Source organism: Platichthys flesus, chromosome 2 (genome assembly GCF_949316205.1).
Source record: "Platichthys flesus chromosome 2, fPlaFle2.1, whole genome shotgun sequence".
Lineage (NCBI taxonomy): Eukaryota > Metazoa > Chordata > Actinopteri > Pleuronectiformes > Pleuronectidae > Platichthys > Platichthys flesus.
The window spans coordinates 17,385,191-17,656,824 of NC_084946.1; the positions used below are offsets into that span (position 1 = coordinate 17,385,191).

General features: G+C 40.9%; 8 protein-coding genes across 19 annotated transcripts; 3 read left to right on the forward strand and 5 right to left on the reverse strand.

Moving 5' to 3' along the window:
• Positions 1-42,491: 42,491 nt before the first annotated feature.
• ca16b (carbonic anhydrase XVI b) lies at positions 42,492-142,483 on the forward strand. Its single transcript, XM_062402833.1, has 29 exons — positions 42,492-43,250; positions 62,424-62,528; positions 97,015-97,194; positions 103,729-103,877; positions 110,567-110,662; positions 113,641-113,707; positions 116,578-116,735; positions 117,843-118,035; positions 122,304-122,488; positions 124,562-124,670; positions 124,765-124,814; positions 124,903-125,653; positions 126,113-126,251; positions 129,156-129,247; positions 131,140-131,231; positions 132,623-132,719; positions 132,836-132,918; positions 133,317-133,451; positions 133,540-133,674; positions 134,022-134,194; positions 134,331-134,466; positions 135,598-135,744; positions 136,225-136,318; positions 136,865-136,941; positions 137,063-137,191; positions 137,351-137,497; positions 137,613-137,755; positions 138,676-138,811; positions 139,370-142,483. Exons 1-29 carry the CDS (start codon positions 43,166-43,168, stop codon positions 139,514-139,516), a joined length of 4,230 nt encoding a protein of 1,409 aa, XP_062258817.1. The 5' UTR covers positions 42,492-43,165; the 3' UTR covers positions 139,517-142,483.
• Positions 142,484-143,071: 588 nt separating this feature from the next.
• Positions 143,072-203,599, reverse strand: cadpsb (Ca2+-dependent activator protein for secretion b). Of its 10 annotated transcripts, XM_062402921.1 has the most exons (31): positions 203,014-203,599; positions 189,486-189,599; positions 187,074-187,406; positions 178,638-178,718; positions 178,122-178,355; positions 176,746-176,867; positions 173,411-173,522; positions 172,387-172,526; positions 171,952-172,018; positions 171,226-171,334; positions 170,914-171,126; positions 164,721-164,857; positions 164,414-164,601; positions 163,218-163,376; positions 162,922-163,023; positions 162,757-162,820; positions 162,545-162,668; positions 161,148-161,216; positions 157,623-157,729; positions 155,805-155,834; positions 152,436-152,592; positions 152,178-152,319; positions 151,205-151,366; positions 149,685-149,840; positions 149,387-149,534; positions 149,184-149,258; positions 148,989-149,072; positions 148,842-148,874; positions 148,591-148,698; positions 144,426-144,530; positions 143,072-144,331 (listed from the first exon to the last, which is right to left on the reverse strand). In XM_062402921.1, exons 1-31 carry the CDS (start codon positions 203,347-203,349, stop codon positions 144,155-144,157), a joined length of 4,188 nt encoding a protein of 1,395 aa, XP_062258905.1. In that variant the 5' UTR covers positions 203,350-203,599; the 3' UTR covers positions 143,072-144,154. The 10 variants fall into 10 exon arrangements, with proteins under 10 accessions (XP_062258905.1, XP_062258843.1, XP_062258829.1 ...); XM_062402859.1 differs by lacking the exons at positions 161,148-161,216; positions 163,218-163,376 and adding an exon at positions 160,230-160,262 and having other exon boundaries at positions 203,014-203,598; XM_062402845.1 differs by lacking the exon at positions 163,218-163,376 and having other exon boundaries at positions 203,014-203,598.
• Positions 203,600-213,467: 9,868 nt separating this feature from the next.
• Positions 213,468-217,964, forward strand: synprb (synaptoporin b). Its single transcript, XM_062411533.1, has 5 exons — positions 213,468-213,592; positions 214,215-214,339; positions 215,764-215,962; positions 216,072-216,263; positions 216,353-217,964. Exons 1-5 carry the CDS (start codon positions 213,569-213,571, stop codon positions 216,725-216,727), a joined length of 915 nt encoding a protein of 304 aa, XP_062267517.1. The 5' UTR covers positions 213,468-213,568; the 3' UTR covers positions 216,728-217,964.
• Positions 217,965-221,404: 3,440 nt separating this feature from the next.
• On the reverse strand, positions 221,405-223,294 carry LOC133967472 (green-sensitive opsin-like). The gene is made up of 5 exons (XM_062402947.1): positions 222,910-223,294; positions 222,626-222,794; positions 222,365-222,530; positions 222,003-222,242; positions 221,405-221,908 (listed from the first exon to the last, which is right to left on the reverse strand). The coding sequence occupies exons 1-5, from the start codon at positions 223,292-223,294 to the stop codon at positions 221,810-221,812; spliced, it is 1,059 nt and encodes a 352-aa protein (XP_062258931.1). The 3' UTR covers positions 221,405-221,809.
• A 7,686-nt stretch (positions 223,295-230,980) lies between these two features.
• LOC133967464 (green-sensitive opsin-like) lies at positions 230,981-233,064 on the forward strand. Its single transcript, XM_062402934.1, has 5 exons — positions 230,981-231,418; positions 231,507-231,675; positions 231,803-231,968; positions 232,109-232,348; positions 232,460-233,064. Exons 1-5 carry the CDS (start codon positions 231,034-231,036, stop codon positions 232,556-232,558), a joined length of 1,059 nt encoding a protein of 352 aa, XP_062258918.1. The 5' UTR covers positions 230,981-231,033; the 3' UTR covers positions 232,559-233,064.
• A 1,677-nt stretch (positions 233,065-234,741) lies between these two features.
• Positions 234,742-241,520, reverse strand: LOC133967480 (green-sensitive opsin-like). 3 transcript variants are annotated; one of them, XM_062402965.1, is made up of 6 exons: positions 241,148-241,511; positions 240,832-241,000; positions 240,328-240,493; positions 239,501-239,740; positions 239,086-239,122; positions 234,742-234,952 (listed from the first exon to the last, which is right to left on the reverse strand). In XM_062402965.1, the coding sequence occupies exons 1-6, from the start codon at positions 241,509-241,511 to the stop codon at positions 234,939-234,941; spliced, it is 990 nt and encodes a 329-aa protein (XP_062258949.1). In that variant the 3' UTR covers positions 234,742-234,938. The 3 variants fall into 3 exon arrangements, with proteins under 3 accessions (XP_062258949.1, XP_062258940.1, XP_062258959.1); XM_062402956.1 differs by lacking the exon at positions 234,742-234,952 and adding an exon at positions 235,314-235,319 and having other exon boundaries at positions 239,033-239,122; XM_062402975.1 differs by lacking the exon at positions 234,742-234,952 and having other exon boundaries at positions 239,024-239,122; positions 241,148-241,520.
• Positions 241,521-244,719: 3,199 nt separating this feature from the next.
• On the reverse strand, positions 244,720-248,986 carry LOC133967495 (green-sensitive opsin). The gene is made up of 5 exons (XM_062402987.1): positions 248,101-248,986; positions 247,824-247,992; positions 246,112-246,277; positions 245,700-245,939; positions 244,720-245,238 (listed from the first exon to the last, which is right to left on the reverse strand). Exons 1-5 carry the CDS (start codon positions 248,462-248,464, stop codon positions 245,140-245,142), a joined length of 1,038 nt encoding a protein of 345 aa, XP_062258971.1. The 5' UTR covers positions 248,465-248,986; the 3' UTR covers positions 244,720-245,139.
• Positions 248,987-261,303: 12,317 nt separating this feature from the next.
• Positions 261,304-266,997, reverse strand: slc6a22.2 (solute carrier family 6 member 22, tandem duplicate 2). The gene is made up of 15 exons (XM_062396788.1): positions 266,985-266,997; positions 265,905-266,027; positions 265,344-265,478; positions 264,955-265,095; positions 264,791-264,875; positions 264,558-264,690; positions 264,342-264,476; positions 264,144-264,247; positions 263,908-264,032; positions 263,710-263,822; positions 263,065-263,202; positions 262,786-262,888; positions 262,213-262,313; positions 261,874-262,044; positions 261,304-261,468 (listed from the first exon to the last, which is right to left on the reverse strand). The coding sequence occupies exons 1-15, from the start codon at positions 266,995-266,997 to the stop codon at positions 261,304-261,306; spliced, it is 1,785 nt and encodes a 594-aa protein (XP_062252772.1).
• Positions 266,998-271,634: the final 4,637 nt, after the last annotated feature.

A 271,634-nucleotide genomic window follows, 5' to 3' on the forward strand; every position in this document is an offset into this window, starting at 1 on the left:
GAAGATGAAAACACACAGAATAACTCACAGAGTGGCAATGCACGCACAGTTCCCCCACATCCCACTGAGACCAGGCCTACAGGCTGTTCTAATATGATATTTCTGAACGCCAATTTTTAATTACTACCACAAATTGAAATCCCTTGGCAAACTCGACTGACATTCAGTGGTGTGCATACCCCCAACAAGCCCACCAGTCCCCTTATTAAACCACATCTAGATTCGCTACATTGGGATTTTTCTGGGGCACAGCGCCAAATTGCACACTCCTTACTTACATGCCTTTTTTTTAACCAAGGTCCATGAATTATTTCTATGAAAAAAATTTTGCTTTGAAAAAAAGTGTAAGGACCTCTCCCTGAACCGGATCCACACCAGATTTTAAGCGATTCTTCCCGAACCCAAACAACATCCGGCCACCAACTTTCTTCTGTCCTGAAGTTTATGCATGGTCACGCTCTACAAATCACCAAACAAATTGAGAGGGGGTGAAATCACAGCCGCCTTGGCCGAGGTAAATATGTCTTAAATATTAGCACCAATCCCATCTTCCCTCACAAATCTCCTCATCACGAATGAGGGAAGAGCAGAACAGGACTGTCAGTACTTGTGAGTCTGACTTGACTTCCTTTGGGACGTTACTGGATCTGACATTGAAAAAGTTTATTCTCACCCTCTCCCTCTGCTCCCTAAACACACTTCAAATGTCAAAAGCAAGAGTTAAGATCTGAAAAACTCACATTACATGATCACCATGTTGGAGTGGGGACCTTTCTAGGGACCCTTGATGGATAAGCGGTCTGAGTAATGGATGGTTGGATCCCATGTTATATGATTAAAAATATGGTAACACATGAATTAAAATGCATGGTTACAGTATTTGGGTTTTTAATCTGATATAAAAGTAAATGATGTTCAGTTTTTTTTTACACTTGCAAATCCGAATACAGCAGCTGTTGGACCTGCTCACTGAAAAACTCTGCTTAACATGACTGAAAACAATGTAACCTGTCTCATCTCATTTAGATTTATATATAAAAAGGTGATTTTTGCAGGAGATTTTCTATGGCACCAGCTGAAAAACCACATGACAAAAGCGATGAAAAAACCTGTATTATCACTTTGTCCAGGTTCTATTCACAGGGCTGACAAATTGCTAGGCAGATAAATAGGGGTATTTTTCTATGGAGTCAAATCAGGGTCATTAACATATGATTTTGTGAATTGTGCCTGTAGGTCCAGCGTTACATGCACAGAAGACAATGCCGTTTCCAAAATAGCACTGTGGCCATATGCACACGACAGGCAGCTTTGAACGAGGATATGAAAAGGGATATTTTATTAATTGTATAAGTCAGACAAACGGTACTTGATACACTGTAAGTACGAGGCGGCTTTGTGTTCATCGAGTAAGATGTGTATTGCTTTTGGACAGTCAAAACAACTGAGCAGCAGCAGAGGGAAGACCAATTTCTCTAACCAGCGCAGGTCTTTTCATGGTGCTAGACAGCTGTGAATAGATTGGTTCATAGGACCCTCCTTTTTCAAAAATTACAGCTTCCTAGCCGTTTGTGTTTTCAGCGTGTGTGCGTGTGTTTGTGTTTTCAGTGTGTGTGTGTGTGTGTGAGAGAGAGAGAGAGAGAGAGAGAGAGAGAGAGAGAGAGAGAGAGAGAGAGACACCGAGACACACAATTGGCTATTTTCTGGGGTAGTTACTGGCATAGCTTCATTGAGAGCTCAGTGGTGGTTTTGTTTAACCCCGATATGGCTCAGCGGTGCCGACAGCTGCACATCAGTGGCTACCCAGCATACACCTACGCCACCTGCCAGTAAAGACTGCACTGTCATTTTGTAATTTTCCTATGAACACAGTTTTAACTTCGCCCGGCCATTTATTGTATTTGGACTATAAATAGTTTCAGGTTTTATCTGCAAATCGACTCGTCTTTATCTGGAGAGGGTCTCATGAACTTGATTGCTCGCAGATGCCGGTTTGTGTGTCTTTCTACCTGTGGACGTGGGCTTGGCACTGTGCTACTGCTTTGGTTGTTAGCAGCTTCCTGCAGGTGGAGATAGCGCACATGAAGAGAAAAACAAGAAAATCATACATCTGCATTGCACGCAGTTCGCTGCTTTGACTGCTTTGTTGTTGTTAATTACCCCTAATGATATGGTGCCAAATTAGTTTGGGAAAAAACATATAATCACGACAAAAACATGATTATTTATTTAATTTTCTAACATAAGGTAGGCATTATCATTGAATCATCAATCTGCTTGGGGTGTGCGTGTTGAATTAACCTTTATTCAATGTAAAGCATTCAAGCCCTTTTCAGGGGCAAATCCTGTATAAAATTGAACTGTTATTACATATAATAACAGCCACAGTCACACTGGTTAGTACCAATTTTCCCTGCATGGGATCAATGAGACGTGTGTTTCAAGCTACACCGCGTCAAATTGTTCAGCAGCTTTGGTGCATTTTAATTCATTATTTCACTCCAATTGTAATAAAATGTCATCATCGGGAAAAATCAAATCAAAACAACCGTTGCGTCTGCAGCCCTTTTTTCGCAGCATAACCCACTTCTCTGTTTTCACTCATGTGCTGAAAATGTCACAAACTGTCAACATGGCTACACACACAGCTCAGAGTTTCTGTTTGATTAGGCTATATAAATCCTGAGCAATGCCTTGTGAGTAGTATTTTTATTTTAAGAGTCTTACCCTTAAAACAATAGCTCCTAGCTGCAAACAACATTCAAGATGAGATATATAAGTTAGGGGAGAGACACATTTTATCACACATTTTCTGCATTAGCAAATAACAGTTACATAAAATAACAAAATAGGCCATAAAAAAATGTCTGCATAGCAACAGCCTTGGTAAAGGTTTTGGACGGCATTAGAATCAAAACTTTTATACAAAACTTTCAATCTTAGTTCTTCTTGAGCTGAGACCACAATAGACAGGCTACATAACTATCTCAATGAAGACTCCATGAAGAATTTGTATTGCACTTATCCAAACAAGGTTACAAAGTGCGTCATTAAATTTATGTCAAAAAAGATGAAGAAACTAAAATAAAATGTATTCAATCAAGACCTTAACAATTACAGAGAATAACAATGAGCAGCCCTTTTGGGACAGTGGAGAGAAATAACTCCCTCATTAACTGAAAGGAACCTGGAGCAGAATCAGACTCATCTGAGAAAATGGGGAGATAACAGAGAGGAGGGTCCGGGGAGAGAGACCAGGAAGAGTTGTGTAACATCCCATTTGATCTCTGTTTGATTGTTATTATGAAAGTAATAGTAATCATTTTTTATTTTACGTTGGCGTCCTCAGGTGTTTCAGCCTTTTAATTGCAATTATGTTAAAAGCCAAACCCGGGGGTACCCTGAGTTTGGTCATATTTGTTGCACCACAAGGCTCCTTATGAGGTCCCATTCTTTTCAGCCTACATGCTTCACAATGGCGGTAGCAGCAAGAGAGATGAAATCATGTTTCAGAGTTAAAGTGAGGATATGCCTGCCCTTATGTTGCTATCGCTCAGCCCCATTGATGATGCTCACAAGTGGATTTCTCTGTAATCTATTTTTCATCATTGGAACAGAGGAACAGAGAGAGATTTTGACCTCTTAATTTAGTCGTGGGCACTGGGTCCAAGACTCCATGCTACGACCGAGCGTCATCACAAGTTTTGATCCCCACATCTGGTCTGGAATGTTTTACATGAATTTATTTGTTTAATTTATTTAAACATTTTAATTAGTTTTTTTAATGTCTATTTAAATTGATCTATTTAAACAACCTTTTAACCCCTGAATTAAAGCACAAGTGTTGTCATGTTTTTATGATCCGTGTCACTGAATGCAAATTAAATGTTAATCAAAATCAGACACATGCTCTATTCTCATTAGTGCTACCATCAGATTTATTTTAACTTGGCTCATACTATTCTGTAATCCCTATTGGTCATTTTAATTTAATTAGCTACTGAGCATGAGGCCTCTGCTGAAGCAAGGTATATCGTGCACATGCCTACACATAATAATGTCCAGTCCACTGGGGAAATTTATTCACCCAATGTGCTTGCATTGCCACAAGCTAAGATTGTCTAAAGTAATGTAGTTATTCCTAAGTGGTAATAATAAGAATAATCTTTGACGCACAACACAATCAGGTTTTACGGATTTATTTAAAATATGAACAATAACATTTTACATCTTATTGTTGAAGAAGTGGACTGATCGTTTGGTTTATGAAGCAAAAGTTAAAAATGTTTCTGCATGGTTACAGAGCTACAGGCTTTTCAAAGCATATAAATAAGAACAGTAATTAAAGTTACTTCAAAACATTTTTCACAACCAAGGAAAGGTTAGGCTAGGTAACACTAGGTCGGATTTTTGAAATCTACAAATACAAGCACGCAAATTGAAAGTGAAAAGAATAATGCAGTGTGAGTAGTAGCCTGGTTTCAATACATAACAACCCAGGCGTAGATCGAGTGTGGGACACAGTGGCTCCATTGTTGGCATTGTGTAGTGGTGTCTGTTTAACATTAAAGGGCATATTGGCATCATTAAATCCATGAGCCCTGTTCTCTGTCTCGAACACGCACACAGTGAGGGACAGAGGTTTTTACCATGTTTTCATTGATTCAGAGCCTAATGTTCTGCAGAGCTCACTTCTTGGATGTGTTTCCCTGGCAGAGCTCAAAGAATCTTCTCATTGTGTGTTGTGCCTCTCGGGTTGAGCATTGCTTATTCTTTCATTTTTGGTTTATATCTTATTCATCTTTAATATGTACATCTATAGCATATACATACCTACTCAAACCAGGCAACAAGAACTCATTTGCAAAGAGACAGCTATTTGCTGTAATTTCACTGTGTCTGAAGTTGAGTTGATCCATTGAATATTTGCAATGATTTATTTAATACACTCCAGAATTCAGACAGTATATCAATGTGTTAATATAATAAATGTGTCTATGTGTATATATTGAAAGTAGTAAATAATATTGATAGTTCTTAATAAGTATTTTTGTGACAGTCTCTGTCCTCAATGCAATATAGAGAAAATATTGTCCCTGCCTGGAACCATGGTATTGTTCAAATTCTCAATATAGTAATTTTCTCGGTAGATGACTATTCAGAGGACCAATAATGAAGTAGGAAAATTGAATAATGCAAATATTCACCTTAAACGGGTGAAAATTGGGAATTTAAAACACGCCTCTCATTTCTATAAAGAAAAACTGGAGACTGAAGCTGGATTTAATTAGACCATCATTGGAACAGCTTCCTAAGTGTCGAGTCATTTCCATGAAACATTCGTGAGTAATCCTCTGTCTGCATATGTGGCACCTTTGACCGCAGACAGCCAACCCCCTTTCATCATTAACCTTTACCACACTTTCAAATTACTGTATAATGGAGTAAGGTAATCTTTGGCTCTGCTTAAAGGAGACCTTATGAACCACATTTAGTTCATCGGTTTCTACGGTCTTCTTAAGATAGAGAAAAAAAGTAATTTCTAATACCCAAAAAGATAAGACCCTACAGAAACTCTTTCATTTTCTGCCGTTGAAATTAAGACAGAATCTTTATTCCACTATCTGCGGGGGTAGAGATTACTATTCCCTGAATTTAGCTAGTGCCCCTGTTGGTTTGTCTCGAGTTCATTGTGGAGCTCTGCCTCACGCCAGGTGTTAAAGCACAACTGCAATAATTCAATGTCTTGTTTTCTGAGTGAATGTGCAGTTTAATAATAAATACTAATTTGCTGTCATTTCATATATTAGTGAGGAAGTAGCTCTCCAGGTTTAAGACCACATGGTAGACAATTCTCCCGCCCCTGCAGCCATAACCGTATCCTCAGATCCGCCTCAAAGTGACTCATCAGCCCGTGGGCCCTTCAGCGCGCCTCATCCGAAAGCAGGTCGGCCTGTGCCAAAGTCTCTTCTGAGGATGAAGATTTCTCCCGAGCCCCAGAGCATCACGGTTATTTCACACCGAGGATGTTTTCTTTGAAGCAAGGTAAGGTCATCGCTTTGTCTGCTGTGGGCGCACAATACACCTTGTGCTCATGCACCATTTTAAGTGATCCCATGGGCTGCTCGACACTTTACCACGTACACACAGTGCAGTCGGGTGTTGTTAGTGCCGGTAAAGACAATCTGAAGTGGAACCTGAAATATCTGGGAAGTACTTACCGAAAATACCACTTAGTCCGAGGGATGTGGGTGGCTACTTATTCGTGGGTTCATTTTATTCTTATGATAATATAATGATAAAAGAATAACAAATAGGAAGTGGTGCTCTAGTAGGAGATTCATCCTTAATGTACTCAGGACAATGAAGTTTAATGGTTGTTCGCATGACTGAATAAAGGTGTCATCAGGAAAAGAAACTGCATAGCAACAAGTGTATTATACAGCTATAAGTGTTCTGTCTCTGGCCGTAGAGAATCGTTTCATCTGAAAACACACTAAGGTGAGACCAATTCAATCGGCTAGATAAGCTCTAAACCCTCTGATTAACACTTCATGTCTCATTTGTTTAATTGATATAAAAACACAGTGTGAACATCGCCTCACTGTGGTTTTACAGGAGGGTTGGGTGAGTTGTGTGGTTTCCTTGGACTGCGGACATGCAAGATAAGATCATTTAAAGACAACATTTTATTTTCAATTCATATCACTTTATTATCTGCTATGTATTGATTTGTTAATAATATTCCGCTCAACAGCTGGGATCAATCTCAGTTGCACTTCCCATCACTCTCATACATGTTAGTGGACATTTTTTCAAGTGGCACGCTTGGCATTAAAAGTTACAAAAGCATTTTAAAACTGTGTCTATACATTTCTCTACATTTATTGAAAAGCAAACAGATGAACCAAGCCAAAGCATCTCCTCGGCTGAGGTCCAAATAAAAAAGCTAAAATCGACGTGTTGCTGTTGTACTGATTGTGATTCTGTTAAAACAGACGAAACAGAACAAAAGAACTTAAAGAAACAAATTAAAAGCGGTGATGTGAACAAGTGAATGACTGTTCTCATCCTGTGTGATGATATGATAGTGATGTGATAGTTCAGAACAGACTTGTTTGTGGAAAAAGACGACGTGCTTCTCAACAACAGAGTTGAACATCTTTTGCTTCACAGCTGAATATATTTTCTCCAACTCAGGGTAATCGAATGTCAATGATGTATCTGTGAGTCAAGTATAAAGGGAAGAACATTATCATACAAACTCCTTTGCTCTGATTCTTTTAAAAAGCCAATGGCGTTTGGGCTGGAATGTGTTTCTGCTTAAGCCCATTGAAGAGACCGTGATAGTACTCTCCCTATGTTCAGCTAAAGGCATTCGAGCATCACACAGTCACTTCTGAAAGACCCCCTTCTCTGATGAATGTTCTCAATGCCTCATTGCAACAAAGAATGACTGAATGTGTGAAAGGAACTTTTCCACCATATAAATGGGTCATAGAGGTTGAGACGTTACATAAAAGATACATTTTAAGCACCTAACTTTATTTATCTGTCATCTGTGTGAAACTAGACGAGAAACAACCAGACAAATATAAGTTTCTGAAGATTCTTACTGCTCATCGCTGGGTCTGTAAAGATCCAGCCCACCTTTCATATGTCCCAGGTGAAGCCAGGGCTGGGTAATAAACTGATGTTGCAATATAATTTCCGTCAATAGCAATATAGCAAAAGTTCAATCTATATCGGCATAAGGCTTATACATTGTGCAAAAACGGTGCAAAGGTATAACACAGATTTTATGTCGTCATTCTCTGCCCATGAAGAAGGGTCAGGAGTCTTCAAACATGAAAGCAACAATAATGTGACATTTATCGTGAGGGTTTTTTACCACATCACCAGGCCATTGTTGAAACCAGTGACCTATCTGTGGTCTCTGGATCTAAACCCTGAACTGATGCTTCACCTGCCTGCCCTGCCAATCCACCTACCTCAGTCCTCAGTCCACCAGCCTGCTCAGCTTACCTCCTGAATCCCAGCCACCTTTTTACATAAACTTATTATATAAACCTCTTCTGTCTCAGTGTTTGCATTAACTTGAACTTTCCACATGCTGTGCGCACGCTATGAATATGACAAAACCTGTTCTATTTATTTTTCGGGGGGATGCAACTTTTATCAGATATTCACGGGAAGCAATAGAACTGTGCCAACGTCTTGGTTGGTTTGAATAATGAACATGACCTGATAAGGCGCTGAGTTAACTTTAACTTTGTACGTCTTTACCCTTGAGGTTAGGCACTATAATATTTCTCATATGATTTAATATATATATATAATTATATATATATATATATATATATATATTATAGGCTACAACAACAGAGAAAAAAGTGTGACATTATAAATAGACCTCATTGTTGTAATGAAACATATTACTTCAAATAAAAACGGATTCTTACAACTATTTTGTTTCAAAGCCCAAATGAGAAAACTACACAATGAGTCTGTATTTTCGTACAACCATCCACTGGTCTGGATGGTTCTGCAGTGAATCCATTTAAAAACAACACCAGGAACTAAAATACAAACGTTTCACTAGATGTTCTCAGTTGAGCACATTTGTGTGTGTGGAGACATAATCACTGTAAGGAACAGAGTATTATGGCAGCTATGTGCAAGCACTCTTTACTCAGCTGTTAACACAGCATGTGTACAAACAGCTCAATTGAGTCACTGATCACTCCAATCAAACAATGCCTTAAACAACACTCATTCACAACAGTGACCAAGACCCCCCCCCCACACACACACACACACACACACAAACACACACACATCTCGCAGAGCACCGAGGAGCAAGGGCATGGTAATTCAGTTGGTGCAATTGGAGCAGATTCCCCAGAACAGTGCACTTTCATTCTTCTCATGTCTGGAATCAGCATCAACCCTGCCAGAGCAATGATTTGTCAATGAATCCACTAAAGGATCTATCTATCTATCTATCTATCTATCTATCTAGCTATCTATCTAGCTATCTATTTATCTATGCAGGAGTCTGACTTGTGTTAACCGTACCAGCTTTACTATGTTGTACATTTAACTGATATTGCTTTCAAAATAGGAAATGTCTTAGGTCTAAAATAATTTCCAAATCATAGACCTTGAGGGTCAAACCAAATTAAATAAAAGCAGAATATCACATTTTAGGTCTGCACTGATGCAAGTCCTTGAAATATGCTACAGCTAATTCATTAAATCAACTTGAGGCTGGAAATAGCCGAGCGTTTACAAAAAATTCATGGAAATGGGAGGTGACTTGCTCCTGCCGTCAGAATTATACAATACCCCATGGATGACACATGTCACATTACTAAGAGGTTATATACTTTCCCTCTTGAAGAAGACTACTAGCACATAAATTATCTTCAGCCAATCTAAATGTGATTATTCAGAATAATTGTTAATGTCTACAGGAATCCCGATATTAAACAAACTTATGTTGATGGCTTGATCTTCATATTTTTTTTTGGGGGGGGGGGGGGGGGGGGGCTCATCCTTTTATGTTGTTGTTTCCTGAGAAACCTTTAAATAAATATTAATAAGCATTTTCATTTAAAGTGTTTTAACTAAATCCCTCTCCCATGTCATGTTCAAATGGGAGGGGAGGAAGCAGAGTTTTAATGAATGAATCAGATTAGATGGTCTTCTCCTTCCTGTTTTGCTGTAAGGACCCTCTGCACACTCCCCGTGGACCCTGCCTGTCTAAATGTAGACCCTCGCTCTTGATTAAAGTGTCAGGTCGTACTTTGCCTTCACGCCACCGCTCCGCTGCCGCCTGCCTGGGGGCCTCCGGGGGGGCCTCCCGGGGTTTCGGTTCCCTGACAGCTTCTTGACTTGATCTCTGACTGTTTTTTACACACACGAGCAAAACATTAGCAGTCATACCTTAAGATTAAAGACCGTGTCTCATCTGCAGCTCCAGTTGGTAGAGTAGAGGGGGAATCCAGCTAAAGATCCACAGTGGGGTTTCACATTTACCTTTACCAGCGCATGAAGTCTACTGGAAATTAAAAGAAGAAGAATAAATCAAACAAAAGCACAGATTTCCTTTCTGGAGAAACTTCCACTTGCTCAACTAGGGGTCCCTCATAAGGTAGTCAAAAATGAATGCAAGCCTATATGGAGCTGTTTATGAGGTAATTTCTTTTCTTTATATATTTGAATCATGGAGTCGAAATTTGAATCGCAATAAAATAATATTTAATATTTGTGATGTCACACAAGACAATGGAACACAAGATTATTTGTGGTATTTTGGTTACACCATAGCATTGAATATGGTAATTACAACCCTGACTGAACATGACAATCCTCCTGCTCCCCCCGCACATGGTCACTGGGCTTCATTCACTTTCCTTAGACAGGATTGCCAACAAGGAAGAGAGTCATGTCACGTTAAATATTAAGTTAAGCAATCAAAATGCAGAATGTTAGCATGGGTAAAATACCCTCTCTGTAAGGAAATTAAAGAAAAATAAATATTCATTTTAAATTCTGACTAAATTCATTCCTCAGCACATTCACGATGATTGTTGGACTTTGTAATTTGTGTCTAAGGGCTTTTCAGATTTGTGAGAAGCTTTAAGTGTGTACTTGGTCTCATGCAGAAAAAGTGTGTTGATTGAGAAAGTCCTTCGGTGCAATGTTTGTCCCACTGCTCCGAGATTGTGGCCACATGCAGCCTATAGACCACCTCTAAGTGGGGCCTGAATGGTCCTACTAATTGTGTCCTTCCAGATGAGGTGACTCACCGCTGAACTCAGATCTGTCCACTTCACCAGATCACACTAAGGACACATGCTCATGCCAAGGATGGACAGGGCCAGAGACTCTTGTCCACACAGGTTGGTCCTAAGTCGTGTACAGAATCAGTTTTGTGCAGAGTTGTTCACAGTTTGAATTGCCATGAAGGTTTTTTGAAAGCTTTAATGTTGAAGATGATCCAAAAATTGCAATTCCTGCAGCTGTACATGCTCCACTGACTTTACCCTTCTCCTAAACAGATGCTTCTCACGTTTGTCATCACAGCCGGCAAAGAGCTTTGATGCCTGTGCTCGTTTCCTCAGTCGGCCCAGCAGTAACTCTCCCAAGGACTGCCTGTCTTTTTATTGGACCACAGGAGTGCTGCTTGTGATTATTAAATGCATTCGTTTACTATGCTGTAACAAAAGCTGATTAGTGTATATTCATATCTGTGGCCACCGTCCCTCGGCGGAATCTGTCGATCGCGACTGTCACAGGCTGATTTAATTTCCACAGGCTCGTTCAAAGGGGCTCTGGGAAAAGTCAGCGCCCAGCGCTCTCTCTTCATTTAACTCCCAGTGCACATTCCCTTCATTTCTACAGACAATCCATCTGCCGTTCTAAACCCTGTTTTGTCAAGAGTTGTTAGCCGCTTGGCCCCAGGGATGAGAACCGCAGGCTATTATTAATCTTGTTTGTTTCCTGTTCCTCTGTCTCTGTGCAATAGCAGGATTTAATGCCCGGTGGACTTTCTCTTCCACAGACATAATCAATGATGTAAGTAAGTGCAGATTATCATTGAGTCTTTTGAAGGAGGGCTGCCTCTGAGGGCCACAAGTGTCACCTTGTGAATAATCACATATTTGTACAGAAGCTGTTTCGCTGTTGTCGCTTTAAGTTTCTCCTAAATTAAATGAAGAAGGGAAGCACCAGTGAAAGAATTAGAAAAAAAGAGATTTATATTCGCAGTTAGATTGTGTGTGCCTAAAGAGTTAAGACTTTTATGTATTGTTTTATAAAAAATGTGGTTACTGTGGTTATAGGCTAACTGCTTTGTGAATTTAATATCACGGGAATGCTCCTGATAATGATGTCTTAGCTATTAATTAAACACCTTCAGCAAGTGTGACTTTCTGTAAACTTGTGTTGACCAGTCGTTAATAGTGTGAAGAGCCAGATCCCTGATAAGTCACGATCTTGTCGAAGGAGGATGGGACCCGAGGAGAAGGACACTGCTGCGTCTGACTCCAGCAGCTGTAGTTAATCTAGCCAGAGGCGTTGAGGAGCACTCATAATCAATACATTTACACCCATGTGTATCATGAAAGGGAGATTTGATCTGGAATCAATCTACATTTGCGACTCCGATGTTTTGCTGACCTCATCTTTTTTTTTCATCACATTAGCATTGAAGAAATGAGGCGTCTCCCCCCACGCTGCCTCACAGTTCTGCAAACTCCGATATTTCCAATTCAGCTTCAGTTGTTAATCTGTTGTTTCGACAAAAGCGAGTTTCTGAAACAACAATATATAAAAAAAAATGAAAATAAGTTGAAGAAATAAGTTTGAAATCACATTTTTGTCATTCGAGAAACAATATGTAACTACGGTATTTTCTAATAATCTAGGAGTTGATCTTACTACGTGAAGAGCCTTAGGATAACGTTTGTTTGGATTTGGCACCATGCAAAAAAGATTAATTGAATATTAATTATGAGACAAAATAGAAAATAAAAAAAACTCTCAGTACAAGAAATACACTTCAAAGGCCGTCAAAAGACATCACTTCTCTAAAATGTTAGTTATTTCAGGGTTGTTGTGTTAGAGTAACTTATTTTAGCTCAGCGTATCTAATAAACTGACAAATGGGTCTTTTTATATCAACCGCTATGAAGCGATTGTGTTTGTTTGACACTTTGGGGCTTCCGCTCTTTTTCTTGGTAAATAGACATCTGTTCCCACACATTTAATTCATAGGCTTTATTGATCCCTTGAAGTCACACGTCGCCGGCAAAACTACCTGCAAATTGTATCAGTTTCTATAATTATTAAATTATACAAACTAATAAACTGATTGTGTTTTGTGTTGATTAGCAAATGTCAGCATGCAAATTAGCCAATCAAAAATGGCGAACGAGGGAATTGATCCCTGCAAAACCTCCACAGGTCATCTGCTCTGAGGCTGTAAACACAGGATCTAAACACAGCCTCACAATACTGGGAGCATGGCCACGGACTCTGTCATGTTGAAATACAACAGTTGGTTGAAAGAACGCTACATTTACAGTGATAGTTCCAGCGACTGTGTTCAAATTTTCATCCTTTATCGGATTGATTGGTTTCCATTTCCTCATTAACAGTTTAGTCCAAAGGTTTTCCTCAGTTTTTCTCAGATAATATTCGCCTGTAAGATGTCGGTCAAGGTGTTTATGTTGTTAGCCACTTGCTGCGTGGCGCCTCATGTCGGTGTGAGTGTGAATGTTTTGGTGCTTTCTTGGTGAACAGCTGCTTGTTAATTAATTGTATGGACTGACATTTACTGAAGCGCTGATCTATAATTATGTCCATTACATGAGAAGAGCATCAAGCAGCTTGTGTCAACTCAACAGATACCTGACTGAATGTGCCAAGATACTCCACAGTCCTATGGCAACTACACACGGTGAAATGCTGTTGAGAGTGAGGCCATTTGGTCATTTAGATAGTTTCATTAATTGCTTCCATAATAACATTGAAACCACCAGTTGAACAATGTGCAAGATCGTACATCAGAGTCAAGGTTAAAATCATGGGTTTTTTAAAGAACTCATGAAGGACATGATGAACTGAAACACACGTTCGCTCTGCTGCATGTTTATTCCCTCTATTTTATTTCATTGACTGCTCTGGTGCCCAGTCATCGGTGACCTCATCAAAGGGTTGTGATTGCCAACATAAAAACATGTGCATTACCTCCTTATCTTTTGATGTTTTTAAGCTTTAATAGTTCTGTTTGTGCATTATATTGGACCTATTGTGACACATCAACTATGATCATCTTTGTTATATTACCATAATTGTAGATTCTTGCATCAAAGACCTTGCTTTGGGTTCAGCTAATCAAAATTTTTTTTTTTTCACATTTTGTCGCACACAGTGTCTGTTCAGAGGTGCACAGCATCCTGATGCACACAGCATGTGATGAGCCACATTTGTAAACCATGTACAGTACCTGTGTATATAACCTGAGGCGAGGTTTTAATGAGCTTTAAAAAAAAGCAAAAAAAAACATTGAATATCAAATGGGAAGATAATGCCCCTCAAGGAATGAATTAATTGTTTTAAAGTGTTTGACGGTTAAAGATCACAATCAGCAGTAAGGAAAAACACACACAAGTTATTTTTAAAGACCATGTTACCCCCTCAGATTAATAGTGTATATATTAATCACTTTTCAGTTTAAAATAAACTAATCATCTGCATTTTACTGCATGCAGCATTCGAATGGCCGCAGGACTTTTCCCAATGAGAATTTAGACTTTTTATACACAAGTTAAGACAAATATAAGATATGCCTCTCCCCACTAGATAAGGTAAACTGAATATAAAAGACATAGAGTGTAAAGGATACTGTTAATGTTAACCAGCAGACATAGTGGCCATTAAAGGGAATACAATCAAAAGTCTTTATTACATAGAAGAGTGTATAGACCATTGAGTTAAGTTCACTCAAAAAACATGGGACACATCAAATAAAAATTGGACCCTAATCCAACATAATTTCATTATCGGGCTAATGCACTAATTTTATTTAATTCAAACCGGGAACAACTTTTTAAACAGTGGTGGATTTCTTTTCTTTTTTGATGCAGCTAAAATGGAATTAAACCTTTCTCTAAATGATGCCCAAGGACCATCAACAGATGAAAGTAGAACCCTTCTCCTTGTCCTAATGCAACTTAAAAGATATATGTTTGGGGGGGACTTTGAACATTCCTCCTCTTCTTCTATCCATCCATTATCTATTCTACTCGTCCTTTTGGGTCCCCAGAGCCAATAACAGCTGACATTAAGTGAGACGTGGGGTAAACCCTGGACAGGTCTGCAACCTATTACAGGGCACTCCTATAAACAACCATTCACACTCGCACCTACAATTTAGAGTCTCTAATTAACCTAAGCTGCATGTCTTTGTACTGTGGGAAGAAGCTAGAGTTCATCCTCTTCTTGAGGTTTTCTATTGCTGAGTTTGTTGTGGAGCTTCCAGAGGACACCACTGACAGGGGCCAAAGGCCAAATGGTACCCAATTATCCAATGTGGTGTCAACAGCGGTTGGTCAGGCAGTGCTATTATGTGGATGAAGATTCTTCTCTGTGTGTGAGCTGTTCAGCTGTTGTGTTATACTAACTTCCACGACGTCAACGCTCAGCCTGTGGATCCCTCATCATGGAGATATTAAACCTGTAGAGTTGTCAGACTCCGCAGCAGTGAGCTCTACGGTTTGTGCCTCAGCATTTCAATAATACACTTGGTTTTACACAAATAAAGAGAAGATCTTGAACTTAAATTATATAACATATTATAAATTAGATATTTTACCTGGTTTGTGTGATGCAGAAGTAAGTATCAAACTAAAAAACATTATCCATTTGCAGTTACTGCCTACTATTCAATCAGGAGAGACTCCACAAGTAAACAAAAGCTTTATTTAGGAAAGTGAACCATAAATAGCAGCTAATCAAAGATCCTGAAGCCACAAACGGGTCTTTACACAGGTGACGGTGGGTTGGTGACACACCCACACTGACCAGAAAGGAGGAATATCTGATGATCGCTGGAAGATCAATGGGAACACCTGCAAAAACAAGACTTCACAAACTGAAGGAAAGCTTCATGAGAAAAACCACAATAGAATGACATATAATCATGTCACATCTTGGTATCTTGTAAACACAAAAATATATATTTACTAGAGTCAGTCAAATCACAGAATCTGTCGGGGATATATTTCGCTATCAAAACTGAAAACTGAGCTCCTAGCATTTGAAAGGACCAGTCTCCCCCCCCCCCACCCCCCCCATCATGTATGACTCATTTGATTTCTGCCCTCAGGGATGCCTTTAGCAAAACAGATCATTTTTATATTTCTAACTGCAAAACATTAAACTTGCTATGATTAGTAATATTCTATTAGACTGCATCTGAACTATGCACGTATTTTTTTTTTCTAAGATGCTTATGAACAATACTTAGGTTGTATGTGGAACATTCAATAGTTTGATGGATCCATTTCTGTTGCATCGGAGGTTCAGATTCTGATAAGAATGAAAAGATTAATGGACAGAAGATGAATCAGTGACTGTTTTGATATTTCATTCATCTTTTCAGTTGTTTCTCAAGTCAAACATGACAGTTGTCAGATGTGAAGATTTGAGGCTTTTCTTTGACACATACGATAGCAAATTTATTTTGGATTTTTCCACATAAGCCGTAAAATTTAAATGTGAGTGCTGTTTAGATTTGCCAATTTCACTGCCAGTGATTCATTATACATGCAATGAGATATGTGATTACCATTTTGAGTATAAGCCCTCCCTTAACTATCCACCCACATCCCAACCCACACGGACACACACGGAAGGACACACACACACACACCCACACACACACAAATACACACAAACACACACACACAGAGTGAGAGAGATAGAGAAAGAGAGAGAGAGAGAATGAGAGAGAGAGAGAGAGAGAGAGGGAGAGATGCAAATTGAAGGTCAGTTGTAAAGGACAGGTATGTAGTTTCATTTTTTTTTTAAACAGAGGAGGAAAAGAGCTTTTACAGAATCTGTGTTTTATCATTTTACTGTGAAGATCATCTTTCTGACTCAGTGCAGCACTGGCACCTGTTTGGGGTTAAAAACCATGGTAATGGGCATGAAGCCAGGATGGAATTATCAAAATCTCGGTGTTGCTGAAAATTGCTGCACAGAGTTTCTGCTAACAGTGACGGAGATGGAAACAGTCAGAAAAAATATAATCTCTGACATTAAGAGATGTTTTTTATTTTTTCAAATCTTTTTTACTGAGCTCCGTGGACTTTAAACTCCATCTGTCAACTCACCTGTCAGCATCTGGGACTGTGCCTGCTCGGCAATTATTGTTATTATGGCATTATTCTCATCAGCCTAAAGAGAAGTGGCATTTTAAAGGAATCATTTTGTGACATGATATGACAGGGCGATCAAGAGAAACAAGCCGGCTGGCTCTCTTTAAATCTGTCACTCCCCGACTGTATTTCTGTCTTTAATCTCATTGTGTCTCCACATCAAAGTAACGCTCCATTTTCCTCGGACTAAGCCGGACTCGGGGACGAGCTCCTCTCTCTCATGTCTCCGTCACGTCTCGTGTCTCCGTAAGCAGCTGAAACAGTACATCACGCTGCTCTTCTTCCCCTCCACTTAACGTCTCTCCCTTCCATCCCTCACATTTCACGTTCCTGCGTCTGCAGAGGAAATAACTCAGATGGAAGAAGGGACCTGTCAGCTGACAGGTCCCTTGTCGTCATCACAGTCTGTTTGTGGCCACTGTACGCAGTGGGTGAGTCAGCAACAACCCTCGGTATCAGAGTGCAGCCTGTGCCGGGACTCGGAGGATGACTGAGGGGGCATTCCTGGACTTCAGGAAAGTGGAAAGCTGTGGTGCTTTTGGCACGCTGTCAGACATCCTGCCTGCCTGCCTGCCTGCCACCTCTGACCCGGCCCGGCGTGGCTGGAATGCTAATGAGAGCAGAGTGAGAGCATTGTCATTGGAGTACGCTCTAAAATGTCATTAGCGAGGGGGCCAACCTATGCTAATCGCTAACATCTTGAAAAGGCTGATTGTGACATTGGTGCAGGGCCTGAATGAGCTGCACCGGCTCATGATTGTTATCTGCTCGCAGCGGTGACGTGCCCCCCCCCACCCCGTCACACTGCACCTGTAAATGCACTGTGACAGAAAGCCCAGTCTCACATCCTGCAAAGAGGATTGATAATGCAGCCAAGGGTAAAAAAAAACAAGAGAACATTGGTAGCAAGTTGGCATTTTCTCATTGAATGGTCATATTTGGTATCAGGCAAAGCCGTTTATATGATGATGGTGAATAAGAGATTTGTCGCAGAAAATCCTGCTGATCCAGGCTGGCTTATTCACTAAAGAGTTATATAACTTCTATAAACCCCTCCCTGCATCTCACATAGAATTATGTTTGCAAATGAGTGTTACATTTTTTTATTCCAAACCAGACACCTATGCAACAGACCAAACAACGTCCTGATGTTGTGCACAGGCCCTTCCTTTCGTTCTCATACCAAAGTACACATGCATACTGAGTAAATGTTTGCTAATTAGCATTTGAGAAACAGAGGAGAATACACGAGATGCGCATCGTGTGTGTGTGTGTGTTTCAGAACGATTTGTCATATGGCTCATTCTTTACCCAACAAACAGTGTCAGGGTTCGAAAACCTGGCTCGAGGGTGAGAGGACTGCAGTTATACAGAAGTCTCAGGATTCTCAAAGGGCTTTACAATGTATGTATCTTATTCCCCTGTTCACACAATCACAACAGGTTCTGCGTCTTGCTCAAAGACACTTCAATACACCCTTGAGGAGCTGACCCAGAAACCCTCTTGATCAGTAGATGTCCTTGTCCTTATCAAGCAAGGGGTCACAGTACAAAGTGTTGGTTTGTCCGTCTGTCAGTAGGAATCATTCAAAAACTACTAAACTGATTTCCATGACTTTTTGCATCAACATGCATGTACATGTTGATGCAGGACATTTAAAAACCTTTTTCTAACATGATAAGATAGGGCGTTAGCCATTGCAGAGGTACACGCCCACCGACAACCCCTCTAGTTATATTCCTCTCCTTTTAATATACTCATACGCAGCTCACATACCAACTGATTGTTTATACAAATACTAGAGCGTATAACACAGCTTGACTCCACTGCAACCTTCACCTAAGCACAGGCTGCCCTGGTGCATGTTAAAGGTTGGGTAAAGATCATCAACAAGCTATGGTTAGGCTTTAGGTTTGATAGGTTGATAAATCTGAGGAAAGATGGTGGTCACAGTTAATATGTTGATTGAACGTGTCTGACAGGATTCAAGCTCACGTTTACTCCAGTAACACCAGACCCGTACCTGCCGTCGGCCGCCGCCAACACTATCGACACGTATAATCAAAGACTGGGTTGTAGCTTCTTTCATTATTTCACAACTCCCAGTTCACATTGAATGCCAAGGCTCAGTGCCAACAAACGTGGTCTTACCTGCTGGGACTCAGGCGCGAATCATGTTCACAAATTAAGGTTTTATTCACATTGTGCAGCAAACACAATTAATACGTGTGAAATATTATAAGTGGAAGGAAAACAGAGTTGATTGACAAACTAGCTAAGTCGCTAAGCGGCCAATGATGTTTTATCCTTGGTCGTGTTTGCCCTGGTAGTTATATCAATTAAAAGGCCTCAAATAAAATTGAGAATTTATCTGTTTTTTTTAACATAGTTGGAAACATCTTGGATAATGTAAAGATACAATTCACCATGATATCTTACAGAGGGCTAGTTGTTTTTAGAAATAAATTGATACATATATCTCTAACCACATAATAACCACATAGTTCCTTTTCGCAGATAAAGAAGAAACTGGGAATCTGAAAAACGAAAAAATATTGCCATTGCTGTCAGGTGAGAAAGTGCTGTGCTTTTAAAAATAAACAATTAGGACGCTCGACGCACGAAACGTGTTTAAATTCTTCATTATGCCGATGACAAGCAGTAGCCTGCTGCGGTGAAGGTGCATGGGAGGAACACGAAATATACTTAACTCACCAGTGAAGGTCGAAGTCATTACTGTAGCAAACAATTAATGCTAAGGTGAAGAAGAGGATACTGGCACGCCCTTATTTTATGCATATCAATCAGGTGGTGATGGGAGGCCCGTGGTGCCCTTTCACTCAAGCAGAACATTGCTTGCGGTGTTAAATTGTTTCTCATACTGGTTCCCGTTGATATATAAATGGAGTGTTTGCCTCTTTAATTGAGACACGGATTGGCTGCCATTTTTAGACGGAGCTAAAAACAGTGACCTGTCGTGGTGAGTCCCGAACACTCAATCAAATGCGGCACCTTGATATGTGTGATATGTATCAGCCTCTCTGAGCTCATTGAATTCATCTAGCCTCAGCACCTCGCCTCGTTAGGATAAATACGGATAATTGATTGTAATGAAAATGCATTGAGCTACAGAATGTCTTTCACTCCAGAAAGAAAACCAGAAAAAAGAAAACATGTCTACCACCACTAATGTATAATAAACTTTCTTACTTATGTATTTTCCAGCAGACCGCAGCGATTATCAACTTCCACATTTACACTGATGGTCCATTATTGTGCAATTAGCACTGCAGCATCAAGCCATAACTTCGTGTAATGATCTAAATCTGGCCAGCTGCACTTACAGCTCCTCTGCTATGACTCATTGTACTGGGGAGCGGGTTTTAATGCTCAAACCAGCTGATAAAAGCCGACATGTTTGTATGAAACGGGCTCAAAACAGGCTCCTCCAAGTCTCCGCGTCCTCGCCGTCGTCTGTGTAATCGCGCTCGCATATGACACGGCACACTCGCAGAAAAACAATCTCCATCTGCTGTGGCAGCAAAGGGATACAAGCTGTTTTCAGCTCAACACATCTAACTCAAACACCTGTTACTGGTGGAGAGACTTAGGATCCTCTCGGCAGTCTTCACAATATTATAAATTAGCTTCCTACTTCCTCCACTAAATATAATGGTCCGCATCAACTTCACCAAGGAAAGCTGTTCTACTTCTTCATGCTACTGTGATTCTGAGTAATTGTGACCTTTACAGGGAATAACTTTTATTTTTCACAGCCACACACTTTTCTCACATTTCCTCCGGTCGTGTTCCCACAGACACAAAAAGGGAGTGTGCGCTTTTACTTTTAGCTCAGTGAGTGAGAATTTATGAGGACATTTTGACATTATTACCATGTGTGAAGGCTGTTTAGGCACTTAAATCACTTCTACCTCAAATGACTCCACATTATCTCATCAAAAAATGTTATCTGCACATCCATCAGCTTTATCTCACCGGGAAAAAAAACAGCCACCGTGCTGCAACTGTTTTTCTGCTGCTGCGTCACATCGTCTGTTACAAATAAACCTCAATAAGGGACTCTATATCAAATCTCACCCTAGGTGCTGTCACATCTGAAGTTCGGTTAATTTGTTCTGGACAAGGGAAGAAATGAGAGTGACAGGTTTTGCCACAAAGTGTGTTTCAAAAGAAAACTAATTTATGTTCAAGATAAATATTTAAGTGTTTCCATTTTGAAGGGGCGGGAAACGTTGCCATTTGGTCGGATCATCAGGTTGAGTACAGTGATCTGCCAAAAGATAACAAAATAAACAGCACCTCTAAAGCTGATCAATGAACATATTTTGCCAACTAAAGTGAACACACAAATAAGCGTATTTCCCAAAATACCACTTTTACCACAATATAACTATAATTCAGTATTGCACACAGGCCGAGGCCAGCAGTACCTTAAGGCGTTTACACACCAGAAAGTCTGGACCAAGGTCTAAAATCAGTTTCATATCTTTGTTACATTGTTTAAGGAGGATAAAATAATACTTTCTTTGTCCCACAGCTTTTGTTCCAGTTAGTTTGAGGTTTTTTTTTTCAAAATGTGGAGCGGACTGAAGACTTTGGGTCGGACATTTGTTCGTCCTGTAGTCATCACACACGGTGTTAGGCTTTCACAGAGCAAGGACCCAATCACAGACCAGGATGCAAAAATACTTCTTTATTTCAAAAGAAGGAAAACCAAGGATCCAAAAAAGGCAAAAAACTTACAAGAGCAAAAAACAGAAAATCCAATTCAATAATTTGGCAAAACAGAGTTCCAAAAAGGGAAAAACAAAGAGGCTCCAAAACCAGGGAGTCAAAAATCATACAGATAATAAAGCTCCAAAAGCTGCAGTATCCTTTGCATAGATTCTTCGCAGTGAAAAAATGATACAATCTGACAGGGGACAACAGAAAGACTGGGCTTAAATAGAAGGGCTAACAAAGACAAGACACAGGTGAACAAATCAGGCAAACACTCAGGGTGACGATAGGGAACAGGTGAGGGAGAAAAAGAGCGGGAAGCAGTAGAGGGCGGAGTCTCAGGACAATAACAAAACACACATGGCCTGACAACATAAACACAACAAGCACATAACATAAAAAACACAAGCAGGAAGCACAAGGGGAAATGTCTTAAATCACGGGGTCTTAACACACGGGCTGCATCAAGCTGTGCTTTAAATGGATTTATCCGTCGAAGGGCATGATGGGTAATAGTCTTTACGTTTAATTTCTTTGCCAATATGATATCATTATGGTTTAACTACCAGCATCACTAAATCCAGGCACAGTACTCGACACTTCAGTTCAAAAGCACTCAATGAAAACCTTGTCGTTCAAACATTTAATCTTTGGCGTCGAAGACTACGAGCAATCCTCCGAGCCTGAGGAACTCAGTTTCTTTTTCTTCTTCTATTAATTTATGTCGTTTAACTTCCTGCATGGGTTCGAAAGTCAAAACTATCCAAAAAAGTGTTTTCATGCTGCAGATGAACCGAACCATTGTTCAGTTTGATCCCTGGAGGCAGAGACCGCCTCTTTAGCCGGACTAAATTTGAGGTCCCTTAGTCCAGACTGCTGGCCGAGGCACCTTTCACACCTGTTACTTTTGGTTGAATGGGACCTTTCTTGGCCCATGTCTCATCTTCCTCCTTCAAGTCTTTTTTTGGTTTATGGTGTCAAATGAGCAAACAAACAAATGGACAGGGTTGAAAACAGAGCATGCTTTGCAGTAGAAACAGCAAGTGAATGACGGGACCATTTACAATTTAGCCCAGGCAGGATTTAATCACATTTTGGAATTACAGCTTGTAAGCAAAACTCTGAGTGAGCTAGAGATTTTCTGTAGCAAATGTAAAAGCTTTAGAAAAATACCAATTAACACTTAGAAAAAGAGATTACATCCCACATCAATTGTTTTGTTTCTGTTGTTGTTTTCAGTTTTTTAATTCCAGCACAGTGAATAGGCTTTGCATCTACCTGTTGTCCTCAGTGATTGACATGATTACACAACAGTGGCTTTGCCAGATATGAACTCAGGTCAGCTTTGATTTAGACAAATTATCCTTTTAATGTGAAACTTCACATGTTGGCGCTGATGTCTGACAATAACTGTGCAGCACCTGTTTTAATGTTGTTTCCATGTAAACAACTTGTCCACTTCTTTGTTTGTGTCGTGTAAAGAAAAGTTTAATGCTTAAAACATTTAAACATATTTCGAGGTTGGTCTGGGTCCATGATGTATGTTCTTTGAAGCGGTTCAGCTTTCATTTGTATTTGCCACAACATGATTCAGAAGTTTGATAATGAGCACTTTCTCTTACTTTCCAACCTTTTTTTCGTGCAGATTCAGATTCCTGCTATATTTAGTCCATGGACACAAACCACCAAACCTTAACCTCATCTCTGTTGTTGCCTCAAACAATGGACTCATTAATTTTTAATAATCATGTTTAATTTTCCACAAAGGCGCTTCGCTTATCCTTTTAAAAGTCAATAAAATAAGTTTCTTCGGAGAAACCTTTTATCATCAGGCCAATTCCTCAGCTTTGATGTGAGATAAAGCAATCGAGAATCACATTAATACCCAAACATGGCCGGGAAGATTTATCTCAACCAGCTAATGAGCCTGGGAATGTTTCCAGCATGCATAATCAAATGCAGAGGAAAAAATACAATACATTATTAGCATATAACAAATAAATGCTAAAACAAATCCACTGCTGCAAGTACAAAGGAGCAGGTAGACTGTGACAGAACTGGAAAGATTACAGAGGATTTACCTGTGCACTAAAGACACACGCACGTTACTCATCAATATTTATCATTGTCTTCTTAAAAAGCAAAAGAAAGCCAAACTCGCACAGGAATAAACAACTTGGCATTCACTGCAGCAGGTATTTGTATATAATTGTCTTACATTTGTTTCTTTCTACAGTTTGGTTTGAGATATTCGTAAGGAATGGGAAACGAATGATTCAACATATATTGAAGAGAATGAAAAACTGACATTTTTAATGACTACTTGCCTTTATAACTGTGTGTAGCCCCATTTGTGCCCATTAACCTCATATTATCTGTGGCTCCACACTTCCTGGTGCAAAAAAAACTGACAGAGTTAGTCTTGTACCTGTTTGAACTGGAGGCAGTTTTCAATCACAAATGTCTTTAGGTCCAATATTTCCACACAAACAAACAACTTGGCTCCATCATTCTGCTCATCACTGTACAGGCTGCTTAATCCGCTGTCCCAGGATGTGTATTGCGACTTTCTTGGCCTAATGTTTCTTTGTTTTTTTTTATGTACAACACAAATAATTTTCCCTCAAAAGATTTCTATTTATTATCTCCGGCAAGGGGGTTATGTTTTCACCCCTGTCTGTTTGTTTGTAGGTTTGTTTGTTTGTTTGTTTGTTTTTTTGCAGGCTAGATTATGCAAAAAGACCTGACTTCATTGGGCCATTGGGGAGTTTTGGCATGTCCAAGGTTTAGAATGAATCGATCAATAGAACTATAAAATGTCAGCGTCGGTCTTGTCGAAGAGGCAGGTCTTTTTTCACTTTCTTCAACATTGCGTGAATGCAATTTTCGTACATTAGCATGCAAAATTTGAATTTAGTTAATTTAAATAAAAAAATTTAAAGGAGACTGTTGGGCCTTCGGGGAGGTATCTCTACTGAGTGCCATTCTAGTTACAAGTTGTGTCTTAAAGAGTAATATGGAAATTATGGAGGATCTAAGTTGAACCAAGAAATCAGCCTGTTATTCCACACAGATGTATACAGCAGACCAACTACTAAACTACTTTTTACTGTTGACTTTCATTTTCTTTTCCAATCAATTTGGTTTATGCCCTGTATGATCATCAGACCCCTTTAGTTCCTTTCACTGTTAGACCTCTTTTAAGAGATATTAATACCTTCACAGATCTGAGTAATTAACTCAAGTTCAAGGCTCAATGTTAGTTATGAAATTAAGAATAAAACTTCCAAAAATCCAAGCTGTGAATAACGGCATAGGAAGCATCCACTGAAAAGGAATCAGTCTGCCTTCTCTGATGACTCTTTATTTGAGCTTTATAGATACACAGAGATCAATATGTTGATAATCATAACAAGGCAAATCTTGTAGCCCTTTGGTTCTTGTAATCATTTCCTCAGGATCCCACCAAACGGAAGAACTCATGCACCCTCGCTCATTAATCATCGGCACAATTAGTTGCTCACACGCGTCACACACTGCTGTCACAGCAGAGGCTTTAATGTGGGCTGTCAGATCTCAGCTAACTGGCCGTTAAAGTGAGAAAACACTCCCAAGATATAGCAATGATTAGATTAGTAGCCAACCAAATTACAGGGAAAATGTGACTTTCCGCCTGGCATCAGAAAGATGCAGTGAAAATATTCAGAATAGCAGACGACACTGACAAAGCTAATTAAGCGGTGGGTGTTGCGCGGTGCTAAATGAGCTGGCTAAAGGGTCTAAATGTAAGGTTGCTGCAACGCTACTCTCATCTTTGCACAGTGTGTGATTATATGGAGCCGAGGATAACAAGTTTAAGTGTTTGAGCCTGTGCTGTTTGAACCAACCTGCGACAGAGTATCACTGCATAATTTATCTAGAATGGGAGCATGAGCAGACGGTTGGATCCTTTGTTAATCTTCATACTTCTCTCGTTGATTAAAAGAATGGACGTTTGATTAATCGAAAGTATTACCCCTGTGATTTATATCCCTGTGTTCCTCCACATTATCGATGCACAATTTGTGTATGGGACAGGGACAAGATGAACGACCGTTGACGGTGAAATATGAAATGATCCGGATGCAAACACACTGTGTGGCTGTGGCTGCTCTTTGTAATTCAATTCAAGGGCAGAAATTAGACTTGTAAAACTTCACCCATACACGGGAAAATTACATCGAGACGAAGCCTTGCCGTCAGTGCCAAACAACAGGGAAATAAAACATGCACCGAAGAGAGGGGACCATCAATCTAACGGGATTCTACTGTATATTTGCCTGCATTTCAGTGCTATTGCCATCTCTCATAGGGGGATTGTCAACAGTGGAATTGCTTTCAGACTCTTCAGCACACACGCAGAAGGAGCTCTCCAGATCCCACGCAACAATTATTGTTACATGTACTGTACCATGAATCTCATTTTGAATTTTTCTATAGAAAGGAACGACAGCATGGAGTGGAGTGGTGGGATCCAACAAAAACTTGAATGTATAGCTTCATTGCATACGGTAATAGCATCACTTTGGTGATCACAGCCAGTGAGGCAACCAACAACTCTGCTCATTACGGAGATCTGAGCCTCACTGCGATCAACACGCGCCTGCATGAGGTGAACGGTACGTTATGACTTATCTTTAATGATACGTCTGCAACACACACTCCCTTTTTTTCACATGAAACATCATGATGTGGAGAAGATGTTTTTGCTTAAGGATTAGAAATACTGTCATAACGATAAAGCCCCTGTTCCACTGATCAAAAAAATCCTCCGACACCCACTAACATGGATAGATACATTCAGCGTTCACTCACAAATTACCCTACAGAGAACACAGGTTTCTATCGGCTCCGGCAATGATGGAAACATGTCAAGAGGGGGAATCTCTTCATTTTGTCTTCTGCCACATTACCTTGCCGTCTAGACACTGATGCCTCACCTTTTCCATGAAGTATGATTATAAATAGCCACGGACGTTTGGTGTTTTTTACCAAATAATGTTCCACAACAACGATTTTTAATTTGTGTTGTGCAAGGTGCAACATCATCAGGACAGCAAGGTTCCTGATGCATTGGTTTCTGATGCATCCGTGACGTTGAACATGACTCCCTGGGGAAATAAACAAAAAGGCAAAATAAATTAATCTCCTTTTTTCTATTTAAAAAAAACCTGTGAATAACTGCTGGTATTGGTGTAAAGGAGATTTAGGGAACACAAAGTATGACAAACTTTCCTGATTTTTTGACAGTTCAAAACGAAGACACACGGCACAAAGACCAGATTATGCGAATTACTATGTGCTGGAAAAGAAAGAAAGTGAAGGGTTGGATGACAACTTTGGAGGAAGGATTGTGATTACATAGACACAGGCAGCATCACTTGTCACTTCTGTAAAGCCTCAGAATACAGGCATCATTTTCCAAACTCCCACCTCCTCACAACTAGTGCGGCATGGAGGAGAATGGATAAGAGCTGCTTTCACATAATGACAGATCGTAATATATGAGGTGCCGTTTGACCTTCTTACTCCTCCATTGCAACGGCTCAGTGCAGTCATGTCACGTCACGCAAGATGAAAGTCCAATAACCTTTGCATCATTCTTGTTTTCAGCTACGGAGAGACATCCTGAGAATGAAATATCTGGGGAGAAGTGTGGGTAGATGAGGGGAGAAAAATTAATTCCCCCCAGTACTTGTGTACTGGAAACATCTGTTGGAACGAGTGAGGAACATCAGGGGGAACATCCGGAAGAACATCAGGAGGCTGCAGGGCTGCAGATCTGGAACTGAACTTCTAGCTACTGAGAGTGTTTTTCTCTACTGTTATTGTCACTACTTGTGTGTTCTCCTTCTTTCTGTTTGGCTCGCTGGCAGTGGCTTGAGAATGAACTCACAGACTCAGGTGTATTTCTGTAAGATGACGTATCAATTGGTCAACATGATGAGAGACAACAGTCCTATCCTGGCATTTCACTGAGAGAAAGCACGTTTAAAGAAGAACAAATATCGTTTTAGATGGTCATGAGCTGCTTACTGATGCCACAGTATGCCCCAGATAAGTCATTTAAAATACAGCCTTCCCTTTCTTTTGTTTTGTCATTAATCTTTTTTTATCCATTCTTAAAACATTGACGGGGCAATAAACTAGATTTTGTTTATGCTTAGAAAAAGCATCACTTTCCCCATTCTGTGCTGCAGCTCCTCTTTTCAGTCTCTGAGTTAAACACTTGGTTTTAGCTCCTGTCTCTTTAAGGCCCACCCTACCGATAGAGTCGTCTCTTGCATACACTGAAAAAACATAGACAATAGAGTGAAGCCAAAGGGTCTTGATCGCCCCCTTTTGACTAGCTACAGTTTAGGTCATAAATCCCACCTCCTCCATGTTAACGGAGGTGATATAGATCAGACTAGAAAGTCAAAGGACTTGTGAAATAAATGTTTTCCAAAGATTTTTATTTTATTTTGCGTGCTTAATTTTCTGGTAAATATGGTTTGAATATTTAAATATGGTTTGAATATTTATATTTAAATTTCGATATTATAAAAAGTGCTTCAAAAGAAAAGTCATGATTGACAGCTGAGACTGACTCGAACCTTGGTTTATGGCTCGATCCCCTGATCGACTTCGCTCCAAATGACACCATCAGCGCAAGAGGGCAACATTTGTGTCTGGGATATTTGGGCTTAATTTCTGATTAGTCGGAGGAAGATAAAGACATTTTCCTTGAAGAGAACCAGAAGAATATTGTTCCGCCTTGTAAGTGCAGTGACTCTTTTTAAACACCATTTACTGTAAGTCAAGCCTCATGGCAGAATAATCTCTTGAAGCTGCGTCCGTGTTACTTCACAATGCATATCATCATGTCTGAATGTAAGTGTGACTGCCGTGATGATTCTCAGTGGAGTACTGATCTAACACGTGAGATGAAAAATTAACTGTGAGTTTATATATTGTGTCTAAAGTTAGATTATAGATTCAAGTATGCCCATGAACTTGTTCACAGTTTACGTAGTTTTATAGTTTTCAATCAAAATTAACATCCAAGCTTTTTTCTCTCTACTGTTTGAGCAGCGACTTCCTTTCAGCTTCGGCTTCATTACTAGGACTCCTTGTCCGGCATTGAACTCAAACTGTTGTTCTCCACTGTCACCGCCCACAGTATCAAGGTAATTTGACAGTGGTAAAAAGACAGAACATGAGTGGAACTGTGCCGAAAACATTTATGCTCAAAATTCACATCTAATGAAAAGAGCTTTGGAACACGGAGCGGAAAATACAATCAGCCGTCCTTTCATTGTGTATCTGCCACACGGATACAGTTTGTATGGATTTCCATTCAAGATGCTCAGATACAGCAGAGATTTTATCAGACATTCAGTCAAATTACAGTATGTCAGTGAAGTTTTCCCTCAGAAATTATATATTTTTTACATTTAAAGTGTTCATTGCTATCCTCAAATGGGTAAACTAATTCTTGATTAAATAAGATGTGTATGTCATTCGATTTGTGTTGCAGCTCCACACCAGTTGATTAGTCCTTGTTTTGCAAATTAAAGCTTCTTCTTCCGCAATTTTTGAAACATCTTTTCAAGGAGAAGGTCAAATTGTTTTCAATGCATTTTAAAGCAGGCTCATCTTCTTGAGCCGAAGCTTGACAGCCCTTTGTTTCCCCCATTTCCTGAATAAAACTGAACTTTTAAATCTCAGCACTAGATTGAACAACAAGTGAAATAGTATTTTATGTTTAACTTCATTTCTTTGCTTAAACATTTTGGAAGACTTGTAACATGTTTATTACACAATACTATTCACACTAAACAGCAAATGAAAAAGGTAACGTAAGTTAACAAAGTCCCAGATCAGTATGCAGCGCTGTGTGCTGTTAAATGAATGAATGAATGAGTCAAATGAAAAGACCCTTAACTGATTTAGGATCGAAATTTCCCGAAAATACTCATCATTTACATGCTTGCCATTATAGTTGAGCTGAGTATATACACTCTCGTGAGGAAATTGACACTGACTTTCTGTTGTGCTACTTATTAATAGCTATCTAACACCGCAATTATTTCTTCTTTACTGTATAATTTCCTTGTTGGAGGTTATGCTGTGATGAACCCATGTAGGTGTGAGTTTCATGTCTTTATATTAAAATAGAAAGTTATCTGAATTATCCAGATTACAAAAAAAACTGCCCCTTCTGCGATGGAAGGACTAAAAATGTATATTTAAAAACATTCAGGAATCAAAATTAAAAGTTGTCATTGTAGTAAACTGTATTAAGGAGTCATAGAAAGAGAGAATTATTTAATTATTAACTAATATAACAATTACAATGTTATAAATGTATTAATAAATAAACTAATTTACAATATTTTCAATGCACAATAAAAGAGGAACTATGGGAATATGTTATAAATCAAATTTAAATCATCAAGACATTTTTAAAATCTAAAATCTGTTAAAGAAATTCATTAAAGAAACATTTATAATAAAAAATGTGCAATTAATTAAGTATATATATATATATGCAAAATAAATGTTGACTTTTGTATACAACTAATATTTTTACAAGGGCATGTTATGAGTGTCTTTATACGTTTTTGGATTTAATTCCTGTCATGTAAAGAATGTTATTTTGGGAAAGGTCTTAATTGCAATCTGCTGATAGATTATAGTCTATTAAAAACAACGTATTCAGTGTAAATAAATTCCATAAACAGCTCCTCCCACCTGTGAGGTGTCACCCACTCACTGTTTATGGTGTGGAGTGACTGTCTTTGGCACCGTCGCCTGGAAAACACAATCGGTGCAACCTGTGTCAGATCCCTTTGTCCATTTGTCAATATCACTTGCCATCTTTGCTTTCAAGGGACCGTAAATGAAAGGTGGAGCACAGACATTGAGCCTGATTATGCTGATGGTTGTAGAAGTCTGAAAGTCGTGGGTCATTAGCTCTCATAAAGGTCTACATCCCGTCCCCTGAGTGACGTTCTGCTGAGGACAGGGAGACGCGTCTGATGCATTTTTATTATTGACTCCACTGTGACTGCAGGGGGAGGCCGGTCGATGAAACAAAGGCTCGGGGAGCATCAGGAGTGAATTGTTTTTTCAACTGTCAGGTCTGCCATCACACAGTTATACTAAGTCTGTGTTCTGCATGCAGGCCGGTTTGCAAGCCTGCAGAGGAAGGCTCTATTATTGGTCCAGCAGCATGTGCATGTCTTCTTTTTTTTTTCTCTGAAAGAAGCTTAGATTAAATATGTTTGTCTGACTTCCTTTTCACTTGTAAATATTTCTACTTCAAGTTTTCCAGAGAGCGACTTTACTAGGACAACACATCAGGACAGTAGTATTTAGAGAAACGTGCCTCCCTTTTCTGCCATTGAAAACAGCAGCACTTGAGCGTGCCGCTTTTGATTTAAAATTCTTGTGCATGTTTTGAGATGACTGTTCTCCCACAGGATGTGTATCCAGCTCCTCCACACAATAAAGCTTGATTTGGTTTCAGTCTGTACCTCGTGCATTCAATAATGTAGTTTAACCTGATTCTCTGTGGAATGCTGGCATGCAGCTAGAGAAGGGCTCTATTTGTCTGCTCTTGGATTTGCATCCATCTTCTTCTCTGGGACCTAAAACAAAGCGTGTGCTGGATGTGAGCCACTCCATAGAAGAGTAGCTCCGAAATGATCTTCTGCGTGTATGAATCCAGCAGAGATTCAGGTGGGAAGACTGAATGGCGCTCGTCTCTGCAGAGCTCGCAATGCAAAACTAACAAATTAAGGCGTCTGGATAGACGCTGGGGGCGAAGCATAGGAGGGAAAACAGGTCATGATTAAAAGATATATGCATGTGCTACATATTTTAAACATGACGAATGCCAGTGTGGAACTGTTGCATTGAGTTTAGTAAGCATTGGACAAATTATTTAGTATAAAACTTTGCACATTTAGATTTTAATTAGTTTCACCAATACAAGCAGACCACTGAAAAAACTAGCCTTTCATCACGTTTTCAATTCAATAATGAAAACATGGGGCTGTGCTGACAGTAAAATAGATTTATTTTCTTCCAAGTGATATGATATCTCTTATCTCAAAACTAATAATCTCACACTTGGCTGTGTGACGATATTGTGTCATCCTTCACCTATGTAGAGTGAAATACCTGCAGGATGCCTTGAATCCAGGTAACATCTGAAAGATGACTCCACAGGAGACCGCATGTGAGCAAAAATGAGCTGGAAAAGAAAACTTGTCAGAGGCGTCCCATTTTAAGAAAACAATATATCAACAACATCTAAGTCGGTTGAATATTCTGTAAAAAAAAAAAAAAAAAAAGTAATTTGTTTCTCTTTCTGACAAAATTCGATGGTGCCGGATTTCTTTATGTCTCCTCGCTACAGCCAGTAGCAAAAGGCTTTGTGTCTCTTTGGGTTGTACAAACATATTAGTAGTTGGTAACATGGTCGGTTGGTGGGTCATTTCCTATTCTCGTGAACAAGAAATCTATACAACACCATGAGGGATTTTTTTCCAAATTTGGTACAAATGTTCGGACTCGAAGATGATTAGATTTTGGTGCCCAAAGGTCAAAGGTCAGAGTCACTTCATCTACTTGTGAAGGTCAAGGTCACTTTGACCGCACAAATCCTTGTAGAATAAATATAGATATGTAGATTGAAGATGCACTGGTTGAGGGAGGCATTTATTCACTGGGCGATATCTCAGATGTCCACACTGTACAGCTTTGTGTATTTGCAGTTTACATATAATGGTCTAACAAATCACCACTTGCCAATCAGTGCATTACCATATATAGCACTGAAACAGGGCCAGCATAAACATGACAACAGCAGCAGCAAGGCATGTGTAAACCGTGTCCTCACCAGGCCTCCCTGAAGAAAGTGTTCTGTAATCTCACCATGGAATATTTGTAATAATATCTGTAACTGCAGTGATACTTAAATATCACTCAAACCCCCAGAATGCAGTTAAAGTAGAGATTGGATTATGACTCAAAGACATATGCTCATTGACTAAAAATAGGTATTCTGAATCTTACATTGTAAAAGTAATAGCCTTCTAAAGAGGCTGTGGAATTACATACACAGTGTGTGCGTGTGTGTGCATGTGTGTGTGTGTGTGTGTGTGTGTTTGCGTCTGTGCGTGCCTGTGTGTGTGTGCGCGTGTGTGTGTACTACCTGTGGGGTGAATGTTCCGATACCGACTGTATAAAGGCAATTTAGTGTTCAGACATTTAACAGTTCACTTTAATTAAAAACAACAGGGAGAAAGGAGATAGATGGGTCCATTATGAGAGTAAAGAAGCTAATTCATACTAATACATGGCTGTGAGCAGTTTGACCTTGCCTCTGTCGGAGCAGGTGCTGCAGAGCACTGCCAAGCACGGCTACTGCCTGGAATTTTCTTTTTTCTTTTCTTTTAACTCGATTGGTTCAACGGAAAAACAACGACCTCCACACAAACACCGAGTTTCTACCAGATACGCATTTTGTATATTTTCCTTTATGTAACTGTGCATGACAAGTGGAGATGACAGTGACATATTTTGCCCAATAGCAGTGCTTCTGTTCATCTGCATAGCTTCAATTTTCATAATGGCTCTTCTCAAATGGAACTCCAGGCACCTGACCAGCAGCCCGTTTTGGCTGCTGTCGCTCGGCGCTCTCCCTCGCGCTGCATTCACATTCTGCTATAGTGATTCTTAACACTTGGCAATTACATCTAATTATCGTCTGAGCATACAGTTGTTCCGCTTTTGCCATATATTAATGTGCACGGTATATTCTCTGTTGAGTGAGTTGGTGTAAAAGCAGCGGTCGTAGAGATGAACCCTCAACCCATAAAACAGGTGCTTTTACTGGGGACTCACACGTGGACTCCTCCTGAAGGACAGGACAGTTTCCGGCGTGGTATCTGTTCGCGTCTGTCCTACTCTCTCAGGCTCAGATATACATGCTGCCAAATCCTGATTACAGTTTTCTTATCCATACATTTTCCTGTTGTCCAGCAGCAGATAGTATAAAATGGTGACTGACACGTGGCCCATTAAGACGCCACGTAAACCAGCAGACGCTTACAAGCCATTTCCCGACAACTGCTATAAATCCCTGATCCTAACAACGACATTATCCCACAAATTGCAGCCAGGGTCATGACTTTTTATTGTATGCCAACCGGCTTGTGTATTTGGTTGTGTTGTGTGTGCGTGTATGCGGCGCATGTTTTTCAAATAGTTTAATTGGTGCTGGAATAAATTGCCTGTAAGTTCACTGCTGGGATCCGACGTCGTGTGGTAATTATGCAGGTGCCGTTGAGACTCATTTAAAGGAGGAGTTGTTTAGAGAAGACCCTCAGATGTTCATGGGAGGCTGTGGATGAACTGATGTACACACGATGTTAAGTTAAACACGGAAGCTCTGAGGATCGTTACCTTTAATTTGCTCACTTATTAACCAACACAAAACAATTAAGCACATGGACGAGCCCGAACACTGCTGTGTGATACATGGATGTGCATGTGGGTACAGGACAGGAACATGTCTCAGTGTCAATACTGGATCACGCTTCACAAATGTTCCCTTGAACTAAGAACTATGCAGAAAATATATGGTGCCAGGTTACATCTTTGATGCAAAATGGATACGAGGCATGCTTGTCAAAATGTGTGTGTGTGGGGGGGGGGGGGATCCATTTAACGGTTTCTCCTTCCAAGATGCCCAGCTTGTTGTTTTTGTTGTTGTTGTTGTTGTTGTTGTTGTTGTTGCTGTTGCTGTCCTTCTATCTCCCCCTCCAGGATCACTGAGCAACTATGAGGAGCTGGGCAGCTTGGAGGGAATCGAAGTCTCTGAGACCCTCGCTCCCTTTAAGGGGCTCCGATTCTCAAGATGAATCCCCTGGGAGAGGCCACCTGGGGTGCTGGTACTTTTTAAAAATGCACTTGAGATGCTGATCTACACTTGGAAGGATAATCTCTGCGGAAATACGGCTATACGCAGTTTTTGTCTTTACTCATAAAATCCAAAGAAATCCACAGGAAACGAGGCGGTGGCAAACCATAATGCTGTTTCCAGTTTTAACTTCATAAACCATTGGCCTGAAATACTCGCCTTTACAAACTGTCGGCTGCATTCACACTGGTGACCTTGTAGGACTTTTAGTGACCATTTATTTATGAGTGAACTTTCTGCAAAGTGTAATTTGGGCTGTAAGACGTTAACAGTAAGATGATCAACCACTGTGCGTATTTCTATAAGCTTGTGGAGGTCAGGTTTCAGACATGAGGAGGGGGAACCATGAAGTCAGAGGTTAAATCAATGTCCTGCATGTATGTACATTTACGGGTGATGCTGAATGGCTGAATTGAGAGGAAAAAAGTCAGCAAATCACTTACTGTCGTTAAAATCTTTGTGAGCAACAATTATAAATGAAAACGACTTAGAAATTGTTCTATCAACGCTGATCTGGTTCCCTCTAGATGTTGGTGGCCAGACAGTAAGAGGTCACAGAATTCAATTGGTAAAAGAAGCTGAAGCTGTAAAATGAAAGTTGCTACTTCATTTTTGTCCAGCAGAATGACAAATAATAGGAGAATGAGTTTTCTGAACTGTTTAAAAAAGCTGCCAGAGCATCGCTGTGGCTCTAACATGAACCTTTTGTGTTGCTTCGTCCAAATCAACGAAATGATCGAAGGACAGACTCTCAGGTGGGGAAGGTGATGATGGCTCAAAGCAGAAATAATTCAAAGAGTGTGGCCCACAACCTCCTGGGCTTTAAGGGTTTATTTTCTTAGGGTCAGGTTGACGTTGGGGTTACTCATATATTGAAAAAAAAAAAATATTACTTTAAAATCAGAGAAACATCATGACATAAGTCCAGTTTCAGGCGAGTTCGGCAAACACTGTCCGCACAGGCAGGCCCCTTATGTGTGGATGTGTGTGCACAAGTGGAAAAGTAAAATATATGTGGATAACCGAGATAAAACCACAGCCGTGTCCTTGGTGGGATATCGTGCTGAAATCACGTTATGGATGTGGTGCAGAGCGGAGGATGCACCTCTCTGCTGTCGCGGTGCTGACAAGAGGCTTTCCTTTATCAGGATGCATTACTCTGACAGCTTATTTTGTTCAGCCTTGTGTGGCCATGTGTCCAAACATCTGCCAGCTGGAGCGGTCGCTCGCTGCCTAAAAAGACGGCGACTTGTGCCAGGAAGAAGGTAAATGCAGCGACGTGTAAATTATTGACAAAAGCCAGAGGTAACTTAATTTTAATGACTGGAGGCATGCGGGGAGGGGGGGGGGGGTATGAGGGTTGTCAAGGCTCTTTTCAGTCAAAGCAAGGACAGAGAAGCATCCTCCCATTTAACGGTGGGACGACTTCCACCACAAATTAAAAAAACGTACCTGCACTGACGACCAAGATATAACTGGTTCAGCTTTTATGGCATCATATGAACAATGACAAAAATAAATTGTAGTTTTAAACAAAAACTATTTTCCTCTGCATACCAGGAAATTTGTATCTCTCCTTGCCATCATTTAAATTTATAAACTGGTTAAGTAATTCTAGTAAACATCCTTTTTTACACACTTTATTGTAAGATAAATTTTGATATTTTTCTAATATTAATCAGAGCAGTCTTACAATAATTTTGTGTTTAACGTTTAATTAAAAAGAACAGTGGTGTCTAGTGATATAAAGGAAGAAAAATAATCCAAGAAAATAAAGTTCATATATTACATGTTCAACTTTCATCCGTATTTATACCCACAAACAACAACAACAACAACAACAAATTAAATTATTATTTAGTTGTGATCCATATATTTAATCTATTCATTCTATCATATCAAATTTTCCAGTTGTTATTCTACAGGTTATTATTGTGTTTCTAGAAGTTTTTTTTTTTAATTATTATACTTTGACTTCCAGTAATTGAGAAACGATCGACACATTCTTATCCTCGAGCAATTCCAGACTCCTCTGTGTTTCTCCAGCAGTTTGAGTCATTTGATAAATGGTGATAACTCTCAACAATCCTTAGTCACCTGCAAATGATTACAAGTTATTGGGAGCCAAATGAAAATTGATCCCAGAGCTTTGCCGATCTTGTCACTGAATATTCTGGGATGCCTGTTTTTCTTCCACGTTGGAGGAAGACAGAGCTGTTGCCAAGTGCAGGAAAGTGGTTGCTATGTGTCGAGAACACCCACAAAGACAGGTTCTAAATTGATGTCTCACAGCTCGATATTATAAATAAGCCACAATGGAAAAGATATATCATATATTTATCCATATGTTGGGCCTGTTTTTCCACTGTGCAAACAGTAGAAAAAGAGTTTTCTTTGGAAAGCTGCACTAACCCTTTGTACAAGGCCTTGATACACTGACTTCAAGTCAATTATTGGGGCTTCAATAGACTTTATTATACACAGTGACACTGTGACTTTACAGCCGGATTTCTTGGCCACTGAAGCATCCTTCGGACTTGTTCGCTGGAATTCATTGGCCCTCTGTGACAAATGAATCTATTACATTCTTCGGGAGCTTCACTGATGGTCCTAGGTGGTTTGAGCAACTGCAGTGATTAATGGCCACATGAATTTTGCAGACACCCTCTACTGGCTTCAAATAGCAACTACTACAGCCTCAAATTATTCAAGTCACAACTCTCTCTCTTTAGTATTTTTTCCCCCCCTGCTCACATTTCCTTTATCCAATACTGACCACCCAGATCTGAAACTCTCCACGTTTCTTTCAGTTTCTCTGCATTAAAGAAAATCATTCTCCAAAATGAGGTCAGCTGCAGCAACACATTACATCACAGCCTCTCCACATCGCACTGGGCTTGGTTACTTTGATGAATGAAATAGTTTACACACACGAAACAACTCTATGATCGTATCATGATTTAAAAACTAACTCTAAAAACAGGTTTAAACTGATCGGCCCAGCAAGAGATACATGAAATATTATCTATAAACAACAAGAGGAATAGTTGTGGCATGGCAGGGCTTGTATGTCGTTATTTCCAAAGAAACCAGAGTTTCTCATGCGCTCTCAGGGAATTATGTTGCTTTCAGTATTAATGCTATCGACTCCCCCGTGTTACCAGGGGCTACTTTGTTTTATGCATAATTTTTAAAAGTTAAATTTCGACCCTTAATCCTCAAGAGGAATTCTCAGGACATGAACCGCTGTAGACAAAATCCACATTTTCTTCTGCAAATAAACGAGCATTCAACACAAGATAACGTGACTTTAACCAAATTTAAATCAGATCAGTGTTCTTTGAAAGTGACGAGTTAAATATAACCAGGGAGTGCTAAGAAAGCACCAAATGGTTGGCAGTCAAAGAAATGTCATTCCAGTAAATAGGGAGTACAAGGTACACACAGTCATGTATAGTCCTTTGAATGTTTCAATGAAATGTCTGTACTTGCCATAATTTTGAGTTTGTCTTGGCCACACTGCTGTGTCTAATTGTAAGCCCAATATCAGCTCAGATAAATGTCCTAAAAGAACATTTTTTTTAAACTTTTCAGATTTATTTATCCAGCCCTGATGCAAATATAACACAACTTAAATTTTCAATCGTTAACCATTTATCGAGCTGGAAAAACTGGAAGATTTCAGTTTGTAGCATAAGTTGCCATCTTGGATTACATCCCACTCCTCTGACATTTCAGTCTGAGATCATATTTCTTCCTTTTCTTTCTTTGAGAAGTAAACAAAAACAATAACTGTTATTTATTGGCTCGGTAGAGGGTTACTTTTAAACCCCTCCTTGCAGTTGGAGCATGCCACCCTTCTTAAGGTCGTCCTGCTGTGGCAGACAGATGCTGGTGACACCCTCCTGAAGCATTAATGCAGAGTAGATTCAGTGCAGAAACATGACACAATGATCTGAAGAACTAGAGGAGAGACCCACAAAAGATAAAACTATTTGGGGAGAGTAATAATGGTAAAAATAGCTTTAGATTAAATAATGGAGGAGATTGAGAATCAGATAAATTATATATGGTCATAGCCTGAATTGCAGTACATAATTGATGCACACAGTCGTACATAATGTACCAACTGTCAACATGTGAAATGTGTTTGAAAAAATAATACAAGTGTGATTCGCAAACCACTTAAGGGCAAAGAGGAAGGAGCTGCCCTGGGGACAACGCGGTGTCATGGCTGGACTCGCATGAATCATACATTTCTCACCTTTTCTCTTAAAAAAAAAAAAAAAAAAATCTGAAACACAATTTAACTGTCAGAGAAAGTGTTAGGATGCCTTAAGGATCTGGACTCCCAAAGGGTGAAAAAGATTAGAATGTCAAAGCGCACATTGCAAATGCCTCATGAAACTAATAGAGACTGCAAAGAGTAGAGGTTAAGGTTATGTTGGCTATGGCTGCTGATGTGTGCTTACAGCTTTCGTACAGAAAAAGGAAGTGGCTCTGCACCAAGTTAGTGAAGTGACACCTCAGTGCATCTGTCAGACATCCAGGTTGCATGCTATGAGTGAAACTTTGCATTTTATTATTAGTTATAATCCTTTTGCTGGTTCCAGTTTTCACATGTTTGTAGAAAAATCACAACGCAGGTCATGCAGGGACAATACTGTTGGGGGGGAAATTAAATGTTTCACTAGCCGCTGAGGTGCAACCGCAAAATCCGTCTCCAAGTACAAACACTCATCTGACAGAAAGCTCCTCGGCTGCAACTCGTTTTTTAATATTCTTAGGTTAAAATAAATTGATCATGAGGGACATGTCACCCATCTGTTCGGTTTCATTGTTATTCGCATGCTATTTATTGAACATGAAAATAAAAAAGCCTGGTGGAACTCATCCTTTTTTTTAAAGCTATAAGCCTGGATCATGTCACGGTTGATTTCAAAACAGCTTCAAGGCAATGTTTTTGCCAAAGAAAACAACTAGATCACAGCTTTGGCTTCGTGGAGCCTTGTGGCTTATTGATTGAATTATGACCACACATTTTTCCTTGGCTTTTTAATTTTAGAATGTTAATTAGGTTTGCACTGATTGCAAGTGTTGAGGCATTATTTTTCCCAACTTAGAGGTTCCATGGTAAAGATTTCCGATTCCAATTTTGTCTGAACAACCTTTTTATATAGTTTAGACCACAGCAGCAAATCTTCACAGTTGAAAAAGGGCATCTGGATATTTACTTAAATCGCAGGTGGGAAAGCTTTTTCCATCCTTTTTGGGATCATACAAATATCACAATAACCTAATTATGCAGCAGCTTGCAAGCTTACAGGTTTGCTTTGGATCGATCTGATGTCAGATGATAGTGATGAAGATGCTACTCACAGTTGGGTTTGGCCAAAATCAAGTTTTTACTCAAAGACAGGAACCATATTTCTCTCTTGTATCAAACAACCATTTCTTTGTTGTGTTCCCTTAGTTTTCTAGCAGGTCAGACAGGAACATTTTAATTCAAATTTTTTTAGTAGCTTTTGCTATAGCAGTAATCAACAGTCCACTCTGTGAGACAACTGACACTTAAAATTAGTTTTACTTTGTCTGGTGCAGCAGCTCCGCAGCAGTCAAAGGTCCCTCCACAAATTCTCCTTCTGAATGAGGTATTAGCTTCTTAGCTTTTAGCTCGCTCATCATAACACTGTCCTGCATAACGCGGTTTGCATAAGAATGTGGTCTTGAGACAGTCGGACCAACACATAAGCCACTAAAGAGTGATAACTTTATTAACTGACCCAATTAAAAACTTTCAAGTTAATTTATTGATTTTCAGAATAATTACTGATTGAGTTTATGACTAATTAATTCATTTTAGAAGTTTTATATGGCAAACCACAAGGCTAATTTCACTCATAGATAAGTGAATAGAGACATAATAAATAAAGCTTTGAAGATTATTATGGCAAAATATTGATGTACATTAGAACTTATATTAATCCAAGTTAACTCTATTTGTTTCTTGGCCCTTTTGTGATGTTTTATGGGTCTGGGGACATTTACCTACACTCATAAGAGTTGGGATGATTGCGACACATTATCTGTCTGCATGATGAATCAAAGTTTGAAACCCGGGTTGCCTGGCAGAACAGGATAGCAATACAAATGCATGGGATCAGTCAGAATAAAGTCAAAACTGGAAATAATCGTCAACCGTGGTGGTGTTGTGCCGAGTGCACGTATGTAGTGCAGCCTGAAGGATCGTGCGAGTATGCTCACGAGGCTGTGGGGCTTTGAAAAGGTAGGCCTTTTGGAGAGGAAGCAGATGGCTCACATTAAAAGCAAAGGGCCCTTGTGACTGTCCTCAATGGCCCTGCAGAGAACTGGGTAATTAAATGAGAAATTTAATCAGATTCCTCAAATTAAATGTCCAGCTGGATAGTTCTGCAAGAACACCACTGACTACACGTCTACCTAGGGGAGTGTCACCGGTGGATGCATAATTCTCCAATCAGTGCACACTCGTACGCGATGAGATTTCAGGTGATGATTGCTGTTAAAGTATTCCATTCACAGTACTGCCAGCAGGAGGCAAAGGGACCTCACAGTGTGGCCACAGGAGGGTCATTTTAACAAAAGGGGCCTGGGAGGAAGCAAGAAAAGAGTGGAGAATACAGGACGGGGGGTGAAATCAATGGATTTAGTGGGCTTGTAAGAACAAGGCTGTAGTCCAGATGAAGCTAGATAACCCTCGAGCAGGATTTCATCAGGTTTGATGCAACATTTAGAGGAGGCCTCGTTTGGACCTGTCAACCTGAACCAACTTGATGTCTGGTCTCTTCCTCATGGTAGCACCTCGAACAGACAACTTGTAAGCATGGTTAGAAAGGGAAAGTTGTTTCAGGCATTACTTGTAATTTCACCACATGCATTTAACAACGATCAATGGATACAGATCTTCTTTGTCTGGTGTTGGCGCCACTGGGAGCCAAGCGGTCCAAAATACCGGTAAGAGATCGATGGACCGGGGAGTCCGCATGATGTGTGATCAGAGACTGAGACCAGTTCTTGGCTTCCAGAAATCCTATATAAAGCCGGTTTTCAGACATGACCTGAGGATATGGTCCGGATTGGGTCAAGCTAGAGGTGGTGCAGCTGGGTGCAGCACACAGAGGCAGGAAGTGACGCATTAACAGCCGGTTTAGAGATTTTCCTCACACCGGTGTCAACTCTTATCACCACAAACTCCTGTGACACATTTGTTGGTGTCGTCAACGTGTATGACACCGGGAGATGTTTGTTTTCTTTTCGTATGTTTGTGTCACACTCCCCAGCTAGTGTTCGTATTCTCCCGACTTACTGCGTACATTACACTCGGGGGTGAGGCGGAAAGTGTCCGCAAATACCCCGGAGGCTCTCGCTCTCCCAACATGTAACTCTCCGGAGAAAATCCGGGGGATCTGCGGAGTTCGGTGCATGTCTGAAAGCAGTTTACGAAATACAGAATCTTAGTTCTACGAGCGCGGGACTGACTTAACCTTGGTAAGATTGTCCCCGTACATTGTGTAGCCTGCAATATATTCTACTTTAACCCTTCAGCGTGAGTGTCTGGCATTCCCTGAGTGGTTCGGATCCATTTCCAGCCCACATGCAACCTTTGGGTTATTTGCATTCAGCAAATCTAAGACCCTCCCTTCGTCCCTTACCCCCGCCCTCCCTGCTCGGCCCCCGCCCCGTGCAGGCTCCCTCCCTCCCTCCCTCTCAGCCTGTCCGGTAGGATGGGACCAGTAGCCAGATATCCGTGCATGCCTGACCGCTAGTCGACTTCCTGGATGGGAAGAATGGGACGTTTCCAGCTCCACTTTTCCTCCTCGCGTCGTGCGTCCCCCTCGGTCACGCTGACGCTGCGGATAATCACTTGAACGATGAGCGCTCGATACCGTGCGACCACTTTGTTTGTGACTCTCTCCTTCCCTCCAACGGCGCCCGCGGTAGTTAGTGAAGAAGACAGCGACTGATCGACCCGCCGCCTCCACCTCCTCCACCACCGCCGGCTGCCTCACTCCGGGAATGTCGCTATGTGGAAGCCCGCTGCTACAGGCGCGGTGGAGTCCGACTTCAGACGGTGAAGAAGAAGTGCGTGTGGCGTTTTGCTCCTCGAGGCGAACAACTGCCCCAGCCCGGGCTGAATGAGAATCTGAATTCCTCTCTATCCTCCATTATTACCATTACTATCCAAAGAAAGCAGAGAGCGTGTGTAGCCGAGCCGCTAACCCGGACTTTGATGCCCTGTCTCCGCGGCTGCTGCTGCCGCCGCCGTTGAGCCAACACCGGCTCCAGCTTCGCTCGTGATTTCCCCTCGGTACCGTTTCTTTTCACGTTTAATTAAAAAGCAGAAAAAGGAGACTGTGGAGAGAAGAGGAGAAACTTTGTGACCCGCTGCCTTCTTGTTGCTCTCCATGAGTGGGCTAACATGCGGAGGATACGGGAACCGAGTTGCTGGTGGATACTACCCTTAATGTTTTTAACCTTGCCCGAGCGCAGAGCCTGTCAGCCCGGTGAGTACCGACACACAACATGGGTCGGCCGCTCGTGGTTCCCCCGAATAGAGGTCCGCTGTGCTGCGGAGCTCTGGTGTACTGGAGGGGGATAAAAGGCGACTTTTGTCTGTGGGTTTCGGGGTGTATTTGTATTTTATTTTATTTACTTTAGCCTGGTTCCGTTAACTGTTTCCAAACCGAGCCGAGTTATAGGTCCAACTGTGACCGACGAACCTCCGTGATTTGTGTGCATGCGGTTGATTGAGCAGCTGTATGAATGTGTGTGTGCGTGTCCTTCCGTTAAACGTGCTGCTTCTCCTCCTCACACACTTATTCAACATGGTGCACACTCACAACCGAGCAAATGCACCACAACGCTCCTCCTGCGATAGTCCCAAGCTGAGACTTTCCGCTGTCTCACTTCGTGTCCCCCCGGGTTCATTGTCCCTCCGCCAGGTCTCCAGCCCGCAGCGGTGCTCTTTGTGTGTCTCCTAAGTTTAGCTCCCCGCGGCGCCGCTCCAGCTGCGGGGAGGTGCAGCCCGTGTCCGCCCGCTGTCATGTGCGGAGGTCCGGCCTCTGGAGGAGGATGAAGGCGACAGTTTGCGCCGCTGCCTCTCGGATGGACGTGCCAGTATGAGGGGCGATTAATGCCACTCGAGCACAAGTGCAGTCCCCGCACGATGTGGTCCTGTGGATTTGCTGTTGATGCGATGTAGTCCTGTGGATTTGCTGTTGATGCACCGACATCTGTGGCCCCTCAGATTCAGTGCTGGTTGAGATTTAGCAGTGGGAATACAAGACTATCATTACCCCCTCTACATCATCATCCTACGTATCTTGTCATATCCTTAAGGCTGCTGCACCCCAGAGGATAATCGGACTAACTTCATGAATCCGATTTGACCCTTCCTTAAATCGTAGGGGTATTCCCAACTTGAGGTCACTCTCTGCCAATTATCTGCCCTAATAATCTAGAAGTGTGTGTATCTTTCTTTGGTGTTGTGGCCACTGGGGGGGGTCAACCTCGTATTGCTTCCGACTGACTGAGCCACCCTGATCACGAATCGTAAATGTCTCCATCCTACAATAATTGGCTCTGACAGAAACCTGCGATAGAGCGAGCTGAGCTGGAAGCGTAACCAACCTTAAAACAACATTAAAGTTCCAACTCACCTCCAGTTTGCCCTGAAATTGTATACACCCTGTCAGCCATGACAACAACTATAGATTGTTTCCGGCTGCAGAACATAACACAAGACATCGTTCCTCCTTCATGTTGGTTTTTCTTCTAGTTTGATCATGCTAGTGTTCCACACTACAGCTCAGAAGTTGGTGGTAATGTGCCTACAAGTTGTTTGTCAACTGCCCTAAAAAATCTGAAGAGAAAAAAGATATTGCGAGTTTCACGGAGATTTCAAGTCTCTGGAGTCACCACTGGGAAATTGTTTCCTTCAAACTGACGTTCTGGCCAAATCATCCAGCTTGTGTGTTCTAAAATTATAAGATCCAAAAGAAAATGACAATCGGCCAAGAGTTGAAAATACTGTGCAGCAGCCTTGAACTCTACAATGTGACAGATGAGATTTACCAACAACCTGCAGCAGTTGGACAAATATGATGCAATGAAATTATAGCAGACATATTTGTCAGGTGACAGAATATGCTGCAACACTGGTCAAGTATTCGAAAATAATAGTTGATAATCAATTGCTTGCCAACCCTCATTATGTAGGAATACCACATAACATTTATGGGTTACTTTACTAAGAGGTCAAAAGGGCATGCATTGCAATAGGTCAAGCTCATAACAAGCGCCCTCCGCTGGACGATCGGCTTCACTTCTAGAATGTAAAGTATATTTGCAATTAAAACAGGACATTATCAGTTCAACAAGGAACCCCCAACCCACATTCAAATGAATGTGACAACAAAAGGTCCAATGTTCTTATTGATACTAATATCAGTCTTAAGATCACATGTTCATCAGTCAGGTTTTTCTGGGAATTAGAAGCATTTCAATCAGTGGCTAAATGGCCAAATATTTTGTTAAATGGCCCAAAAATGTTTAACCCTCCTTAAGAAATGTATAGAACATTTTATTATTCACTGTCATCTTAAATCGTGTCGAAGCTACTCTGCGTCTCAAATACGTTTTGAAGTCATCACCTGTCGTGTGGCACCAGTCACCCCCCATACTAAAGTAGCAGTGATGTAACAGGAGAATGGTTTCTGTGAGTCACCCCCTCTGCCCCAAAATCCCCCTGTTCCATGCTTCCACGTCCTCAGTTTGCAGTGTTATTGACTAGTAGCCTCACACACGAGTTTTCTCATATTGCATGTCACACCAGACCTCCGGCAGACGGCAGGAAGGCAACACAGACAACCTGGATCCCCATCGAGTAGGTGGTGGAGGTTATGTCCGATGGAAAGGCTTCTTCGCTGCTCACATGCGTCTGTCTGCTCTTTTAGACTGGTTGACCTAAATCTTTTTAAATTTAGAGTAAACTCGTGTTTAAAAAAAGGAGAGTGCTTGTTTTTCTTTCTTGAATTAATGCAAAAAAGCATTTTAAGGTGTCGATGTTGAAGAAATTGGCCTAATTTCATAATATCTCAGAGAAGGTTTCCTCTAGTGTATATTTAGATGTAATTCAAAATCATCAGCCCTCGTTAGAAAAACAATCTTCAGTTTTTTTTTCTTCTCACAAATATCCTAGAATGTTTCCCCTTACACTCACTCACACCCTTGCTACGATATTATGGTTGTATAAAAAAAAAATCTGTCGGTCCATCATTATGACTTGAGCTATTCCTGAAATCGCATCCACAGCCATTTTTCAGCTCTGCAGTCATCATCAGAAACATAGTTTGGCAATAATTATAGAAATGCTTCTGATGACATCACACAAGTAATGAGGAAATGATTGCAAGTTTATGGGAATTCAGCACTCTAGGAAAAGGCCTTAATGCCTCATGATACAAAGCTGTAGAATAGCTATTAGCACAGACAACAGGAGATGAACAGATTTCTGGCAATTTAAATGCTAAATAAACAACTTTTTGGCTAATGCTTGTATGCCATATATTGCAGGGATACACTATCTCCACTCACTCCGAACGTATAGAATACTAGTACGAGAGAAAAGGCGTCATTAATGATATTAATGAGGTCCTGATCTACTCCTGTGCCAGCAGGATGCCAGCTGTCTGGACATCACTGATGTTGGCAACAGCATCGTTATCATCAAGGTCCTCTGAATCTTCCCTGGATAATTGCTTCAGTACGTACAGTGCTGACATATGATGTTAATACCAACTTTCCCCTGGTTCTAAAATAGCTACAGCAACATATGCCCAATCTCCACCATGGATTGCCTCAGCAACTGTTATCTGTTGTCGTTTCCACCAGATGCCTGTGAAACCCAATAAATGGTCCGATGGGGAATCACTGCCACTGTAATCACTTTTCAGTCATGTGCAGATAATTCACAGTTTATCCACCTGCTTGTGATGCTCATCCTTTGCCTATTGTTTTCACATTAAACGAATAGCTAATCTACCTGCTTGATGATAATGGGCATACTTTAAATTGAGTTTTTATTGATAACTTAGTTTGGACTATAATAGTTTAAAGTGTAGTGTACTTTAGCTTTGGAGAATGGTTGGGTGTTGTTTAGTATGTGTTTATAGTGATTAACACTGTTTTCTTCAAACTGATCTATGATGTTGACAAAGTTCTTCACTTGGTGGAAAACAGCTTGTTAAATGAGTTACGTCTTATTTCACAGTTGAAGGAAGTCTGGAAGAGAAAGCACGAGGGAATCAGTTAAATCTACAATATCAAACTTTTCTCTTTTAAATATCTGAAAATGTTGAGCTGGATATATGTACAGAAATTTCAAGTAATTTTTTCCAAACAAGGGAAATCTGAAATTTTATGGCACATGGTGAGCCTTTTGTTGAATTGCTTGTCACATCAGACATGAGGGTTTTATCTATGTTCTTGGCATTGATAGTTTTCGAATGACAATCAAGCACAATATATTTAATGAGCATAGCATTGATGATTCACATCATCCTTAGAAGTTAACCCTGTACCCCTTTTCTTTTTGTGCGAGATTTATATTTGCTGCAATTGTCAGGAAATAATTCAATTTAATTTGTACAGCACAAACACATAAAATATATCAAAGCCCTTCATGTGGTCAAGAATGTCATAGAGAGGCCCAAAGGTTCCCACAATGAAAAACAAAAAAAGGTCCCAAGGTGTTTAGAACCACTCGAATTGCAATGTTTTGCATAATAATAAGGTTTTGTTATAATGTCGTTGTTCGAACACGGTCACCATAATAGCTCCTGTTTTTGTTGGCACATTGCTAAATTGGGCAGAACCAGAGGAAGGATGTCTACTGACTGTGTCACCCTCACTCACTTGTGTGCATATGCGTAAATATGTATATGCACAATAGAGGATCACACTACGTCCACAGGGAGCCTTTAACGCCAGCTAGGAGACAAAGCATTATCACCGGCAGAGCAACACAAGCATAAAGAGAAGACGTATAATAATGTTCCACAGCCTGTAATCTGTGACTCCCGGCTCTCCTAATGAAATCACAAAATAATCTTTGTTTTTTTGTGCATCACATTACATCAGTAGTCGTGAGCCTTACAGTGTGGTCTAACATTATGTCCACTGGGTACAGCTGCACCGGTTTCTTCTAGTTATACAACAGCTCTGTCACATTTTCTGTCACGATGTAAATAGAATGTCAGAAGCAGAACATCTTCAAGCAGATCCAACACTTGGAGTATTGTTTAGAGTTGCTTTGCTGTCACGTTTGCTTCACAAGCTTACTGAATACATGTGTGCAGCTGTGACCAGTGTGGTAACAGACACTGTGTCTGTTCTCTTCTCCTTCTCCTTTAATACCACACGCCATCCTATCCTTATTTTTTTGTCCTGGATAGTGTGGCATAGGAAAAACCCGAGCAGGTCTTGCCCTGCTTCAGTTATTGAGGATAAACACTATAAATCATATTAATTTTAAATATCATTTTTATGCATATTCACAAGTGAATTTCACGCTTCAGAGATGTGAGCTGCTCTGGCAAAAATTTACATTGAAGTGCGATATTTCAGTTAATCGCTGCTCACATTATTGAGAACGGTGCATTATTTCATATGATAATTACAATAATTGGACATTAATAGTGATTAAAGCATTTATTGGTTTAACTTATGCTAATCAAGACAATTCTTCATAACTTCATTAATGTGTGTGCATGGTTGAGTTCACCCAGTCTCTCGGTGAAGATTCTCCAAGCTGGTCACAGTGGTGTTTTAATCATTCAGAATTACTCACAGCCACTTTCCTCCAAATCATTTCATCTATCCGAGCAATGTCCAACCCGGAAAACACACACACACACACACACACACACACACACACACACACACACACACACACACACACACACACACACACACACACACACACACACACACACACACACACACACACACACACACACACACACACACACACACACACACACACACACACACACACACACACACACACACACACACACACACACACACACACACACACACACACACACACACACACACACACACACACACACACACACACACACACACACACACACACACACACACACACACACACACACACACACACACACACACACACACACACACACACACACACACACACACACACACACACACACACACACACACACACACACACACACACACACACACACACACACACACACACACACACACACACACACACACACACACACACACACACACACACACACACACACACACACACACACACACACACACACACACACACTCTTGCACTTGCACATGGAAACTGGGTTTGACCGGGCTGCTTTGAAACAAGGGAGGAAACATGCTGTTGGGGGAACTAGGGTACTTATTTCCTGTGCTTCATGACAATAGTGATTAATGTCCAGGCAATAAGGCACTGTCACTGAAGGACATTCACTGCTGCTCTCAAGGACTTGGCCATATCAATAAATGTCCTGTGTCCTTTAGTCTCCACGTCCTCTTTGCCCTTAAACAGTGTTGCCGCGATGTGATACTCTGTCAGCTTTACTTACAGCTGAACTGTCAATCAGCGCTGCCCTGTGGAGAGTGGAGACAATGGAACCTTCAGGCTCCCTTTTCCTGCATTGTTTTATTGTGGGTCAACAGAGCGTGTGTTTCATTGTTTTTCCTTGTTCTTTTTCCCTTTTCACCTCTCTGTCACTGGGCTACATTCAAAATAGTCTTTTTTACGAGTCAAGGAAAAACAAATTCAAAAAGTAGGCTACCCCGTCCACGAGGCTCGTTTCCCTCCCCCTGTCGTGAATTATGGTGACAATCACTGAAGATATAGGATTAGGCTGTGCATGTTTTATCCAGCTCACGGTGCTCTGCAGACTGCCAAATACGCTTTCTGCAGGAGAGTCAAGTAGTGTTTGATGAATTGATTTTTAACCTTTGCATAAATTATTATCCTGTTGTTTTGAGCAGCTGTAGTGTGTGGGAAAGATACAAGTGTGTTTCCGTATGTAGAAGAAACATGAATGTAGGTCACTTTTACATTAAATACAGCCACTACACTGTGTTTAAAATGCTCAGAAACTCCAGTGTTATTAACTGTGCAGAGTAACTGTCAGTGTCTGAACAGACACGTGTTTTGTTTAAATGGAACAGTAACACAATGCTTAAATAGAACCGAAACCATGCCATGTAAACCTGACAGCCATTAGATCTTTGGCACTGGCTGTTGTTTAGCACATTTCGTGAAGGAGCACCCCGGGGTATTGGTTTAATGCAACTGGATGATGCTTTGTTTTGTGAAAACTATCCAGTCGGCTGCTTTTAAACATACTGATATTTTATTTGTTCGATGTCTTATCTGTTGTAGTTATTTTATTTGACAGTTATTTTATTGTTGAGGTTGATATTAATAATGAGGAATAAAAAAGATGTTAAAAATATCAGGCCCAAAATAAATTTGAAATACAATCACCTATGTAAATATATACAGTTTATAAAAATGCAAATTTGAAACTGCTTACAAAGTAACAATAATTATAATAATAATTCATTGTTAGACACATGCGTCAGTGTGATATTGGATATCACTGGTAAGCTGTTTCAGCTGCGGGATTTATCAGTTCTGCTCTTTACATATAAAGTGGCTTTCAAAAGAATAAATTCAATAATCTAGCGAATTACAATACAATGGTAGAATAAAGGTGGATATTTTTACAGAGCAGTATAAACAATGGATATCAGGAGACCCAACTCTTGAATTCACATGAGGGGAAGTATTGTGAAGAAGAGTGTGAGGCGAAAGGTCAATTTAAGAGAATACGATAGCTGCTACAATTGGCTACATTTAGTTGTTCCAAGTAACCAACAGCAAAAAGTCTTTTCCAACCGATGGCTACATCAGACTTTGACTTACTTACGAGTTAGTTTGTTTAAGTCTGAAATAAAATAGGACTAAAGAAACATTTGGGCACTCAAAAAACATTTTTTTTATCAAAGGAGAGATGGTTGTATGGTTACGAGTTGATCTGACATAGTGCATCAGTTACATAGTCATATAACATGGCGATCTAATGTTGATATTAGAAACTACATTATATAAATTAATAGTACACAAATGAAAGTGCAATAGCACATCACATATTACACTACACAATGGAATAACTACTTAGGCTTATTTATCATGAGCTTATTGTGTGGTAAATACAGACGAGTAGTTGTAATCAGATGCAGCTTGGCAGGCTGACTTTAACACCAAGTCAATACCCACTTTTCCACTCCAGTGCTAAACCCATTCCATTAATTCCTTGTTGAATGCATTTTTTTCCCACCTCTCCCTAAGTTAACATCGTGAGAGATCCGTCCCCAGGCTCTTTCCTTTGGGCTTGGAATGAGATTGATGTTCTGTTTGTTTCTCACACACACTTGGACTGTCTCTCTGGGAGCTCTCTTTATTCCTAGAGAAAGCTCTAAAACAACAGTGGAATGAGGGTCATTGGTATCAAACCGCGTTACCTAAAAGAGGGCTAAGCTTTTCATGGTGTGGTGGTGGTGGTGGACCGTTTCCAGGTGCTAATTTATTCAGCTCTTTTAGACATTGTACTGTTGTGCCAAGTGATATTTTGTGATATTGTGAAAACGACCAAGGCAGCTAGTGTGAAACTTTGTTAGTTAATTGAAGAGATTTCCGAGGGAGGATATGTGCTGAGTTAGATGGTTTTGGAGGCAGAACAGGAGTTTAGAGTCTACCCTATCGATCCTGTTGACGTGCTCCCCTTTGGGGAATGCAAATATTTCTGTTCCTCAACACAAACATTCAACCCCTCCTAGTACTGGAACCCTAATTAACTAGGGATTTGAATACCATGGCCTTTTCCTTTTGACATTTTCATACATCAGAAAGATATTATTTCACACTCCCTCAACAAAGACAACTCAAGTTTTCTTTAGACAATGAAAAGGATTTATACGTCAACACGGTCAACAGTTGAATATGTTCAACGTAAAAAAAAAAGATAAGGAAAAAAACATACCATCCAGCTGTTTTCACTGCGCTGTTGTGCAAATGGCTGAGTGTCTGTTTATCTGTCAAACTGTGGTGCGCGCTGAAGGGTTGACGGGTGCTGTACGTTATTGTCACAGCAAATCTACACTTCACAACACTTGTGTTTACTGCCTGCAGAGTGGATACCGATCCCCAGGTAATCGCTAATCACTGAGGGATTCCAGAGATCGTCTGTCGCCACACTTAGTTAGCAGCCAGTTTGAGAGAGGGAGGTAGCAACTGCTCTGCCTCAACAGCTTCACAGTTCTGAAGCCGCGTGTCTCTGTCACGCTGATGCTTTGAATAGGCTTCATGGCCCCGGAGTCTTCAGTCGTTGAGATGGATGTTGTTGCTTTGAGATAGAAAGAGGTTAATTTTGTATTCAGGACTGTAATCTTCATCAGTTCGTATATAAGCCTTCTAACATTATATGCAATCATCCTGTCGATGAATAGATAGTAAATCTGTGGGGGTATTGCAGTGAGTATTATGTGACAAAAGAAGTATGTCTAGCGCTTTTATATTACGCTCTTCATTGTGCAGCAAATCACTCTGTGTGTCAATATTTTCGTCATTTGGATGCTGCTTCTTAAAGATGAGAGCTGGAAACTTGCAACACTAGATGTTTAAAGACATCATCTTGAACTGTGGCCAATTTTGACACACGCAATTTCCCCCTTTTTCCATATATACAACATTCCCGAGCTTGATTGTTTGAATATTCTTAGATGGAATATGTTCCAATTGAAGCTCAAATGTGGAGTGGTGCTGTCAGAGGCGTATGTGACTTAGTCTGAGGGCTGGTTGGAGCACGACAGAGCAGGGAGAAGGGTATGAGGAGATGACGTTTGCATTGGAGTCTCAGGCCTCAAAACTCCCCTTACAGATGCACAGAAATCAGCTGCAGACACTACGGACTTCATGCTGATGTTATGGTCCTTATACCGGTTATATGGCTCTATACTATGCAGGCACAACAAAGTGGACAATTTACAGATGATTGCACAAAGGCCTCGGGACACTCTCAGAATCAAACCTCATTCCTTTACTCACCACCATGCCTCCATTGGTGGAAAGTGGCGCTAATTTCAGTTCCTGTTTTACTTATTTTCCCCTGGACCCCACTACTGGATGCTACAGTAATTCATAATCGCCTCTTTAGAGACAAATCGGAATTAAGAGGCGCTAACTTCAGAAGGTATATACATTACTATATCTTTAAATGCAACCTAAAAGTAGCACATTTCTAAGTTATTCAGATGTCATGATTTGGTTCCTTTTAGTCATTGAGAATAATCTAAACATTGAGTATTGTGTTTTTTTGGGACCAGCATGCGTCAGGTTGTAAGAATTACATTTGCATGTTGGCTTTACCACTGAGCTGTGATGCTGCTGCTTGATCGGCCCCATTACTTTCTGTCGCAGCCAAGTGCTGCTCAGTGGAACATTGTTTTTCAGCCTTTGTTTGCTCTAGCTCTCGTGTAAATTCGATCTCATGTTTATTAGCCTTGGATTTGTTCTGTTGTGAGTTTGACTACGTGTTTGTGATGAAATCTGTGCCAATGTCGCTTTTTACTGAGTTTGACATGCAATTTTATGGCTTTCTTCTGATGGTCTGGTGTTGACAGGAATTGGATACACTTTCGCTTCTCAACAGACGACCACCAGGCTGCCTTGTATTAAAGCAGGGCCAAACAAGTGTGTGAATGTGGAGTATGCATCACCATAGCAGATGTCCTCATTTGTCATGAGTTATATGTTGGCATTGATGATGGTTACTGAAATAGTCTTGTAATCCCTTTTGGCTAATTAGTGGCCATCTTTTAATGACAGGCCAGTCGACTAACTCTAAATTTAACTGTTGTTTGAAACTCTGAACATATCCATGATTTTAAATGTGACGCGTTTCATGTTTTCGTTCTCAATAACCACACACAGGTGGCAATTTTTAAAGTCTGTTGGAAGGCAAATTACATATGTTTTGAAATTGTCCATGATTTATGAAATTGCAATTTGAACAGTGGGAAAACAAACACTTTCATTGTAGTTGCAATTAAGTAAGGGTGGTGGGAAGGTTAACCACAAGAGCCTGAGATCATATTTTTCGCTTGTTAATTTTGGGCAGTGTAGTGAAATATAAAACTAGACTGCAGGAAATGAGTAAATCATGGATACTGGGAATACATGCGCCGTCAGTGTGCATGACTTCTCTTAGAAAAATATCAACTCCATATGCCAGGAATGATCTGTAAACTATCAAAAGGTAAACAATACAAATCTGTAATTCAAGACATTGCAGAAGACCGAAATTTTCATCTGTATCATTTGTATGGCGCACTCAGTTTTTCATTCATGTGTTTATTACCCATGTTTCAGTGTAAAATATGATTTTGGGCCTGTGCGGTTATTTGAACAATGGATACGCCTGTCATCACTTGTGGAAATGTACATTCACATCATGGTGCTTATTGTCACAGAAATAATGAACTGCTTACAGTGAACATTACATACCATCCCACCACTAAAGAGGCTGCAGAGATATTGAGTGCATCGCTCTTCTTGGTTTTATTTATCGTTTCTAAATTCAGCCTTTAAGTATTGATTAGAATCCGACATCAAAGTGCAGTTAAAGAGGAAGAGAGGACGTCTCATTGCTTGTATGACTCCGGGCAGGCAAGAAGAGCCTGTTTGGAAGTGAGGCATGAAAACCCCCGGTGCAGTGGTATTATTTATGGCCAACATTAAGTCCTTTTGGCTAGCATGCTGCAGGTTAGTTATTTTCCCACAGTATCAGGGAAACGTTTTCTACTGCAGCACTTTGATTTCACATATTTTCTTTTTTTTAAATTGCAGTTGTACCTTTTCCCCTGGAACACCCTCACAGCAACATACATTTTCACTCAGCCTGGTGGTCCCTAGCTGTGATCAGATTATTAGCATGGCTGCATCAGTATCACGCTCTACCTGCTAGGCGTGATGGGCCCATTTACATTACCAGTAATCAGCCATCACCATTCATGAGCACAAGAAATGTGCAGGGAGTGTAACGTAGGCGCCAGAGACAGCTGAATTTATTTCTGAATCGATAACTAGACAATTCACGTGGGGCTGCGCACCGTATCCTGAGGTATGACCTCATAAGTTCTTGGCACTTAAGAGATCCAATTGCCACATTGAAAATTGAAAACGTCCCTTTCCACTGTAAATTTTCCTAACACTGTCACAGCTGTAATGTACAGTCATGTTACTGTGTGTGTGGAGCTGTGTTTGACGGTTGAGGGTTGTTTATTGTCGCCTGTGCGGGGAAAAGCTATAGCCGGTCGAGGAAAAGGTCACCTGCCCTGAATTTGTTTAATCTTGTTAATGGTTTTCAGCAGAGCCCCTTGATGCACTCAATCAGTGTGCTCTCCAGCTATTTAATGCACTTAATTCACTGTACCAGCATCGCCCTAGCACCACATTCAACAGCGCAATTCAGATTTACTGTGCAAATTCATCAGTTTTGACCAGGAGCTGTCAAACTCAGATTCAGCCCGTATGCCAAGGGCGCTTCTGAAACACTGACTTCTCCACCGGAAGACTTGCAGTGTTAAATCATGAAAGAGTTTAGACGGACAATAGAACAATAGTCCATACCGGCCTCTTAAGAATAGAGAATAAATGCCAGGATGTATGTGGTTACCCCCCCCCCCCCCCCCCCCCCCCCCCGGACGTCTGATGTTTGATGTGCTGTTTCTCTCTCCTAAAGGCTGGAGAACACTCTGCACGTTGAGCTGGTCAGTCCTCAGAACCTCCTCTGTGACATTATAGTACAGATGATATGGATGTCCATAGTACCTTTTTAGAAAGCTGAACACAAATGCTAAAGATGTATTGTGTCTGAACGGAGAGTGCATCGAGAGTTTGTGGCCCGTTTGGATTTGATTAAAATGAAATGGTCTTATCCACTTCTCCAGATAAGTTTAGAGAATGGACCGCAGAGCAAGTGCGACATAATGAGAAAGTCGAGTGTGCCTCTTTTGCCCTTCCTGCTATTCTACGTGTTTGTTGTTCAAGTTCCCTAATGAACCGCAAACAAAAAGGTTTTCTATTCGGGAGGAGGTCCAAGGCTATAATGCACACAATATCTACAAGTGCGTGTCAGTGTGTGTTTGTGTGCTAGTGTGTGTGGGTTGGTCGGTCTTGAATTTCTGTCATATCTCACTATGAAGTTGTATTTTAGGCTTTCAGCAGCCTTCACGGCATTGACAAAAACATCTCACAAAACAGTCTCTGCTCTGAATTTGCAGCAGCGCTTCCTGTCAATTAACACGATGAACAAAAAGCCAGACAGGTCTTGACATGCATGCAGACACGCTCACATGCACAGGAGAAATTTTTTTTATTTAGACCAGGTGTCAAGGGAACATTTTTAAATTGGTTCTTGGAATTTTTTTATTTTAATTTTTCATTTAGTCAGTCAAAGAACAAATTTAACCCCAGACTAATGGGCTTAATTTTACTGTAATTTTGCTACAGTTGTCTGGCCCAAGGGTGCTGATGTCGTCTTTGCTGAAACGGCTTGTTTGCTTTCAGCTGTGTTGGCCTAAATATCTGCATTGGGATTTGAATTATTGTTTTATTATATTTCTGAGCTGGACGGTTTAGCCCTAAGGCTCGGCTCCCTCTGAGCCGTATCTCGGGCTGATCTTGGCACTTCTCGGGCTCCTGAGGTCCTTCACACTTCCGGGGAAATCTAGCCACATCGCCCACTCCCCGAGAAATGAGAAAGGCATGCACTCTCAAGATCGAGACCTGCATGCTCCTTTTCTGTGCTGTCCTGTTCCACAGAGACAGCCCCCCCCCCCCCCCCCCAACCTTGTTTAACCACTGTGACATGTACTGGTAATCCTGAAGCGCTTGACAGACTGTGGTGAGAACTGAGCTATTTGGCCTTTAGAATAAAATGAGCATATTCACACACGCGTTTGTCGTAAACATATCTGTTTGTGATTCCTCAAAACAGAAAGCTAAGCAGATGTCCTTGCATTTGACAGTTTGCTCCGTGCATTGCAGATGAGATTGCACAGACAGCAGCTGTCTCCCTCAGTATGCACATTTGTTCATCATATACATAGCAATTTTGCATCAAGAGGTTGCCCTTTATTCACTCATGATGCCGGCGGAAAACGCGGCTCACTTCTTTTTCGTACGGATTCAGACAGAATGCTATCGAAGCTGCTTAGAGTATGGTTTCTCTAATTAGGAAATTTAATGATATGCGTTCATTCTACTTCTAATTAAAAGGACTTGCTGAGGAAATGTGTGAATTGAACGAGCGATGCTTCCTTATCTGTCAACAACCACTGTTGTCAGTGTGCACGTAACTGTCTGAATGTAAAGCATGCGACTGAATAAACGTCCTTCTACAACACAATCTGGAATGTGGTCTGAAACATTTCAAATAAAGAGAAGTTTGTGTTGCAGAGTGATTCTTCACATTCTGCGTTTTTTAACTCCTGACTTGTGAAGAAGTGCCAGGACACACTTTTGCTGACCAAGTTCAAGAGAGCTAATATGACTTTATAAGGAATTTGCTTCCTTGTAATAGCAACAAAAAATATGTCCAGCACTTTGGCTACAAGAGATTTCAGCTGATCCACTGCCAGATGTAAGTTTAAGCTTAAAAAGGTCGTAAAGATTTATGTGAAACACCGAAAAATAGGATTATGCTACTGCACTTGTTTTCTTATGGTCAACACTATGATGGAATTGATCTTACTTATAATTATTGTGCCATCTGTGCCATAAAGCTTAGTGTTGGTCCAAAAACTAAAAATGTTTCAATGAGCCTCACTGTTGTTTTTTATGACACCTTCCTTCAATACCATGGACGTGGGCACTGTGGTTTATTTTGAGAAATTAACACATCAGCCGTTCGGCTAACTATGCTGTACATCAATACTGCTTTTTAAAATATGTCTGTGTTTAGAAGGGAACGTCTCAGGGGTTTGGGGTAAGATGCTAATACCCATATTGGGAAGTAAATATCGATTTTATATATCGTCTCATATATTCCTAAAATTATTCCTTAAATGTCATTATCAAACCCCTTATGACAAATGTTATTTAGTTCAAATAATAAAAAAAACGAAATAACTATAAATGAAAAAAACACACAAATATAACCGAATATATACAACTTAAATTAGGAAGATCAAAGTTTTTGTATGTAACATAAATGCACCCTTTTTATTGTGTTGCTCTACAAGTTTTTATGTCTGCAAACAAAAACACAGACAAACATATACAGGTCGGTCTCTAGTCTCAATAGTGGGAGGATAACACATTGTTTTGTTTTGTTCTATTAAAAGATTTTTTGGCTTTACCTATCCTGTGTGAGTTATGAGCTACGTTGAGACAATTTATTGCTAAAAATATTTGAGCAGCAGCACAGTATTTATGATATGAGATGTGTATTGAGGTGTGCTGGTTGTTAATACCTGAAAAACACCTCCACCCTTTGTTTAATCAAATTACATTGACATTGTAACTTAGGATCATTTTATACTTTAATCTACCCCATAATAACCCTCCTGCTGAAATGGAATTGCCATTATTGCTGTCCTTCACATACCTGATACCTAACAGTGGCGGTGAGATTGATATTTTAACTACGTCCTCCAACACCTAATGCGTGTTAAACGCTCCTGTGGTTGTTGTTAGGCTGCTGTTTTTCAAGGGCTCTCAGGGGTTCTTTGCTTGTTGTCGAGTGTGATATTATGGAACAAATAGCAGGGCTTAATGGTGGTGTAGATCTTTTACCTGCCCTCGGGGCTATGAAAATAGGAAAACCATTTTGTACAAGATGTTGTGCTGTAGGTGTTTGGAAGCCTAAAAATACTCGGATATGAAAAATCCTGATTGTGAAAATACCCCGAAAATATTTGTATATTAGCATCTCATTCAAACTGCTGATTAACCCACATACTTTATCTTTTGTTTATTTGTCTGCATTCAAGATTCACACATATATGTTGTTTGTGTATAGCTTGGCTACAGTGTCTCCCAACCCGGCGCCGGCTCTGTTGTCTGCTCGGCTCTATCAGAGATGCTGTGGCTTTAATCCTTTTGCCCACAGGGGATGGCTGACATGGATGAGAGTAAACTGTTGACATGGTGCTGTCTCCTATGCTCTCTGATCAAAGACGATGCAGCCCTCCTGTTTCACAACCTGCCTTCAAATATGCTCCCCCCCCCCCCGTCTCTGTTTTACACTTTATGTTAACCCGTGCTCCCTCGCACAGGATTGATTCATCTGTTGATAACACAGCAGCCATATATATACCCATGCAGCCTCTGACCTCCCTCCAAGCAGTGAATTATATTTGATAAAAAAACATTGTTAAACTTGCTCTGCCATAGCAAAGAGACAATTTTTTACTGATGGTGATTTTAAGTGCAAAGAAAAAAGTTTGCTTGATGTAATGCTTAGTTTAATTAATCCCCGGTAATGATGCAAGTATTAGTAAGAGCTGAGCTTGAGTGGCTGGAGGTGTGTGTGTGTGTGTGTGTGTGTGTGTGTGTGTGTGTGTGTGTGTGTGTGTGTGTGTGTGTGTGTGTGTGTGTGTGTGTGTGTGTGTGTGTGTGTGTGTGTGTGTGTGTGTGTGTGTGTGTGTGTGTGTGTGTGTGTGTGTGTGTGTGTGTGTGTGTGTGTGTGTGTGTGTGTGTGTGTGTGTGTGTGTGTGTGTGTGTGTGTGTGTGTGCGATGCTCACCAAGCCGACTGTAACTTGTTTCTCTGTGGCGCTGGTTTAGCTTCAGGAGTCCAGAGAGTTGTGCTACGTTCCCCTGAACCTCATAAGGCAAATAACAAGAGATACACTGTGGTTGTCATGGTTACACTCATCATGCTGCATGCGCTTATACATTAATGGAAATCTTGTCACATACTATACTATAGATTAGATGAAGCCATACACACATGATGTACCGTAATGATTTGCTGCAGCATTTTCATTTAGGTCTTTGTGCTCTGAATAATAGAATGTTGTGAGATGCATTGGAATAGACTGCTTTGGTTCGTGTGGATGCGAGTTCAACTATTGTGCCAAGTTGCTTGTTTTGACAGTTTTACATTGGTGGACATAGTACAGAGTGCCATGTGTTTACCCCTCCCCCTCCCCCCAAAAAGAAAACAGATACAACATGGATTCTCTAAATGGATCCAACAACAGATTTTACAGCAAGTTACTGCTTCCAGTTTTGTCTCTGGCAGAGTGTCATGTCTGGTGGTGTTTTATTAGTTTTTTCCTCTCTTTCCCATTTCACACAGACACAATCTGCCTGCCCAATTGTTTGCATCCCTCTAGCAACAGGGAACCAATATTAGCCAGTGCATCTCCAGGTTGTGAAAACCACAGTGTGTTTTTATCCGTGACTGCTTAGAGAGACACAAGCCGCCCTTGTTTTGCTTGTTCACCTGATTGATAATGGCCTCAGTTTAGACGGTTCCTCCTCCGCTGGCACAGGGTGCATCCATTGTGGCACATATTCCCTGTAATGATTTTGATTGTTTTAAGTCTGCTCCCGCATGCTCTCTGTCTGGAGTTGTGCCGCTTGGACAATTTGTGCTGCTGGTCTTCTCTGCCATGCTATTTGATTTATTTTTTCCGGGCAGCTTACTCTAAGATGTTAAAGAGACATTTTTGCCCAGTAGAAATGGAAACGAATGTCTATACCGCTGGTAACATACTGTCTGCATTTTACTGAATCAGGTATCCACGTGGAATCTTTACTGGGAAGCTGTTATGGTATTATTTCATCCATGCATATATTACACATATTGATTATCCAGTCTATTTACAGTTTCTTTCCCAGAAAAGCTGCTACTGCAAAGAATTTGATTGATTCGAGCTGTAAGAGAAAAGGAGGCGTCACCTTGGCTGGAGCCTAAGCTTCTTATTTTCTGCAGACCTCATTATTAATTTTCATCAAAGTTTTGTGCCAAACGACGGCACCAGGTCTTTTTTCGTCTGTTTTCACTGGTTCAGTTTTTGAGGCGTGGGAACGTGTCATTTGTCAGCTTAGCGAGGAGGGTAGAGGAAAATGGAGATACTGGGTGAAAGTTGTCCTTGTTAAAGTATGTTTCAGTCTCTGTCACCTCTGGGCGATAGAGTCCTGGCTGAGAGTAGCTGCAACAGCTGCAATTTGGCAGAAGATTTGAGGCACTTTGTCTGAATGTGACTATTAAAGTAAAGTGTAGAGGTATTTAAGCCGTATTCCAAAGGGGTTGTAGTTATAAGCCATTAGCAAAACAGAGCATTGATCTTAGACAAAAAACTGGAATTGGCTTAGCAATTTCAGGGTTCATTTTAAATTCAGTGCCATTTTCTTTCTTTTTTATACTACTGGAATAAATGTAGTAAACCCGCCTGTTTGGAATGGGTTGTTTGTTTTGCTTGTGGAGATGCTGGCTGCAGCGTCCTTCGGAAACTGTAAATGGGACCTTCAGTAATTTAGCTGTAGCAAGGAAAGACCTGCTGCTGGACTCACAGAATCCTCAAGCTGCTCCTCCCCTGCTGCACAAAGAGCTGTTCACCTGTTTACTCAGTGAAGTTCAGTGAAGCCTGACTAAGTACGAAGAACCCCAAACCGGAGGAGCAATTATCGCTTCCGTTGTTGTGGATGCGCTGTCAGTTGTGTTGATCGGTCTCAGCCGCCGCTGTTGCAGAGCACCGGTCGCCTGTTTATTCAAGGCTTATTAATAATGGAAGTATCACATGCTCAAATCGCATCACGTTCGAAACTGCACATCCTTGGGCCCTTGACAATACTCAGACCAAGGATGAAGCCGATAAGATGAGCGGTTCTGGAGATACACGAGTCACAGACAGAATTAGTAGATAGAAGATGCATGGTAGCATGCATGGTAAAGAGCTTAGCCGAGACCTTTCCCACTATATCTGAGAAATGTCAAGGATGATAGCACATGACAGGGTTTAAGTCTCTATCACAAGAATAGTAGGGATGTTTCCCCAGAATTTATAGTCTCAGAAGGCAGATCATTTTTGAAATTAAATTTCAAACGGGAGAATGGATGTTCATTGCACTGATCTCTGCTTCACTGTTGTGCATTACATCGAAACAAAACTCATTTCGGTAATTTATTTCCTCACAAATTATTGATTTTGTGATTTGATATATATATGTCCAGCCTCGGGCAAAAGGGCATGAATCCCGGTCTTGCAATGTCAAAGTTGAACACATTACTCACCCATCTATCACCCCGCCATCGATAACAGTGCATTCTGCTAAGCTGCATTACGGGCGCACTTCCCCCTGCTCTGGCACTAAAAGAATGTCATTAGAAGTAAATCGAATGTGTCCTGTACAGAATGAACTGAATTCCTTGATAGGCTAGACTTAGTATCACATTTTACTTGCCCGTCCACAAAATCCACATACAGTTGTATTGGATCGCAGGATAACTGGTTGTAGTATTTGTTATAGAAAACTTTTTAATTCCTTATGGATTTTCTGACCTCTCTTTCTTTTTGCCTCCCACAGTTGCGTCGGATGACCATCCTACCTATGCCGAAGATGGGCACCATGGGATAACGGGCATAATGAGGGAGCGGAGGGCAGCCGGTGACCCCTACTGGTCCTACTCAGGTAAGCTCTCGTTTGTGTTTTCGAACCAAATGCCCTACGAGGGTTGCGAGTTATTTTTGTTCAGCATTTTACCAGTATAACCTTTTTTCCCTCCTCACTGCTGGAGCCTGAAAGGTTTAATTAAACATCTAGTATTGAGATAATAGTACCTGTACCTGCGTGTTTTCAGGGCTCTTAATAACTGTAATTACACTAATGCATCAGAGAGAGAGCGAGAGAGACATTTCAAATTTTGTTGTCACCACAAATAACAAGTTGTTTTTAAAGAAAGAGTGTTCGTCAGGTGTACAAAATGTTCCCTGCGTAAAGATTCATATGTGTGTGCAATTGCACAAAAGTGTACTTCTTCAAAAAGTGATTGAACAAAAGATGACAGTGACATTTGGTTTGTGCAGTTTGTGGCATGTGTCTCCAGCAGACCTCCTTTCATTTGTACCGACAGTCTGTATCAGTAGGTTTAGCTGTTTGTGTCCTTTTTTATTTCCTCCCTCCATTATTGGTCATATGCTTTTAATGCACAAGTGATTCTAGGTATCACTCAACTCCTTAAGCTCACCTCTACCTCTATTCTACCATTTACCTTCATAACAAAATGGGAACATTGGCTGATATAGCAGTCAACAATCAGCTCTATATTCTAACCATGGATGATGTCGTGGCAATTTCTACAATCCCACCTTTAGCAAGGAGGAAACGAGACACAATTCTCTTACAGTATTGTCACACATTTAATGCTCGAGCATGGTACATACAACAGAGTTGAGTTTGTCATATGCACCCAGATAGGAAGACAGTGGTTGGTATTTATACATTTGGCTAACCCACCCATTCAGGAGGGGGGTGTTAAACAGTTGATGACACGGGAAAAGCAGCACTTCAAACATCTTCAAGCTCCTCCTAGAGAGGAACAAACTCATCGATCAGCCTCTTTGATATAAAGGAAGTAGGTGACCGATAACGTGTCCCCTGCTCTAAGACCCCTGGAGTGAATCCCCCGTGCTGTAAGGTCTTTGTTAGGTGAATCAGCATGGGTGAGAAAATCATTATAATATCAGTTGGTCGAGCAACATCCTGAATTCTCAAGGATACGTTTGCTCACAGTTGTAGACATCAAAGGACTTCCTCACATCAACCATTTGCCTGAATAGTAAATTACTCTCACACTGTGTCCGGGCTAATTAGATTACTGTGTCTGGACTAATTAGATTACTGTGTCTGGAGTAATCAGGCTAACACTCATTCAGTTCAACAGGAAATAGCAACATCAAAGTGACATTTGTTAGAGATTCAATATTGATCAATCAAAGTATACCACATGTTACATTTCCCTTACAATCCTTCATTTTGATCATAATGGATCAATAACACTTTATAAGGCCATCTCTTCCTTGATCTGCAACAGCTGTTGGCCTGTTCCTTTCCGCAATGGCTGGCGTGTGTTGAGGTTTATGAAACTGGCCCTCTGCTGGTTGCGGGATTGCTGCATTTACCTGTGTGTATAAGGCTCAACATTTTGGTTATGTACACACAGTACATACCTGTACTGGCCCATCCCCTCCCTCTCTTGGTCAGTAAACACTACCGGTAGTGCTTTGATCCATGAGAGTTTTTTTTGATTTCATGTGGGATATCTAGGGTGAATGTTTTCTCGCACTAACACCTTTGCGACTGCAGAGGCATCTGCTTTACCTTTAGGGAAAACATGTCAACAGCCACATGACAATATTTCTTTCCTTCACATGGTGTTAGTGCAATGCAACCCGTTTGCAAGCGATCAGACGGTTGGCCAGGGGCTTGTATGTCCTGGCCTCCTGTAGTGTTGCCTGTCAGAAAATTTAAACATTTTGAAGTAAAAGGTAAAAGAGTAATTTGTGAAACCAGACAATTTTCAATAAAACAGGAACAACAAATAAACATTTAAACAGACATGGACGGCCGTCCTTAGATTGACATACATTGTTAAAACATTTTAATTCTGCTTTCTCTATGTTGTTAGTGTGGCTCTGTGCTTCTGCTAAATCTGTGAGAGAAAGGAAAAAGGAGTATCAATTACAGTATGTTGGTTAGTTGCCGCTTCCTCTGCTGCTGTATCTGCTTGAGCATTTACCTGTTGAAACAGAATCACCTTTAGTGTGAGCTTCACACTTTTACAGAGTAAAATGGCTGTTAATAGAATTAGGTTGCTGCTCTAGCAGAATAGAAGATACAGAATATGGCATAAACAATTTGACCTCTTGATATCATTCCTGCTCTTAGACAGAGAGGCTGACCCAATGCCAAGCTATCTAATTTCTCTGAGGAGATTGACGCCACTGGTCGTTTGTACTAAACTGTCATGAAACCCCCTTTCTCATTTACAGTCTGTGTAAATGATCTGTTTTGATCTGGTGGACCCAGTGTAGGTGTCGAAGTCTGTCTGTTGCAGTTGGGTAAATGCTGTGTCAGCGTCTGTCGTCCACGTCAGGTTGTCGGTTGGTGTCAGTCCTTGGCCATGCATAACATACATGAGTGGAGCCTCCAGGGATGCATAATCACAGATCCACTGTTTACAGTTGTCTGTCATCCATAAAATTACATTTTTAGTACGCGGTGCTGGAATCTTGAGGATGGCTTCCACTCATTTGAGCTCAAAATTTTACCGCTGCTAGAAATTTTGTGTCCTAGGAAAGTTATACTTTTCTGGACAAATTGCAGCTTAGCCAGGCTGGCCTTGTGGCCCCGGTCTGCAAGATATTTTAGCAATGCTACTGTGTCGACTTTACAGGCCTGTTTTGTTGGTGAACAAATCATCAAATCATCAACATATTGTATCAGCATGCTTCCCGCTGGTAATGCCAAGTCCTCAAGACTTGCATGTAAAACCTGTGAGTACACTGCAGGGGATTCCACAAAACCTTGGGGCATACGTGTGAACGTATATGATTTGCCCTGAAACGTGAAAGCAAACCAATACTGAGAGTGTGGATGAACTGGGACACTGAAAAATGCATTATTCAAATCAACAATTCAAAATAAACAAAAACCACATGCTTTCTGGTGGAACCAGAGAAACTTTTCTATTCTCTCTTTTTTATTTTATTTTAATTTATTTAATAGGCATTCTTACTGGTGAGTGTGCACATGGAATGATGACTCCAGTTTTTACCAGTTTTTAAAATACTGGCGTTATCCCTGCTACTGTTTCTGATTTGAGTGGATGTTGTGTTTTGACATTAACACTGTGCTCTTTGGTGTCACATTGAGTGGTTCAATTTTTAAATAATCCCAGGTCATATTTATCATTAGCCCATACTTTTTGTTGCACTTCTTGTAACTCTGAAGAGTCAATGGTTAACTCCAAACCTTTTGATTAAATTTAGCAGTTTTTTTTTTTAGTTTTTTTTTTTTTAAATACACAATTCTTTTTCCCCCAGAAAAGTGCTCTGAAATGGGCATCTGTATGTTTGCATTTGGGAAGAATATTGAATTCCTTTTTCACTGTCCTCCCATTTACAATCTTGTGAACACTCAGTGACCCTGGGGGCCACATTTTCCCACTGCACATCATTTGCTTTAGCTATAAATACATCTGGTGATGGGTTTAAGTATATTAAAGATTTACCTATTGTGGGGTCAACACAACAGTCAATGCGTACAATATATTATTATAATACACCCAATCACTAGTAATACAATTTCTTTCTTTAATCTTCCTGGAACCAGTTTTTTTTTTTTTTTTTTTTTTTTTTTTTTTGGTCCTTCACTAACTGTTGCTGTGCAATGTAAATCAGATACTTGCATGACGCTGTGTGTGCTATTTCAAGCAGATCTGAGGTTATAAACCTTGGTCCAGAGGGTAACAGGTCCCATTGGTGTAGGTACAGTACTTAACCATGATCTGGTTGTACATATTCACCTGGGATATCTCATGTTCTGTTGACTTAAACCCCTTCCTGTTTATTATGCAAAAATAAGCCTAAGACCACATTTTGTGTCCTAACAAATTTACAAGTCAACATGTATTTAATATCCCCATCTGTTTAGGTAACAGACCAAGGTGTGGTATATGAGTATTTAATTTTGGTGCCTGATGCCCCAACAGTAAAAATATATATATATACCACCCAATTTGGAAGATAATGTTGTTTTGTGGCCCCAGAATAAACAAGAAATGTGATATCTTGCCTGCTACCTTTTGAGTTATTTCAAGTAAAACTTCAGATTCACTTGCTTTTTGCCATGTTAAACAATTCTTAGTAATGTTTGTGTATGTATGTGCTGTTGAGGGTGCGTTCACCTGAATCTGGAGTCTCCTCCACCTCTGCCGCAAGCCATGCCTCATCCTCTGTGCAGTCTCTGGGATACGTGAAAAGTAAGTCCAGTGGATCTCCTTTTCAGCCTTGTCGTGTTACAGTCTCTCGCACAGTTGTCAGGGTCTTCTGGTGGCAACATTCAGTGGTTTTCTTTGAAGACTTTAATCAATCTGACCACCTTTTCATCAGGCTGTTCTCATATTTTCTTCACATGTCCGCGAAACAGCATCTGTTCTCCAGTCATAGCGCATGTCTGTCTCTGGCCAGTGTCCTTATACTCTGCCCCGTTTCAGTTTTATGCTGTGGAGCAAGAGACTTCTGGTTTCTCTAAAAGTCTGCCTTAACTGTTATACAATTTGGGACAGTACTTCAGAAATTGCAGGCCCTCCTTGGGTCGCTATGGCTGACAGTTCACTGGAAATTCAGCGCATCTCCTCTGGTGTCCACGCTCTGTAGACATACATCACTGCATCGGCGTTTGCTCTTCTTCTTGTGGAGATGGGACTGAGTGTGTCTGACCCGAGACTGTCTTGTGCTGCGGTGGTTGCAGCTCCGTCATCCTGATTCTGGTGACATGGGATTGGAGCGAATGCTGTGCCTGCTGTGGTGCGTCCTGTGGAGGCAGACTGTCCTTGGAGGTCTCGGTATGAGATAGGAGGCTGTTGGTTCAGGTGGCTTGATGAGCGGCTGAGGCAGGGAGGAGATCCAGTTCTGTGTGAATGTGGGAGCTGAAAGACAGTGATTAGTTTCCCATCCCCCCCTCTTGCACCCCTGCTCACTACATATCTGTTCCATTTAACAATTCTGAATCACACACTATCAATGCTATCTAATTTATTTAATTTTAACCTTCATTTGGTCATATTTTCCAAATTCAACTTGTAGCGCCTGTATTTGATTTATACGAAAACTACCATTCTCAAAAAAAAAAAAAAAATGTTAACTTTTCTATCCACACCAGAAGCTGTTTACAGGAGTCATCACCATGTTTCTCACACATAATTTTTGCACATCCCATTAGATCACACACTTCAGTAAAAGGTTTGCTATAAAGTTTCCCCATTTCGATAAATTTGCAGTTACTCACTTACCAGCACACAAAAATCAGATGACATTAATTGATATTATTCTTATTAATTCCTTTATCAATGGGTCATCACCCCTAAGTAATGTCACTCTACCTCACGCGTCACCCCGTGCTCTTCAATACTGTATCCTCCTTCAAAGAAAAATTTCAGATGCCGTATCGAACAATCTTCATTCCATAATCTCACAAGCAGCCTCTTCTCACCCTGGGAGTCGATTACAACTTGCCCTTCGGGAGAGGTAGACTTCTGGTTCTTGGGCAATTAAAAATCCCCTCACCTGACTGCGCGCAGATTTAAACTTGGTCTTGAGAATGGTTTGAAGCGTGAATGAGTTAGGCATCCCGGACGAGCCCCCAAATTGTCGTGGCAATTTCTACAATCCCACCTTTAGCAAGGAGGAAACGAGACACAATTCTCTTACAGTATTGTCACACATTTAATGCTCGAGCATGGTACATACAACAGAGTTGAGTTTGTCATATGCACCCAGATAGGAAGACAGTGGTTGGTATTTATACATTTGGCTAACCCACCCATTCAGGAGGGGGGTGTTAAACAGTTGATGACACGGGAAAAGCAGCACTTCAAACATCTTCAAGCTCCTCCTAGAGAGGAACAAACTCATCGATCAGCCTCTTTGATATAAAGGAAGTAGGTGACCGATAACGTGTCCCCTGCTCTAAGACCCCTGGAGTGAATCCCCCGTGCTGTAAGGTCTTTGTTAGGTGAATCAGCATGGGTGAGAAAATCATTATAATATCAGTTGGTCGAGCAACATCCTGAATTCTCAAGGATACGTTTGCTCACAGTTGTAGACATCAAAGGACTTCCTCACATCAACCATTTGCCTGAATAGTAAATTACTCTCACACTGTGTCCGGGCTAATTAGATTACTGTGTCTGGACTAATTAGATTACTGTGTCTGGAGTAATCAGGCTAACACTCATTCAGTTCAACAGGAAATAGCAACATCAAAGTGACATTTGTTAGAGATTCAATATTGATCAATCAAAGTATACCACATGTTACATTTCCCTTACAATGATTAAGGCTTTTAGGCTTATAAAGTGTCCTCAGAGCACTGTTTGCATGAGTGCTGAAGTTGAAGGGTGTTTTTCAAGTGCAAGTGGCAATTGATGTTTAAACTCAGCTGAGTTAAAATTCTAAGCAGGGTTTTTTTTTGTTTAGAACAAGCACATTTCACAAAATAGATATCAAATTCTTTTTTTGTATATCAATGGTGTGTGCTTTTTTATGTAGAGTATATACAGTCATTAGCACTGTATCTAATTGGCCAATACCCTCTATAAGAAGATACTTGATTTTATGCTATTTTTATGTTATTTACGTTGTTTTTAATACACATTAGAATAATCTGTCCAAACCTGATTGCAGACAAGTTTAGTGTAAGAAATCAAGTGAATAGCCAAACCAACGTGACCGAACCAGACCTCAAAACTGATTATCATTAAAGGTTTTTGTCCCGAACCCGGCCCTACGTTGGGTTGGGTACCAAACACACATCCACGCCCAAGGTGGCTGTGCAAGGGTGAGGTCATCCTTCCCACATGTACATTTTTACCACTCACTCAAATCTAGGAATTTGACTTGTCCTCTGCACAGTTTGTGTGTTGGAGCATTCAGAGGGTGGAGAAGATGTTAATATTGACCTGATTTTACCATAATAAATCACAGTGAACCAGTTCAGCATTCACCCACTCAAAGGTTGCTAATAAAAAATAAAAATCAAAGGGTAAATGCTCTTCACAAGTAATACATTTATATCTATACAGTATATGAGTGTCATATTTACTAATGTGGTTTGGCAGGTGCCTTCATAGCAGGAGATTAGTTTCATTTGGTGGGGTGCTGCTCTGATAAGCACATATGTCCTTTCAGGGCAAACATTCATGTTCAGCTTTACACACTCACACCCTTGTGCAAACACAGCCCTCCATTGGCCATTGAGCAGCTCCGGTGGGAAATGGGGGTCATGTGCTTTGATCAAGGGCACCTCACTGGAAGAGCTCAGGAAGGGAGGGGCAGAAGCAAAATTATATTTACAGGTTCCAAGGTCCACAAACACCACCCGGCATAGAACTAAATTGATCCCTCAGCTGTTTGAGTGCAGCAGAAAACCGATTTTTATATATCGGTTAATATGCCGATGGAATATTTTGTGTTCGGCACTGTTGGTGTGATCGGAGCATCTAATGCTTTAAGGCAAAGAATGTGGTGCAAAAAACTCTGCTTACTTTGGACTGGAGGTTGTTTGGTATTCATGTCACTCGTAGTGGTTTTCGTCTCCCTCAGTTGTCAAGCAGAGGCAGTGAAAGAGTGTCTGCTTGGACTATCCAAGCATGATTGCTTTTTCACCATCTACAAGGTGTGCGGAACCCATTATGGGAATCCTAATCACTTCCAACATGGTACTGTTTTCAGGAAACCACCAAGAACAGAAAACCGAAAACAGGTTAACCATGTCCTTTTGCTTGTTTCAATGTACTATAGTGCAACTTCAAACTTGAAATGATCTGATTTAACTTTTTTAGATTTTATAGCATAAATTGTGTACATGATGAGTAAAACAGCACTAGGCAAAATAAGGTTGAGAAAAAAAAAAGAAGAATGCATGACATATGAAGTACTCCTCATATACTGTGCAGATAAATATCCCTCGTGTGTGTATATGCAATAGTGCATCAAACACCCGTAACAGGGATCGGTCAAGGTTGTAAAACACTGAGAAATAGATGCACCTTCTCTCGCGATCAATTTAAGTTCTCGCTGACGGCTCCAATGGTAGTCACACTTTAATATATGGCATTAGCTGCTTACTTATTTATGATGTTAGTAGGGGTGGTCTTTAATGCAGTTGAGGTCCTAAACCTCTGCCATTAAAACGTAGCAGGAAGCCATACAGTAGCTGCATTTTAATTCCGTTCATCTTCACCAGGTAGTTTCTACCCTGCATTTTAACTGTTATTATGTGCAGATCTCTTCCACTTCAGTCTGATTTCTTAGTCAAATGACCATATCTATCATAATATTAGTCAATGGTCCGTCTATAAACTTTTCTCTATATGTTTTATTTAGAGCTGTGAAAAATAACGCGTTTTGATTAAATTACAGGATTAATTCGTTTTTGTTTTTTTAACGCATTTAACGCATGAGCAAAAGGACCTTCCAATATACCCACAATTCCGTCCACTCTGCACTATTCGCCGCTCTAATTAGCGGAAAAAATAGACTCTACGCCGATACGTTCGCTTCACGGCGCTAGGCAGCCGCGGCGCGGCGCTTCAGCGTCCGGTGTGACCAGCACAACGGTTTAAAATGGGAGTGGATGGGAGCCAGCTGTTTTTTAAGGCTTGATGCTTCGCTTCAACCACGCTTTGGCGTCGCTTCCGCGTCCGGTGTGAACCCGGCGGCAGCTGCCATTCAAACAAACATTCAACATGCATAATTCTGATGAACCCGAGAACCTTCTGGATGGGATGTAGTAAGCAGACCAATCACAAGCCTTGCGGGCTGCGTAAGGGCTGGCGTCGCTTTGTCGCTTTGCCCCTTTCTAGCCGCCAGAGGGCACGAAAGGGGCGTGGTGCATGTCTTGCGTGCATGCGTGCGTGCGTGCAACCCAACTATAATATGGTCTTAAGGCTCCTCATAGCCTATTTCTGGCGGACAAATTGGCCAGTCAGTGACGGGTTATACAAGTGGTCATACTTTCGGATCTCTTCTGCCAAGTGCTCTTCTATTTGGTCCATATTCGTTCTTCTAAATCTTCTGTGATTTCCGCGTATTGTGGGGCATGAAACCGGAAACTAGACTCCGGACGGTATGTAGTCAGCTGACCAATCACAAGCCTTGCGGGCTGCCAGAGGCTTGCGTCGTTTTGTTGTATAGTTAGAAAAATCGACGGACGCACGCAAGACGCCAGAGGGCACGAAAGGGGCGTGTTGCCTGTCTTGCGTGGAACCGTGCAACACAAGTATAATGAGGCCATTAAACATTAAAGTACCACCGCAACGCGAAGCATGCATTGTTCGGCGAGGGGCGTTCAAGTGGAATGCGCCAAACCAGCTTCACACGCAGGACACTTTGTGCAAAAAGAAGCGGTCAGCTTTACTGTCATAGAATGTGAACAAGTTAGTTTGCCTCACCAACTGGCTAAAGAATGACTAGCTAAGAGGACCTTGAGAGGCATTAGATTATGTCATGGTGTGGTTAATGGTTGTTTGACAAAAAATATAAAAAATGTCAACCATCTTATAAAAAGAATGGCTAAGAAGCTCAAATAATTTCTGTTTGATTTAAAAAGAAAAGAAAAAGTTTTAATCAACCATACAATGGCTAAGAAGCCCGAATTCTGTTTAGGATGAATTTATATATTAATGTTCCATATGGAATAGAAAAGACAACTGCTAACGAACTGCTGAGTTGCAGCACCATCGTTTTGTTTATTTATGAATATAAAAAGAAAACATGTTAATGTATATGTCCGTCTTTTGTCATAACATTTTTGTTTTCACAAAAATATACAGAGAAAATCGGTAATATGATTAATCATGATTAATCCATAGAAACCTGTGATTAATGTGACTAATTCAGACCCCAGGCTCGATTCAGATTTGGCACATTTCTTTGGTCAATTCAATTTAAGGGCCGAAAGTTTCCCTCTGGTCAGACTGTTACATGTGTCTTTGTAAACAGCCTGAGCTGCAGGCTTTTTTAATACTTTCATTGTGGAACTTTCCTCTGAGATTATTCAGCTCCGTGTAAACTAGTAACTATGTTTTGTTCAAAACTTGTCCGTTGATGCTTGGCTTTGGTTTGTTGGGGGTGTTGGGTGGTCAGGTTTGGAATCTCAACAATTGCTCATCTAAAACATGTCACAGTCAACACTGTTCTTCCCAGGGTCCTCGAAAACTTACCTCGGTAAATTTGAAGTTGCTAGGACGAGCGGTTGTGTAGAAAATCGAAGGACAGAAAGACAGACGGAGAGATTTCTGTATTTTTTAGTATGTTGTTCTGTTTGGGCGCAGAGCTGAATCTAGGCTTGGAAAGAGTCTGGCTAGTAATTGGGGGAAGATAGAATCTCAATGTTTATCTTCTTCTACATTTTTATAAAGGCAGGCAAGACAAAATATGAACCATTCAGTGAGGGAACTGGCTGACATGGGTTGATTTGGACATTCATTTCAGGCCTGTGCAGAGCACTAATTCCTACCAGTGAAGGCAGCTGGCTGATTGTACTGAGAAAAAGGGAAGCATTGAGGGAACACAGAATTGTCCATTGCTTCGGAAAGGTAATTAGAGGCTAAGGCTGTGAATGGGGGACTGACAAGCGTGCCTTAGCAGCTAAATGGTTTTTAAGGGCATTTGCTCTGTGCAAGTGTGTGTAAAAGAAATGCATGCAGTAGGGTTATGTGCTTCACACTCATAGAGTACACGAAATACTTTACATAGGAGCTTATCAGCCATTGTTTCACACAGACTTTCCACACCTTTCAAAACCTATCAATCTAAAAGTGTACATGCAATCCAAGATTTCATCCGTTAAATCTTTTTTCATTGGTGTTACTATACTATATACTATACATTAAGGTTAAATTTATAGTATTCCTTGCAAGAACGGTTGCAAAATAACAATTTTCTATAATTATTGAGTCTACGCTATGCGTTAGCCGTCTGATTATAGATTGCGTCATGGTTTGATGCGCACAATGCAAGGAGAGCTATTATCATCCCATCATACGTCACCTTCCTGTGTGCCTTGGTTATGAACCTTGATGTTAGTAGCCCAGAAATTTGATTAAAATATATTTAAGTGGCGTGTGTGTGTGTGTGCGTGTGTGTGCACGCACATGCGTGTGTGTGCATGCCCACGTGGAGGCCTTTTTCACAAGAGAGATGATATCATACTCACCATAAGAGTCCCACAGGAACAGGGCTATGCTTCATTTTCCCCCTTTCTATATCTCTGCAGGTTTTCACATTGTCTGTTACTTCCTCCGGCTTCCTTTATCATTTGTTTTATGGTTTGGGCCAATATATGCAATAGTTTGCTTTTGATTACACTCGATTTATTGGTCTAGTTTAATTACAGCACAACAGTTGGAGTACCCTAATGTGCATTTGGAAAGGCATTATGCTTCATCCCCTGTTACAGTGTGAAAAAAATAAAGAAAACAAACAAGGAATTAACGGCATTAAATGTATGAAAATATATATCAGTGTCCCAAAGGTAATTGACAATTTTCATTTTTGCTGCATTATGGGATTTTCACGAACAGATGCATGTTCTTTCTGTGTTCACATGTGAGAACTCATGATTTTGGATTAAAAAAAGGAATATGTGTGCATTTAAGAAAATCGAAAAACACAGTGAGGAGCAAATGTTGCGACAACCCAACTCCTTCAGATTGTAGTATATCTGGGGTTTTCACACCTACCAATTTTTGTCTGACCAATAGAGGTGATCTCGGTCCGGATCAAATTAAGCCACTATTTGGTTTGATTATAGTTGGGTAAAAAACTTTTTGGGATATTTCAGACTTTCAAACAAATTGCAAACTAATCCAAAGAATAGGATTTCTCACACTTTTCTCCTCCTTCGAGATAATGTTTGAACGACAAGGATGTTCATTTTGCTGCTTTAACAAATTCAACAAAGAACACTGGTTCATTCGTTTTCTCAATTCAGATGGGAACATTACAAAAGAGCAAAAATAATTCAATAGCAAGTTGACAACCTGTGAATGCACATCAATCTACAACCAATCTATGTCCACCGAAGGTAGACACAGCCCACGCAGCCTAATCAGGGCTTATGTGTGTCATTCAAGTTTCTTAAGCCCGCTCCATAAATAGCGATGTAACAAAGAGCTGAGCCTTTCTTTCGAAATGGTCCAGACAGAGATATATAACTGTCAAAGTACTGTATTTAACTATTAATTCTCATCCAGCAGTCATGGGTGTTAAGGTGGAAGCTGGGCGAGCGCTGGTAGCTATACTGGAAGAGTCTGAGATAGTCTGAGGCAAGTGGGTTATATTTCTCCTCCGTTTTAAATCCACTTCAGTGATGTTGTCCATGATCATTAGCGATCTTTACAGTCATGTCTCACATAATGAAGTGAATGAAGTTATTTTCAATCAATGGCTGTGTTGAGCCAACTTAATTAGTACTTCAGAGGATACAAAACAAGATTAGGTAACTCGCTGTGCTTGAATGCCAAGACTGTTTGTATTTGGCTTTGAATTAACCCACAGTTCTTCTGGCAGATGCTCCTTTTTTAACTTCTAAATATTCCTTTAATATTCCAGATCTGTCAAATTTTTCTCTTAATTTTGGTAAAAAATATGTAGCTAAAAAGGAGAATTGCACAACAACTGGTCAATCATTAATTATTCTGCAGGGCCTCTAATGATCTCATTAATACAAATCTTTTTAAGGACAGTTGTAAATACAGAGAAATTGAGAGCTGAGTTTTTGGGGTCAATTAAAAAAAAAAAATGCTTCGCAGATCAGTTAGTTTGTGTGGACATGTTAAACCGTATGATTTACATATCCTTAAATTAGCTTGGTGCCTGTGAAGGCAGTGTGCTTTGTTTCCTGTGGCCTGACACACCCTTACAAAGGCTGGTGGGAAAAGAGCAAAGCCAAGTTGTCATGGTGCCCGATAGAAGGAGCTCTGTCTCCTGGAGGTAATGAATCGAGAGGAAGATTACTCCCGGTGGACCTCCCTGTACGAGAAGCTCTTGACTTTAAAGCAAAGCTCTCGCACTATACAACTGTACAGAGGGTAATACACGGGCCATTACACACAGGGAATCAGGGACATAGTGCTCAGGGTCAAAACAAAACAAAAAAATGGATGGACTGGAAGAGAGGTAATTTTTACAAGCGCTCCAGAGATCTCACAATGCAGCAAGTAATGCAATTATTCATTGAATATTATAGCTCTTATCACCTGATGTTCTGGAAATCAAATAATGCATATTGTAGTTATATTGGAATCCATTTTGTTTCATGAAACTGTCAAATCCGATTTTCTACTTAAACAATATGCTTAGAATTTAATTATCACACAGTCAAATAACCATCAATTAGAGAATATGTTATATGATATTACAAATTAAGAAACCTTGAGTATCAAACTAAGAACGGGCTGCACTAGTAATCACAATGTTTCTGCATTACCCAGTTAAAGATATACTTTTTTAGGTTCTCCTGCAAATGTCATGTCAGTGCTTAAACAGATTCTCATTTTAGTTTGGGCTGGACATGAGAGTCGCATCACTATGCACACCAACCACTTTTCTTAAGTTCTGTTCCCCCATTTGCTACTTGCTATTTGTTTATTTTCTTGAATGACTGCACAATATAATAGTGTCACTTAATTTAGGACAAGATGATGTTGCAAAAAATGATATCAAGATAAAAACTTTCATGTCAGTAAAAATGTTTTTCATTTCAAGTTAAAAACATTGTATTTGCTCCCGAAGGAAGTTTATGGTTTTTAAAATCATCTGAGCACTTGATAACCAGTTAAACATTATACAAATCTTAGGTAGATCAATTATGTGTTGTACCTCCTCACTGGGTTTGCACAATGGAAGCAATATGTTGTTGAATACATGTTATTCAAGATTCAAGAGTTTATTATCAAATTAACAACAATAACATAAAGCAATCGCTGGCAATGAAATGCTTGAGTCACAGGCTCTCTTCTAGCAATGCTCAAGTAATTACAAAAAAAACGCATTTAACGCATGCGCACAAGGACCTTCCAATATACCCACAATGCCGACCACTCTGCACTAGTCGCGTTCTAATGCAGTCAGGCGGCAGCTGTTATTCAATCAAACAAACAACATGGATAATTCTGATGAACCTGAGAACCTTCTGGACGGGAAGATCGTGTTCCAAAAAAACAAAGATCGAACATTCAATAAAACCAAGGTGATATGTACACTCTATGGGAAGACATTATCGTTTCACAGTAGTAATACTCGTATTACCGCAACGCAAAGCATGCGAGGGACGTTCAAGTACAATGCGCCAATCCAGCTTCACTCGCAGGACAGCTTTACTGTCAGAGAATGTGAACAAGTAAGTTTGCCTCCCCAACTGGCTTAAGAACGACTAGCTAAGAGGACCTTGAGAGGCATTAGATTGTGTCATGGTGTGGTGAATGGTTGTTTGACAAAAAATATAAAAAAATTCCACCATCCTATAAAAAGAATGGCTAAGAAGCTCAAATAATTTCTGTTTGATTTAAAAAGAAAAGAAAAAAGTTTTATTCAACCATACAATGGCTAAGAAGCCTGAGTAATGTGATTAATCATGATTAATCCATAGAAACCTGTGATTAATTTGATTAAAAATTGTAATCATTTCACAGACCTAGTTTTAGGATTTCCTCCTTAACACAATAGCAACATTATGAATTACTATATTACAACAGGATGTTCACTCTATCAACCAGTCAGTCTCTTCAGAGGGCTTGAGGGCAACCCCCCTCTGCCAGTATGAGTATGACACCCATCCAAACACCTGCATCCATTGATTTCTGAGTAAGCCTGCACAAGGGCGGCATCATGACACATGTCAGCTGTTCAGAAAAGCTGCAGTTTGATCATTTTCTGTCCTCGAATTGACACACGGGGCAATGGTGTGTACCACTGGAATCTGGTGACGCTTCACTACATGACACAAACAGTGTGTGTTTCATTTGTGTGTTGTTGTTTCTTTGCCAATTTCCCTTTATTTGACTGTAGGTTCACAACAGTCATGCTACTTGTGTTAAAGACCTTCTGAACTTATGCTCATCCTGTCACATTCAACTTGCGCCTCCCGTAACCATGGTGCTCTCTGGACTTGATTCATTTCCTGCTCCTAGGAGAACAGAGGGAGACTCATCTGTCTTACACCATGTGATTGTAGTCCCAGCGTTTCCCTGCGATGATGGAAGTCTCTAAAACAACATCATCTATATTCCTCACGGAGTCTTCCTAATGTGTTGTATCAACCTATAGTTGTACCCGTGCTAATTTCACAAGGAAATGAGAGGTGCAGGAGCAGTAATTATTAAAAAATGAATTTTCCTGGGGCCCAAGCCGTCTCATTATTCATCTTGGTTATTGCTAGCAGTTTGGATCAGCCATCGCGTGCCAGAATTGGTCCATTTGTCTCTGTCAGGGGTGGGCCCTTGACAGATGTGCCAATATGGCTGCCGAAGTTCTGTGCTGGGGGAGAGGCATCTTAATTCTCCATGATGTATCACGCTGGCAGCAACCAATTTAGCAGAATTGAGCTCCAAATCATCTTACTTCCCACTGCCTCCCACAATCTGTTTCCTCTCTCCAGATGAGGTAAATATATTATAGACAGATATAAATTAGGGATTCCCATACCCTGAGCTAAAACTGTATCAGTGAGTTTTTGTTGGAGTGGATTGTTTTGTATTGTCACCTTGGCACGGTGTCCTGGGCCTGTGCCACCAGGACACATAAAGCCAGGTACCCAATGCTCAGCACTAACGCCACGAAAGAGCCAAATATTCTGGCTCCCCTGTTTAGGGCAGATTGATGTGCGGGGCAGACAGGTTTGCTGTGTAAACATAATTAATTAAATTCCAGGTGTCACATGGTGTCTGTGTGCCTTGTGGCAGCATATTAGGCCTCGTTGGTGGCTCCTGTCCAACGTAATGGATGTGGTCATGCTCGGCCTGCTGGGACTGCTATACTGAGGAAGTGTGAGATTGCCAGCCCACAGGTTTCCTCCCTAATGTGGTTATGCTGATGAGCTGGAATGAGCTAGCTAGCAGCTCAGCAAATTTTTAAACTCATAATCATGATGACTGACTCTGTAATGAGTACATGCACCCCTAGAGGTGAGGAGGTAACTGTAGGGGGCACAGTAATAGTGGTCTAATGGCGCAATGGTGGGGGATGTGCGGTGCTTCACTTGAATTGTAAAACTATGTTTGATTGATGGTGATGTGTTGAAATGATGCAAGGTAAAGTGGGCTCCAAAAGACTGAGAACACTTTTCTATCACATAAACGGGACCCCCCCACACACACACACACACTGTTTGTTAGCATACACCTCTAAGCAACTAAGTTGTAACTGTATAGAAGCAACTGCTGGTATTTAGTACTGCATCACTTTTAGGTCACAGCCATTCGCCGGATTGTTAAGATTGTTTATCCTGTGCTCCTATTTGTACTTTACCAGATTGCACCACTTTAAGTATTGATTTCTGTCTGGTTTCCAAATTAAAAGGACACTTGCTGTGTAAACATGTGGCTATTGTCCCGGCTCCGCTTGCAGAACAACTGCAGCATAGAAGAATAATGGCTCCTGAACTTAGAAGGGGGCAATATCTTTAAGCGGTTTAATGCAGTGTTGTTCAATGGGATAATGGTGCCTGTAGAGTGACTTATTTAATTTGGATTAACAAAAATATATTTTTACTTTATTTCGTCGATAATTTGGTTTATGCAAACTGTTATTTGGGGTTACTCGGCTGCGTTGTCATACTGCAGCAGGTAGAAGGAGGATACCTCAGGCCTGTCATCTTTGGTCGTGCAGTGTCTCATGACTCATTTAATCGGAACTCATACCAGCAAGAGGTAATAAATAATGAAAGCAAAATTATTGGGGTAGAAGCCTTGCATTTTGAATAGTGTGATATTCTAAACCTTCAGTGTAACATGAAGAAGTCCTAACAGATTTTTGGGAATATTATTTTCGGTTTTTAATGCTAAAGCCTGACAATGTGTAGTTATGGAAAATAATGAGTGTGCTAATGTGCCTATTTTTCTGTAATATAAAAATAGCAATAAGCAGCAGAAAGAAGGTTTGGGCCAGGGGGTAAAAGAAGTCTTTTAACTTCTGGCCCATAACTGATATCATATTTTGAGCCATTTGCTGCTTTGATAATATGTCAGACTCTGTATTTTTGATCTAAGTGTATATTTTAAAGGTCTTTCACACAGTCCATGTGTGGTCTGGACCTTCTCACTTTTCAGTTAATTCCAAACCGAAATGAGAGGTATGAAATGTGCCCTGTTGAGGGTCTGCCTTCTGAATATCAATTTTTTTGGGATCGATTGCAGGATGTGGAGACAGCTTTAAACCATAGAAGAAGAAATGCAAAAGTAGTTTGCATGATAACTTATAGTTTTGGCTTCCGACTATACTTGAGGACACTCATGTCATACAAAAGTCTTTACTTCGTTCACTAATAACTTATAATGTGAAACAAAACTAACTGGATCAAATGTAAACAAAGTTATGAATCTTGCTTTGGACCCTGGTCCAGACTTTCAGGTGAAAACGCCCTGGGTTCAGTTCATTTTGAGGCAGACAGAGTCAGAGAAATGGAGTTGAGAATTTGGATTTGTCACATTTACTTTTAATTGGTATTTTTTTGTTTGCACCTGTTGGAGACCTACAGAGAGTAACTCGTTATGAATCAACCGCTCTTCATCAGCATTCACTGCTCCTCTGGAACAGATTTACTTTTCCTCTATGTGAGCCCCCTCCTTCCTGTCTCTTTTTGATTTTCATCCTCCTCCATCTTTCTTAACGCTGACCACATCTCAATTCTGAGCAGGGGTTTGAATGTGGATGATATTCAGGCAGCAAAGAGGGTGAGATACACACTGGATTAATGCTGGATTTAAAATGGCTGCTCATCTTGCTTAGCTCAACGCACATCTGGGGATGTGGTCATGTGCTTTCGTATGGTTTTTGGCCTAATTAGTGTTTTTTAGCCTTTCTCCTCTCTCGGCTGCCTTCGGTTTTACTTATTCCGCTCCCGCCCCTCTCTCTGCCTATTGACTGACACATACTCACACAAGCCCACTCTCTCCCACTCGTAAGCTGTAAAAATACAACCAAAGGATGGCTTTTTACGCATATGAGCAAGCCGCAGACATAAGGGGTTTGGTTGATAGAGGCTTCTCTGTGCAGCCTGTTTATCGTCCTCTGCTTGAATACATAAATACACATCTGTTAGTTCAGGTCAAAGTGCTCAGGTGCAAATCGGGAAGGTAATTTGGCTGCAGCCGATGCTTACCTTCATGTGTGAGGATGACCTCTAGACGCCTGTTTTGGTCTGTTACCGAAATCCCTCTCACTAATGGTAAGACTTTGTAGTGTTCAGCTGTGATCTCCTCAGAGTTCACGCAACAAAGAGGAAGGGTAAATACAACCCCTGCAGTAAACAGCTATTAAAAATAAACCCATTTCTTCACAAGGTAAAGCTGTTGCTGTTTATTGCATGAACTTAAAAGATAGAAAATAATTAAAGGGAGTTGTGGCATGTTGCAAATATTTGGGCAAGGAGGAGGAAAAGCTTTGGTGCTGCAAGCTGCGACCACACAATACTTCAGGAAACAAGCTGAAGCATGACTCTCGCTGGCCCCTGACTTCAATATCATTGAGAAAATATTAAATCAAGAACGCAAACATTATCTGATAAAAAACCCTCTGAAATCTTCGATATCTACCAAAGAGTGAATCAAATTGCACTGATTTAGTCCGAGGCCCAAACGTCTTCACATGTCATGGGTAGTGATTCATTTTTTTAATATTTTTGAAGTCCATGAAATTTTGTAACAGTACATTAAAACCAACCGGGGATATAATCAGGACTAGATAATTAAGTTTTCACACAGTTAAATGGTTTTATGTTTATGCTCTGCCTCAGTACTACTGTCCATCTATCATACTGCTTAGCCTTTGAGGCTCGCCGGGGGAGCTGGATCCAATCCCAGCTGACATTGGGCGAGAGGCGAGGTACACCCTGGAAAGGTCGTCTGCCTAACTCATTGAGATACAATTCACAAACTCTAAATATAATATATATATTATGAAAAAAATCCACAAATGTTAATTGAATATAATAATTTATTAAGTGCATTCTCAATACATTACACTACCACTTACGACTGCTATAACTAGCTATTAACGCAACCACCTGTAGTGTAGTAGTTTCTCAAGGAAAAGTCATATGTTGGCTCTGCGTCATTTAATTGTTATTTTATCTTCCTTTGTGTCAGTGTCTTTCTGCACAATTGTGTATTTCTGTTGTAAGCCTTTGGCAGATAATAACAAGGTCAGAAGAGTGCACGAGTCTCTGTATCAGCTCCAGACAGCTTGTGTACATCTTATTTGCAGAGCTAATCACCCCTTTGTGAGTGAGGATGAAAATCTGATTGTGCACAATGTCCACAATTTCATCCACAGCCCTTTTCTGATATTGAAAACTGACAGAATGTAGAAACAAGTTGTGCCCTACACACACAGTCAATTTAAACTGCCCTGTTGCGCTGTTGGAAGAGATTAGCTTCTATATTTTGGCCGATTTAGCACAAATTATCCAGTCGTTTCTTTGGTGCATGCTGTATAAATTTAGCGCTGTAGGACGAAACGTTTACAGCTCTTGCTAAAGAACATGTCGGCTAAATACAATTCATGCCAACATGTCTGAGGGTTCGCTGTGTGGGTGGAGATCTTTCCACCTCCACCTGCTGACTGTGGCTAATGGTCTGTTTAGCTGTGACCTCGTGCTGTGGGGTTATCCTGACGCTACGACAGGAAGGTAAACAAGAGGCTTCTATGTGTCTTACAACCTCTGTCCCCTGGGAGACAGCGGCCTGCCTGTCTCCATATGCCTGCCCTGGTTTATCGCTCTGCAGTGACCCACGGTCAGCTCGCCCCCCTGCCGTCGTGCCCCTCCGTCTCCTTGACGAGGGGCCTCTGGCAGGCATCTACTGCTGCTCCTTCTGCCCTCCATTTCTGATGGCCACTTGCTTAATGTGAGAACTTGATTGGTTGTGTTATCACTACGACGGGTTTTGCAGTTTCTGCTAAGGCTAAGGCTCTAGGGATTTCGTTGTCTGTGGACTCTCGACCCACCACTGTGGTGCAGTCTGACATCATTTGGATCGATTGCCATGATATCTTGTACAGATGTGGCTGTTTTCCACAGAATGTGTCCTAATGACTTTGGGGAGTCGCTGACTTTTTGCTCTGTAGTCAACACATTCATGTTCCCCCTGGATGAATTGTAATACATTGGTGTTTTTTTATGTTTCATCCAGTGGCATTATTTTGTAATTTTTTTTATTCTCTAATACTTTGGATTTAGGGTTGCCACGGTGTGGACATTTTCCCATTGGGTAGTAATGCTTGTGAAAATACATGAGTTAACTATTACACTGGACATTTTCCATGAAAAGATGTGCATGCAATATATCTGCAGAGCTCTTATTTGACCATTAATGCTTTCGATCACTGTTGTTGTGCAGTGTTTCCCTTTACCTAAGCGAGACCGTGGCTGCCTTTGCCTACTGTTTCTGATACACAGCGGGCAGAACCCAGAGAGAAAACAGCCTTTCCTCCTGTATGGAAAAACAACTTTTTAAAGTGTGGAACAGCGATGCACTTTGAATGAACTCTATTTTCAGTATGTACTTTTATTAACTTCCTCTGCCCTCTCTCCTCAAACTTAGTCATTAGCCAGACAAACATAAGGTTTGCAATCCTGAACTAAATGATGTAAATTAGCTGGAATCGTCTTATAAGACATCTTTTACGTCAGATGTAGTCATTTAGTTTCAGGGACCAAAGTGATTGGAGTTGGATTTAAATAAATATCCCTGCGGAGGAGACCATTTGTTGAAACCATAAAACTAAAGTTTGCCTCAGAGTTAATGAAACAACTGTTGCTGGGAACAAATCCTTAACGTCTGTAAAACATTCCGTAAAATTGAAGTTTTTATAATGACACATGTTGACAAATTAAAACAACAATGCAGGTATGTCTATAAAAGGCAGATTTGTATCGGCAAACCAATACATGTTTCAACCTCTAGTTAAGACAACCAAAACACCCTAAGATTTAAATAATTATTTTACACAAGCATGTAAGTCATCAATTGCATATTCACAGTATTGTATTCCATTTCATTTCAACTCCATATTGCATGCTTAGATTGCCTTACTAGATTTTTAAATATATCCTTACAGTGTCGCTGTCCACGAGGCGCGCATCATTTAGTCTGTTTATTTTTGTCCAAAATGCAATTACTGGTCAGTAACTGACTACTACAGTTTGATAATTTGATTACGTAAATGAATCTTTGTCTTTATGCTTTGTTTGCTTACAGAGATGCAGAGCATGTTTGCGACGAGCCTATCTCTTGACACGGTGAATGCACAAAAATAATGAACACATTTGTTGACTTAAACACCACAATCACTCACATTGTGGAGTGGCTTCAAGTTAAATCGGATTTAATCCTTAACTAAGGGTCCTGACAAACTGAGCTAGGTTAAAATAGCTATAGTGCCAGCAAAGACTGAATGATCAATTAGTGTTTTACACAATGCAACCAAATTCAAATTATAGTTTGCATACAGACTAAGGCTAGGCAGTAAAACAGTATCAAATATTATCACAATATAATTTTTATCAATAGCAATATCATATGAATCCATTATATATCCATGCAGTCTTTTTATATATTTGCAGTATATCTCCTGTTTTTCATTCTCTGCCCATAAATTTGAGTTTAAAACCACAAAATTGAATTTATCTGTCAGAAAACCTCACTCATTTAGTTTTGCTATGGTTTTTGCTTTTCTTCGCATCCTGTAGACGCAGGCATGCAAAATCTGGTTGCCAAGGGAGAGCGCTTCTCCCCCTTTTATTGATTTATTTATGCTTTTTGCTTCCTTAGCTTTCAGCTTGTGTTAAATCATGAGTTCTAATTTTTTAGCAGAGATGCCACTTTGCATCTTATCCCCACAAATCAAGATGTTCTCACTGGGCCGTCTCGCGTTCCGACTGGTGCGGCAGCGGAGGATCGCACTCGGGTCACACCTGCTTCTCTGCTTTGAAAAGTTCATTTCAGAGTTAAGCTAATTATTTTGTGGACATAAGTGCATTCGCACACTACAGTCTACAGCTGTTTGATCTGACAGGGAGAGCTGTCCGCCTGCTGCTGCTTCTCCAATCACCTGCATCGCCCGTCGCAGAACAACAGCTGTGCTCTGAGGCAGATCAGACGGAAAGGGACGCGTCGAGAGTGATGGCGCACAAACTGCCCCCATCTTGTCTTTCTCCAGCATGCTACACAAGTCAATTGTGTAACAGCCATTGTATTTAAGAATAGCTGGTGTGCAACTCAGAATGAGTCTAAAGCGGCCTGCGGGTAGGGTATTGACTTATCCTGGCTTTCTTCTTCTTCATCTGCTTATAAATACTGCAGCACAGAGTCAGGACATGGCATCAAATATATGTTTGCAATGATTGAAGTCAGTTAAGAAGTTTTAGCAGAAACGTAAAGTAAGACTTGGGTAATGCAAGCTGATGAGAATACATGTTCAGTTTTAGATTAAGTGAAGGGAAGGTTTCTCAAGTGTTTGTTGCCATGTTTGGCCTCCTGCCACGTTCAAGGGGAAGCTGTTAAAAGTTTTTGAATTGTAGAGGAAGCTCTTCCTCATGGGACAGAATGTATTTCTGTCCCTCTTTTTCTTTACACAAGGTCCTGGAGATTATTTTTACAGACTAGGGGATGTTGTACTTATGCAGCAGCCAACACCCAAGAACAGGAAGCCACAGTTTCTATGAAAGTCCACGAGATGGAAGCAGATAGCGCCAAGGGAAAACAATATTTTGGCTGGAGCTCATTCTGGTGGCCAATTAGACCCCAATGCCTGTATGATTTACCACTTCCTCTACCTGCTTCTATGTGTTTGGGGCTGCTGTGTGGAACACAATGACCCCTGATTAAAGATTGAGCTTAGGCTCTGAGACGGCCATGGCGCCATTCTTATCAGATGCCTACTTCTCAGAACTCAGCAAGACCACCTGATATCAATGGTTGTATAGTATGCCACTCCGATCCAATCAGAGACAGCTTGTTTAGACTTTATTTTAAATATTAAAAAATTTGATTGCAGCTTACTCGGGCTGTAGTCGTTTGACCGGGCAATGTGCTCTCGCCTCAGCAAAGTCCAGTTAAAAAAATTAATTGTCTGGATGAAGAAAAGATATGATTTTATTTGGCCAGATTTTCTTCCTGATCTAATTTTGTCATAGGTTTAATATTATATTTTTTATACTAATTTGTCTGTGCTGGATGAATATTGCTATTTCCGTTATTGTTGATTTGTCGAAGGCAGGTCAACACTATGAATTCAGATTTAGTCTATATATCAAATGAATACATTAGCAACTTTGGAAATGTACAGCACATACGAGGAGCTGAAGTCAGGACCTAAACATTTAAGTGTCCCTTTCCTTTACCCACTGAGACACATTGTACTGTGACTGGAGGGATTGTTTGTCTTTTCCTCCACCCTCTCCTGCAGACATAGGCTGGAAGTGAAGCCCAGATCTTGAATGGCGGGGTGGAGTGCGGGCTATGAGGTCACACTGTTAATTGAAACGTGTTTCGTTTAAGATAAAGCATCAAAGGAACGGTTATGTAACCTAAAAATCAGAAGCAACCTAAACTTGATTAGGACGTGCTGTGCATTCAGGCCGTTACCATTGTTTTTGGCTTCATGTTAAAGCACACTGGTTTGATCTTGTACACTTACTATCAGCGTTGAGTGCAGATTTTTCTTCTTCCAGGAAATTTGGGGATGTGTTGGTTGAACAGTTTAGGACTTGGTGGCTCTGGATGTGGATAATACATCAAAATTAAGGACAAAGGGGCAAAGAGTTGAGGGCGTTTACGGGCTGAATCATCCAAATGAGCAGGCAGTTGCTGATGACTAGACTGAACACAGACAGCCAGTGAAACCACTAAGAAACCAAAATGGCTTTGACCTTGCCGGCGAGGCATCGCCAGGGAGGATATCAAATGCCTGATGATTGTCTACTGTTCACAGCTTTTAGGATGACATTTATTGCAGGGGAAATAGGGCTCAGCAATAAACCAATATCAATAATTTTCGTCAATACCAATAAATCCGATGTTCAATACATTTCAACATTTTGTTTATACATCGTGGAAAAACATTGATGAGGTATAACAAATAATTGACTCGCCTCAGATTTGTAAAGTGTTTTGCTGTAAATGTAATGTGTTTGTCATTCTCTGCTCATAAAGATGAGTTTAAAACCAAACCTTCACTCAGGAGCAAAAATCAGTCATTAGACTTAACAGAAATAATAATGTGACATTTATCATATCATGATTGCTGATATTGACAGATTTTATCTTTACAATATTTAGCCATATGTTGCCCAGCCTGGAATATACTGGAACATTTTTTAATTTTTTTTATTTCAGGAAAACCACTGTAATTACAACAATCAACATTAATATCACTGTTTACTTGACCGACAGTCTACAGATTAGACTAGATGACAAGAGTCACACATAGCAATGCATGTTCTCCTCAAACTGCCACGTAAATGCCTTTCTCTATAAGCTTAAAAAAAAGAGTTGGGTCGTCATTGTGTGCTTGCAGATGCCAGGTAATGTCAGAATGTATCACAGAATATATCACAGAAAGATAATGGTTCCCTATAATGGAGCAGAATAGAAGGTACTTATCCTGCTGGGTTGTATCTAGGTGATAATGGCGATATCCACATCTTGTCAACTTTGAGGCAACCTGCTGTAGCAAACCTAGTGAACAGTACATCAGGCTTGAACATGGTTTATAACACCTCCATGCAGGATTGACACAGTAGCCTCGGTGGCTGAAGCCATAGTGAACATTTATACTTATGCACTTATGTGTCTGTGTGACTCTGCAAATGTTAATGGCACTCTGTGTGTACTTCAAACAATGTTGATTCAAATTGAGGGGATCATGTTGGAGTTGGAGCTGATAAATCTTGAAGAAAATTACATCAATGCGGAAACGGTAGAAGACAGTGGAGGAGATGGTGTGTGCGGCCTCTGTAGTGATCCAGGCCCAAGGACGATGAGTTCTGTGTCTGTCTGCTCACTGAGGGACATATGAGACAATGCTGACCAATTGCAGCTGTTACAGTTCACATAGGCCAACATCTAGTTAGGATGTGCATGTCAGGCTCAGGTGTAGCGTTTGCAGCTATTGTGTTCATCCAGCACAAAAGTATATATTAGCCTTTATATTCCCACTTGTTTTGACAGATTGTAACAATTTCTGACATTTCTGTTTCGATGAACTATGTTCAGACGGGATAATGCATCAGTTTTACCATGAAGCAGCAAATGTGAATAACCTGGCAATATGCTCACCTGACGACCAATCACTGATTGAGTACCGCTGTGTGAGGTACTTTGTGATTTTGGTTCTGAAAGCTATAGGTTTACAATAATACTAATAATATAAGTCCTGTGTTATTAATGGAATTTCTCATCCAACCTCATTACAAAAAATATCTTGCATAATTCTGTGATGACATCATAAATATGCAAATTAGCACATAATGTAACCTTTCAGCTTCTTTCCAGCACAACTCTAAGAACAGACAAGTGGGAAATGGCTTACTCTGGATGTCTTCCCTCCATTACTCAATGTTATGGCCTCATCACATTATAGGATGTGATTATTAACTTTGCGGGAACTAAGACATTTAACCTCCACTTGTCTCCTCTGGACACTTGACTTCAGTTTGCTAATCTGTCATTCGACCGTCATGAAATGCTTGACAGAGACTGCGAGGAGAAGAAAAGCCTTTTTCTTGATATTGGTTTGTTATTGCCTCTGAGAGGATCCCCCTGTCCGGTTCCTTTTGGTCAAGTCAGTGGAATTTGTACCGTTATCTGGAAAGACAAAAAGAAAAGTTTGGTTCGGTGGCAGAAAGCTTGTTAATGCTTGAAGATTGTTGCTGTATGATATATTAAGTTGGTCTACAACCGCAATGGCCGGCAGACAGAAGCACAGTACAGCTTTCTGTAGTTGTACCGGGGTGACTCGGGCTGTAGCTGTAGGAGATGATAGATGAGCACAGATCTTCCAGACTAATAATGCAGATTAATATCTGAAGTGAAGTACCACTTCTGCCCCCCTCAAGAAGCAGTGGAGCCCTGGAGAGCTGGCTCATAATTCAAATTTACAGGACAGAATAAGTTAACAAACTTGTGTCTTCTCAAAGTAGTTATCTCATCAAACTAAACTCACTGCCTCCATGTTATGTAAAAACCTATTTGAACTTATGTAACAGGGAGAAGTTAGTGACCCACAGAATCTGCAAAAGGGAGAGCAACTTAAGAAAGACGTTTCATGTCGAGGGCTGATATAAGAGAGGATTATTGATGATTCATCGGAATTTGTGCGCTTTTTTGTGTCACCTGGGCTTTGGCATAACACTCGGGGTGAAAGCAGTTAACTTATTTTTATAACTGGCAGCATTTTAATAATTAACTAAGATTCATGTAAATTTTACTCCTTGATCAATAACATTGAAGGACAGATGCATTGTTGTTATCACAACCTGTTCTGACCCACTACAGTTCATGGCAAATAGGAAGAAAACCACTCTGTTGGCATAGCAACACCTTTCGATGTCGTAATAATGTATGATGACACTGTTCCTCTTTTTTTTTCTTTTTTTTGTTTGCCAAAACTCATGTCAACTACCAAGAACCTGGCATTATGAAGACAAATTATTTAAGTACATTATGCATATTGACTTTCTGAAAACCAACAATTGTAAGTGTACCTTGAGAAACTAAAATTAGATCTAAAGTTACAAAAGTTTTTTATAATTTTGCCCAACACTTTCCTCGTTTCTGCCCGACAGCGATCGTCCCTCAGCCAAACCGCAGTGGGAAATGCTCCCTTGAATTAAAGGCCACAGAGTATTGAATATCAATATAGTAAATGAAAACGATACCTTGATTGTCCTTCTGATTTTATTTTAGAATCCCCTTTGCTGTGATTCTTGTTGTGGTTGAATTTTCTACTTCTGTTCTCAGCTTGACAAATCCTGTTTTATATCATTTATATCGTTCTTAGACACACGCTTCTTATTGTTGCGGCACTGTCTCTATAACAGTGTGATGAAACACAAACACCATTTTTTCCCCAGCTGCTCTCGTGTTTGTTCACAACAGAACTGACAGGGTCAAATAAATGCACCTTTAATTTAGTGAAGTGTAACTGAAGACCCACTCATGCATCCTCCTCTGCGTCCCCCGCAGTGACCCCCGGTGCCTCTTTTCCTTCTTGTAAACCGCATTAATATATATCGACCTCGTATATCTCGTTCCTGTTCCTTTAGATCTCTGCTGAGAAGTGGATGCAAGACAATGTAGAGGAAAAAGCTGTTTAAAAGCACAGAATCAATCATTTCCTGGCTTTATAATTCCCGGTGTCCAAGATTGCCTTTATTTCCTGACTGTTCTGTGAAGCCGACTGACGACCACAGAGGCCATTGAGGTTTTGACCTTCATGGTTCACTGATAACTATGTCGTCGTATGCAGATGGGTCAGTAAAGGAATCTGAAAATAAAGAGAGGAAAGAGATGGACGATTACCTCTTGGAACTGTTTACCTGCATGTTGCTCTGTTCGTCTCAGCAATTTTTTTCTCTTTGGTCAGGTCATCGCTAGTGTTCCATTCATAAGGAGAAACCTGCTGCACTGTAGAATGTGGCTGTATTAGTCAATCTAGACATAACACGCAATCCCCCCGCCACAAAATTACATGCAATTTCAATCGTCTATTATTTTTCATTGTTGACAACAGACCTACAATGCTTATCAATATCTTGCTCATCTGAGGAGCAGAGACCAAAAATTGCTTGTTTGAATCTTAAACTAATGTTACATAGTGACATCTACCTTTTGTGTCCACGCTCCTTCATTCTCTCCTCCACCTCTTTCTTCTTCTCAACTCGGCTGGGTGTCGCCACTTGATCAAGTAAAGGTGCCGTGTAGAGTAATGTAATTTGATTTAAAAATACATATAATGAAAAAATTGTTATACCTGCCAGACATCATTATGTAAGCTGTGCCACTGTGAGCATGTAAGCGGCCTGACAATTGTATTATCATTTCCATGTACGAACGCTACTGCTTCCTTTTGTCAACTTTTGGTTTCAACAAATTCAATCATGCCGGATGTTCCATATGCTGTTCATTTTAGTCCATTGCTGAAGGGGGTCACCAAACTGGTTCTGCACTCCGGCACTACTCTCTCTCCTAGCATGTTGAGATACTGTCTCTTTATTGTAACATATGTTCTTTTAACATTGGAGTTTGTGTCAATTTGTCAAAACGGAAATAAAGACATTATGTATTTCAGAATATTGTGCTGCACCAAACCTGTAGCAAATATTGCAGATAAAGTTGGTCCTCATTTTAATAAAAGTGATAACCTTGACCTAAAATCACAACAACAATGTTTTTGACTTTTTATTACACATTGAGCGCCTTAGTGCCAATTGTTGGAGGCCTGCCTGGCGGCATGTAGCATGGATGCTCTCTCTCTCAGAGGGACAAAACGGAAATGACAAGGCAATCGCCATTCTCTTAGTGTTGCTATGGTAGCAGAGGCCCGGCTGTTTTTCCCAAGGTTAATGGGATGACACCTGGAACTCAAAGCACCATATTGAGAGAAACATGTGCCTGCTTTACTTAAAACAAGTAGATAAAAGAGAGCGGTGTCCTGTCACACAGAAGTCGGCCCTGAGCAGGTCGGATTAACAGACCTAAAGCACGTCACAGGCATTAGTCTTTCTGGCAGAGACGATAAATCGGTCACTGAAGGAATGATTTAATTTTTGCAACGTCTTCTCATCAGACTCAGCTGCCTCTGATAAAAACATAATAACAGGTTTAGGGATGTTGAAAAAGCCAGATGTACTTTATTTTCTAACAATCTTATGGTCCATCAATTTACAAATTGGTAATCTAAATGAGAACACAGAATTTCGACAAGTCAGGGAGTAAATGTCGTATGGACACTGCAGTATCGAACCTGCTTGAATCCGTCTCTGTATATTTAGTTCTGTGGCTGTGTGCTTGTTTTGCTGCTGCCACATCTTCCGTATTGACCTGATGCCTACAATATTAATATTAATGTGTAAACACATTGTTTATGCACATGCAAATGTAACATTGTGTGAATCGTTCAAGGACACCACACTACACCAATGAGCCCCTTTTCACTCAACTCCCTCAATTTGAATGTGTCCCCTCTGACTGTTGACCAGATGGATCAGTGTATTACTTTTTAACATCAAAGTCCTGTGATGTTTCCATCTGAATCCTTTCATGAGGGAAGTGAGATACATTCCAGAACTACGGCAGCTGTACAGGGTTTCAACTAAATAACAAACAAGTAACAGCAACAGTTTATGATGCAGACCACTAAATACATTTAAAAAGAGATGTAAAACAAAGTACTCACACAGCTAAGGTTCATCTTTCCATCCCACAATTGGTCTCAAAATTCAAATAAGTATATCAGAGCCCACCACAGGAAGCTTGTAGCCTAATTATCCATAATGTCATAGTAGAATGACATTTTGTTGCAGATTATTCAGTCATTTTACTGCTATGGAGGAAAATTAATTTCCTCTGCAGCAGTGTTTAAATTCTAATAAATGTTGTGATATTCCTGGAAGGCACGGAGCTTGGTGGAAGGATGAGGCTTGGGTCAGTGAGGAACCTCTACTGATCAGGATTTTGTTTTTCACTTTCTTTAAATCTGCACCGTTGAGTGTTTTTATCTATTTTTGTTGATCTCTCAGAGAATGATTTATGGATCCTGATGGGAAAATCAAGCTTTTACATAGCTAATATCAATGAGCCTGATTTATTTATGTTTTTAATTTGACTGTTGGGCCTGTTTTTAATTTGAGTGTTGGGTGGAGGCATGCAGCCTTCTGAATGCCATTCTAGTTGACATTGCAAAAGTTCCCACCGTCAAAAACAAGTATTTTTTACTAAATATGACTTTATCTGGGAGCCATTTTTACAATTTCCGTCCCTTTATAGGCTTCTGCTACGCTACATCACCTAATGTAACTGAGAGTTGTTGTTATATTTATTAGTGTTTGCAATTTGAAGCAGCTTGATTGAATTTAAGGGCTCTACTGGGCCTTGGCGGAGCTCTTCAGAGTGCCATTCTAGTTCAGACATAAAATATTTTTTGTGTTTCAGCAGTAGTGCCCATGTTCATCCAATAAAATGATAACAAATATCCAGTTTGTAAACTACCAGGGTCAATTTATTCGAATGCCACAAAATAAACTGAAAGTGTCTAATCTAACAAAAAAAAATCAAAGTAAGCACACCACAGATATTGAGCCAACACAAGTTTTTGCCTGTAGATTCCACGGTGCAATCGGTAGCACCAGTGTTATCACAAATCTATTACCCGGAGGAGACCTTTTCACACACTGGCCTCCCCACTGTAAGGTGAGCTGTATCCTCACTGTACCTCCTTCATATTTATCCATCGCAATCTTGTAAAACCGTCCGTGTCCTGCATGAATGACCTGGTCGCTCCCATAAAGAGGTCACTAGAATAAAATAAATCTTTTACAGCCATTTGCAGAATGATCTGGCATGTAATGTTGTAGAAAACCCCGGCTTCTTTTACATTTGTTCACCTCGTCCTTATAGAGCGGCAGGGCTGATGCGGGAAAGGCACAACCACAAGGATTACAGTCATTCTGATGGATGGCAATGGGACAGATTAATCGGCTGCTGTGCAACCCGCACTTATCTGATTTAACTGCTGCTCCTCCCTTTCTTCATTCTTAAAAGGCGGAATTATCTCTCCAGCAGCAAATGAGATGTAATGTGTTTTTGAATAGAAAATTAGCCAAAAGATAACCCTCTTCTACAGTTACCCTGAATAGAAGGTGACCTGTGTAGCTCTTGAGTGGCTTCGGCTCATTATGTCACGTGTCTCTGAAGTGACAAAATGACATTTGTTCGGTTGATGACATATGCGTCCCAGCTCTCGTGATGCACAGGCCAGCCAGTTATCAGGAGCCGTTTATTTTGTAACTTCCTTTCATGCTCGGAGTGAACATCTAATCTGTCTGCACACGGCTGGAATAATGAGTCTGTTGTTGTTCTGAGATATGTCACTCAGGTTTAGCAGGCTTCTCCCCTTTTCTTGTTTTTTTGTTGTGTGAGGATGAAAATTGTTTGATCGCAGCCTGAGTGCACAGACTTTATTTGCTTTTTGTAAATAACCTTACCCGTATCAGGATGAGTCAAAGTCTTTGTTCCTGTGCTCGTTGGTAAGATAGAGCTGAAGCAGCAAGAGAGCTGCCGGTGCCCTGGCCATCCCCGCTGTCCGCAGCAGAGATTTTGATCCTCGCCGCTGTCGCCAGATCGCTTGCGCTTAAGGAAGTTGTCGATAGTTTGTCCGGATTTTCAGATTGTTTGGGGTCGATGTCTGTCTATCTTGGTGTGAGAAGTATTTGCTGAAAAGATTTTATTGCACTTAACATAACGAGCTGTTCATTTGCCCGCACTCCGCTCCGCTCAGTGGGTACAGGGCGGGGATAAGACTTAGGGTGAAAGAGAGTTTAGAATCGTGACTCTTAAAGACAGAAAAACCTTGTGGGCGAATCTTGCACCGAGCAGAAGTAAAATTAGGTACATAGTTAAAAACACACACTTTTAGTACATTCGGTTAAAATATAAATACAAGGTTTTTTCATATACATTTTTAAGACTTTTGTGTTTTACAACAATTCACTCGAGAAGAGAACGGGAAAAGGGGAAGAAAGTATAGATTGAAATTGCCCACTGGAGAACAGGGATAGTTCTGTGTCTGGAATTTGTATATTGTTGGGAGCTTACATAGTACTCTTACTTTATTGGTTAGGGAACTGGTAAATGTTTCAAGCAACTGCAAGCATTTACTTCAGACAGCTCTGCCTAAGAATATATATTTTCTGCCAGCCCAAATGGGATGGGAGTGAGGCATGATCAAGTGTACAGTTGCCTCCAGTTTGTACTACATATTTCAACAATATTTCCCAGAAGTGTATATATGTACATCTTACCTGAGTTTTACTTTTGGTTTGAGCTTCAGTATGAAACATTTGAGAGGAATTGTGTACAACTGGGTATTACATGGGAACAAGAGCTGCTTGTGAGGCAAGTGATATAGGTTCACATCCTCAGGCTGGTTTATCCTGGATTTCATTTGGCAAATAATAATATAGATTCTTTTAATGTTCAGGAAATTTTGAAATGTGATATGATAGTTCTGTTATTTAGTGAGAAAGTGAACTTAAGCCTATGGATCCAGATGTCTTTATAATTATTTTTCAACTTTTCAGTTCCAACATGCGTAGTTGTTCTTGCAATATTGGCTGATGTACACTGATAATGATATCAAATAGTGTTTGGCAATATGGTGTTCTGGCTGTAAAACTCCAGATTTAAGCTAGAACTTTATTTTACCGCTATTTTCATAACTGAACTATGCAACACTGACTTCTTTTCTCTGAACCCCTGCTTTGGGCTTCAGTCAAGGTAGCCGAGGTCTCAAATCAAGAAGCTACTTTAGTTCCCTATCTCTCAAAGTCATTATGTCTTCATGTTAATTATTTGGTTCTCACATATTGATTGAGGTTTTAATTCTCAGCAGGGTTAGCCTTGGAAGCAGGATGTTTATACGACTGGGGGTGATTGGATGCAGTGTTAGAATCAAAAATATAATTTTAGCTTTAACCTTTAATAAAATTATCATCAGTCTCAATAACCACAAATCAAACGGAAAAGCAGTGAATTGATTTTTCCTTCTACATTAAGGCTTAACAGATCATTTTGTACACAAAGCTCTTTCTATTTGAGTATGGCAAACCCACGCTTTATAGAAATCCCTTATGTGCAAGCAGCTTTCTCCTGCCTTATAGTATTAGTATTGCATTCATAATAGGCTCTGTTCCAGGGCATGCAATATTGGAGTTGTTCTGGTACAGACATATTGGTAAGTCTAAAGCCATGACTGACTAATTTAATCCTGCTTGCTAATGCAGTCATTAGTCAGAAATGCAGTTCATATCCATTCCAATGTTTGCCTGCAATCCAGAACTGATAAATCCATAATCTTTCAGGTGGTGTAAAGAAGACAATTGATGTTAATTTAAGTCCCTTCACAAAATGGAGGGAATTTCCTGGTATACTCTTTTCCTATTTTAGGGGCCTATTCAGTGGAGAGATGGATGAAACAAATACTCTTTATATGTCTGCATGCCCCACAGCCATGTTTATGATTGTGCTCTGGTTGACGCGGAAAAACATTTCAAAATAATCCTGATTCAGGCTGTCTTTTTCTCCGAGGCACGAGGGCGCCCAGTGTCTTTGGCTGCAAGGTGTTTATACATAGCAAGACATAAAGCCATGGTTGATCCCGGGGTGTTGTCATGAAGAGGAGTTCACATATCTTTTCATGAGCCAGTAGCAAAGTTGCCCTATATCTGCGGGGAATTGGATCATAAATATTGTGTTAACCTAGAAAAGTTAAATTCCATGCATGCTTCCTTGTTCCCCTGATCCCTCAGCTTTTGTTGTTGCATTGGCCCATTGTACCCGAGAAGAGATCAAGGGGACCCCTGTCGGTTGTGAATTATTCCTTTGTAGAAGCGCTACTGTTGGGGATAGAGGATTAAAAGAGCAGACAGTGGATGGGGATTCTACAGGAAGTTGGTTTGAAGCACACACTGTGCATGAATTGTTTAAAGTGGACTATTTTCTATTGAATTGCGTAGCTGGTGTATTTATTTAGCTATTTAAACACAGATGTATTTATTCTGTGTCGATTCTCAATATTAGGTGTAGCGCTGCAGGAATATACCTTTTTTGGATATTTCATATATGAGCATTACCACTGAATGATGAATTTCCATTGTCTTTACATGCTTTCCAGGTGCTTTGGTGCTTAGAGGGCCCTGCAGCCGAATTAATATGAAAGACATTGTCCTCACACTATCAGTTTCCATTATATGCATATAGAAACCTCCCTTCTGCTACAACTGCTACAGTCATGTTGTCAGTATTTTCAGTTCAGTTTGCGTAACAGTTACTATAGGTGATTTGGGGTTCTTGGTCTACATTTTTTATAGACTCTTGTGTCTTCTGTTTCTGCAGGAAACCATGGACCTCGACGCTGGGAAGCCTCATATCCAGAATGTGCTGCGAAAAACCAATCGCCTGTGGACATTGCAGATGAACAAGCTCTGGTTTCAGAAGAGTATCAGGAGCTGGTGTTCGACAAATTCAGCACTGAGTCCTCCAACCAGACCACCATGAAAAACACTGGAAAGACAGGTGTGCATCAATTTGTTTTCTTTAGTCGCTCGAACTTTATAGTAATGTATTATTATAAGTGATAGTATTGTTGAGCATTTTTGCAGTGGAGTTTAGAGTGCTCCACAGCTGACATATAAGCTGATTATATTATGAGACAGTAGAAATGATAAAACAGAATTGAATGGGTCTGTATACTTAAACAAATTATTTAAAAATGTATAACAAAATAGATAAATACAAAGTGAATGGGTCTGTAGATTCAATTTAAATCACAGTACCCAACTAATTTAATTACATAGGTCACAAAAATCTCAAGTTCCAATTTCTTTGTGGGGTAGTGATTTATTGTTTATATTAAGTTTCACCAGGATGTGTAGGATGCGACACAACTGTTAAGTTCATGGTCTTTCTCTTTAACTCATATTATCTCTGGTTGTTTGTGACCATTATAGGCCGTGTTGCAGAATTAAAGGATCTTACTGGATTTTTGTATCAATCAGTTAAGGTCCCTTTTGATTTCCAGGTATTAAATTCACATACTTAAAAAACATTTTTTTTTATCCATAAACAGATTTAAATATCAAGAGAGTTTACCACTCTGCAATACATATCACTTTATGATAAATATAAGTATTATCCAACCAACCCTTGTTTAACTCAAACTAGTGGTTTTCATAAATCCTCTATTATTTCCCTTCATTGTGCACTGCTCTCACTTTCTCTCTCTGTACACATTCTGCTTGCCTTGGTTACAGAAACATTGTGAAGCTGACTTGATTACTTCAAACTATTGCCACATTGTTTTTACAATCAGAAAATCCATGGGCTATTGGTGCAAAACCCTGACCTCAATTGATCTCCCCTGCTTTTTGTGCGGTTTCTCTCAGAGTAGTGTTATCTTTTGCATATGATCATAATGAGAGTGGTTAGCCTCCATGACAACCAAGGCCACTGGGACAACGGCGCAACGCTTCATCTGCTTATTTACAAAGATGGAAAACAACACGGCTGGCTGTAATTTTGGGCACATGCTGTAGAGAGGGAATTGTAGATTGTTAAACACTGTGGAAATCGGGAAAGTGGAACCACATCACCACACATATTTATCATGCAAAGGCCCTTTAGAATAGGCCAGCAGAAAATTATTTTCATGACTTTCAGAAATCCATTCAATATCCTCTGGTCCTAAACCAGCATTTTTATTTTGGTTTGTTATAAAATAGTTTGTTACTTCTCCTGTTATCTTTGGAATTTCAATTAGATGACCAGAGGAAAATATATTACATTACAAAGATAAAATTTATGTTTGAATATAATGTGTGTTCCTGACTTGTCATCACATTTAAAGTGGTTGGATGGATGGAGGGTTTGATTGATTGATTGATTTGCTGCTGCTCTTCATACGGAAGAGCAGCAGCCGAAGTTGAGAACAGGTCAAAAGCAGTGAACAAACTTTCGCTCAACCTTTATTTCTAATGTTGCTTTTGATTCACTTCACACTTAAAATGTGGCTACACCTGTCTGAGGATGCTTCTCTTTAAGACAGTGTTGGTTATTGATTGGAACAGGAATTCGTCCTTCATGTTCTTGGAAAAGAATTTCAAAGTTTTGAATGCTAGACGCTCTTCTCCAAATGACTCTTTGAAATCGACTTCTGTTTTCCCCAATCACGACTTTAAAATCCTTGACATGTTTTGCAGCAAGGTCACCCTCCCCTGTCATGCACCCTCCTGGGCAGCCTTTGTTTTTGAATAGTTGTTACGACTGCATGGATGACGTCAAACAAGATTAATTTTATGCAAGCCTTTTGTTGTCATTGTGCGGTCGTCAATGCACCGTGGCCCTTAGGAGCTGAGAATAAGTCCTAGTGACACAGCATCAGTTTTTTTTTTTTTTTAATTCAGCATAAAGAAACTCAACCATGAAATACCTCTTCAAGTTTGGCTGACATACTTCACACATTATGTTCTTATTTGCCCATCTCTGCGGTTTAATGGGCTTTTCTCGAGGGGTTGGAGCCTTTTAGCTTGATGCCTGATCATCTGTCAAGAGGAGTCACATTATGTCAGTTAAATCATTTCACTTTTTCCACTTCATCATTGTAAACAATGCAATGCGAGACACCAACATGCCACACTGTGAACTTTCACAAACCTTGGTATAAAAAAAGGCTGACAGAAATGGAGGGACTCTATTTTATTCACCGCTTCAGTGTTCTCAGCTCTGCTGCTGACTGTCGAAAATCGTCGAAACTACATTTCAGCCACACACTGGTTCACCCTCCTCTATTATATCTGAGAGCAGTGGCCATGCAGGAGAGACGCCCTGTGGTGCGGTATGATTTTATTACTTAACTATGAACAGGAAACACTTTTTATCGCTCTGGCTGTCTTGCAGAGTGGAACCTTTTTTACATCGCAAATGAAGAGCAAAGGGATTATGCTGCGAGTCTTGGAGATAAAACCTAGATCGTGGAAGCTGTTGTGGGAGTTCAGCATGGGACATCCATCCTTTAGGGGAACTGGACTTTTAGGTTAAATGTGAGGAAAATTAATCTCTATTATTGTAGTTCTAACAAAACACCAAATGCTAGTTAGAAACAGTTGTGGAAGATATCAAAGTTGGAACATGCGCTTCATATCTCTTTAATCTTGATCCAATATAGTTCCCCAACTACATTTCACCATGCCAGTCAGTATTAATTGCGGTTAGAGTTAAAAATCTCCAAAGTTGGTCTCTCTTGGGTCACACCTTACCGCTTCGGACAATGGGGGGCTTTTGCTTTGACACCCTTTCTGTCTGGAAGATCTCAAGATGAAATGAAAGCCTTTATTCTATTGTACAAGATAATACAACGGAATTCAGAACCTCATTCTTATAACTGTCAATTATTAAGCCCAATGGTTTTTTTTTGCGTCGGGAATGACTCGGCGCTCACTAAATTCATTCGAAATGACTGTACTTTAACCTCATTCTCGGAATTTTGATTCGCAGATTGGATTTTATGCCGGGGAGAAAATGGCTTGTGCTTCATGTTCTCGGATGTTTTACAAATAAAATCCAATTTTCAAGAATTCAATCTATTCTTTTGAAAGAATCCAAGAAAATTGCAAATTTCAAAAGTTTGCAAAAGTCAAGGCGCTCAAATCCTTCGCAGACGGGCTTTAACTTCACACTATTTAAAAGTCAATGTTGTAATTAAGAACTGAGTGAACAGATCTTAAAAGTTCATTGTGATTGATAATGCAATGGTCCCGTGCGACTCAACCCGCTCTGAGATCGAGCTGATTGGCCGCCATTCAGGCTGCATTCCTTAGTAAAACATTCTTCATACAATTTCAAACAACTCAAATTCATGAGGAATCGGAGGACCCCAAGAGACGTTTGCATTGATCAAGGATTTACTTTCACACACACTCCCCTTCTTTCACAGGCTGTGATTCAAGGTCTTTTTGGCTAAGCTTCTAATTCCTGCTCTGCTGTTGGAGGGTTCAAACACACCCAGGGCTGCATTTCTAATGAGACTCCCAGGGCCAGCCAGCATACTCTATCCTTGACTTTTCCTTGTGCTTAACACAGGATTACACTACATCAATAACAGCAATGTTTGAGACTCATTACCATCTCTGTAAATGTTTTTGCATGTTTGCAAGCGAGTTTTCTCAATTATCCTCATGTGATGGCTAGGCCTTTCCAACGTGGACTGATTTTCACTTTGACCTGATGCTCTCAGTCTTGGAAATCTCCTGCATCTAAGACCTTTTCCTTCAAGCTGTGGGACATCAGCTTAAGCGGCACTGGCACGTTAATACTGCTGGCAGATTCTTTCTTGCCTCACGACAGGGGCTCAGCTCATCCTCATCACACAAGGTTCTGCTCTCCTCAGATCTCCTCGTCTCTTCCCTCGGTTTTCCCTGGATCTCACACTCGTTTCATTTTATTTTTTTGCTGTCCTGTTCTCTCTGCTATCTGTGAAGAGGAGATCTGGTTTCCCTTGCCTTGATTTCATCCATTTTCTCAGCCTGTTAATCATGTCGCCCCGTGTTTACTGACATTCTGTGTTTGCTTGTACATTCTCATCCTCTCGCTTTGTGATATGATTAAAATTGGGCTGTCCTTCTCCAGAGACGCCAACTAAATCTCCCCATAACAGCGGGGATCAGCCGACAGAGCACCGGGTCTAATCTGGCTAATGATGTCAAACGTTGACGTGGCAGAGGGCTACACATACATTAACATGTAACCTCGGCCAGGGTATCAGAATTATGATGATCTTACAATAATTTTTCAGATGTCATGGGAAACTAAAACAGCTCAAATTCAATCCATGAACTTGTGTACATTTATGAATTATATTTTTTTTAGGGGAAACAGACAATCTGAAGTTTTAAAGTGAATCCAATTGCTTTTGGCACAGGAAAAAATTCACCAACAGAAGATTAATGACATCATCTACAATGATTTTCTAAAAGTCTGAGTCTGTTTAAAAACTCTCAGAGGCCGTTGCATAATGTCATTAGTGCATGGTGAGAAATGAGTGTGGCTCAACCAAAGCAACAAAAGAAAAATCTTCACATCATCTCTAGATGAACTAATTGGGCCACATTGCACTGAGTAGCCTTAATAGCGTATGAATAATAAAAGCTAGTATTTGCAGAATATCAACTAATAAACCTAATGTTTAAACTAAATAGCTGATTCTGATATGATCACAAGCTTCAAGTGTTAAATACAAAGTTGACGTATCCTCACAAAGACAAGTCATCTTACGTTTTTAACTGATATGGCGATGTCAAGGCTTAAAACATTTTGGTCAGAGTTCAGTTTTGCTGAATTCTCTGCACATCTCTCACATTTTCTCAAACTATGGAGACACGTTGCTAATACTTAATGTCCTAAATCTCTGGCTTCTTATAGGCAAGGAATATTAGAAGAAAGAAAACACAGATTGAATACTAACTATCAACTGTACGTGAATAACCTGACTGAAATATCAAATTCACAAGTAAAGTGGCATTGGTGAAATCATTTTTGCAATTCTTAATATTCAGGTTTAGTTTTAAGACCAAAACTGTGGGCATTGGTATTCAGAGAAGGTTCTCACAAAAATAAAATACTTCCCCAGCAAATGTTTAATGATGGAGACCTGAGGCTATATAAGCAAGTGATTTTGAGGTGACATATCATTTGAAAGTCTGTGAAATTGCACAATTTAATGGTATATTTACGTCAGAGTCAAAAAAGGGCCAGATAATGCGATACCATATTAATATTCACATAAAGACTTGAATTTCATTTGCACATAAAGATTTTAAAGTTCATCTGTACATATTAATAAAACTCAGTTAAAGTTAATATTACAATGCATTCATCATGTATTAATAAATGGTAGTGACAAGATGTAAAAATGCAACAAAACTGTCAGAATCTCATCTTTTTCTGCCCCAGCATATTATTTATACATTTTCAGCAGGGTGGAAACTGGTTATGCTCCTGCATAAGAGAAAATGTAAAAATGCCTTCTATTATGCAGTCAAAAGCAATGTCATTACAGCCCCGCAAGAAGCTAGCAAAGCAGGTGAATGCCATTATATCTTCCTAGTGAACCGTGCAACAAGTTAAAGAGAGAATGGCTGTGTCTGAAGCTGTTCACCACAGCATCCCACAGTCAACTGATGGGACGTGAAGGCCACAGGAGGAGGCTGGCAGGTGCTCTCTCTGAAGGGGACATCAGTGGCATCGTTGTGATTGTGCCCACCACGGACTTTGTATCCAGCGATGAAACGATTCCCCCGCATAGAGGATCTTAAAGGAGCAAACTGAGTCAGACTGTGGGTCGCCAGGTAGCACAATACAGGTCGGCAATGTTCACTTCCCCCCAAAGTCCTGGTCATTTGCGATTTTACAGCTTCTTGGCTCCTTTTTAAATCGCCTCTTAATGAAAGGATAAAAGCACATTAATTAGTCCGTGTTCAAGGCAGCTTAATTAAAATCCAATATTTGTCAACAAAAGAAAAGGAAATGTGGAGTTTACACGGTTCACACATACATCTTGTATTTAAAAAGACCGGAACTGCTGTGTCGTCTATGTCAAGTTTTTGATTGCATCATTGATGTTTCTAATAAGCCCAGAGGGACAAATATCCCAGGGTGCAACAGCGACTAATAAACAGATTAAACCATGTATGGAGAAATTGTAATGACATTTTTACTATAGACAATATTGAGATGATGTTTGAGATAGCAAACTCATCTCAGTAACTGGATAAATAGGAGCGTCAAAAAATTAAAATGTCTTTTTTTTTATTTTTTATAATTGAGCTGTCATTGCAAAATTAGATGAGAATTTAGATAATGAGAATTAAGTTCTGATGTCGAGATAATGGGCGTAGAGGAAAACAATGAGCCACAACCGCTCTGGGTTTCAGTAGAGTCAGTGCTCTGACAACTAATCTCCATTTTGCTGCAGTTGCATGAATACACTTAATTTTCCATCTTTTTCTGAGTGCATCTTTCTCTTTTTATCTATTTTGTATTCCTCTTTGTCTCCAGTTGCCGTGCTCCTGAAGGATGACTACTTCGTAAGAGGCGCTGGACTGCCAGGCCGCTTTAAGGCTGAGAAGATGGAGTTTCACTGGGGCCAGAGTAATGGATCATCAGGCTCTGAGCACAGCCTCGGTGGCAGGAGGTTCCCTGTAGAGGTAAAACATACTGTTGCTACACTACATTTTGACAAACGTGCAATGTGTGTTCCTCAGGGTCGATGCTGAATGAAGTAGAGTTGTCAAGTCCCTGTAGTCAGTAGACAGATGAGTTTTTATAGACAAGGTGACATCTCCTGAACTATGAGGTGAACAGATACAGTATATAATGGGAAATTGTCATTTGCATAAAGCCTTGGAAGATGGAATATGCAACAACAGATGCCTACAAACTAGAAACCTATGTTATTTATTTTGTTGACCTGTGTATTTAAACTATCCAAAATGTTTCCAACAATGTTAAAACACAGCTAAATGTATTCAAGGTATTGGGACATTTCATGTTGGTCGCCTTTTAATCATATCAACTTTACACGTGGCTGTGTCCGTGTCTGCTACAACTTCAGGGGTAGAAGAGGGCGAGGGGAAAAAAAAAATTCTGATCAGTTAGCCAGTCTGCTGTTTTTTTGATTCCACTGTCTTAATTGGTCACTCATAATGGACCAAGATCATTCATTACTATTTGCATGAATTAAACTTTACTACATTCCCTCATTTGTCTCATTGGCACCTGAGGCGCATCAGGTAGAAATTCATCAGCAAAGATGTTGAGGACAACAGCTCCCCTGATCCCAAGCTGCTTCTCGATGTCCACACATTAGGTATTTAGTTATCCTTTTGATCCAGTGACCCCTCGTAGATGAAGTTACATATATTAAGTTTAATGCTAAAATGAAATTTAAGACACTTTACATTCTAGAATTGAATTCTGGCATAGACTCAATAGTGCTTGAAACATTCTGTGGGTATTTTAGTCTTCACAGGTTTCGTAATGTCAGAGAGTCGATGCAGAACTGAGGGGGCCCATTAATGCTTCTGAAATCCAGTTTCAGCTCCTCTCAGGGAGGATGAGGGCTGAAGATTGTCAGAGAAAACAAAATGTACTTTGGTCATTAGCTATTTTTAGGTAAACTCCAGCTTTCAAAGGATGCTGAACGATGATGCGTAGAGACTGCAGATAATACAGACCCGAAAGAGTGGGAAGTGTAGACACCAGTGTTTTAACACGATCTTGCGAGTGCCTTTATGAAAGTGAAATACCATATTCCCAGCATGCCCCATTAAAACCTCCAGACTGGAGGTTTTCAAGAACCACAATTTGTAATAGAAAATAATATACATATTGCATTTATTTGGATCCTGTAGCGAGGCTATAACATCAATGAAGGCTGCCTGAAAAGCTGCGGGGAAAAAAGTTTTGTTATAGAATTTAAATGAAATGAACAGTGAAGCATAAGTTTGTTCTTTTCTCGCCCTTGAATTTAAATAAAATGTTGGGCTCATGATCGCAATGGCAAAACACAAACAACAGGCAGGAAAAACTAAAGGAGAACAGAGAGTGCAAGTAATAAAAGAAAAGCTGGAACGGACATTGCCGACTCTTGGGGCACAGATCTAAAGAGTATTAACTCTGACTGAAACCTTTTGGTTTTATTTATTCTGTCTGGTGGATTAAAGCATAAATCCCACTCTTTGTATGTGGTGTAGAGAATTCTTATTAGTGCCTTTCAATTTTTTTTTTTTTTTATCATTTACAATACCATTTCCATTAACTATCTAAAATGAATATGTGAACGTGTCATATTATTACATACTTTTGAGGCTTTATACAAAGACGTTGTCTCCTTCTCTATTGTCATGTAATAAGCGTAAACACAACAGTGTAAGAATTGGTTGTCAACGTGTGTCTCCGTCCTATCTCCAGGCGCACAGCTCGAGTCCTCGTCGTCTGTTTCTTTGCCTTGTTCTCTGGAGCCCTCACTGCAGGCTTTTTAATGCTGAATGGCTGAGTAATTAGATTTATTTTTTTGCCACATCGTTTTGTGTTCAGCGTAGTGTTAAAGGGCACCGGATTATATACAGCCTTTATAAAGCTGCTATGCATATGGCTCCTTTGATGGTGCGCTTCTAAATAAGACGATGGAATTCACTTTAATGACCAATTTGAGCAGCTGTTAGAAAAAAGCTGAGCTAGAACAAGTAAACTGTGCCCTCCAGATGCATCGTTTATAGATGAGATGTATATGGCAGATTTGCAGCTTAGCGTGTCTTTGTGTAAAGAATTCGTTTTTTTTGCTTGGACCTCTCTATGATTCTAAAGCTAATGTGCTTGAAACATAGAAGGATCATGCTTTTTTATTACAAAAAAATAGAACATCATGATACGAAACATCTCTGGCTGTTTGTACATGGGAACATGCTGATTTTAAATACATAATAAAATTACCCCAATTCCCAAAAACCTTAAGGGGAAAATGGAATGACACCAAGGTCCAACAGTCCTTTTATAAAACCACATTCAAATTCACTATAGATCCAGATTATGAATTAGACTGCACACACTCCTAAATGTCAGTTCTCTAAACATGTCAGATTTTTTTTCATCAAGCTCAATAAACTATTCTCTGAGAAATCAAATGTTGGTAAAACATCTACTACCCCCCACCCCAATGTTTTAAGTGGAAAAAAAAACCTGGCTCTACCTTCTGTTAAAAAATCAACAGCACAGAGGGGGAGGTCGGCTTTTTTTTAATAATCCTCTTTTATCAATAAGCCAGCCTACATGTATCAAACATGGTGCATTATTTCACACTGTAGCCTAGAGGGTGAAACAGTGAAATGAAATGATGAATGATCTTACGGGGAACGCGGTTATGTTGGCTCCAGCCTTTGGCCATTTAACTGCTCCCTGCTGTAAGATGTGGCATTTGAATTTTTCATATTTATACCTTGACAGGATTTGATGTATTTGAGATTATATTTCATCTGACACCAGGCGTGCAGCAAACCTCTCCGTGTTTCTAAATATTTGTGCACCACGCACCCACTGATCTTTTCCAGCTTTTGTTCTGTTGTGTATATGTTTTTGTTCTTGGAGAGTTAACCAGCCTGACCTTGAAGGTTGAGCTCCGGGGCTTGTTTGTCTCTTAAACAGAGACTGTTTTTTTCCCAATCTGTTGTCTAATGGTCTCCCCTGCAAATGAGTCACAGTCAGCCCTGAGTCGCATACACCGCGCTGCATAAAGCATTTAACTCCGAAGCGTTGATCCCACCTGCGCTGAAGGAGAAAACACAGATAAATACATATTCACTATAGTTTGCCGTGCCGTGCTATGGAACAGCTCTGCATGTGTAACACGGTAGGGGATGTAAAAGAAGAAAAACAGCAATGGCGTGCTCGGCCTGTAGCTCCTGACATGACATTAATCTAACAACGGTCTTTTTCGTGGGAGTAAAGAGGGGGAATCAATGGATGGACCACCTGTTCGCTCAAACAGCACAATGAAAAATGAAGCAGTGAATTTTTTCCTGCCTCGGGGCCCCATAGGGAGATCTTTTCTAATAATATATGAGGGTGTCACCAAGGTTAGATTAATTATACATGAATTACAAATCATACCTGGGAAGGGAACGCGTTTGCACACGTTGCAGCAGATGCATGAAGTGATGGAGTGAGTGTACTGAGCGTGCAGTACATTTCAGAGCAGCCCCAGAAGCACTGGAAGTGTATTTGCATCAGAGAGTTGAGTTTACAGCGAGGGTCAAGACATGGAGATGATGCGCTGTGGAAAGCCTGTTACACTGAACTTTAACAGAAGCCCTTGCAGACACACAAACCAACGGCAAATGAGGAAAACATATTTACTGGTTTAACAACGCGCATACACTGTAAATTGAAAAACACAGTCGTCAGCCTTGCCTCTCATAAGGCATTAACTAAATGTGCTGTTAATACAAGAAATACAGCCGCACATTGAAAATACCACTCAAACACACTGAGGGTACAGACAAACGCGTCTGAAAAACAGAAAATAAAACATGAAAACTAATGAACACCTCTGGCTGAGCGAGTCGAGGTTTGTGGAGCATGGAATTACTGAAGTCAGGGGTGGGAATGGCTATATGCAATCATATCTGAAGAGTGATGTTTGTTTATGATGTGTAACTCGCAACAGCCGTCGTAGCACCAGTAACATATGGACACAATCAGCGTTAATGTATATTTACCAGCTATTTGTTTAGTTCCACTCAGCTGTTGAACGACTGTATTATCAGATGTGTGCAAGAATTAGGTTAATGTGAAAAGGAAACGTAAAGCAGATTCACATGCAGACATTGGGCTGTGCTGCTGTCATTGGAAATAACAACTTGAAGGGCACTTGGAGTTTGAATACCTCTGCCAAGGCTAAAAAGTTCCTGTATTTCAGATTAGCCCTGAAATTGAATTAGTTCTTCAATGGATAATGCTCTAACCCTCCAGAATTTCTTGGAAGTAATTTTTTGAAAAACAAACGGAAAAACTAATATAACTCAAAACTAAAATGGTACCTAGTAGAGTCTATTCCTCCACCAAGGCCCAAAAGTTTCCTTATTTAAATTTACTAGATCCACATTTTTATTTTGATCTGCAGCAAGCTGCACCCACTCAGGATTTTTTTTTTTTCATCATTGTGCCTGAATTATTTAACAAAATCAACTACAATGTTGAAAGAACCCTCATCTTGCGAGGTTAAAAAAAGTGAAAAAAGAAAAACCCTTGATCTGGATCCCCGCTAAACTTCTCCCATAACCCATGTTGCCTTCTTCCACCAACATTCATGGAAATCTGTTCAGTAGTGTTTGTGTAATGCTGCTAACTAACAGACCAACAGATCTCTATCTACTGACCCATAATCCTCCGCTCCATTCCGGTAATATGTGAAGCACCAAGTTTCATGTGACACCCACTGTGTCCCACCCCAAGAAGATTAATTCTTCTTGAAATGAATTTTGCAGGTTGTTCAAATGGAAGAATCGAGGTGGATGGTAATGTGAGTGAGATAATCATCACGTGTAACAGACGGGTTTGCCTGTTAAACAAGAGGCACTGTGGTAGCACAGTGGTACAGAATATAGAAAGAAAATAGGGGCAAATTTGTGCTACTGGGATAAGAAAATCTAAGACCTGCACACACAATCTTATTTTGTGTAGTCTTCTTGTCTCGCCCCGGTATCTTGTTGTCTGGGGAAATCATGCCAAACATGACTTTGTTTTTTTCACCTGTTTGTGCTTAAATGGGACTTGGGAATGCAGAGCAGTTTTCTGCACTCATGTTTGCACTCACTCTGCGCCTGAAACTGAGGAGAGGAGAGCTATAGACTGAATTCAGTCAAAACAGCGGCTCGATAGATGTGGATTTGATGGGCTTTATGCTCTGTAGAGAAAACTGGAGGTAAATTCTAAAGCTCAAAAAATGTTTTGTTGACTTTAAGCTTCCACCCGCTCCCTCTGGTCTTTTGCAAGCTGCCATTAATTACAGGTACTTATCATTTTCAAACTTATCTTCACACATTGTGCCGTAGAACAGTGCTGTTAACAGTTTAAAAAAAAAACTCAAACCCTGGTTAAAATCGACTGCTTTCAGCCTCATCCGTGGAGGACCTTTACCCCAAACGAGGGGTTTCTACATCACATCTCAATAACATCCTGTGAAATGAAGCCTGCGATCGAGTGATTCAAATGGCTTTTGGCAACATTTGTGTTTTATTGGCTGCTTTGTACGTGTTAAGTGATAATTGAACATTTGTTTGATAATCCCGTTTTCCAATGTGTGGTGTTAACAAGAGCGGGTCACATGAGCCAATCCTAGTGAGTAAATGAAGCCTTAGGGGGGGCAGCTTAATTGGGTAATGCAGTTAATAACATCTGAAGGGTGATGAATGGCCAGTGCTCTTTCTTGCTGAGATCTCAGACAACAAATTAGCTTCATTAAAGTCTGCAGTTAAAGGACCTCTGAAGGAAGCTGATTAGCTCAAATGAACTGGATTGAGTCACTCTGTACCTGGTTCAGGCCCGTGGTAAACATTAATGGATCCATGGTTATTCATGAACTTATTTACTTTCAATATTTACATCTGTTGTCAGCCCAGCCGACTGGACTGGTGGGGGGGGTCTCGTAATTTTCCTTTGAAAGAGAAAAAAGGATTTTAATTAAATCAACATCTAGGACCTTTTTGTTATTGCCAATTAACTTGTTTCATTGACAAGAAAGGCTTTTTCGATTTAAAGAGGCGCACGACAGTGAGATGATGGACGGCTCCAATTTCTACTTTTCGAATAATTTACAGATTTTTATCAGCACTATATGTGTCTGCTATGAACCGAAAGAACAAACGAAAATCACATATATAATATATATATATTTAGTGCACTGCAGGTAAATGTTGCACTCTGATGGTTTGTGGATCATACCCAAACAACCTGAGCATTGTTGAGAAAATCTGAAGCGATGTTGTGGGTGATTTAAGATAATTGGGTGCAATGATTAAAAGAACAGCATTCTCTCAGATCTCCCCACAGGGTAAGAGCCCATTCCTCCACCTCTCAGCTCATCACTGCCTCGGCGAGGACAGTCGCCCTGAGGAACGGGCCTGCTGTATTTCTTCAGCATCCTCCAGGAGTGGCAGCACACAAAAAGGAATGACACAGATTATGGGAGATTGATGAGAGTGATAAATACTCCCTCTTTTATGCCCCTCAAAACAGCTTTTCATCAGCTCCTCAGCCGTGTGTCCAAGTGATTGATGGCAGGACCGTGCGTTCTCCTTGTCCACTTCTCAAGCTGTTTATGCTCTGTTTCCCATCACAGATGCAGATCTACCTTTACAATTCAGATGACTTTGACAGTCTCAGCGCTGCCATCAAGGAAAGACGCATCATCGCTGCCATGGCCGTCTTCTTCGAGGTAAAGTACCATCAAGAATGGAGGTCGGGACAACTATAAAAAGAAAATCATGATTACATAAAAACACCCACAGAACATTGGCCATAGACTTTAAATAAAAATGCAAGCAGATCTCCACTTCCCCCCCATTGTGCAAAATTAACCTAAACATAATTTGTTTGAGTCAGCACAGTGAATCTGGATTGATGCCTTACCTGTCAATCTGGATGTTTTACCCCCTTTTTTAGCATCTATTAACTTATTAAAAGCAAACTTACCAAAAGTTGGATAAATTGTAAGAAACCCTCTCTAACAACATTTAATTTGAAGCTTACTTTAACTTGTTAGTTAGATCCATGTCCCATCAACTAATATGGAGGAGGCAGGATTTTTGTACTTATACTGCAGCCAGTTTCCAGCGGCCAATAAGAAATGACCACCTCACTTTTGTGGAGCAGTCTTGTTGTTCATCTTTAGATTCAGCCTAAGGTGTAGACGGACAGCAGGGCTCAGCACCGTCTGTCTGTTAAAATATATCACCTACTATCATATGGAATGCAATGGGACTGAATTCTTATCACTTCGGTGAGCTCCTGAATTACATACAGAACCATCATCAGGAGAAAAAAATAAACATGTTTTATTCGATATCTTTATGCCCAAATACTTAGAATATTCCATCAACCTTAGTGATTAGTTTCCTCAGATGAGATGCACTGATCTGCGGAAAACTGGAGTGTAATGGTTTTTCATTTAGTTGTTGGTAGTATTACCCAAAAGGAAGTATCCTTTTTAATAGGTTTATAAATAGTTTTTTTCTCAACAGGAACCACTTACTGCCGAATGTTACAATTAGTTAAGGAAACCGGGGATATAAGTAAATCAATAGTGGATTGAAAGGAACTGAGGAACAAGTAAAGTGCACCCTGAAAATCCAACTATGATTCACACAGGGTGAGAAAGGACGTTGTTAAACAGCGAGGCACTTATGACTTGATGGGGATAGTTGGAAATGTATTTGTCCAATTATGAAAAACTCTAAATATTATTATTTATTTTTTTTGGTCAATAAAAAAAATTATCACACCTTTATTGTGATAGGACATTTTCTTTTCACCTGGTTGCTGATTAGTTTTTTTTGTTCTGTGGCACGTTGCAGATTGCTTTCCCGAGATACTACAAATTGTCCCCTGAAGGTCTGTGCACATAAGCACTTAATGGACAACAATGGTCCTAATTTCTGTTAACTGTAAAAACACCTCAGAGATTTATGAACCGCGGAAAAGCACACACCAGCAGCGATTACACTTTCAGGGTCCCTCCCCATGTTACTCTCTTTATTTCTATTAGCGCTATCTTTGCGATTGATGACAGGTGATCAATGCCCGCTTACATTCAGCCTAATGGTATATAGACAAGGGTCGGATCTCGCCGAAGGGAGGCTGGAATGGGGACACAGGTGTTTGCAATGTAGGTCTACTCTTAGACAGTGATGAACCGTGTGTGTACGGGGACCTAAATGCCTCCGCCGGGTCCTGACAACCCTATTGGTTACTGCAATTAGTACCACCGTACACAATCCGCTGAATAGCAGTTTACAGTGTGAGGGGTTTATAAGCGGACACACACACATTGGCTCAGATTTACCATTTGTAATCAATGAGACGAGTTCCTCCCATGCTCCCCAAAGGCCTATTAATGGGCTCTAAGGTGTGCATATTACCCACATTCAGCATTCACTTCCACACGATTATTCTCCTCTGACTGACCTGAATTAATGTTGAGCAAGGGAAGATTGGTCCCACCACTGTTTTGTCCAGTTTCGTCTCTTAAGTAGGACATTGGGAATATTGCAAACATGTCGGACTGGGCAATATTTGTTAGTGTTCAGGCATTGCGAATAATTAAGAGCAAAGCGAACCAATAAGGAGGGAATCAGCACAGAGTAGCTGGCAGCCAAAAGGCCTTGGCGAGTTGTGGAGGTCACACTGGTTAGCGAGAGCTAAAAGCTATAGAAGGACACAAAGCCTTTGAAGTCGTCAGAGTCAATGTCTCGTAAATATCCAAGCATCAAAAGCACAATCAGAGTTAACAGATTAAAAGCAGAGCAGTGATCAAATGAATGGCTTTATTAATGCTACAGTGTACGCACAAGGATACTGTGGTCAAGGTAATGCCGTGAAACATGCTGCAATCTGGATGGTAACTACAGACTCATGATAATGATTTGTTTAAACTTATGTTTAACTACTGCTGTGTCGAATAAGTGTCATGGACTTTTCTTTTTTTGTCTCGGATCATTTGTCGGGACACATACACAGTTAACATTTCAGGAGCACTGACATGCTTTAAAATGAGGACGGAGGATTCATGGAGAGAAAATTTACTCAAAATGACCTGTTAGCTGAAATATTGAGCTTCCTACATTGACTATAATCATATTGCAAAGTGTACATGTTTCTGCATTAACTTACTTCAGAGGATGAGCCACCGGCATCTGCCTTTTCCCAGCAGAATAGCACAACCCAGCAATAGCTTATGTAAGCCGTGTATAGTCATTTAGGGAATAAAATTAACTTACCATACATTTATGGTTACATTTATTTAATGTCTTTTAGAAGAAGGTCTTTCTCACGTTGGAATTAGGCGCAAATTCACAGAAAGCCCGGATGGTCTGTACACACAGGAAGCTCTTTAAAAGCTATTTGTGAGCAAAGTGATGCACAAATGATTTTATGCATTTGTAAATCTTATTTTTAACATAAAGGTCATGTAATACACATTTGGGACAGTTTTTAATACTTACTATAATAATCTAACATAATTAACTTCCAAAGAACAGATGGTCTGTGCTAGATTATGTTATATTGTAGAGACTTTGCCCTTTCTTCATCCAACCCCTGTATTTGTTCATATTGATTGTCTCTAGTTATTACGTCTTTATTATTCCGGTCTTGTAATCCCTTTTGTAATCTGCTGTCTCTGGACATTTCCTGCAGCTGGGACAAAAGGACAATCCAGCTGTGGACCCTATCATCCAGGGGCTGAAAGGAGTCGTGCATCATGGTAAGTAATGGGAAAAATAAGATCCTTACAAATTCTATTTATTGATGTGGCCAGTGTATTTGCATATAATCTCCATAAATGTATGTTTTTGTTCTGCTCTGTTTATCTGAAGTGTTTTGTATTTATTTATTTTCCACAGATGTATTTTTTTATCAAAACCAAAATCTCCTCCGCATGAAACGTTGCTCTGGGGATTAAGTTCATGTGGAATACTCAAAAAAAAAAAAATAATCCTCCGGTACAAAATCACTCAGATATTGCAGTTTTTGATGCTTTGGTTGATCCTAGAGGTAAATTCCTCACGGCAGTCCTTCCTGCCTCTTTGGTACAAACACCGATGCTCTCTTTAATTCAAGCACACTGTGTTTTTCAAATATTAAATTAGTGTAAACACAAGATACGAGCAGAGTTGAACTGAAAAATGAGATAAATTTAGCAGGATGCTGCCTCTCGCTCGTTAGTGTAGCTCCACAGTGGGAGGCCCCAGCTCCACTCACGAGACAGAACTATTAATTACATCAGAGCCTCAATTAGACAACACTCAGATGTACATGTTCACTCTCATGTACTGTGGCTCCTGTAGAGGCTCATACTAACGTTTAAACTATTGATGTCTCGAGCTGCAGGTCATGGCACTTTTCTTCGTGGCATATTGTTTTAAATTACTGCTGCTTTGCTGCCTCCGCTGCATGCATGACTTATGCACAACATAAGCAGATGTTTTAACATGACCGTGTAATCCCTTACCGCTGCTTGGGACTCAGCAGCTCTGTTTACACGGACATATATGGCTTGTTTAACAACCACGTCGCTGACGGCCTTTATGTGAGCATGATCATTTGCTGACAAGAACATGTGGATGAGGATATGGAGACGCATAGTGTCACAGTTCTCGGAAAAGGGAGCATGTCTCAGGAGGCAGACGTAAAAGTTTTGTCTTTTCTTATGAAAAAGAAGAAAGATTAAGAAAAAAATCCTTACAGGGAAACACAGTATGAAAGGGTTGAGTTGAAACAAAATCTATAAACATGTTCAGGATCAAAAGAGTCAGGCGAAGAAGAGAGCGCTAGCAAGCTGAGGTACATGGCACGAAGAGAGCAAGTGGACACGGACCAGTACATATAAGGGGGAACTAATGAGGGATTGGGGAACCTGTGAGCAGGTGAGTCGGGAGGAAGACCAGGTCAGGTGATAGTACTGGAGGAAAAAGGCCGGCAGGTGGGAGTCGCAGGGTCTGAGGTGATGTATGCACCACAGCTAGACTGAGGGAAGGAAAGGGTTTAGCCTCATAATCCTGAGCTGCCTGCAGAATCATCTGGGCCGCCCTGATTTTATCAAACATATTATTGATTCAATATCAAACCAAAATAGCCAATAACAGACTGGAGCCTGGGTGCTGCCAAGCAACAACGAACATTCTGAGGCTAACGTCTGTGAGCGTGCTATAACTGAAATTTAAAATCTCACCAGATGATTAGATAACCGGTGTTGGCTGTGTTTCTCCGAACATGATCTCATCCGGAATCATTTAGCCTTCTGCTTGCATTTATTAACATTAGAGCAAGTGTTCACTACCTCTGGAGCACTGACATAGTGAAGAGAAATGTTTATTCACCAAAATGTTATTGAAGTTATTGCAATAAAGAAAATGGCCTGTTTTCTGATTGGCCTGATGTCCGCTGGAGGGTCTTTTCACCGCTGGTTTTCATCTCACAGAGGTATTTAAGCTCAGTTTGTCTTCTGTTATAAAACCCTGACAAAGGCAGGTTGCCAAAACGTGGGTTATGCTGGTTTATTTCATGAATCTCCATCAGTCTCGGAAAGTGGCTGAACTCTGTGCTTTGCAGATGCACAGATGTTTGTGCTAACTCCACAGTATCTCTCATCTCCCAGCTGAGAGCGAGCTCAGTGTGGGTGTGGTGGTGGTTTTTTGAACTCTCTTCCTGCTGGCTGCTAAATGCTCCTCGTCTCCTCCCCCGTTTGGGTGGTTGGTTTTCCACTTGCTCGTTATCCCACAGTCATCCATCCATCAGCATCTCGGCGGCCCACGAGCGATAGGGCACGTACACCGCCTGAAGACGGGGAGAGGAAAGGCTGTGAATACTGAATTTGACTCGGAGTACAGATGAGGCGCTGGGGCGAGCCCTCCAGTGCCTCAGTAATGCTATCAAATGCAAACCACACCCCGCACCTCTGTTTCTCTTTAGATAAGATTGTGAGCTGTGAGAGATTGGACTTGACATAAATTCAGCTTTATTTGGGTCTTTCGCATGATATTTGAAGAAAAAAAAAATATTAAAAAAACAAGCTCACTTACACAGCCCGCATGGCTTGTTTGCAGGAGATAAAGGGATATTCGTCTGCATGTCAAACTGCTGCTTGTTGTTATGACGTTTTACATGACCTCGCCTGGTTCTGATCACAGCGGATAGAACAGATCCGGTAATCATTCGGATCCGTCTTAATCCCCGTGGCCCACGCTGTGGTTGTTAACACGGAGATGAGCATGCTACCATCAAGCCACAGATCTCAGCTTTCAGGGCAGGGCCCTTTTATCAGCCTACCCTCCATTTGCTCCTCTCTCAGCCCATCTGAGTGCAGAGATCTGGCCGGAGTGATAACAACTGCTGAGGCTTTTAACTGCTTCCACCGTCGTTCCACTGGTGGAGGCTTCAGGAAAGCAGTAAAATTGCCACGGGGAGTGTGAAATGAAACGACCTTGTAAATGTTGGTGTAAATGTAAAATATGCAGGGTTTTTAGCAGAGCATTAAAGGGTGAAAGATGTGCTATTTTTGTTGCGGTACGGAAAGAAGTCTGTGATTTTCATCCGTGTGTATTGACACTTTTTTTGGTGCCGTGCTCTCCACAGAAAAGGAGACCAACCTCAGATCTTTCGTCCTGAGGGATCTGCTGCCATCGTCAGTGGACAGCTATTACCGATACACCGGCTCTCTGACCATGCCTCCCTGCAGCAAGGTAGTGGAGTGGATCATCTTCTCCAGGCCCGTGTATCTGTCCCACTCACAGGTGCGTTAAGGTCCCACACACACATTCTCACACACACACAAACACACACACATACATGACCAGACAGGTACATTATCCACGCACAGTCAGATCCCATTCCCATATAGTCAGTGGATCACCCGCTGTCCTACAGTACCGGCGCTTAAGCAATTTTTCCCTCCATCAGCCTCTCCTCTTTCTTCCCGTTACCCTTGTTCCTCCCCTACCACTTTGCATATGAAACCATAACTGCCAATATAGGGGATGATTAAACGGGGAGGAGGGAGCCAATTAGTGGTATATGAATGATATGAGACGGCTCTTATACATATATCATGCTGTGGGACTGAGACCGTGACTATAGGCTCTTCAATAGAATACTTGAGTAAAACGTTCCTCAATATCAGCTACTGCAGTAACAGTTTAACATATGTTTAATAAAAATGCTGCGTACTAACTGCGCCCACCTATGTGCTGTACAAAAAGCTTACCTCCAACTGGTTTTGAGAGATAATGAATGCCAAATCATGCCCCACGCTTCTTGCTGATCCCATATCCTTTGCTGCATCTTTTACACATACAATTCTCGGGTTGCCCAGCTGCATATCCTCTCCGTCGTCGAAATGTGCAGGGCTCAGTGGAATTTCTATCAGCTTGCAGGAGGACAAATCTTTTGTTCCGAAACGACTCGTGCTGCAAGAATATTGACCACCGCTACAATGTTTGTGACGCTCGCAGATAGTCTTTATGAACCCATAATTCATTTCTCCAAGCACGCATAGGACACATTGATTCCGCAGTGTCTGTAATGTGTAGTCATTACAGCGCGTGGCAGGAGATCATTCATGGCAATCAATGGCCACAAATTTTGCCCCATTGAGAAGTTACAGGCCGGTAGGTAGCCAGGATGATGATTGAGGTCCGTGCCTGCTGGGGCCTGTGCTGTGAATGCTTCTTGCAAATACTCTGCTCTGGTTTTGAACAGTCAGCTACTGGCAAGTGGATACAAATGCAGTCCTGCATGATGTATTATATTCTACACACACACACAGACACACATACATATTGTATAAAAATGCTTAAATTTGCTTCAAATATCTTCTCTCTGTTTCTTTTTTCCCCAACTAGCTGGAGGCCTTTTACTCCATCTTTACAACAGAGCAACAGGACCATGTTAAGTCTGTGGAGTATCTAAGGAACAACTTCCGGCCTCTGCAGGATCTGGACAACAGGAAAGTCTTTAAGTCAGCTTTGAAAGCTGCATGGCAGAGCGATTTGACTGAGGTCCTGAGGAGCCCTCACAGCACTGAGTCTTCAAGAGGTAACTTACATGTGATATATATCATGCATTGTTTGAGATTCTCCCTGTGGTTTGCACTATAGCACAGGGGATACAGGGTATTAAATCCAAGGAGCTACCCACTATTTTATTAGCTCTTTTAGAATTCAGCCTAATAGAGCAGTGAGAGTTTGCAGTGAAATTAGGTCACAAGTATTATGGTTAGGTCTGGATAAGTGTTTTGTAATGTACACTGTCTGTAGGCCAAGGTTACGTCAGACATCAGCAAACATTGCTTCCCCAAGTCATTCCTAAGCCCATCTACGTTTTCAAAATGTGCCTAAACCGAATGTTTACTAACTCCCTAGCCCGTAGCTACTGTTCCCATGACTTTCAAGATTTCTATTCTCACCCAGCACATAAACAGTGTTCCATGATAACTGACAGATTTATCACTAGGATGTCTTTGTAACCTTGACTCCTTGATTTTAAACAGTGGGACATTTCATTAGTTATCGCTAACTAGCTATTTCAAGCTAACGCTAGCATCGTGGGTCAGATGATGGCTTTATATATGGTATTAAAACAATTGCGTCCCACCAAGGGGTCTTAAACAAAATGGAAGGATATTTGATGGCTACTTAAAGATATTAAGGTAAAAGCCTGAGGTTAAAGCAACATGCTAACAGCTACACATCTGCATCCTACCAGGATCCAATAAGACGTAGAATACTTAAGATATACCAGAGTATTCCTCTCAACAGAACCTAAAGTTTGATAATTCATGCTTTAATGTAAATATTTCATAGTAATTCTTGAGCATCTTAAGAAATCCTAATTGCTATTGTCCCTCTCTAATTGGTTTGATTTATTCAAGCTTTATTTTGTAAGATTTGACCACATATTATCTTTCGTACCATTTCGTTTTTCAGAAAGCATATTTGGCTTTTTAGCAATATTTCATCACCTTGATGCTCAATTGAGAAGCAGTTATTTATTTATTTGTTCTGAAATCAGTGGCTCGATTATCATAATTGGATTGAAGAAGCTAATTTATATTTTCCCCTGTTGGTGGTGTAAAAAGCACCCTATGCATATTATTGTGTAATTAAAATCATTAAAGGTAATATTTTACATTCCTAGATATTTATGTGTGAAGCCAGTCCAGTCAGAAGGGTGCCCGTCATTCTGTCTTTGTTTCAACTCCTTCTCATATCAAAGTTAACGCCAAGCACAGATCTCACACAGGAATTTATTGTAAGAGCATTTTTTTTCGTCTCGCTCTTTTATGCGTGCGTCTTGCAGAACCTGCTTGAACAGAGCAGTGCAGGAACTATGGAGACTAATGAGGAAGGTTGCTGCTCCTTAAAGTGGTGTTGTTGCTGTCTAGTGTGGAGAATTGATTGGTAATGCCTGTGATGAAGTTGGAGCACCCTAGCCGGGGCCGATCAGCAATCATCATTAATATGTGGCACAGCTAAAATAGACCCATGCAAATTAAGTTGTGAAATTGCTTTTGTGGCATTATGTCGGTGGGCAGAATTAATGTGGACCAGTATCTCTCCTCTTTTTTCCCTCCGCCCTACATCCCCTCGTTCCAGCTAATTTTCTCTTTGTATCTCACACATTTCTATTTCTCTCTCAAAATGTAAGAATTCATAGTAGATTGGGAGACGCTGGCGGTGAACAGTGTCAGTCTTATCTTCAGGGGTGGTACCTGTCAACATTGTGTGTGTGTGTGTGTGTGTGTGTGTGTGTGTGTGTGTGTGTGTGTGTGTGTGTGTGTGTGTGTGTGTGTGTGTGTGTGTGTGTGTGTGTGTGTGTGTGTGTGTGTGTGTGTGTGTGTGTGTGTGTGTGTGTGTGTGTGTGTGTGTGTGTGTGGTGGGGGGCAGGGGATTTTATCTGCGCGCAGTAAATGATGGCTTTTGATTGTAAATGCTGGGAGAGCCAGGGCCACACTTTGACTGAATGTTCCATCCCTGTGGCTGTTATTGCCACGAGGGTTGATGGACATTACAGATGCATAACTAACCTTTCTGAGGTTAGCTATGCAGAGTACAGGTTGCAGGTTTTGTTTGCATGGGGCAGACGTTTTGTTTGGCGATAATGCCAAGAATACATAGGTCAATATCTACTTCAGCTTTTGTGTGTTCTCTGAGGCTGTACATTGTTCTGCATGTGTAAACACAAGCTCTGCAATCTTTCATACCAAAAATGTAGCTTTTATCTGACAAGATATATAAACTACTTGGTGTTACTCCTATTTTCAATATCATTTTCTCAGTTACTAGTAGATAATAGTTAATTCTATCATCAATATGTTTTTCTACGAAATGACAGAAAATAAATCCATGCTGATGGTTTACACTGGCGTCTTTTGTTCAACCTATTGTAGAAAGCTCAAATATACTAAATTACGGTGATATAAAAGAGATAAAAGCAGCCATTTCTCTCTTGTACCAAGGAACGTTTGGAATATATGACTGATAAGGCTTTAACAAATTAGCTCAGCACTTCAGTTAATGTCCTTTCACTTAGCCAATAATTAACACAGCATTATTAACACCGTCCAACATTGTAATTCTGTTCATCGGTGTTAAATCTGTGCTGATACTTCTAGCAACAATCACACAAACAAAATAAGTACTGTACAAATAACTGTTGCAGTTGCCGTGTTGGTATTTAACCCTCACATACTGAACTTGACTTTCCTGCAAAGTTCAGAAAATACCAGATATTTATGTTAAAACCAGCCTCATTTCTTCCGTTGTATTCTCAGAGAAATTACATATCAATTGCATATCCTCGAGAGGTGAGAAGCACCAAATCTGCTAATTGTTAACTTAGAATTTATACCCTTTATGATATACGCAAAAATAATCAAGCTCTGATATGAGTCATCATAGTCTGAGGCAAAAGTATAAATGTGCTTATTTTAGCTTACAGTCGATGTATTCACACATAAATAATAGAATTATGTCAAGTGCCCCTACCATGTTGAGCACTGTTCTACTGATGAAACATGATGTACTATTCAATGTTTCATTCATACTGAAGTTCATGTTTTCAGTTGAACCTGAGTTGATCTGACAAAATCCCATTTGCATTCACATTTTGGGATGAGAGCTAATTAGTTTTGCTGCCAAACTGCCATTGTATTAAAATGTTTTTCTGAACCGAACCACGGCCTTAGATCAATGGCATTTCCAATTAACACAGAGGCAACGTGTTCCCTCCTCGGCGGATCACGTGTGAGAGTAGTTGTCCCCGGTTATTCTGAACAAATGTGTGCACTTTTGGCAGAAGTACAAATGGCTCCAAGAGGTCTCCAGCAGCTGTGGATGTTAGTGTTGCCAGTTCACTGCTGCAGAGGGTGACAGGGATGATGACTGTAATGATGCAGGCAGAGAAACCACCGCGGCGTCTTCAGCTGTTATTAAATGACTGTTGAGTCAGTGGATTTGACAACAAACATCCGATGGGTTATAATGCGTTTCACACCTGTCACACCTCATCAACACCCCAGGATTTTTTCGCCATTGTGTTTTTCCCCCGTGTCCCTCTGACTGATTACCTTCCGCCCTGTCTCCATTTCACATATCATGGTCCATAATTTGCACCATAACTTCAACGTGCAAATGGGGAAAAACTGTGATGACAATTTCTATTTGGCAGAAACCCTGTGAGAACATACTCAGTTGACACAGGATCCTGTTTGCCGCTGCCCCGATGTGCTAAGAAGCCTGTCCAGTTTGTCCCTGGCTCACACTGACATATCCCTCTGCTAATATCCATGCTGAAGCCTACACTGCCACCTTGAGGCCGAATCTAAGGCTTTCGTCCGCCCCCCTTTTCCTGCATCCTGTTTAAAGTTGCACAGACAGGATCTTGCCAATTAGGTGTGGCCGGGGGAAGTTGCAGTATTTGCACCATGTGTTTGTTGCTACACTCTGGCGGTTAATGTTCTACCGGGAAGCGCTGTGACATGACAAAGACAAGTGTCCAGGCAACTGATCTCTCCTGACACCTGTGGTCGTGTCTGACCTCGGTTCAGACACCAGTGCACGTCTTCATTTTTGAGTCACTGTATTATCTTGACCTTTTTAGTGGTTTCTCATGTGAAAATGTCTCTGAGTCACGTCAGCAGCCGACAGTAATAACTGCTTGTTACAAGGCAACCTGTGTGCTGCCCACACACATGAACCTCTGTCCTCCCAACCGCAGCTTGACCCAGCTGCATTCAGACAGTGACAATTTTTTTTCTCATTTTCCCTTTTCAAATCAGACATTTCTTTTTTCTGCTCTCTCAGTGTGCAGCAGTGCCCCAGTGAGCATGAAGATCAAGCCGCTGAACCAGACGGCACTGATGGTGAGCTGGGAACGCCCCCTGACTGTCTACCACCCACCCATCACCAGCTACACCGTCTCCTACAGCTGGGTGAAACGCGATGTTGCGGATGAAAATACTTTCACCAAGACCGGGGACCAGAGAATGGTGAGTGTCATCACGCGCTGCTAGCACGCGGCTCTGATTGGTCGGTAGAGGCACAGATCAGTGATTGTGTGTACAGGAGATGACAAGTTGAGATGAACTTTGCGTGCAGCTGCTTGTTGCCACGAGGGCCTGGATGCTGCCCTGTCACTCACCTGTCTAACTTTAGACACACAGGCCTGTCTCACACACACCTCTGACACGTGTGCAGTCTGATGACAAACACACCTTTTGTCAGTTTTCTGCCATTTATTTATGTATTTTCTTAAAAATTCTTATACATTTCTGAAGTAGATCTGTGTAAAGTATAAACACATTATTCTGAGCTCTTTTTTATTTTAGCAATAGGAAAACCGATGATAAATGCCGGTCTGGTTTCAGAGTTAGAGTAGAGGCAGCTGTTTGAACAAAAACCGCCTTCTTTTTTTTTAAACAAATGCATGCAACTTTGAACGTGTGGATCTTCAGATCTCCATGTAGATTTTGACAACACTGATATTACAATTCTTCTCATCTGTCTTAAACATTAAGGTATCTCTTTATGTTTTCATCTTATCTCTTCACCGTCTCTGCAGAGATACATCCTCCTGCTGCAGGAGTTTACACTTAAAGGGCTGTTCTTTTTCACACAGCATAATCCTTAGTAATCCAACATCCAGCTGTGCATCTCTTATAAAGCCCATCGAAACCCCCCCATCCCCCTCCCCCTCCCCTCCCTCCCTCACTGTCATGACAGTCTGCAGCTGCTTTAACACATGTGCTGAAAACCTGACATTTTCTAGATCTAACCCCGAAGAGTTGCACGTGTGAACACAGATGTCCAAATCTGTTGGATCAACATTCAAGCCCCTTGTAAAAGAATGTGTGAGCAGTTCACTGTCATGCAGGCACGCAGATGACTCTTCTATTCGCAGCAGTATCCCTCACCTAACCAAATGCAGTACTTATTGTGAGAATGCCCCTTATATAAGTATTCTGGACATTTTCCTGAGTTCATTTGTGGAAGCTGGTTGTGTAACTGTCCCTTTAGATGAACAGAGTGTTGAGCCAAAAACTTCTCTTACCATTTCAAACTACAAATACTAAATAAAAAAAACTGTATCGGCTAACGAGGGTGGGGGCAAATGTTATCATGCGTATCATATGTAACAACATGTATTTGTACTCCTTTATTATTGTTCATTTAACCCCCCCATCCCCCACACACATCCATGCTCCACCTGCTGCTTGTCTTCTAAACTGCCACAGAAGTTATGTCTGATGTTAAACATTGAAACTACTCAAGTCCCTGTGCGCCAGTAACTTTCTGTTTTTAGCATCCCTCCATTACGTTTACTGAGGTTTTTACTGCCCATCGGCCTCACTGCACCCTGAGGTCCTCTGACAGAGCCGTCGTCCATCTGCAGCCCCGCCTTTCTTTTTTCCTTTATTCTGGGATGTGAGACTGAGGAGGAAGGAATATTACAAGTCATTTCTACATTTAAAATTTCAAACATTGAATCACTTGAATTGATTTTAATATTTGTTGAGGTTGGTAGTATCTCTGTGTCTTTTAAGGGCTTTGTACATTCATTGTGTTTGTGTACTTTTAGCATCTGTCGGCAGAGAAAAGTGTCCACGAGATACTTTGTAGTTTTTCTCCATCAATACAGTCGATCAGTCTGTTTGCTGTCAGTTCTCTCTCTGCTCGTCTCTCTGCTGTCAGTTTCTCCCACCCACTTCATTTCCATTTTCCATTTTCAATTTGGTTCTCTGGACACCATTATCTGAATTATTTTAGAGAAATACCAGCTCTGCAACACCAGAGGCAATCACCCAACTGTTCTGAGGGGCATTTTTTAATATAAGTAGAGCCAGACGCAAACTGCACAACACAATTAAATTAGGCTGGAAATTCTTTTTTAAACTGCATTGAACTTATGGGTCATAAGAGTGTGAAACGGGGAGGCAGCTTAGTGTGTTGTGTTTTCATTTTAGGCGACAACAGCCACACTTACACATGTATTTTAACCACAAATTTAAACATTACGTACCATGTTTTTACAAAAGTATTTGGGCTTTTTGTTTCTCTTGCAGAAAGCAGTCATCACTAATGTGTCCCCAGACATCCTGTACCTTTTCCGAGTGCAGGCGGTATGTGAGCATGACCTACGCAGTGATTTCAGCCAAACACTGCTCTTCCGAGGTAGCTGCTCACCATTTGTATTTTGAGATAATTTGTACAAATCAAACACAGGAAATAGGTTTGTGAAATGCTTGCTTTCTGATTTGTTTTCCAGCGAATACAACCAGAATATTTGAAGGGTCTCGTATTGTGAAGACTGGGATGGTGAGTGGCATTTCTTTCATGTTAGTGACATTCGTGTGGCAATGTTTGCCAACTACTTATCCTCTCATCCCCTGCCTGTGTCCCCCAGCCCACGGTTTCTCCAGCATCCTCTGCCGACATGGCTCCAATAAGTTCTGGTTCGTCCACTTGGACGTCGTCTGGCATCCACTTCTCCATCGTCTCCATGGCAACGGGGATGGGCCCCTCCTCCAGTGGCAGCCAGGCCACGGTGGCATCGGTGGTGACAAGCTCTTTGCTGGCAGGCCTTGGCGTTGGCGGAGGGGTCATCTCCTCTCTGCCCAGTTCGGTCTGGCCCACGCACGCGCCACAAGCCACTCAGAACACCAACCGTCCATCCGCCCTGCCTGCGAAGTCCAGCACCGACCAGGCGGCTTCGCAGGGATCCGAGATGGACACCCCGTCTGAGGAGAAGCAGGCTGCAGGGGAGGGTGAGGGCGAGGAGGAGGAGGGCGAGGGGGAGAGAGAGGGAGAGCAGGAGGAGGGAGAGGAGGAGAAGAAGAAAAAGAACAAGACTGTTCATGAGAATGAGGAGAAGCAAGCGAACAGCACCGTGGCCAGAGATCCTTTAATCCCCACCCCTGCATCCACAGCCAAAGAGAAAGGAGACGGGACGCCGACAGTCAAAGACAACACGATACCTGCCAGCACTGGTGACAAGCAGCTGGTTAACTTGGAGGAGATTCCGACAGACGTAAACGCGGTCTCCACTCAGGAGCCTCGTAATGACAGTGCTGAGATGCAGATTCCTCAGAGCTCCACACTGTCTCCAAAGATCAGTAGTGACGGGAAGAAACTCTGGCCGTTCTCGGTCCACACTGGTGAGGAGACGTCTTTCTTTCAGTTCATTCACATCCCATCCAAACAGAAAGAATAAACTGTCTATAATCCATGCTCTCTTGTTGTCAGCTATCATACAACACTATACTTCTCTAAACAGTACCAACAGATATGGAGCCCGCTTTAACATAACAAATAACTTGATTTAAGTTGGTATTTTACACTGGTTATAATCTCAGTCAAAGACAAAGCTCCAGGCTTTGGTGTCAGTACAACATTGAGCCCTGAAGGCAGAAGTGAGCTCTCTGCCTGAGGGTTCTGCCCCGAGGAAATCTCTTTAGCATATTTCAGAAAAGTTAGCTTCAGAGAGCGGAGCGTTTTTGCAGATTATTTAAATCTTAAATAGATCTGCACCAATTCAAGTCTTCAATAAACATCCTACACCAATGTACAGTCAGCTTTGCAAAAAAATTGTAATATGTGCATGTATTATGTTCCAGACAGGACCACGTTGTCCAACGTTACCAGAAGCCCTACTCCAGGGATGGGCAGGATGGTGTGGATCGTCCCCCTAGTGGTGGTGTCTGCTCTAACTCTGCTCTGCCTCATAATGCTGCTCATTGTGATGGTCTACTGGAGGTGAGGAGAAAGTTCAATGAAATTAATTTTAATTTCATAGAGGACATTTTACTGGCAGACAGTAAAATGTCATTATACCAAGTGGTATTACATACAGAGGGGGCTCATCTTGATAAGGCCAGACACTCTCTGTGTCTGGATATTCCCGTCTGTCTGGTTTCCTTCACCAAAGCGGATATTTATTCTTTTATTGTTTACTCAGTCTGTTTGCTTGTTGGTTAGTTTGGCTAATTTGACACCAAAGGGTTAGTTTTAGGGTTCACCCAAACTGAACAGATAACCATGAACCTGCTGGAAAGATGTGATGTGGGACAGGGAAGAACTGATTTTTTTTTCACTTCCTTAAACAACATTTAACAACATTTAACAACATTTTCACTGTTTTCCAAAGAAAACTTTATTGGTCTTGATGGAAAAAAGATAAGGGTCATTTAGGGGAAAGACATCTCTGAGTGTGTGAAATTTGGTGCCGGTTTATTGAATTTAAGGACCGTTTGGCCTTGGGGGAGCTCTACACTCCAATGAGGGCATTTCTGGTTTGAATGTGTCTGTTCTAAGCATGTGTATCCATTTGTGGGAATTGGTCCCAGCCCGTCTGGTAGTTAGAATCCTCTTGTGCCTGCACGTTGACATCAGACCCATCACTTACTCGAGTGGGGGGCTGGTGACCTGAGGGCCGCTCAGAGCCAGCAGGGGTCTCAGCTGGCTCTTTATCTGCCGGGCTGATTTCCAGCTACGCTATTGGAACCCTAGTAATTACACAAACCAAGCCACTGGCACATGTGGGATGGCTAATGAGTTGCAAATAGTACTGCGGACCATTTCCTCAGCTTGCTGCAGGACTAGTTACTGCCTGTAAAGGCTCCTTGTCGCATAATCTTTTGTTTGTTTATAGTCTGAAATTCGTGCTTGTTTTTCGTTAAAGCTTGAAATGTGTTCTTTCTAAATTATGAGATCTCTGCAGGTAATGTTAAATGTGGAATATGTTGGTGTCAAATCATAATATAGACGGATCTATAGTCATCAGCTCCATGTAGGTGTTGAAACCAGAGACGGCTGCAGTGGATTCAGTGGATGGATGAAAGACGGAGAGTTGTGGTATTTCGGGAGCAGAGCAGGGGCAGCTCTCAGATTGGAAATGGCCGTCACAGCTGCTGTTGTGACAACTCAGACAGTTCACAGACAACGTCTGCTTCCCCAGGGAAAGACTGTGATATAAGATGAAATCAACCCATTCACGCTGTCTTTACTCTTCATGCTCTGCGGAGCATCGCTCAGAGACAGCGCTGCTATTTAAAAAAGTGAGCGTCTCTGCTCACAGATGTTTTCTTCATCAGCAGCTTAATTAATATCATCCATTTGCTGTTTGAATGTTTATTGAACAATATGTAATCAATGGACCGTCTACTGAAGTTGAATCTGCTTGTCTTGTGTTAGTTTGTGCATGTGTCCTTGCGTGGAGGATCTTAGTTCATGAGTCTTTCTACAGTGGAATTAATTGCATCAGTTGCAGAGCCCATCTGGAAACCTCTGAGGCTCGAGGTGTTCATCGAAAACTTGCATATGTTGAGCTCAGAAAACAACTCCTGTCCTCTATTACTGACTGGGTGATGTTGGTGTGAAATGGGATGCTGTAATCTACTTTCTTTACACTAGACATTTGTTTAGAGATGAGCTCATTTGTCACCAGTTTACATTCCCTCGACGCAAACTATTCTTCTGACGCCCAGGGACAGAGTCAGGGAGATGCTGGTTTGTTACCTACACCACCTCCACGCCCACAGGGAGCCATTAGATGGGGAGTCACTGATGCAAGACAGGGGGAGATCTCCTCCCCCGTTTTTTTTTTTCACTCTTCCCTTATCCTCTTTCTCTTTCTCTCTCTCCACATCTCTCTCTCTTCATATCTTTCTCTTTCTCTTTCTTTTAAATGCAGTGCAGCCTTTTTTTATTTTTTTATTTGTGTTCCATCTGTCTTAAAGAATGACTAGCACCTTCTCTCTCCTCTGCTTCAAGTACAGGTAGGATTATACCTTGTTGTGCAATGAAAAATGGGTATTTATATTTGTATTCACTAGTGTATAATGTGTGTGTTGTGTATGTGTGTGTGTGAGGGGTAGTGGTGTCTGGAGAGGATGCGCAATGTCCCGGGGACCTTAAAGATCTTAAAGAACTTCTGTTTTCATTGTCATGACTTTTTTGTTATTCAATTATGTAAATTGAGCCATAAAAAACCAGACCAGATTTTTCCCTATGTTAATTTAGAATCTCAGACTGTTTATTATTTAAGGGGAATTATGAGCAGGAACTGTGTCAGCTTTAAAAAAATAATGTTTTTTTATCTATGCTTAAATGGTTGATTTTTCAAAACTTTCTTCAAATAAAAACAGATCATTTTCATTTGAACTTTTAGTTTTTGAGCAGCAGCTGCAGGCGACAGTCTTTTTCTCCAGAAAACACCTTTAAGTTGATATCATTGTGCTCAAAATCAAAATGTGAATCCATGAAAGTGGTGCATGTTTGTGTGTGTTTTCCCCAGAGAGGGAACTTAAGGGGATGTGATGAGTTTGGATTAGTTGTCTTCAGTTTGAGTAAAGAGCTAAATCCTGTGCTGTGCAGTGTGTTGCTAAAAGTAGTTTACCTGATCCCTGTAGTCGCCTCACACTGTGTTTCCAGGAGCTGCTCACTCTATCTGTGTGCGATCAGCTGTGTCCTGACCACTCTGGGGTTTTCATTAGCAGTTTTCTGCCGTTCTCGTGTCATTCTATTCAACATTTAGATGCTGATGTTGACAGACCGGATCTGAGGACAATGGAATAACGACTCCCTAATGTACTTAACCGTGGCTTTATCTGTGCTGATAGTGTGTGGTTTCACCTTGCTGCTCTCTCTGTGTCCCTGTAGGAGATTCTTCCAGACAGCTCACTTCTATGTGGAGGAGAGCAGCTCGCCACGGGTGGTGGCCAACGAAAGTATCCCAATCATCCCTATACCAGGTGAGCCATGATCGAATTGTTGAATTAGAATATTTATAAATGTTGCATGTAGATATCTATACTGTTGTATCGAAGAAAAACCTTAAATTTTACTGTTTGTCACAGTTTGTAGATCAATGCTAAAATATGTGTGTGTGTTCGACTCCCTTTAAATACCGTATTATAGTTTCAAACTGACAACAAAAGTTATGTATAAACACAGTGAAAAGGGGGCGTTATATTTCAAGTTTCAATTGTAAAAGCTTATTTTAAAATAAACAAAAGTATACTTATTAAAGTAATCGTAAAATTAAGTTAATTAAATGTGAGTGATGGATAAACAGTCAAAATGCTCAGATGAAAATAATGAAATTATGGTGAAAATTCTGAAAGTAATGGATAAATGAATGCAGTAAATTCTGGTCTGGAGAGTTTGCCTGGGTTCTCCTGACAGTGCTGTGGCAAACATCTACAAGAATCCCTGCTATAGATGATATTAAATCTGAACTTAAAATGAATTAATCCTCATTAACTCGGTCTTTAAGACTGTAACTGATAATTCACCAAAATGACAGAGGAATCTTGACTTGTCATAGGAAGTGATTCTTAATGCAGCACTCCCCCATAAGTCACACCTTAACTCGGATGGTTTTCTCTGTCTATGAGCTTGACGGCTTCATTTGCACAGTTTCTGTTCATTAGCATAAGGAACGACTGTGGGAGCCGCTCTGAGTGGGTTGTGTGACTGGCTTTTCTCAGTCTCCGATGGCCTCGGCTGTCGTGGATATCTGACTTTCCTTTCACAGTTGCTTGAAGCTCAGGGACGTTTCAATCCTGTGATATAATAGGTGATGAGCGCAGCTGACGCCAGTATTTACTCTGCAGTTATTCAGCCTGTATTGCTGGCTTTTCTCTGTTTATTTATTCTTTGCCTTTTTATTTCTAGAGGTGTTATTTTTCTCAGCACACACACTTTATCCTGAATGACTGACTATGTTATTAATTGAAATTGAAATGTGCAGTAAATTGAATCAATTAAGCTGTGACTTTGAAGACTAAGAATTTCCATTACTTGTCTTCAGTGATATTGCCGCTATTTACTTTTTAAATGGAAATGGAGAAAACAATATCACTGTTTGAATTGATTTTACATTTAGCGCTGTGGGACATTTAGTCGAGCTCATGGACATACGTTCCTGCAGTTAGATTTCTTGCCAAGACACAAACGTCCCTAATGTTAATTTCAGTCTCTCGCTCCTAAAGGCCCATTTCACCCAGAACACTTCTCAGGTGATTAGACTGCTACGTCTCTGGACTCCAACGCAGGAGGGAGCAGAGAAATGTTAATAATTGAGTAGATTAACAAACCACACTTCACCTTCAATGCTGTAACTGCTGAGGCAAGTAAGTGAGTCGAGGGCCCCAGCTGCAGCTGTGTGTTAGTTGAAGCATTGGCCAGCGTCATCCCTGATGACAGCTGGGTCCCCCGCTCTATTGTCCCTGTGTGACGGTGACCAGTCTCATCACACGTCCCCCGTGTGTGATTTGAGGCTGATTTGGCTCAGATGAGACAGATGCTCCCTCCTGTAAATGTTCAAATCACATACGTTGAAGGATTGTGTGCAATATAAAGCTTTCTTCTTTTTTCTCCTCTCCTGTTTTTTGTCACTGAAAAAGAGACTCGGTCACACACTGCCCTTGTTTCATCAATCACAATTACTAAAATGCAATATGTATTAATGACCTTGCTTTTCTTGTATGTATGCAATGTGAGTATTGCCAACCTCCTCTATGCATATGCACTCTGCAGTAGAGACTCTCAACCACTCATTTTATGGAGAATCTAAAAACTGATGAGTCAGGATATCAGCTGCACACACATTAACCATGACTTCTCTCCCTGGTCTCTGCAGATGACATGGATGCCATCCCCGTGAAGCACTTTGTGAAACACATCATGGAGCTCTATAAAAACAACCTGCAAGGTTTCGCTGAGGAGTTTGAGGTGAGATTCAAACACCACTTCAGGGGTGAACGGCTCCGGAACGTTTTCAACCTCCGCCTTTGCAATATTAAACTTCAAAAGAAATAAAAACATGTGGGTCTTCTTTAGTCCTGCTGACGTTTGTGGTTTTTAGTCAAATGTTTGAAGACACTGCTGTAAAAGGCGGTTCGCACCTGCATGTCTGCTTCAGGATAAATTGTAATAGCTCTGGTGATGTCCTGACTTTTCAGGACTAAATTACTTAACTGCTGATGTTCCCATCAGCCTCTGCACTCAAACACTCCACACTGAGATGGTGAACATTAAATCTGCATAGCATCCATATGATAAGATGGTATTTGGCTCAAGAGATAAAATTAGTTTCTTTTTTGATGTTGGTTATGACAGCACAGTTCATGTCCTCCTCTTTAGTGTAAATGTTGTCTGCGTCTGAACAATGGGTAGAGATTATTTCCTGCATGTGCTTGTGTGCAGGGTAAGTGGTTTTGAACAGATGGTTGAGCGAACGATGGAGGTAGACGGTGGTAATTAGAGAAGGTCTGTCTGCTGGTTGACTGGCTGGGAGCACACTCTCTCCGTGTAGCCAGGTGAAGGAACGACGCAAAGCTTGACCCCGCAGAGGATTTATTTTAATTGGGGTCATCTGATGGGATGCTTGTGTGCATCATTCTCACACTGAAAATGTGTTAGAAAAGATTGTTAAGCTTTAGAAGTGGGTAGGTGCACTGTGGTGTGGTGAATGAGAAGAGAAAGCAGCCGTCCTCCTGGAGGCTTGAGTTAAAACCCGAGTGGCAGAAAGCATCTGCTCTGCTGAAGTGCCCTTGACCGAGGAGCTGAACCGCTGCCAGAGGTGCAACTTCACAGATCATCCTGAGCGCTAAACTCCGTATGCAGGGGACCAGTCCTTGAATTAAAGGGGCAAATTCTTTAAACTTCCTTCAAAGACCATATGTATCACAAAAAAAGTGGAAGAGGGCATACCTCCGCCAAGGCCCACCAGCCTCATAAATAAACCACACATAAATTCACTAGATCTTGTTTCTTGAATCCTGATCCATGAATAATTCTCGAATCAATGAAAGTGTTGAACAGTCCTATTTGGCCATGTGAAAGACAATTTCTGGGTCTCCCCCCTGATCCAGCACCAGCATTTTATGGGTTCTTCTCTGATGCATAATAAAACCTTTCACCTAGTTTCATGGTAATTTGTTCAGTAGTTTTTGCATAATCCTGCAAACAAACATGGATGAAAACATAACCTCCAAGGTAGCGGTCATAAAATCTGCACTGTAAAATGTGTTAACAACATAAGTAAATATAACGTTACAGATGGTAATTCAAGTTAAATCTCCTGCTCTCATCCAATAAAATGTCTTTATTTCCATCTGCAGGAGGTTCAGCGCTCAACGGCGGACCTGAAAATCACATCGGAACATTCCAATCATCCTGACAACAAGCACAAAAACAGATACATCAACATTGTGGCCTGTGAGTCAGCTGTAAAATTGGATTAGGATGCCGACTGCTGCGCAATCCAATAATGTTTTTAATAACATGTTTTCATCCTTTTAATGATTCACACAAATGTGTCAATGCTCTCCTAGATGACCACAGCAGGGTGAAATTACGAGCGCTGGCGGGGAAAGATGCCAAACATTCAGATTACATCAACGCCAACTATGTGGATGTGAGTTTTACTAGAACACACAACGTCTCATTCAAGGTTTCGTTTTTATTTCAATGTATTTAGCTGATCCTGTTTTTTTTTTTGCTGTAAATGCTTTGTGTGTTAAGAATAACTCATGGTGCTAAATGCCATGCTGACTGGTTTATTCAAAATATCAGTCGACATTTCAAAATCATTAAGAATAACAGTGCAATAAAATGTTGATTTCTACAATAAAGAATTATTGATTCATGTATAAATGTTCACAATTTGGTCTGAGGAAGAAGTGGATTTCATGACCTACTAATGTCTTGTATCAGTTAACCAGTCGTGTAAGCCCTATCAGGGGTTGTGGGTAATCAATGCCAATATTGATTGCATATTATTGATAACAACACTCAAAGACTCTCCTGTCGCAGGGCTACAACCGTCCCAGAGCTTATATAGCTGCTCAGGGTCCTCTCAAGTCCACGTTTGAGGATTTCTGGAGGATGATGTGGGAGCAGAACACCGGAATCATCGTCATGATCACCAACCTGGTGGAGAAAGGAAGAGTAAGTTCACGTCGATTGCTCACCATCTGCAAACAGAAATCCCACATGACTCTGTGACTGAGTTTCAATGTGTGCTGTGTCATTTCAGAGGAAATGTGACCAGTACTGGCCGACAGAGAACAGCGAGCAGTACGGGAACATTGTGGTGACACTGAAAAGCACCAAAGTGCACGCCTGCTACACACTGAGGCGTTTCCACATAAGGAACACGAAAGTTAAAAAGGTAAATAATAGGCTGAAACAACATCAAAGCTCTTTTACATCGATTAGATTTTGCTTGATCAGGTTGCACCAGCTCTTCTTAATTCAAAAGCAAACTGTTTCTGTAATGCCAATTATATATAAGTATTAGTATATTATTTCAGTTTAGCGATTTATTAAATCTTGCTTCTCCAGTAAAACTCAAACTGTAACTAACACATTAGACGCATCAAAGTCTGGGCAGTGCTAATGTTTATGTGACAAAAAGTTTTATAAAATCTTTTGTGAATCCAGAAGTAGTAGCAGTAGTGTGAAGTCCACGTCTCGGGTTTCCTCCTCACCTGGACCTCGTCTTCTCTTGTGTTTCAGACACAGAAGGGGAATCCGAAGGGGAAGCTGAATGAACGCATCGTGGTCCAGTTTCACTACACTCAGTGGCCGGACATGGGCGTCCCGGAGTACACTCTCCCTGTGCTCACCTTCATCAACCGCTCGTCGGCGGCTCACACTGCCGACATGGGCCCAGTCCTGGTGCACTGCAGGTATGTGTCATTCCTGGGCCGCTCAATAAGTGTTACTTCTGAGTGTCGGACTCACATATTTGCGGACCTGGTTAACAGTTCCATCTATGGGCCCACTGTTATGCTCATACTGCTTTCTGTTCTGTCCTTTTTTTAGTGCAGGGGTTGGACGCACAGGAACTTATATTGTCATTGACAGCATGCTGCAACAGATCAAGGACAAAAGCACAGTCAGTGTCCTGGATTTTCTCAAACACATCCGCACACAACGCAACTACCTAGTGCAGACGGAGGTAAGAAACCCTTCATCATCACTTGTGCTGGGAAACGGGAAAACTTCCCCCTCATTAAGAAAGGTCAGGATTAAAGATGAATAGGGAGTCATAGAGGCTGTTCAGCTCGATACACTTGGCTCGAGTAAAGGTCAACGTTTATACAAATTTACTGCAACACAGTACAAACTGTTACATACTCACCACAATACAGATGAATGTATAACAACCACAGCAGTGATATATGTATATGTAGATAAATATCCTCTACCCTCGCTATCAGGTCTGTCCTCAGATCGTTTTCTGTTAGTGAGACGTAATCTTACAACTATTTCATTCAATTATTTAGTGAATCACTCATGCATAAGTTATGTGAACTATTTTAATTGGGTCCTTGTATCTGATTGTTTAGTTGATCAAATTTAAATGATGACGCTCTGGTTACTTTTCTGAAAACCCCAAAAGTAAAGTCAAAACATCTTGATGACCCCCTGGTGGCTGGCTGCAATATAGGTCGTGAATACACCCTCATCCATGTTAACAGATGGGACAGGGACCAAACTAAAAAGTCAAAGTATACGTTGACTATACGTTGTTTGTTCAACCATTAATTTTTCTGTTACCTTTTATGTTAATTAGCTATTAAACTGGGTGAAAGGTCATGATTGACAGCTGAGCCTGAACAATACTGCATAAACTCTGGCTTTAAATACTCAGAGATGAAGTGTAGACACGTGGTCCATCTTAATTTACAATCTATGTATATATTACTTTATATTACTTTTACTTTTTGACAATATTTTGGAAGCAGATATTGTCCATTTTACTTCACTGTATTTATTTCAAACCTTTAATTTATAGTCACATCCCAGATTTGAATTAAACATGAAAAATGCAATGAATAATAAATTAGATTAAATAATAGATTAAGTCACACTTAAGTATTTGAAATAGTTACAAATCACCCCATCATAATCAGTCACAACACTATACAGGGACAGATTTAAGTTATGTTTACATTTGTACATGAAATATTGAGTGCAGCATTAAACTTGCTCCTCAGTAAATATTGATATATGTGATGAATTTAGAGCAACTCTACTTATGATGTTTAATTTCTAACACTCCGCTATATCTAAACCCTCTCAACAGGAGCAGTATGTTTTCATCCACGATGCTCTGATGGAGGCCATCATGTGCAAAGAGACCGAGGTGCCTGCCTGGCAGCTCCACGGTTATGTCAACAGCATCCTCACGCCCAACTCAACAGGCAACACACGGCTGGAGAAGCAGTTCAGGGTGAGTCGTGAAAACCCTCTGGGGCTCTGACGTGTCTCCGACGAGCTGTCAACATCTGCATTGACGGCGTCGGCTGAAATTCAGGCGAAATGTTGGATCTGTAGCCTGTTTACAGCGAGCGCTGTGGTTTCCCAGTTCCGGACAGGAACAGACTGAGAGCTACTGGGATGTTGCCCATAATAGAATTGTGTCTGTCAGAGCTGCTGCCTCATGCAGGAGCTTGATGAACGTCGAGCTCCTTCTCTTTCAACACCAGGAGAGACAAACTCATTTGTTCCGCATAATGTCATTTCCTCCCGAGCTTCACATGCTCTTTATTAACAGAGGAAGACTTGCTATCATTCTCTGCTCTTAAACAAAATAATATCTGCATCTTTGTGTATGATTACAATTTCCAGTCGACTCAGACCCAAAACCAGACTTTCTCTGCTCTTTGCCTCCTTTCTCTCTTTCTCTCTCTCTCTCTCTCTCTCTCTCCAGCTACTGACTCAGTGCAACACACGCTTTGTGGAGTGCTTCAGTGCCTACAAAGACTGCAACAAGGAGAAGAACCGCAATTCCTCAGTGGTTCCCTGTGAGTATCTTATCTGTTTCACCACAGCAAGCTCGCAACTGAGCTGTGGTTTTGGAGAAGCAAGGTCACGCCGAGCACGTCAAGCTGCCACACTGGTTTGTTAGAGTAGGTTTGCAAAACATTAATGAGGGTGGCTGTCCTGAAAAGATTTACAAAGCAAGATTTGTTATTAATTTCAAAGAATAACTTTCGAAGGCAATTCTAACAAATAAAATCCGTCCTGTGTCTTTCCCTATTTTTAGATTAAATGCCATCAGAATTAGAATCAGGACATTTTCAAACGTATTTTTTCTGCGTGTCCCTATTTTTCAGTCAGTAAATTATTAACGACAGTTTATATTCTAAATTTAGAATCTATTTCCATAATCCTATAAGTTAATCTTACTATGCCTTCCCAGCTCCCTGACAGAGGAAACAGAGGTGCTGGTTGCTATAGCAACAGTGAGCACTGGTGATGAATGTGTGCATTATCAGCCAGTGCAATATTATAGAGCCCCGGCTTGAGATTTAAATGCTGTTCTTTTCCATCTCTCTACCTCTTTACAGCGGAGCGAGCAAGGGTCGGACTCACCACTCTGCCTGGAATGAAAGGAACCGATTACATTAATGCGTCCTACATAATGGTACGGTCTTGTTATTGAGTCCTTGTCCTTCCTCGCTTTGTTTTTTCCAGTTGTCTGCCAGCTCAGTTTGTGTCATGCTCTGAGCTTCACAAAGACTTACAGCTCACCTCTGTCACCTCAGGGTTACTACAGGAGTAATGAGTTCATCGTTACCCAGCATCCTTTGCCCCACACCACCACAGACTTCTGGAGGATGATTTGGGACCATAACGCTCAAATTATTGTCATGTTGCCTGACAACCAAGGCCTGGTATGTAACAAAGAAACATAATAATCTATTCTTTGATTTGCTTTATTTATCCTCTGCTTCTTCAGTGACTGATAAACATTCACGTGGGCAAAATAATTGACAGTAAAAAGAAGCATTAATGAAACAGGTTGACAAATGAGTTTCCCTGTGTCTCTACAGGCGGAGGATGAATTTGTTTACTGGCCAAGTCGAGAAGAGGCCATGAACTGCATCGCCTTCACCGTCACACTCATCAGTAAGGACAGGCTGTGCCTCTCCAACGAGGAGCAGATCATCATTCACGACTTCATCTTAGAGGCCACACAGGTAACCTGCTCCTCCAGCACGTCACATGTTCCGTACATGGGGTTTTATCACTGGAATGTGGGCAGCCGTGACCTGACGTATGACATGTGGATGCTCCCCTGCTCTGGGTTTACAGGACGACTACGTTCTAGAGGTGAGACATTTCCAGTGCCCCAAATGGCCGAACCCTGACGCCCCTCTCAGCAGCACCTTTGAGCTGATTGGTGTCATCAAGGAAGAGGCCATGACTCGAGATGGTCCCACCATCGTGCACGATGAGTACGTTTTGGTTTTGCTCCATGTTGTTCACACACAGCCTTTATACACAAGCACAGGAAAAGTCAACTTGTAAGGCCAAACTCAAACTAATGAAAAACATCATGAAGAACGTTAACTTTTCATCTGTGCTCGTTAGTTAGCAGGATTGTGCCAGAGCTACTGAAACAGTTTTTATGAAGTCTTATCTCAAGAATGACCCATTCAATTCTCAAGCTGATAAATGGGCAGATCCAGGACTTGTTTTTCAGTTTCTGAACAAAGTCCAAGGGCTCCTCCTGGATCCGAAGTGGTGAAAGAGCTGCTTTGTTAAATTGCTGTTAATTTGTCCTATTTGAACAAGGAGAGTTTCAATAAGCGAATAAAGGCCCAGAGCGTTCCGTGCCACTTCTTAGAATCTGCAGACAATCTGTTACGATAAACAGAGCCACCAGGTCTCAGTGACCAGGCAACCATAACAGCTTCCACAGCGGTTCCCAGTGGACGTCCCTCCCTCAGGCCTCAGCAGCTCTTAGTGAAAACATCACCCAGTTACTCACTTCACTGAAGGGCCCGACAGTTGAACAGACTTTTCTCAGAGAGTCGGTACTCCATGTAAAGTTGTAACAGAATAACTAACAGGCCAAACTGTCTCCTCACCCGTTTACACCAGATGCTCACATCACATCACACATTCTATCTTTTCTTTTAATGCAGTGTATTTTATTTTACTTGTCATTTGCAAAAACGGTGCATGTGATAATAATTTCAGTCTGTATTCAGTTAAGGTGATGATGGGAAGTGCACACATGCAAATAGCTCTACACATTCTGAAGTGAAGGAGTTAAACTCGGGGCTCAGGATGTGTTAAACCCATTAACAGGAACAGCCTTTGAGACAGATCTGCATCCTAGAGAACTGACTGTGAGAATATGTGTGTTCAGGTGTGGAGCCGTGTCGGCAGGGATGCTGTGCGCCCTCACCACGCTGTCCCAGCAGCTGGAGAACGAGGGCGTTGTGGATATCTATCAGGTGGCGAAGATGATCAATCTCATGAGGCCGGGAGTCTTCACTGACATAGTGAGTCTGAAGTTCATATAAAACACAAACATTGAATACAGATACTGTTAAAGAGGTTGCTCGCAGATAATACATGTACAGTTCCTCTCGAGTCAGCGTGTTTTCAGGATTATTAGTGGCCATAGCAGGCAGCTGTTTTTCTGAATTCTCATCAGTACCATGTTTGAAGTTTGTTCTGCTGCCCCCAGTGGCCAGAAATAAAATACATTGTCCTTTTGAATCTGAAAATACAAATACAGTGGCATTTATTAAGTTTCAGCCACTACAGAGCAGCAAAAATTAAAACAAGCTAACATTGACAATATTAATAATAAAAAAAACAGTTTTCACTTAATTTTATAGTTAAGTAATTGAGCCGTATGGTAAATGTGTCACCAAAACAATGAGCAAAAGCCAGTTTTTTTTCCCCCACTTTAGGGTTTTGTATGACATATGTCCCTTTAGACATCAGATTCAGTGTTATCAAAAACATTGATTAATTAATTCACAGCTACACAGTTTGACACTGGAGGTGGTGCGTTGTGTTGATGCCTGTTGTGTGTTTGTTTGTGTGCGCAGGAGGAGTACCAGTACCTTTACAAAGCCATGCTCAGCCTGATAGGGAACAGAGAGTGTGGCCTGAGCCCCCTGCACATGGACACTAACGGAGTGGCGGTGATGGCGGACGAGTCGGACCCCGCGGAGAGCATGGAGTCGCTCGTCTGACGACATTCCCATGGGCACTTAATTTGTAAAAAAAATCTGCGAACTTTTCTGAGGCCTTTTTTGCCAGACTATTGATTAAATGAATAACCTTATTACTTTTTATACTGATAAAGGTTTTTTGATATTTATGTTTTTGTCCTTTATTTCTTGTCTTTAAATGTTATCCTGCTGAGCGTTTGCACCTGTTTTTAAGTTGACGTGAAGGAAAAAAGCAGCTCTGTCCGGTTTGCACTAAACTATCAGTGTTACTGCCCAAATCCAGCGACTTCAAATTCTGGCTACACGACTAACCTGGGCTTCGAGGACCGCCGAGAGACAGACCGGAAGCGTAGAGACCGGGAGGAGTTGAAGGCGATCCTCTTCCGATAATGTCTCAAAGCGAAACATGGCATCACGACGTGGCCCAGCATGCATTGTCACTTTGTCACCTCGATCAAACTGTTTTGAGGCTCCACTCAACACGCGTGAAGAGACTCTGCCTGATATTCACAAATTGTCCAAATATCTCACTGCTGTTTTGTGTAATGTACTTATGGCTTATTTTGTTCCAGTGTGTTACAACATGTAATGTGAACATTAATGCTTTTTAGAGGGATTTATATTGTTATGTTTGTTTTGTAATATATATACATATATATTATATCCTTAATAGCCAGCCAATGTTTTTCTTTCACTATTTGTTCACTGGTCTTTTGTGAAGATTCCTATTTTGTTTTGGAGATTCTGTAGCTGATCATGAATGACCTACACAACTCCACCTATTTTTTGTTTTCCAGTATTTTCAAGCTTCTCTAATCTTGACCGTCAAAGCTCAACAGTTATACATGAGGAATGAGTTTCTGTGTAACACAATGCAACGCCTGCAGAAAGTACAGACCCCACACAGGCTTTCATGTTTTCTTTTGTCACATTAAATCACAGTGGATGTGACTGGGACTTTTTTTAAGATGATTTAACAGCAAAGGAAATGTCAATCAAACAGTGGCTCTTAATTAGAATTAGTTCTGAATTAGAATTGAACGGTGGGGGTCTTTCTCTGTGGAGTTTGGATGTTCTACCTGTTTATCCGTGTGGGTTTTTCTCCGGATACTCTGTCATCCTTCCACAGTCTTAAGACATGCAGATTAGGTTGGAATTAGATTCTCGGCCAATGTCAGCTGGGATTGGCTCCTGTGACCCTTAAAGGTCAAGGTGCTTAGAAGATGGATGGACCTCAGTTGAAAACACACATAGTTTCTCCAGCTTGCTCCTCCGACATTACAGAAGGACTGGTTTATGTTTCACTCTCTACCTTCAGAAGCCTTTTGATTTTAAGGATGTCCCTTTTCTTTCCAGCTGTGATATATACTCTCTTCGATGGATTTAGGGAACTTCTGTGCCTTGGAAATCATTTCAATTATTGTCTAATAATTATAATAATAAGTTTACCAGGAAATTGAATGAATAGCTTCTGGACTTCATTTCAAAATCAAATCATTTCCTTGCTCAAAAATTTGTTTTCACTTTTCTTTTTGACTGGCCGAAAAAGAAAAAAAAATAGAAATCCTTATTACATCCACTGTGACGAGCAAATGAACAAAACATGAGAAAGTCCAAATGTTCGGGACAACACTTTTTTTGGAAGGTAGTATAGCTTTTGTTTTGGTGGCTTGATGCTTTATTTGTAACCAAAGACGTGGTTCCAGTTGGCAACATGGAACTGGGTTTGTCCTGAGATTTATTTAATCGGTAGAATTTAAAATCCAAATGTTTAAATTTCACAGCAACAGATTTACAGAGTTGTCAGAGGTGTGAATTTAAACATGTTTCTGTTTCGAGCCTTTGGGGACTCATTTCATCACAGGACATGATGCTTTCCTCACACTTCACTTCAGACTAATAGAGTTAAAATCCAGACTGAAAATGTTTTTGTTTTGGCCTAATATACTGTCTCAGCAATATTTTTTTGTTTTTAATTCCAAGCCCTGTTTTAACCCTGATTTACTATTTAAAATATTACATTTTTTCCTGTTTCTTGCTGAGAACAAAGACTCTCCAACATTTGGAGAAAAATCCAGATTCCCAATCGCTCAGCTCGGCAACACAACTTCTTTTCAGCAACTCTTCTGTACTCTTGTACGAACGCCAGCGTCCTCTGTTCGATATTTGTACACATTGAAAACATGTTGAGTGCTTTGTTGCTTAAAGAACAAATGACTGACTTATATCTAACATTTGTGATCATACACAGACATGTATTTTCATACAAAGATTTGATTTGAGTGGTGGCCCCTGTGACAGATTGTACTTTAATTAAATATCCACTACAACGTACCTGCTCCTCTGAGACGTCCGTGCTGGTGTTGAAACCACAGAACCCTGAAACCACAGTGTCATGATATTTGATCAGTGGTGCAGGATGTTTATCCTCAGTGGGTTTCAACCAGGGTGGTGATGAAGTCTGACTTGTGACTTAAATAAATGATCAACTGGTTTTGTCCATCTTATCTTGTTTATATAATAGTATCATGGCCATATATCCCTATGATACTGTTATATATCATATTATGGTGTCATAGTGTTATTTAACAGGTCAACTGTATTGCTATACACAAAATAAAGACTGGGTTTGGGTGCGCAGCATCTTAATACCACATGTAACCACTAACGAATGGGTTTCTCCAAACAAGCAGTTCATCCTGGTCGCCCCCTGCTGTCAGTCTGTCACCAAACAATTATTCAGATCACTGGTTAGAAAAATTAAAAGTTAAAGTGCTGTGTATAAGTATCAGCAAAAAAAAATGTGTAAAAGTACTTTTTTTTTCCTTGTTTATGCAGAATGACTCATTGGATTATTAATATTGATGCATTGACGTGAAAGTAACAATTCAAACTGCTGTGTATTGTGTAGCTGTGGGACACAACTTGAGCCTGTATCTGTTTATATTTTCAGAAAGCTGATGCCATTAAAACCGATGCCGAATGATCTCTTATGCATTCATGCTGGCAACGTGTCCATGTGTCCAGTGGCAAATATCACTGGATCATTTTGATGCCGGAGCAAACTTAAAAACATGACGATTCCAATTGTTATGGTGTTATTGTATTCCCATGATTAATAAGGTGTTTGCAAATGCCATTGGATCTAATAGAATCAAGTCTGTGTTCGAATTTGATTGAGACGATCTAGTTGAAGTAAAACGCTTAAAGGTTCAATATCTATAATTTAGTGACATCTAGTGGTGAAGGAGCACGTTGCAACTGAAAACCTCTCAGCGCACCCTCGTATACCAAACATGAGAGAAGCTGTGGAAGCTCTCTGTTGTCATAAAAACTCAAAGATGTTTAGTTTCTCCATTCTGGACTAGTGTAAAAACATGGTGGCATCCATAGAGAGGAAGCGCTCCTGATGTAGATATATGCACAATTTAGATGGTCACACGTTTGTATTTTATATTAAATTTGACCTAAATCATTTTAAATAATTGTACTTGGTGATTTTCTACCTCTGCCAAACAGATTGTTTACATTAATTTTATGTCGATTTCAGTGTAAACATGACAGAGGATGCACATGAACAATATTTTTTATTTCGAGGCCACAGCTCTTGCATATTACAACTGTTGGCTTTCATAAGGCAAAAGCAAGAATGAATCCACCAGCTAATTCACACAGAAAACAGAAAGCGTTTGGGGAGGGTGGGAACCCACAGGCATGCAGCGATGGCTCAGAATGCAATGTACAGCATTTTTATATTTATATATATATTTATATAATATATACAAAACAACATTGAGACCCAAACAAATGCCAGACATCTCATTCTACACAATTACAGAACAAAGACGGACCAACCTTTTTTTCTTTTTTTTTCAATAAAAAAAATTATTTTTGCTCTTTTCTCTGTAAAAGTGCAACTCAATTAAAATAGAACCTATCTCAAGGCCTTTGAATGTTGAAATAAAAATAGAATCTCCCAAGTTATCAAAATGGAGCTATGAGAATATTGCATCTCCAGAATACCCACTTGTTGAACCGTGTCTAATTGGTTACTGAGATGAGATCACATAGCATTGACACATGGTAAAAACGCAGGTCTCGACTTACTGCTGATGTTAATAACAGTGAGCAGACGACAGTTCATCTGTTAACAGCCGTGAACAAATACAGAGGTTTATTTTCCGTTTGAAGCAGTTGGCATTCACTTAAGAACAGACAAGACAAAGAAAAGGGTCCACACACTCATCATCACGACAATGTACCATTAATGAATGTAGAATACGACAAAGAAGCGCCATATAGGTTTGCATTGGACAGGGACACACCTATTAATCTCACTCAACATAGTTCAAACAAATGGTTCTCCATATTGCTTAGTAACACATAGAAATGAATTTAGAAATGAATGAAACAAAGATAGGTGCTATCTTCATCATGACACAGCTAAACTGCCAATCATGGTAATTTTTTGTCATTTTTATTTTTATTTTCCTCAGTATAAGTCCTATTTTTTATAGTTAATAGTTCCTTCATGGGCATTTCGAGCTGACAAAGAGGTCCTAGAGTGGCTATCTGAGTTGGTACATGCATCGGTAACCAGGCTAAAGTCAAAAGTGTTAAAGGGAGGGAGGGGGGGGGGGGGTTGTCAGTGCACAGGCTCTAGTCGTCGTCTTCGTCCTCCTCGTCGCTGTCCTTCATGGAGATGCCCGCCATGCCTCCTTCCCTCACCGAGGCAGTGGCCTCCTCCAGGATCAGCCGGTTGCGCACGGTGTCGTACATCTTGCTGTTCAGGGTGGAGTCGAGGACGCCCTGCAGGCGGAAGTCCCTGTACTTTTTCTGCAGTGGGACAGAGAGACACACGTCAGGACATCCTGGACACAATGACCCGTGGGTATGTGTTGTCCCCCCCGTCGGGGTTTCCCTGCGTCACCTTGGTGATCCTGATGAGGATCTTGAGCTGGTAGACGTGGAGCTGCTGGTCCATCCGCTCAGTGAGCCAGGTCCCCAGCAGGTTCATGGTGGCAGTGTACCATTGCTGAAACACAAAAGCATAACGCTCTCCAGCAAAACACACACTCGCACACATACTCAAGACCTGTTGACATCACAGTACCCTGAAAGACACACACGGACAACTAACACACCCCGAGTGTGTACCATCATCCCTTCAATAAGAACCTCTGTAGAGGGTTTCACATTTCATTTTCACCCGTGTTGAAAAAAACTGAAAAAACCAAATCATTTTACATGTGTAACTTTTACTGAGCAACAGCGCCCTCTGCAGCCACACCAGAGGATTCATTCTGTTAGACTCAGTGAAGTGGTGCGTTGTATTGTCTCTGTCGTCCCACTCACTGGACTGAAACACAACTGAGCAGTGGATATTACCCATAATCCTCGGGTTCATGAACCACAAGAGCTGCTTTTTAATTACTTTTTATCAAACTGATCCCCAGTTGAGCATTACTCCAGAACTTGCTGGACCTGATCCTGGTAATTTATGCTGGTTAAATGGAAGTCCAGGTTGAGGGGCAGGTTGAAAGAGTCAGTGAACCATCAAACTCATTTTTCAGGCTAACAAGTTGTATAACGTTTCTCTGTTTACTCTTAGTCACATTTAAACTTAGGTAATTCCTGTTTTTAATTAATTGTTTTATTTACTTTTGTGTGTTAAAATACTAGTTTATCCTTTGGAAAACTCTTTATGGTTAATATAAAGCTTGAGTTTGAATTGATATACTGGTATTTCATTTAATTTTCTAATGAACTACTTTGTCCTTTTTACTCGAATACATTTCATTCATGTGATTATTTTAAAATATATGATGATTTGTTTAAACTGCCCAGCAGTTTAACATCATTAAATGTTAAATACAAAAAAAAAAAACAATGAATAGGCCACATGGGGACCCTTTGAAGGAATATATTTTTACTTTTGATCGAACCGATATTACTATAATTGTTTCAAACAGAGGCTTGTGTGCTAATATGTGGATACTAATTTCCCTACCCACTGTGAAGTTTGCATTACGTTATGTTTACTTTATGTAAAATACTGTTCAATTCGGACCACACACACAGACACACACACACACACACACACACACACAACACACAGTGCTCTGAAGGGCTGAACATTATTTAGAGAATTTCACTCCGAGCAATGATTCTACAGCGACTGGAGAAAATGATCAAAAAAAAAAAAAAAAAAGCCACAACGCAGTGATCTGTCCTGAACTGTAATCGACCCTTGAATCAGTTTAACAAATGTTTTTAATATTAAGTAAAAGCTGCACAGGCCCATCAGTTACTGAAGCCAATCATTCAGCCTTTATTCAAAAGTCTTTAGTAGACATTCCTGTTTGCATTTGAAAATTAAAAAAATTACACCGGAGATTAAAAAGCTATTATGGAGGAATTGAAATTATAGTTTAGAGACAAGCTCATTAGAAAAAAGAAAAATAGAATGAAAGTGAGCAAATGGTCAGCAGGCGGGGGAGCGCAGGTGCTTTTATCTTGTACCGTTTCTCTCCTTCGCTTTTTGGCCGGGTTTCCCAGACTCGGTGAGTTTTAAAGTTCCAAGAGAAGAGCACCCAGGTCTGATAGAAAACTGTTGCCATACCTCCAGGACCCAGAGAAGAATTCAACTTTAAACGTGTGAGTAGGCAGGAACGCAAGAAGGTTAAAGGGGCCCGGATTGGAAGTGTGAGGGTTTGTTTGGTCGTTGGTTTGTTTCAGTTTGTCTGGACCGCGGCTGATTGGGTGATTGGTTGAGAGGTTTGACCGTGAGGCCTGGATATGCAGATGCCTGTCCACTTCACAGTCGAGTTGAGCGTGCAGTGCATGCAGACCTCGCAGGTGGGTGGGTGGGTGGCAGAGTACGTGCTAGAGGAAGACTGCGCTATGTGCAAATGAGGCAGAGCTCTGAGGAGCGGGGTCATGCTAGAAGATGTACACAGGAAGTTTATTTGACTCTAAAATCATGCCAACCAACATAGTGTGATAAAACAACGCAACGCAGCACTAGAGATAAGTGCCACTTTTTTCTGTGTTTTGAAGAGAGGAGGCAGCAGGAATGGTGTTGATCAGAAAAGAGGAGCTCGAAAAGGATTGAAACAAATTAGTGAAAGAAAGAGAGATAAAGTAGAGCCTGTGCAACATCGAGGAACATTTTCCAACATGCGAGCGAATGGGCGGATGGATGGATGAGCGTGCAAATGGAAGAGAAAAACATTGACGTCGTCGGACTTAAGGATCGTTTAAAATGCCCAAACCGAAACATTCCCAGCTGCAGGATTGTTTATAACGTGAACATGACAGTGCTGGGGCAGGATTTCTGTGAACTTCAGGGGCCACACAGAGGACACGGGAGGGGGGGAACAAGCCCACACTATAGAGAAAGTGACGACACGGGGGGGGGCGGTGTGGACCTCAAAGACAAAAGCAGACCCACTTCACCACAGCATCACTCCTCACTCCCAGACAACAACAACAACAACAGAAATCACATGTATCCGGCAGGAGGCTCTCCTGCAGCGACAGGAACAGAGCGAACCAGAGGGAGACGTGGGGGGGGGGACTTAACGCAACCGGGGGGATCGTTTCGAACACACACAGCCGCGACACACACCTGCAGAGACACTGTACAAATAGTTTCTAAATGACATGAAGCACACACATCACAGCGTTATGTGTCGTTCGAATCACACATGGAGGACACATCACTGCCAATGTATCCCACTAGGATTATGTTTTTGTAAGTCAGTGCTCTCTCTCTGCCCTCTGACGCGCTGGTTCCCAACCGTTTTGGATTCTGACCTTCTATCGACCTGCAGATCACTCGGATTAACATTGTACTGAAATTCCAAAGTAAAGTTGAGACTGCACTCAGAGTAACTGAGGATTGGTGTTAGGTCTTTTTTTTAAACATCCCCTGACGCCACAGACACGATCGCTCCGTATTGACTGTTAAAGTTTTATGCTGCCTTCACCCGAGATGGGGAAAGTTCCACCAGTTTCTCGTTGCTTTGTCAGATTTGGTTGTACATTTTTACAGGTTGACAAAAAAGATGGAAGAGGTTTTCGTCGGTGCAGTTATTATTCATGAGCATGTTTATGTTAGAGAATAGAAGACACCATAATGACACTTATCAGCCTATTAGTTGCTAATGAGTAGTTTTCAGCTCCAGTCTTTTTCAACTTTGTCTAATGTTAGAGTAAACAGAACATTTGGATTTTGAACTCCTGGTGGAACAAAACATAATAGATCTCGTTTTGAGATGTTTTAATGAGCAGATGATTTATCACCGTCTTATTACTAGAAGATTAATGACGTACTGACAAAGCTCGTGCATTGTACGTGAGCTAGTTTACTTTCTTCTTTCTGTCTGTTGTGGATATTTCACTCTTGTTACGCTGTCATGTAAGTTAAGATCGTGAGTTTAAGATGAAACCACCACATGGTCCATTTCGCTGAACTTTAACTGGCTCAGAATAACCTCTCTACTTCAGCGGGGTCACGACCTCCAGGTTGGGAACCGCAGCTCTAACAGACCATGTCAGCCCCTGAGTTTGACATCATGATGTCCCTCGGGTCCATCCAGCAGTGCGTCTTTACCCCCCCCCCCCCCCCCCCCCCCCCCTTTTGGACTGGACCAGGAGCGCTGAGTGTCAAGTCTCCAGGAGGCTGACATGCTTCATGTGGAAAGTATCTGGCAGCCTACAGCACAGTGGTTAGCTACAGATACGAGTCAGTGTGCTGACACGTTATTTCCAGAGAGCACTACTTCAGATAATCCTTTTTTGAGGATGCTTTTATGGACTCTTTGTAAATAAAAGTTTCCTTTTGTTTAACACACAAAGGCCCAAAAGCACTGTGGCAATGCACACCAGAGGGCAGCAGCTGAGGTACAGAGAGGAGAGAGACAGAGAGAAAGAGAGAGAAGTGGAGAAGAGGAGAGGCTCGGAAGAAGCCTCTTAGGCTGAAACACACTTCCTGGTCTCAAAATGGAACTTATCCCCCATCTGCCCTGTTGTTTTGACACATTCTGTAAGGCCCCTCCCTTCTTGTCAGGAGGAGACGGCATCTTACTTACATCAAATAACCTTTCTATATACACCTCCTCATTGACCTTATCACGGAGTATGTCCTGAGAGTGGCGCACAAAGGTCACGTAGCCGTCGGCCACATCCATGCCAGGTTTCTGTACGACAAAGAAGAGACACACAGAAATGGTTATTCAAGTTCACAATATTTTGTTCAACTCGCAACCCAAGTATTAAATATACACACACACACACACACACACAGAAGTTCGCAGAAGAGAGAGGATGTTGTGCGACTTACGGGTACATCCACATATTTTGAGGCAGCTTTCACCTGAAATCACAAGAAAAACCAGCTCATTGTTTTTACTGAAGTCTTCTCAATTATCAAATGGTTCAAGGACAATAAGGTTCAAAGTAGATTGAAGAGAGAGAAGCTCCATCTCACCGTGAAAGAGAGGAATGAGGAGAAGAGAGTGCCTTCATCGTATCTGGAAATCTTAGCCAGCACGCTCTCCAGAATGGCCACAGACTGAGAAACGAAGCAATGAACAGGGAATCACTCACACTCACAAAATCATAATTAAAAAAAAAAAGAAATCTGATCCTAGTAGTAAGTAAACTTTGTCCACAGCCGATGTACCTTTGCAACCAGGACCTGGATCATTTCCTTCACACTCTCCTCAATCAGTTCATCTATTGTGGTGTGGTACTGTTTCTAAAGAACATGTATAAAAAGAAAAGAAACAAAAAGCACTATTCAATAAAAGCCTTTCTGTTAGTGGACATGAAGCAGATACACTACATTATTTAACATGTGTTCACTGTCCCAGGTGAAGCCTTTACCTCTTGGCCCATCTCCATGGCGCACAGTTTAGCTGATTGGTCCTTGGCGTCCACCATCACGTTGAACATGGTGCATAGTGTCGGAGAAATGCGGAAATCTGTGGACCTGCTGCTCTTTGTCAGCTTGGACTCAAATGCCATCCGGGTGCTGCAATGCAAAGTGACATTTTATGTGCGCTGGCTTTATTATAAAAGAATGCGGTTAACATTGGCTGCCTCTAAGTATTTCTGCTTGTGTCAGTCACCCCCCCCCCCCCCCCCCCCCCCCCGCTCATGCACAGGAAGCACCCAGACGCACCGCTTGACGCAGTTCTCGATCATGTTGCTGGACATGAGCTGGATGCGACTCTCCAGGTGTTTGGCAAACTCCTCCTCGGGCCAGTGCAGGTCCCTGATGAAGGTCTGGAGGGCGTCCAGCTTCCAGAAGAGGTCCTCCGACGTCCCAGAGCCGTTACTGCCATCGACCAGGACACACACACACACACACACACACAAACACACACACACACACAGGTCAGACGGAAAAGGTCACGCTGCTGGAGAGGGAGGGGGTCAGAAGGTGGGAGAGAGGGTGGAGGTGTGTTGTGGCAGGTGCAAAGGAGGATGCGGTTCCTCTGCACCTGAACACAGCTCAGGTCCACTCCGACCATACACTGACAGGTCCGCTCAAAGGTGCGTTCGGGCGTTCCTGGACAGCGTATGGGGGAAAGGGAGCGGACTGGGTTTACTGTCACGAATCAATAACCATGCTGCATAGTATGATTATTGACTGGGATGTGAAGTGGCCACATGCAGGTAGAGTCACTGCAGAAATAGCAGCTGATCACACTGTGTCAAGACAAAGGAGAAGGGTGGGAATGGAGACGTGAGGGAGGGCGTGTAAAAAAAAAAAAAATCTTTTAATGGTTCGTGTCTGGTTCCACAAAAAAGAAAAAAAATCTCCAATTTGCTTTTCCCTCATCACAGGCCCTCTCTCAACGTCCATGTCCCGGGGCTGGTGGGGCTCCTGGAAGATTTACCAAACAAACCATGCAGACCCCTTTATTTGGGGGGGGGCACCCTGCGTAGATGTGATTGGGGAAGTGCCGGAGGAGACACGCTGGGGGGGGAGGGTGGTACAACGGAGAGGCGCAGGGTCTGAAAGCCGCCGGCCGAGCCTCCTCGTGGTATCGTCTCCGGTCCAGCTCACGCTCTGCTCCCCCCATCACACTACAAGCAGGTGGTCAAGGTCAGGAATGAGCCTGCAGCCATGTGCAATCTACAGCACGCTGAAAATCACTCAAGCAAATGTCTGTGGACGACAACTGCGAGGAGATACACACATTTGAGAACGGGGATCTTGACTTGCAAATTATTCAAATGGGGAAATACTGTCTGTTTTTCAATTTTTTTTTTTTTTGGGGGGGGTGGTTTGGTCAGTTTTTCTCTCTCTGTGCCGTAAAGGCACCAAATAGCCTCGGAGTAAGATATTCAGATTTGAGTTTTGGCCTGTATCTCCACACCTCAGCCCAGCAGCATGCACGCTAAGACAAATGAGTGTTTCAGCCTCTCATTTCAGAAAGCAGAACCCCATCTACTCTAACACCTCAGGGCGCCCTTGGCATGAACATGAACAGGATTCCCTCAGGAGACGAAACGTGCTAAATATGCTTCATTGTTTTGCTTGTTTTGGGTGTTGTTTGTTACTTCTTCTTTATCAGATGCAGCCACACAGAATAATATGTCCTGCATCCTTTTTTTTAATCTGCGGGCATCTTCATACCAAGGCAGCCGCTGTTTGCTTAAACCATTTCTAAAGTGAACTAATTGAATACACACTCAGAGTCATATATAGCAGCCATCCATGACGGGGTAGAAAAGCTAGGCATTTGTGGAAGGTTAACTGATAGTCCTGCTACTGGCACGGGCAGATTTGGTACTTTGGGAATTTGGAGGTTCACATTTGGTAGATTCACATTGGGCAGATTACTTGTTAAACTCCTGCAGAAGAGACAGACAAAAAGAAAAAAGGGTGTCCATAACAGTGGAGTGGGAGCTGCAGAAAAAGCCATGTAACACTCATCATAACAGAAACATAAAGTTTCAAAATCAGGTGGTGACAGTTATGTACGGTAGCACACGTAAAAAAACAAAAACAATGAGACCAAACAGTACTTATCAAACGGCACACGTTATAAGAAAAGACCTGCAGAGTAAAGAGGGCTGGACTCAGGATGCACACAGACACTGATTTAACTGCAGTGAAAGGGGGAAGCGATGTAATACTGACAAGAATAAACATAAATCAAAACAAATTTGCTTTAAAATTATTGTTTACATTCATGAATCGTACATATTTATATTTATTTTTTAAAATTAGCAATTCAAAAAAATGTTAAAGCATAAATGTGGAAGCCACAAGAAAGAAATAAGAGCAACAGAAGAGACTGGAGGCCTTTAGTTTCTGGCAACAAGTCAAAGCACACATTATGGAGGTTAGTTCACAAAACAAAACAGAAACATTAGATGCTGCCCTGACCCCAATGTGTCGGAGAGAGATTGGTGAGACACACACATTACTCAAAGACTATTTAGAGAATAAATAACCCATTTCCATCGCAGAAGAAAAAGCAGGTTATTCAGCCCACTCTTGGCTCGCTCTTTAGCAGCGAAGCTACAGGAAGCCCGGGCGATCATTAAAGCTGCCGCACAGATTTCTCAGCCTCCACGTCGTCAGTCTGTCATCTAAATATAAAAAGACTCGCATCTCCAACCATCCTACAGCCTGGCTACGAAGGCGGAGGCTCCTTACTTTACAGGCTCCCAGGACTCGCGCTCAAAGCCCTTGTGAATTGACTGTGCGATGGAGGACTCCATCAGATCCACATATCTAACCACCAGAGGAGCATACAGATCCTGAAGGTGCTTGTGGAACTTTCCATTGCACAGATGATCTGTGAGAAAAAAAAGAGAAAAGGAGTGATAAAAATACATGGGAGTGCATAAGTATAAGCACATAAACACCAGAGGGGAGTAATGAAATAAATGCGAGGCAGGTGCAGGAGCTTACAGTCTGCCCGGAGGAAGTCGTTGAGCAGCTGGAAGAGAGGGAAGCTGTCCCAGCTCTCGGGGGATTGAATCTCAAGCGCGGCGTCCATGTCGATGCCGTAGAGGGCCAGGAAGTTTTCTGCATGCTCCACCATGAGGTCCGTCCACCACGCAAACGCCTAGAGACACAGCAGGGGGGAGAGGGAGGAGGTGAACAAGGAGACGTTAGGGGATAAGGAGACGCAAGGAGGAAAGGAAGGAAGGAGGAACTAACAGACACAACACTGGCGTGTCGGTCTAAAAAGGAAATAACCTGGTCGGCTTTGTGTATTTTTGAGGAATAGTTCAAAATCACAGGGGAATGGTTCAAATTCACTTCCTTCCAGAGAGTTTGGTCTTAAAGCTGGTTTGACTGGAGGATGGACTTTATTCTCATATCAGTCTGTTAAATATGAAGCTAGAACCAGGACCCAGCTGCTAGAAGCTTAGCATCCAGACTGGAAATGGGGGGAATTGTTTCAATAGCAGTGACAATGGCAAAATTTCCATGGCGAATTATTCTCCAAGATGAGAAAGATGAGGTGCAGCAAAGATGCTTTGATCACGATGTGCCATTTTTTCAAAGGTCATTGGTTATAAAGCTCATTATCATTTTAAAATAATTTCTGTATCATTTTTAATGAGAGTGCATTTTTCTCCTCACTGGTTTTGCATTTCCTTAATACCACTGGGCCTGAAATATTAATTTTAAGGGAAACACTACTAAGTCAATAAAAATAAGCTAATTAACTGTTTGTGTATTTGACAGATGCAGAGATGATCCTCATCTAACTCTCTGCAAGAAAGAGAGAAAAGAAAATAAGCCTATTACCTCCAAACTCTTCCTTTAAATATGCCTCATTCCAAATCTGCTGTTTAAATTGAACAGATAGAAACGTGGGCTGTTGAATAGTGATGGTTTCATGCTGTATACGTGGGCTCTTTTGTTGGGTGTTTCCTTTCAAACATAGTTTCACAGAGAGAAAAGGACACACCATCATACAGCGTTTGTTTGATGTGTATGTGTGTGTGTGTGTGTGTGTGAGTATCTGTGTTTGTGTTTCCCATCCCATCCTCTGACACTGAATCCACAGCTTATATTGATTAGGACTTAAAGTGGGTATTAGTTGTTAATCCATGTTAAGACATGTATCAGGAGAATCGCACAGAGGGGGTTGCATGTTCGTGACTCGTTATATATCCATGACAGAATCTATCAGTTGAAAGGGAGAAGGTGCTTTTTCTCATGCAGATGTGGCGTCTCCCTGCATGCTTGTCTCTCAGGGTAAGCGATGAGGGGGTGTCCGCCATTCACATCGCTGACAAACCCACGGCCCACGAGATGTGAATGTGACTCATGCACATCTTCGCCTATAGGCACACCGAGGACTGCAGCACACAGCATCTCTTGTGTCGGAAGAGCGTCCGTTCCAATTAGTTAAGTGAGCCTCGGAGGTTCGGCTGCACGTTTTCCAGCAGCGTCAGGACTTCCTCGCCCTTTGACGGCAGAAGTACAGTAGTTGCTTTGCTGGCAGTCTCGGCTTATTTGCTTATCATTCTGACGAGCACGTTGCCAAGTTCCACAAATGAAGCTTAAAGGTATAGGTCGCCGTAAAATGAAAAGTCACTCGTTATCTGCGCCCCGCTCTGCCGGTGCACGGGTGGGTGAAGTGTTTGAGTCCACAGGACACTGGTGGAGTTCCAGGGGTGAACAGCGTTTCAGCGGAATTCTTTATACGTAAAATAAAAATGACAGAAAAAAACACAACATGCCTCCATACTCCTCCTGTGGTGTCATCCAAGTGTCCCCAAGCCCAGACATTTCATATACGTCTTGAAATGGCGTCAGTTACACTGTGTTATCCTCCGAGGAGTGGGCGGCTACAGTGTGTGGCTATGCCCGCTAGCATCTCCACTTGTGGTGGTGGACTTTTAGGCTTAAAACATTTTCTAAATCACCTTGTTTTGAATCGACTATGAATCTCGGGGCTTGCGGACACTTGGATGACACCACACGAGCAGTATGGAGGCATGTTGTGTTTTTTTACTGTTGTTTTATTAGGCACGAAGACATGGTCGCCTTGGCTTTACCCTTTAGACTCCAGAAGGGTTTAGTGGAATCCAACACTTCACCCACGCGTCCATTGGCATAGTGGTGGGTAGATAATTAGTGACGTTGCAATTTTCGGTGAACTATCACCTAAATCTTTTCAACTTATGCTGCATGCTTTCTTTTCTTTTACAAGCTTTTTTTCTAATCTGGCTTAACCGCCACAATGGCCGTCAACCCCTTACTCACCTGTCTACTTACCTGCCCACTCCCAAATATTAAAAAAACCCAAACAGCTTGAACGTTCTAGTTTTTCGACAAACAGGCAGCAAACAGAGATCTTCTCCATCACATTCAAGGAGAGCAGGGACACTGTTATTAAAAGAGGAGGTCTGTCAACGTTTCTGACAGGTGGGGGGGAGGGGGGGGGGGGGAGGCTCAAAGGTCGCCAAGCGGAGCGGCCTCCAACCTTTGACGGTGGTTACGGGACACATTCAGGACCCTGAGAGCTCAGCCAGTGTTCAGCCAAACAGATTATAGTGCTGTGACAATGCAACTGTATCAGGGGACCAATTCCTAGGGGCGGGGGGGTGTTCTGATGCTGAGGATGGAGGGGAGTATGTAGACGTGGGGGGGGGGGGAGTAAGTAGACGTTGCATCATCTACTGGACATGCACGGTGCATTGTGGGAAGTTTCTCGTTCAACTTGACTACATACCTCTTTTCCCTGCTGGGACAGTCACCAATCATATGACAGTGAGAACACAGGAAGATGTACAGAACAGTGATGTATTTTTGAGGCATTTCGTCATAGGGTTGGTGAACTGACAATAGACAGCAGAGAGGGATGGAAGAGGAGAAGCCGGGGGGGGGGGGGGTGTAATGCTTGAACAAGTGCGGACTGTGAAATTAACTGTTGGATGGAAGGGGACGGGGGGTGGGGGGGGACAAATGTTTATGGTGGATCAGACTTCAAAGGTTCACATGGAGCATACTTTGGGGGATTTACTGGTTCAGCATGCTTGGAGAGAAAGGAAACCTCTTTATGGCCCGATGAACATGCTTCATGATCACAGTTATGTTGTGCAAGCTACGGTGCCTTTTTTAAATTTGTTTTCTTTCTGCAAAAGGCTTCTCAGCTCTGCGCCTAGCAAGCCCAACCGCTAACTACCTATGAGTTCATCCTGAGCCTAGAAAAGGTGCGTCGTGCCAGAGGGGCGCACATGCCAAACAGTGGGGGGGGGGGGGGGGGGGGTCGTGATGGGGGGACTGAAGAGGAAAAAAGAAATAAAAATACTGTACCGATTGATCTCCAGAACTTGTGACTGCCGCCTGTCAAGCATATTCAGAGAGATACAATAAATCTGCTTTATCTGCATGTTCTACGATCACACTGGATCACCTTCAGATCTACACAACTACATGTTCATCATCAGCTCAGTGTTTATAGCAGCAGATAGGATGCAAAAGGGGGGTGGAAAGTGACTCGAGTGGAGTACTTTGTTTTTTGTAGTTACACTTTATTGGACAATATGCTAATACTCTAATAGTTCGGTAGGGACCTATTTGGCTTTTGACGACACTAGACGGATCTGACAGCTTCAGTTATAAGTTAACTTTCAGATTTCCTTAAAGATGTATACATTTATGATACACATCAACTCATGATTTCCCATCTCACAAAAAAGCATGTTATAGATGTGTCTGCTGCAATTTCTCTAATGTTTTAATTCAAATAATGCTGTGAGGCTCAAAGAGAAAAACATTTATTAACTATTATTATATCACATTCTCACTGTGTCACTCACAAGGACATATTTCGGTGGAATGAGGATTTACATTTTTCAAGTGTATTTCAATGCTAATAGTTGTGTGCTTATTCTTAAAGGTCCAGTGTGTGAGATTTAGGTGAAAGAGATCTAATTACAGAAAAAGAATATAAAATAATCCTATTGATGTTTTCGCTAGTATTTTTCATCTAAATTGTACAAACTGCTGTTTTACTTTATTTTAGAATGTGGCCTTCATATTTAAATACTTTATTATATTTACATTTGAAGTGTGTCCTCTCTGGGGGGGATGCCATGTTCATTACAGTAGCAGTAAACTGGACAAACTGAGAACCTTTTGAGTTTTTATGACAGCTGCAGGCTACCACAGGTTCTCTTTCATGTTTGGAAGGGGAGGCTGAGGTGAAGGCTGTCCAGCTGCAACGTGCGACTTCACCACTAGATGTCTCTACAGTCTACACACTGAACCTTTAAGTGGGATTGGGAATTCAGGACTTTGACTTGAAATGACCTCTGTCAAGGATGTTCTGTTTTCACGCCTGTTTGTTTGTTTGTATGTGTGTCCGTAAGCAGCATTAAACAACTGAACCGATTTTCCATGAAACCTGGTGGAAGGATGTGGAATAGGTCAGAGAATAACTTTTGATTTGAATCTGGATGTTTTTCAATATTTTTACATTTTCCCAAGAAATATTTCATTTGATCTGGTTGAAAAAAACACAGGCATGTTTAGGGAACTGATTTGATAAGTGTGAGAAATTGGTGCAGCTTGAATTTTAGGGGACAGTTGGGCCTTGACAGAGGAACGCGCTCTGCTGAAGAGACACTTTAGTTGTGTATAGTCATATTAATATTTGTTGTTCTAAATGTGGCCAAAGGGAAACTTAACACCACATTGAGAGCAAACAGAAGCCTGAAGTAACTCTCACTGGCCTGTTTCACTGTTTCCTACTCTTTGTACTGGAGTACCTCCAAATAATATATTACCATATGCCGCCTTGTTGAACTCTGAACCGTGATCAGAGGAAAGAACCGCACACATTATACATTTCCTGTCTAATTTACAAACTCTGCTCAAACATAGCGCTCTGATTCCATGTAGCCATGGTCTGCCGAACACCAATTAGAGCTCCCTTAGATTAAATTAATCTCCGAAAGTTTTTTTTTTGCTCTTTTCGTTAACCATAGATGAAAGCAGCTTTATGTATAGAAGGCTGATAATAGGACTAACTCCCTGGTGTGGGGCGGAGAGTGAGATAAGAGTGAGAGTAAAGAGGGAGAGTGTTTTTTGAGGAGGAGGGGAGGAGAGGAGGAGAGGGTTCTCACTCACCTCCGCATGGTGCTCCTGGTTCTGCTGGAGGACCTCTATGACTAACTCCGCCAGGCGAATTGTTTCCTCCAGCTTTTTGGCAGGCGTGACTAAGCGGCCTACGTTCTCTGAGACAAAAGGATGAGGGTGAGGGATGAGTGGTTAGTCAAGCACAGAGAAGGATTCCAGGGGGATTTTTTTTTTTTTTACGACTATTCTAAAGAGTTTTTCCTGTCTGTGTATTTGACCGTTTAATAAAAGTACAAACACAGCACTTACACTGTGATGTTCACAAACCAAACCTCCTAAATTAGTCAAGCGTGTCGTCATTTACATGCATGTTTAGGCTACGTGACATAAAGCAACAGAAGTGATGTGTTTGTAGGATAATCAGATTTATGTCGGAGGAGTATCAGGCACAGGAATAGTGGCGTTGGGATGGAGGAGCGATGTAGCATTAGAAAGCATGCATAGTGAAGCGGTACTGAATAAGCCATCTGTATAAGGAGCTGCCGCATGCTGTGTCCAAAAACCCTCACTGAACACACACTGTAAAAATAATTCATCACTCCTGTTTGAGACTGATCAAATTTGTGCAAATATTTGTTTCATAATCTAGAAACAGAAAATGTGTCGACATTCCAATTTCATAATTATGATTAATTTTATCTTATTATATAAATACAAGACCGACATGTCTTTCTTGAGTCATCAAAACAAGTCTTAATCATTTCAGCATACTGCCTGCGGTATGTGGTTCACTAGATGCTTAAAATTGTTCTTCTCTTAAAAATATCTATTCAAAATAGCACTAAGTTAATAAATCAATTTATTAAATGACCTAAATGTCTTTTAATGAATACTTTTTACAGTGTGTTGGTGTTGAATCTGTCATCGACTACGATTTTGTCCTATTTTCCTTCACTTAGCTGCTGATTTTTCTCTATAACTTGCAAAAGCTCCAGATCACTTGGTTGTACCTCTGTTGACAGAATGATCAGCTAAGACAGTTACATGTCGATGAAATGGGAATATTCAAGGTGCACGACTATGTGGAAATGACGAATGTGTATAATCGGAACATGAAACCGAATGGCTACATAAATCTGAAATCAAAAGGACATAAATACACAACTTTACATAAAACATTAGCGCTCTTACTTAGGACTTCAGGTCTGACTTGGGGTATTTGATTGTTCTCAACATTATTTAGTTCTTTAGGTTTCCTCAAATATTTGAACTCAGGCCAAATCAATAATTTCATCTATTTTGGGTTCCTAGCTGTAACTGCTAAATAAAACCTAATTTGCCACTTTAGGTTAGGCCTTCAGTTATCATGTAAGGTTTTTCATTGGGATTGAAATATGAGATATCTAAAGCTTGTACTTCAGCCACTGTCTTCAGGGACATATAATCGACACTAATGGATGGATCACATGGATTTGTGTTACAGTAACTATATATCCTGTGGTCATAATGTCCTGGACTGGACGGCTCTGAGAGCACATCTGTGAAGACATGGATCAGGGTTTGGTCTAGAAGGTGCATCACAGCTCAGCTTCATCAGCGCAACAGAAGAAATAATAATCAGAAACAGTTTGGAGTCAATCCATTAAGACGTTAAAACTATAAAAAAAATAATACAATATTAAATGCGTCTACTTTGGAATATTAAAGAGCCAGTTCACCAAATTCTCAAGCAACATAACACAAGTTAAACAAACTGTGTCACTTTTCCCTGGTGGAAACGTGAGCCACGAGCATAGTTTCAGTTTATCTGTGTAGATCTGGATAGGTTTTCATGAATAAATTCACCTGATCTAAAATAGATTAGGCTTTGTTTGATGCATTCAGCTTATCTTATTATACTTTTTATTTGTGTTTCAACTAAATGTAAGACCATTTTCACCTAAAGGACAATTAAGTTACATTTTATATGAGGTGAAAGTTACAGTAAAACCAAAACTATCTACATGACTGTACCACGAGAGAAAGATTTTTTGGGGGTTTGTTTATTTGTTTGTTTATGGTGGATTATGGTTGAACTGACACTTTAAATATAGATTTGAAATATATGGCATTTAAAAAATGCATATAGGTATGTGAAGGAACAATCCTTAACTGTATATGAGGTTTATTTTGGATGTTGCTTATGTCCTTTTCTTATTTTATTTCTGATTTAACCTTTGACAAAACATAAAATGTATTATTTTTGTAAGAGATTGTATTACTCTATAATTGTTCATGCAAAAATGCCATTTTAGATCATTTTCAGCAATTTACACACATTATTCTTATTTAAAGTGAATACTGTATTAAATCTGAAACACTATTAACTTAAATATATGTATATATATGTTATAATATATAGTAATACAATCTCCACGGTATGTACTTCCAAAAATAGATATTTAAAACAGAGCAAGACATTTGGGTACTTATATTAATGTGTATAACCAGTGTGTATAAAATATTGTATGAAAGGCTATGCTACAGGTCAAGTGTGTGCATACATGCATATATTGTAAATCTATAAAGTGTGTGTGTGAGGGGTGAGGGCTTAGGGTCTGTGTGTATTTGCATGTATGTGTGCACTGGGGCTAAACCACAAGCTAAACATGAGTTCACCTGGATCCTTTTGATCCTTTTGACCTTTCTCAACTTCAGCGAGAGAAAAGGGAGAGAAGAGATAGAGAGGAGATGTTTAGAATTAGCAGGGCTCTGGGATTATTATCATGTTACAGGGGGGTAGAGCTCCGAGTTGTTATCCATCACCATGTGACCCCCGCAAAGAATCTGCTGGGACCTTTTCAGCTCCAGGGACTGAGGTTTCTAGGCAACAGACGCAACGTCACAAACATAATAAAAAACAGAAACACTGAAACGTCACCCTGTGGAAAATTGGAAATTAAAATTGTGATAAGATGTTTGTTAACAAACAGACAGAAGCTCAGACTATCGTAAACAGATAAGGACACACGGACGGCTGTCAGGAGCATAGACAGGACACACTGAGTGACTTGAGTTGAATCAAGGGGAAAAGAACACAAACAGGAGCTGTTGCATTCAGATATGCTACCCTGTCCTCCTCATTCAATATCTCCTTCCCTATCTCTGGTGTCACAGTGTGAAAAGAAGCCTACCTGTTCAGCACAGCACACCACTGAGACATGATCAGACCAAATGACTGGAGGAGATAACAATGTAAGCAATGTAAAAATGCATTCAAGTCAAAGGAAGGGGCATCCAACCAAAAGAAAGAAGCTAACAGACCAGACTGCTCATTCATGTCCATCACAGACAGATGGTGCTAAAAGAAGGACCCCGACTGATTCAGTGTGGTACTGCTCAGATCTCTCGGCTGGTGCGCTCCCCACTCACTCTCACAGACAAAAGGCACAGATAAAACAAGCATGGCAGGAGCAACATCTCTTAAGAAGAGAGGATAGGCAGAGGGTGGTAGTGGTGGTGGGGGGGATTGATGAGGTGAAAGAGGAGGAGGAGGAGGAGGAGAGAGGCTTGGGAGAGGATGATGAAGGTACTCACGGATGGTTAAATCCATCACTTGAGACGCCAAGCAGAAGACAGGGTGCTCATACATTTCCCTCTTTTTCCCTATAAAAAAGGATTGGGGCATGCAAGAGGCTGGGGTCAGAGGTGGGTAGGAGAGAGGTCAGAGGCTGATGGGAAGAGGGCTGTCCAGGTGAAACCGGTATTGTGCCGGACAGGAGGCCCTGCGGTAAAGTCACATGTTCGGTTTGTTTAGAACCAGGTGCCTCACGAGGACAGTGGGAAGTCAATTCACATGGAATGGCAAGATAGTAAGGTTTAATTCCTTAGTATCTTTAGCACCCTGGGGGATTTCTTTCAAGGCATAAACAACATCAGAGTTTTCTATAAGCAAAATGCATGTTGATGCATTTTATGAATATATAGGAAGAAAAGACAGCATGGGAGAATAAGACATTATATAATATCTTGTCACTTTTTTTGATATGAAATCCATGCCAATAAAGAAAGGCCATGTTGTTATGTCTCAAAGCACATGCAGATGTCTGATGCTGGTTTGTAGGCGTTCAATCCCAGCATTCCTTTGGTTCAGAGCCATTTATCACGTAGTCACTCAAATAAGGTGATAACTGTGGCAAAGCCAACGACTGCGAGCGAGGAGAGAAAAGCAGAGCAGACAGGGAGGGACAGGGAGTGGAAGAAGGTGGTCTTCACCAAGAACAGAAGACAGAGGGGACAGGAGAGCTGCAGGGATTTGGAGCAGTGGGGAGGGGTTGTTGAGGGGCACGGGCAGCGTCAGCTGGAGGAATGAGAGAGGTAACAGCTACAGTAAGGTAACGGGAGGGGGGGGGGTGTGCATTGACAGGAATCTGGATGTCAGGACATTCAGTTAAGCTGAACTCACAGTCCAATCATCGGGCGCCTGAGGGCCAGGACACCACACAGTCTGAATTGGCACAATGAGAGATCAGCACATCAACAGATTTCAGGGCTTTGGATTTGAATGCATTTTTACTCACACACCTCTACACAAAAGCCAACTTGACCTACAGAACAGCACAGAGCTAAAGCAGGCCTGAAACAAAGGAGAGAGTTATTGGACTGGGACAACAAGTGCCCGACACTGTCACAAATAATTTGGGATATGGACACAAATATACCGTTATACCGAATTCACCACGTGTAGAGAAATATATGACAAAGTCAAAGTCACAAGAACAATCTTAATATAAAACTGCAGTAGAAACAGGGACACATGTTTACAATATTAAAACGTGTCTTTTCCTGTTTTACTTCCTCACACAACCAGTGACTGAACACCAGACAAAGTGAGAGCATACTTTAATGACCACTGTCGTTGTTTTAATAATTACATCGTTAGGAAATTCCCTGCTGCACTCATTATCTGACGTGGGCTTGTGTGTTTTTTTTACCTTCAATTTTAGCATATTCTTTAATCCGCTCGTAGTTGAGCTGAGCAGCCTGCTCCAAACACTTGCGGATAACTCCTTTAACTTCCTCTGGTGGGACTGGGGTCACGATGTCCTTCATCAGGACCTAAACAGGGAATGTGTGAGCGGGGTCTATTGCATCACACCCGTTCTTTCACTGTGCATAAAATGTTTTCTTTGTTGAATTTACAAACCCTCTCCAGCAAGGACAAAGTGGCCTTCAGTGCACCCTCTGGACGACCGAAGGGGAAAAAATATCTAAAAAGAGAAGATGCAGAGAGACAAGGAATGAGCAGTGAGAAAACCCCAGTGGGCACAATGTTTTGCGACTTGGGGGTAATGTGCAGTTCGTTGGTTACCTGAAATGTACAATCTGGTTTTCCAAAATCACACGCAACCGCTCCTTGATGTCTTCGAAACGCTCCTTCTCATCCACTTTCACCGTGCTCAGCCCGTCTGGCCTGCCGGGATCACAAGCACACACGTTAAGCCCACTGAAACCGGACAGAGGTTCAACTTCTCAACGAAAAAAAAGAAAAGGAAGAGCTCAGTGGCTAACGGTTTATCAGATCCCCCTCCCCCCCCGGGAACTGACTGCAAATTGTCGTTTGAGTTCCATTTGTGTTACGTGTGCAAATAAATGACAGCTTCTCACCTTTTTGGCCCTTGACAGAGTGGTATTTTGGAATCCTTAGTCTTTCTAAACGTGAATGTGCGTACTCGCTTAGAGGCCGTGCGAGGATCGGGGCTTGGGGAGCTCTTTGGGGAAACGAGGGTCTCATAGCCCAGCGGCCCCCAGTAATCGCTGCCCTCTCTGACTTTAACGCACGCATGGGAGGATGAATAATATGGACAGTAAGAGACTATGGCAACAAGAACAGAGAGAAAGGAAAACAAAGAAAAATGGTAGAAAACAAGAAAAAATATGTGGAGATACACAATCGATTAACAACGTAACATGGAACACAGAGAAAAAATAAACAACAACATAAAAGCAACAGAACATAAATCAGAACATAAATATGGCAAATTAATTAAGATGAAGGACATGAAAAAAAGGTGTAGGATGCTTCTGATGAGCCTGACTCTGTTATGTTCTCGCCCATTGTTTATAGAGCTTTAGTGCATCCCCCTCCTCAGTACAGTATAATGTATAAGACATATCAGTCTGCTTAATAGAATGGAATGCTGGCATTTCATGTTGTGTGATATTAATGGAGACATATGATGCTTTGTCAATTGTTCTTGTTCCTCTACAGTGTTATAAGTTTCTTATATGCACGTGAAACTCCATGTTAGTCGTTTGGTCGATTCTTCTGCTTCATCGTGATGTCACTTGATTGTGTGACAACAAACTTTGGCTGATCTCTATTAACAGCTTCTCCTGCTTTTGAATGCAAACTAATTTAAAACAAAAAGGAAAGTCAGTGCATGTCGTTCTTTGTGTTCCGTCTCTTTTGCTCTCCACAATGTTTCACTGCGGGCAGCCACTGCCTGCTTTAAATGTGATTGGTCAAACAGATTCTGCACATTGACACACACAATCTGTTTATAGAGATAAGATGTCACGTTACATGACTATGATGATCATTGCCATAATGCACGCCCCCCCCTGTCTTAAAGAGACAGGAGCAAAGTCTTTCTGACAGATGGCTAAAGAGAAATGCAGCTGCAATGGGCAATATGAGTGTTTTCTGAACATTGGAGCATTTAAACATATTCATCAAACCCATATTGAAATGATCAACCTGAATTTGAGCATGATATGTCTCTGTTAAGGGTTTTGAGATTCTGTTCAGCGACGTGGCTTACAAAGCACAGACACTTCAGTAGAAAGGATCAGGGTCCCACCTGTTCCCGTGGACATGGGAGGCACAGAAAGCGAAGCTGTAGTGAAGCAGAGTGGGGTCAATGATCGCCCCGCTCTCCGCTCTCTCCAGCAGGTCACGCAGGTAACACAGATGTCTGTGACAACCTCGAACTCCGTTCCTGGCACAGTACTCATCCAAGACAAACACCTGGCCTGGGCTGAACCATCCCTGCACCACACAAACACAGATGGGGGGGGTTACGTTGACGCATATCACCAAGCAACAGCAGCCCACTGTCTGAACGCCGTCAATGCATTGTGTGTTATAACGGGCAGAGAGACACTCACCAGGCAGCAGAAGGTGTCGTTGAGCCTGTGGTCCAACGTGAGCCGCTGCACCATCTCAAAAAGCGAGGCGTGGTCAAAGCTACAGGGGTTAGCGGAGATAAACTCATCCATGCCATGTTTCTGAGCTCTGTCAGCATCTATCCAGCCAACAGCACAGGGAAAAGCACATGATTCAGAGGAGAGGACATCAGTGAGACCCGGGAACACAGCAGCTCTTTCTCACAACACAGAGACACCAGGGTTGTTTTTCAGCTACTTCTAAGGGCAAATTATAAACACTCACAGCTTACATTGTCAACTTGCATTGTGTCAGACAGCGTAAAGAGTTTTGATGTATTGATGGATGATATTCTATCGATCTGAATGAAATCTCAGTTGCTTCTGTATGTTCACGCATGAATCGCATTCACTGCTGTTTTACAGGGTTCCTTTTGACATGGCCCAGACGTGTTTGAAGAAGTGCTGCCTGTCAAAATTAAAAGCATTCTACTGAATGTATGTAATAGATTCTGCCATTCGCTATTGTTGAATGTCACTCAGGTCCTGGCAAATTTAAGAGACGTGTGCTATTAAAAAAGACAGAAATACGGTAAAAGAATAATTCATTTGAACACACTGTATGGCTTCAGTATAAAAAAAGTTATAAAAAAGTTATCGATGGGAGAATCGCAGATTCTCTCCAGTTACAGATGCTGGAAAATCAGGATCAAACTATTTTTTTACTTTCTGTTTCAAGAGGAGACTTTCTATGTGAAACTCAGTTAAGAAAAAAAAATGGTGGCATCAAATTGTGTAAAAATTAACTTTAAATATGGTTGATGAAAACATTGGTGGAGTAATCTTTTATCTTTTATTTCTCAACAAAAATGGAAGACATCTAAACTGACCTTGATTTCTTGCTCTGTAAACAATAAAGCTTTCAGAGACAAAAATGATGGCAACAAGGATGATTCAAAATAGATGCTGTCATGTCCTGTGTGTGAGTGACAGGTGTCATGTTCACGAAACACTGACATGAGTGATGATGATGATTTGGGGACGAGGGTGGGGAATAGAGGCCTGATCTTGGTGGGTGTGGGGTGGTCACAACTGACGTCTGTCTACCTCCAGGTTAGAGGGAATAGGGAGAGGGTATTAATACTGGCGCTAAACATTCACAGGGATTTGAACCTACAGAGGGTTACACTTCAGGAAATGAGCTTCTTTTTTTTTTAAACTCCAATCTGAGGAGGAGAACCTGTGAGACAACAAGTCAAATGTGGACGATGGAAGTAGAGGTTGTTCAAAAAGAGAAGGACAAGGCAGGTACAGAAAAAGTCATAATGTAAAAAGAGTAGGACAGTTAACACAAAGATAAGGCGATGGCAGTAGGGGTGGGGACGGTGCTGGTGCTGGATGTGTGACGGGATGAGAGAAGATTCATTGGGCAAGACGACCCCACCACGGGACAAAGACACGTGGTCGGACAAGTGTTGGAGAGCGATGACCACAAGAGGAAGAGTCGCTGAGGGGCAAGTTTCAAAGGAAGTGAAGTTGTGGGGGAGTGTTAAGATAGTGATAAAACATCCAAAGAGTGAACAGAAGGCGCCTGGCGCTGGGCTGTGACACACAGTGAGTGGGCTGTATCTCCTCTGGCTGGATTAAATGAGGAAATGGAGTTGAAGTCCAGAACATCTCAGTGCTACAGTAACATTATCATGACTTACAATAGCTCGTACTTCAACCATGAGTTAAAAAATGACCAATTTACCAACGTGTATAGGCGGGTAGTTTTGCATTCATTTATAAATTATCACATGCTGGAGAACATCGTGACTTTTCACTGAGCTTTTAAACGTCATGCACATCTGCAGACCCATTTTCAAATGTGCATTTTCTTTTCCTTTTTTTTTTGGCATTCCTTTTTTTTTTCTTTTTTCTCTACGCATTTGCAAGTTGACAATACTTGAATATGTTGCAGTGTATTCATGGTCTCTACAGAGCACACTAACAGGCATACCACTACTGGAGAAATCTAATAGGGTAGCAATACAATTTGGTGCAAGTACATGGGTAAATAGCATGAAGCTTACAGAGGCAAAACTGTATCATTCTCTGGGAGGGGGGGGGGGATGAATGAATGAAAACTCCTGTAATATGTACAAAAGTATATATGGACACATGACACAGGTGTTCTCCTTTTCAGGCAAACAAAGGGCAGTCAAAATAAATCAAAATGAGATCTCTCCTTTTCTGGAGGTGTAACACCGGTCTAGCCTCTATCTACAAGCCCATCTACTGTAAGAGGAGGAGGAGGAGGAGTAGGAGGAGGAGGAGGAGGAGGAGGAGAGGGGGAGAGGGGGTCCGGAGTATTTTATTGTAAGAAGGGGCGGCATTAGCTACTCCTTGTCTTTTGGCATTCAGAATACTCCGCATACATATTTGCCAACTCTCATCGAAAACGTTCAAAGGAAAACAACTAAAAGCAATTGAGCCCTCTGCAGTAAAGCATGATCAACCCTCGGGACAAATTTCACCCATGCATCCAATAGATACTCTAACATCACAGCCGTCATCATTCACACTTTATCCTCATTTATATCGTTGAGCCCACAAACCAATCTGACTTTCTTTCTAGATCTCATCTGCAATAAAAAGAGTCACCAGTTTGTTTTCAGCTCATGGAATTTAAATTATTAATAATCACAGGAGATGTTTGCTCGTGTTTCTAATGGGGTCACATTTTATCGTCACGTTGCTTTACTCTGAGGGATCCCATCACCAATGTGAAAGAAAAGAGAGAAGGCAATTATGCAGTAACAGCTCTAATGTTCAACCTTAACCATAGCTGTGTCAAATAATAAGGTTCTTAGAATAAAAATACATGCATCCTATACTGGCACGAATGGATGCTTATACTTTGATCATCAAGTAGAGGTCGTCAAAACAAAAACAAAAAAGTTATCAACTAATATCTAAGACATGAAGCGAGACGTGAAAAAGGATAAGAGGGAGAGAGAAAGAGAGAAAGAGATAAAGAGAGAGAGAGAGAGAGAGAGAGAGAGAGAGAGAGAGAGAGAGAGAGAGAGAACGTTGCATTTGTCAGATAATCAGCGGGGATTATCTGAGCTGTGCCGGCTACAGGGAAGCACTTACCCTTGAGTCCAGCTAGAAGACAGCAGGGTAAGAAGGGACAAACCAGAATAACATAAAGACTAGCAACAAGGCTGGAGGAGAGCAATCACGAAAGACCCTGACCTAGCAGCTGCATTACTCAAGAAGGGTACAGGCAAAGCATGAAGAAGAAAACACAACTGAAAAACAACAACCTATACCAACATGAGAGTTTGTGGGCGGTGGTGTGTGAGCACATGTGAGGATATGTGAACTTGACAACAGATGTTGAGGCATATAAGAAAGAGAGAGAGAGAGAGAGAGAGAGAGAGAGAGAGAGAGAGAGACAGAGACAGAGACAGAGACAGAGAGGAGGAGACAGAGAGAGGGAGGAATAGAGAATTTTTACGATCCTCATCACTCCACTGCAGTTTATTTATTCTGGATTCTGGACAAGTACTTAAGGAGTCGGAGAGCTACACGTTAAGTACTGTCCCTCTGTCTGACTGCAGATCAAAGACAAGTCTGACTTTTAAAAGGGACAACGGCAAACACATACACCTACATGATGAAGTCAAACCCCAACAGTCGCTTTCATGTGTAAAAGATGCCTGTCTTTTTTAAAAGGAAAGAGAATATGAAGGTCCTGGTCGAGTTCAAATAGATAAATCAATAGCAATAAATCTTGCGGCGCTTTAATGGAGCACTTCACTTATTTTACACAAAGATCATTCCACTTGTCAGTTTAATCTCCTAAAACCTTTTCATCCAAATGTAGCACAAAATTGACTAAATTGTGAATTAATGTGCGTTTTCATCCACTACTCTTATGTGAAGTTGGTAATTTTTCCAGGAGGGTGCAGATACAATATTTCAGAAGAAGAGTGCAAATTTAAAAAAGCTTGAGTCAAACTTTAAATGGTGTAAAACAAAGCTGACGTTTGTTCCTCGTCTGTATTTGACGTATGTCTCCTCTTCCATCCAGACAGATCTGAGCTGTTTGTCAAGCTTCAGTGGACTATGAAGTCAAACAGTACATTTCTTTAACTAATATTTATTTTGTTGTATTTAGCTGGTATCATTAAAGTAACTTTTTCCGTTTGGGCAGATATTAAAAAGGTTGAAATCCACCACGAGAAATCCACTAGATAATGTCTTCTGTGTCTGAAGGAGCTTTGTCAAGTCTTTAACATATAACCCTAGTGATGTCATAGTGATGTCATCACAGCTTCCTTTGGTTGGAGTTGAAAAACACAAAATTACAACAGAGTCTGCACAACAATCCAGATGTCGTGTGTCTATTTTACTGTGCTAAAGTCATGTGTTTATGATTTTTTGTGTTTGAGAGAGACTGACTTTTAGTGTTAGTGTTTGAGAGAGACTGACTTTATGGAACTGACTTCCACCGTTATGATAATCACATAACGTTATGATAATCACGGGAGTAACCCTTAAAGCCAGCTCTAGAGGCATTGATCAGTATGATATCCTCACATTGTTTAAATATGTCAGATTTCCTGGGGTTTGTCCACATTTAACGGAACCCTTACAGCGTGTGATGTGCACAAAACCACTCCTGAGGAGCAGAAAAACCACTTGAAATCAAACCAGAACCTTCATAGAACTCTTGATTTTCGATCGGTCCACTGCAGCAGAGTCAGGAGGGTTGTGTATGCTATGGTCCCAGTGCCATTCAAGACCACCAGGGGGTGAAACATGTACGCGTGGTGTGCCACAATGTTTCGGGGAGGGGGGTAGGAGGTCTGTGCCACTGTGAGGAGGCTTTGAATGGCAACAGCTGGCATCAGAGGCGTCAACTAACCACAAGAACGATCACATACTGGACAAAGAAACCAATGGAGAAACAACATAGAATTTGTGTAATAGGATTCTGAATAACTGGTCCAATTCATGTAGCTCATTTAGTCCAACCACAATGGTATGATTAACAAAGAGTGACATAGACTTGGGGCTTTTTACTAATCGTTATAGCTATGATTATCATTACTGTAAACCTAGGGTGCTAGTTATTAAGTTTTCTACCACCCTTTTCTAAGAAAAATATAAAAAATTGTTGTAGAAGAATTCATTCTCAATCTGAGTCCAAAAAATGCACACAAAAAATATGATTTGTTCTGAATAGCAGGATCTATTATTGTGGATTGTTAGGAGGAATGTGACCTCAGCTTCCGAGGGTCAGAACATCTACGTTAGTGTTAGGAGCAAAAACACACTACTTTTGAACTTTTGCTCCAGAACAAGAAGGGAATGATTGACAGGATACGCCCAAAAAAACAATTAGAACATAAACGGACTATGGAAAGAAAAGCATTGCCGGTCGAATTTGGAGAGAAACGTACAAAAAAAAATATTGTATACCCTTCCTTAATGAGGGGGGGGGGGGGGGGGGGGGGGGACAGAGGAGACAGTTACAAGAGAAGTTGGTACAGATGCCACACTACTGACACGACAGTCTTACCTTCACTTTGCTAACTGAGCTGTGGGCTGCTTAGAGGTGCAAGTACAGTGACAGATTGGTTAACACTTCTGGCTTATAGCCGTCATTCAGTTAGCACGGAACAGTCTGAGAGAAGGGTCTCAGAACCGCGGCCGCCTGCAGATCTACCCTCTGACGCCACAAGCTAGATAAAGAACCGGCCTGCGGTCGGGACCGGAGCGGCGCACCCTGGCACTGTCGGCCTGAATTCAACCCCAGCAGGCTGGAATGTTCAACTCTTATGTTTGGTGACCTATTTATTTTTTTAACGCAAAGTTTGCACGCCATACCCTGCTGCTGTACAATAAGGTCTACCTCGGGTTGGTTGCTCCTTGTGAACACAGCGATGGAAGAGCATGGAGTTGCACCTTTAAACACTGTGGGAGTTGTGACAATGAGTGGGGGGGTCCATCAGATGCTGTGGGGGATCTGTGAGAGATCAAGGCATGTGTGTGCGTGCTTGTGTGTTAGTTCTACCAGCACATTTTGTGACTGCAGTGTGGAGCGCATGGCGTGAGACATTTATGGGTTAGAGCTTTCACTGCTTGGTGGATGGAGACTGCTTTCTGCTTAGGTGGCCATGTTGTGCTCCAGGCTACTTACAGAACTGAGAAATGGGAGCATCCATTTGGGCTGAGGCGCCCCCTTTGGAGTTGAGTTTCTGGACCTGAGTGGGTGGGACGGGCTTGTGGGACTGGCCAGTGGCGCGATACATGGCCTGGACCCAGAGGATGCGGTCCTGCTCGTCATCACTGGCAAACATCACAGTGTCACCCTCCTTTACTGCATTGAAGAAAGCCCGGCCACCATCCAAGCCTGGGACAGAGACACAACCGAACACAAGTAGATGATTATTATTTTTTTTAGAATGTGCATGCACCTGAAGTTGTATGAGGTTTGGGTGTGATGTCCCACCTGGCTGGGGGTCACTGTAGTCCACAGTGTACCCGTCCAGCTGGAGCAGTTCCTGTGGCTCTGACTTTTTCTCCCTGTAGCTGCACATGGCGAATGTATACTGGCTCACCTGTAACACAAATGATCAACCATCACTTCAACCAGCAAAAGGTTAAAAAAAAAATAGAGAAATCTATGTTGTTTCTGTTTAAGTAATTTTAAATCAGAGAAAGAAAGAATAGCCCTCAGAAGAGTGCATCTCTTCACCAAGGCCCCATAGTCCCCTAAAATTCAATCAAGCTGCACCAAATTGTACTCACTGTACAATCTGTTCCCTAAATATATATCAGATTTTTATTTATCTAGATCCATTGATTTCTCATTGGAGATTGGTAAAAATGTCACAGTTTCTTAAAGAAAGTGAGAAAAAAATAATTCTGGATCTGCTTCTGATACAAATCTGTATTAAAAGTTAAAAGTTTTTCCCTTGGGTCATAACCCAACCCTCTAAAAGATTTCATGGAAATCTGTCGAGTAGTTTTACTGTAATCCAGGAAAAAAAACATCTACGCACATTCAGACTATGCAAATATTATTTGCATTCTCAAAAATAACTAAATAGTGTGACTCAGTTGGTTTAAATGAATCTTTAAATATGTCACTGGCTGAAAACAGCAGTGATCCCAACTTTAAAGGTCACTGCTACTTCACTTCGGCTAAAAACGGTTTATTTCAAAGTTATCTCACCTGCACTAGAACAAAGAATCGCTTCTTCCAGCGCTTCCACACATTCTTCCCAAAGGCCCACAGATACCTGTCAAGACATGGTCCACACACAACGAGATCAAACAACACAATCCCACAGACACAGTTCTTTAAATGTGTTTTGCTTCAGACATGACAGAATTTGCTTCGGGGGTTACATAACGGGAATTCGATAAATGTTGCCCTCAGTCTTTTGAGTTTTATTCCAACTTCAAATGTCAAACAAATCTATATTTTTTAAATCTATACTCTGGTGTCCACCAGGGGGAGTAGAGCTCTTCACAGTATTTTTCCATGCTACGTGACTAGAAATGAGGCCAAAGAGTCGACAGGGCTGGAGATCTATAAGAAAGACATGGGAAATGAAAAGCACATGGGAACGTCACAACACAGTTAACACGGCTGCAGGAGCCTCACCCGCAGTGTTTCATGTTCTGTGGCTTGTCCATACGTATGGCCAGTTTGATCCGGAGATCTTGGTCGGGGCAAGCCTTGGTCACAGTCATCTTGTGGAGCTCTGACTGCTTGGGGCTGTTAGGAGTCGGGTGGAGGACGACCTGCACTCGAATGAAGTCAGAATTCATGATTGTTAATACGGATATCCAGGAGATAAATCTTTAATCTCTTCCTGTGCGACATTCAGCAACACGGTGCATGTGTTTGCCAGGACTTGTGATTATGTGTGTTTGTGTTGCAAAGTGAAAGAATAACGTGAGTCAGTGTCGAGGAACAGAGCGGTGCGCTTTCCTCTGCCTCCCCGAAGAGGAGGCCTAATCTCTCTTTGCGGCGTTAAAGAGCTTTAAAGTAGCCTGCCTTCCTGCCAACGCTGCTGCTGCTGCAGTGGGAGATCAAAGAGCCTTGTCACAGCCAAGGTCACTGCCATGACAGGGACGTCTGAGGTGCAGCGCCCCAACGCAAACCCCAAACACCACCCTCCATTAACCACCTATCACAGTATCCTTACACAGTTACACCCCAGGACAGAGACTTCACAACCCAGAGTGAAGTCTCTGCTCTTTACATTTGAGTCGGGGACACCTAAAGATTGCGATAGCGTTTAAAAATTGGAAATCTGTCCCTAGATATTGGAAAAGAAGCTCTTCAAAATCACCCTACTTCTGCTTATTAGAGAATTACAGCGTATTTCGTTTGTTTTTGTGTGAATGAGAAGTGCATGCTGGGAGTCACACATCTCCTGTACTTGCAAAAATCTAAATTCAGATGGATGAGAGCAGTTATTCAGCAAATGATTTTCTCATTTCGACAACCTCAACTTCATGATCGCAAAAAAAGGTTATTTCCTGATTTACAAACTGGTTACAATACACGAGACACTTTGACAAAATACTCCACTGAACCTCATCTAAAGCGAGTGATTTCCCTGCAGATCAGCGTATGTCTGTGTAGGCAATAACAGTGAATGTGACGACAGTAGGTTTACCCTGCCCAGTTCTTTGTCCTCCAGCGCCAGCACCCCTGTGCTCTCTGTAAACAGCTTCACCTTGACACCGGGCAGAGGGTGTGTGGTGGTGAAGTCCCCCTGGGTGCCCCAGCTGAAAGACACAACAAAACACTCCAGAGGTTAGCTTCCATGGCAGCGTGCGTGTCCCTACACAGTGACCTCATCTCAGGCAATCACACAAACATACATATATATACATACATGTTTGTATCTTCTTTTAGTTGAGGATTCTAAGACTCTTCAGCGCTTTGCTCAAACATTAATGTACAAAGAAATAAACTTTAATTTCAAATTAACAAGTATTACAGTAATCTAATAGACCAAATCCCAGGTTTTAGATACTTTATATAAAAATAGTCTTGACTCGATAACTGACTGTTACTAGGATTGCAACTGGATTGCAGCAAAGGGGAGGGGAGACAATTAATTGTTCATGGACACACACTCACACATACAGGCACAGCAGTATATATATTTTTATCCCAGAGGAAAGACGATGGGGGGACTGGCTTAAAGTAATTTCTAAAAGAGGAAATACTGCAGATTCACACAGATCTACAAAATCTCCAAGTAGGACAAAACCACACAGACTTGATTCCTCTGCCTTGTTCTAAATGCATCCCTGCTATTTATATACCCGACAACATTAAGCCTGCACGTGGCAAGATTTTTACTCAACAAAAACAACCGTCTAATCAGCCCAAATGATTCTGTGGGTCTGCAGCACAGAGAGCGACGCCACTGACTGGCTAAAATTACCTTCTGCTGTCGGGAGTATTGTACTAATTTAACCCTTATCACAGGCATGACGCAAAAGGCAAGGCAATTAATTTGCAAAGCAGCTTCCGAATGCCAAAGGTGACTCTAAATGCTGTGTAAGCGGCATAAAAATAAAAGTACTTCAAGATTGCACTTAAAATAAACGAGAGGGGAAAGTTGTCTATTCAATTACAGCTCAAAGTAACAGAACATAAAGATTGAAGAGCTAATAAACTAATAAATAAAGGTTTGACTCGCGTTCCAAAGGCTCTTTACATGCAAAGCAGACCCCAGTTATTTAATGTATCGCACCACATGATGGAGCATGTTGAAGCTCACACTAGGAGGCAGTTACGCATCTATAGTGCTGCTGACCTTAATCCAGTTATACGTGGAGGCAACCAACATAAAACAAAGTGCAACACAGACTCTAAACAGAAAAGACTAGGCTCAGATTTTGGCGCCTGGACAACAGACACTTACATGAGCCTGAGTCTGTATTAACAGTTCGAGTCCCTCCTGGTGTTAACACAGTGTTTCCTTGCTGTTCCATGATGGAGGCACAGAAACACGAAGAGGACATTTGGTACCAACAAGACGAAGAAATACCCACTTGATTTTTCACTTTGTTTTTACTGAAATATCTTTTTAATTTTGACTGAATATGAACTTCCTGAAGTCTCTGTAGTTGCAAGAGTGAACACATGACTAATAATCTTCATAAACTAGAAACTGTCAGTTGTGTGAGTGTTTAGTGCAGATTAAACACAATAGCTTTGTGTGATATTCAGAGAGTTGTTGACTTTGGACAGAGTTTCCTCTTTTTTCCATCTCTAATTTCCAAATCGTAGCTAATCAGCTGCAGGCTCCAGCTCCATATTTATCTAATGGGATTGAGAGTGGTATTGATCATCCGACTCCTGGCAAGAAAACAAATGAGGTTTTTTTTCTCCTCCAAAAATGACAAACTTAACCTTTACAAGCAAGATCTGTCTGAGGCCAGTATGGACATGAGGAGAGAACAGAGTGACCAGCACTATTTTCAATGCAAATGTGGGCATGTGAACGTGAAAATCTGTGAGTCATTCACTGATAACAACCAAACCTCATAAACCAGCTCCACCTTCATAAGCCCGAAGGATTATGGGCAAAAAAACACTGGGTGAACACGATTTCCTCTAATCACGTTACACAACATACAGTGTATAGGCTTTTTGTTACCTCTCGCTGTTAAAGGCGCCTGCCAACATGTCATGCTGCCATGTGCCGCCTCGGAGATACAATATAAACGGAAGTTGAATCTCTCTCTCTCTCTCTCTGTCTGTCTCTGTCTCTGTCTCTGTCTCTCTCTCTCTCTCTCTCTCTCTCGCTCTCTCTCTCCCTATCTCTCCCTCTCCCTCACCCTCTCTCTCTGCTGTGGAGTATTTAGGACAAGGTGTCGATTTCAAACCATTGGAAAGCTGTTTTTCTTGTAACCACCTCTGACATTCATAATTAATTGTGATTTAATGTACATTTAGACAGTTCCAACATGTGGAGAGCAGAGAAGCGGCCGGGTGCTGGTGAGGAGCTGGTGGTGAGCTGTGTGGATGTCAGATGGAGGCATTGTGCTGCCATGAAGGTGACCTTGTGGATCAATCTAAGGTCTATAAATGGACGTGTCAGTGCTGCGCTCTTACGGTTCTTTCTCCGAAATATATGAACGACTGTGTGGCAAACGAAAATAAAATAAACAACTGAAGAATTACGACACAATTACAAAAAAAATCATTGTAATGGAAACATTAGAACACAATGAACCCTTCAATCAATAATTCACCAGGAGTAAAGTGTGAATATACAATAGCAAGAATGTCAGTCTGTGCAACAATCACCAAATACAAGCAATTACCGTATGCAAATAACCTGCAGCAGTATGCACATTAATGCATTTAGCTCAAACATGTTTGTGTTTTTCCCCACATACACACACACGCACACACACACACACACACACACACACACACACACACACACACACACACACACGCACACATACACACACACACACACAACCCTCGACATGTTCTCCTCTAATCCCTTTCCTCATTCATGTTCCTCCATCTCTCTCATACTCTCTTCATAAAATGGCTCTTGAATTAGGGAGATCAGAGGAAGGTATCTGGACCTTAAAATAGCTCCTATTTGCATGAATGTTTCATGGACGCTTTCTCTTCCATCTTGTGCCGTCCATCTTGTGGGTTTAGTGGAAGATGTGTGATTTCCTTTACCACGACCTTGCTATCATTCTGGCATGAACAAGAAGTGAGGGAACATTGTATTTTTGGATACGTGCAAACGGCTGGGACGTGTCATGGTGGATCTAGAGTGAATTACACATTGAATGTCTGAATACCTCATACCTGATGTGTGATAATGAGTGGGATGTGGGCGATGGTGATGAACTGTGTTAATAATGTCTCATTCGTGTCTTAAAGGCCTGATCAATGACATGAACTATTAATAACAGGTATACAGGCATCTCCTTAATTCTGAAATTAAATTTAGGCCCTTACGTTGGCTTGGATGCTTCTGCCTGGTCGGTCTGGAGTTTCTCGCCTCCCTCCACCTCCATGGTGCAGTAGACGATCCTGTTCGGAGCCAGAGACTTCAACCCCACCACTTCCATGATCACCACCTGGGAAGCACAGATGCCTCAGTGAAGGTTGTCGATGAAGAGTGATTCATCTCTTAGAAAATAGGTTATAGAGGAAAGCTGCTTATGGGTTTATTCTACTACATCAAATCTTAAACATAATCCTAAATCACCAGGGGTGGTGGTTATGACGAAACTGTAAATTGTTAGGAGGACAAACCATCCACCAGATCCACTGATGTCTTCATGGCACCGATCTATAGTTTGACTGTCGCTGTTTGCATATGGTTTATCGGTCCTGTCATCTTACAGATGCACGCTCAATTAGCAGCAGTAAACGAAGACATTAAGAAACATAAACATGAATTGGTACTGTATGTGAATAATTTTTGTCAAAATGAGTAAAATTAGATTTAATCTAAAACTGCTAGATTTAATTTATAGCTAATAATTTACAATATCACTAAAAATGACCTAAACATACACGATAGTCCCACACGATTGTCTCTGAGCCTCGTCATGATACCAATATTTCTCGTATAGCGGGATCGAAAATGCTGAAGGATTTCTGTTCTAACTTGCAGCTGATTCCAGCTCGACTCTCTGAAGGATTCCCAGGTCTGTCGCTGAGGGATTTCTGGCGGCTGCTGCAAGCCAATCAGTTGGAAAGTAAACAAACTTGAAAATTAGGCTTCACCGGAACACCACAGACTTACCACCTCACACAGAAACCTAATTGCCACTATTGTGCAAATAATCGCAGCATTCAAAATCCGCGTTGTGTGCCCACATCTGTGTTGAGGAACAGAAAAATAGTGTCATATTCATGCACACTGTGTGCCTCCCGATTCTGAATTAGCACTGCATCATAAGGCATGAGGTGTGATGGCTCCCTGTTCGGTGGTGATAGCTCATCTCAGACATGCTGATAACGAGATGACTCACGTTCCCCGTTAAAGAGCAGGTGAACGGGTTTTTGTGTGTCTGTGTGTGTGTGCGTGCGTGCGTGCATGTGTGTGTGAGTCTGTCAGTCTGTTCTTCACACAACATCTGTTCAGGCCCCTGGTACAGGTCTGTGATATGTTTCTATACTTAGTCTGGAGCTGACGAGGAGTTGACGACAGCTCTGATTTACGAGTTATTTGAGTTTGGATTTTCTAATGGGAGAATGTTCGCTCCATGTGGCTAGAGACAGAAATCCGGAGAAATTCGTCAGAATGGTTACAACCTTGAACTGCAATGAGTTATTTTACATTCACGTGACCGCTCTATAGCTTCATTCCTCGGGCACGGTACCTCCAGAGTGAAGGACAGAACCACATCGGACTTGGACAGGGTGTTCTCGTCCTCCTGGCCCATGTCGATGATGGAGGTGTTGTGTCCCCGTTTCATCTTCTGGATTTTAAACTCTCCCCCCTTGGACACGGGCATGCTCTCCAGATTGGCCATCAGCTGATTCACTGAAGACTTGAGCTCCTCGATGTACATGGCTTCCATCTCTTTAGACACGAACTTGGGGAATTTACCGCCCTGTGGACAGAACCGGAGAAGAGTCAGCACTGAACCAAAGCCTCGATGACAAGAAGTAAATGATTCAGCTTCTAAAATCCAAGTTATTATTAGATATTATTATTATTAATTAATTGTAAAAGATATAAAATAAATATTGGCAAATATGCATTCTACAAAAAAACAGTCTGTTCCTTTGTGGGTGGCAGCTCACACTTGATGCCACACCATATTCGTGACATATTAAGTATACGACAAAGCATATTAGAAACAATCCTGAGTCCCCCGCAGACTCTGACTCACCCTGGCAATATGGTCCGCCATCTGAAGACGACCATCCAACTCCCTCCTGATCTGTGCAGCCTGCTCATCCAGGTTGTCCAGCTATTGATAAACACAGAGGAGGCGGTCAATGAGGTCGCAATGCTTGAATACAGTCAGGGGCCAGGGGCAAGGGGCCAAGGTCAAAGGTCGACCTCATCTCCCAGCCATGTTTATCACTCCACCTTATGCCAACACATGAATCTAATTACCATATCAATTTTGTTGGTAACACATAATGACATATTTTTGGCTTTTGTTACAATATTTACAAATGTACATATGAAATTCATACATATGTGCAGCTCCTTGTGACCTTCACAGTAATGAGCCAGTTTTAAAAGAGGGATGTTTATATTTTCATCCTAAGAAATTTGCTAAATAATTTATAAAATCCAATTTAATTACTTAAATTATAAGAAATGTATTGAAGCCACTGTTTGTATGACAGGTTGTAGTTGCTGTGAAGGGAAAGAGGAGGATTTCAGGTCGCTGCTACAAGGGCAAAATGTTAACAGAGTGAGTAATGGATGTGCAACAATTTCGTACATTGATGGAGGTAATTTACAGGCGCCCTGAAAACTTAGTGGCCTCTGGAGGCACTATTAAGCAATGCTTTGATGACTGGGTCCCAGTTGGTGTAACGTCAACCCCGATATTGGTTTCACACATAGACTGTTTATAAAGATGGACGACATGACATCTCCCGAGAGCAAAGCCAAACCATCTCGATGGCCACTTGGAGGTCGGCTGCGGTAAAGGTCAATGGATACAACTTATCGAAGTTGTAATACACTCTCACACAAATGTTTGTGACTGATTAGTGATGGGTCGAGCACGTGTATCAACAAGACCTCATTACCACGGCTATGGTTTCACACTATTCAACCAAACTATTGGTGGAGGGATAACATGCAACAAAGTTTAGCAATGTGCCTGTAAAGAAAGGGAAGAAGACCGAAAGCTAGCAAACATGGATGAAAAAAATTAAGCAGCAAATGTTTATTGAGAAAAGAAATGCATTCAATGTGTTCATTATAGCAGACGCCAGTATACACGGTCGGTACAGCCTGTCCATGGGTTAAGAATCATCAGAGTGTTAAACGTCATTGAAAACTACAGTAGTAATTAGTGAGAAATACTGAATGTAAAATGCACCAAACAGCTTTAAGTTTAACTTTAAAGTAAAAGACAAAAACCGAGATTAGCAGCGGTTGCTGTCAAGGCAAAATCCAAAAGGGGTTGTGACTGGTTCTGATGGGAATGGTACAGCCGAGCATAAAAAAGGCCAATCAGAGTTTGTCTACAATCATAGCAGCATGGTGCGGCACATTATAAGATCGAAATTAAAATCAAAAGGAACTTCCTCCCTCCCTCACCACGCAGCCATCACCATAGAGATGTTCTTTTCATTTTTTTCCTTGTTGAGTGTTTGAAAATTCTCTCTTTTCAGCAGCAGAACAAAAATTCATCTTTCTGACATGGTTGGTTAGAGAGAAGAAATATAAAGATCGTATCTGTAAATGAAGGCGTTGAAACAATTTCAAAGTTTTAGCATAATTAAAGGGACAAAAACCGTGAAAATGTAATTTAAAAACTGCTGGCATCGGACAATTTCAGCCCCTGGGCAAGGATGCCGGACATCTGTTAGCCTGGGTTTTGCCCTGGAGTAATGAAAAGCAGAAGAATTCAGGGTTCTCTCACATCAATAATGAATGAGAGTTTTACATTAGCTGACACAAGGAAATAGAAGAGAGGGGCTGATGTCTCTCTCTGGCGCTCCTGTGCTTCACTCCCTCAGTTATTCTCTCAGATATACGGCCCAGCTCTTGTCGGGCTCGATGCTGTGACTCACCAGTCAACGCCACATCCTCTCTGACGACCGCAGACTCATTGAGACATATCTGCGAGCAGTCGTACCTGGGGAGTCGCAAACCTGTTCTCTGAGTCTTTACTGACAAATATGATCAACGTGGCCTCGCCCCTCACATCGATACATTTCAAAATCCTTGAGATCTACAAATCAGTTACAAGCAGCTGGTGGACAAACGTTTCTGCGGAAGAAAATATGAAGACATTTAAGCCATTGGCTACTTAGTTTTTATAAGATACAAACTTTTAGTTTTGATTTGAGTTATCTCCTAGTTTGAGGAAGTAGACAGAACGTTTATTTGAATACAAAGCAGCAGCAAATGTCATTTATAAAATTGTAGGTTTTGTGTTTCTGTTGCATTAAATTGCTCTTCTCATAAACTTAAGATGCCCTGAAAGGCAACAATGATTTGATGTTTGTTTTTTTGCCTGGCTAGTTTGGGAAGGATAAGATCAAACTTTCTCCATCTCTCAACGTCTGTCTAACTGATGATTCACAGTGCTGATCTCCTGCTGTTGGGCCGAGTGCCAGAACTGACCTCTCTGTGCACTATGGTATTTCACTCTCCTATTACATCGAAAGGCCTTGTCTTTTAGGTTTGGCTTAATTGATTCTCTGCCCTTCCAACAATCCTTTTAAAGAGAGAAGGAGCTGGAGTCTCGTTGCAGCCGTTAAGAGCACAAGCTCCGGCTGAGATCAGGTACCAAACAGGATATGGAGGAGGTAAACAATAACACGTGTCGGGGGATCTGTTTATTGATTGACTTCAAAACCGCAGTCTTGCTCATACAGATCATTTTTGTTAAAATCATTGTCTTGAATCCAGATGTTTTTCTCTGGTATGAACTCTTCCCGCTTTACCAATTTCTGGAAATGGCTCTGTTGATCATCCCGGACGTTACGAAGTGATGTCAACCAGACGGCCTCTTAAGGAGATGACAGTTAGTGTGAACCGTCAAGTCTGGTGTATTACCAGTGGTGGCCACTGAGCAGCCACCCCGCAACATAACCCAGAGTTCCTGTTTAGTAGAGCAGATAATCAGAATGTGCCACCAGCTGCAGAAGAAACGCAGCACAGTAGAACTCAGCACTGTGCCGCCACGCAGCGAGGCTGAAACACTGCTGATCATCCTGTGGTGGGAGGTCTCACAAGCAGGAGGGGTTCTTATTTTTTTTTTCTTGTCGTGTCCAGTTGTGGAAAAAATAGATTTAACCACAACCATAACTGTGACACACAGTGATTGCCTTCCTGACTGAGCTGTGCTTGAGCAGCCTCTTCTCCCCTGCTGCTGGCGATCCGTGCTGCCTGTCAAAACACTCCGAGCTCTGGGCCCGGTCGGACTGCAGTGCCAGCAATCCTGAAACAACTGTCAGTGCCATGCCTGGAAATCCAGCCGCTTGGCTGTCGCTGACTGACGCTGAGCTTCTTCTGTCATCTATGTGTGTGTGTGTGTGTGTGTGTGTGTGTGTGTCGGTGTGTGTGTGTGTGTGTGTGTGTGTGTGTGTCCCAATCTCACTAAACACAACCGACCTAAATCTATATGCGTCCAGGTAAAATTTCAAGACTGCACAATTGTCAGCAATACCTCAGAACTTAAATTTAATACTGAGGCGGCTCATCTACAAAATGCCTAACGTGAGAGGAGTGACTCTGACGCAGGTAATCTGAAGGGGGAGGGGGCCGGTGTCTGCTCTTACTTCCGACTCTGCCTTGACAGGAGAGAAACGCACAGGCGGTTCTGTCTGTGGGAGGAAGTAGCACCGGAGGTCAGTGTGCAGGTTAACTAATAGCCACCCCCTGCTGAGCCCCACAGCACACCCCAATCTGCACAGGCCCACCACGACAGAAAGGTCACTGCTGTCAGTAGCCCACAGGCTGATATAGGTGGACACGCAATCCCATTTGAAATAAATCTGGCAAAAAGGTGAGTTTCCCTCTTTGTTACCAGAGCTGACAGCCGAATGCAGCTTAATAAAGGTGACACTGCCCCAGTGCTGGCCAAGCTGACAGCAGGTTCAAGGTGACAGAGGAGAAGCAGGTGGGTAGTTAACTGCCCAGCTGATGACAGATTCCCCGGTGGATGCTGGGACATAACAAGCAGACATCACAGCCGACCAGGGGTGGATTCTTGTCGAGAACAAAGACTGGGCGGGCAGAACTAGATTGGCGCTGCATGGGACCTGGAGGAGTCGAAGCAGCTGGTCTATATTTAGATCTGCTGCGTGTGTGTGTATTAGAAAAGTGCACAATGTGAGAAAACGCTTCTCTTTTGTGAGTTTGGAGACATTCAAGGCATGCTAATTACAAAATGTGCTTGTGTGTACTTTCAAAATCATCTTTCACTATGTTACAGTGAAACAAAGACCTAATGGCCATTAAAGTGACGGCTGAAGTAAAGTGGGGAGGCGCTCGGTGTTACAGATCTGTCTTTGAAGGTTTTGGGATTCTTACTGACGTTCTGCAACTTCAAAGTTTAAAGCCTAAACTGTGCTGACGAAGTAACAAGTTAAGTTTAGAGTTGAGTGCAATGGTCGGACCGCATTTCCTTCAATACACACACACACAGCATAGAGTCCTCCTTTTACCAAACCCACGGTGACTGCATCAGCCATTATGGTTGAAGGTAGAAGGTTTTTCTTCTTCACTGACTCAGTTGATCTCTCCCTGTCGTTCTTGTCCTCTCATCAACAGAGTTTGGATCTCTCATTGGCTGTCCCCCCTCGCCAACCTCTTCCTGTCTCTTAATTATCATCTACTGACCTCTTTAACTTTACAGCAAAATGTGATGGGGTGTTTTCAGCAGGAGGAGGGCAGGTAGGGAGAGACCAACTGAGCCGGCGAAAAGGAAAAATTACTACTTTTAAACCCCAATGGCGAATGCAGTACCCGTGCCAGAGGACTATACTAACCCCAGCCCTAACCCTAACCCTCATGATTAAAATGCACTTGTGAATGCTTCCACATTCAATTTTACCTTGAACCTATTGAAAAATATTCACAACTATTTGACCTGAATGTGACAGGTCCAAAACCTCTGGCATTGGCGAAAATAGCTCATGGCCACTGACTCTTTTTCTCCTCATAATAAACATTATCTCAATTTAAAACCAAGCAGGTTCCATCTAGCTTCCCCCTGCATTTCAGCACCACTGCCTTTTCAGCCTAGAGGTAGCCGGGCATAGCAAATGCTTTCACCCTCTCCCTGTCTGTGTGCAGTGAAGAGGCTCCATTACCAAATTATATCAGATAGAGGCTCAACCAGGAAGAGCTCAGGCCTCATTTCCAAACTAACAGTGGCTGACAAGACAAATTAAAGAGAAGAAGAGGGAGTTTCATCAAAGCCTGAAAGAGGGAAAGTGGATTTGAATATGGTCTGTCAGTCTGGGAGGCCCACAGGCCCTGCTTTATGATTGTAGGGGTAAAGTCTCATTCCGAGGAGCCTCCGCCTTACTTTGACGTATCAAGGGTTCGGTTATTTACTCAGCCGCTTGAGATTAAGGAATAATTTTAGTGGGAATATCTGCTGATGTGACAAAAAAATCAGTGATTTAAACCCTCAGCATTACATACTGTAAATAAGGGTTAAGGTTACTGGCGCTGAAACCATAAGTCAATTAGGTGATACGTTGATGGACAGAAAATAGATCATTTTAATTTTGATGATTGATTAAATGTTCCTACATATCTAATGGTAAATGGATTTGATTATCATTTCTTATTTGATGCATGTCAACCTAAAGCACAAGCTGTATAAAACATGCTACTACAGGTCGATACATGTAGATATCAAATATCTTTTTTTCCCTGTAAAGTGTCAACTAGATTATTTTGGGATTTGTGTTTTATTGATGTGTGTTGTGGTGTCCTGTCATTTTAGTTTGTTAATTTCAGTCTGTGTGTTTTCTATTTCCTGTTTTATTTTGTAGCCTTGCTCTCACTGTCTTGTTTCAGCTTCTCGGTGTCTCACTTCCTGTCTTCGATTGTGCTCTCCAATCCTCATGTGTTTCACCTGGTGTAATTGCCCCGGCCGTCCTGCTGTGTATTTAAGCCTCTGTTTCCCTTTGTCTGGTGTCGGGTTGCACTCGTTGTTTTCTCCACACGTCGAGAGAGATGGTTTGTTTGTTTGTTCCTGCGGTTTCGACCAGCTCCTTCTGCTTCCTCATTCCTTGTTCTCAGTGCGCCTTGGCGCCAGTGTTACTTTTGTTAGTGTTCTTGTTTTGTTTTTGTCTTGTTAAAAGACGTTTTTGTATATTAAATCCCCTTTTTGTTATAACCTTTGCATCCTGGGTCCATCTCCTCCCTCAAACCGTAACAGTGTGTCACTGTAAGCATCATAAATGCTTTTTCAAGATCCTGTTAGAATGTGGTAAATGTCATCCGGTGCGGGGGGTGCGGAGTGTGCTGCACTACTACTAACTAGATATTCTTTTGTTAAAGAACATTGGAGAAGCAGAATATCTTGTTTGTCCACTTTTTCCCTTGACAGTCTGAAACTAAACAAACAAACGTTTGCCAGACTCTCAATCACAAATCTTTTCCCTCCTATGACGGTCGGCAACACATGATGGTTCTGGCAGTGTAGACACCGAACGCTTCCTTACAGTTGTTTGGTCACTCTTGGTGTCTCCACAGCCCCAAAAAACCTCTGCAGCCATTAGGGAGCCGAGTGTGTTCAGAGTCTGGCTGGAACAGCTGCTGGCCGCACCAATCAGTCTTACTCATTTCCAGGATCTGCTCTTACTTCAGCAGGAGACAGAAATAGACCAGCGCTTGCTTTTTGCTGTTTAGATGTAACTACAAATAATGGAAATACTCCCCAAAAAAGCTAAATGAAAAAAAAAAATAACCTGGCCTCTGAATTTCAGCCAGTCAATGAAAACCTTTCATCAAATCCCAGAAGCCCTGAGCCTCTCCTTTAAGCGTGGATTTGATCATTTAGGGAGAGATGTTCAAATCCACCATTAGTACTCTGAGAGCGAGAGCGAGTGAAAAGAGAAGGACGACTCCATGAACAGCTGAGAGAGCAACTGGATGAAATGATACATGTTATTTCTCTGTTCCAAATCTGTATTATCTGTGTATTACTTCCCAGTATTACTCTGTACACACTAACACACACATCTGCAACACCAGTGCCTTCATGATGCTGTATTGTTCTATGTTTTTCAGCAGCTCTGTATTGCTCAGTGTGGCTTGTGTTCAGGGACATGGTTTTACCTCCTGCATGCAGATTTCTGACCCTCCACTAACATCTCTGCTGCCAGCACATGGATAAAAAACTAGGTTAAGCATCTTCAAAGACTTGGTTATGCATACTGGATCTGGAGGCTGTGGCGATGTATTGCACCACAGCATTAGAGGCATCAGACTAATGAAGACTGCAAAGAACAGAGCCAGTATCGATCTCTGCCAACAGAGACATTTGAACAATACCGAACAATCTAATTTGTTGAACAGCACCTCTTGCCATATGCACACATTAGCAACTGATGAAAGAGGGATGACGCTGGTTCCAAGGAAACTCAGCATTTTAAAGTCATTGGCTCCCAAAAGGGGTGTTCACTAGATTTAAATGTAGTGAAGAGGTAAGGGTTTTTTTATACATTAAATGATGAGCAGATGTAAATGTGGAGGCTTCCTCCAAATCCTGCCATGATAAGACTTTTAATCAAGCTCCTGAAGGAGGAATAGATTAGTGCTGCTTTCAGCATTCCCCTTAGAGAGCAGTAAGGCAGTGAAGACAGAAAGGGAAGGAGAGTTATGTCTGACAGAAGCACCCCAGTGCCCACTAATATATAAACAATGAAGTATTGCTGGCATGTTATCAGAAGACATATCTTTTAACTTAGACAGATACCATAGATAACAATTTTGAGTTTAATACTAATATCACTAAAGGACCAAATACAGTTTTTACAACACATTTAACAGTTTATTTTGAAAATGTTTAGATAATGTATCTGATGAATGTAAATAAGTTTGATTGCAGTTAACTCAAGTGGACAGTTTGGTCGTTGGGTCACCTCTGAACTCTGTGGGTTAAATGTGGAGGTGGCCAAAAAAAGGTGAGGATGGAATGACCCAAATGATACTGACTCCAATACCTTCTCTTAACTGTAGATCCTCTGATCTGATTCTCCCATTTCCAAAATGTATCCTTTATCTCTGACTGGTAGAGGCTAATTGGACTGTTTTTTATAGTCATGGTAAAATCAGGCCAAGGTTTGACCGACTGAATTAATTAATTTTGTAATGACATTGTCAAAGAAACATACATTGATTATGTAATGACGATACCCCATTCACTCAATAAGCCCAGTCTGAGTGCTGATACTGATCCGATACATTAGATTAGTGCATCTCAGGGTGGAGCTTAATAGCCAGTCTGGGGTCAACTTCAGGCAAAACGCAGGATCTACAGATTATAACCTGCAGCACATGTAATAGCTGTTGGGAACCGGACGTTGTGGTGTCTGTTGGAAATATTCACTAAAGACTGAATGCTGTTTTTGATGGAAATGCCCTGTTGGCTTGAGGAACTCACCTGGCAGGCCTGGTAAAGCAGCTGGTGCTCAAACTTTTTGATGCCGAGGATATTTTGGAACATCTCGTACAGCTGGTCCTTGCTGAGGATTAGTTCGGACGCGGCGCTCGCGGTCATGCGTTGCTGTGCCTTGCGTGGATCTTCGTCACCGCGGTAGATGGTGTCAAACTTGGCCATCCAGGAGCTGAGGACCGTCTCCTTGCTCAGGCCGTCGATCTCTGGAAGGCTGCGCACTCGCTTCTCAATGTGCCTCTTGAACACTTCCCTGAAATCATTTGCCGAGAAGCCACCACTCTGGACCATTTTAGCCACACGGTCACTCTTCAGGAACACCTACATTGTGAGAGACCAATGTCAATAACTGTAGTTGAGCAAGAGTTAAAACATTCACAGAAAAGAAGCACTTCTTTTAAATGAGCAATGATGATAATGAGACTTCTGGATAGACTCATAGTTACAGCTCATTGCCAAGAAAGCTTTGCTGCAATTTCCCTCAAACAGTGAATGTCTTTCTTCGTCAGCAAAAGGAAACCGTTACGTTGTTTTTCTGTTGAATAAAAAACATTAAAGAGTATGCAAGGCTGTGACTCAACAAGGCCGAGACTGCTCTCTGTCCCCTGCTACTGACAGACTGACTGACAGAGACAGTCACGGCCATATTGTCACAGCATCAAGTGAAGTAACCACCAGAGCTGACGGTTTTGTCACTCTGACAGTCACATTTTGTTCTCAGCATCCATTATGGCTAAAAAGAAACAACTACTGTGGTGAAACATTACGGTACATTGGTACATTATCCTTGTCATTGGGTGTATGTCTCAGGGGATAACAAAAGCGCGCAGCTGAAATGAGTAAGATCTCAAGTCAGTCTTTTGGTTTCAGTCCACAGCATGAGGAACATTTTTGTTCATACATAATGTCACTAATAGTCATGGCTGTCACTGTTTCAATAAAGAGGCCACTTTAATTGGATGAGGAAATTAGTATGAATTAAAAAATTTGTATTAATTAAATATGTTTGGAGATAAGTGGAAGACACACTGTGGACGAGGTGCTAATTTATCTAAGAGAAGAAAAAGTTGAAAAACATATAATTTTATTGAAGTTTTTCAAGTTAAAATGTGGCCAAAGAATCTGTTATTCCACAATCGTCAGTGTGCTAATAAAGTCTGGCAAAGACACTTCTTCAAAACGAGAAGTGGGCCACATTGATTTCTCGTGTTGACCATTATTCTTATCTTCAGCATATTTTCCAGGATGTTTTACACAGCTTCTGTCACACAAGTGCAATAATAAATATCATTATAGCTGCATTTAATGGAAAGTACTTCAAAACATAATTGTTTCAACAGCCGCTGTCACAAGTCTGAGACAACATTAAAAAAGGATATATTATACAGCTCATCTCGAAGGGAGGGCCTTTAACACCCAGGAACACATATTCTACTGGCATTTATAACTTTATAGTAAAAGTTGACGGGAAACATAGGCAGAGCTACAAAGCGAATTATGGTTATGTCATATTCCATGTTTCATAAACGTATCTTCACACGGCTAGTCACTTTAAGAAATGTGTTCATGTAGATTTTGGTAAGACTCATTATGTTCCATGACACTTCCGCTCCTCACTTTCACTCGAGCCTCCTTTGCAGTATGTGAGCATCATATACAAGTTTGGATACACAGAGTATATTAAAGCCTTCATCATGTTAATTTTTAAAACCCACACTCTTAGTTCTTATCATAATCATTTTACCCTCCCAGCTTTAACTGCTAGTATATTTCACATTTACATTAAATATTAGAAACTACGTAGGGGTCATGCTGTAATTAACTTCCACTGCAGTCTCTACGTGTTTCCTGATGGGTCCAATCTCAGACTTCAGTTTTTCATAATGGCTTTGCTTGTTTTTTCCATCAGGGATTTGGCCTTTAACGTACCCCGCTATCTGCCGGGTCTTTTGTACTGTATGCTTCATAATAATGACTTTTTCATCTGCAGATTGAATAGTGAGGTTGGAAAAGATGGCTGTGTCAGCCACCCGACCTGACTCATAATTTGTGCAGTGAAGAGCTTCATCCTTCATTTTACCACTCAGTCGTCTGAATAAAAGCATTCAGACATGGAAAGCAAGAGACTGGGGTTCTTTTTAGACTGAAAGCTGTCCGTTTCCTGTTGTAAATGTGCTGAAAAGGTTGGGCAGAGGATATGATGCATAGACGACAGTGCTATTTATAACACATGTGTGCTATCTAGGTGTGAATGGCAGCAGCATTTTTATAGACAGGCATGCACACGTATGAATGACGTAAAAGCACGAGGCACTTGGTGACTAATTTGAAAGCATCACGTCCCCAGACAACAAAATGGTTGACTGTGATTGTGCTGTTACTGTTATGGCGAGTTGGTACCTCGTGAAAGCTCTGCACAGCGTTAATGAATGCTTCATCAGCCACAATTTGTGTATCGCCGTTGAGGAAGGCCTGGAAACGATCCTTGGTCTGCTGAAGCTGCTGCTTGGTTATCTGTGGGAGCAAGAGCAGATAGGAGAGAGTGTCAACAGATACACATGTGAGTTTAAGCAGTAGGAATATAAGATCCATTCTGAATGGGTCATTCTGGCCATGGGGTATAAGCAGAGCAGTCCAAAAATCTGTTTCTGACAGTCAAGCTCACAACACCTCTGAATGCAAGCCACAGGTCATCCTCACCAAGTGATCCAAATCACACCAACTGGCTGTTCTCACTGTGCATCTCAATAACAAGGTCCTCCCTTAATCCCCGAGCTCCTCGTGCTTTCATGTTGAAACAGGTCCAACACCTCTGCTGACTGCATCTGTTTGAGTCAAAGAGACTGACTGAAGGTGAGAGCAATACTAAGATTGAAGCTTTGCCTTGTCGATACAAAGCCTGCACGATGGCAACCAGTGTCCCTAAAGGCTGGTCAATCTTACTATCCTGTTTACCATCACACGTGATTTAAACCCCAGAGGTAGCTGTATTCTTCTGCTCGGAGGATACCCCTCCCGAGCCTGAGCTGAGCAATCCACAAGCCCGACCAAAACCTACTCAACTACAAATGGCTCTGGTGGACCTTGTAAGTCACGGTCCGATGGAGCCAAAATAACAACATCAACCGCACACAGACACGATGCCTCTGTAACAGCCCCCAAAAGGAAATTTTCCAGGCCTCAGCTGTGCTTGGATATCCTGTACATGAATGTTACAGGCGAGGTAAAAAAGTTCATATATATATATATATTCCATATACTTTTTTAAATGTTAGATATTTGTTCTCCATTTGTCTCAATCCTTACTCTGGTCTTTAGGTTATTGTCTCTATGGTTATTGTGTCAGTGACCAAACAGTCAATAAACTGATGATCTCCCTTTGACAGCTGCCTTCACTTTTACCGTCCAGGCTGTTGTGGATATCAAACATGCTCAAGGACCTGCTGGTACCGTGTGTCCGTGAGCATCAGCCTCGCTTTGCAAGTGACAGACTTTAGTGTAGGAGTGTGATGGAAAAGTACCACATATCATGTGCCTGTGAGGCAATCTCAACACCATCTGCGTGTCCATCATATCACCCCGACCCTGTTCCAGTAATGTTCAGAAAACAAGGTTCATCTAAAATAACATGTATCTGTCAGCGCCAAAGTGCCTGATTTTGGTCTAATAGGAAATCTTTATGAAGGTGTATACAAAACACACATATTAGATTTTGAGAGACACAAAGACAAAGTGACGATCTCCACCTTGCTGTCAATGAAAGCAAAACAAATACAAATTTAATTTTAATATCACTGCTTTTTCAGCCAATTCATGATTTTTCTGGTACAGCAAATGTCAGCATGATAAACCACTCAGTGTCCAAACATGAAAGATCCACATACAACACACAACAGAACATCAACATCATTACTTGTGCTTCTCCTTCAAGATTTTCAATCTATTCACCTTGGCAACATCTCGATGTAAGATTAAATGGAAAGCGTGAAACATCCCTGCTATGTTCTAATCGACCACAGTGTTCTAGGAACATCCTGAGGCAGGAGATGTTACTGTTAACAACAGTAGACAAATCAGTCGGGTCTATGGAGACACTCGGAGGCTGAAGTCAACTTACTCATTCCTGTCCACTCGCCTGTCAATTTCTGATGGAGCGAGGAACCAGCTCACTGAGACAGTCTAATGCAACAGTCCTGCAATAAATCATATCTTCGTTAAGGTGGAAATATTCATTATTTTACCCAATAAACTTGCTTTGGATTATCTTTTTTCGTAATGTACATGATGCAATGGTCGAAATCCCTGTGATACATGTCATGATTGAGTCTCTAATGTAGAGACTTGTGTTAATTAATGAGACCGTGCTTTATTTTCCCCTGGAGAATGCATTATTAAATTCGGAAATAGCAATAATTCTAAGTGAAATTATCGCATTTTGTGTGTTGTGTTGTTTTGAGAGTTTGTTGACTTTCCGCTGTCTACAGTGCATTGTACGCCTGCACAGATTGATCATGTGTGAGCATGTGCCTACACATTTATTTACCTCCTTTATTTACCAGTTTTACTTGTTTACAAAAAGGGAAAAGGTCCAAATCCAAAAATATTTTCATATTACATTCACATGTTTTTCCTTTTTTATTAATATTTTTTAGTTACAATGCATTTTTTTTAGTTTTTACTTCAAGGTAAACATGCTAAACATTGCATTCCCAAAATTTGACCAGCAGTGGTAACTATAATGCTCTGATTTTATAAGTCTTGGTTAATGGACCTTGATAAGCTTGACTTTGTTATGAATATACTGACAGATTTTTGTTATTGATTTAATGCATCAAAAAACAAATATTACTGGTTTGCCATAACAGAGGAACAGAGCAGAACAGAAAGAGCTCAGTTTGGTAGTGTTTTGTATTTAGGGTTAGGGTTTGTTTCTTCCCAAATTTAGAGGTTAAATACATGTGTTGAATCAATGAACTGATGTATGCTGTGTGTACAGTTTGGTCACAACCTGCAAAAGAAATTGAGCAATTGCTAAATGAATCAATTGACAGAAAAAATTTCAAACTTCTCATTCTTAACCGTACCATATATGATGTTAAACCAATAGCTTCAGCTGTGGAGCGCAGCCATTTGTGAGACAATGGTAATTCTACTCTGCTTTTTTTTATTTATTGATTAATCATTGAGTGTGTGAGCTGACACTATAGCACAAAGCAGGAAACCAGTGAAAACATGTCCACTTCTTAACCAGACCACAGTTCAACCACATTAAGTATTTAAGACTTTCAACGCTGCGTCAGTTTTATATCATTGCTGATTAGAGAACTGTGCTGATTAGTAGCCAAGTTGATGGATGACAGGAAATGCCTCCATTTTCATCAGTATTACTAAACTCCCAAGACGTACTTTCCTGCTTTGCTGGTATTGATTGTCTCTCTGTGGCTCTTATCAAGATTGCACTGTTACAACTGTGATTCATTGGCTTGCAATGAAGTAGGCAGTGACATTAATCACCCTTCACATATCAATAGAAGAGATGTGCTCACTGCATTGGCTTGATGTACAGTAACTTCATTACAGCTCAAAATGACTATGGATTAGAGTTTATAGTTCGACCATGTGGCTGAAACAATATTGGCGTCACTGTGAAATATTTAATGATCAAGAATCTTTCATCTAAAAACTTGCCTTGTAATAAATGATAAGCATTTTTGTAGTTGAGGCAAGGAAAGGCAATTTTTTTTATAAAGCACCTCCGTAAACAGAGGAAGGTTCAAGGTCCCTTATTTTTCAAATAATGACATAAAACTGTAATTGTCTATGTGATGCCCATTGATAAACATAACGTAAGGTCGATAAACAGACATGTAGTAAAAATCGTTCAGCTTCAACTACAATTTCAAAGTATCTGTGCTGCATCTTAAAACCCACTGAGCCTTTAACCAAGGTCCATGGTATTAAGCCCCCTCAGGCACTTATCTTGTAAAACGTAAGCTGCCTTTAGTGATTCTTCAGTGAACTGAAAAAGATTTCTACATATTGCCCCGTTTGTCACAGTTTTTTTTATTCTGGAGTGCAGAAAGAAGTCCTTGTCTTTGGCACAAACGGATAATCCAGTCTGTCATCTACGACTTGACAGATACTCCCAAAAAAATTTCACAGCTGTCGGTCACCACCTATAATGTAATGATGGTGGGGGGGATGGTTACATTTGAGATATTGTAAAGACTATTCAGGGATAAAGGTGGGGTTTTAATATTACTGAGTCCACTAATAAGTTGTGGTCGACTCGTGTTGTGGGGACCTTTATCAGTTTATACACTGACTTTATGAGGACACAACGCAAATACCTATAATTTACATTTTTTATAAAATTTCAAGCTGAAGAAATTTAGACATGTGTGTGTGTGGGTGTGTGAATAGTAAGAAAACATGCATTTGTTATATAATCACCATTTGACACCAGAGAAAGGAGCCAGACACTAAACCAGAAGGTTACATAAATACACAATAATTATATTTAATGATTCTCTTCATATTATCCTTATTCTTATATCTCGCAAATTGTTTCCTCAGCATAGTTTGATTAGTTTTCAGCGTATTGGCTGTAGAGAAATGATGAGAGCAGTAATTAGTTAATTGAATGCAGTATAAACTGAGGCTACTATGCAATACAGCGCAGTGAGGCCGCTCCTCTGCTGACTCACTATTAAGCTTTCCCTGGAAGTTACATAACATCTAAAAGGCAAGTTAAATTAAGGCGTTTTCCAAAATTAAATGGCTCCAAATTAAATTGCTAGTTTTCAGTGGTGGGCAGTTGGTAAATACACTTCATCCATAAAAGCACTGAGGAAACATCCAAATGGAGCCAAAAAACGTGCACGGCTATATAAAAGGGAGAAATGTGTGTAATGCACTGTTCAGGTTTATGTGGAGGGTAAACTTTCATGCAGTGAAATAGATAACGCCCAAACTGAACCCTCTTATTGTGTTTAAATCTGTTTGCTCAGGAAAGAGTTGTTTCCAATGCTGATGTTGGTTTTCAGCAAACACAGAATGGTTGGATCCCCTCTCTAGACAAAGCACACTTTGCTCGTGTTGCAGATGACACCACCGGCCCACATCTGAACAAACAGCAAACCCGGGCGCGGCAGAGAGCGCTGCATGACAGCTGCCCAAAATCCACCAGCAACAAGCGTCATCAAACACCAAACGGCAGCATCATCCGGCGACTGTGGTCATAAAAGTACAATTATACAAAGACAGATGCACACGCTATTATCCCCAAACCATACACGCTCACACAGCTTTGTCCTGAAGAAACAAATGCACACACACACACACACACGCACACACACACACACACACATGGCATTGTGTCAGTAAACACCACCCGACCGGGGTCGTAAACAGCCAGGTGTGCACTCTGCAGACTTAGCCAGACTCACAAACCGGGAACTCTCACTCTGTATAACCAGTCTCCACGCTGTTGTCATATTCAGGAGCTGTGGCCCCGCTGATACATAGAGGAGAACACAGTGTTCACAACCAGCTAAGCCCCTTCTTGCAACAGTCATCCATTATCACACCACCAACTCACTGGCAGCTGCCGCACAGCTCAACTGGTTTCGTCGTTATGCTCATTCAGTTACTGGGGAGAAAAGCCTACGCAACGTCAACGGCACCGACACAGGGAAGATGAAATCAATGGGACAATTTGCATTAATTTGGTCCAAAATAATAAAATCAATCTCGTCCATTACATTGCTTTGCATGTTGGACACTGACAAATTGAGATTCCTTATGTGGTAGTGTGCTCTGTCTGTTGCTTATTGAGATTCCAACATTTTAATATAAAGACTTTATGTAATCGTGTTTAAAATATAAACATTATGTATAATGCTAATAAAGCAGCACAGAACAAACCCAATGATACTGCTTTATTAGCATTTTATAGTTGACCATTGTGTATTTGTCTGAAACCCCATCCAGCGACGTGCATCGCAAACTGTCTGTAGGTTCATGCTAAGAACTTGTGCAAATAAAAATAATCAAATAAATAATTCATGCATTGTTTCAATGAAGCAAACTTTTCAAATGTCGCTGCATGCAGCTCCTTAAATATGAGATTTCAAAGCTTCTCCATATTGGAGATAGGTCTTGATGAGAATTGATGTTGAACTCTTAGTCAGACAAGACCTCAGCTTGAGCCACATTTAATGATTGAGCAATTGAAATGAAAAGCGCAACAGATTTTTTACATAATTGACAAAATTGTTAGTCACAGCTTTTATTTGTAGCTTATGAATAGCATTTCTCCTAAATTTAAAAGGACACTTTTGTGCCAATTTCTTTAAAATCTAATTATAGCACAGCTCATTCACATGAAAGCCCAACAGATCGCTGACTGTTCTTAGCTAAATGATGCTGTATAGATGTTTAAGCTCCGATATTAAAAATAACAACTTAGAAAAGGCAAACCTTGAAATTATATATGAAAAGGAAAAATATCTTATAATGTTTTCGAAAAAAAATTGTGACTCAGCTTTGGCTCAAAATAAAAAGTCCATACCCTGTACTGCACTGCTGCAACTGTGGAGGATACAAACTGACTGTGGGTTGGTATCTGTGTCCTTAACTGGTGCATTACCCTCATCAAGACTCTAAAGAAATAAATCCTGGGCTGCTAACCTTCCATCACAAATCACTTCTTTCCCTGTCTTGTCAATATATATCTCACTCACTCTATTTATTCCTGTGTGCTGGTCTGTTGGTCTTAGTGGGCACTCAGTAAGGTTTGTATCTCTGTTGAAGATGTAGTGACTGTCGATCAAACATATTACATCCATCCGACTTGCTTTTTACGTCAGTATTTAGAAAATAAATTGACGGGGAATATTTAAAGAACCACTGTGTAGGATTTTTTGGCTTCGAGCTGCGGGACTGCAGAGCTAACGTAAAACTCCTCCCCTCTAAACTCCCTTCCAAAGCAAGTAGGAGAACCTCCAATGGCCTTCAGGTGAGGTAGAAACGCAAAAGACCCCCGGCCCCTCGAGAGCCGCTGTTTGGTTTGCTCTAATCTAGGCTCTTGTAGAAATACGGCAAACTCCAGGCAAGAGGTTCCCTATGTAGATACCAACGGTCTATATTAAGTGCAAGAAATGATACAATGCTTAGTTTTGAGGTCATTGTACATGAACGAATACACACCACAATTATTTCATTTCTGCCAGTAGATCCCTGTAGCTCAGACGATGATGTGTTTTTTTTTGTTTGATAAGGGGGACGGGGGGGGGGGGGGGGGCTGGGGTTGTGCAGTGGCTCTGTTTAAAGGGCATGGCTCACAACAGGTAACAGTCATAATAACTCAGGGGAGAAACTTTGAGTCTGTGAGGCAAACGTCCTCACGGCTGCACCCGGCTGCTGTTCTGTATGACTCAGTGAGAGTCATCAGCGGAAGAGGGAAAGAGAGCGGTCCAACAGAGCCGAGCGGTAATGATCCGGCTACAGCTCTTACCTCTGTCTCTTTCTTTAATATGGAAAGCCAGCGCCGCTAATCTCTTTTCCCATTCAAACCCGGAGTGATTTTCCCCTTTGAAGCAATCTCTCATATGGTTCGCCGCAACAGCACAAACGCATTCATGGCGCTCACCAAAACCAACCGCCTGCCTCCACAGACACAGAGGAGATGATGTGCAGCCTCACATTGTGTAAAGACACAGAAGTTCTCTTGATTCATTTGTCAGTGTAGTCGCGGGTACTGTTCAGACAAGAGCACACTGATCAATGCGAGGTTGCTCCCACCGTCCACCGGTTTCAGCTACTACTCAAAAACCAAGTTTTAAATACACATGTTAATACGAACATCTGGATGGAGGTCAACCGTCTTCCAAGATGATTCATTTCAATTAGAGCTTAAATAGTCTATTAATCAATCACTTGATTAACTGATTTATTCAAGCGAAAAGCCCAAACTGTTAATGCTTGATGGTTTTACTAACGCTCTATAGAGTTAAATTCCATAGTTTTGGTTCATACAGTGCATCAGACAAAAAAAGCAGTTTTAAGAGAATTTTTCACAAGCTTTTGTTTTTTTATCTTGACCAGAATGATTGTTAGAAAATAAAATTAAATGTCCAAACCGTGCCACTATAAAACCACATTTAAATTCCCTTCATCCCGATTTGATTAGTATCTGCAGAGTGCACACATTTTTCAATACTGGTTCCCTAAATGTGCCAGATTTTTTTTTCCATCAAGATCATCCATTATGATGACTGTTACCATCCGACAGACAATTTGAAAACAAAACCTCCTCGGTGCGAAAAAAAAAAATCCCTAATAAACCTCAGACGCAGGCCTGATTCTTTTGTAAAGGTTGATCAGGACCATCACGATCAAGGTGATGATGTATCTGCATTTTCAACTTTGCCAACCAGAGCTGCAGATAGCCTAGATCTATTTTTACCCTTTTTTTCGGAGTTTAACCAAATACCAGCATTGGGAGCAGGGATTATATTCTACACAGCAATAAAAAGAAAATGACAGGAGCTCTGCAGATTAATTCGTTCCAATCCATGCATACATTCTGAGGACACGTCCACTGTCCTCATCCAGACAATTCTTCTTCATGTCCGAGGACAGTGTCCCTCAGTGTAAAGGTTGAACTGTAGACGCTTCACACTTGTCTTTACCCAAATTATGTTGGAGCTTTGTGCAAGAGACACGATTACATAGACTATGTGGGTTCTACTGTTATTAATAAGTACATACTGTGCTGGAGAGAAACAACTCCGGGTACGAGGTTTTCTAGAGCAGGATCTAGAAGCTAGATCAGAAACATCTTTGCGCCTCATGAGGAATAAACAACGCTTCCTTCACACTCTGACTCCTGAACGGCGACAGACAGAGACTCTGCACTGTAAGATTTGCATTTCGGTTGGCCTTTGTGCGGGTAGCTGCGCCCTAAATATCAGGTCACACCACTGAATTATTTAAACACGTAAACATCATCACTCAATTTTGTCCCGACTGTGATTGTCGCTCTCGAACTAGTCGAACCTTTAGGAAAAGAAGCTGATCATATTATGACACAGAATAAAAGAGAGTCTTAGCTTTCCCTCTCGGTTTATAAGCAGAGGGAGACGCTTCAGTCTGGAATCTGTGATACGGTGCACGCTGCTGCACAGACCGTGGGTGAGGGGGGGTATGACGCCTGCTGCTTTTCAGCTGTCATCCCTTTGGAATCAACTTGCATAGTCGCACCGTGGACGAACACCTTTATTCTTGATGTAAGTGGCGCTAATACACGCCTCACATCTGCGACAGGAGAGACAAACATTTTCGAAACCAGCTTTCGAACGCTGATTGGCATTTTATCGGCAAATCTGAGCTCGCCTTTCACACAAATGGCTGTATTTCAGGCAGAATGCCATTTAAAAGTGTGAAATAATAATTTGAAGGATTCAGTTCTCCAGCTCTCCATTCACTGCCCCTCTCTTCATGAACTTAATGAGCTCCGGCTGTTCAGTCTCAGTCCTCTGTGTCTACAGGTTCATCAGCCAGACGGAGAGTAGTCCTGGAAAATGACCTCAATGTCTTTCAAGGAAGAGACGAGAGGGAGGAGACAATGCACAGGTCAGTGACATAAGAGCTGTCGTCAATACACATTATCATTTATTAAATCATGCACTCTACACACATCGCTGCTGCACACACACTGGAGCTTATTCCCTATTATTTATTGATGCCTCTTCCAGTGATGTCAGTTCCCTCTCTCTTTGTTTCCTTGCACATATATATCGGCATCATCTGTCCATTATCGAAAAGTTCGAAAACGCTCCAGCCCCCACAGAATCATAATGTATTGACATAATTGTAATGACATAACAGATGTATTGACATTCATCGGCAGCAAATATTTGATAATCATGTCTATGCATGCTCTTGCCTGTATGACAACCTGCCCAGCTCTTCCTTAGTGTTAATGTGGTTTTCCTCGTGTCTCGAGTGATGCGATCTGCTGATGACTTCACCATTAACCTCTAATCACAGTTTAATTAATATTGTTCATCAACAATTTAACTAATTTACCAAAACAAATGGCAAATTAGTGGAGATAACACCCATGCCCTTACTATCAACATCCTTGTTTACAGATCTGTTACAAATACACTGTGTCATCAACAGTTTTTGCATTTAATACTGTTATTCTGGTTTATATCTAAATTAAATGAAATTAATCTGAATCCATATAGACCCGTCTCAGCACTGAACACCAACGATGCCGTCTGCATCCATTTCAGTCACTTCACATTCGTATCCTGCTGCACAGTTCACAGCTCCTCTCCCTCAGAGTGTCGGGGGCATAATGTATGGTGTTAAAGAGCCGAGCCAAGAAGCACTCTATTAAACCAACCCGCTGGCACATGGGCTGATTGGGTCTGATTCTCTTTGGGCCGTCACACGTCCCACTCGAAGAAAAAAAACTCAAACTGAGAGAATAATCACTTCTGAAAAAATACCAACACTGTGATCTCTAAGAAGATTTGGATCCATCAATGTTTAGTTTTGTTTTGCAGTTTGATCACTAATATGTTATTCTTCTTGACTTGGTGACAGCTTTCATTTATGATTCAATTCTACATAACTGAGAATATTCGATATTTTGTATATTTCTGTCCTGCCAGGGAGGATATTTTTCCATCTGTTTGTCCTTCTGTTAGCGACTAGAACTACTGAATCGATTTTTGTGAAATCTTGTGGAGGGGGTGGGACATGACCCAAGAAAGAATCCATCAAATTTTAAAGCAGGTGGGATAAACAGGCGGACCCAGGGACTTAATTTTGGCAACCGTAGCCATTAGCTTTGGCAGAGGTGTGCACACCCTAGGTGTCCTTCTAATTACCTCTGCCAAGGACATGATGTTTTCATCTGCATTTGTCTGTTTGTTTGTCTGTTATTTGGCAGCATTTTACAATACAGCACAGCCACAGACCCAATGGAACTTGGTGGAAGCAAAGGAATGGGTCAGGTTTTCTACAAAATTTGTTGTCACAATGACATTTTTGAGGCTGGATGGAGAGTCAGATATCAGTTTCATTTTTACAATCGACGTTAAGAGGAACATGAATGTGAGAACCAATTTTGATTAAACTCCATGCAGGAGCTGCCATATTTCACACAGAGCCACAAATGAGAAGCTTGTGGGGCTAGAGGAAAGGTCAGGGGAATCAAGTCATTTAGACACAACAACTGGGAACCATGAATGTCTGCCCAAAATCGCATGTTACAGTCATTGAGATATTTATTCTGGGCACAAGTGGGCCGACCAGATGACCCCAAAATGTAAACACTGATATTGCCATCTACAGAAAAGGATTTCCGTCATGTTCTTCCCATTCTGAGTCACACTTTGTGTTATACCTGTGTACACACGTCCAGCTCATTGTCAGGAGGAGGTTTGGACCCACGGAGAATCCACAATGTGTCACAAAACGCCATAAATTACACCATGAAAGTCTATATTTGTCTATAACCTGAATAATTTAATAATAAAATATTCTTAGGGAGGGAGGGAGATACATTTGAATGTGTCCCAAGACAATTCGCCTTGAATACAAACACATGTGCCACTAGTCAAATATGCACATATACACTCAACCCACACGTTCGACGGCAGCGGCCTCCATACTGCAGCTGGCAAAGACGTCTTTCAGCCCGAGTGAGAACATGTTTTCGTCGCCCCTAAAAAGGAAACGCCGGCCTGCTTGTGTCCTATTGTGTTACCCTTTCACAAGGTTAAAGCAATACATTTCAAGAAGCATCCGTGGAGCCCGCACCCTCCGCAGCTCGGTCTGTTTCTCTGTGATAGCCCATCGCTGCTGTTTTTGTGCCAGAGCTTCTAATAACGGATTATCATGGAGCTGCTCCACATGTTTTTTTTGTTTTTTTTTCTCCAAGGCTTTTAAGTCTTTTAATTACAGAAATTGCTTCATCATATTTCTGTGACTGATCTAAAATAGCTAAAAATTAGATTGTGTAGCAAACGCTTTGAGGATATTCCTTAATAGATTATTGTTTATTGACGTCTGAGGAGCTCGCATTCACAGAAGGTTAATGGAGAAATCTATTGGGGCAATGTTTATTATATTCTTTACATATTCTTTATAATATGTGATGAATTATTTCCTCATAACCACACAGGGCTACAATGTAGTTAAATGACGACTACTTTAAAATGTCATGACAATATAAAAGCACAGAACTGCCAGAAAGTAATAAACGTATATTCAAGCTCACTGCTGTTGAATGTTTCTGTGTAATTAATCAACTTACTTCACTGTTGTGACTCAATGCAGCACATATGTTTTTTCCTGAAGAGATTAGAGAGCGAATCAAAGTGTAGAGGCAGACTGGAGGCAGACGCGCTTTGATTGGTCTGACATCAAGCGCTGGATTGTTTATCCAGATATTCACTCACCCACAGCAGAGCCTGTCTGCACATCCAGATATGAAAGTGCATTACTAAGCATGCATTAGACTATCGCTAACCTACGCTGAGTGGGACTACAAATAAACAAATAGATGGAAACGTTACTTATACCTCCCACATGCACTCGCGCATGAGTCAGCAGAACATTCAGACCATATGGCTTTAAACTGCGTCCGGGGGAAGACAAACTGTCTGTGGGGTTACACGGAAACAACTGTGTATTCCTGAGTACTGTTAACAGTGTTTCCTCGCAGTGGGTGACACACAATCAGCCTGGGATGAGCTGAGCTGAATGAACGTTCTGCAGGTCCACAGAGGCCAAACCGAACACAACTCGTGCATTGTAAGGAGAGCCACAAGAAACCTGGGCGAGTGTCTCACTGAGGGATTAGTGTTTGAAGGTAGCCCGCCACGAAACAGGCTCGTCGTTGCATGAACCCATTCATTTTTAATTAAGTGTTGTGACGTTCTGGGAGAACAAACACTGGATGCTCTTTCAAATACACAAACCAAGGACAAGAAACTGGGGCCATTGACCTGATGAAGAATCAAGGTTCCTGTGGTCCAGTTGGGCCTCTGAGACTTTGACAGTAAGGACTGATGAGCCCACACTGGCTCCGACAACAATGGAGCCACACAGCAGCAGTGAAACCAGGATGGGGCCCAAGAAGTCATAAATCTCTAAAGATTGGACCTCCTGTATTATATTTTCTCTGAAAATTGAATTTAAATTAGAACGTTCTTGTCAGTAAACGTTAATGCAATTAATTGACTGCAGCCCACCAAGAGGAGCCTGGCTCCTCTGCAGAGGAGGCAGGCTATTAGGCAACCCTCCTCAAGAGGTCTGTGCCCAGGAGTCACCTTGGGAGGCCAAATTGACGGGATAAGTGATGGCGCTAGCGGGTTGGAATTGGGTATCTGCCAGGAGGGCAGGACGTGGAGCCACAGAACAGCTGCATAACAAATGGACAGCAGGTCTTCGGTGAGATGTGGGCCAACAAGGACAATGACACCGTCCCGTTTCAAAGCGCCATCCACCATCTCCCGAACGCCATTTCGGTTAACGGGCTCGCGGGGGCTCTGGGATTGATCTCACTTGTGAGCCTGTGTAGTGGAGACCGCACTCAGGCTGCAGCTCTGCAGCAACACAGGCTGCTGCCATGTGTCCTTTCACTATCCGGAGCTCGGAGCGCCTTTATGTGCTCCTGTCACGCTCTGAGGATTTCAACAGTTTGCGTCAAAAACAGGAAAACAAACAAACAAACGGTGGTTTCACTGGGACGCATTCTGAACCCATGCGCTGCTGTATAGGCCCATAAACCCCTGTGTGTTCGAGCTTATGTAGGTCATCGGTGACAGCATCCGAGATATGAGAGCAGGCATCTCGTCAGCATGTGGTTAATAATGATGCCTTTTGCACCGAGGGCCCTTACCTTCTGCTGTCGCCTTGCCATGTCTGTGGGCTGTTTGGCGTTGAATGGATAAGCCACGCATCGCATCACAAACACATAGAGCTGCAGCTTCTTCTTGCGCTCCTCTTCCTCCCTCTGCAGCTTCTCCAGGTCCTCCTTCTCCTCGCTGGCGGCGGACGGGCTCGGGCTCGTCGGACGGGCGCTGCTGCGGCTGCTGCTGCTGGGCGCGAGTCCGCCCGAGCTCTCGCTGGTCCGACTCGGGGAGATGCGGGTCCCGGCCTGGGGTGCCGCCGCCTCCTTGCATTCCTCCTCCACTATCCCATCAGATTCCTCCTCGCTGGACGACGGGTCTAACATCTTGCAACTAGAGGCGACGCGTCCCTACAGAAAAAAACGAACCTTCTCAGTGTGGAGGAGAGTTGTCAGTGCCCCGGTGATGGTTGTGCCGTTGTCTTTAATCCTTTGCCAGTAAATGGTGGAATATGCCTGGAGTGGAGGCAGGGGGAGGCCCTGGTCGTAGGGAGGGATGTCAGCAGCACGAGTGGAGCTGGAGGAGGTTGAGTCCGCTTCACACTGAGCTTTCTCCGCCTGCGCCGAGCACTCGTCGCTGCTTACGTATCTTCAGTGTTTTATTGGCCAGTCACTGCTGCGGATGTGAGAGGGGGGAGGTGAGAGGGGAGGATGGGAGGGGGCGGGGGGGGGAGTAGTGTACGGATGAGGAGAAGGAGAGAGATTTTTTTTTTTTTTTTCCTGGTGGGAGCGGGTGATGGCCTCCTCCTCCTCCTCCTCCTCCTCCTCCTCCTCCTGCTGCTGCCGTGGAGCTGTCCGCGGTGCTGAGCGCGTGAACCGGGGCAGTGAGGGATGCGCGGCGGCTCGTCCTTGAGATCGTATAGCTCCACTGAATCGTCCCGTCCTGCAGTGGTACACCTAAGATGGCTGCCACGGGATCCCTCAGATGTTGTCACTGAAATGGGGAACGTTACTCCTCAGTTCGTGGGCAGAGCACGCGGATGCTGATTAGTGGGTGTAAAAGAATTCCCCTAATGGCTCCAGCATGCAGCCGGCCCCGTGCTGTGTGCTGAAGGGTGGGGTGCGCGGCCATACCGACACTCCGCTGCTCGCTGTGGATGCTGGGGCAGCTGAGTGTTGCAGCATGTGCTGGCATCTCCAGCCAGAACACTGATTCACACAGCAGTCACAGGAAAGGCCACATGCAGTTAACACATGGGTTAACAGTGAAATGAAAGGTGTTGGACAAGAAGGAAGCGATCAGCAGTGCAATAGTGACATTCAAATTTAAATATAGGTAAAAAAGGGTCCAATACAAACTAAGACAATATACATTCAAAGAATTTTTATTTTGCTTTGACTGTATGGAGTGTGAATAGTTATTGCACATGTGTATGTACCAGTATGGATGTCTAGAGCAAAAAGCCAGAGGGTTATTGCAGTATACGTTTCGAATTTCATTTATATGTTAAAATAAAACCATGCTGCTTTTGTATGAGAGCATTGCTATGATTTGTTATTTAATAAAGTGGTCACGTGACCTTTCGCCTCATTCCAGTACAGCCTGCTGAAAGAAACAAGCTCCTCATAATCTCACACTACAGAAGAACGAATCCGAGCAGACCAGCGTTAACATGACTCACACTTTGCTTTAATAAACTCATTTTTTTTTATTAATTTTGCGTATCTGTGCAAACAAGGCGGCGTTGTCATTCTGCCACCTGATACGATCCTATCAGATGTGGGTGATTAATTTTATTTCTCCTAGGCTAAACAATATCTCAAATAAATCTTAGTCTTTGTATATTTGTTTATTCTCAAAGCGCAGACACAACTTGGATAATCCAGACCACTGAAAAGGCAGAATAAGATCACATGAGAAATATAAAAACACTGCACTTATTCGTATGTGTTGACACAGCTGCTTGAAAGTAATAGCAGTACACCTGCCACAGCTACAGTATATCACCCTCCGACCCCTCATCAGAGTGACCTGATGGCTGTGCCACTATTGACTTAATCCAACTGACAGGCAAGTTATTGGCCTGAATGAATGAAGTAGCAGGAATACACTGCCAAATACGTTCACTCACTCAGGAAAATGTGTGCCCATCTGTCACAACATTAAAACAGATAACTAGTGATGTGGAAGGTGGATCAATGTATTTTTCACTTTGGGCAAGCCACGAAGCAAATATATTGTATTTTAACTCCAGAATAAGTTTAAATTCACGTTACTGGTGCTTTAGAATGAGCTCAGACCAATTTGACACTACATTATTAGATCAATGACCTTTTTTGTACATTTTGATATGCAGATTTTCACCACAACTATATCCAGCAAAACCTCTGCTCATTGTTACCTGAGGTTATGTTGTCATCTGCATTTGCAAAAATCCCTAGATGGATTAACACAAAACCAGGTGGAATGATGCCCTGTGGATTGGGGAAGAAGATCCAGAAGACCTTGCAGATCGCGTTTTTTTTTACCTTCTTCAGCATTGCACAATATGTTAAAAAAAATAAAATCACCAATTTCTTCAGGGATAATTCATCGATCTAGAAGAGAACAACAAGAGAGGGGACCGTTGTCTTTGTCTGGTGTGGCTTGATTGAATGCGAGGGGACTGTTGGGCCGTGGCCGAGGCACGATCTCTCCTAAATGCCCTTCTAGTTTCCTATAGAACCGGATTTCAGAGTATTCAGACGTGATGGGCGCAGACTAATTGATAATTACACAGCAAACCTATTATTTATTTTCTTATTTACTATTCCCCGATCCTTTAGATTTATCTCTCTGAGGTGTGTGTGAGTGCACCCTTAGATTTGGAACCCTTCACTGTTGCCACTTAACCTGGTGACCTGTCTGTAATCAGAGATAGGGCTGAGATCGATGAATCAATGGTTGGCTCTAGTCCATCTCAACATTTTTACGTAATCCACATCCTGGGTTTGCTCTTGCTTTGCTCTACCTTTTTTCACAGAGGACATTTTACATATATCACAGGATTAAATACTACGGTTAATGATTGTCGAATTCCATTTAGTTGCCTCCGTTGCAGTTCAGGAAGTAAATTATCAGGGAGCGTGTGTTTGGGGTCTGACTGCCTATGATTGTTTTTTGGGGCTGACCGCATCTCCGGAGGACAGTAGTGAAAAGGTAAACAAAGCAACAGAGTGTGTCTGCTATCCAGGTTCATCTTTAGAAATGCTCTGATTTAAAATGTGACCTATTCTGAAGGAAACCAACAACACACTTTTTTCCTTATCACCTATTCTGACCCTGCACTGGGCTCGCCTCCCCCCACCCTCTCACGTCTTACTGTACCAACATCCCCACCACAGTCTTTACACTGTGAGCTCGGCGCCTGCACATTTCACCTCTGAGATCAAATTCAATCTGACAGCTGGACCGACTAACCGCTACTCCAGATGTTGCTTGTGCGTCTGACCAGTAAATTCCCTGCAGGTCGCCGATGCTTTCAAGGACTCCTCTGCTCGGATTAGGCTCTGGGGCTGCCCTGACGCCTTGACCTGGTGTTTGATAGTCGTTTGGTTTTTAACCCACAAGGCTATGAGTCTTCCCTGTGTCCTCAGCTGGTGACACTCTCAGTTCCTGATGTGTGAGGCAGTAGACTGACACCCCTCGGTTCTCTGTGACTGCACACTCTTGTGTGAGTTCCCTTTAGAAAAGTCTAGCACTACCCTCAGCAGCAGAACCTTTTAAACATTAATAATTGACTGATGTTCTCTGCCGCGCTCCTCTACTTCAACTAGAGTGTGTACACATTAAATGTTGATGTTCTTCACGGCAACACAACAAAAAGACCGGCATTGTATGCCAACTGCTGGAATTTAGTTTGTTTGTGCTTTCAGAAATTCAGAATTCAAATTTTGGGGAATAATATGCCTGAAGTTTAGGAATCCAAACTTCAATGTCCAAAAACCATGTTGATTTAGATATTCCAGACCTTTTGATCATGGTACACAATACTGATTCATGGAAAGAGGGTTAAAGTCCAATCTTTAATTTTGAGACAGAAACACTACCTATAAATGAAAATTAATATATATATATATATATATATATAACCCACAAGGCTATGAGACTTCCTCACCAGCTGAGGACACAGGGAATTTTTTATGTATATATATATATATATGTATATATATATACATAAAAAGTTAGCTTACCACTGACATGTTTTAACCTATTCAGAAAACTTGTTAGTTGTAAGCCCTATCAGCATTAATACATTTATTGTTCGTGCTCCCCAGACAAATATAAGCAGAATACTAATCATTCTTTTCCTTCTGTGCTGGTATCCACCAACTCATGAGGGAAATATCTGCCTCTTTAGATGCCACATGCTCGACTATTTTCACCAGATAGTCACTTATTGGTTCTCGGCTAAATTAAACAACAAAATGCATGGTTTGTGTTTGGGGAAGTTCTTAAATAAGCAATTTGGTTGAAGGAAAATTGTGGTTTGAGATAAATTATTTCAACACTTTTTTCCGAAGGATGTTTTCAACAATTTAGGGTAGTTCTTATCACTTATGTGTGTTTACGAGTTACATGTTCTGGTTTTGATTAGTTATCTAATGCTATAAAAAGGTGGTAAAACATGATGATTGACAGCTGAAACTGACTCACAATTGGTTGAGCCCCTGCATTAGCGCCACCTTGATTATCCCCCGATCACTTCTGCGTAGGCTCCGGCTCCAAAAATTGAAAAAGCACAAAATGAAAGAGCCCATATCTTGGTATTTCCAGTCTGTGGGTCCTATAATAATCGTGGGTTCATCACTATGAGTGATCACGTTTACCTACAAGTAACTATGTGATCAATTGTTGGTATTAAGATATTGATTATATATTATTACAGTGCTTTTTAACGCATCTGAATAAACTCCATCAGCTGATGAAGACTATGTGATAAATAACCAGAGCGGCTGGGATTCCCTGTGACATTATTTTCTCCACTGCCGTCTCCAAGGTCATGATTGAACGTTGAGCCTCAGTCTTCATGTAATGAGGCCATGTCCCTTGAATAAGACTCCATGTGATGTTTGATCACATGAGCCCTTAAGCCACTTATGTATCTGTCAAATAAATGGGGAAAAATGCACAAAAAAAACCTGTTTGAGTATAAGTTATTCCCAGAGAAAATAAAGTGACTGGTTGCTGATATTCGACTTTCATCATCATCAGAGATGAGATGAATCACTTGAACTTCCCTCGACCCGTACCCTGTATTCATTATTAATCGCAGCCATGCTCTATAGGGACGGCCCCGACTTTATCATCACACCTAATGCTGCTCTCAGAGTCTTCTTCTTATCGCTCAGGTTTTTCCTTCATTCAGTCCTAGTCGTTTTTTAGATTGAAATGTTTAGGACACTCACATCACATGGCAATTAAAAACTATAAATAATGGTGCTGCCCAAGGAGATCTAGTGTAAGATCACAGAATAACTGCATGATAACATATTCATGACTACCCTGCCTCACCTCTTTCATTTTATAAATCTTCTCTCCCCCTGTATATATATATGTACATAATAGTAGCATGTTTATTTCATTCAGTGTTGGTTCTTGACAGAGTGACTGAGGGTGAGGAAGATGCTGGAGACCGATTTAACTTGTCCACTTTCAGTTGATTCAGATCGGTGCTCCTCTTTTTAGACATTAGCCTGGGGTTTAGTCACCGGCCATAAGCTTTAAATTCAGCTGCATTTAAAAAAAAAAAAAAACGGTTTAAAGAGGTGGAGGAGAAGTGATGCACACACACACACACACACACACTAACACACACACACTCTGCAGACTCACATGCACGCTGAGAGAGACTCCGAGCTTCTCTGGAGTTAGCTGAGGAGCTCTTTGAAATATTTAAATGCTGGGAGCGTTTTTAATGTGGGATTGATGGAATAGGGTCAGTATCAGCGCTGCCGTTTCCTCAGTCGTTTCAGGGAGAGCATTGCACCAAGTAAATACGGAACGATGACGCTCAACATGTTCAGCAGGACTCTGTTTACCTCCCAGGTGACTGGCATTTCAAGTCATGTGCTGAAACAAATGCTTTTCCTATTAAATCGACTGGATGTAAACATGAAAAGGAAGGTGGTTGTGATTGGTTTTTCGCAGTAAGGAGAATTCTGTTTTTCAATCACCGATCTCTACAAATCCTATTACATAGCATATCTCCCTTGATTTTCTTTTTCTCTGTGCTGGTAAAAACATGATTAGAGTATTTCCCATGCTCCCTCCTTGACTTTAATCTTATTGAGGTGGTGTCCACGCAGGTTAATAGGATCACATTTAGTTTTTTGGTTCTTCTATTTCAAATTCCTCTAGATATTTCATTACATTGAAATGTGTCTTATTGAATATTACTTTGAATTAGAAAACCTGTTTAGATTTTTGATTATTCCCACATGTTAAGTTTTTAATTGACAATTATACCACAATAATATACTATATGATATCTTTGTTAATGTATACCATTTCTGCTTGTGTAACTATCAAGAGGACCTTTGATGACCTGCCTCACAGCAGATGCACTGGGTATCAGTCTGTAAAGGTTCCGGGACGTCAGAGCCACAAATCTGAACTAACTGTACTTGCCTCCTCGACGAGGACCTTGAAAAAGGCCCCTGTTCTGTGTCTTATCTCCTGGGATCTTACTTATTACCTGGCTCTCACACACACAGACACACACACACACACACACACACACACATATATTTCACCTCTTCACCAATCTGCATATAAGAGCACGCTTGCAAATGTTTTCACATCGTCACACGTCCGCATGCCGTAAGATCTGTCTGACCTTCCTAGCAAGGAATAAAGTATAACAAAGACCATTACTCTCAGATCTGTTTATTTCAGAAGCCTCATAAAGTAGAATTTCCGCCACATTTTCTTTTTCAAAAATGTCAGGGTACAGTGAGGTAAACAGTCTTCTCAACTGCATGTCTCATATTACAAAGCTTTAGTCCTCTGCAAGAAAATTGAGAAACCTATGTCAACCATTGGTGGACGGTGAGTTTACCATAATGTATGTTTTTTTTTCCTTCTTAGTGACAGGTGGAGGCCCCATGAAAACCACCAGATTTATGCCTATCTCTTCTTCCCACAGTTTTCAGTGTAGAGGGGAGATGATGCCAGAAAAAGAGTCATCAATAATGCAGCGGGGGGATGGAGCCTCTCCACTTTAACATGATGAAAAACCCCACAGCTGTTAGACCAGCACAGTCCTCTCTAAAGCCGGGGTGTGCGATTCATCCGTTCGGGGGGCACAGTCGATAAGTTGCTGCCTGTTGAGCTCATTGTACACGTAGCAGACACAATCATCTGCAGAGGGGAGAGAGATCAGAAGTAAGAAAGAGCTCATCACTGCAGCGTCAGAGATTCTCTTCCCAATCAGCACGGCTGAGCACTGCCCTCTGTTGACTGAATGATTTAAAATGCAGTGAAAGTAGGCTAAAAACAGCCGGTGCAAAATAAGTGGATGTTTGGATTCCTCACTAACAAGATTCATGTTTCAACTGGAGGCGGACAAGAAAAACTACACAGCAAACGCTTGTCTTGTAGAGTAAAAACGCAACCATGATTAAAAAATGTTATTCTACATGAAAGTAAAGAATGAAAAAAATAATTACACACCAGGAAATGTCGTTCATTAATTTTCAACGCTCTACACTAATTAATCTTGAGAGCACAAACACATCGCCTTGATGGGAACTGGAGGCAAAACTCGACTGATCCCCGATCTACACACTGCAAACATGGATGTGTACACACAAGCTAAGGCCACAGTCTAAAAGCCTAAATGGGACAGAACAGTTAATGTCATTATAGATCCTATAACACATCTTCAGTCATGTCTGGCCTCCTGTTAATTTAAATAAATGTGATTCCAATGTGTTTCAGTTATATTATATTAACTTTAGACAAAAGTCAGAGCCTTTGTCAGTATCGGTTGATGTAATGGAATTTGATAATAAAACTCTTTAAACTGGATTTTGATCAACGGCCTCCCTATAAGTTGTAGCGGTAGATTATCTGTAACCACCCATCTTATTTAAACAGTTTTTAGATAAATTGTGTTTTCTAATCCAACCTCAAGTGTGAATGTGAAACCTGTCATTCACTTTTTCCTATGTAATGGTAATAATAACATGATGATTAAAGATAGATATCATCTAATTATCACTGCAGATTGTGATGTTGACTGTTGCTCGCCAATGATTTTCATATCTATAAAATGCAGCATGTTGATTTGTTCATTTGTAGAATTCATAAACTTAAAACCACCTCCCTGTTTAATTCATATTATTTATTTTTCCACCACTGTGTGTTTGCAGTGAAGAGCTTTCGTAGAAAGTAAGTAAGCACCACAACATTACAGAAAAAACTAAAACTACAGCTGTGTGCATTCATACACATTCCAATTTCTTTCAATTTTTCATATAGAGGATCTCTATGTGAAATCTTGTTGCTGCGGAGCATTGTTTTCTTAGTGGAACAAAAAAAGCCTGACAAGTAAGCTCAGATGCCTCACTGAGGTAAATCAACAGAGGTTCTCTGTAGCTCAGAGGATTCACAGACAACACTCAGCTGTAGGGGGAAACCTTATTTCTCTGCGCCCTTGTTCACCTAAATGTAAAAATAAAACCTCTGTTCCCTGTTACACTGTGGATATTCAGTTATATGCTTCTCAAAACTACTGTAGACAGAATATCAAATAGTTGCGAACCACACCAGAGACAGCGGCGGGTGTTTTGGAGTGTTCTGTTTAAATCAGTTGTTTTACATTTCTTAGTCTCATTCAAGGACAGAAACTGGAGTATTTCAAAACTGACATTGTGGTGTCTATTATTGGTGTGTTTTGTTCAGCTGGGAACAACCATCTCCTTGTCTTTGAATCGACTGGGGGTGGGGGGGGGGGTTACGTCCTCATCTCCTCTCTGCTGCATCAACCTCTGTCTTTATTTTTATTTATCAGTGTTACGTTCCTCCCTGTCTCTGGATAATTTGACGTATTTCATAGCTAAAGTTCAATTTGCTGTGAATTAAATAATTTATTTCGATATGACCCTAAACTCATCTCTCTGAGGATTAACCTGTAATACTGATTTGTGACCAAAAGAGGTCAGTAGAATCCTTTAGATAGCCTAATCATGGTTAGAGCGTTAGGAAATAAAATCAGTGCTAAGATAGATAGATAGATAGATAGATAGATAGATAGATAGTTAGATAGATAGATAGATAGATAGATAGATAGATAGATAGATAGATAGATAGATAGATAGATAGATAGATAGATAGATTTATCGATAGATAGATAGATAGATAGATAGATAGATAGATAGATAGATAGATAGATAGATAGATAGATAGATAGATAGATAGATAGATTTATCGATCGATAGATAGATAGATAGATAGATGGAATGCTTTATTACAGTTCATCACAACAAGATTCAGTTGTTAATCAATCAGACACTGTATGCTCCTACGCAGATATTGCCTTTTATTGGAAATAGCATGATGTCAGTAACATATTTTCCCTCACAATTTCTGGAGCATTGTGTATGTTTGTTCATCGGGTGTGATATTTTAATACATTTCTGTCATATGTTTGTCTGTTTGTCCAGATGAAGCTGCAGTATCAGTGAGCCACAGTGAAATTACAACAGGTTTCCAAGCAGCCTGAGAATTCATCTCAATCTGCAACATTGTAATGGTAAGAATTCATATGCATTCACCTAAAAGCATGAAGACATTTTTACGCTGAATCATAAGAACATTTTGGAATACATTTGGATCACCATGGAAACACAGCTTTCGATGAGGACTCACTTAGATGTATTATTAAATACATTCAATTAATTACCTGATTCTATTACACACCCACAAAAACATTATATATTCAGAGTGAGGGTAGCCCATTAAGTTAAAGTATTTATTTGGACCAAATAAATGCAGACTTTTCTACATTTTCATCCAACAGCAAAACAAACCAAAGGTAAAAAGAAACTGCCATCAGTAGTTTCCCGTACTTCAGTGATTATGATAACAAGCACCTTTAAAATACTTTATATAAATGCACAAAATCTAAATACTTAAATAGCAGAATATGACATGTGAATCTCAACCTCCGCTGTTTATGGTATTTGGGTCACTTCTGTGCATAATTCAACCCAAAATAATTTGACTCGTTCGTCACATAACCTTTTTTTTAGAAAACTACTCTTAGCATGAATGAACACAAAGAAAATGGATCATATATTCAGTCTAACACAAATATAATGTATGTGAGGTTGAGCATTTTCACTTGAGTTAGATTTTAAGATTTTTTTGTAGTGTTACCAAATAATTGCAGAGCTAGAGAAGATCTCCGACTCCTCCTGGGGGAGTGCGCCTCCTTTCATCACAGCCCTCTGCTCAAAGAGTCGTTTTCTTCTTGTTCCTGTCGCCATCAGTGGCATCTCAGCCCCGTGACTAAAAGCTGTCCACACACTGAAGTTGGACTTGAGCTCAGCACTTTTTTAAATGTGTATGGTTATATTTGCTCCGGTAAGTTTGATTTTCATTATTAATGTCATTATTTGGTTGTTTTGGCTTTAATGGTTCTCCTTCGGTTCCGTTGTAATGACTATTACATTTCCATGAGTAATAATATCAGATGTAATCTCAATGGTGTCTTTGAGGAATTTGATACGTTTATTCTTTTTCAAGTTGCTAATTTGAAAATTACTTCATGAAATGTGTGGTTGATCCTTCAGTGCAGCTTTTAAAATACAACATGTGGCACATGTTTAAAAGTGAAGACAAACCATTCATTCACAGTGATCAGCAGAGAGTAAATGACTCATTCTTTGATGTAATATTCTGCAAGTGAGATATATGTATATATTAAGGTATGTTAAGTATGAGGACAAAAGGATTCGATGAATTCAGAGCTGTGTTTTGAACCTCACTGGGCTGCTGTGGCCTCCCTCCGGTGCACAGTGAGCAGCGCCGTCAGTTCTCTTCCGTCCTTTAAATTATTCAGGGTTTATTTTCAAACCAATTATAAATCTTGATATAATGTCCTGTAATTTACTGGTGTTTTTTAAAACATGCATCAGGCCACTCACAGAACTGATATTGGTGTTTTACTTTCTTCTCTTTTCGGCTAATTTCTTTGTTTTCCCAGATTTTTGCCATCTGTGCTTTTGCAACATGTGGAGGATACCATGGTCATCTCCAGGTTAAAGTGGACTGTGCAGACAGGCGGCCAAGCAACCACAGCATCAACATTGATTTTGGTTATCCTTTCCGGTAAAGTAGACATCATGTTCATCTCTTGTTTCAAATGCTCAAAATGAAGAAACAGCAACTGTGGTAAAAATGATAGTTTACATGCTAATTTGTTACATATTTTTAAGTTGAGCTTTCGTCCCATCAGAAGATTAATGAATACACAGAGAACACATGGTAATCATCCAATATTTTTGCTTTTATATGATAATTTAATTAAAAAAACAACAACTGGTGAGCAGCCTGTATACATGTATTGATGTCCCTCTGTAAAAAGTGATTAGGCAACAAAAAAAAAAACGTTGAAATCTGTACAGTTCAACTCCATCATGTTGTCAGGCTCAGAAAGCTGAGTTAATGAAACCGGCTCAATTGCAGTCTGAATCCTTTTTCTGCTTCATTAGATGAAACTGTTGTCATTTCACCAAAGACTTTGGCTGATCCCAGGTCTCTTGTGATGTTTCAGTATTTCATCAACAACTTACACACAACACTGAAAAATATGCATATTGTTGTTAATTGGAGGTATGGTTATTTAAATGATGTTTAAGTTGGACATTACATGACAAATACACAGAAGAAGCTTGGAAAAAAGAAATGGGTCCATGAGCTGCATCTGTAAAACACAAACAGGCACAAAGAACAATAATTGCTATATTTTACTCGTATTGTTCCAGAAACTTTGAAGAATCATGTAAAAATTCACACATTTGATGTTAATGGCTTCATTGAGACCGGACCAAAACAGATGGTTGTGAACCAGCTGGTGTTGTTGGGAGATCAAACCACCTCCTCCTGCTCCAAACCTCAGAGTGATGGCCAAGTGTTTAATCAACCGTTCAGCTGGTTTCACATGGTAGTTTGAAGGAAACCGCTCTGTCCAGGTGCAAATATGAATCACGCAGTAAATTCACCGTGTTATTAAAGTGTGTTTTGGTTCAGATCCACAGATAAATGACAAAATGAGGGAATGACTGTGAGATGGAACATTTTAACTGGATGCAGATACATATCTGGCAGCTGTACTTTGTAACATTTTCCTGTGATTCAACTACTGCTGCTAAAATAATTAACTGGTCAATAAATGAATGAATAAATCAATTAATAAGATATAATTGAACATTAACAGCTCAGTGTTTTTCCATGTCCATAATAGAGAGGTGTTAAAACATCTGAAATTCATTATTATGATAAATCCTCAACGTCTGCCCGATGAAAGAATGATAAAAAAGGCTAACGTTCACCAAAATAGATTTGACCTTCTCTCGTGGCCACAGTTCCTCTCACAGAAAAGCTCCTGTGTGGGCCACATCAAATTCACAAAGTCTCATTGGAAAGTTATACATTTAATCCAAACTGAATCTGCTCTCGTGTCAGTTTTAAATACAATCTCTCATATTTTTTCTTCTTAGATCCAATGTAAATCTCACCCTTCTGTCCTGCAGATTACAGCAAGTGCATTTCCAAGCTTCGCTGTGCGAGGCGAGAAGGAAGGAGGTTCTGTTCCTGGATGGCGACTTCTCTTCAGCGGCTCAGTTTTTCGTGACGGTGGGCGTCTTTGCGTTCCTCTACTCCCTGCTGGCGACCATCGTCTACGTGTTCTACCAGAACAAGTACCTGAGGAACAACAGAGGCCCTCTTGTGGTCAGTGTGTCTCCTCCTCTCATATCCTAGTTTGAATAAGTTAAAATAAAGAACTGAGTGTGGGATTTTCTCCCTCCATGTCTGTTTTCAATACTTGTGTCCTGAGCAGGATTTCGTCGTCACAGTCATCTTCTCCCTCATGTGGCTGGTGAGCTCCTGTTGTTGGGCCAAAGCTCTGTCTGATATCAAGACGGCCACAAACCCAACGCAGGTGCTTCTGCTCATCTCAGCCTGCAGAGCTCAGGAAAACACATGCACAGTGACCCAGGAGCCCGTTTGGTCACGTCTGCACACATCTGCGGTTGGTATCCATTTCGAACAAATGCAGCAACGAAACACAAACGTGTATAAAACAAGCCATTCACGCTTCTGTCCCATTTCTGCCTCCAGGTTTTCGGTTTCGTTAACGTGGTCCTCTGGGTGGGAAATATTTGGTTTGTCTTCAAAGAGACAGGCTGGTACAAGACCGGTCAGAGATACCCGACCAGGAGTGCATCTGGGAAACGCTCCAGCCAAATGCGACAGCGGCTCTACAGCGAGAGCAGCTTCGACCAGCCGGAGGAGAGACTTGGTCAGTCCCAGTTCTCCAGGCAAGGCAGTTTCAACCAGTCCAAGGGAGATGCTGGTCCGCAGGTCCACAGACAAGCCAGCTTCAGCCAGTCACAAGTAACACTCAGTTTACCACAGACGTATCTGAATAAGCCGGTGATTTATGAGAATAAAGTGGCTTCTCAAGGGCCCAAGATATTTGTCAATGAGATGTGATTTTACTCTTTGGTACTGCTTCACACAGGGAACAGTATTCTTCTCAATCTGATTATCAACGGAACGAAAAATGAAAACACAGACAGTGTGATAAGTAGTATGTTAGTAGTATGTAATATATTTTCCTTTTTTTCTTCTTCTTCTGGATAAATTGATGGAGTTTATGGCTCCTCTTGATCATTGAAGTTGTGTGACAGTGTGAGTGGATCATTACTTTAGGCTCTGAGACTCTTATATGTATTTTTAAAAATGTTAATCACTGTACAAGTCTGTGTGATAAGTTTATGTAATATTTGGTTAGTGTGTGCTGGGTGTTATATCAGTATGGGTTTGCGATCATCAGGCATTATTTGTCAGCCAATAAGGAAATTTATTCCAAGGATAAAAATCATTATAGGTCAGTAGGCCTATATACCAAATATGAAGTAGCGGTCAACATATGTAATATTTAAACTGTCACAATGTTAAATGTCATTTATAATTGAATGACCTCAACTAACTGAATACGTGTTTTCAATAAGATTTAGTTTGACAGACGCAGCAGGAATCTAGATAAACATTTTATCATATTTATATTTAACTACCAACTGAAGCTGTGCCTATTACTGCATTACACGTCTGCATATTTAAAGATTATATTTAAGATATTAAAGTATATTGTAATGCATATTGTTGTCACAGTGCTGTGGTAGTACTTGGTCTACAGGTTGTTTCTTGAATGGCTTTTATTTATCGATAACACATTTCTCTCTTTAACCCCAGATTATCATTAGACCAAAATAAAAGTGATCTATTTGCTGTAACATGATTTTTTGTTTCAAGCCGGGAGATATTGATCTGATTTCACTAGAATTCATCTTTCTTCTCTTTGTCAAAAGATATTCATGAGAAATTAGTACATATCGTGGTCTATCCTCTGTGGTTGTTGGTAAAATGTGTGCAGTGTAAGAACAGGAATCTACCTAATGAATGTGCTGGAGTTTTCTATATAAATATTTGATGTTTGATTGTATCTTTTATTGATTTGTCATTATTGATGGATTTCCTGTTAGAACTGATGTGGCTCTGCAGTGTCTCTGAATGCATTTCCTTTGTAAGATGACAATGGCTGCTGTTCAGGTGCAACTCTAATTGCATTGTTAGTTTGTTTCATCATTTGGATGTGGAAATCGTTCAAAGGCTCTTGTTGCTTATACATAATCTCACTCTGACACCCTCATTGTCACTGTATTGATCATTAAAGCTCTAATTTCCCAAAGCAAAATAGTTTCTACACAATTCATAAAAGAACGAGTGCAGTGACTTGAGGCCGTGTGCGAGCTGTGGACGAGGATGGTGAGTTGAATAATTTAATTTCAGGTATTGAATCAGTTTTGTTTTGTTTTACGCTGCGTTTGTTTTAAGTGTTTCTCTTCCAACTTTTTCAGCGACTCTCTGGTCTTTCAGCAACAGATAGCAAAGCCAGCATATTCACTGTGGAGCTGTTTAAACCATGGCGAGAGCTGTGAGAGTCTCTCCACACATGGGAGAAGAAACAGAGCAGGGGAGACTGAACGTGAGGAAATGCCGGAGGAAAAACAGGCAGGGACTCAGGGAATCTATTATGTAGATACCAGCGCCGACATTAAAGCATGTTTCCCACTGTGTGTCTGCCTTATCTCCACTGCAAAGGGCAGAGGGGTGATCTGTGAGGGTTTCTGTTTCCTCCTGTCTAAAACAGTTAACACAACTCTAACACCTAAAACCTCTCAGCTCTCTGAACTGAAGAGTCTGAAATCTATTCATGTCAATGAGTTGGTGCCATGGATTAATCCGGCTTCACTTTGTTTTTATCTCATAGATAAAGGTCAGTCAGATTAAGGAGTATTGACAGTAAATCCATAATTTTATAATTTGTTAATTAAAGATGTTGATAATTTAGACTTTGAATTAACAGGGATGGCGACTTTAACAAAATATTGCTTAACCTTGGAAACATCTAACAGTTAAAAATGTGTTGTAGTTCCAGCTACCACAGGAGAATATCTGTCTTCATGACTCTTGGTAGTGATAACTATCAATACACCTTTCTCTCATATAAGGGCCATTCTACTAACTTTAAACATGACGTTCAGTTTACGACTACTTTATAATATTTCACCTACTGTATATTTGTCCGTTCTGCACGACCACATTCTTGTCTCTTTTGTCTTCGTCAGGTTGACATGAGAGATATTCATGAGTAAGATGAAGCAAATCAAAATGGGACCTCTTTTATTTTTTATTGCGGCATCTGGCAACACTTGGTCGGTTGATCTTTTCAGTGGGATTGTCAATATTGTTGACAATCACACCGAAAAGATCAACAGTTTAATAGTAAATCCTTTCAAGGCAGCTTATTCATCCCAGATTGCTCCTTCACACTGAACTGCAGATATATCCGGAGCATACCGAGTTTGTCATTAAGACCCCTGTGTGCAGCAGTTAGAACAAAGAGATGCAACCCTGGTCTCTGCCGGCCCCCTGACAGAGACACTAAGCGCACGCAGGTGTCCAGAGCTGGCTCTTTGAGGAAAATTACAGTGTGTGTGCCCAGAGTATAACAATTAGAGTCATGTTATCAGCAGGAAATAAAGGGCTTCATTATGACAGAGACGGCCTATCGGGTGAGGCGGAAGCCTGTATTTATATGTAATTAATCCCCCCGGAGCCGCAGCATGTTATAGGCTGGTGTGCAACGTTTATCGTTGGTTATTCTCTGCAGAGCAGGAACAAGACTTTTACTTTCAAATGGAACACACTGGTACTAGTTTTCACTTCTTCCTAAACCACAGCAGGGGGCATCATCCACCTGTCCTATTCACAGGAGAGGATCCTGCTGCTGTAAATATTTAAAATTCCACTTGGTTTTAGGGCCTGGACTTTTCACATATTTCACAGTTAATGCAGCTTGAGCAGGAATCATGTGTTACTTTCCACTTTCAAATATTTTGCTTACATTTGTTAATTATCTGTGACCATGTTGCACTGCGGACGTGACAGGGACAGGATGATCTATATTGACTATGGCCTGAAGGGGGTGGTATAATACAAGCTTTGGGTTACGTTAACTGTCTGTGCTCGATGAGTCCTGAAGCGTATTTGACATGTGCTTTACAGTGTCTTTCTACACAAAATACACATGAGCATCAGTACTTTACTCCTTCTCTTTCATTTTGAGACGAGAAAAAATGAAGTGAAAATCAAAAAGCGTATTTTTGAACAATACTTTCACCTACCAATTGATATATTAGGAATTCACAATTTAATAACGCACATTAATGTGTGTTTTTGTTACCAAGCCATATGAAATAGCTATTGATTGTGCTTATATGTAATCTGGAGAAGTTCAAATAATGTCAAGTCAACATTTAGCTTTAAAGAAGTAAAAATGTGCTGCTTTGCATCTGCAGAAAGAAAATAGTGGTGTTACTACCATCATTAAATTCACTATAACTGCAGTTTAGGCTGCTATAACTGTGCTGTTGATGGAGAAAACTGTCAGTTATATAGGAATCAAACATATTTCTAAGTTCATCTTGTATAAAATTTGAACTATTGGTGCTTCGTCAGAGGAACCTGAACCTGGAAATATGGATCATATATTAACCCAGAGTTGAATGAGAGGCGGTGGTCTAGTGAGAGGCAGTGGTTTAGTGGCAGAAACTTGGACTATGGGCAGAGAAGGTTTCTGGTTCGTCTCTGGTTCGACTCCACAGAGAGACAACAAAAAGACGAACCTGGATTGATCTATCCAAAAATCCAAGAGTCTCCCTATCCTGTCTAGTGCCCCTGAGCAAGGCACCTTACTCCCCCAACATCTGCTCCCAAAGCACCCTACATGGCTGCTCACTGCTCTGTGTGTCCTGCACCAGATGGGTAAAAAGCAGAGATTAAATTTCCCTACCTGCATGAGTGTGCCTTTGCATGTCTGTGCATGTGTTTGGGATGAATAAATGGATCTTAATCTTAATCTTAAATTGGTTCCAGTTGTAGACCTTCCGCTGTTGCTCCCCTGAGTTACAGTGATTTCAACCCCTGTGACAATCCATTGTCTTAACTACTGTTTATTACAAGTTAATAGATTTTTGTACTATTCTTTCTTTTTTTATTTGCAAAACGAAATTGAGACAATGAAATGCGTATCAAATAAAGTGTTCATACACCAACAGTAGCTATCCTACGACTCAACTTTAGCTTTGTCAAATACCATTTTTAAACTTTTAACATTCATTTCAACAGAAACAAGAAAAAATTTGACCTTGCTGTAAAAAAAAGGAGCAGTGAGTCTTAGAGGACTAATCTGTTTAACCACAGTTCTCAGAATACCTTCTCCTTTCAGAGGATTCCCACAGGTTTACAACAAGGGATCATGATGACATGCGATTCCACTTCTGGTCTCGAGTGAATCTTTTATTTAGACAAGGGCCTTTCTCTGACACTATAGACGAACATGATGCAGACTTTGTTCGAATGTCCTTAATATACATTCACTCCATTTTTGTCCATGCTAAAGTATTTCTATGGGTTTTGACTTTGTCCCCAAAAAATTTACTTTACTCAAACTGCAAGAGAAATTTAATTGAATAGCTTGAATAGTTCAGACGTAAACAAACACAAAAACATATTTCTTTTTATGAATGCATTTATTATCTACTCTACCTACATTTTTTTTTTCTTTTTCATGAAATACATGCAAATAATTCCAAAAATGCCCTCTCAAACGATGTAAATACACCATGTATGATAACGAATTCATGACAACAGAAAGTGTTGTCACATCTCAGCTAATTCGCAGTTCAACTTGAGAGTTTAGGTGTTTTTAGAGTGTCATCACGTGCTTTACAAAGAAACAGAGTTCACCCACTCTCACACACACACGCCCACTCAAAGGCTGTACAAGCCCTTCACAGATGTTTGTTTATACATATCAACAGATGAGGTGGCATCCCTTTTTTCCCATTCACCAAATCCAGAAATCCATTTGGCGTAACGTGGGATCTTTTCAAATCTGGACACCAATCAGTAATGAAAATGTCCACAGATGAGAGGGCGTCATCACCCTTAAGATACAGAGGACACCTCTGTCTTGCTGGCAGACACTGATGCCTCATCCTCCACCATGCCGCCCATTCCAATACTGCTCAGCATGCAGCTACGGAACTGAAGAGGAGCGTTGAGAGAGAATATTCAGAAACTATGCTTATACACACTGTAGTATTGAATAGTGAAAAAAGAGGAGTGGTACTAGGCCAACCTGTTTGTTCATCAGCACGTAGATCACGGGGTTGTACAAGGCTGAGCTCTTAGCGAAGAAGGCGGGGATGGTTGCGGTCAGGGCAGTAAAGGTGGCCCCCTTGTTTATGAAGATCCAGGCTGCGAAAGTTGCATATGGTACCCAAGCTACCAGGAAGCCAATGACCATCAGGAAGCACATGCGTGTCACCTCCCTCTCAGCCTTCTGAGTGGACTCTGAATCCTGCTGCTGGCCTGCAGCCTGAAGAGTTTGATTAAATGCAAGGATAACCAGTAATTGTTAAATTAGTTAAATAAATTCCACCAAACTATGGTCTAAAAAATACATCCAAATGATGTCAAAAGATTTTACAGTTTACTTACGGCTTTGACTGTCAGAATGAGGCTTCCATAAGTAAAGAAAATTGTGAAGACAGGAGCCGTGAAGTGGACGACAAACAAGTAGATGACGAATGATTCATTGTTGAAGCCGGGGGCCAGAGTGTAGTAGTCGGGGCCGCAGGAGCACTGCATGCCCTCGGGGATGTACCTGTGTGAGACACAAGGGAAGAAAACTGTGAAGACATTCAGTTAAAACAGCCTGTGCTCCTTTCAAAAGAGATTCTTACAAGACATAATTTTTACCTGGACCAACCAAAAAGAGGTGGCGTAGCACAAGCAAAAGCCATGATCCAGGTGAAAATGACTCCAGCTGCCGCGTGACTTCCGGTGAACTTGAAGCTCCCCATGGGTTTGCAGATGACGATGTATCTCTCAACAGCCAGGACGACCAGAGACCAGAGAGAAACCTGACCTGTAGAGAGACAAGAGGGTAAGAGAAGGTTATTCATTAATGTTGCACACTCTGTAATAGGGAGCATCATTTGTTCTATAATCCTTGCACATTTCTTGTGCTTCTTCCTTCTTACCGCCAAGGGTGGCCAATAATCCTTCCAAAGCACAGGCAGTGACCCCGAGGACGAAGTAACCGTTGATGGCAGTGATGAAGGTGATGGTGAATCCGAAGCAGCACATGATGAGTCCGGCCACGGCCAGGTTGACCAGGATGTAGTTGAGAGGTTGTCTGAGCTTCTTGTTCCGAGCCGTGACCAGCAGCGTCAGACAATTGATGGGGGTTCCAGTGCAGATCAGGAAGAGCATGTAGACGGCGAGAAGCTTGTACATGATGGGATCTGCCAAATAATACTGAGGGTACTCAAAGGGACTTCTGACGACCCCACTCCTGTTGGACATGGGGATGTAGAAGTTCTTGCCCTCGGTGCCATTGGGCTCGATTCCTCCGTCCCAGGTCATGTTTGGTCGCCTACGCTGGAGCTTCAATGGATGGAGAGTGCCAACGGTGTGCGAGGTCGCGCAGCAGTCACCAGTGGTTTAAGCCAACCCCTTACCGGCAGCTTGTGCATCCCTGGGTGTTGTTTTATACCTTCCTGATGTTATCCTCAAAACAGCAAAATAAGATTAGAGGAGGATCGTGAGGAAGAGGAGAGCTGACGTCTGATTTATAATTGACTCTAAGAAATGCAGTCGGGGGGGGGGGGGGGTTGGAGACATTTAGGAGCATATGTGTTGGGCTCCCTGTTATGAAATAACATGTGAATCCTTTATTTCTTCATCTCTATGTTATATGTTGGGCAGAAAATGCTGACCCATGATATTAACAGTACCACATTCTAATAAAAGGATGACCTCTCTGTTTAGGGTAGCCTTCATTTAATCCTTTAATAGAAGTAGAATCAGTTATATAAGTCAGAAACTACAACTTTAAACTACTTTTTAAATAATCAAAGTACTAATGAATGACTGTTATACAATGGAAATAACTATTTGTAGTTATGTAAACTTATGATGACTAATGTCTGATAACATGTGGACAGAATGTTGTTGACTTGCGTGCCGAGGTCAAAGTAGAGGCTTTGCTCAGACTCGCACCCTGCTGAGAGGCCTCTCACTGACCCCCAGCAGTGACCACTGGCCGCAGACAATTCTGATCTCTGATGTTTATGGAAATGCATGTTGAGACTAGACGGGAGATCAGGACCACCTGCAAGGACACAGGTGCAGGGAAAGCCTCCTCCTAAACATCCAGACCTAAACATCAAATGATGGAGAAAGTAGCCCGCGTGTTTTTGGTGTGGAGGTGACAACGCCGCGGAGTTTTCAACAACGCCGGTCAACTTTGTTTTAAAATGAGCGTTATTTTGAAGGGCGGAGGATTTCCAGCAGAGCAGGTTTCTACCGAGATCCAGGTCAAGATGATTGAATCAAGGGCGACTTCACTCGATTGTAGATCAACAAACCGCGCGCTGTACAGCCTCCCAGTCCGTGGAGCTGGTCGCATGTCTCCTCTGCTCATCATGGCCAAACACAAGACATTAAATACACTTCTTCCACTCAGGAGCACACAGTAAGTCTCGACAGCTAAATGTCTTTAAAATATCAAAATAAAAGCCCTTTTAAATAGTCCTTTTGTGGTGTTGTAGATTCATGTGTTAAATGCATAGGTTAAAAGTCACCTTAACATAGTCAAGTATATTAGACTGTATAGACTGTAGACTGAAATATTAGATACTTACGGTTCCTGCTACTTTGTAACATTAGAGAAAAAATACTGTTGGCTCCTTTTTACTCCACCATTATTTGGTCACATAAGTGAATATTCTCTTTGCAAACATTGAAACTGGAAAAATATTATCTTTATATATGAGCTTTTATTATAGATTCTGATGGAAAACTGTTCTATATTCAGTCCCAGTAAACTCACATGTACATGAAGTAAGATTCTTTTATACATTAATACATCAAATATTATTATGTTATTGTTTTCCAGAACTCTCTCTGGGCCAGCCTGCCCATCGGTTTGGGTGTCAGTCGCTCATCTGATCCATTTCAAACTGGAGGGATTTGTTGCTGAGACCCCGGGAGGTGCAGAGTCCACTGTGAAATGCTGTGGTTGAGGTTGGTTGTTGAAATCCTACATTTATCTTTGGCTCCTAATTCATTTTACAATGCACTTGCTTTTATGTCATTTATTATATCACCCATCAGGTTTATTTTTCTGTAACAATGCCTTGTACTAACAGGGACATTTGAACTGGCAAAACACAGTAAATACAGTATTGTATATATATATTTTTCTTTCACTTGTTAGTACTGATTTGACCTAAGTAAAAGATCATTCATGACTGGTTAAATGTTATGCACTTTGGCAGTAAATTAAAACCTTTTCATGGGTAAGATCTTGCATCTGTCATGTTCTATTCAACAGTATATTCACCTGTGATAATTTGACCATTTTTGTAGGCCTGTACTTTTACCTGCAAAGCTACTAGAGTTTTTTAGACAAGTGAAGTGGCGTAAAGAGTACTCAGTTACTCAACTCAAGTGAAGAACTTGTAAGTTATACTTATAATGTTCAGTCTGTTCAATCTACTTCCTACTTCTTAATGAATATTTAAGGCTTTAGAGTAAACAGCAGATAATTATGCTATTATAATGGATTTAGAATATTTAAATTATTATTAAAGTAAAGAATACTGTGATATTAGTGATAAGATTAGCCACATGAAATCTCTCTTTCAACTCCTCGAAGTCACAGACCCTCTAATCCTTGGACACTTAATGTGAGTGCTAAGACCCCAGCTCAGGTCTGAGAGAAAGTTCCCTGACTGCACTTTATTACAAATGGCCGCACATGTCTGTGGAAATACACAAATAGATCCAGGATTTAAAACTTTTGTGTTTCTGATGTCCTTCTCTTTCTGGCCAAAATGTTTCACATTACATTCAAATTTCCGAATCAAAAAGAAAGAAAGAATAATTTGAGTAGAAGTCTTTATTTATATGACACATTGGAAACATTTGTCTCAAACACCGATATAGAAGTGAAGCATGAAGAAAAACATCCCTGTGAAGCTCCACAAACAGTAAATCTTCAAACACAATTAAAAAAAGAAGCTTATTTAATATATATAGCCACATAACAGTCATTTATAAATGAATACAAATTGCATGTCATCCATCTCTCATAGTAAAAGCGAAGGATATAGGTTAGGTTATCTTTATTGTCCCATAAAGGGAAATTTGTTCTGCAGCAAGAGTTCCCAAAGAGACAAAAACAGACAACATCAGGAACAGCTTCAACAATAAAGACATATATCAGCATGTACAGAGAAATGGAAAATTCTTAACACTGAAAAATATGCAAAGCGAATGCTCATTTTCAAGCATGTGCAATTGTGCAAAAAAACAGCCAGATTATTTTACTCATAACGATTGTAAATATATTTAATTCAAATATAGGCATCATTATATGTCAACAGGATGTACACACTGATATTTGTGTAGCTCTTTCACGCTGTAGTATCTGCAGGTTCCAGCACGTGTTCGATCAACAGCACCAAGATAACAGGATTACGCTGAGCTGAGCTCTATCCATAGATGGCAGGAGATGCTGCAGTCGAGACAGCGGATGATCTGACCTGCAGAATTGGTGTATGTAGTCCAGCCAACCAGCCCCACTCAATACAGTCTTTGTCAGTTCACTCCTCCTGACATCTAAATGGTGCATGATGGCATTAAGGCCACTCCGATGGGCTGACTTCAAGTATGATAATGGATATGAACACAAGCCCCACAATCATACATTTTATTCACTTGCTCCGTCACTTAATGGCTAATATCTAGATTTTTTGTAACCAAATTAATTGTAAATAAAACAATATTCGTATGTGTTTTCATTCAAGTTCTTAAAGCCAATAACTTGTAATCACCTTTGGGGCCTTATTTAGAAAGATAAATAGTAGGATTCAGACTAAAAGTGTACGTGCGCACAACAGCCAAAAAATCTCAATCCACCTACAGACATCAAGGAGCTTGTTAGTGAGGTGGAGTTGAAGAGAGACAGATTGCCTGGTGGCCACAGCAGTGTTGTGATTTACAAAGAAAATAGACTGACTGATAACGCCTTGCCTCTGCTGCTGATGTGAATGCAGCGACTGAGAGTGAACAGACACAGTGGACAGTGCCTCAAATAAAATAATGTCAGATTTAAAGGTGGAGGCCAAATGTTTCTCATTGCTAAATGGGATGTGCCCAATCTATCAAATCTAACAGAATAATAGTATTCCCAAAAGGGGGCTTTAAGAAGAATGTTAAAAAAGAAACAGTGTTGACTGCTAATGAACCCCGACTAGTTAGTACTTGTGTTTACACTGGGATGGCTCAGTTCCGTCAGGCCAGTCTGTGTAATATTGGACTCGGTTCAGCACAAAAATCTAAGATCACAGCTCTATAGAATCTGTATCAGCTGATAATTTAGTCATCATCAAGGGCCAGGAAATTAGATTTTTTAGATTAGAGTTCTTTATTTATCCACACAATGGGGAAATTCACTTGTTACAGCAATAATAGAAAAACAGAATTAAAGTAACAGTGCCGAAGCAAAATAATAAAAAAAAAAAAAAATAAGATCACAAAATGTACACTACTAAAACTACACATAATAAGAGTACAGAAACAAACAACCTGCAAAACAGACACAGTGCAAAAGCAGGTGCTGGGGATAAAGTGGAATGATGTTAAGTGTTATTGTAATGAAAACAAAAATATGCACTTTCTCTTTTCAACTATTGATGCGTTTGCTCCTGTTATAAATTAGGCCCCTGATACTTCACAGATATGCTGAGTCTCAGTTTGACATTTCATGTCTGTCTGTATCATAGAAAAGTTTTTTATTAATGCCCCAGATTTGCAAATGGTCTGTAGTTATATAGCCTTTTTCGTCATGTAGTCTTTATGATCTTATAATTCATTCCTTGAAGGTGTTTTCAGTCGTCTGCCCCTAAATGCTTTCTGGTCCTTACTGCGCTGTTATAAATGTGTTCTGTTTTACTTGACTGTATTGAATAGTAGCAACGATAAAATATTTGATTTTAGGATTGATCACTGAAGCTGATCTTTAGGGTAGATTTGCTCAGTAAGGACATTTGAAACAATTTTCCCACATATGATGCATCCATCTTAAAATTGTATTTTTCAGAAGAACAGGTCTACTGGAGTTAACTTGAACCTGGATATGAAATTGAAGGCAGCTGCCTCTGGGAGGAGAACAGTTTCAGCTCTTTATAGGTTGCAGTCGTTTGCCTCCTGAGAAAACTCATCTTCTGCTCAACACTAGTGGGAGAGGGGTTTAAGTGTCTTCTCAGCACAGTGACATTTTTATTATTATGATGTTTTGGATAACATAGACCAAATTGCTATAGTATTGATAATTGGCTGAAATACTGTTTTGGGCAAGGAGGTGAATTATTGGAATTATTGTATTACTGATCTATAGTTTCATTCATACTATTGATTTCTTATTTTTATGGTCACGTTTTTCATTCATTCTATTTCAATCTATTCTTCGATAAATCACTTTGAAGCAGTGGTTGAAAAGGGGCTAGAATTAATACATTTATAGTACTACTACTACTATGGCAGTTGTAGTAGAAGGATACCATCCAGTGCCTTTAACAGCAGCATCTATACACAGTGCCAGCTTTAAGCTCTAATGTAGTTAAGAAATTTAGTGCTCCGCCTGTGCAATGCCACTAAGCTACTACAACAGTGACATTTTGACAAGAATCCAAAGTAAATATAAATATTGTAAATTATAAAAACGTATGAACTCTTTAATCAAAGATCTGTTTGTGGAGGCACACAGAGATTATTAAGTAATGAGATATGTTTGATATACATTTATGATATCTTCATCTGCACTTTACCTCAAAGTTTGGCCATGAATCCCTTGATAACAGAGACAGTTTGGTAGTTGTTGTTGTTGATGGTGGATCCAAAGTCGCACATCTTCAGTCAGACCACAGCTGATTTCACCAGAATTCAGTCGAGGGGTTAAAAGAGATTCTTAGTCCAGTAAGAGCAGCAGATCACTGATGGAGTCACAGGTCAGACGTACCAAGATTTGCCAATTAAAACCCGTGCATCAAAAAGGACAGACTCCTGGTCGTGTGAGATGAGAGAATTTTGCTCAACACTCTTTAGATTTTCACTAAGTGGATGGACACAATCAGCTTGTGAGTGGATGTGCGCATTCACATCTTAATTACTGCATCTTATTTTTTTTTTTTCAGTGACAGCCACGAATTAGCTAAATTAGATTTCAGGCTGGGTGAGGTAAGTAGAAACAATTTGTTAATGACCTTAACACCGGATGGTCTCTAAGTCGTCCGCTTAATTTGTTATGTTCTTAGGCAGGTAAGGTGCTAAGGGTGGCGCCTGTGACACCTTTGGTGTGATAAGGTTATGGTTAAATGATGCATTTGGTTTGCCTTCATTTAGGTCAGACAATCAAAGTCAACGATTTACTCATCAAACATTCCAGTTCATTTCACTTTGAAGCACATACTCATCCACCATTGATCAAGTCTAGATACAGATAAATGGATGAATGGAAACATTGAAAACAAGAGAATGGATTTCTGCTGCATGCAGTCATGTTAATATGTAGTCTACATGAGTGCATGCAGTAGAAATTCATTCTACTGCATGCACTTGTGCACTCATATAAACTGCAAATCTTGCAGATACTTAAAATACAGTGAATGACCAAACACAGCAAAAACTGCATTGCACAAGTAAAAAACAGATTTTTTATAATCCTGCATTAAACTTACACTTACATTAATTTAAAAGAGTATTCATTTTATAAACAATATATTTATTGAACAGGCAAAAAGCCACATTCAAAAAGTGACACAACAAATTTAAAAAGCAAGAACCCTATTGAGTAATAACCCCATATTAAACCAGTTCACATTTACCAAGCACATCATAACTGCAGAATCTAGCATTTAACAAAAAACAAGGTTAAAATGCAAAACTCTTTATTGAACCACATTTAACTTGCGACTACATTTTACAAGCAATGACCTAGATTATTCAAGAAAAAAAATGTGTTAATTAGACAAAGACAGACCCAATTTAAAGAGCACAACATTTAAACAATTGAAAATCGTACATTGACCTGGATGTAAACATGTTGTCACAGGCCGCTTTGACTTGCAGTAAATTAACAGAAATAAATCACACATAGCAACAGCATTTGATTGCGTCTACAGCCGCTCATTACTTCTATTTGCTTCGGTCTGGCTCCCCTGACTTCCACTGACTTCTATCAATTGTCCCACTCCAGTAACTATGAGGGCAACACTTGACCCTGAGATAAGTGACAAATTCAATAAGTGTCTCGACTGTAATGCTGTAAGCTTTTGCTACATCACAGAAAGGCCATGGCAGGAGAGAATTCAAGCTTAATCTGGATAAGCACACCTACACAAATCCTTTCATATACATTTGGATAATGGCGATGGAAATTCCAGATTCCAGAAAGAAGGACAAATTAAAATGGTCCAAGACCCTGGCATGTTTTATTCAAACGAGCATAGAAATAAAACTACCCTAAATTTAACAAATAAAAAGTGAGGATATTCTCCTTGTCTCATTGCATGCATTAGTCGCATGAGAAAAACACACATGTGCATGCTTCTAATTTGAAGTATGGCATCCTCAAAAAACATCAACTGCATCTTTTACTTGTTTTGTCTTTTGATCCATATTCGAAACAAATGGAAAACAGCAATGAGATCAGCAGTTTGTGGATAAATCCATAAACTGTTGATTAATGTGTTCAGAATCTTTTACTTTTCCATATGCCTACAGGATTAATGTTGAGTATATGTTTACATCAAATAACGTGCTTAAAGATACTGACTGAACCTATTTCACATTCATTAATCAGGATTAACAGAACCTGGAAAATGTAGCAAAGTACATTAGGGACTAGCCAGGATGTTAAGAGCAATTACTGACCTAGTGTTCCACCTCACAATCCTGTAATCTCATTTGGCAATTTGACAACAAGGTTAGTGGTGAGGTATATAAGTCAGTGGCCGCTAGTTAGATTCTTGTGTCCATCAGCACTACTGGGTTTTTTTTCTCAAAGAAGCTCAATAGAAACAACAGGCAAACCGAAGATGGCTTGGGACGGCGGAATCGAGCCCAATGGCACAGAGGGCAAGAACTTCTACATCCCCATGTCCAACAGGACTGGGATCGTTAGAAGTCCTTTTGAATACCCTCAGTATTACATGGTGGATTCCATGATGTACAAAGTTCTAGCTTTCTACATGTTTTTCCTGATCTGCACTGGAACCCCCATCAACGGTCTGACGTTGTTCGTCACGGCTCAGAACAAGAAACTCAGGCAACCCCTGAACTACATCCTGGTTAACCTGGCCGTGGCCGGGCTCATCATGTGCGCTTTCGGATTCACCATCACCATCACCTCTGCTTTTAACGGCTACTTCATTCTGGGAGCCACTTTCTGCCAAATTGAGGGATTCATGGCCACACTCGGAGGTAAATATTGATCAATACATTCTCACTACCAGGGTTGCATTAAAGTCTTGAAAGTTAACCTGAAGGATTCACTCTTGTCTCTCTACAGGTGAAGTCGCTCTCTGGTCTCTGGTCGTCCTGGCTGTTGAGAGGTACATTGTCGTCTGCAAACCCATGGGAAGCTTCAAGTTCAGCGGAACTCACGCAGGAATTGGAGTCCTCTTCACCTGGATCATGGCTTTTGCATGCGCTGGCCCCCCACTGTTCGGCTGGTCCAGGTAAGTTCAGTAAAGGTTTTAAACCATTGAAACAAATATAAAAGCATAGTGGGTTTGATGGCAGAGATTCTTGCATGACTCTAGTTTTATTTATTTGCATTAATGGCTCTGACTCCACTCTCCAAAGGTACCTACCCGAGGGCATGCAGTGCTCATGCGGACCAGACTACTACACTCTGGCCCCCGGCTACAACAACGAATCATACGTCATCTACATGTTTGTCGTCCACTTCTTCCTTCCAGTCTTTGTGATTTTCTTCACCTATGGCAGCCTGGTGCTGACAGTCAAAGCTGTAAGTTGAATTTCAAATATTTGAGATGTTGACTTCTAAGCAAAATCCTGAAGAAATGAAATGGTTGCTAGTATAGTTGCTTTTCATTTAAAGCTTGAAAACAAAACATTCTGATCTGTGAATTTTCTTAAACACTTCAGGCTGCAGCCCAGCAGCAGGAGTCAGAGTCCACCCAGAAGGCTGAGAGGGAGGTGACACGCATGTGCGTCCTGATGGTCTTTGGCTTCCTGGTAGCTTGGGTGCCATATGCCAGTTTCGCTGGCTGGATCTTCTTGAACAAGGGAGCTGCCTTCACCGCCATGACTGCATCCATCCCTGCCTTCTTTGCTAAGAGCTCAGCTCTCTACAACCCTGTGATCTACGTGCTGTTCAACAAACAGGTTGGTTCATGTAAAAAATATGTTACTTTTATTGTCAGTGTTTAAACCCACAATTCAGAACCTCTAATGTTTTTTATTTGAATGTTTCTCTTCTTTCTTGCACCTCTTCAGTTCCGTAACTGCATGCTGAGCGCTATTGGAATGGGAGGCATGGTGGAGGATGAAACCTCAGTGTCTGCCAGCAAAACAGAAGTGTCCTCAGTCTCTTAAACATAAAGACATTTTCATTGACCTGGACATTTTCCTTTCCACTGTCTCTTCAATCTGGAATAATCCTCAATGTGGACTGAGTGACGTTCAGGGACGTCTGAACTACTTGACCAGTGATGAACGGCTCCAGGAACAAACTCAAGAACTGCATTTTTTTTCACCTTTTATTTGAAGCATGTTGGAAATCAATGTGAATTCAAAATCAATGCAAATAATGGTAAAATCTGTGAACACATGTATATGGATGCTCATTTTGACTCTCCCCTTTCGTCCGAGGCACAGAACTCCCCGATACGGTCGAGCTATTTGGCACCATTGAAAATATGTAACCCCCAACAATATGTGTTTCAAATGCCACAATATTTCACATTTTGTACTGTATTTTCAAAACGAGCAACTATATACTATGTAAATTCTATTTTTGTCACTTGCTGAGATGGTCATCATGAATTGTAAACATTGTATATACAAAATATAGTATAGGTAAATAAATGCATGCATGAAAATATGGGTTTCACACATTGTTTTGTTTTCACACCTTGCATCTATTTTCTCATTCATGGGAAATGTCAGTTTTTATAGATGGAACCATTTAAATTATCAGGAGATATAATGCAAAAAAATTGTCTTTCGCACACATTTCCTCAGCTGAGTCAGTCTCAGTCTTAAAACATGCTTCTCAGGGAAACTGGTTCATCACAGGGCTGAGGCCAAAAGGTGGCAAAGCCAATTTGGCTTAATCTGATTGGCAAAGATAGGGGCAGAACAAGTGATATAAGCCTCACACACACTGGACCTGGAAACACTAACAGTGTTATTTGAGGAGTAAGAAACTAGACTATTCCAAAACAGATGTAAAATCAGTATCACCCTACAAAATGTCAAAAGAAAAGTACAGACTTACCAGCACATATACTGTTCCAACAATGTAATGTATAAACGAAGAAAACATCGATTTAGAAAATCATCTATATGTATATATATTATACCAAATAAATACTTGGTAACATAAACCTGCAGAACATTATCAGCATAATAACCTACAACATAGTCATTTAGCTGATTTAACTGCTCATATTGTCAGTCTTGTGTGGAGGGGAGTGTTTTTCATGTCTTGACAGTGTAACAGGATCTGTAGCGCCTACCAGAGGCGAAAAGTTGAAATGTCATTCTTGTAGCCTGTCCCTAAGTGAGAGGATCGTAAAGCCCCTGAGGAGGGAGAACAGCAGGTTCTAGCACAAAGATTTAATGAATGCTGTGAAGAACTGGGTCAATCTGTGGCTCCTTCTTCAGCTGACGTCACAGGTACATACTTTACTGGACTTATGTATATTTATATACATGTGTGTGTGTGTGTCTGTGACCTGAATTTAATGTATGTAGGCATACTGTATTTATATTATTTATTACATTACATTAAATTATAATTCATTTAGTTGACGCTTTTATCCAAAGCGACTTACAATAAGTGCATTCAACCCCGAGGGTACAGACCCAGGACGACAAGAATCAAGAAAGTACAAGTTCTTCAAAATAAAGCAAAACTACAAAGTGCTATAAGTAAGTGCCATTTAAGTGCTACTTTTTTTTTTTATTCAAGGTATATTCGGAAGAGGTGTGTTTTTAGTTTTCGGCCGAAGATGTGTAAACGTTCTGATGTACGGATGTCTATGAGGAGCTCATTCCACCATTTAGGAGCCAGGACGGAAAACAGTCGTGTTTTTGATGAGCCTTCAGCTCGCAGTGTGGGAGCAACAAGCCGATTGGCAGATGCAGAGCACAGTAAACGGGCTGGGGTGTAACGTTTGACCATGTCCTTGATGTACACTGGACCTGATCCGTTCAAAGCATGGTACGCAAGTACTAGTGTTTTGAACCGGATGCAGGCAGCCACTGGTAGCCAGTGAAGGAAGCGGGGGAGCGGAGCAGTGTGAGTGAATTTAGGTTGGTTCAAAACCAGACGAGCTGCTGCATTCTGAATGAGCTGCAAAGGTCAGATGGCAGTAGCAGGTAGACCTGCCAGGAGGGAGTTACAGTAATCTAGGCGTGAGATGACCAGAGCTTGGACAAGAACCTGCACCGCCTTCTGAGTGAGAAGGGGGCGTATTCTCCTGATGTTGTACAGCATGAATCTACAGGACCGTGTTGTTGCAGTAATGTTGGCAGTAAAGCCTGAAACATGCTTCTGCGACTGCGTCTGCGTCTTTTCACGCCGCTGTGGCGCAAGACTCGTTTTCATTCATGCTTCCCCAACCGTTGCGCGTCTTACAAAGCAATTCCGCACCAGAACACTAGGCGGAGTAATGCTTTTTGTCGAAGACGACCTGAGAGACGCCTTCTTTGTGGGTGTGGCAATCGTTGTTGACTGTTTATTTACCTTCTACCAGTCGTGTTCTCCATTACAAACACACGGTGAACCATGGCAGAGAGTGTATTCACGATTCCAACCGAACAACAATTGATTGAGATGGAGCTGCTGGACATTGAAGAGCAACTTCTTATAATTAGACTGTTTATTTACATCGCCACTCCGGCTCCTCATAGCCTATTTCTGGCGGACAAATCGGCCAGTCAGTGACGGGTTATACAAGTGGTCTTTCGGATCTCTTCTGCCAAGTGCTCTTCTATTTGGTCCATATTCGTTCTTCTAAATCCTCCGTGATTTCCGCGTATTGTGGGGCATGAAACCGGAAACTAGACACCGGACGGGATGTAGAGCAGACCAATCACAGCCTTGCGGGCTGAGTGAGCTTGCTCAGCTCTGCCGTAAATTTTAGAAAAGGGGGTCGACCCCCGTCAGCACGTAAGGAGGGATACATAAGCACGTAAGGGACCCGGAAGGGCTCTTGCGCTTACGGGCCCGTGAAAACGCAGAAGCATGTTTCAGGCTTAAGTGAGAGTTGGCTATCGAGTGTCACTTCCAGGTTCCTAGCAGTCTGAGTGGGGGTTAACACGGAGTTGTCAACGTTAATAGTCAGGTCGTGGATTGGAGAGTCTTTCCCTGGAAGTAAAAGTAGTTCAGTCTTGTCAAGGTTAATCTTCAGGTGGTATGCAGACATCCACTGAGAGAGATCGGTCAGACAGGCAGCGATTCGTGCTGCTACCTGTGTTTCAGATCGGGGAAAAGACAGGATTAGTTAGGTGTCATCAGCATAGCTATGGTAGGAAAAGCCATGTGAGTGAATGACAGAGCTGAGAGAGTTAGTGTACAAAGAGAAGAGGAGAGGACCCAGGACAGACCTTCAGGGACCCCAGTAGTGAGAGGACATGGTTCAGACACAGATCTTCTCAAAGTTACCCGATAAGTGCGGTTGTTAAGGTAGGAAGAGAGCAGGGAGAGAGCAGAGCCTGAGACACCCAGGTGCTGAAGGGAGGAAATAAGGATCTGGTGGTTCACGGTTGAGAGGCGGTGGTTTAGTGGCAGAAACTTGGACTATGGTCAGAGAAGGTCTCTGGTTCGTCTCTGTTTCGACTCCACGGAGAGACAACAATAAGACAAACCTGGATTGATCTGTCCAAAAATCCAAGAGTCTCCCTACCCTGTCTAGTGCCCCTGAGCAAGGCACCTTACTCCCCCAACATCTGCTCCCTGAGCGCCATACATGGTCGCTCACTGCTCTGTTTGTCCTGCACCAGATGGGTCAAAAGCAGAGATAAATTTCCCTACCTGCATGAGTGTGCCTTTGCATGTCTGTGCATGTGTTTGGGATGAATAAATGGATCTTAAATGCAGCAGAGAGGTTTAGAAGGATGAGAACAGAGGCTGTCCTAGCAGTGTGAAGCTGCTCAGAGACAGCAAGGAGGGCAGTCTCAGTTGAGTGACCTGCCTTGAAACCAGAATGGTGAGGGTCAAGAAGATTATTGAGGTTAAGATAGGAGAAGAGTTGATTAAAGATAGCGCGCTCAAGAGTTTTGGAAACAAAGGGAGGAAGAGAGACAGGTCTGTAGTTATTTACTCCAGATGGGTCGGGGGTGGGTTTCTTCAGGAGAGGATTTACTCTCTCCTCCTTCAGAATTAGGGAAAGAGCCAGTTGACAGGGAAGTGTTGATTTGATGGGTAAGAAAAGGAAGATGGTCAGGAGCAATAGACTGGAGAATGTGAGAAGGGATGGGGTCAAGGGGTCAGGTGGTCGGGCGGGCCGAGATTACCAAGGTCAAAACTTGATTGGGAGACGGTGGGGTGAGAAAGGAAAGCGAAGATGATGAAGATGAAGTTGATGGAAGTTTGGTTATAGAAGGAGGATCCAAAAATGAAGAGCGTATATCATCTATCTTTTTTGTAAAGTAGTTGAGAAAGTGGCCTGGTAGAAAGGAGGAAGGAGGAGGGGGACCGGGGGGGGGTCGAGGAGGTTGGAAAAGACGGAGAAGAGTTTTGTTGGGGTTATAAAATGAGGCTTGGATTGCAGTTTGCTAAAACTTGCTTTTGGCTGTGGAAATAGAGGCAGAAAAAGAGGAGAGAAGAGACTGATAAGCGAGCAGGTCGTCAAGGTGTTTAGATTTCCGCCATTTCCTTTCTGATGCTTGCATAGGGGCTCTGTCGGCACAAAATGATTGCAACTGAGAACAGTGGTATAATTGTTGGTGGACTATTGATAATAGAGTTCATCCTCTGGACGTTAATCACTGCTCCGTGGTCAAATCCCTTAAAGACTTCTAGCAACATGTCACCTGTGACACAATAAGACACTGGATACGTTTAAAGACTGGATGCTCTAGGTCACTGGCTCCACTGGGAGCTGCTAATCCGCTTTACCACAGCTTTCATCCCTTTGTAGAGGCAAGTACAGAAAGGGGCAAAGACAGACTCTATATGTATGAAGATCAGTTCAGGCCCCTCAGGGTTGTTTGGACTGCCCCATATGAGAGTTTTACTTGAGGACATATTGTCTAAATCAGTAGTCACCAACCTTTCCGAGCCCAAGAATACTTTTTAATTCTAAACGTAAGCCGAGACCTACCACCCCGATATCTTCCAAGAAACCAATTTAGGAGGGTCATACTTATTATTTTTTGCAATTTCTGTTAAAGGCTGAATGTAAAAGAGATAAATCTACACAAAGAAGGGCAGTTGTGCAAATATTTCTATTCAATGCACAATAATTAAATTAATATCAATTCATATTTACAATGCACAAACGGTAGCTTCTCAGTTCCACAATATGTTCTGCAGAGGAGTTGCTACTGCAGCACAATGTTTTACATATAGGTTTTGATCTGAATAGGCCCACAAATATGATTATTGCCTTGTATGAAAGAAGTCCCTTGTACTCAAACAAATACCAGTACTACACAGTATGAAGCCCTGCATCTTCTGCACCTGCAAATATTTCACAGTAAAAAAAAGAAAGTGTTGCAACCGTTTGTTTGTGACATAAATTCATCAGATAAACATTAAAATTTAGGTGAAAGATGATTTTCACTGTTTATTCTGCTGTGAACCACAATGTTTATCTGTCTATGACACAAATGTATTTACAACACTTTCCGAACCCGTTTCAAAGTAAAAGCACTCCAGCGTTTCACCTTCTGAATCCACTCATTTTTTCGAACGGGGATTTGACTGATACCGTAGAGTCCTGACATTTACTTAATACATAAACAAACTTGTTCTTGAAGGTAATGCAGTAGATAAACTTTTAAATTATTATTGTTTTATGCATTTTCATTTTTTCATAATTTGCCTTGTTATTTGTTTGTGCACCTCATGATTTCAATGCCTTGATATTTTTAGGATTCAAGTTTTCAATAAATAAATAAAAATGTGGGTCTTGATAGTTTTGACAACCACGTGACCTGAGGTTGCTTTCTAGTTGGCTCTTGCAATTTATAAAATAATGCTACTTATCAGCGAATACTAATCAGTGGTCAGTGTCTGCAGATTAGCTACAGGTTAAGTGGGATTAACAAAACAGGACGCACACATCCATAGCCCAATTTTCTAAGATTATCCAAGTAAACAAACATCACCTGAACAGTTTAAATGTTGAAAACATCAAAGACAATCTGAATTATTTTTGTGCATGCATTTAATAACTTCTTTCTACACTTTTGGTGTTTACAAAATATATACAACATTTTATGACAAGGGTCAACATATATACCGACCCCTCCGTGTCATAAATATATAAAGGGGGTTTTGTCCCGCTCATCCGTTCAAACATATCACAAGCATGTATGATCATCAGCATTTATCACAACTAAACACTTGAGACTGTGTTTCAGGAGAGTTTCCTTCCCAGGTGTGGTTCAGATGATGTCAGAGTCCTGTTTGACTCTCGCTGACACAAAAATAAAGTATCTCTGTGGTTGAATGCAACCACTGGCATGTCATCTGATATGATTATCCATTTGTTGCAGAAAAGGTTGTTTGTTTGTGCCCATTCGCTTATTTCCATTCCAAGTTGGCCGTTGAGAATCAGAAAAACATCAGGAGGGTGGACATTTGGAGAAGTGTAGTTGTTGTTCTTAAGCGACAGAGGACACCTCTGTCTTGCTGGTTGATACTGAGGTCTCATCCTCGACCATACCGCCCATTCCAACAGTGGTCAGCATGCAGTTACGAAACTGAAAGGGAGGAAACATATAGATGTAAGAAACCAAACCATTTCAAACGTGTCTCACAAGATGTAACTCTGTGTGTTCAAATCAACTAATCAAATATCACCATCAATACCATATTAAAAACAACAGCAGAATTGTAAAAGTTGTTTTTAAAGCTGAGAATTAACTCTTTCCTCCGGTGGTTTCAGAAAAGCAATAAAGAAATGAGGGACTTAAAAATGTGGAAAAATGTAATAAGCTATTAATGGCAATTTCTTTTAGGTTGTCGGTTTCTCATGAAGGACAAGTTTTAAGTTCTCGTTAGAAAAGAGCTGCAGGGGATCTGGATTGTATCACCTGGGTTCTGCACTAACAGTTGCTATTGTTCAGTGACAGACTGACCTGTTTGTTAAACAGCACATAGATAACAGGGTTGAACAGCGCTGAGCTCTTTGAGAAGAAAGCAGGGATGGCCATGGCTGTAGCTGAGAAGGCAGCTCCTTTGTTGAAGAAGATCCAGGCGGCAAAGCTGGCATATGGGGTCCAGGCCACAAGGAAGCCCAGCACCATCAGGATGCACATGCGTGTCACTTCCCTCTCAGCCTTCTGCGTGGACTCTGACTCCTGCTGCTGGGATGCAGCCTGAAGTGTTTGAAGAAGACACAACATGATCAGGATTCACAGAACAGAATGCTTTGTTTAATAGGGCACATATTTTACACCTTTAATTTGAGGTATTGGTAACCCTGAGAGGATATATCAGTGGTTTAAAGTCAGAAAAAAACTGCAGTATGTATTTCCATATCCTGTCTGCTGCCTCTCTCGCCTGCCTCTTAAATTATTTATGAGGCACTCCTCTGATTGGCTGACTGCACTTTGAGTGACACGTGACCAGGCCTATCACCGCTCTCAATCTGTCTCACAGTCGGTTTCAACAGGATGTTTCCGATCGGTAAGTTCAAGTGGTAGCAGGACAGTCGGCCAATGCACGAGTTAGTGTTGTTTGTTGGGGTTAGTCTGTGGTAGCTAAAAAGCTGCTAGCTCAGCAACATGTCTACTTGGTGTAGTAACACATACTGTAATACAATCATAAATCAATATAATGCTTTTCTGAGTCCTTAAAAACCCTGAAGATAATAGCTGTTTCAATAAAACTGTGTGTAACCACTAAAGTGCAGGTGAGTTTATCCAGCGTTACAGTACTGTTCGTGATATAGAGCAGGACTTACAGCTTTGACTGTGAGTACAAGGCTGCCATAGGTGAAAAAGATGGTGCCCACTGGGACACAGAAGTGGCAGATGAACATGTACATGACGTAGGATTCATTGTTGAAGCCGGGAGCCAGAGTGTAGTAGTCTGGTCCGCAGGAGCACTGCATGCCCTCGGGGATGTACCTGTGGTAGACAAGAGAAAATCATTTCAAACTGATCTATGAATGAGCTCTGGGGAGGTATACACCAAGGAAAGGTAGTAAACAAGACAACTTTAAGTCTCTATGGAGTACTGGAGTTTTTAATGACTGTTATCAAAGTCTATGTCTTTTAGGTTCAGCTTCTCTTCAGAAGCTTACAGACATTCAGATTTATCATAGTCAGAAAAGAACGGGAGAAGGTCATTTTGAAGGTAATATTGTGAAACTTGGGTTAATAGGGTATGATTTCTCACACGAATTGCATATTGCACTGCGTCACACAATGTGTTTTAGTGTTCAAGCAGAGATCTTTCATATTACCTGGACCAGCCAGCCAGTGGAGGGGCGGCACAAGATAGAGCCATGATCCAGGTGAATAAAACTCCAACTCCTGCATGGGTTGCAGTGAATTTGAAGCTTCCCATGGGTTTGCAGACGACAATGTATCTCTCAACAGCCAGGACGACCAGAGACCAGAGAGCAATTTGACCTGGGAAATAATGAAAGAACAGTATACATGTGTTTATGACTGTAGTTGCACGAGACCCATTTTTGAAGAAAAAATTAAAAAAAGGATTTTCCAAGACAAAAGCAGCAGTATTCAGTAGCATTCATAAAAGTTGTTACTAAATCATACCTCCCAGAGTAGCCATGAATCCCTCAATGGCACAACCCAATGGTCCAAAAACAAAATATCCATTAATAGCAGTGACAAAGGTGATGGTGAATCCAAAGCAGACCATGATGAGTCCGGCCACGGCCAGGTTGACCAGGATGAAGTTAAGAGGTTGCCTGAGTTTCTTGTTCTGCGCCGTAACTACCAGAGTGAGAGCGTTGATGGGGAAGCCAGTGCACATCAGGAAAAACATGTAGACAGCAAGAAATTTGAAGAATATGGGATCCCCCAGGTAGTACTGTGGATATTCAAAAGGACTCCTCACAAGCCCCGTCCTGTTGTTCATGGGGATGTAGAAGTTCTTGCCTTCCGTGCCGTTCTCCATCTTCTCTGAGTCAAAGGACTGACAGTGTGGAGTTTGCCCAAAGCAGTGTTAGACCCCTCAGCGTACGATGGATCTCAGGTCTAGGTGTAAGCTTTATACTCTCCAAGAGATAGATTACAGGGGATTGAAAAAAAGTATTTGTGTAAGCCTTGTTAATTCATGTTAAGACCCGATAATAATTGGCTCTGTACGTACACAGTCTTAACTTTACAACTCTTCTTCTGTCACTTCAGTTTGGCTTGAGTTTGAATACATGGATTTATCTCGAGAACCATTAAATCTCTTTGCAATTTTGAAGTAACTGATGTTTATCCCTCAAATAAAAAAACTCAAAATTAGGGGTTGTACTTTTGATATTTTGAAACAACATTTACCACACAACTGATGACCTCTAACACATTGTAGTGTGCAAACTTAAGCTGTGCTGGTGATTCAGTTGAGAGCACAATCTATCATATGCCAACATTTAAGAGTTTCTTATGACACAAATATAAAAAAAAAGAATGATTTGTTATATCGCAAAAATTTGATGTGTGTAATTGTGCAAAGCTTTAGATATTTATAGTATATATTTTATATATATAATTTCACAATGAACGAATTCGTATAATATACAAATTTATAATTTATACATTTCAAAATTTGTATTTTGGAACATTTTAAACATTTTTCTTTATTGTGTGGTCTGTATGTTTAACTGTTGTATTATTTAGTATATATATATATATGTTTATCATGTGAATGAAAGATAACATAAGATAAAACTTTACTGATCCCACGCTGGGAAAAGTTACAACAACAGACAAGCCAAAAAATAGGTACACAAGATAATTCTAATATAAAAGAAGTTTAAAGATAAAAGTAAAAAGTGAACGTAAAAAATACAAAGTATGTACATATGTACATAATATACACCTTTAATACAGAAAAACATTGTTAAATCAAAAAATCTCAATTGTAGTAAAGTGCAGTGGTACAGGATAATTGTACGAGAATGAAAAAGCATAAGGTGATGTTGATAGGCAAAAAAACATGTGAATAATAAAATGTGATTTGATACACAGGTAATGTGCAGACGAAACTAATTTACAAAAACAAGTTTTAGTTAAAAATAATGCAAGTCATAAGTAGATGGTAACAAGAAAAAAAAGCAGCCAGTATTTATTTAAGGTCATGGATGGTGTAGAGCCTGACAGCAGTGGACATGAAGGCTCTGCAGGAGTGTTTCTTCTCACACTTTAGTTGCAGCAGTCTGCGGCTAGAGGGGAGGCTAAGGGCGTGAACAGTGTCATGTAAGGGTTCATCTTAAATCATGCTTTGACCCACTTCCACCAGAGGTTTAGTCATACTTACCACTCGGTTAAGTTTTTTTCTGTCCTGCATAGTGTCCTGCACTTTCTGAATGACCTCAGATTCCTCCAAGGTGTGAAGGACAATGAAGGACAATAATGATGTTGGTTAGACAGACGTGGACAAAATTGTTGGTGCCCTTCCGTTAAAGAAAGAAAAACTCACAATGGTCACTGAAATAATTTGAAACTGACAATTTCATTAGTTAGTTTTATGTTGAACTACAATTCAGCAGTAATGTCTGTTTTTCATTAGTTAATTTTCAGTAAATTATTATTTATTATTACTTTTGTCAGTTTCAAGTTATTTCAGTGAGCATTGTGGGTTTTTCTTTCTTTACAGTTTTTCTCCATTGCTTTGGCTCAGTTCACGAAACAGAAATGACATTCTCAAAACAACACGTGCAAACCTCCAAACCACTGGGCACTTGTTCACAACAGATTGGAATATCTTTTTACTTTAATCAAATTGCAATTGTATTAGCACATCCTTGAAAACGGTTAGGTAACTTTGCCTACAGCTTGCACAAATTTCAAATGATTTAGCACACCTTTGCAAACGGTAAGGTACAATTGCCTTAAGTTAGCCCAATTACCAATTCAATATAGCTTGCTGGTCTAAACTGACTGTCGCTGCTCAGTCAAGTGGTTGTTCTCTGCAGAACATGTTGTCATAATTTCCTTGTGTACATCACAAGGAAATCATGTGGATTATCAGCTAAATTGTCTAATATCTAATCAAGGTGGAGTTTCACACATCTGATCACCAATCACACAGTCCAATCACACAGTAAGTTAGTTAGTAAGTTAGCTGACAGGTGCTATCCAGGAGTATAAATGCTTCCATCAAATATCTAGAGCTTGACCAAGTTGCTTTACTTTCTTACTGTATGTGTTGTTAGTGTAGGATATGACTAATTTTAGTTTTGATGTGCTTATTGTTTGACAGTATATTTTGCTATACACGTTTTCTGTTACTGTAAACACGATGTATGGCAATTACTGTAACAATTTCCATGGCACTATGAGTGCAATAAAGTATTTTATGTGAAACCTTGAATTAATATTTTTTCTGTTTGGTATGGTACACATAGTATTCTGGAAAGAAAACATCTACTGTAACCATTCAGTGTCAAAGGACTGAGGCAAGACTGAAATGTGCACATGAGGGATATTTCTATGGTCCACTGCCCTACCGACAAAACATCTAAACATTTTGACCTGTAGTGTTTAAACAATGCCAAAGGGACTTTTCATTTTGGAGGCACTGACTACTTGTATGAGAAAAGGATTTAGTTTGACTGATAAGTTGTCTGTTTTGGGAGAGATATGACCTTTTGCAGGTGTGCTATGGAGTTTTGCTCAACCATCTAGGTTATTTTGGCAAACGTATTTAAAGCTTTGAGAATGTCCTTTTTTCCCCGAGAGATGAGCCACAGGGGGCACTGACTATTTATATGAGAAAATGATTTGGTTTTGAAGCTTGAGTTAATTGTTTTGGGTGCGATATGATCTTTTGAACGTAATCTATGTAGTTGTGCTGAACCATATAGGCTATTTTGTCAATTGCACTTTGTGCTCTGAGAATGTCATTTCTGTTTCGTGAAATGAGCCAAAGTAATGGAGAAAAACTGTAACGGAAGGGTACCAACAATTGTGTAATTTTTTTTGTGGACTCCAGGAAGAGACGTGGATCCTCGTCATCAGCTATTCCTAATTCAAATTTTAAACTTTTCTAATGTGTACAAACAGAAAATTACTTCAATAGCCTGTTAAAAAAATACAAATGACCCAAACTTTTTTATAAAAGGTGTGTTATAAAAAAACATAAACAGACAATTTTTTGATACATCCATTTATTTAACTACATTTACAATGCCATAAGTATTTATAAAATATATATACAATTGGCCAAGAAAATCAATTCTGGCCCTCAAAAAATAACCTTTTTCGGTCAGAAGGAAGTAAATGCTGGTTCATCTTTGTGAAGGGGATGATGCCACTGATGGCACTCCTGTCACTCACAGGGATCGATCAACTGCCTGATAACATTCATCCTTTGGGTTAACAGCAGAACTACTTTGACTAATTTTCCACCTGCAGCTTCACACACTGTGCCAGACATCAGACCCTATTGTACGATGTGCGACGGCTTTCAGGGAACTTTCAGCAACCTGCAGTATGTCTTGGAAAATGGAACCAAGTGGTACGACAGTCTGTGTTGAAATGTTTTTTGTCCTTAAGAAAAATCTGTCAGAGTTGTTGGGAATGGTCTGTGTTTAGGAAACAGATGACACTTCTGTCTTGCTGGTTGATACTGAGGTCTCATCCTCCACCATACCGCCCATTCCAACAGTGGTCAGCATGCAGTTACGGAACTGAAAATAGAGAATATTGTGCAATTGAAAAATCCATATCAATGAATGCAGAACAAAAACAAAACAATTTACAATGGAAAGTTTTCAGTATTTATAAAGAAATGTGGGTTGCATAGCGCACTTTAAATACAACTATAACTTAAATAGAATCAATTATTATAGTTAGACTTTTAAGTTAGGCTTTAATGAAAACTGTGGAAACTCTTTAGAAGCCACAAGATAAAGCTGAAAGCCCTGAAAGAAATCCAGTAAATTGACGTTGTCTTATGTTCTTTGTGACTTCATGTGTTTGAGACTAATTTATGAAACATGACAGTAAAACACAACCTTATGTGTATAATGTTCTAAAGGAAATGTTCACAAATAAAAATATTAACGCTTAAAAATGTCATTTTGTCTGCCAGCTGTTGTTATAAAGAATTTATAAAGTTCACTGACTCCAAACACTACAAGCATCGTACCTGTTTGTTCAACAGCACATAGATAATAGGGTTGAACAGCGCTGAGGTCTTTGAGAAGAAGGCAGGGATGGCCATGGCCATGGCTGAGAAGGCAGCTCCCTTGTTGAAGAAGATCCAGGCAGCAAAGCTGGCATATGGGGTCCAGGCCACGAGGAAGCCCAGCACCATCAGGATGCACATACGTGTCACTTCCCTCTCGGCCTTCTGGGTAGATGCTGAGTCCTGTTGCTGAGCTGCAGCCTGAAAATTTGGCCATCATCAGTTATTTGTATTGTGCACATCTTGTTCATTTTGAATTAGAACAGGATCAACCACGCACAATGAGTAGCTTTTCCTCAACAGCAAATATTTTGTCTAAGAATTTGTTTAAAAGTGGCCTTGACAAAAATCACACTAGACACATGTCACTTACCGCCTTCACTGTGCACACTAAGTTTCCATAAGTGAAGAAGATGGTGAAGACCGGGACACAGAAATGGCAGGTGAACATGTACAAGACGAATGACTCATTGTTGTAGCCTGGAGCCATAGTGTAGTAGTCTGGTCCACAGGAGACCTGAATACCCTCAGGGATGTACCTGTAAATACAAGACATAAAGCATAATACATGATATCAGTGTTAACATTATAAATCATAACTTTTGTGTCTGACCAAAATTACTGGGATCTAACTGGGGGTTTCTGTACTTGGATAGAAATTATATATGTCAGTGGGACCAAAAGTGAAGCAGGCTCAGGGTTAATACTTTTTAAATCATATTGTTGGTATTTTGTTTACCCTTGCATTTCTAGAATTTAATAAAACTTGTTATGTTGATTGAGGTACTTTGAAGACTTGAGTCTGTATCCATGGTCCAAAATATGCTTTCCATTACATTTAATCATTTGGCAGATGCTTTGTTTCAAAGAGACTGAGGGAAGACTCCACAGCTTCAGTAGAGTACGAGAGCTAGAATTATTAGGAGCTTAATCCATTACATTTAATCATTTGGCAGATGCTTTGTTTCAAAGAGACTGAGGGAAGACTCCACAGCTTCAGTAAAGTAAGAGAGCTAGAATTATTAGGAGCTTAATCTGTTCATTAAGACAGAGTGCACAAGATCAGGTTATGGAGTACACTGAAGTAAGTGGTAGTGAGGCCTGTTCACGTTTTAGAGGTGTTAGCAGAGGAAGGGCTCCTCTGATAGATGAGCCTTCAAGAGACTGTTGTATAGTAAGGGAGGGAGGCCCCTGCTCTGATAGCATTTGGTAGCTTTTTCCTCCATCAGGGAACCTCAAACGATAACAGTCTGGATTGGTATTGCATATCACGAGTCAGAGGCAGAGAAGGAGCTTGTATGATTGGGTTTGTGTAAACGGATGCCGACCCTGAGGTTGATCTGCAGGAGAGCCCTTTCTAGGCTTATTGAAGACCAGATGTGCCGCTACATACTGGACCATCTGTGAGGGTCAAATGTGTATGAAGAGACTCCAGCCAGAAAATCATCATGGCCTGCACCAAGAATTTGGTGGACTACTAAATTTTGGCAAGGCCTGCTTTTATATATGTTGTATTGTGCAAAAGGGCACATCCATGGAGACAGATGCAACAGGATAAGAGAAGGATAATTGGATTTTCAAGTCATGGTATCTTCAGAAGTCTTTCTTGGCTTGTTTCATATTTACAGATGGCCTTTGTTTTTCTGGTGTTCGCCATTATTCCTGTCTTTTTATGAGAGTATTTATTCAGCTTCATTGCTGAGATCTGCAAAAGCAACTACATTATTAGAAGAGAGGCCATAAGACTAAGCCACATGAGCAGTCACATTAGGTAGTAAACATGCCCCTGCTTTTAGCCAATTACCCTAGCCCCTTGTGTGAGATTAGTCAAAGGTAAACATGGCCACACTCAACAATAAAATATAGTATCACTGATGGATTCCATTAATATCACCACACCACCACAGAAGACCAATTAAGATTCAACGGGTAGGAAAGGACAAGACTACAAAAATAAGCCATGTCTAAATCTAGACGATAGAGTTGTAATTCTGAAGTGGAGAGAATCAGTAAAAAATGATAATTCTGCTCCCCTTGACGTGGACAAGGGGTCATGTGATCAGTTATTGGTAAGCAGTTTATTACCTTGACCAGCCAACCAGAGGAGGTATAGCGCAGGAGGCAGCCGCGATCCAGGTGAAGGCACAGCCTGTTGCAGCGTGGGTGGATGTAAATTTGAAGCTTCCCATGGGTTTACAGACAACAATATATCTCTCAATAGCCAGAACCACAAGGGACCAGAGAGACACTTGACCTGTTGGGAAGAAAAGAGAACATATGTAGTCATGGAATCTTCTGATCCTGCAATCCAGACAATCTACATGTGTGATAAAGACAAAAAAATCCCTTTCCCAATTTGTACCTCCAAGTGTTGCCATGAATCCTTCAATTGCACAACCCACTGGTCCCAAGGAGAAGTAGCCCATTAGAGAAGAATAAAATGCGACAGTGAATCCAAAGCACACCATGATGAGTCCGGCCACAGCCAGGTTGACCAGGATGAAGTTGAGAGGTTGTCGTAGCTTCTTGTTCTGGACTGTGACCAGCAGAGTGAGAGCGTTGATGGGGAAGCCAGTGCAGATCAGGAAGAACATGTAGAAAGCCAGTAACTTGAATTGCCATGGATCCGCCAAATAATACTGTGTATATTCATATGGACTCCTAACCAGCCCCGTCCTGTTGTTCATGGGGATGTAGAAGTTCTTGCCCTCTGTGCCGTTCTCCATCTTTGCTTTGTTAGGATTTGGATTGGCAGTAGAGTATCCTGGGAGTGCTGTTAATGCAGCCAAGGGTCAGCTCTCAAACTTAATACCGCAGCTATGGTTATATATCCCCTAGGGGCAGACCCACAGGGGATGGAGAAGATAAGCAAAGAGGATCTTCTCTGGAATTTAGTGTGTAATCTGTGTATAATCACTTCTTGCACAACTTTTGTGTTTCATCATTCATTCGATAAAGAGATAGATTATTTTGGAATCTTTATCAAGGTTTTCCTATTTTGCTGCACTTGCATTGCAATGGGGAACTAGCAGATATTGTCATGAACAGCTCTGATTTTTTTCCTAGCTCTTCCAATTAACCCAAGTGTGCTTGCTACCTTAATGACCATTAAATGAAGACTCAGTCTGACCTGTATAATTTGATTATGTTACTATCCATTTAGTTGGGATGCAGCTTACAACCACATAATAGGATTTTAGAGTTCAGAGGTTCACGTAGTAGTTGTCCTGCAGCAGGAGGATGGATGGATGGATGGATGGATGGATAAATGGATAGATAGATAGATAGATAGATAGATGGATAGATAGATAGATAGATAGATAGATAGATAGATAGATAGATAGCGACATTTATTTTCTGCATAGAAGTCTGAATGGAAGCCTTTTTTGCAAAAGATGAAGTGGTCGGAAAAAAACATTTGCCACTGGTGAGCTCAGTTTCAGCGTTGTGAAAGAAGGCTTAGTTAAAGATGTGGTTCAGCTGTTCTGAGCAAAGACTGTTACAAGCTCCTAAGATTTATCGATGCAATGTTTTGAGCTTGAAGTTATGATTGGTGTTCTTTTTCTCTCTCATTGTCATTTCAATCAATCAATCAATCAAATTTTTTTGTATAGCCCATATTCACAAATTACAATTCATCTCATAGGGCTTTAACAGGGTGTGACATCCTCTGTCCTTAACCCTCAGCAAGAGTAAGGAAAAACTACAAAAAACTACAAAGAGGCCCTGGATCTGTGGGTGATAAAGCAAAGGGATTCCGGGGAAGGGGGATAGGGATGGAGAAGAGGAAGGAGAAGCTGGAAAGAGAAGCTCCGTGTATCATGTGTCATAAAATAGAACAAGTAACGTTCTGGCGCACTAATTAGCTCTAACTATAAGCTTTATCAAAAAGGACGGGTTTTGAGCCTACTTTTAAACAGCTCTTTAAGGTATAAAGGCGCTATATTATTAAGGGCCTTGAAGGTGAGGAGGAGAATTTTAAATTCTATTCTAGATTTAACTGGAAGACAGTGTAGCGATGCTAATATTGGAGAAATGTGCTCTCTTCTCTTTGTTCTCGTCAGGACACGTGCTGCGGCATTTTGGACAAGCTGTAGAGTCTTTAACGACTTCCTGCTGGAGCCTGATAATAATGAATTACAATAGTCCAGTCTCGATGTAACAAAGGCGTGGACTAGTTTTTCTGCATCTTTTTGTGAAAGGACATGTCTAATTTTTGAAATATTACGCAAGTGGAAAAAAGCGGTCCTAGAAATTTGTTTTAAGTGACTATTAAAGGATAAATCAGGATCGAAGATCACTCCCAAGTTCCTGACTGTTTCATTGGAAGCAAGGGCAATGTCGTCTAGCGCAGCTATATCATTAGATAATGCATCTCTAAGGTGTTTGGGGCCAAGTATTATAACCTCTGTTTTGTCTGAGTTTATTAAGAGAAAATTGCGGGTCATCCAGGTTTTTATGTCCTTGAGACATGTTCGAAGTTTAGTTAATTGATTACTTTGTTCAGGTTTTATTGACAAATATAACTGGGTGTCATCCGCATAGCAGTGGAAATTTACAGAGTGTGTCCTGATAATGTTTCTTAGTGGAAACATATATAATGAGAATAAAATTGGGCCGAGCACAGAGCCCTGTGGAACACCATGATTAACTTTGGTGCGCACAGATGACTCATCATTAATTTGCACAAATTGGGAGCGATCAGAAAAATACGATTTAAACCAGTTAAGGGCGGTTCCATTAATGTTAATTAACTGTTTTAGTCTTTGAAATAAAATTTGATGGTCAATTGTGTCGAATGCTGCACTGAGATCTAACAGAACTAGGACAGACACAAGTCCCTGATCTGAGGCTATTAAAAGGTCATTAGTGACTTTTCCCAAGGCTGTCTCTGTACTGTGATTGGCTCTAAACCCCAATTGAAAGTCTTCATATATATTATTTTCCTGGAGAAACTCACACAGCTGATTGGCTACCACTTTTTCTAGAAATGAAGGGGACATCTGTTTTAGAAATGAAGGGGAGGTTAGATATTGGTCTGTAATTGGCTAAAACCTCTGGGTCTAGGGTGGGTTTTTTGAGTAGGGGTTTGAAGACAGCTATTTTAAAAGACTGTGGTACATAACCTGATGATAATGACAGATTGATAATGTTAAGTAACAAACTATCAATTAGGGGCAGAATTTCTTTAAGTAATTTGGTAGGAATGGGATCTAAGATACAGGTTGTTGGTTTAGAACCTGAGATTAATTTGGTAAACTGATCACGGGTGATCAGAGAGAAGCTGTCTAAGTAATTGGTAGGATTCTCAGCCGTTTCTGAGATCTCTGTTGTTGGGAGGGTATTAGTGCAAATTGAGGGCAGGAGATGGTTGATTTTATTTCTAATAGTTTGAATTTTATCATTAAAAAAGGTCATAAAGATATTGCTATTTAGGGATCGAGGAATACTGGGTTCGGTGGAGGTGTGACTCTCTGTCAGCCTGGCTACAGTGCTGAAGAGAAACCTGGGGTTGTTTTTATTCTCTTCTATTAGTTTTGAATAGTAGGTGGCTCTTGCTTTGTGGAGAGCCTTTTTATATTCTTTAACACTATTCTTCCAGTCTATGAGGTTTTCAACATTGTTGCTGGAGCGCCACTTCCTTTCTAGTTTTCTTGATAATTGTTTTAACTCATTTGTCTGGGAATTATACCACGGAGCTAATTTACTATGTTTGACATTTTTCTTTTTTAGAGGCGCTATTGAGTCTAATGTTAATCGTAATGAGTCTGCAGAGCTATCGACGAGGTGGTCGATCTCAATGGAGCTCAGGGTTTTAAAGAATTTGTTGTTTATATCTACTGCTAATACGGGTTTAAATGTAATTGGGATTATTTCCTTAAATGTAGCTACAGCACTATCAGGTAGACATCTAGAAAATGAATTTTTTATTAGTGGCATATATTCAGTTATTGAAAAATCAAAGGTTATTAAATTATGGTCTGATAGAACTGGATTTCGCGGAAGTACTGTTAAATTTTCAATTGCGACACCGTACGATAATACAAGGTCAAGTGTGTGGTTACCACAATGAGTAGGTTTTTGCACACACTGACTGAAACCAATAGAGTCTAGTATTGAAATAAATGCTACGCTAAGGCAATCTTTATTATTATCAACATGAATATTAAAGTCACCAACAATAATAATTTTATCAGTCTTTAGGACTAAGCTCGATAAAAACTCAGGGAATTCCTTTAAAAATCCAGTATAAGCCCTGGGAGCAAGGTATACTACGGCAAATATGATTGGCTGTTGGTGGTTCCTGGATTGGCGTGGAAGACTAAGAACCAGACATTCAAATGACTTGTAGCTGAGTTTAGGTTTAGGATTAATTGATAGACTGGAGTTAAAAATAGCAGCAACTCCACCTCCTCGCCCAATTTCTCTAGGAACCTGTGAATTGATATGACTGGGGGGAGTAGATTCATTTAGACTGACATATTCATCAGGATGCAGCCACCTCTCCGTGAGGGACAATACATCTATGTTGTAATCAGAGACTATTTCATTAACTAAAAGAGCCTTTTTTTCCAGTGATCTAATGTTTAAAGGACCACATTTAAAAGTCTGGGTTTCCTGTATTGTTTCAGAGGTTGTTTTAATTTGTATTAAATTTTTGTGTGGAGTTCTCGCTCTGTTATTGTTTAATTTCAATAATTTAATCGGACGGTGAACAGACACAATCTCTATGGGGTTTTGTGACTGACCCAGATGGAGCGCAGAGAAGTGTTTAGCACTGCAGCTCTGCTTCCTGGTCCCAACTATGGGTTGTCATGTTATAGACTTAGTAATATTCCTAGATAAGAGAGCTGCTCCATCCCAAGTGGGATGGACGCCGTCTCTCCTAACAAGACCAGGTTTTCTCAAAAAAGTTAGCAAATTATCTATAAAGCCCACGCCGTTTACAGGACACCACCTCGACAGCCAGCGGTTAAAAGACAACATGCGGCTAAACATGTCGTCACCTGTTGTATTAGGGAGCGGGACAGAGAAAACTACTGTGTCCGACATAGTTTTAACAAAAGCACACACCGACTCAACATTCAATTTAGTGACCTCCGACATACGAAGCCGGGAGTCGTTGCTGCCGACGTGAATTACGATTTTATTGTATTTACCTTTTTTAGTTTTAGCCATTAACTTAAGTTTAGATTCGATGTCGCCGTCTCTGGCCCCTGGGATACAATTAACTATGGTCGCTGGTGTCGCTAACCTGACGTTTCTCGGAACCGAGTCGCCAATAATCAGAGTTTGTTTATCAGCGGGTGCCTCGCTGAGAGGAGCGGATCTATTTGAAACGTGAGCTGGTGGCTCTTTAATCTTGGGCTTTCTAAGTCTAGCACTATGCCCCCTCTGGAACGTCACCCATCTGCCCTGGGCTCTCGGCTGCACGGGACTAGTCTGGGGACTGCTCGTTAAGGCTAAGCTACGTGCTAAGCTAGGTGGCTCCGCGGCTAGCGGGAGGTGGCTAACTACAGCTAACGGAGTTTCTAAGCTGCTGAGCCGAGCTTCTAAGTCATTAAGCCGAGCCTCCATCGCTATCAACACACTACATTTATTACATGTACCACTACTGTTAAGGGAGGCAGAGGAGTAGGTAAACATTAGACACTCGGAGCAAGAGAGAGCAGTAGAGCAACAGGGAGAGAGAGAAGACATCGCTGCTATAGAGCTACGAGGGTGAGCTCAGACAGAACACAGAATCACTAAGCACGATAGAATAAGGGTGGGTATGTGTTGGTGTTTAACTACAGACCGGTGATTTTAGCCGTAGTGCTACAGATTTAGCCTACGTATAGCCTTACACCTGTTCGCTTGGTAGCATCCCAAATATTTGCTCTTCAACATCTATCAGCTCGGAATCCAACACGTTTCATTAAGTAACACTCGCCATTTTTCTGAAGTAAACAGAGAGTGGCTGTAACAAAGTTATATGTGTAGTACCTGGGTCAAAGGTTCACTTCCAAAGATTTAAGTCTTCATCTTTTAAGGAGATTACTTTCCAGGGCCCCTCCTGTTTTCTGTATATGCTGCCTCTTGACAAGGTTATTCAGAGTCATGATGTATTTTTTTTGATCCAGATAATGCTCAGTTATACAGTAGGCCTATATGTCGTTAAAACCTGAAGACCCTAGCATCATCACAAATCACACAACATGCCTTTCTGATAATAAATCCTGAATGTCCCACAACTTCCTAAAATTGTATGATGACAAGCCTGATGTCTTCCCAGTTGGTCCACCAACAGCTTAACATTTGCTAATCTTTCTGATATGGAGAATAACATCAACAGTCTGCTGGAAATACAGGCTTATTATTAACTCAAAACCTTCGACTGATGCACAAGCGAAGAGTGTTAGTTGCTGTTTTCTTCAAGACAATCTTTGTTTATAGGATCCTTTTACAGCTTTTTATCTATTCTATACTTAACCTTTCTCTGCTCATGTTCCATTGTTTTATTCTCATTTTATTCCCTCCAGTATTATTGTTATGATGATGTTGTGTTAAGGGATGATTCTGAAAACCCGGGTTTGCATATCAACAGTAAAGAAAGGTTTATAGTTTTTTTTATAGTTTTTCCCCCCAAACATGATTACTGCTAACTCCAATGTTAACCTGCAGAAACGATTAGACAGCCACAATTTATTTCTGTGACACATTCAGACCAGCTCTCGCTTTTTACCTGACAGCAAGACGTTTCATGAAAGCATAAGGCATAAAGTTATAATGTACAAATAAAGATATTATTTTATAAGTACAGACCATTTACCTGCCCTTAGATACTGTTCCTTTGCCAATCTTGAATTCGGGAGTTGCATGGACAGTATATACCTGATCAAAATTTGAAATTTAATCCTTTATTAATTGAAATAGAGCATAATTAGAAACACCTAAATCAGACCAAAGAACTTTTTTTCATTTAAAATCTGCGCAAATTGGAACCAGTAAAATTAAGTCTTTCTGATTGGTGTAATACCCAAACTAAGGCAGAAACCAAATGTTTAGAAGGGAGACAAATTTCCTCACCAGTTGGTCCATGGAAAAGGGGAGTATTGTCCTTGTTTACAAAGACAAATTGTAAAAGAAGAATTTGTCTCATTGTACAGAAACATTTGTAATGTGTAGAAGAAGTTTTCAGGCATCCATCATTTACTCATCTCATTTCATACCTGTCTGTAAACCCGTAAACACAGAACAAATAAATACTGACTCCAACAACAATCTGCTAGAAGACAATTACAGATGTCCATGTAATTATGCTATTATATCACATTGTTAATGTTGGTCTCTTTTTTTATCATGGATACAAGGTGGTAGCATCTTCCAACAGGTCTAAATATTGGGACTGGGTTAATCCATTGATTGGCAGGATATCGCGTCTCCTCAAGCAGATAATGGGGATTATGTTGTTATTTAATTAGATTGGACAAGCTGTAACTTACCTCATTAATATTGGCGGTTAAAATTACATTTGTTGTTGTTGGCTTACTACTACAGTTTAACAGACTCAGTAAGCCCTCCCTTAAAGACTCCCTTGTTTTCATACACAGTCCATGTGTGCGGCTGCGGCTCAGGGGTTAGAGCGGTCGTCATCTAACCAGAAGGTCGGCAGTTCAATAAAGTGCTTTGAGACTAGAAAAGTGCTATAAAAAGTGCGTCTCATTGAATAATGCTAGAGTTTCGTGCACTATTCAAAGTTGTCTCAATAACATAAACCCATGATTCTGTGTTCCATGAACTCAATATTATCCCAATTCGAAAAAATTTGAGCATAGAAATCTGTAGGTGTGACGACCCTCAGGCATTTGTCAGGCCTTCGTTATAATGACTTGCCCTGAAAGGTGTTATCTTAATAAGTTAATGATCTTACAGGAACCTTGTTGGCTGCCACACTCATTATTGTATTTGTCAATTACGAGTGTTTAAGAGTGTTTGCTCCCAAACCATTTACAGGAGTCAGTAGAGTTAATGACATTACAAGACCACACCAGGAGATAACAATGATGAAAAGAAAAACAACTACCAGAGGTCCAGAGAAAATCTCGGCTTCTGGCCTTAACCAAGCTAAGAGAAGCAATATTTTATATTTTCATTTCATTAGATTCTATCATTGTCTTAACAGAACACTAAATTTATTTATTTTGACCTTAAAGTCAGTATAATTTTAGCAAAAATTATCTTCTACTAAATGAAAGGCTCTTTAGCTTTTCACTTGCGATTAGAACATATCATTTCACAGATCCCAGTCCTCCGTTTTCTTCTATGACTTCTGTCTTTAAAAAGATAGGTTCACTCTTTGATGAGGAGGGTGAGCTTACTTCATTAGAGTTTACCTTATTAAGCAAATGCTGATTGAACCACTTTGCTATCCCCTAAATCTATTACCTTAATTTGGTCCCTTGGCATACGGTTGTCCAGCAACTATTGGCTAATTTGTTGATGATAAGTAAAAGCAGAAAGGTACATTAACAGACAATGTTTAGCGCACTAATTCAATCAAATAGCCTTTGCTCTTAATAACCTTCTGTTGAGCTGTCGGCAACAGTCTCATTTAAATGTTTGGAGGTGTCACAGTAACCTGATGAACTGAAAATGACATCCTCTTGAGATTCTCACCAGAGGTCAACTCTACATTTTATAATTTATATAAATCATAATTTGATACGTATGTATGAATCTTATATACTGCGTATTTGAGGTCCTCTTTCAAACGATGTTCAATTAAAATCTATTCATTTGTATAGCAACAAATCAACATACACACACACACACTTTTCCAAGTTGCCACACATAGACTTTTAAACTCCTCCGATCTGCAAATAACACTAAACGAGCACCATAGCATATTGCACTATTGTTTTTTCAGTTTCTCTGAACTTTGAACTCGTTCTTTTTCAGCATGAACTGGCACAACACTGAGTATAACTATATATAAAACTTTACAAGCTGTGTTATCAAATATGTTTTGCGGCTCCTGATGAATTTTTATTTGGTGGAAGAGAGAGCAAAATGACTCTTTTAAAAAAAAAACAACACATGCACGCACACAGACACACAGACACAGTCACAGAAGGGTGACACAATAACCTGCTTGTGTTGGGTGATAATGATTTATACATTGTTTGAGCCATTATTATTGGTATATAAGTATATCAATCTATGCAATGCAGACCATTTAACATTTCTTATGCCTCTTAAACTGTAATGTACTGAGCTCTTGATCTCCTGTGTCAGTAATCCCTCCATGTGTACATGCTGTCCTCGTAAATTTATGCTAAGGTATTTATGTTAAGGTATTTTACTTTTTGAATTGATTGTGTACATAGCAGGGCTGTGACTTATAGTGAGTAAGTTAAAATGCAAATATTGTTTAAAAATAGATGAAGGTAATATAGTAGAGGTCTATATGATTTTATAATGACTTTATAATTCTGCAGGAGGGTGTGCTGGTTAAAAAGTCTGCTTGGACTACAGCATATTACTTTGATTTGTGAGGAAAACTAGATACAGAGAAATGTATAATAATGAGTAACAATTAAGAATTTGTGTTTGGAAAAAACATGAGTGATAATTAAAAGTATAGCTCTCAGCACGTGTTAAATGTTCTGCCTATGGAAGTTTGTCACATTTATAGAATTTTTTTATGTAATTTAAAATGTTGATATATTAGAATTCGAATTAACATGTCATAAATCTTCCATGTTAATTGTATTTACCCTTTTTCTGTCTCTCTGGTATAACATTGTGTTTGAGAAAAGCTATTTTATATTTATTAACACAAACTATTACAATTAACACATTACTTGCACGTTTCCACTACGAGTACAGCAGTACAACAACACAAAAATAGAACAGATCGGTGTTTAATTCAATCAAACGTTTACACTGTTGACCCTAGATGAAAAAGTGAAATGAGCAAATTCTGGTGATAATACTTTCACATTAAGCGATGCCCCGGATGTACTAACAGGAAACAATCTGTCACACAGCTTTCACAAGTGGGATTTCCACACCAAGGAGCTTGTGTTTATCTGCTTAGCATCCCAAAATTGCCACTAGCAAGCTGTTAAACTGGAAGGGTTTGGCCCTTTCTAATCTTCAATCCTCGCAAATTGGATTCACACCTCGTACGCACTTCAGAAGTGTTGAGTAGGTTGTCTGGAAGTCAGGCCGCACGTTAGAGATGACACCTGTCTACCTCAATTCGCGTCGTCCTTGAAGGTGATTAGAGCAGCAACTTACTGACTCCAAAGGTCAAATAAAGACCTCAGACTGCGGGGCCAGAGAACATGTCGATTTTATTTCTAGTGTTTTCTTTTATTTCTTTTTTTGCTTCAGGGGCACTGCAGAGGATGAATAGTATAAAATGATATGTTAGCTTCTTGATCTTTGTCATTTAAATCATGGTAATGTTATTTATAAATAAGCAATATTTCAAATAGGTATAACATTTCTGTGTAGTGTCATTAAAAACGTTTTAATGAGCAATAATGCAACATTTTAACTGAAATGGCTTGAATTGAGCATGTTTGTGTCAAATATTGTAGTAATTGTGTAAATTATATATCAAAAGATTTTAGAATGCAGTTAAGTAGATAGATAGATAGATAGATAGATAGATAGATAGACAGGAGCATACAGTTTCATTAAATGTTCTACTTCAGTAATCAAAAATACTGAAGCACTACTTTTTTCCACTTGGTGAAAGGTCGGTTGGTGATTTAGGGCATCTAGGTCACCAAGGATGTCGGCGCTGAGCTCTAAATGAGATTGATATAGAAGCTTGTAGACACTCATAAGCCTGAGGCAGGTTAGAAATCTCAAAAAGCTTAGATCGATAGGGTGCCTGCCTCGTGCCTAAAGTCACACGTCAACAACAAGTCATTGGGATTAGCCTTATACTTAACAGCTATACAAGTACTTAACACACTCCCATGGAGGGCTGTAACAGGAAGTCCCTACCGGTGTCAAGCAGAACTGAGGGTAATCTGTTAGTGGGTCAGGACACACATTATATGACCAAAAACTAGAACATGTTATAGCACATTAAATGTCAACCGGTGAAAGTAAGAGACTCCTGTTCCTCCATTTTTCCTTATATTCATTATTACTCTGAGACTCAGACAATAAAATCGGACTTTTTGGAATCTAAGCTGAATGTTCAGACCACTTGCAGAAAACGTTAAAAGCAATAAGTTATGAAGCAAGGTATGAAGAGGACGGAAAGATTTGTTCGAATACCACAATTTACCACAGAAACAGATATCCATTTTACTGTGCGTAAAATAAAAAGAAGATTATATTTTTAGGATCTCTTTAGAATAGTGAAAATCACTTAAAAGAATTACACTTCTAATATCTGCTTACAGGCTAAAAACATTTATTTCATCCACTGGGGAACTAGCTTGTAGCTTTTTTGATGATCAATTACTATTATGATTCATATTATTAGGCTATATTATATATTTGTTTATATATATATAATTTCCAAGAACATTTTTATATTCAAGCATTGTCATTCTTCTTTTTTTTATAAACAGTATATTCATGTTGCCCTATATACCTACAATAGACAAACAGTCCAATGAGGTCTGGCTACATAGCAGATTGGTTACTTGTTTTCTTAGATTGACTGAAAAATCCTTGAGACAAAATTCAAGATGTGTCATGTGGCAGAAGGTCAAGCATCATTAGGTGAGAAGGGTTAAGATCACAGCTGTTTTCCTTTGAGGCCCAGTCAAAAAATCTTATGAGAATATATCATGTCATATCAGACCTGTGATTCAAAATTAATAAATGTAATTTGATGAAGTTGCTGTTATTTTTCATTTCAGACAAGGCTGTTTCATTACGATGAACATTAACGGAAGATTCGAGATCTGTCTAATCTTTGCTTCCACATTGGCTTAGACCCTCGCATGTACCAGAGGATTAAGGTCTAATGCTCAACCCTCCCACAGACACTTTGCACAGCACACACAGATTACCTTTACTTACAAATAACCAACAATGAATTCAAGAAATTAAACACATTCCTAAGAGTCCTTGAAAACGTTCCATTACATCTCATTACATCCTCCACTTTCCAAATTTCTGATAATGTTTCAGTAAGATTTACTACAACTAAGTCCATTTAATACACACGTTAACGGTTATACTGTCTTTAAAAAATACATGTTTTATTGTCCTGTCAGTGACAATACACAACATAAATGTAAGGTGGGTGCAGAAGACTGGGATCACATTCCTGTTCATGGGTAAGTCTATCGTTGTGATGAGTTTGTTGGGCCTGGTGTTATCAGAATGTAAATTTTTTATTTTTTTGAACTGTGTGTTTTTATGTTTCCATCCAACCTGTTATCATGTAATTACCATGTACATCATAAAAAATTGTTGATTGTGGCCACATGCAGATAAATTACCAACAGCACCCTCTGGTGGCTCTATTTTCAATGGCTCTATTTTAAATGGCACTTTTTATTGTCAAATATAGTTTTCACTCATCTGACAGATTAGTAGGTAAAACATAGCCAAAATGAAAGTAAAATGAAAACCAAATTTGTAATTTTATTTTAATATAAAATTGTATTTAAATTCTTTAAAGATTATAATGTAATTTTCCATTACATCACATTGTTTATTTAGCTGACACTTTTAACCAAAGCAACTCACAATAGTCATTTGGGGGTGGGAATCAAGAAATAATTTTTGTAGAAACATTTACATCATATTATTCTTACTAATCAAGTCGTTGCAGGTACAATACATTTAAAATTTTAAGCTTGTTTTGTTTGGCTGAAAGATTTAAAAACTGTTGATTTCAAAACAACACCAAATCTAGGCAGCGTCATGTCTTTCCTGTATCTGTGTGTCATGTGTCGGTTCAGCCAGGAGATGTCTCCCTGTCCGTTTGAACATAGCAGTACTGCTCACTTCTGTGGAGAAGCATTGGCTCAGAAGCTCTTGAATTCAAATTGCGTGAGGCTCTCCTCTCAAAAAAGAAAAAACTCACCTATAAAATCATCAGAAAGCTAAACAAATGTGAATTAACCTAAAGCTGATACAGGACAATGAGTTGCCATTTGATAAATGTAGTTTTCAGAAGCAAATTAAAAGGCATTGATCTTCAATCGTCTTCTCATCATTGAGGCGTCCTCACAACAACAGCTCCCAGTGTTGTGGTTTGCATCTAAATTGCAAAATTCAGACAAGGCCATGGGCAGGTTTGACTGAAACTGAACTCAACAAAACGAGGTGAACTGAGGTAAAATGAACAAACAAACTGGCAAAGGAAACTGGAAAACCTACCAAAAAAATGATCACTAAAAACAGATCTAATGGTCAGTGCAGGGTGAATGTTTTCAAAGTCAAATAGGGAAACAGTGCATTAATCTGCACAGTGGGATTTCCAGTAGCTTGTGTAACATAACTCAGTGTCTGAAACGTGCTGCCAACTGGAACTCACTCAAGATTTAAAAATCGTTCTTTTCTTCACCGTCTTCTTTTTTCATCCTCTCGCTTTTTAAATTGCAGATGTTCTCTGAGCGCCGTCCTCTCTGTTGTCAGGGATGTCTGTCTTGCGGAGTGTACACAAGTCTGTGAACGTCTGGAAGGACTCAGGATGTGATGCTTTCTTTAATGCTGTGCTGGGTAAGTCTTTGGCTGGAGTGCACAGAACTTTAAGTCGCTGTGTGAAGGAGAACAAAAAATCATGAAATTAAAGAGACAAATTCCAAGTAATTCCCTCCCAGAATTTGAAAATAACAAATCAGCTGAGCCATGATTTTGTTTTCTCTGATAACAAGTAACAGCCAGTAGGGGGCAGGTTTTAGGGCTGCAGCTCAGAAGCCCATGCTTTCCTAATGTTTCATACTGAATTGTGTTGATGATCTGGAACAACTTGCAAGAAAATGGGTGCACAGATCTAATACAGCAGGCCGTTATAATGTACATGAAAAATAGTTTCTGAATAAATTCTCTCAAATATCCTTTTACAGATACTCCGCAACTAATATACACCGTCATTGCTTTCGGTTGATACCATTCTAACCTTTGAGTCTGACCCTGTTTCATGAACAACATGTGATCCTACCTGTCTCACTGTTCCAGGAGTGACACTGACAGCATACAGCATCCACAGAGGAACCATAAGTGTTGACGACAGAGCAAGAAATCCTCCTATAGTGTAGCCCCACCAGGGGTATTCATACGTGTTGTTGAATTTGAGTGGCGTGTACCTTATCACAGTGAAGAGTAATGTACACTAAAAAAGAGAGAACGGAAAAAGAAAGCATGAAAACTAATTTAAATGATCAGATTACAAACATACTACTCACAGAACAATTTACAATTTGCTGCTGTCTTAAAAGTCGAAGGTACAATGAAGTCAAACTAAGCATCAGCTATTTAGCAGTGAGCTCCGGATACTTACAGTACAGATGGCTGCTGTGAAGTACTGCCAACAATATTTCATAAAAGGCCAGGGTTGATATCCAATCATGTCCTTGATGTTGTCATAGTGACGGCCAGCACCTTCAGAAAATAAGAATTGTTAGGTTCTTAAAATTAATTCAGTCTCACATATGTTTTTTGTCAAATTTAGAAAAAGACCGAACTTTTGGATCTCATTTAACTTTGAAAATTAGGTTTTGTGGATTTGAAGCACGGGTTTCCCAACTTTCTTTATCTTGTGATGTCTCTTCTACGGTGTGGCTGTGCAAACCTGTGATTATTCCCATAAACTGGTTTAACATACATAATAATATGGTCTGTTAGTCTGCATGAATGCAAAGCACCAATCAAACTACATCCATTCTTGTTTAGTCTGTGAAAATGTAAACACGTGCATGTATATTACACTGCAAAACAAGCATTCTGGATTTAAAAAAACAATTTCTCATTTGAAAATATTTTTTTATAAACGCAGCGTTGCTCTCCTGTCTCCTGCGAGCTGTGAAAGGAAAAGACCCAAGATGAACCCTGTAAGTGGACTTCTGCTCTTTACCATAGACCCATCCAATACAGACAGATTCTAGAACAGCAAAAAACAGGAGCGTCATCCCACTGGCGGCGTAGTGGTCAAACAGCTGGAAAATATAAAGGCCTCCCTGAAAAGGACAAGAGACAGAACTTATCACTGAGAAGTTGTAATTGTATCATCTAGTGTTGGTCCAGTGTTATTGTCCATAGACAGGTGGAAATAACAATAGTGCATTTATATTACAGAGGTTCATTTTTGCAACAGCTTAATCAATTATAGAAACTGTCCTAACAAATCATTCACCTCTGATACCATCAGAAGACCAATAAAGAAACTTCCAGCATTGATGGCGAGAAGAAGGAGTTTACGTCGACAGCGGTTGTGAAAGACTGAGGGATACATGTCGGAGATGGTCGTGACCAGAGCTTCTTGATAAACAAACTGTGGGAGCAAAAACATACATTTGTTGGATTTCAAAAGAAATGAATGGGCTATATTCTGAGGAGAAAAGAAGGTTACAATAATTCAGCAGGATTCCACATAGTCTCATAATTAATCCTGGGTGTGCTCTGGGCATAACATGCCATAAATCTATCAGTGCCATCTGCTATTCCATTTATAAGCCAGGTATATTGACACCTTGTTGGATTTCTTTCACAATGCTGGAAAGCTTTGTTCTTGTGTTGTGCACCGGCCTGGGAACATAATAGAGGCTGCCTTAACAGTATGCCCCTTAAATAACAGTGAAATACGGCACCACCATCGCTTCACACTGACTATAGCAATGCACCAATAATACACCTCACCACACCTGTTCACGCCCCCATGAGATCTGTGCTGGTCTGGAACTAGTGAATACACTCGCTCTGCGCCGGGTGTGAGAAAGAGCCCCGTGGCGTCGGAACGTAACGTTCACTGCACCAACAGAGTTGATTCATGGCGTCCTACCTCGCTGTCTAATCCCAGGAAGATGATCATGATGAAGAAGGCAACAGCCCAGAGCTGAGGAAATGGCATGAGAGCCACAGCTCGAGGGTAGGCGATAAAAGCCAAACCTGGACCTGCAAAGGTACAGCGAGAGAACTGTTGAATATTTCATCAGCCTTGATCTATGTTTATATCAGGCCTTAGTCTAAAATTCAATACCTGATTCAGCCACCATCGATATATCCACATTCTGCTCCTTTGCCATGAAGCCGAGCACAGAGAAGATGGCGACGCCAGCTACAAAGCTGGTGAGGCTGTTCAACAGGCACAAGTAGAGACAGTCTCTGCAGGCGGAATAAAAATAAATATATTAGTAAACTCAAATTGTGCTCTTATCTTGTCAGCTTGAACACATTTGAATTCCAGAGAGTGTGTGAAGATGAAATAATACAAACTTGTAGCAGTTGTTGTTGTACTTGTTGTAACTTCCCAAAGATGTCAGAACCCCTGTGCAAACTCCAAAGGAGTAGAAGACCTGGCTGCCAGCATCCATCCACACCTCAGGGAATTGAATGAGTTGACGTTAGAGAGCAATATTATTCATCAAACGTCACTTTCTCTCCTTCTTTTTTGAGGATGATGAGGATGATTACCTCTGGATCAGTGAGGCGGGACAGGTCAGGGTAGAGGTAGTACATAATCCCGTCTTTCGCCCCCGGTAGAGTCAGCCCACGGACCAGCAGCACCACCAGCATCACATACGGAAATGTGGCCGTGAAGTAGACCACCTGAGACACAACCAATAGTGGGATGAAAAGTCAGATTAAACACGATGATAACAGAGTTTGCAGGAAATCGGACTGCTGTACCTTTCCTGTGGACTTCACTCCATTCCAGACGCAGAAGTAACACAATGTCCAGGCAAGAAGAAGACAAAGGGCCAAGTCCCAACGAATATTTCCAATATGCTCAATTCCACTGGACAGGCCCAAGATTCTCCTCCTGTCACAAAGTTTATTTAAGGAACATAAAAGTACAAAGAAAAAAGAAAAACACCAAAGCCAATATTAATGAATGAATATTGTTAATTCATGCTACTTACTCCCAAAACTCTACAACTGAAGAGGTGCTATTTCCGTACAGGAGCAGAGAGGAGGTTTGATTGGGGCCGTGGTCCAAACACCAAGCTGACGTGAGAGAGTATGAGAGGCACTGATCACACTGCACAGATGGATGATGTCTGTATAAAGTTTTGGGGTCCGGTACCTGTGTTCCAGCTGTTGCTGCAGCTGGCCCATGGGAGCTCCGACTTGAAAGAGGAAAACAGGTAGAGAAACGCCCATGCCAGTATAATGATGTAATACACCCCAGTGTACAAGGCAACGATTTGACTCCCATAGCCTAAACCTGTTGCGAGTGAGCGCTGTTAAAATGGGACATTGTGATTGCACACTTTGAATGTGTACAGCGTCTAATACAGAGATCTCGTTGATGGAAGAGTTGTGAAGGAAACCAAAAATACAAGCAGAAATTACAAAACAATGAAAAATGCTTAAAAGCAATCATTTTTGTTGGTAGTTTTACAATCGCTTAGTATTTTTTTATATTTTCTTATATTTGCAGATCATAAAATACTAAACACTGTGAAGGTTTACCTTCAAACAGAGGGCAGATTTTTCTCCAACACGTGATTCCACCGTGACTGGTGAATTGGCCCAAAGAGCTCTCCAGGAAGAAGAGCGGTATTCCACAGGTGAATAAGAACAAAATATACGGAATGAAGAAAGCTCCTTTAAAAAAAAAAACATAAAAAACACAATTATAATATATTGCAGACAAATAAAATAAAATTTTTAGTCACAGGGGCGCCAGGAGAAGGGGGGTTAGGGGACCACTGGGGAGAAAATCTGAGAGAATCTTCAGCCTGTCGCCTGCACACCATGTGTATGTGTCTACAGTAGCCTACATGTATGATCTCTGCGGGGAGCCATGAACAGAGCTCCATGTTTCCGCGGTCAAAAACATCAAGTCATCAATTTGTTGCTCATTATGGGATGCACATCAATTTTGCCCCCCTCACATCTGAAACCAGTCCAAGGTCAGTCATCAGTTGTTAGTTTGGCCGGTGCCGACATTTGCAAAATATTGTCTAACACGTCACCTGATCAACATATTGATTTAGGCCCAGGGAGCCTAAGACAACAGCAAAGATTTACCTCCTCCGTTTTTGTAGCAAAGATATGGAAACCTCCAGACGTTTCCCAAACCAATAACATGTCCGGCCACTGCCAGGATGAATTCCACCTTACTGGCCCACTGTTCCCTCTCCTGAGGTTTGGGTTCAGGTTGTCCTGGTTCCAGTCCGAGGTTCGTCAGATTCATTTTCACCTGTGAGATTAGTTTTTGGTCCATTTTATCCCTGAGTAAAATACAGCGTGTGTAAGTGTGTAATACAGTAGAGGACGCAAGGTTGTAGTCCGACCTAATTACCTCTGCCAATAAAGTTATATTACAGGTCATTATTAGAAGTTATAAAAGACAATGACATAAATCTAACTTTAATTGCTTTTCCATGAAGCAAAATGTACCTGCTTGATTTTAATATGATATGAAATTAGAGAGCAAACCTGACAAATGCTTGTTTTTACCTTGACCTGTTGGAATGTTTCCTCCTCTGAACCTGCAGAATGAAACATCAAACCCTTTAAGTGGGTAGACGTCCGTGAGGAGTGGCCACTGAAACTAATAGATCCAGTCTTTTCTTTAGTTTCGTGAAACCAGCAGAGCAGAGTATCTCTCTCTCTCTCTCTCTCACACACACACACATCTCTTTTGTCATTGAACTACAGCAAATCACGTGTGTCTCTGTCTTGTTCTGTAAAATACATTTGAAGGAGCTGGGACGTATCACATGGCAGCATCATAAGCACAGTAGTTTGTTTTTCATGGGTCAATATTGTTTTTCTTATTGAGCCAATAAAGGGTAGTTGAGAAGCAGTATTGTTTTGTATAATCCATTATGCTCATTAGTATTGTCAGAAAGTTTGGTTTAAAGTAAGACCTACCAAAGGTGTTTCCTCCCTCTAGTCTTCCCTCTCTTCACTTCCAATGTCACATTGCATGGGTGTAAATTTGGGTATTGACTGTATATGACATTTCCCTATTAATGTCTGCTAATAATCATTTTAAATATTTGGTGTCTAAGCTTTTATATGATTATTTGTAATGTTAACTATAATAATAGTAAGGATAATTATAACAATAATTACTATAGTCATAATAGTAATGGTGGGCATTTTCAACATTCATATAGATGTGAGTAACATAGGTTTGAACCAACACAAAATAAAAACAACTCATGAATATACATTTCAGATATAACTATTTAACAGTCAAGTATTTGCACCACTATATTGGTAAGTATAGCAATACAATTTCATAGAAGGTACTTATGAGATGTTAATGTTTATAGAATGTAAAATGTAGAGAAATTAAAAGAATTTATGAATGTATGAAACGGGCCGTTTTTGTCAGTGGTGCAGCTTTATTTAATTTCAGGATGATCTCCTGGTGCTTTAAGTGTTATATATAATGTTAGGCATTTCTTAAACCAAACTATGATACAAAACAGCACAATATATTACACGAAAAGCTCTCTCTCTATATATAAACTACTTAACCTTCCTTTTAAGTCAAATACTGTACCATATATGAGGATGCACTAGAGGGAGCCAATGATGCACTCTCGCTGGAGTCAGCGCTCCTATTAACCATTTTCATGCAATAGTGATTATGAGGTCATTTTACCGTTTACAACTGTGTCACTTGTTTATATCTAGCTGTTCATTTATAAAACAGTTAAACACAGTTTAAGCAAAATGCAGTTTGATCCCTTGTGCATCTGTTGTTTTCAGTTTGATCTACAAAGATGAACACAATCTGCACATGAACTGATGTGGTCTTTATTAATCACAAGTAATGTTTAAATGTCATTATAAGTAGTGCACGTTGTCTTCATGATGCTGAAAAAGCCGATAGTGCCAATGTCAACACCTTTATGCCACAATTGGCGTCTCAAAACTAAAACTATCATCTCATTTGTAGTAAAAGATTGTTGTTGAACTGCAAGTTGTGTGACGTTGAGGTGTGCTATCATGAATGTTAACGACAATGTGATCACTTGACTTGACTGACAATTGCATTCCCTTATTTCTCACAAAGAAGACTGGGAATTGGCCCAATGAAGTCTATTCCACAAATGAAGAAAGTTCCTTGAAAAAAAAAAAAAGAAAGTCTATTTATAATATTGTGCACAAATAAAAATCAATGTTAGTCACAGGGGCGCAAGGAGTAAGGGGGCCCATGGACCACTGGTGAGAAAATCTGAGAGAATCTTCACCCTGTCAACAATTGCATTTCCTTGGTTCTGGCCCGAAAACTGGCCTCTTTTTTAATCTTTTTGTAATACCCAACACTCAGTGTCTCTGTTTCTGACAAACTCTAACCACATGACAACATCTGTAATTTTTCAGTATCTTGCAAAATGAGGAATAAAGGTGATGGGATGTGTACCAGAGTCTCCAGTGTCAGTGTCTGACAACTGAAGCCCAACCATCAATCCAAAAGCTTCCTCCTTAAAATAGGCATGAGTATGCATCATCACACTGCTTCTGCTTATGTGTGTTCAAGAGCACAGTTCTTATTAATCTGAATGTCAAGACAACATCTGAGGAATTTAATAAAACATGTTTTGGTGTGGCGCCTATGATTTACATTTGTTTCAAACTTAAACATTTCTAATAAGTCCATACTGATATATACAAAAACTCTATGTATTTCAATCGTTTGAATGTCACACCATTTGTGAGTTTATATTGCAAAAGACTTGACTGGTCCTCTCAGCTGACAGCTGTGTTGCTTTGAACGTGAGTACCCCCACACCCCTGCAGAGACTCACTTTGACCAACTTAGATAATTCTTTGACAGCCAGTATAATGATGTGTCAGTGCCTTGTTCTTAGTGTGTAGAGTCTTGATGCTCGTTGCAGTGCCTTGTCAGTGATGCACAGACAGACATTAGCACTAAACTGAAAACAAGCCTTGTGAAATGGAAAAACAACAAGCTGCTTCAGAGGATGACAAATGGTAAGCATGTAAAAAGATTGAATCCTCATTTTTTACGTAAGCAATTTAGTCACAGTGCTGACCTTCCAACCACTAAACCTGGTTTAAATATTCTTTAAGTAGGTTGTGCAATCACCTTACAATCTGGATGGAATGATTTGGATTAGTCATTTGACAGGAGTTGGAAAGGAGCTGAAAGAGTTTTGGGAGCAGATGCCATAGGCAAGCTCAGTCTCATCTTCCAGGTTTAACGTCAGATGTAGGTTCATTGCGGCTGCAACACAATCAGGGATGTTAGCCCCGACCTACATGGCAGATGGGGGTATCTATGTGAGAAGTGTTATTGAGGGTTTAAGGTTTCAGATACACAGTAACAGCCGAAGGCATAGTTCCCTGAAAAATTAAAATTCACTAATTATCTACTCTCCGCTATGCCGATGGAGGGGTGGGTGAATTGTTTGAGTCAACGAAACACTTAACACTGAAATCTCATGGTTATACTTTGTTGGTGTGTCTCCTGTGGTGTCATCCAAGTGTCTGTAAGCTGGCGTCTTTTACACCATGTTTTTACGTTGACATTTGCTTTAGATGAGGCTTTTATTCAATGCGACTTACAATAATTAACTCAACCATGAGGGTGCAAACCCAGAACAGCAAGAATAAAGAAAGTACAAGTTTCATCAAGAAATCTCAACCACCTAACAAAAATACTATATGTACGTGTCATATAAGTGCTACTAAATTTAGTGTGTTTTAAAAATAAAAATCCAAGGTTTAATCTGTGGTGGACTACGTGTAGACTTTCTGCTGTCCTGATGTCTTTTGGGCACTCATTCCACCATTTAGGAGCCAGGACAGCAAACAGTCATGATTTTTATTTTTATTTTGTGTTTAGCTCATAGTGAGGGAGCAGCAAGCCGATTGTCAGATGCAGAGTGGAGTGAATGTTGGTTGGGGTGTAAGGTTTAACCATGTCCTGGATGTAGGCCCGGCCCGATCAAGTTTGCAGCACGGTATGCAAGTACTGATGTCTTGAAATGGATGCGGGCAGCGACTGGTAGCCAGGATAGGTAGTTTAGTCTTGTCAGGGAGGATTTTCAGATGGTGTGCAGTCATCCAGTAAGAGATTTCAATCAGACAGGCAGAGATTTTGCTTCTACCTGTGTTTCAGACTGGAGAAAGGAGAGGATTAGTTGGGTGTCATCAGCGGGGCTGTGGTAGGAAAAGCTATTTGAGTGAATGACAGAGACAAGAGAGTTGGTATACAGAGAGAAGAAGAGGTGACCCAGAAAGGAACCTTGAGGGACCCCAGTAGTGAGAGGACAAGGTTCGGACACAGATCCTCTCCAAGTTACCCGGTAAGTGCGGTCGTAGAGGAGGGAGAGTGGAAGCGACGGACAGGTACAGAGTCTATTGGTGTGGTAGGGTTGTCAGGTTGGGAGAGTGGGAGAGATAAAGAAGTGGTCAGGGACAGCATTGGAAGAAAGTAAAAGTAGTAAGTCAGATGACTTGTCTGTCTGGATGTTAAAGTTACCCAGAAGGACAAGTGGAGGGCCATTTTCCGGGATGTTCGATAGGAGGACGTCTAATTCATCCAAGAAATCTTCCAAAAGACCTGGTAGAGAACTACAATTGTTAATCGTATATCGGAAAAGGAACTGTCACAGCATGAAATTCAATAGACAAAACGGTAAAATGTGGAAGCGGGTAGAGAGAAAAACTCCATTTGGTGGTGATGAGTAAACCTGTACCACCATCCCTACCAGTGGGTCTGGGTGTGTGGGTGAAAGATAAGGCAGAGGAGAGAGCAGCAGGGTTGGATATTTTGGCAATGTTGGGTATGGGTCGAATCGGGAGGCACAGATAAGAGAGGAAAGGTTACGGTAATGTTGCGAGGCCTGCAGTATCTAGCTCATACAAATCAAGGTAACACAGAACAGTAGGTTAACTAGAAAATCTAGTTAACCTAACTAGAAAATCTAGTTAACCTAAGGCAGCAGATAGATTTGTATTCTAGCAGAGAAGCTTATTAAAGAATATACTGAGCCTAAATCCAAGTAATATAGTAGTATGAAACCCCATAAGTCCAATGCACACTGACCTTGTTTCAAGTAAAATATGAATGCCGGAGCTTGCAGAACCTTTGATGAAAACACACAAGCAGTATGGTGGTATGTTAGGTCTTTTGGATACAGTTGTTACAGATTTAGCCCTGAAACTCCACACTTTACCTACCCCTACATCGGTACAGTGGTTAGTAGATGATGAGTGAATTTTTCGGTGAACTATCCCTTTAAACTTTATAGCTGCAGACTGGAACAGCTGTTCGTCCATCCAATATCTGCTGTGAATAGAAAATACTCTTAGATGGGCATATTTATTTTCCATTGATGTTTGGAATGAGAGCAAAACATTATGCTGGACAAACACTTCAGGTACTAAAAAATTAAATGAAAATGAACCTCCACAAATCAATCCAGTTCTGAAAATGAGCATGAACCTAAGAATAGCAAGAAACAGGTCATCCAGGGACAGAACGTGGTATTTCACACGATGCGTTTGAAATCTGTTGAATGTAACATCCCTGCACTACTGCACGATAACCTGAGCAGACAAATATAAGTTGTTTATCAAGAGCCGTGTAGATCCAAAATGCAATTCCACGTAAAATGTTAAATTTACATTTCTGTTTATGGGCAGATTCAACAAACAAGATACAGTTTCAGTGGGTGAGCTTATATATAGGCCGAGGTTAGTGTATTTCTGTATGTGAATTTCAGAGTTAGTGCAGCCAACTGCAAGGAAATGAATTGCTTGTCGTTG

Bases quoted from the DNA above. Each gene is read 5' to 3' on its own strand.
- ca16b (XM_062402833.1), top strand. From the start codon at position 43,166: ATGCGGAGGATACGGGAACCGAGTTGCTGGTGGATACTACCCTTAATG. The intron at 122,489-124,561 runs GTGAGTGTCATC...TTTCTCTTGCAG, and splicing joins AGACCGGGGACCAGAGAATG to AAAGCAGTCATCACTAATGT. The intron at 124,671-124,764 runs GTAGCTGCTCAC...TTTGTTTTCCAG, and splicing joins CCAAACACTGCTCTTCCGAG to CGAATACAACCAGAATATTT.
- LOC133967464 (XM_062402934.1), top strand. From the start codon at position 231,034: ATGGCTTGGGACGGCGGAATCGAGCCCAATGGCACAGAGGGCAAGAAC. The intron at 231,419-231,506 runs GTAAATATTGAT...GTCTCTCTACAG, and splicing joins ATTCATGGCCACACTCGGAG to GTGAAGTCGCTCTCTGGTCT. The intron at 232,349-232,459 runs GTTGGTTCATGT...GCACCTCTTCAG, and splicing joins ACGTGCTGTTCAACAAACAG to TTCCGTAACTGCATGCTGAG.
- LOC133967495 (XM_062402987.1), bottom strand. From the start codon at position 248,464: ATGGAGAACGGCACAGAGGGCAAGAACTTCTACATCCCCATGAACAAC. The intron at 246,278-247,823 runs GTAATAAACTGC...TTGTATTTACAG, and splicing joins CCTCTGGTTGGCTGGTCAAG to GTACATCCCTGAGGGTATTC. The intron at 245,940-246,111 runs GTAAGTGACATG...CCAAATTTTCAG, and splicing joins TAGTGTGCACAGTGAAGGCG to GCTGCAGCTCAGCAACAGGA.
- cadpsb (XM_062402921.1), bottom strand. From the start codon at position 203,349: ATGTTAGACCCGTCGTCCAGCGAGGAGGAATCTGATGGGATAGTGGAG. The intron at 163,377-164,413 runs GTGGGACCCTGA...CGTTAAAGTCAG, and splicing joins TCCCATGTCCACGGGAACAG to AGAGGGCAGCGATTACTGGG. The intron at 161,217-162,544 runs GTAAAAAAAACA...CCTTTTTTATAG, and splicing joins AGAATATGCTAAAATTGAAG to GGAAAAAGAGGGAAATGTAT.
- LOC133967472 (XM_062402947.1), bottom strand. From the start codon at position 223,294: ATGACCTGGGACGGAGGAATCGAGCCCAATGGCACCGAGGGCAAGAAC. The intron at 222,243-222,364 runs GTAAGTAAACTG...CAAACTCTTCAG, and splicing joins TCATTCTGACAGTCAAAGCC to GCTGCAGGCCAGCAGCAGGA. The intron at 221,909-222,002 runs GTTGGCCTAGTA...GCTCCTCTTCAG, and splicing joins ACGTGCTGATGAACAAACAG to TTCCGTAGCTGCATGCTGAG.
- LOC133967480 (XM_062402975.1), bottom strand. From the start codon at position 241,511: ATGGAGAACGGCACGGAAGGCAAGAACTTCTACATCCCCATGAACAAC. The intron at 241,001-241,147 runs GTATGATTTAGT...ATTATTTCCCAG, and splicing joins ATTCATGGCTACTCTGGGAG to GTCAAATTGCTCTCTGGTCT. The intron at 239,123-239,500 runs GTCAGTCTGTCA...CCTCCCTTTCAG, and splicing joins ATGTGCTGTTTAACAAACAG to TTTCGTAACTGCATGCTGAC.
- slc6a22.2 (XM_062396788.1), bottom strand. The intron at 262,045-262,212 runs GTAAGTATCCGG...TCTCTTTTTTAG, and splicing joins TCACAGCAGCCATCTGTACT to TGTACATTACTCTTCACTGT. The intron at 261,469-261,873 runs GTAGGATCACAT...TCCTTCACACAG, and splicing joins CTCCTGGAACAGTGAGACAG to CGACTTAAAGTTCTGTGCAC.
- synprb (XM_062411533.1), top strand. From the start codon at position 213,569: ATGTGTATGGTTATATTTGCTCCG. The intron at 215,963-216,071 runs GTCAGTGTGTCT...TGTCCTGAGCAG, and splicing joins ACAACAGAGGCCCTCTTGTG to GATTTCGTCGTCACAGTCAT. The intron at 216,264-216,352 runs GTTGGTATCCAT...TTCTGCCTCCAG, and splicing joins CACGTCTGCACACATCTGCG to GTTTTCGGTTTCGTTAACGT.